Source organism: Sciurus carolinensis, chromosome 2, assembly GCF_902686445.1.
Source record: "Sciurus carolinensis chromosome 2, mSciCar1.2, whole genome shotgun sequence".
Taxonomy (NCBI): Eukaryota; Metazoa; Chordata; class Mammalia; order Rodentia; family Sciuridae; genus Sciurus; species Sciurus carolinensis.
In genome coordinates, this window is record NC_062214.1 from 27,883,751 (window position 1) to 28,164,551 (window position 280,801).

Here is a 280,801-nt window from a genome sequence, read left to right on the forward strand (position 1 = left end):
AGCCAGGCATACTAGTACACACACGTAATCCCAGAGATTCAGGAGACTAAGGCAGGAGAATCACAAGTTCGAGGCCAGTCTCAGGAACTTAGGAAGACCCTGTCTCAAAATAGAAAATAAAAGGGACTGGGGATGTGGCTCAGAGGTTAAGTACCCTGGGTTCAATCCCCAGTACCAAAAAAAAAAAAAAAAAAAAAAAAAAAAAAAGGAGCCAAACCCTGTAACTACAGTTCTAGTTCCTTTAAAAAAAAAAATAGTACAAGGCAGGATTCAAAAGAAAACTCACAAAATTGAAAGGCTCAAGAACAACAATAATAATGGGAAATATCCACTGACTACTACTCTGTGCTAACCATATTCCCTGCATTACTTTATTTAATCTTCAAAGACATGAGGTCCTTTCTTCCTATAATCAAAAGCTGACTTCGTTTTTTTATTTGACAGCTGTCGGCATTCAAGCAGCACCCCTCTCTTCCTTCCCTCTTGCCCCACACCTGGGCAAGCCCACAAGCAGGCCCATGGGTGCCGCCCTTAGCACCACGCAAGCCCACACCCTAAGCACAATAAAACGCCAACCACCCCTCCCTTCTCTCAAGCCACTTTTGGACCAGCTCAGGAGCTTGCCTGCTCTGCCCACAAAGCCCCATTGTGCCAATAATAAATCTCATAACCATTTGAGGCATGTGTAGGGTGAGTCGCCTCGGGTAACCAAACCTCATTTGGATTGGAGGGACAGTCAGTCTCAACCAGCCTTTCCCCACTCCCAGATGGAAAGGGGCACGTTCCCATTTTATAGATGAGGACACTGGAATGCAGAAAAGCTATCTGTCATTAGTTCATTCAACATTTTGTGTTGAGTGCACACAACATTGGGAGACAACACAAATGAATTCCCTGCCCTCATCAGAGGGACAGTTCACAGAAAAATAAATTGCTTTTAAGTATATGAAAACATAATTTTTCTCCCTGATATAAAATTACACAAATTTTAAGAAGAGATATTTTTAACTTATCAGATTGAACACAACCTAACACCGTAACAATACCTTGAGTTAACAAAGATATTAGATACAAATACCTACATGCGCTGCTGTTAGTGGTGTAGGATTGGGCAGGAGGGTTACTTGACATCACCTATGAACATTTTAAATGTTCCTCTTCCTCTGTAGCTCTACTGTTGGGGATTAATACATATATAGGTATAGTCAATCGACTCAACAGGGACAAGGCCTGGCGATTTCTTCTTTCCTTAGAATTTTTCTATGTAGATTTTTTACATATTTCTATGTAGATCTTTGTAGGAAATTTGGAGAATACAGAAAGTGAGGAACACATCTCACTGCCAGTCCCAGCAACAGGCTTAGACAGCCCAGGGATTTGTGGTTCAGTTTCCTCTTTACAGAGCAATGCTGCCCCCTGGTGGACGGTAGTGTTAAGTTCATTCATTATATCACCATTTTTAATTTTTTAAAATGTACTTAATTTTTTAGAACTAAGTCATGTACTTACATGTTCAATATTTAAAAGGTTCTAAATGGTATTCAGTGAAACTCTCTTCCATCCTTGCTCTTCTCAAGACAGGCTCCTTCCCCCACAGGCAACCAAATAGGCCAATTCCTTATATACTGCCTTCCAAAGATATTTGACACATGGACCCCATTCTGTAAGCAAGTTTCCTTCTTCCTACATTCTGCATTTAAATAATGAATATTACTCCTAAAAACTTAGAAAAATCCAAAGAAAAATGTCTCTACACAAACTAATTCATTACTGTTTGACATGTAGTCATGAAAAATCAGAGCTAATATGAATTCCCAAAACAGAAGGAATAACCAAGTTATGTCCACCAACTAGCAATAATTTTGAAGACTCATGGAGTAAAATGGAAAATGTCTATCACAAGTTTGTTTTCTAAATATTTAAAATTATTCCTTACTTCAAAATAATTATTCCCTACTTCAAAAATAATTCCTTAATCAAAAATAAAAAACACAATAATATAATTATTACGTACCATTTTCAGTCATCAGAAAAGTGTATTTTTTAATGATAATTAACAATTTTGAGAAGCATATTGTGAAAAGTGTAAGTTAGGTCTGATTTTGTAACAGGACAAATTAAATCAAGTTTTTAAGTTAATTAACTTTAATTAACTTTCTTGTCAATTAAAATTTTTATATCCTTTGACTCAGAAATTCCATTTTGGAGAACCAAGATGGTGGACTAGAGGGAGGCTATGTTCCTTGTGCCTCCATAACTCGGGTTTCAAGCAGAGGATATGTTTCTCGGTGAGGCAGTCTTTGCTGCTTATAGATCCCCTGCTGTTTCCCCCATTTGTCTACTGCGATCACCTGCATTCTGCCAGCATATCGACTACTTTTTGAATGCAGTTTGCTCACTGACTGGTGCCTATCATCCACCATTTGTCTGCCTCTTGCCTGCCGCCTGCCTTTCACCTACCCATCACCCACTGCCCAAGGTCCACCTGCTGATGGTCCACCGATAGCCAGCAGACCACTGCAGACCACCAGTGGATCTCCAGCAGCCTACTGTTGCCTGGAAGTCCATTGCTCCATCTCCAGGACCCCACAGCCTGAATGACCACACCCCACCTCCAAGACTGCCTGACCAACTGTACCCCACCTTCAGGACCACGTCCACACCTGAAACTGCAGCTCCCAATTTGCCAACACATTTGGAAGCCAGAGTGGCCATCTTGGATTATCCTGGAAGCAGTAGCTCCCATCTTTAGGTGGGGCAAATCCCATCCTAAGACACCTGCTGGAGACTGGAAGCTCATTGTCAGGTACCTCTCATGCATCAGGCTACTGAAGACTGGGAGGTTTGAATACTATATGACGTTATAGTGTAGTTTTTTTTTTCTTATTTTTTTCTCCTTATTGAAAATGTTTAAGTTTTTATTTCTTTTCTTGCTCTAGTTTCCTTTTGTTTACCTGTTTCCTCAGAGTCTCTTTCTCCCTATTCTTATGCTAACAGCCAACTTCTTTTGAGTACACATTCACTCTTTCTTCCACCTAAAACTTCTATATACTCTTTTCCTATCCCACTAACAGTTACATCTTACACCCCTCCCCATCCTCCTGTCCTCCATTAGAAAGATGAAAGGATAGGAAAAAATATACCATGCACACATGGACTCAGCAAAAAAGTCAAGTATCCATCCTCATCTCAGATAATGTGGACTTCAAGCCAAAGTTAGTCAGAAAGGATAAAGAAAGACATTTCATACTGCTTAAGGGAACCATAAATCTGGAAGACATAATGATCTTAAATATTTATGCCCCAAACAACAGTGCATTCATGTACATCAAACAAATCCTTCTCAATTCCAAGAATCAAATAGACCACAACACAATAATTCTGGGTGACTTTAACACACCACTGTCACCACTGGGTAGATCTTCCAAACAAAAACTAAACAAAGGAAACATAGAACTCAATAACACAATCAATAACTTAGACTTAATAAACTTATATAGAATATTCCACCCATCAAGGAGCAAATACACTTTGTTCTCAGCAGCACATGGATCCTTCTCTAAAATAAACTATATGTTATGCCACGAAGCAGCCCTTAGTAAATGCAAAAAAATAGAGATACTGTCTTGTCTTCTATCAGATCATAATGGAAATTAGAAATCAATGACAAAATAAAAAAACAGAAATTACTCCAACACCTGGAGACTACATAATATGCTATTGAATGAAGCATGGATAACAGAAAACATCAGGGAGGAGATAAAAAAAATTCTTAGAGGTAAACGAGAATGATGATAAACATATCAAAATCTCTGGGACACTATGAAAGCAGTACTAAGAGGAAAATTCATCGCATGGAGTGCATTCAAGAAAAGAATAAAAAGTCAATAACATTACATCTCAAAACCCTAGAAAAAGAAGAACAGAACAACACTAAAAGTAGTAGAAGACAGGAAATAATTAAAATCAGAGATGAAATCAATGAAATTGAAACAAAAGAAACAATTCAAAAAATTGACAAAACAAAAATTGGTTCTTTGAAAAAGTAAGCAAAATAGATAAACCTTTAGCCACACTAACAAAGAGGAGAGAGAAAACTCAAATTACTAGAATTCGTGATGAAAAAGGAAATATCACAACAGACACCACTGAAATACATAACATAATGAGAAGCTACTTTGAAAATCTATACTCCAACAAAACAGAAAATATAAAAGACATTGACAAATTTCTAGAGACATATGATCCTCCCAAACTGAACCAGGAGGACATACACAATTTAAACAGATCACTTTTAAGCAATGAACTAGAAGGGGAAAAAAGCCTACCAACCAAGAAAAGTCCACAACCAGACAGATTCTCAGCTGAGTTCTACAAGACCTTCAAAGAAGAACTCATTCCAATACTTTTCAAAGTATTCCAGGAAATGGAAAAGGAGGGAACCCTACCAAACTCATTCTATGAAGCTAGTATCACCCTCGTACCCAAACCAGATAAAGACACATCAAGGAAAGAAAATTTTAGACCAATATCTCTGATGAATATACACACAAAAATCCTTAACAAAATCCTGGCAAATCACATCAAAAACATATTGAGAAGATAGTGCACCACGAACAAGTGGGGTTCATCCCAGGGATACAAGGTTGGTTCAACATCTGGAAATCAATAAACGTAATTCATCACATCAATAGACTTAAGGTTAAGAATCATATGATTATTTTAATTGATGCAGAGAAAGTGTTTGACAAAACACTTCATGCTCAAAACACTAGAAAAAATAGGGATAGTAGGAACATACCTGACCATTGTAAAGGCTATGCTAAGCCCATGGCCAACATCATTCTTAATGGAGAAAAACTGAAAGCATTCCCTTTAAAAACTGGAACAAGACAGAGATGACCTCTTTCATCACTTCTATTCAACATCGTCCTTGAAATACTAGCCAGAGCAATTAGACAGACCAAAGAAATTAAAGGGATATGACTAGGAAAAGAAGAACTCAAGCTGTCACTATTTGCTGATTACATGATTCTATACTTAGAGGATCCAAAACACTCCACCAAAAAACTTCTAGACCTCATAAATGAATTCAGCAAAATAGAAGGATATAAAATCAACACACATAAGTCTAAAACATTTTTATTCATAAGCAATGAAACATCTGAAAGGGAAATGAGGAAAACAACTCCTTTCACAATAGCCTCAAGAAAAATAAAATTCTTGGGAATCAATCTAACCAAAGAGGTGAAAGATCTCTACAATGAAAACTGTAGAATATTAAAGAAAGACATTGAGAAAGACCTTAGAAGATGGAAAGATCTCCCATGTTCCTGGATAGGCAGAATTAATACTAACAAAATGGCCATACTTCCAAAGGTGCTATACAGAGTTAACGCAATTCCAATTAAAATCCCAATGACGTTTCTCATAGAAATAGAGAAAGCAATCATGAAATTCATCTGGAAGAACAAAAGACCCAGAATAGCCAAAGCAATCCTGGGCAGGAAGAGTGATACAACAGGTATTGCAACACCAGAACTTAAATTCTACTATAGAGCAACAGTAACAAAAACAGCATGGTATGGGCCCCAAAATAGACAGGATAGAAGACACGGAGACATACCCACATAAGTACATTTATCTCATACTAGACAAAGGTGCCAAAAACTTACAATGGAGAAAAGATAACCTTTTCAACAAACGGTGCTGGCAAAACTGGAAATCCATATGCAGTAAAATGAAATTAAACCCCTATCTCTCACCCTGTACAAAACTCAACTCAAAATGGATCAAGGATTTAGGATTTAGTCCTGAGACCCTTCACCAAATGGAAGAAAAAGTAGGCCCAAATCCCCATCACATTGGTTTAGGATCAGACTTCCTTAACAAGACCCCATAGCACAAGAAATAAAAGCAAGAATCAATAAATGGGATAGATTCAAACTAAAAAGCTTTTTCTCAGCAAAGGAAACAATCAATTATGTGAAAAGAGTGCCTATGAAGTGGGAGAAAATCTTTGCCACACACACTTCAGACAGAGCACACATCTCCAAAGTTTATAAAGAACTTAAAAAACTTTACACCCAAAATACAAAGAACCCAATCAATAAATGGGCTAAGGAAATGGGCAGACACTTCAAAGAAGAAGATATACAGGTGATCAATAAATATATGAAAAAGTGCGGGGCTGGGGATCTAGCTCAGTTGGTAGAGTGCTTGCCTTGCAAGCACAAGGCCCTGGGTTCTAATCCCCAGCACCGCAAAAAAAAAAAAAAAAAAAAAAAGAAAAAGTGCTCATCATCCCTAGTAATTAGAGAAATGCAAATTATAACCACCCTAAGATTTCATCTAACTCCAATTAGAATGGCTGTTATCAAGAACACAAACAATAATAAGTGTTGGCATGGATGTGGGGAAAAGGCACACTCATACATTGCTGGTGGAGTTGCCAATTGGTGCAGCCACTCTGGAAAGCAGTATGGGGATTCCTCAGAAAACTTGGAATGGACCCACCATTTGACCCAGCTATCCCACTCCTCAGTTTATACCCAAAGGACTTAAAATCAGCATATTACAGTGATGCAGCCACATCAATGTTCATAGAAGCTCAATTCACAATAGCTAGATTGTGGAACCAACTGAGATGCCCTTCAATCGATGAATGGATAAAGAAACTGTGGTATATATACACAATGGAATATTAGTCATAAAGAAGAATAAAATTATGGCATTTGCTAGTAAATGAAGTTGGAAAATATCATATTAAGTGAAATAGGCCAAACCCTAAAAGCCAAAGGCCAAATGTTTTCTCTGATAAGTGGATGACAATATGTAACAAGGAGAGGTGGAGGGGGAGAGAAGAATGAAGGAACTTTGGATGTGTAGAGGAAAATGGGGTGGGAGGGGGTGGGGGATAGAAAGATAGTAGAATGAGACAGACAGCATTACCCTATGTATATATATGATTACATGAATGGTGTGAATCTACATCATGTACAACCACAGAAATGAAAAGTTTTACTCCATTTGTGTACAATCAATCAAAATGCAGTCTGTAAAAATTTTAAAATTTTAATAAAAAATAAAAGAAATTCCACTTTCAATTATCTAAATATAGAAAAATTTTTATGCAAAAATATGATCATCACATTATTGTTAGTGAAAAAAAACTAAGCTAAATCTCCAACTACAGAGACTTGGTTAAGTAATGGTATATTCGCTTAATGATATACTAAAATTAGGTTTGCAAAGATTTGGGGATATGTTTTTGGTGTTCAAAGAAATAGCAAGTCGTATATAAGGTAAGATCCAACAAGTAGTCAAGCGTGTTGGCTCACACCTGTAATCTCAGTAGCTCCAGAGGTTGAGGCAAGAGGATTGCAGGTTCAAAGCCAGCTTTAGCAACTTAGTGAGGCTGTAAGCAACCTAGTGAGACCCTGTCTCAAACTAAAAAATAAAAAGGGCTGCAGATGTGGCTCAGCCCTTGAGTTTAATCCCTGGCACAAAAAAAAAAAAAAAAAAAAAAAAAAAAAAAAAAAAAAAAGAAAGAAAGAAAGAAAGAAAGAAATCCAACAAGTAGATAAAAGGTTAGCACTAATTTAGGACTACAGTATTTTCTTTCGAGTCACTCTTCAATGAGCATGTTTATATATTTTACTTATTTATTTATTCAGTAGGGGGTTGAACCTAAGGGTGCTTTACTACTGAGTTACATCTCCAATCCTTTATTTTTCATTCTTTGTTTTCAGATAGGCTGGTCACAAATTTGTGACCCTCCTGCCTCAGAGTCCCAAATATCTGAAATTACAGGCATGAGCCACCACATTCAGTTCTCTATATTTAAAAAAAGAAAGAAAGAAAGAAGGTATAAACTATGAAATGGCATGCATGTGGCCCTGACCAAGCAGAATATAAGCCTAAAAGCAAACCTAGTAATGCCTGTTACCTTAATTAGCCCTCACAGCCACAGGCCAGCTCACTAATATGAACTAAGGGTCCAGAACCTACTGTGAAAACTGTACGTTCCAATTCTCCCCCTCCAAACCTCTGTCACCACCAGTGGCTTGGAACTACCCTAAAGATATAATGGTCAGAAAGCCAGGATGTCTGATGGCAGACGTCTTCCTTTTGTTCTTCCTTGTCAGTGGTTCTAAAAAGTCTGATTTTTATTTGTAGGGTTGTATACACAAAACCACGTAAGCTGTCCTTTAAGAGAGTTTGAATGGATTTTCAAGAATCGTGAGCATAGAGGGTTTTCACTGTTAGTCACTAGGCAACGTGACTCTACATTTTTCTCCTATGTGAATATGCTTATTATTTACGATTAAAAAAAAGAAGAAGAAGAATATCTACCTTTCAGTTCTGGCTGGGAATACAAAACTCTTTTGGGTCATTCCTGGCAGAATGGATATCAACTAGCCAGTGACCTCAGCTCTACTTTGCATTAATGCTGCTCAGAATATTGGGTCCTGACATGGAACCGACCATTGACTCTTCTCCCAAAAGCTGCTGCCCAACTCACCTAGCTCCCTGATGGCCTTACTGCAATGACCCAGCACCGACTCCATCTTCAGTCAGCATTTTTCCTCCTTTGGGAACATCCTCCCACAACCAAAAGCCTTGATGAGAAAAAAGCTTGTTTTGTTGTTGTTGTTGTTGTTGTTGTTGTTGTTTCCTTTTTAAATTGACCTAAAACTCCAATGGTGTGAGAAACCTGCTCACTTGCCCAAAGAACGGACTCAGAGACACAAGGTGCAGCAGAAGCAAGACTTTAATGACAGTCTAGCAAGATAGGGTACCTGGTGAACAGGCACCCCCAGAGTGGTTACAAACAGGATCTTATCCCCTAGTGTGCAAGGTCCCTCGCTTGGTTCCTCACTGGCTGAGTACTAGGGGGTGCAGGATCTTCCCTGTCACCGAGGTTTTTCTGTCTCCTATTGGGTTCCTTGAAGAGATGCCCCTTTCCTTATTTGGATCTCCCTTTGTTCCCCTCCTGGCGGGAGGGCCTTGAGCTGATGCAGCCCTGTGGCAGGCATGCAGTTCATGCTACTTCATCTGAGTTACTGTTACTTAACAGAGGTATTTCTACCTCTTGGTTAGGCCCCTCTTCCCCCACCTCCTGTTTGTCTAGGGGCTGTTCAGGTGCATGAACTGCGAATCTGTCACCGCAGGCAACTTCTGTGCTGTGTTAACTACTGCTACCTCTCCACTCTGTTCTATTTCCCTCCGGCTGTTTTTGTCTTACATTCCCAGTAATTTTACATTTCAAGCTAAATAACTGTATGCTGAAAATGAACCACTGAATTTTCTATTTCTCACACATAGCAACAATTAAACATTTTAATTTAACCATTACAACTCAGTAACATTTAGTATATTCACGAAGTGTGCAGCCCCTAGCTCTCTCTAGTTTCAAGTCCCTCTCATCACTCTATGAAGTCCCCTATACCCACTTAGTAGTCACTCTCCATTTCCTCTGTCACCACCCCAGTAACCTCAATCTGCTTTCTGTTGCTATGGATTTGTCTACCACGGATACATCATATAAAAGGAATTATATAGGCCTAGCAATATAGCTCAGTAGCAGAGTGCTTGCCTAGTACGCATGAGGCCCTGGGTTTGATCCCCAGCACCCTACCAGAAAATGAAAGAATTATATGTAGTAGGTGATCTTTAATGTCTGGCATTTTTTACTTAACACATTGTTTTCAAGGATCATCTAATGGAAGTGTTGACCAATATTTAATTACTTTTATTATTAAATAATAGCCCATTGTAAGTATAAGCCACAATTTTTTGGATCCACTCATGTATCAATGGATACTTGTTACCACCTTTGTGTTGTTATGAATAATGCTGCAAACACTCCTGTACAGGTTTCTGTGTAAACATATATTTTTATTTCTCTTGGGGATTGAGCAAACAGTTCCTTTACATTCTCACACAATGTTACTTGAGTTTTATGCCTAAGGGGTGATCCTGGAGGTCCCAGACTATATTTGGCCATCTGCTGCCTGGAGGGTTCAGAGAGAGATGAGTGGTGGTTAAAGAAGAATTTATTATTCAATATGGCCACACTGGGAAGAAACAGGTGATCAGTGTCCTAAGCCCTGTCTTCTGGGTATTGACAAGAACTTCCGGAAGAGAGTCAGGGAAGAAACAAAAGCGTGGGACAAGAAGTATGCACAGATGGGCAGTCCTGGCCAAGCTGGTCGGCGGATCATTATCTCCAGGGTGGTTCTGCAATGGTTCCGCTGGCTCCAGGGAAACTGGCATTGGGTGAGGGGACAGTTTGGTTCCCAACGTGAGATGACTGCCCCACTTGGGCACGGCCTCAGTTCCCATCATGGGGCAATCGCTCCCACTTGGAGAGCTGTTTCTATCATAGGGAGATCTGACTGCAAGACTGTTCCTGCAATTTTGGAAAATATCTTAAGTTACTCTTACCTTGGTGTCCTCAGCCTTGCAGAGGTTAGGTAAATTTAGGGCTCTCTACCTTGTATTACCAGTTTTTAGACAAAAATGATTGTTTACGTGCAGAGTTGACCCAAAGTTTAAGGTTGCAAAGGAGAAACCACTGCAGGCCCAAGCAAGGAGTCAGTGCTTTCAGCAAAGCGCCTTCCCTGTTGCATTTCTGACACCAGGTCTAAAAAACAGCCCACTCCCCGTTTCCTGCTCTCCTCTCACGATACAGAACTTCTGCAACCAGATGTGTTTTTTTTTTTTCCCACACACCAAGCAATTCAGCAAGCACCCACTGGGTATCCTATTTTTCAGTTCAATTCTGACATTATCTACTAGTGTCAGATTCCACAGATAAGGGCTTCGTCCCACAAGACTGTCTGCCACCTCAGACACCCGTAGTTAAGTCCCAGGTCATGACTAGTGCTTCTGACAGACCATCTATAAATTGAAGTTCCCAGACCACCCTCCTTGGCAATTTGCCAGGGTGATTCACAGAACTCAAGGAAACACTTTGTATGTTTACTAGTTTATTGTGACAGATGAACAATCAAATTAAGTACATAGGGCAAGGTATGGAGGAAGGACCTGGGGGCTTCTTGCCATCTCCAGGTACCTATTACTTTGGATCTGGAATGTCCCCTGAAGGCTCGCTCACATGTTGAAGGCTTGGTCCCAGCTGATGGCACTATTGGGAAGTAGTGGAGACTTTTGGAAGTGGGGCCTGCCTGGTGGAAGAAGGTCACTGTGGATATGTCCTTGAAGGATATATCCTGACCCTGCCCACCACGAGAAGAGCAGTTTTATTCCACCATACACTCCCCACCATGATATTCTGCCTCACCACACACCCAGAAACAATGTACCAAGTGAAAAGGGATTGAAAACTCTGAACCATTAGTCAAATAAATACTTTCTCACCAGGTGCAGTGGCCCATGCCTATAATCCCAGTGATGTGGGAGGCTGAGATAGGAGGATCTCAACTTAGAGACCAGTCTCTAAACTTAACAAGACCTTGTCTCAAAATAAAATAAAAAGGGCTGGAGGTGTGGTTCAGTGGTTAAGTGCCCCTGGGTTCAATCCTCAGGACTGGGATAAATACATCTTTTCTCCCTTTAAGTTTTCTCAGGTATTTTGTCGCAGCAACAGAACACAGAGCACCCTCTATAGCTCAGCAACCTGGAAGCTTGTCAATCTCTGTTGTTTATAGAGTTTCATCTTCAGCCACCCACCCCTTCCAGGGGCTGGTGGTTGGGGCTAGATGTTCCAAAACTCTACAATCACTTGGTCTTCCAGGTGAGTGCTTCCATCTGGAGGCTACCTAGGGGCCCAGTCTAAATCACCTCAATTGCATATACTTAGGCTACAGTAACAGGAAAGTGATAGGAAACCAGTGACAAAGACCAATGTATTCCATATACCACAAATACTTAAGATATGCTAATTCTGTTTAGCTTTCAGAATCTGCCAAATTGCTTTCCATAGCTAATACACCACTTCAAGTTTCCACCAGCACTATAGGAGGGTTTCTATTTCTCCACGTCACCACTGTTAGCACAGAGACCAGGCGGGACGCAAACCTCACGAGCCATCTCAGCTGTTTGTTCAGGAATAAGGGTCCAGGGATGGAATGGTACCAGTGTACCCATTTTCCTGGTGGAAAATGAGTCACTGAACAAAGGGACTGGGTTTATATGTTATTTTGAGGGGTGACTTAATGAGCCTGTCAGCTTGGGCACTCAAGAAAACAGGTTTGTGAGAATTTGAAAATGTTTTTACTGGGCAATATTTTTACTTGGAGAAGAATGGGGAATCTGGGGTCAGCGTTCAGTGTTTATCTCTTTCCCTTCAGGGTCCCATTGTACTGTCACTGGGAACGGATTTATCTGGGGAAGGATTAATGCTTTGGCTTCCTTTCTAGGAACTGTCTGTCATTGGGAAGGAATGCACTGAGAAAGTTATCAATGTATGGCTTGCTTTTCACTCCCTTTTCTCAGACCTCAGTTTTGGGGTTATTTCATTTTCCATATCTAACAACCACCAAGTTATTTTGTAGGTTTTTTCCTCACTAAAAATCATCCTGAGTGTAAAGTAGCATTTCACCATGATTTTGATTTTACACTTCTTTTAACAACTAATGGTGTTGTTTTCTTGGTACTGGGGATTGAACCCAGGGATGCTTTACCACTGAGCTACCAGAACAATGAGGCTGCCTCAAACTTGCCATCTTCCCAAGTTGATGCGATTACAGGTGTGTACCACCGTGCTCAGCTGTAACTCTTTGAAGAAGTATCTGTTCAATCCCTTTGCTCATTTTTTATATTTATTATATTTATATATATATTATTTTTTATATTTATATATATTATATATTTTTTATATTTATAAATATTATATATTTTTTATATTTATATATATTATATTTATATTTTACTGTTGAATTTCAAGTTCCGTATAGTCTGAATATTAGTCTTGCAAGGTCTCCCCCGCTTCAAGAGTCTTTTGACATTCATCACCTTTGACACACAAGTTAATTCTGAGGAAGTCCTATTTACCTGTCCTTTGTTACTTGTGCTTTCAGTGTTGAATCTTGCTAAATCCAAGGAAATGCCTTGACCATTTTTTTCTAATAGTTCTAGAGGTTAGCCTTTATATTTAGTAGATTATTGATCCATTTTAGCAAGTAATAATACAGAGGTAGATGTCCAACTTCATTCTTTTGCCTATGGCTACTGTTGTCCCAGCACCACTTGCTACAGACTCCTCTTTCCCTAGTGACTAGTTTTGAGCCAGAGGCACATTCCTAATCCCATCTACTCAAGAGGTTAAGGCAGGAGGATCCCTTGAATCTGAGATCAGCCTAAGCAACACAACGAGCCATCTTTAAAAAGTCCCCAGTGACTGCTGGAACTCTTGTCAAAAATCAATTGGCCAAACCAGATGTGGAGGCACATGCTTGTTAATCCCAGCTACTCAATTCAGGAGGCTGAGGCAGGACCACAAATACCAGTCCCACCTAAATGACTCTGAAAGACCTGGTCTCAAATTTTAAAAGGGCTGGGAATGTATTCAGTGGCCCAACATGCACAAAGCCCTGGGCTCAATTCCCAGTACTATTTAAAAAAAAAAAAAAAAAAAATCAATTGACTATATATGCAAATATTTCTGGGTTCTCAATTCTACCAATCTGTCCATGTCTAAATGCCAGTAGTTTTGATTACTGCAGTTCTGTGCTAAGTTCTGAGGTCAGGAACTAAAGTTTGACTTAATCATTTCAAAGTCACTTAGGCTATTCAAGGCCCTTCCTGAGAATTGGCAACTCCATTTCTGCAAAAGATCAATGTTTATTTTGTAGGGATTGCACTGGATTAGTTGGGGTAGAAACACTATCTTAATACTGTCTTCTAACCCATGAATGAAATGTCTTACCTTATTTAGGGCTTCTTTTTTGTCGTCCCCCCGCCCCCACCGTGCCCCACCAAGACTGATTTTCAGAACTTTTACCTTCTTGGTTTAATTCCTAGGCATTTTATTCTTCTGGTTGCTATCCAAAGTGGAATTCTTAATTTCCTTTTTTGCTGTTTGATACTGGTGTACAGAGTTTTTAGCCTACAACTCTGAATTCACTGATTGTAGTTTTAAATTTCTTGCGAATTTTATATATATGATTTTATATATATATGTATATGTATATATATGTGTGTGTGTGTGTATATATATATATACATATATATATATAAATATATATATATATAAAATTTACAAAAAATACTTTTCCTACTTGGACACTTTTTTCTTGCCTAATTTCTCCATCTACAACTTCCAGTACACTGACTAGCATGGTGAAAGAGGGGACCCCTTCTAGTTTCACCTTAAGGGAGAAGCTTGGACTAGAGATATATGAAGTGGTAGAGGGCTTGCCTACCATGCACAAGAATCTGCATTCAATCCCCAGCACCTAAAAAATTAAGGGAAAAGTTGTCTCAACCCCCTCTCCAGTACCGGTCCTTGAACCCAGGAGTGTTCCACCACTGAGATACAACCCTATCCCTTTTTCCAGATGGGGCCTGGATAAATTGCGCAGGTTGGCCTCTAACTTGTGATCCTCCTGCCATCACCCCCTTGAACGTGTGGCATTACAAGGTACCACACAGTATCTGGCAAAAGCTCATCTTGCACTGTTTTGATGTTAGCTATGGGTTTTTCATAAATCCTTTTGTCATGTTTAGAAAATGCCTAATTCCTAATTTGCTGGGAGTTTGTTTTTTATCATGAAAGGGTGTTGAAAGCTTGACAAAGGCTGTTTTTGCACTGAGATAACATTATGGCTCTTCTACTGATGTGGTATATTCAATTTATTTATTTTATACTGAACTGATTTTACATTCTCAGAGCAGCTCATTAACATCCCAGAGGCACACCACTAGTCTTTTTATTTTAACATCTCTTTTGCATTTAGAACAATCTGAAGTTTGCTTTACTAGATCCTGGAACAGTGGTCAATGACCACCATACCAGCTAAAAAGACTGGATGGAAGAAATCATGGAGATCCTATAATTCAAAAACTGTGTTTAATTATATGTACGTGTGGGAGAAAGTGTGACCATTGTTCTTCTCCAAATATGGTTTTCATTTTTAGCATTTGCTTCATGAAGAACCAACAAGCTATCTAGATGAGTGTTTTCCCAAGTGAACATATACCAATTCACTCCTTACCAAGAGCATATGAATGTTTATTTCAACGAGCTGAAGTTTTGAGTTTGATGAGAGAAAATGTCTCAGTCCAATTTTGCAGATCTCTTATTATGGGACTATATATCAGATGCAAAGGTGTAGTATTTTATAGGGAAGCAACTAAGATTAGGGCCAATTTTTCCAAGGCAACCCTTTTGGATCTATTAAGCACCCAATATATCAAAGGATGCTTACAAATGGATACATCAGGTGCATTTACAATATTCTCTTGAGAGTTTATTATAAACCAGTCTCATAGGCCACAAGGAAATAAAAGGACTATGTACAGCCTTACGGGAAACAGGCAGGGAGCTGAGGAGGGCCAAGATGAGTCTAGGGCCTTGGTGGGCGCATTCCCGGGGGAGGGGGCCCTGTAAGGGAAACCAGACAATCCGGTGAGACTCCAGGAACAACAGCATAACAAACAAACAGGTGTGTGGTAACGTGGCCCTGGGGGATCGGGCCCACGCCTCTGTGGAGCTACTTCCATAACTCTGTGGCCAAGGGTCAAAGGAGGCCTGAAGTAAGAGTAAGAAGTTTAGTCAGTGCCTGATCTGCAACTCAGATCCCCACCCCTGCCCCAGCCTCCCACACCCTGCAGTTATCAAGCAATGTGAAGGAGATACATGGTGTTAACTGGGGACTTTTCTGGGGTTGACTGGGTTCCCATGCCTGGAAAACCCAAAGTAGAAACAGGGATTATGACTGTGGTTTATCTTAACAGCCACTATGGCTTGGTGGAATGAACACAGGTCTGGGAAGCAGGATGCTAACTAAGTTTTCTCTGAGCCTGTTTTTCTATCCATGTAGTAACTATCTCAGTATTTCTCAAATTGAAGTTAAACAGAAATACCTAATAAATAATATCACAAAGCCCAGAGTCCTTCATTACTAGATGCTATCAAATCATAGGGCATATAACAATCTCACAGCCCTTATTAGGGATCCTCAGAATGCATTATTTATCAGTGCCCTGAAGACACTGGCTTAGACATTGAGAAGTACTCTGGGTACTCTTAACTGTCCCTTCTGGACAATGTTGTTCTCCAATAGTTCATTTCCATGGCCAGAAAGCCCAAAGGACATGATCTAAATACAACCTTCCCTCCACTTCCCATTCCACTAAGCTCTAGGGAAAGAAGCCAAAATCACTGCTGCAGGCACTTACCTCGCATTCCTGGGGGAGGGGGCCGCATTCCTGGAGGTGGCATGCCCATCGGGGTCCCTCGTCCAGGGGGAATCCCCATTGGGGGACCCATGGGAGGCCTCATACCAGGAGGCGGGCCCATCATGCCTGCAAGAAAAAAGCCCCCAAAACAGAGCTCAAATGTCTGTATGGGAAAGGAAGCAGGAAACAAAACTGTCTACCAAGTCAGATGGATCTCTCCACCCTCTGTCTCTACTAGCAAACTGGCATATGAACCAAAGAGCTGGGCTCCCAATGGCTCTTGTTCAGCTAGCTAGTTCCAAGGTCAGTCAGTCAGGCTGGATCTCAGAGTAATCCTGCTTAATTATATAAACTCATCATCAGTTTCAGTCAAAGTTCTATCTCATCATGAATCCAGCTAAAGCATCTTTCATCTATTTGCAATGGTCTCCTTATGGGCTCCTCACCTGGAGGGGGTGCCCCTCGGCCCATAGGTGGTGGAGGACCGCCACGGCCTGGTGGATACTGGGTTGGAGCCCCTGCAATACTGGCAGTGGCAGCAGCTGCAGCAGCTGCAACAGTGCCTCTTCCTTGTGGGGTCATCACCTAAAAGGACACAGAAGAATTAAGCAGAACAATACAGTGCGATGCTACCATTCTTCTCCCCAATCTGGTAAAAGAAATATCAGACACCAAATCTCCTAAAGCTACAACTCATGGTATCAGACTACCTATCAACAACCAAGTGTCAAGAAACATGCAAAACTGAATATCCATTTCCTCTATCTTCTAGGCCTGATTTTACAATGCCCAATCCAACTTAGGGAAAGCCCTTGCACTTTCAAATAAGACCAATGACAGGTTTTAACACGGTATATCTAATATCGTCATGGAAACAATTTGCTCAAATATAGTTGGTTAAGATATTTTCTGTGTATCTCTTCACTTTAACACACACTGAGAACCTAACAATCATATGATGGTCACTCTGAACTCTTCTCCAAGTTTAAGGATCCTCCCTTTATCCGCCACAAGTTGGTGCCTTTCCAATGCCTCACCTGTTGGGATGGCCCACCAACCCCGCGGACTGGTCCAGCAAGACCTGCAGGAGCCTGGGGCATAGGAACACCAGCTGGGATTCCTCTGCCAGCAGCCCTGCCAATTCCTGGGCCTCCAGCAGCTCCAGCAAGTGGCACTCGAGCAATGCCAGTCTGAAAAATAAAGGAACATGCTCAGTGACTTAAGAGAATCAGAAGTAAACTTTAGAATGTCATTGCCAAGAGAGTACCTCAGATTTATAAGGAATTAAAACAGCTTATAAATTAATACCTACCCACATGCACTAATACCATTCTCCCTCTATCTAAGATTATATGCCTCCTATCACCACTGAAGTAGGCTTGAACTTAAACCTAAAAGAAAATAACTCAACTCAACCACTTATATACACTCCTGTGAAAATTAAAACCAGAGTAAAGGCCCAGGATTCCATTCAGAAGGGATCAGGATTCCATTTTACCTGGCCAACAAAGGGACATGAATGAGATCCACTCCCAGTTCTGACTCTCACCTGCTGCGCAACAGTGGGCAAATAATTCCACAATTATGAGACTCAAAAAGTTTCTCATCTGCATGTAATTGGGTTACAGAACTGTCTGTGGTCATGAAGGTTTACAATGGGCTACTTTAAAGTAGCCAGCTCTACTGGAAGTACCAAGCATTACAGATACACATGCTTTGAACAAAAATAAATAACATCTCTTGCAGATTTTATAATTGGAAAAAGTTGCAATTTAGGAGTCCAAAAAAGGGAAATGACTTATATGAACTATTACCGTACTATCTTGAGAATATCTTTGTCACTAATATGACTTATAACAAAGAATAAGTGGTAAATATTTACAAAATATCAAGATAGCAAATTATCACATGCACATTGTGTTAAGTATAAAAATCCATACATGGATAGTTTAAAAACACAGGGTAAGATTATTCTCTTTACTAACAACATCTTAAAATGAAAAAGGGAAAATAAACTTGGTTAGATTATCTAAAGCCTGCTCTATTTATAAATGTAGCTTGGTGTTTACAGAAGCAAGATGGGAATCAAATGTCAGTTTCACCACTTCTTACTTGGGATATCTTAGGCAAGTTACTAAATCCCAGTTTGTTTCATTATAAAGTGAGGGCAGTTGATCTCAAAAGACTTATAAGTATTAAACAAAATACTGAGTGCCTGGTACACAGCAGACACTCAATTAACACTATTACTCTGTAATCGTAAAAAAACGGAGTATAGATGTATTCTATTTTAGGGGGTTAAGAATTTTTAGGATCTGCCTATACTTTGTCATCACGTTAGGAAATAACCCAGATGGCCTTAGGTACCTCCTCCACTGACACTATGTATATCAACTGAAGAAGAGGGAAGCTTTATATTCAGAAATACTCAAATTCTATTCCTTCTCCACTTCTTACTTGCAGAGCAGTCTCTTTAAGATTCTTAAATGGGGGCAAACCCAAAGGATGCCTATGAGGAGTGCAATGAAATGCCAGGGAGCCCTCCCTGGCTCACAGAGGGCCTCCCACAGGCTTCTTGCTCAGACTCACATCTTTGGGAGGAGGTCCTTCTACTGTCATTGAGACCAGGTTCTCCCCTCGAAGCAGCACCAGACCAAGGACTCGTTTCTCTTCCCTTTCTGCTTGTTTGGAGTTCTTCGGCCTAAAAACAGGTTTAGAAGAGACAAAAAAAGCAAGCGTTACAGAATGGGTCAAGTTTAGGTTCACCTGCCTAGGGGTCTCCAAGGTTTGCTTTTTGCTCCATCTCCAGATAAATGCTGAACAGGTCCTCTGAACGATTTCCACAGGCTGAGTATGTGAGCCCTTAGCTGGCTGGCTCTTTCATACCAAACCAAGAAGATGCATAGACCAAGAGACAGAATAAGAGGCAAGAAAGTCCAGCCGTGGTTCAAATGCTCTTTCACATTCAACCGTGAAGGCCCCTCCCTCACCTTAAGGTCCTGCCAATGCCAAGTGGCAGCCTAAACAATTTCACAAGAAAATCCAACCTACCCCACTTCTATGCAACATCCTTCTAGGATCAATTCAACCTCACTGGCCTTCATATCTGTCCCTCACCTCACACCAGAAATAGGAAAAATAAAGGAAAAGGTAAGAAAATTCTCAAATATATAGATGCTGAATTTTCTCATATGCAAAATAGAACTTTCACATCTGTTCCTCAAAAGCACAAAAACAAAACCCCAAACAGTAACAACCAGAAAAAAATGGACAAAATAAAAACTGTAAACTAAGAAAAATAACTGCAATGGAACAGGGAAAAGCGAAGCCAAAGCCAAGATCCTCAAAATAAAGACAAAAATATCCCCAAACAGCAAAAACCAGAAAAAGATGGACAAAATAAAAAAAAATGTAAACTAAGAAAGATAACTGCAATGGAACAGGGAAAAGGGAAGCCAAAGCCAAGAGCCTCGAAATAAAGATAAAAAGTATCCTGATTTTAAAAAAAATTAAAAAAAAAAAAAAAACTTATTTTGATATTTTATATTCTATTGACTGGTTTTCTGTGGATGAACTTTTTTTCCTTTTTAGTTCATATTTTCTTATTTTTTTATAGTAAGCATGTACTGCTTTTTCATAATAAGAAAATTTTATGGGTAAATATTTTCCAATAAGCATGTTTATCAGTATAACATCAGTTGCATCTAAAAAACAGAAGGGAACCAACTGGGATAGTTCCCAGCAATCTGCTGACCCCTCTGTTAATGTGTACTGGGCACTCAGGCATCTCTACTATTTTTTTTTTTTTTTTTGGGTGGGGGTGTGGGGATGGTGTACTGGGGATTAAACTTGGGTTTTTTACCACTGAGTTACATGCCCAGCCCTTTACATTTTTTATTTTGAGACAGGTTTGCTAAGTTACTTAGGGCCTTGCCAATTTGTTGAGGCTGCTTTCAAACTTGCAATCCCCCAGCCTGTCTCCCCAGTTGTAGGGATTACAGGCATGCAGCACCACTACACCCAGCGATCTCTACATTTATTCTACTTCTTGACCTTACACCACAAGAACTGCCAGAAGAATCAAAGGGGATTCAGTTAGTGACCACATACTATGGACACTGCATATATTGAAAGTGAGCATATAAACATAAAATCACATAACCTCTTTGGGCCTCAAGATGTTTTGAATGTACAATAAGACAGAAAGTTAGACACAATAGTTGAATTGGCCAGAAGCTTAAGATCGGTTAGCCAATAACTTATGGAATTATAGCAAAGCAGAAAATAACTCCGATTGTCTCTAAAATGCCAATAAAAATCACTGGCCCCAAACCCAAATGGGGAGCAGAGCACTTACCCTGAAGAGGGTGAGAGGCTTCTTAAAGCAGTTTCAGACCAGGCTGCATTAGGAGAGCCCTTTAGGCTACAGCTTTACAAATAGGTAATGAGGCCAGAAAATCAAGCTCTCCCCCCTCACACACCTGTGGGGAGAACATGAGAGCCCTTTACCCCAGTACCCAGGGGCATGCAAAGTCAGAGAAATAAAAAGCCTAGCAGCCCTCCTTGTGACCTGTACTTTGCCAGAACTAGAGAGCAAGACTTGCTGGACTAAGGAAGATTTCTCAGTGTTCAATGTTCCCGTTTAAGTCTGCCCTCAAAAACAGGAGAGCAAACACAGAGGAACCAACTAGCTACTCAACACACATCGCTTGTCCCACCCACCCATTCCACTTCCTGTCTTCAGTCCCCACCCCCAACAACCCTCTCCTCACTTGATCTTCCTGAACTCATCACAATCACAGAGGATCAAATTCATATGCTTGTCGAAAGCCTTGAAGGTACCAATGAAGATCCGGCCATCTTGCAGGATGCACCTCATCCTGTAGTCAATGTGCTGCAGCATCTTGCTGCTCTTGCCCACAGTCTGCAAAGAGAAATCAGCAAGGATGAGACTTCGTTCTTTTGGTCTCACAGCCCCCTGGGCTTCCCTAAAATCTTCCACCGCAGCTTTATTTTTCATGTGCCTATCTTTCTCAATAGATTCTTAGCTCAGTTTGCCACCCACAGCCCTTCCTGGGAATTATTCCATGCCATCCTGTTTGTTTCCAGCCTTGACCTCTGTCCAATAATCTGCTTTCATCCTTCCCTTAGAAACCAGTAAAAATCCCATTTTAAAAACTGAGTAGAGCTGGAGGATGAGCCCTAAAAAATAAAAATGTTTTGTTTTTTGGTGCCAGGGATTGAACTCAAGGGCACTTAACCACTGAGTCACACTAGGTTGCTTAGTCTCACTAAGCTGCTGAGGGTGGTTTTGAACCTGTAATCCTACTACTGCTGCATCAGCCTCCCCAGCCATTGGGATTACAGGCATGAGCCACCACTTGGCTGGCTCTAAAAATTTAATCAAGGAGAAGCTTATTACCAGAAAAGTTGATTAGCTTAGAGATGAGAGGAATGGAACAGTCAAATCAAAAATTTATTAGTGTGACTTGAAGACTTTCTGAGAGGGAATTTTTTCTGATGGCTACAGTGCTAATCAGTTTGGGCACATAATAGTCCTTAAGATCACAGAACACTCAATTCTTAACAACACTTCTACTTTCACAGCTTGTCTTTCAATGTAACCTTACTAAAATAAAACTATCACCATATGAAATGTCAGCTGGCCATGGCAGTTGTATTTCTCACTAGAAACATACCACTGAGCATTTGATCTCTATAATCAGTTTCTCATCAGCTGTTGTAGTAGGCCAGCCCTAACTTATCCAAGGGCCTTTTTGTACCAGGCACAGTGCTTGCTGTTTATCTCTGAGCTTGAACAAGTTTCTAAGCCCATAAATGTGTAGATCTGAACTTTGACTCCCCTAAGGTACTGCCTGCCACCCTAAAGATCTAAGTTATGTGGTTCTTTCTCCCTCAGATGCTCATTTTAAACAGCTTCTATCCACAGGGATCTGAACCTGTAAGGCAACATTACTGGTCTATTTACTTTTTAAGAGTTGTTACTGGAAGCTCACTGTGTAGTCAGGCACTGTTTATGTTATTGAATCCTCAAAATTGGGCCCATTATCACTCCTATTTTACAGACGAGGCCACTGAGGTCAGAAGAGGTTACATAATTTGACATGGCACACAGCTGAGAAGCTCTGCTGAAACCTTGTCAGCCAATCCTCCAAAGACTGACCTATTAGGTTTCCTTCCTTCCAGTTTCATCTGCTACATAAAAGTCATCTTTCTCTAAATCCAACTAAGTTCCTAACATTTTTCTGGTTTAAATCCTTCAAAAACATGCCTCATCGTCAACAGGACAAAGTAGCAAGCAAGAGCTTTAGTAACCAGTTCCTGCCCCTTCCTCCCATCTCTTCTCCCTTTCCCCTCCAGCATCTTCCATGTCTTTCTTTGTGCTCGGGTTCTCCGGGTCTTTAACATCCCCTCCCATCTACTCTGGGTAAATTCCTGACAATCCTTCAGGAACCGTGGGGAGAAAGCATTTTTACCCCGCCCCTCGCCGTTACTTTCGCCCAATGCTGAAGCCCCACACTGAATTATATCATTCTATCACCCGCATCCTCTACTGGAAAGTGAACTCGGAGGAGGAAATACATCAATTTCATGAGAAGTCAGAACATGCAAACATAAAAGTATGTTTAACAACTGAGTCCAACTCTTCCTCCAAACAATCTCACCCTCCCGCTTCCTCTTCCCCACCCACTAGACTTCTCTGCAACTCCTCCGGCTCTCGCCCCTTTCACAAGTCCGAGCCTTATCCGGGATCCTCTCTAGTCCTCCTGGGGCTTTAGCGTCTGGTCCGAAACTCCGGACACATTTATTCAGCCGAAGTTTCCTCCGGGCCCCCCTGTGCCTACGCGCTCCTGCCTCCGCCACTACGGAGCAAGCGGGCCTCAGACCCCGGATTTCGTCCTTCCCCCCCTCCCCACTGCCCCGCCGGTCAAGGTTCTGGTCTTTCTTGCCCGGACCGAGCAGCCAAGGCCTTCGCCGCCATTAGCGGGTCCAGCCCACGGCTTTTCCTCCAGTCAGCGGCGGCCCCCACTCCGCAACAGACTCGAAAGCTCCTGTGCCCCTAGCCCGCATCTTCTCACCATGGTGGCGGTTCTGATGGCTTTGATTCCCGCCGGATTCGCCTCCACCGAGGCCTAGACGCCCGCCAACAGCCGGATTCCCGCCGTCGCTACCGGAAATGTGACCGCCGGCAAAATGCGGTCGGGTAGAAAGCTAGTTCCGGTCCCGGCGCAGGGTCTTTTGAGTTCCGAGCTCAAAGCTGATGTGCGTGTGGGGGCGGGGGCGGGGGCGGGGGCGGGGGCGGGGGCGGGGGCGGGGGCGGGTTGGGCTGGAGAGTGGGCGGTGGTGTTAACAATGAACACACGCCTACTGGGGCGGCGTGTGTCACAGTCGCCTTTCTTCCCCTGCTCATTAGTTATCCATCCTCATCTACTACTTTTCCGGACTCTCTCCTCTACAGCCACTGTTCTTAACTTTCTGGCTCCTGCCTCAGCACTTTTGCATTTGCTTTTGCCTCTGCCTAGAATATTAGCCTCCCGCGCCTCCAGCTATGTGTAATACTTATGCATTCATCTTCAAGATTTAAACTTAAACCCGGCATGGTGGTGCAACCCTGAAATCCCAGCGGCTCAGGAAGCTCAGGGAGGAGGATCACAAGTTCGAGGCCAGCCTCCGCAACTTCACGAAGCCCTAAGAAACTTAGTGCGACGCTGTCCCAAAATAAAAAATAAAACGGGCTGGGGATGTGGATCAGTGGTTAAGTGCCCCTGAGTTAAATCGCTGGTACAAAAAAAGAAGAAAGATTTAAGCTTAAAAAACATTTCCCCAGGAAGACTTCTCTGGACATCTATTTAAAGCCACAACCTTCCCACCCACCTCACCCCAATTTCTGCTACACCCCCAGCCTCAGCAAAAATTAACATGAAGAAGATCATTCTAAAACTAAAACTGAGGAAGAATGAGGTTCTGAATTCAAGGTCATGACTCAAAGAAAGAAGCAGGACATTTGGACAGTTAAGTGAAAATGCCAAAATGGGATGGAACTTAAGACTTTTTGGAGTAGGGTCAGATGGTAGGCCAGGAAGGATATAGGAAGCAATTTGACTTGATTTGTAGCAGGGTGAAGAATGAGCTCCCCAGTTCTCTAAAATACCCCACCAGACACATGTAGTTCACCCTTATTAGTAGGGCTTTCCAGGAGCTATAGGAATTTGAATTTAAGACCACTGATCTCATATAGGAAATAAATCCTTTCAGTACAAAATAGCTCCTCCTCCTTGGGTACCAAATCCAAAGAACTGGGAAGTTCACTCTAAGGGTTCCTCAGGGTGAAGGGGCCCTGATTCCAACAGCCCTTGCAAGAGACAAAGTCACCAGTGAGCAGTATCCCAGAGAAGTCACTTTCCAAGATACAAAGATGACCTCTTTACTCCTATCCCTTGGTTAGACTAGGACTGACAATCCTTCCCCTGATCCACTTCTGAAGTTCCTACCTGTTAGTGGGGATTCAATTTTTTAAAGAAATCTAGCCAGGTGTGGTGGTGCATGCCTGTAATCCCAACAACTAAGGAAGCTGAGGCAGAAGGATCACAAGTTCAAGGCCAGCCTTAGCAATTTTGCAAGGCCGTAAGCAACTTAGCAAGTCTCTAAGCAAATATAGCAAGATCCTGTCTCAAAAATGGCTGGGGATGTAGCTCAGTGGTTAAGTGTCCCCGAGTTCAATCCCCCATATCAAAAAAAAAAGTGTATAATTTTTTAAAAATGTGCATAATTTTCATCTTTGTCTTTCCCAATGACAGGACACAAGAAGAGGTATTGGGATTATCTGAACAAGATAATCATTCTTCAAACCCCTAGAGAATACATCCCCATAGACATGTTTCCCTCCCTCCAAGCCTTCCAGTTCGGATCAGAAGCAGAGTGCTTGTGCTATAAGGGTAGTTCTAGCAAAGGGACAGGGAGGGAAATGTGACGGAGCAGGGCTCCGCATTCCCAGGCATTCACACCCTTCCCAAGAGCTGCTGCTGAGAAGTCACTGGAAAGCCGACTTCACAGACAGGGTAGAGGTAGAGGCCTTGGAGCTAGGGCCTCCCTTTTGGCTCACTTTTCTGCCCCATCCTCTGATGGGATATAAAAACACTGCTTTTTCTGACTCTCCAAGACTGATACCCATTGTGTAGATCTGGCAAACTCCAGTTGGGCAAATTTGCTGAAGCCTAGGCAGCCCCTTTCCAGACTAGCTATTGGCCCAAACAGAACCAGAGCCAGGGCATACAGAGTTGTCAAAAATCTGAACAATTTGGGTTCAGGGAAAAGAGGAAAGGGCGTGGCTAAAGGGAAGATCCTTGTGTGACAAACAATGGAGGGGTATGGCAAGGTTGTCCTGGGTCAGTTAGAGGGATGACCTGGGGCGCCATTAGCAGAACTGGATCCTAGGATGAGAGAGCTGAGGGGACATTTGCAGCTGCACGTGGGGGTCTTCGACACATTGCTGACATGAGAGTGGCTGTGAGTTTGGAAGCACTGACTCGTGCCTGGAGAGCAGATGGGCCTATCTAAAGGACCTGTCCCTGGAGTCCAGAAAGCTGCAGAGGGGATGTGACTAAAGACTCCCTGGCACCGGAGGACATGAATGGACAACTGAGGAACAGACATCCTTCAGGGGGTAGAGGAGGATTCAGGAGAAGCAGAAGGAAGGACACCCAGGAGAGAGCTTTCACAGAAGCCAAAGCAAGTGGGGAGGCCACCCAGACCCTGGAGGCTGCAAAATTCCCTCCCTGTAGGTGGTCTGTCTCCCATAATCTAATCACTTCCTCTCATGCAAAGGACTAGATTCTCCAAGAAATCCATTCCATGGATTCTCAAGGGTTCAATCCCAAGCCAGAACCCCAGGCCGTGAATTTGAATTCCTTGACCTTTCTGGTAAGATAAGTGATAAGTGTCCACGGTCTAAGCTTTTAATTTAAGAGAATATGACCAGAACAAAGGGTAAGAAACCATGGCAAAGAACTGGTGTATGAAAAGAAAACAAGTGGATCATTCTTTGATTACTTAAATAACACCTACTTTTTTATTCCATCTGATTACAAAAAGTTGGAAAATGTCTATGTAATTGTTACTGCCATCTTTACTCTCATTCACAGTAGGGTCAAGGCTTCTGCTGAAACGCCCTCAGAGATGGGCGAGGCAAAGATTTAGGGTGGCAGGACTCTGCCCTCTTGTCTGCTGAAGAGGAGAATCAGGGTAAAGCTCCACCTACAAACCCTGCGCACACAGCCCAGCTGCTGAGCGTATCCTGTTGCAGATGAGGTTTAACACATTGCTAACACATCTCACATCGCCCTGTGTAACGCTTTTACCGAAAAAGCTGTTCTCTGGCAAGTGTGCCTCTTCCCTAAGTCCCTGCCAGTCCCTTCCTGTCCAGCACCCCCAGAGTTGCTTCTCTGTATACTCTGGCATTTGCTGAGGGATGGCATGGCCTAAGCCTCATCCACACCTTACACACATCAGGTGCTAGATTAGGTTCCCTGCTGAAACAGAGATGGAGAATCGGGGTTCACCGTGGAGTGAGGGCCGGACTGGGCAGAGGAAGAGGTTGACCTGCAATGTATGGGCAACTGAGAGATCATTCAGTCCAGAGGGGACCTCTGGATCTGGAATGATCCTTGGAACGGGTGAGGTTTTACCTGCTGGCATCAATAGGTGATTGGTCAAGTGCTCCTCCTGGGAAAGGGCAGAGCCCAGGGTCTGTAGCTCCCTGTGGCTGAGAGCTGGTGCTAGAACTAAACCCATCTCTGCAAGCAGCAGTCCTTTTCTCTCAAGCTGCTGGGGTGTCAGCCCTGAAAGGTCACCTGGGCAGGGTCCATGGCATCCCCACTCAATGGATTCTCCCTGTGGCGTGTGACCACAGATGGCCCTCTTGTGCTGACTTTCACTCTTTGGCTGATGCTCACCAGCACCCTGAACCTGTGACACTTATTCTCCAGGGCTGTCACTGGATGTTGCCACAGTCCCTGCACACACGAATCTTTCCCCCTAAGCATGCCCTCTTGTGTGCAGTGAGACTGACCTGCGGCTACAGAGCTATCCATGCTGTACACTCATGCGGCTCCTCTCCTCCACGAGTCTTTCCATGCCTAAGAGGGGTGACACACCTCTGAAACATCACTCATACTCCACACGCACGTGTGGACCACTTCTGGTGTGTCTCTCTGGTGTGAGATGAAGTGTGACTGAGGGCTCACGTCTTGCCCAGGATTCCTGCACGTACAAGACTTCTCCTCTCAGTGTGTCTTCTGGTGTCTGATGCGATTTGACTTCTGCCTAAAACCTTGCTTTTCCCCAAGTGTCTTCTTGTGGACAAGGAGGTGTAGCTAAAACCTTACCCACACGCAGTGCACACGAGAGGCTTCTCTCCTGAGTGTGCCTTCTTTTGTTCAATGAGGGTTGATTTGCAGCAAACTCTTCACCCACACTCCCTGCAAACAGAGGCTTCTCCCCTGGGTGTGGCCTCTGGTGGTTTCTGAGGGTCCACTTATCCCCGAAGCCTCGTCCACACTGCAGACACATGGAGGATTTCTCACCTGGGTGTGTCCTCTGGTGTCTGAAGAAGGATGGCCTCTGGCTAAAGCCTTGCCTGCACTCGCTGTAAACGCAGGACTTCTCCCCTGAGGGAGTCTGCTGATGTCAACTGAGGATGGACTTCTTTCTAAAGCTTTGCCCCACTCCCTGCACAAGAAAGGTTCCTCTTCTGAATGTGCTCTCGGGTGTCTGTTGAGGCTAAGCTTCTGGTTAAAGACTCAGTGGCATCTGATGATGTCTGTAAAGCCTCACCCACAATCTCTGCAAACAGGACTTGCCCAGGAGGGTCCTGGCTTTTGTAATGAAGTTGCCTTGGGCTACAGTCTGGCTCGCACTCTCTACAGCTGACTCTGCTCCAAATCCCAAGGTTTCCAACTCCTTCGACCCTTTGTCCTGTTACACAAGGTCAACCCTTTGGGCTGAGGAGGGCTCTGATTCTACCACTGCGCTGACTTCTCTAGGACTTGCAGACCGTCCTTGGAATGTACTGGGTGATGTCCTCAAGGTGTCTCTCTTCTGCATCCTCACACACAAGGATATGACGCTACCTCTGACTCTCAATTTTGATGCTTTCACTCTAACAGCATGGCTGTTGCTCCTACTGCTTCTGACACCCTAGGCTGGAATCTTCCGGAGGGAAGAAACCTTCTGCACATGACTCTGGAAAGATCTGAAGCACCCGTTGGCTGAGGAACTGCTGGCAGGAGAAAGCCACAAGGCAGGAGGAACAAGGGGAGGTTTCTGGCTTTGGCTCTGCTGTAAAAAGGGAGTTTTCGGTTAGAGGAGCCCCAGCCAGGCTGCTGAGTTCTGCTGCATTGTCTGGGATGGAGAGGGTCTTACCACCAAGCCTGCAATTGGTAATATACAAACAACACAATTTGTTTCCCACCAGTAACTCTTCTATATTCCATTTTTACATGTGACATTTTCTATTAAAACACAGAAAGTCCATACCAGAAACAACTTCTATGTGTCTGACAGGGAACCCCTCAAGCAAGCACTCTGCTCTGTAAACAGCTGCCATTATAATTAGTCTATTCCTTCTACTAAAATCATCTAAGCCACCACTATCACCACATTTTGCCTTTGGTCAAATGTCACTTCCTCAATGATTTCAGGTATACGATTTCAAAGTTTAGCCAGCCAAAGCCAAGCACAGTGACACAGGCCTATGATCTCAGCAACTCAGGAGGCTGAGGCAGGATCACAAGTGTGAAGCCAGCCTTATCAACTTAGTGAGACCCTAAACAACTTAGTGAGATCCTAAACAACTTAGTGAGATCCTGTCTCAAAATAAAAATATTTTAAAAGGGGGATTGGGGGCTGGGGATGTAGCTCAGTGGTAAAGCATTCCTGGGTTCAATACTGAATACCAAAAAAAAAAAAAAAAAAAAAAATTCAGCTAGTCACCCTGTGTTATGGTTTAGATGTGAGGTGCCCCCCAAAAGCTCTCATGTGAGACAATGCAAGAAGGTTCAGAGAAGTAACTGGGTTGTGAGAGTCTTAAACATATCAGCGAATTAATCCCCTGATAGGATTAACTGAGTGGTAAGTGAAGGCCGGTAGGGTGTGGCTGAAGAAGGTGGGCATTTGGGGTCGTGGCTTTAGGGTATATATTTGTATCTGGTGAGTTGAGTCCCTCTCTCTGCCTCCTGATCACCATGTGAGCTACTTCCCTGTGCCACACTCGTCTGCCATGATATTCAACCTCACCTCTAGCCCTGAGGAATGGAGCCGTCCTTGGACTGAAACCTCTGAAACCATGAGCCCCCCAATTTTTCCTCTGGTCAGATCTTTTAGCCACAGCAGTGAAAAAGTTGACAAAAACACCCTATCACACTCAATACCACTTACCCTGCTTTCTCTTATTATTCTTACTCTGAGGGGATTATCGCTTCATACGCTGGTATATGAAGCCTTTGTTTACTATCTGTTCAGCCTTACTCTAGAAAGTAACCCTAATGGGGCAGGGATCGTTATTTCATGTATAAATATGTTTTATGTGTCTAGAATATTTTCTGGAAGGAAGACAGTAGAGGATCAATAAACCTCTATGGAATTAAGGAAAGGAAAGAAAACAGCATTACCCAACATGAGCCATTTCAGGAGTTTTCCAGCATTGCTTCTTTGCATAGGTTCCTCTGCTCAGTGCTCAGTGTTTTCCACTCTGACTCCCTGAAGATCACAGTCATACTCCTGAATGTAACTGGTACCTATAAAAAGAAGTAAATATACGCTAAGCCACCACCACTTTCTCCCTTATGAGGACCACAGCTCCCTGGCCCTGGAAAGCCTGGACATTCGAGAATTTGATCTATTTCATTTCCAAGTATATGCTTCTCTAAAAAACTTTTTCTGGGCATGACTACATCCCTGGCTTTCTGATAAAATCTGTTTAGCACATAAGTGACACAAAACAAATTCCAGACCTTCAAAATCTTATGATTTCTTGGGAGAAACAATGTGTGTGTCAATAGAAAAATGAAGCAGTGTTCAGGAGTGACCTTGAGGCTCTGAAAGGGAGAGATTCAGAGATAGAAGGACAGAAGATGGGGCAAGAGAAGAAAAACAACCATCAAGGATGTGCAGCTTATGCTGGGCACCAGGGGAAGGTGAGGATTTAGTGGAGAAAATATTAGAAAACATTTTTTTTTAATTCTTATTTTGGGCCAGGCACAGTGGCACACACCTGTAATCCCAGCAGCTCGGGAGGCAGAGACAGGAGGATCACAAGTTCAAAGTCAGCCCCAGCAACAGTGAGGTGCTAAGAAACTCATTGAGACCCTGTCTCTAAATAAAATACAAAATAGGGCTGGGGATGTGGTTCAGTGGTCCAGTGCCCCTGAGTTCAATCCCTGGTACCCAAAAAGAAAAAAAAATTCTTATTTTGTCAGGCACAGTGGTGCACGCCCATAATCCCAGCAGCTCAGGAGGCCAAGCAGGAGGATCGCAAGTTCCAGGTTAGCCTCAGCAACTTAGCGAGGCCCTAAGCAACTTTGTGAGACCATGTCTCTAAATAAATTATAAAAAACGGGATGGAGATGTGGCTCAGTGGCTAAGCACCCATGGGTTCAATTCCTGGTATCAAAAAAATTTTATCTTGTTTTATTTATTTATTTATTTATTTATTTTTGGTACCAGGGATTGAACCCAGGGGCACTTTACCACTGAGTCACATTCCAAGCCACCCCCCTCCTTTTTTTTAAATTTAGAGACAGGGTCTCACTAAGTTTCTGGCTCACTTGCCATCCTCCTGCCTCAGTCTCCCAAGCCGCTGGGATTACAGGGGTGTACCTCTACACCCAGCAGAGCTTAGGTTCTAAATGACATCTGTAAAATCCTTGTCTGTTGCTTTGTCCACTTGTGGTATTAGGGGATGGAAAGGCTCACCTTGAACCTGTGTGATCCTCCTGCCTCAGCCTCCCTAGTAGGTGGGAACACAGGTGTGTGCCATCATGTCTGGCTGACAGCCATTTTCAAGAAAGCCCCTAATGCTTACCTCATCTGCCTAAATGTTGGCTGCCTTCTTCCTTCTCAAGCAAGAGAATATATGTCTGTTCCTTAAAGGAGGCAGCAATTCAAGATGGAGGAAGGAGGAAAGAACCACAGCTCACCAGCATCTGGGGCTTTCCCTCCTTTTTTTGGAGTCAGTCAATATTGTTAGATGGCAAACCTAAGGGAAGAAAAAGAGGCCATAAGAGCAGAACTCCCATGATGCTCAGGAGGCAGCTCTTCTGAGCCTCAGGATGGGGTAAGTAGCCAGTTTACTCAGCTGTGACCTAAAACATTCTCTGGTGAAGCTGGATATTTGGCCCCCATTTCACCTGTCCATCCCATCAAAAATTCTTACCTTCTGCCTTGTGATTTTGAGTCAGTTACTTCATGGTCTCCATATCTTCCCCATTTTTGAAGGTAAAACCTTCTCCTGCTTCTGATCTCCCAGGGCAGAGGGACCAGGCAACACCATGGCCTCACAGTCAGTCCAGAGTATCCTTGAAGTTCCATTGGAGGCACAGATAGATGTTATTTCACCTCAAGATGGATTTTTGCTGCTGCAGTGACCACTTCCAACCCTAAGTGTAAAAGCCCATCTCATTTCCATGCTTCCAGGGTCTGTGGGCTGGAGAAGCCATGTAATATTGCTGGGCCTTTATTGTGGTCCCTAAGCCTATGACTCTCCAGCAAGGATCCCAACCTTTCACACCCTCCCCATTCAACAAACATGGAGTTTCCATCTACAGGGGCTCCCTGATTTTCTGCTTTCATTCTTTTCCAGCCTGTAGGCCCTCAACTGTCTCCTGCCACTCTCCCTTACCTTTCAAGACTTATACTTTCTTCCCTCTTTGCATCTCAGATTCAAATTCCACGTTTTGGATCGGTCTCTGCTCTTTGAAACCTGAGTTAGAGAGAAGACAGAATACGGCATAATGCCTGTGGAGAAGGAGCCTCTGAATGTCTCCTCCCAGACCAATCAGGACATGCAGGATTCACCTTCTAACTCCCCCAGGCCGAGGTCCCATGAATGTTCAATCCTCAGTGTCTCTGTACTCCACAGAGCTTGGGGGGTCTAAACTCAGGAGAGCTTCAGGTCTCATGATGACTCTCTAAATATAACCCCCCTTTCCATTTCTGTGTGTGCAGACCACATAACTTTATCAGACATGTGTATTCACAGCTTCTGAGGGGTCCAAGTCTAAGTACTTGATTTGCAGGGTCCTGAAAGAGGCAGGTGGTATTAGACCACATGGTGGTGTTAGGAGGAAGACCACATGCAGGAGTTCCTCGGATACCTTGTCCAGAACCTAAACCCAAGAAACTGCTATTGCTAGTACCCTTCTGAGAATAACTGGGGTTCCCCTGAGATGCTCCTGTGATCCATCCCCAATACCACAAGCAGAGATGCTCACCTCCTCTTCTGTCCAACATGGGCCTCTAACCTTAGTCACACTGTACTGCAACTCCACTACATGTTTTTAGAATTTATATGGCTTTTACTAGACTGTGAACTTCTTGTAACAAGGAATGTACCTCTGTCATTTTGCTAGTGACTAGAATAAAACAGGTCTTTGTGATCGATTTTATCACTGTCCCCGGTTATTGTTTCTGTACAACAGGACTGTACTTCAGCAAGGATCCCATCCTTGCCCATTATCAGGCTTGGTCTTGTGACTTGCCTTAGACGATGAAATGCGAGTGAAAGTAACAGTGCTACTTCTAAGCATTGCCTGATTCCATCATCGCTCTCCTGAGAACAGCATGTCCTGAAAAGGGATGTAGGTTCTCCTGTAAAAGATCATGATAAGAGCTACAACCTACACAAAAGGAGTAAAAAGATTGGGTTTAAGGTTAGATTGCTGTGTGAGCCACTGAGACTCGTGGGTCACATATTACTACAGCACAACAGCCTTCTTTCTCCTAGCAAAATTGGTACCTGTAGCTAATGTTACAAGGCAGGTGCTACACTAGGCACAGAGTTCCATTACTCTCCACGACACAGCCCAGATGTAGATACTGTTGATCTTCCCATCTTACAGAGGAGGAAACTGAAGCATCTAAGAGTTGGGCTTCTTTGACCTTAACATTACACAGCCACTGAGTGTCAGAGCCAAGCCTAGAATTCTTGAGTCTCATTAAGAGAATGTTCTATAGTAACAAACCAGGTTTCAAAACGTCAGTGCTTGACAGGATGAAGATTTCTTCCTCAGCCTCCATATCTGCCAACTATAATTGTGCCATAGGTCATCTTCACTCCAGGACCAAGGCTAACAGCAGACTCTATTTGGAAATGGTGAGCAGAAGTGGAAGAGGGAGATAAAAGGTGGAGAACCATTCATGGGCTCTTAAAACTTCTCTGCTGCCAGCCACAGTGGCATATGCCTGTAATCCCAGCAACCTGGGAGGCTGAGACAGGAGGATAACAGGTTTCAGGCTGTGATTAGCCTCAAAGTTGCTGAGCAATACCCTTGACAACTTTACAAAGATCTCAAAAAAATAAAAAGGCTTGGGATGCCACTCACTGATAGAAGGCTCCTGACTTTAATCCCTAGTACCAAAAAGTAAAATAAAAATAAAAAGTAAAAATCCTATCCAAAGAGAGATTTCTGACCACAGCTCACTGGCAAATCAAATCACATGACCATCCCTGAGTTCACCAGGGTAAGAGGTATCTACCCTTAAGGAGAGGCCACATAGGAGGAATGCCAGGGTATTTGATGAATAATTAAAAAAATGCTACTATAAGGTCCTAAAGCCAAAAACCCATTCTCACCTCGCCCCGGTCCTCACTACTGATTGGCATATCAATGTGCTATGATCTGTGAGGGTACCTAGGACACAGTCCTGCACTTGCCATAGAGAACAGGCAGGGATGCTGAGCAGGAAAAAGGTAACAGCACAGAAAGAATGCTCAAAGTTTGGGTAAACTGACAAGGCTCTAAATGCCAATTCCACCTGACCCAGCCGTGTCACACGGGTAAAAGTTTCTTTACCTCTATACCGTGCCACGTCTATAAAATGGCAATCCTGACTTCTAACTTTCAAATTGTTGAGGGAATAAAATATTATGATGTCTGGAGAGCCCAGTGCCTGGCACAGAACAATGGCCCAATCAATGGCAGTTACCATCATTTTTTTTTTAATTTTGATTTTCAGAGCAGCTGACAAAGCCCTGGGAATCCAGCAGCCATGATGAAATGATGTTGGCACAGGATGGTGGGAACCTGAACAAGAGCACAGGTCTAGAGGCATATTCCCTGTCAAAGCCCTCGCCCTCAAAACAGCCCCGGGGGAAAAAGGAGAGCCTGGAACCTCAATGGGACATTGCAAAGCACAAGACATCAGGATAAGCAAAGCAGATTCACCCATGATTTGGAGCAGAGAAGACTCTACAAGGTGAAAGGTTAAGAGGTACCCACCCGAAAGGAGGTTGCCAAGAGCCCAGAAGTCTCTACAGATAGTCCTTTCCTGGCAGGTAGGGATCCGAAAAAGTAGACCTTAGGAGAAAACAGGCATGTGAGCTTCAGGATTGTCTCCTGGACCCCAGCAGCCAAAGGAGAAATCCTCAAGTTTAAAATGAAGAAGCACCTCTTCTTAAAAAAAAAAAAAAAAAAAAAAAAAATCCGGGTGCACACCTGTAATCCCAGTGACTCAGGAGGCTGAGACAGAAGAATTGCACGTTCAAGACAGGAGGATTCCAAGTTCAAGAATAGCCTCAGTGAGGCCTTCAGCAATTTAATAAGACCTCTGTCTCAAAATTAAAAATAAAACAATAAAAATGGCTGGGGAGGTAGCTCAGTGGCAAAGTGCCCCTGGGTTAAACCCCAGTTTGTAAAAAAAAAAAAAAGCCACACATCTGTCAGAGAAGAGAAGAATGGAGACAGTTTCTGGGAGACAGAGCCAGGTGTGGGCATCAGAATACAGCCTTGCCCTGCCCCGCCCTGACCTGCTGCCATTACATATTCATCCTTTAAATGTGTTTGGGCCTCAAGTTGTAATTATTAGTATTCGTTAACACTTTCTGCACTCTTTCTATATACCAGAGGATTCCAGTCACCAAACAAGTTCTACCTCCCAGAAGCTCCACGCAATAGGTCTTGTGATGAACTGAGGCAGAGTTACATATCTAGCTCAAGACAAAGCTAGAAACTGCCAGGATTTGAATGCTAGTTGTGCAGTGCCACACCCTTAGCCAGTTGGGTCAGTGGTAATGTCAACAGTGGGGGTCTGACAACTCTCCAAGTATATTTACATGCAGGAGTTGAGGGGATATAGATGAAAGGAGACTGGCCATGAGTTAACACATTGGATTTGGTTATGGGCCTGTGGGAGTTCACTGCATAATTCTACTGGGTAGGTTCAAAAGTTACCCTTACCAAAAAAATTAAAAATAGAATTTTAATTTTTCCTGTACCTTCAGATGCTGGAAGTGATCTGGATAATCAACCAACAGCCCTTGGAGGTCCCCACCCTACCTAACCCCCTATTAGCCCCCAAACACATGAGAGAAAAGCAGATAAGGAAAGAGGAAATCAGTCAAACCGGCCACCCACATTACAACCAAATCAGGGATCTCTGCCACAAAGCAGAATAGGTAACTGCTACTCAACCAAAAACTGGGAACAGATCTGCACCCCATCAAAATTCTGCCTACATGTAGGCCAGGGTGCAGTCCACCATCATCACTTAAGGACAAAGTACCTCCCACCCAGTAAAAGCCCCAGGGCGTCCAGATCCAAGACACATTCCCAAGGCCCTCCAAGAATATCTGACAAAGTCAGGCTCACCTCTACCCACTTCCCGCTTCCACCTCAACAAACCAAGGCACATAAAGACCTGAGACTCACTCCCTCCCACGCCCACCCATTCACCACTTGGGACATATCTAGTCCACCAATAAAAACAGAAAACAAAAACTTGGGCATTCATGATCAGCCTTGGGTTCCCATAGGCATTCAGAGATGCAGGACTCAAATGAACGTCACTGCACAGGGCCCTAGCCCCACCCCAGCCACAGAGGATGCTCAACTATTTTATCTATTTGGCCCTGGCTGAAGTCATCCTCACAGCTTGAACAAATCCCGGGATGCATGACTGTTACCGTCCTCCCGATCCAGGAATTGCTTGGTCAAGATAATTCTACTCCTTTCAAAAAAGAAATCAGAGTTCCAGGTCACGCTCACCCCAGGCAGGGAAGAAAAGTCCGAGTAGCTCTAGCGCCCAGCAACTCTGGGACTCGGGGCTGGTCACTCCCATTGCCTCGCCCCCACGAGTCACACTCTACCGCTCTCTCTCACCAGGGCCAGCTGGACCCGGCCCTCCGGCCATCGCTGCTGACCCACGCCGGAATCACAGTTCCCAGGATCCTCGCAGGTTCCGGCTCCCCTTGGCCGCCACGGAGCCGCTTGTGGGCCGTGCGGTGGAAAATTCACCAGCATAATGGCTACTGTAGCGACAGCCTCCCAGTCTCCTTTCTTAAAATTCCCGTGCTGAAAACAGACCACAGGTCCCTGGGAGAAGTGCCTAGCCCCTCGGCCCCTCTCCAAAAAAAAAAAGACTACATTCCCCAGGAGCCTTGGCGAGAACTTCCGCAAACACTTCCGGACGCGGGGCCACGCGGCGACGGCATTTCCGGCTAGCGAGTCCGGCCGCGGGTAGTGCCAGCCAGCGGTTGTGCTGCCTTCCAGGGTTTTCTGTCTGAGGAAGTCGAAGTCCCTGGGCACCCCACTTAACGTCAGCACCCCCGAGGTCCGACTTCGTGCCGCCCGCGAGCCGTGGGATCGTTGCCATTTTACTCGAGGAGGAGACTTCCTGGGCTGGTCCGTCTCCCGAGTCGCAGTTTGAACCTTTACTCTTTGGCACCCGCGTCCTCCTTCAGGGGCCCTGTGCCTGTGGAAGTCCTCAAAAACGGGGACACATTCTCGTCCAGGTCTTGGAGGGTGGAGTCCGGCCCTCTGGCTCCCGTGTGACACCCTGATCGCGGGTCTCTCATCAGTGTTGAGACTAAAGTACAAAACAGGTTCTTGTGGAGCCTCAGGAGTTGCCATTGGGAAGACGCAGGTTCGGGTGAACACAGAGTGTGTTCCGAAGGAGGGAGCGAAGGGCTTGGGTTTAAGAAAGGAAAAACCAAGCATCGGAGTTCAAAGCCAGTTGGTCCACTTGGCGGTGACAGCTGTAGGCATCGCTGTCGTCCTCAGTGTAGCTCGTCGGGGGTCTCTGGGCTCCATTCCCGTTTTAGAATTTACCATGAATACACATGGTTAAGAACTGGTCTACTCTGTTATCTTCGGCAACACACTAGTTAGAGTTCTGAAGACCAAAAAAATAAATAAAAATAAAAACCCTACTTCACCCCATGGGAAGAACGTTTCAATTCTCATGGTAAATAAAAAGTTCAGTTGAGTTTTCTTTGTCCCCAGCAAGGAACTAGACTTTGTGCTCACCCCTTTAGAGTCTTTCCAGGAGAAATCTATTTGTAAATCTCCTGCCCCTTCGATGTAAACCTTTTTTGAAAGATTGAGAGTCAACTTGTCACCTTTACAGTTTAGAAGTGTTTTTCTTAAAAGCCCCCGTCCAGCCACATCTTTTGAAATGTAAATAATATGGAAATTAAAGTCCCTGTTACCAGCAAAGTCAAGGAACCTACCTGGATCCCAGCTGGATGAATCCAGCCACCAGCTGTGTAAGAAATGAAAGGATGTAGAAAGGAAAAATGAATTTAATAACAGCTTGATCCAACTCGGGGAGAAGCAGCTAGATTTCCCCCACCCCCAAATGCGGTTAAGTTTGCAGAAACTAGATTTAGCTAGGCTATGCTAATCAGGGAAGATTTAGTCAGGGAACAGATCCGTTTTAACTTCCTTAGCACTAGCCTGGGCCAGCCTGGGCCAGGGAGTCATTGTCTAGTTCCATTCTCAGCATGAGAAAGTTCAAGAACTAAAACAAATCAGATTTTAATTTCAAAGGGGCCCTGTTTCATCTCTATCTCCCTGTCATGGAGTTTCTCTTAGGTTCTTAGCTCCGAATGTCACAGGGTGTGGGAAAATTATAAACCGCCATGCTAAATGAGCCAATTGAAAGGGAAAAGGGTTTTTTTTAATGAGCATGCCAGGCAAGCAGTGACTGGGAGCAGGCTAATGCCTCAAAGAACTGAATTTTAGAAGTACAGAGTTTATAAAGGCAAAATTCACAAAAACAACAAGGACCACTGAGGCACATGTAGGTCAGAAAAGATCTTGTTGAGACATTTTGATTACATGAGAGAGTTGTTTTTATTACACATTTCAGCCATTTTTGTTATACATCAGGCCCATAGTCAGGGATACAGAAGATTCCACTGTACTGTCAACATAGATACAGCTTCAGGAGACTGAAAAGAAAACATTACAAGCAAGCATACAATGCAGTCAGGTCAGAACAAAATGGCATTACTTTGGTTATTTTCCATTTCACAAACTGTAACTGCCTGCTTGTCAGAGACAAAAGATTTTTTGTTTGTTTTTTGGTATCAGCAATTGAACCCAGGGGCGCTTAACCACTGAGCCACATCCCCAGCCCTATTTTGTATTTTATTTAGAATCGGGGTCTCACTGAGTTTAGGGCCTCACCAAGTTGCTGAGGTTGGCTTTGAACTCGAGATCCTCCTGCCTCAGTCTCATGAATCACTGGGATTACAGGGTACCAGTGAGTAGGGAGGCTGAGGCAGGAGGATTGCAAGTTTGAGCCCAGCCGCAGCAATTTATGCTATAAGCAACTTAGTGAGACCCTGTCTCAAAAGTAAAAAGAGTTGGGAATGTAGTTCAGTGGTTATGTGCCCCTGGGTTCAATCCCTGCTGCCAAAAAGAAAAAAAAAAAAAAAAATTGTGATGCTTGTTCTAACAGGTGTGTGAGTTACCTGTCATGATGTGTACCTTTCTTTGCCAACTCAGAACTTAGAACAAAAGTGTTTATGTGGAGGTCTCCCCTCAGAAACAACAGAAGGAAGGCAAATGAATAACCGGCTTCCAGCTGGGACAAAAGATTGCAGTTGGGACAAACAATAAGAGAGCTGAAAGCCTGTAAGGAAAAGCTGGAGTGAGCTTCTGGAGGGAGAGGTGGGGACATAACCCCAGGGGCAAGGGAAAGGGACTGAGCTTCTTCAAGGAAACGCAGGGAGGCAACTTCTAGGGTGAGATGCAGGGTTGAGTCTGTGATGTGAGTGGTGTGGACTTAGTTTCTGGAACTGAAACCAAAATTCACCTTCTGCAAGTGTAGCAGTGATCTGTGCGCTTTATGCCCTGAATAGAGAGCCCTTGCCAATCTAGCACTGCAGTTTACTTTAAAAAGTACGTGTTTCTTTTTCCCGCCCTTAATCTCTCCCTTTCCCTAATCCTTCCCTTCATAATCTCACCAGGAACAGGGTTACCTTTCTTCCCCATTCCTGGCAAAGTTATCTGTGCTTGAGCACACACCCACCACAGGAATGAAGTCATTTCAGATTTCAGAGATGATACCAGAAGATCTAAGAAATGACTATTTCCCAAATTAACAAGTGAATTACAACTTGGACAGACAACACCTGGAATGTAGTCTTTGAATCGCCTCTTTAAAACACCCCCTGCTCCCTCCGATGAGGAGAATCACAGACTCTGGGACAGGAGTCCCGTGTGTTTCACCTTTGCTAGTAAAGCAATAAACCTTTTTTCCTTTTTCTCAAAACCTTGTCTTTGTTTTGGATTGGCATGGGGATGAGAACCAGGTTTTCGGAAACCCAAGGGCAGGTATGGACTTGGCCTTTGGGGTAGGGAGCGCGTGTGTAGCTTCTGAATTCAGAAGCAAGGACCTAGCTTCTGGTGAGGGAAGTTAAGAGTGTAGTCTCTGGGGTGAACAATGGGGACATATCTTCTGGAGTCAGTAGAATCAGCCTCTGAGTACTGGGGACTGGGCTCTGGGGCCAGCAGTGGGTACTTTCCTTCAGAGGAAGAAGCTGGGTTATAGCCTCTGGGACAGAGAAAGGTGATAGGTAGCTAGTCAGCCAGGAACTGGGTAAGCAGAGAAAAGACAATGGAGAGTGACTGAAAATCACAAGAAGCCTCACCTGACAAAGCACCTGGAAATGGGCCCGCTGTGTTATACCCTCCCCCAGCCATAATGATGTCCCTGTGTGAAGAACTATAGTTTCAAGATCCTGTCACACCTTACCTGGTGGCCTGGACCCTCCATCACGGATACTGTCACAGCCCCAATCACCCTGGCAACCAAAACGAAGACCCTCACAAAGAAAGCCTGCTGAGGGCTATTCAGAGGTTCATAAACCAATTAAGGGCGCAGGATATTGAGGCAAAACCAGGGGACTTAACTTGCTAAAACCACTACTCTATGACCACCACACCATCCTCTCTGGGAGGTGGTCCCTGCAGTTTCTGTACTGTCAGCCAAAAGGTGAACCTGAGCTGGGCGGGGTGGCACACGCCTGTCACCCCAGCAGCTCAGGAGGTGAGGCAGGAGGATTTTGAGTTCAAAGCCAGTCTCAGCAATTTAGCAAGGCCCTAAGCAACTTAGCAACGCCCTGTCTCTAAATAAAATATTTTTAAAAGAGCTGGGGATGTGACTCAGTGGTCGAGCACCCCTGGATTCAATCCCTGGTACAAAAAAAAAAAAAAAAAGAAAGAAAGAAGAAAGAAAGAAAAGAAACAGTGAACCTGGGTGGGACTCTCAGGAAATCTCCCTGGGACTCCTAATGAAATTGGAGGGCAGGTGGAGCACGCAGTCTCTCTCCCCACAGAGGTTTCACTTTCCCCCTTGTGAGTGCCTCCTTTTCTGTGTTCCTATCTCTTCTAATAGACCTGTGCCTGTTGCTCTCAGCAACGTGTCTAAAATCTTTATGGCATAATCGCAAGAATGAGGGTGAAGGGCAGGCCTTTGTAGCTGCCTCAGCTTCACCGCAGGCCTCTGCCCTGTAACATTAGGGACTGCCTAGGGAACCAAAATCCAGACTTAGTTTCTGGAGGTAGACATGTGGACCTCACCTGGGGGAACAGCTCTGGGCACTTAGTTTCCAGATCTAGAAGCAGAGTCTTAGCCTGGGGTGTGGACAGTGGGATGTAGCCTCTGGGGTAAAAGTGAACGCTGTAACCAGAATTGGGACTCAGCCTTGAAGGGGAAGTATAGACCACCTGGTAGGGCATGTGGTGGGGACTTAACCTGCAGTGGACAGTCTTTGTCTCTCTGGTGTGGAAGTGGACATGTATCTTTTAGAGCAAAAATCTACACTCAACTTCTGGAGGGAAAAGAAAGGACATGGTTGCTGGTGGTCTTCCTCAAAACCAGTTTGTAGTTGGGAAGAGATGGGTGGATAGACTGTATGGCAGTGAGCAAGGGAAGCAGGGTATTATGACATGAATGTGTTTCTGGCTTGTTTGCACATGTGAAGTTTACAGAGCACTTGTGCTTTATAAGATATTTTTGAGCTTGATTTCACATAAGCTGTCAAACTTTCATTTTTGTTGTTGTTGTTGTTGTTTGTTTGTTTTTCTTGTTTTGTTTTGGTACTGGGGATTCAACCCAAGGGTGCTCTACCACTGAACTACATCTCCAGCCCTTTTTACTTTTTATTTTGAGACAGGGTCTCACTAAGTTGCTGAGGCTGGCCCTAATCTCAAGTAAATTCTCCTGCCTCTGCCTCCTAGGTAGCTGGGTTTACAGGTGTGGACCACTGTGCCCTGTTACACTCTTAAGTTATTGGAGAAGGACTTTTTGTGAATGCTTGAGCCTACACTTGAATCTAATGTGCGACTGTTACATATGAATTATCTCTGAGCAATAAGAAATTTCATTTGGAAATTTTCACTCAGAGTGATGCTGAGCTTGATTTCACTTAAAATGCTTAATACTGACTAATTCTTCATAACAAGTTAGGTTAGCCAATGATGATATACTCCTTCATACTGCTTAGGTTTACCTAAATTGATTCTCATTTTTATTCACTCTTTATTACCATCAGAAGGTTCCTTAAGCTGGGTGGTGGCTTTGGAGGCTGTGGCAGGAGGATCACCAGTTCAAAGCCAGCCTCAGTAACTTGACGACGCTGATAAACTTATATTTTGTCTCAAAAGAAAACAAAAAATAGGATTGGGAATGTGGTTAAGTACCCCTGAGCTCGATCCCTGGTACCAAAAATATAAAAATAGAAATGCAATACCTAGTTCAAGATGGGTTTTCCCCGGGCCAAATTGTTAATTTGCCCTTCTGCAATAATGTGCTCTGGTTAACAATAAGAAGTCAGAATGCCTTAGTTTGAACTTACTGGTTAGTGTCCACCACGTTTCCACTTCCCGCATTTTCTTGTTCTGGACCCCGCCCCACCAGCCCCCTTGTCCTCGCTGAAATCCCTTATGCCCCAATAGCCAAGCCAAATTTGGCCGACAGGGGGCGCACCACCGAACCTCTGGGACCCAGCGAGCGAGAGAGAATTTTTTCCAGTTTCTCGAGTGCAGCGGGTGCCCGAGTCGCAGGACCTTCCCCAGAGCCCCAGGCACCTTTACGAAGAGTGCGGAGGTCTTTGAGGAGGAAGACCCGGGGCGCAGTAGGATCAGTCGAGTCCAGCAGTAGAGGACCGGCGCCCCTCTCTTGCTACTTCCCATGGCTTTTCCGGAGGGGCCCGAGCCCTGCTGACCCCGAGGCCGAGGTCCCTGTTCAGAGTCAGAAAATGAGCCCCTCTCTCCAGGGTCGACCTGGATCCCCGCCTCTCCCTCTGGGTTTCAGGCCCCACTGTTCCCTCCAGAAGTGCAGTTCCTCAAGTTTCATCTCAGAAGCCGAATCTGGGGTGTTTGAACCAAGGTCTGTCTGAGTCCCACCTTCCGAAGACGAAGTCATAATCTATGCCTTGGAGACTCACTCCCTGTCGCCACTCCAGAAGTTCCGTGTCCTTCCGGCACTCAGGGCATCAAATTTGGACGAGTCACTGCGGTGAACAGACCTAGATCTCGCTCGGGAACTGAGTGCCCACCGACGCTGTCTGCCAATGAGTCCCTGATTTCCTCTCCTCCCCTCACCTCTACCCGCGCAGAGGCTGGAGTGCCCGCTTCTCGCCCTGAATGGGCTCAGAGTCTCAACTTCTACAAGCTTCCAAAGAAAGGAACCCACCCAACAGTAAGATGGAAGGCAGACTGATCCTGGTTCTGCAGGGTCGGTCCCCAGGCCTCTGGTGCAAGGGGCGGGTGGGGTTCTAGGGACCCCATGGGACACGTCCTCCCAAGCCCAGTGCACCTTCTGTACAAGCCTGCTACACTCCCTCCTCCTGAGGTAGGACAGAAGAAATAAAATGTAAGTCGAAAGGAGACAAAAGGAAAGGCAAAGAAATATAATTTGAACTTGAATTTCCAAAGACCTTTCCAGGCCTGTTACTCCCCAAGTTAGTTCTTTTTCCAGGCTTGCTACACGCAAATTTCTGGGAAATCTGTATATCTTAAAAGTTAACATAAATTCACTCTTTTATAAAAATTACTTCATGCACTGTTAATTAGCCTACATAATAAGCAAATTAAAGAAAAGGACATTCTTTTAAGACACCTATAATCTAGGATACTTTCCAGCATTAGCTACTGATGGGAGAATGGAGACCAGGTCAGCCTAAAGATCCTGAGAATGAGCAGACCACCTTAAACCATGTACGATTACCAGACTGATGTCAACCTTATATACCTTTCTATGTCCACCCTTACCCAAGTTTCCTTTAAAAGAGGAGCCTGAGAACCCCAAAATCGTCTCTCTCTAGGTGGCCGACATTATCCCTTGCATTCATACTCTTTGCTCTCCTAGATAAATCTCTGTGTTTCTTATCAACACATCCTTAAGTTCATTTCTGTGACATTGTCAAGAGCCCCACTTATCCTGAGTTGAGGTCCCCCCCTCTGTGACCTCCTTGGCCCTCCTCAGAAGTGGTGACACTTATGGCCTTGGAGGAACTTGCAGCACACAGAGCTAAGAAGTGTTACCACCAGGCAGATGTAAACTACACTCAGTGCCAACTTAGAAACCAGAGACAGATGTGTGAACCTGAAAACCAGAGACAGCTATTGTGTGAATATACTAAAAAACAGACTGTGGATGTGTTAATAGGGTGAATTTTTTAATATATCTGTTATACCACCACTAAATTGTTATTATAACTTTTAAAAATACGTTAAAAAAAATGATTCCTTGGACCCCACATCTTTTCCCCTACTCATGCATATTGAAAGTTGACTCTCTGAAGAGCCTGGCCAAGTGGGCCCAGGGGACAATAAGTATAGTCCAGGCAAGATGAGGAACCACAAGGAAACAAGAAAACTGAGAGAAAAATTCTTACACTGTACTGAGAGGACTTTGAGCCCTTCTTTCTTCTCCCCCTTCCTGAACACTGACAGGCAGATGTGGAAAGATTCCTCCCTGGGAATTCTGCCCTGTCCAGAACAGCAGGCCGCTCTTCTGAGGGTGTCTCTCATCCCTGCCTCTTTACCCTGCAGCAGTGGTTCTCAGCCTGGGAAGCTCTGTCTGTCACACCTGGCGAGGTCCTCATGTTTGTTCGTGGGGTTTTCTTGTTTTTTTTTTTTTTTTTTTTTTTTTTTTTTTTTGGTGCATTATAGTTGTGCAATATGATGGGATTTGTTTTTGAATATTTCTATATGCACACAATATAACAAAGTAATTTGGCCAAAGTCATTCCCCAGTATTTCCCCTTTCCCCACTTCTTCCCTCCCTCTGATCCCTTTCCTCTACTTTACTGATCTCCCATCAATCTGCATGAGATTCCCCATGCACCCCTTCCTTTCCCTTTTTCCTCTTTAACTTCCACACATGAAAGAAAACATTATGGCCCTTGACTTTCTGAGTTTGGCTTATTTTACTTAACATAACATTCTCAAGTTCCATCCATTTTCCTGCCCATGACAATGTCATTCTTCTTTAAGGCTCAATAAAACTGCACTGTGTATATATACCACATTTTCTTTACCCATTCATTCACTCCTGGACACCTAGACTGGCTCCATAGTTCAGCCGTTGGAGTTGGGCTGCTTCCCGCTGACTCCTAAGGTGGCATCATGTGCAGGTAAGCATCTTGTGGACTGACCTCATCTTATAACCTGCTTTCACAGTACTGAATTCAGTTCCTTGAGATCTAACCCACTCCCTTTTGATGGATATTAATCCCTTCCCAAGATTATGCCCCCCCACCCCCTACCATGACTTAATTATCTAGGTCCTGCCTCTTAAAGGTTTCACCATCTCTCAGTACTATTACATTGGAGACCAAATTCCCAGCACATGAACCTTTAAGGGACAGACCTTAAAGCACCAAGTTACTAAACCATAACAGGGGTGTTCCAGCTATGGCCACATTATCTCACTCAATCTCCAGAGGATCCTTGAAGAATTCATAGCAGAATTACCTCCATTTAACAGACAAAAAGGCAGAAGCAGATAAAATTTCAGTATCATGGGGCACAGGGGTGCACATCTTATAATCCCAGTGACTTGGTGAGGCTGAAGCTGGAGGATTGCCAAATTTGAGGCCAGCCTCAGCAATTTAGCAAAACCCTAAGCTACTTAGCAAGAACTGTCTAAAAATAAAAAATAAAAAAATCCAGTGACGTAGTTCAGTGGTAGAGCACCCCTGGGTTCAATCCCTGGTACAAAATAAATTTTTGGTATCTTGCTTATAGTCCATGTGTAGTGAGGGTTGAAGAGGGATGGGTCCCCTATCTGATTCAGGTGACACCTCTAAATGGGTTTTGACCTTATTCTCCTTACACATTTACTACTTTGCTTTGTTTTGTTTTACTTTTGTTTTTTGTTTTTGTTTTTTTGGTACTGGTGCTCTACCATTGAGCTATATTGCCACCCTTTTTATTTTAATTTTTTTATTTTTAGATAGATCTCCATAGGTATCTTAGGGCCTTGCTAAATTGCTGGGGCTGGCCTCAAACTTACAATCCTCCTGCCTCAGCCTATCTAGTCACTGAGATTACAGTCAAGTCCCCCTACTCCCAGCAACACATTTGCTCTGAGGAGGATTCCAGCTATGAATTGTCCTCCTCCTGTGTGGGCAGAAGTAACAGCCTCCAAATCTTGACTTCTACTCTCCTTCCCCGACTCTGCTTCCTAGAGTGGTGAGGCAAGGAACAGAGAAATAAAAACCATGACCCATAGTCACCACCTGGCCACAGTGTTTCTTGTGGGCTCTGGGACACGTCTCTCAGTCTGTCTGGCTGATACCTGGCCGTGATTATCCCCTGATGTGGGAATACTGGGTGCTCCCTCAGGTTCTAGATGTGGGTCCAACTTCCTAAAAACCTGAAATGGCAGACAACCTTAGCAGTTCCTTGAAACCAAGACTCCTCTGCCCCACCTTCAGTGCTAATTAAGATAGACAGACACCTGTAATCCCAGAGGCTCTGGAGGCTAAAGTAGGAGAATCGTGAGTTCGAAGCCAGCCTCAGCAATTTATCAAGGCCCTAAGCAACTTAGCACAACCCTGTCTCTAAATAAAACATAAAAAGGGTTGAGGATGTGGCTTAGTGGTTGAGTGCCCCTGGATTAAATCCCCAGTATTTAAAAAAAAAAAAAAAAAAAAAGATGGAGAAACTAACACAACAAACAGGTCTTAGAAACACTGCTCATTGTACATGCCTGCCTGAGAGCTTGCAAGAACACCTTGCTACCACCCAGATCCCCATGGCCTCTCTCCAACCCTGCGCCACAAACGACCCAGTGATGAGCTCTTTGGTGTGGGTTAGTCGGTGAAGAGCAATGGCCTTGTGATAGCGCCAGCTCACGTTATCTGGCCAGGGTGTTACCTGCATGCAACTGGATCCTCTCCATTGTGCTGGTTTACAAGGTTCTGTGAGCGACACTGGATGTTTTGTAAGCAGATACCCATAGCTAATTATATATGTATATACACTTTTAATTGGAGAGATAAATTCACAAGATGGCCTAAGAAGACTCCTATTGACAAGGGTTTTTATGACAAAGCACCATAACCTACACCCTTTGTTTGAGATTGCACATGTTATTTTTGTTGTAGTGTTTGGTTTTAAGGTTCTATTTTGTCTAATGACACTCATGGAAGAGAATTAGTACAGAGCTTCTCATCCTTAGCCAAGCGATAGGAATGTACATCCTGATGAAATATTAGACCACATCCCTCCAGTGTTAGTTATCAGAGCAACGCTTATTCCTGTTGAGTCGTGTCCAATAAATGTAATTTGAATATCAATTAGCTAAAGCCTTGTTTTTATTTTTATATTTTTGGTACTTGGGATTGAACACAGGGGCATTCTACCACTGAACCACAAGGTCTCACTGAGTTGCTTAGGGTCTTGCTAAATTGCAGAGGCTGGTTTTGAACTTGCAGTCCTCCTGCCTCAGCCTCTGAGTCACAAGGATTATAGGTGTGAGCCACCACACTTGGCCAACAAAAGCCTTATGTTAAGAACAAAGAAAAAGAAAATTTCACATAAAGTTAAAAAGTCTATTTTTGCCACCTAATTTGGTTTCACTGTTCTCAAACCAAATCCCTTTTTTAAAAACTTATCAAGCCGGGCATAGTGGTGCACACCTATAATTCCAGCAGTTTAGGAGGCTGAGGCAGAAGGATCACTAGTTCAAAGCCAGTCTTAGCAAAAGTGAGGCACTAGCAACTCAGTGAGACCCTGTCTCTAAATAAAACACAAAAGACGGCTGGGGATGTGGCTCAGTGGTCCAGTGCCCCTGAGTTCAATCCCCAGTACAAAAAAAAAAAATTATCAATGTGTGAAATCAAGAAATTTCACATTAAAGTCATGTTGAAATCACCCCAAAGAAAAGGCAGATCAGGTAAACTCAAGGACAGGGCAGAGATGGACTCTTCCTGGAGGCTTGGATGCTGTCACGGACACCAGACCCTGCCTGGCATTTATTCAGGGATATGGTTCCATCTCAGAGATGGGCCATTGACACACCGTGCCATACTTTCTCCCCACATAAGGACAGAGGGTTTCTAACAGAAATCCTCACCATAGTCTCATGTACACTGCCCCCTTGTCCTCTGAAAGAAGTATACCACCTACCTCGTGGCAGGCTGCATGCCCGAGCCTGCAGCGATACAAGCACTAGACAGAGTAGAATTCTAAACTCTCTGAGTGCCGTGAAACAGAAAAGGGAAAGCTTTGTATTTTAGTACCGTTAGCTGCATTGTTTACCTGCTTTGTGAACAAGGGGCCCCACAGTTGCATTTCACAGTGGGTCTTGCAAATTATGTGGCCAGCTCTGTTGCTCTTATGATTAACCCTCAGGAGTGAATGCGGATCCAGGAGAGTACAGTAGAATCCTAACAGTCCTTAAAGGGTAGAGTGACAGGCATGTTATAGAATCCTTGCCCAGAGATATACTTTAGACTCCATGTCTAAGCAGGTGAGCCAGACCAGGGGAGACTCAGGCCCTCTTCTCAGTCTCACCTCTCTTTGGTCCAGGTGAACAACCTCCTTCTGTCGTCATCTCCCCTGTTCCCTTCATCTCCCTTATCTAACTCCCCTAGTCCCCACCTCAGTCTGTGACAGAAAGATGTGTGACTGACTCTGGCCCTCTAGTCTAGAAGAGACAACATTCTTCTGATTCCCCAGCAGAGCCCAAGATGGAACATGGGGAGTGTTCTTCGAAGGCAAAAGAGAGGGAGGGGAAGGGCATGAGCAAAGGTCACTGAGGTCTGGTTTCAGCATGACCCCACAGGAAGCTCTAGGGCATGAATGACACCAAGAAGTTGTCATCCCTTTTAACAGAGACCTCCATGTCAGCTGTGGCTGCCTGCTGACCCAGGAGTGATAAAGGGGTTACCTCAGGGCTCAGAGTTCCCCACTCAGCCAAGGGAATTCTCCTCCATAGAAGGGATCAGCGTGTCTTTAGCCCTGGTGGTATACTTACCCCACGAAGGACACTGAACAGGACACCAGCAATGTCCATTAGCGTCTAACCCTGAACAAAGAGGAGACCAAGGTCCAGAGTCAGTGTTACCCTCCCAGTGTCATTCAGAGATTTAACGGTCAACTCAAGTCAAAGTCACATATCCTGACTTCAGACTGGGCCTCTGTTAATCTCCGTCACAGACCCACCCAGGGGCCTGATCTGTGTTTTTGTGTGTTTGTTTCAGTTTCTCCATCTGAAACATGGAGATGTCAACACCATCTCACCAGGCGACCGTGGGGAATAGGGAGGTCTGGCCTGGATGCTCCCCAGGTAGGACCCAAGCCCAGGCAGGGTACAGGGTGCTCCTGTTGAATGAATGAGTGCTGCACAACCCAGGCCCAAAAGCTCATCCCATGGAAACCCAGAGAGGTGAGAAAGAAAGAGAAAGAAAGTTATAGAGAGAAAGAAAGTCTATATTCAGTGATCAAAGAGTGGAGAAGGGAGCCCATGCTTGGCAATCAGCTGCTCCACTTCAGGGGGTTGAGGATTGCGGTATAATGCTGGAGAGGGATAGGCAAATACAGGCCAAGACTATTCATGTCTTTTCTGGAAATAAGTAGAGATCATTCAGGAACTCTGGCAATATCTCCTTTTCCTCCTTTCATGATCGAATGTTTCTGGTCATGACAGCTGTTAGGTTATCTTTATCCTTGAAGCAGGGAGGCAGGGAGAAGCCTAGGCAAGTCTAGATCTAGGTAAATGGCTATTATAGTTTTGGATAAAACACTTCTCAAATGATCAGTATATCTGCACGCAGAGTTGAGGAGCATCCAACCCAGAGATTGAGGCAGCAAGAGACAGAACAGCAGGAAGACAGAGAAGCCAAACCCATCTGCAGGGCTGAGTTGAAGTCAGTGTTTTCAGCACAAATGGCCTTCAAGTCGCTGAAGAGTAACCTAGGCAACCATTATCATTATAACCCACACATCGGAGGTGTTATCTGCAGCAAAGCTAACAGGAGACTAGCAATGTATTGTCCAGCCCTGTGACCTCAAAATCAGCATCTGACAAGTCAACTAAGAGAAAGTGAAGCTAGAGGGTTTATTTTCATTTCTCCCAATAACAATAGTTTTCAAATATCACTGTCATTTTCTTTTTCACACTCTGATATGAGACCTTTCCACTCTTTCCTGGATGCGTCTTAATCTCTGGAAGTGCTGGAAATGATACGGAATCCTCAGTATGCAGAGGAAAAGGTCAAATACTCTTGTGTTCTGCATTTAACTCCCAGACTTGGAATTTGAACTTCCTGGCAAGGATTGTGGAAAATAGGCTTTGTTGTAAGCGAGAAGAAATCTGTGAATCCCTCAATCACCCCTTCTGACCCCAAGGGCTCAACCTAGCCACCTGAGACACAAACACATCAGCCCCTGAAGTTAGGGGTCTTGGTTTCATTCACCAATGAATCCCCCAGAACCTAGAATGAAATCTGGACCACATAGGTCCTCATTATATCCCAGGGAAAGAAAAGCGGAACTTTCTACTATAGACAGTCAGGTGCTTCAACATAAGGGAATTTCCCTCTGGAAATGAAAAGAACGCAGAAAACCTTCCTCCTCTGGCAGTGGAGAACCAGGAAGGGCAGGGTCCTCCCTCCTGAGAGGACCCAACGCACCCCAGCAGGGACCTTGCTCCTCGTTCCTGTGGGCCAGCCCGCCCTGCCACTACATGGTCAGTTGCCTCATGTGGGCAGGGGAGAGCCCTGGGGAGGAGAGGGGCCAGCTGCTGATGTCCTACAGTATGAAAACCAGGGAATGCAACTAAAAGCCCCTTGTTGTCCTTGTGCTTGGGTGCCAGGAAGGTACTGCACAGACCAAAGTGAGGTGACAAAGACAAAAGTGTTATCACCAACATGGTAATTCCTATGCACTCTCCCTCCATAAGGTCTATGGTGACAGGCTCCTCTACTCCTGACCCCTTTGAAATAAGACAGAAGAAGAGGCATCTGGGCCTGGCCAGGGGCTGGGTCTGTCCTGGCGTCCACATAAAACTCACCCTGTGGCAGGCGCTTAATCCTGATTGTGTGACAAAAATTCTTTGGCATCCTAGTAAGATCCATAGATGCCTTCTCAGAATATAGATTTTTAAATCCATAGAATGAAATACTAGAATTACAAAGGAGACCAATGATTCTGAAATAGATATTGATACCATATTAAACATCTTGTCTAATAATTAAATAAAAGGACCTTGTGACAGGCCTCTGTTATAATTTCAAAATAATAATGATAATAATAAATAAGGGACTGCGGTTGTAGCTCAGTGGTAGAGCGGTTGCCTAGCATGTGTGAGGTGCTGGGTTTGACCCTCAGCACTGCATAAAATTAAATAAATGTGTCCATCTACAACTAAAAAATAAAAACAAAAAGACTATAAATGATATTTTGAGAAATCCCCAATTGCTTAAGGGGATATAAAAATATCTGTTACCTCTATTGGGACAAAAATCACATTTTTTTGGTCTACATTCATAATTGAGGAAAATGCTAAATGTAAGCTCAAAAGGATGAGAAGCAGACCTCAGCGGATTCAGAGAAGCCTTTATTCCTTCTCAGACTGGGGCGCCGTAGGAGCCCATTTTCCGGATGGGAAATGGCTGTCAGTTACAGAAAGGATTTGGGTTTTATAGGGTACAATGAAGATGATGTAATCTTTGGAACCTGTGTACATGCAGTTTTGACCATCAGGGGCTAGTTGTACAGGTTAAAACCAAACCCCGAGGGATGAGTACTCAAATCTTGCCCATTATTTAGGGTTAATTTGACATGGGGGAAGTTCAAGGTTTAGGGCCCAGTGTTCTGAATCTGCCTCTTTCCTTTAGGGTCCATTGTTATCAGGAAAGAATGCACTGGGAGAGGTTTAATGTTTGGCCAATTTCCCTCCCTCCTCCTGAGCCACACCATCCCTCCATTTTCCTTGGGACGCTGTCTTGTAGGAATATTATTTTCCATAACTCTTCACTAAATTTTAGTTAAAAGTATAGAAAAAGCGAAGTTGCAATGGTTTTCCTATCACTGTTCACAGACTCACAAATTCCATCCACAACTGGGAGTCGCAGGTCCCCGGATTAAGAATCCCACTCTGAGGTCTTGTGACCACCTTCCAGAGGGTCCCTCTGAAACTGTTGATGGTTTTCAAAACGGCCAAATTCACTCTCCCTACAGCAGGCAGCGGTGGGAAAAACTGCTGAGTGAGTTAAACAGGTGGTTTAAGCGGGGACATTCCTCAGAGTGGGCTCAGGACTCCTGCTTCAGGTCCAGATGCGGATTCCTGAGGCCTAGCCTCCTGAAACCTCCTGAGTCACATGCCCAGTGTACACTCGGGGAATCTGCATTTAAACAGAAGAAATTTACACAAGCATTCTGGAATTTCTCAGGTGCCTTGTCTCAATCAATGGCTCAAGATGCTGAGAAAGAACCCTGGGATGCGACTCACACCTCCCCTGGCTGGTGTCATTGCCAGGAGAAGAGCCTGCAGCTCCTGGCCTCTCCAGGGCCCCTCATGTATAAGTCATGCCTGAAACGTGAGGCCACGCAGCCCTTGGCAGGGAAACCCGAGCAGAGGAGTGTGTGACTGGATTGAGGGGCTGGGGACCAGCCGCCTTCTTCCTCACTGCTCTCCAAACTTCACCTCCCTCCACATTCGACCTCAAACCGAGGAGCCCGGGCTGCTGCTGGGGTCCAGCGAGGTCACCATGAGGGCAGAAAAGCACCCCAGACTGGAGGTGTGCGAGGACAAGCAAGCTGTGTGAACCAGTGTGGGGACCTCAAGAGCCCTGCTGACCATGAGCCATCAGTTAAAGGGCCTGGAGGGAGAAGGTGAGTCCTGTCCTCATTCTCTTGGGGCCTACCCACAGGGCTCCTGGGCAGAAGCGGGGACCCAGGAAGCAGTCTCGAGAGACATCAGGAGAACCTGCATTTGTGCCCAGGGTCTGCCACTTGTACACTGAGTGACCTCAGTCTGGTTATTCAGTCTCTTTCTGCCTCTATGAGATGAAGGTAGTCATCACTTCCTTCCAGGACTCGTTAAAAGAATTAAAAGCATGGACCGGGCTCGGGCTTGGTGTTAGCATTTGTGCTCAGGCTATCGCAGCTGACTCCTGGTCCCCAGAGCCCGCCAGGACCTCTCAGCCTCCTGTTGCCCGTCTATAGCAATCCCTTCAGCAGGTATTTGTCGGTCTGTCCATCTGGGGTAACTTGTGGGGGATGTCAGGAACTGCACAGCTTTTCCAAAGTGTCAAAGAAATGTCACAGACTGGGAGCTCTGGAGTTTGTAGAATCAAATAACTGGAGCCAGGTTCCAGCGTGAGGCAGCTCGAAACCACTTAGGGAATTAGGGTTCCTTCAGGGTGGGGACCCTCGGCCAAGGGCAGCCCTCACCCTTGCTCCTGTCCCTTACAGTGCGTGGTGGAGTGAGAAGGCAGGCCAGGAGCGGCTCTCCGCGTGCAGGTGAGAGGGGTGATGGGTTCCCAGGGAGTACACAGCACCAGCTCACCTCCACAGCCCAGCATGGCATGTCCCTGTCTCATTCTCCCCTCATCTTCTTTCCCTCCCTCCCTCTCTCCCTTGCACTCAGTGCCGTGCTTGACCCCTCCCAGGAGGCAGGTGATTTAATTAGGGAAGGGACAGAGCATCACACAGAGAGGGCCTGCTGCTCGGCCCTGGGTGACTGGGTGACCAGGTGACCGGGGACATTTCCGGAGTCACAGACAGTTTGAGCTGAGTCTTGGAAAGCCATGAACAATCCCCAGACCCAGGGCTGGGGCAGCAAGGCCCAGACTGCAGGTGGCGGTGCAGCCAGGGCTCACAGCCAGGCCGCCCGATGCAGGGGGCACACCCCGAACCTCCCAAGAGGCGGTGGCAGTGGGTGCTCAGGCACAGTCTCACTGGGAATGTGATCACAGCTTTTCTGTGAGCCTGTGTGGGGACCAGCTCACTCTGGAAGTAGCTGGGCAGCTCCAGAGGCCACAGGCCTGAGAGAAACCCTGCGCTACTGTGATGAGCAGGCAGGAGTCGTGCCCACAGGTGAGCCCCCAAGTGTCAGTCACAAAACTTCACGGATGTGGTGCCATTTTTTCTTCTTCAAAGCCCAGGCAAGGCTGCACCCCAGTTCTGGGTGAAAGAGCAGAATCTTGAGGAGGATTAGAAGAAACCTTCTAAACCATGGGATGGAGGGGAGGGATTCATCCTGCCCCTGTCCTCCCCAGCCAGATGTGGAGGAGCTGGTCCCAGGACGCACCTCCTCCACTGGGGCTTCCTGCTCTTGTCACCCGCGGCTCCCCCATTGTTGGGGGCCTGAGACCTCAAGAAAGCTTCCTGTTAAGCAGGGAGAGCCAGGAGCAAGAGGCACTAAGAGAGGAGCCTTGGGAGGGAGGGGTTCTGAGGCATCCCTGGTGTCTCAGTACCCCTTCCTGCATGCCCCCCAGCAGCCCCTCACCATTCCCCTCCTCCCCATCCCACCCACCTTCCTCATCGCTCCTCACGGATCTCCAAAGACAGGCGCGAGTGCAAGTTCAGGTGTGTGCTCCAGCGTGGCCAGAGGAGAACCCCCCTCGCAGGAGGGCGGGGGTCAGCGTGCTCCTTCGGTGACAGGCTGGCTCCCCACATTCTTTCCCTGTTCCCCTGTGTTGTCCTGCAGTTGCTATCCCTCTGCACACAACCTGGCTTCCCTCGGCCCCAGTAAAAAGTGCTGGGCCATGCAGGAGTCACCTGTGGGCAAATAACCTGTAAGTGGAATTGAGATAGAAGGTCATTTTGCCTAAGACACAAACCTTTCCTCCTGAAAAATGTCCCCTCTCTTACCACTGCCATTTCCCTCAGCCACCGTAAAAAAAAAGAAAATAGGTCAGATTTTCATATCAGGCCTCCAAATGGTCAAAGAATACGGGAAGTTAAATATTGAGAATTCACTAAGTTAACTGAAACTCAATTTTATAAGGATTTTCTTTTAAATCTCCTCTGAAGTTACCTCTCAGGGGAACCAATACCTTATTCCTTCACTTTGTACTCCATAAGGAAAAGAAGTCTGAGAATACAAAGGCTTTTTTCTCAAAATAATTACAATTTGCTACCTCATTCATTGGAAAGAAGGATCAGGACTCTCCATCTTCCTGTTTCATTTGGTAAAAACACTGAACTGTTAAGATCGTAGAGTTGGAAGATGAGCTGGACTCACATCAGCTTCTCAGTTGGTTCTTTGCTCTATGAATTCTCAGACCAAAGTACGGTGCATAAACATGAGGGGGCCTGTTACTTTCAAGGGCACACATGCTGAGCTTGGTCTTCCTAGCAAGACTGCTGCTTTTCAAGTCCCTAAATTATGTATTAAGTGGAGTCCATTGAAAATAGACTGTGGAAGGGGAAAAGATCAGCCTGTTTTCTGTGTAGAAGAGGTTTGGATAAGACTAAGGGGCAGATTCTGGCTCATTTTCCACATGCCCTTTGAATTTTATTCAGTTGGAAAACCAGATTACATAGGTTGACTCTTCTAGTACTTTCAAGTAATATGGTGTCAGTCTTTTTGACTTTTCTCCTGGACCCCTGTCTCCATCCCTGCTTTTCTGCTTTTTCCTGGTGTGTGGTTCAGTCCTAGGGTCCTCCTAGGAGTCTCACTGTCTCACTTCATCCCTCCTCCAAGAAGGGATAGAAGCCTTCCAGGGCATTTACAGGTTAACACTAACCAGCTTCCTACCTGACATGAGTTATTATTATGCTAAATAGACTTTGATTACATGCTTTGACCAAAGACCCTTTTCCACAGGAAATGAGGAAGAAAAGAAAAAGGTTAGGGTGGGAACCTGTCCCATCACACATACAATTATCTGCTTTTGAATCTGTAAATAGCACTCAATGTTCTTCAGTGTACCTATACCAGTTATCTCGTAGGTCCCTGCAGTAACCTCAGCAATTGGAAAGCAAGTCCCAAAGACATGGAGATTGTTAATGGCAGAATCAGACCTATGTTGGATACTTCTTCTTGCAATCCCAGTAAGAGAAGCAACCAGAGGAATCATGCACAGAACATTCCCTACTGCAACTGGGAACCAGAGTCCATCCCCTTTCCCCATCACCCTCTTTCCATGCTGCTAGCATGATCCTTTGATGCTGACCTCACCCTACAAAGCATGTTCTAGTATCACATTCTTACTCTAAAATATGCCCTTTGGTGAAAGGATTGTTTTGAGCCGAAGACAATTTTAGTAGTCCTCCCCTTGTCTGCGATTTTGCTTTTCACGGTTTCAGTTACCTGGCATCAACTGTGGTCTGAAAATATTAAATGGAAAATTCCAGAAATAAACAATGTATAGGTTTTAAATTGCACGCTATTGCGGTGTAGAGTGATAAAATCTTGCACCGTCCCACTCTATCCTGCCCAGGACTTGAATCATTCCTATGCTACCCACCTGTTAGTCCTTAGTAGCCATCTCAGTTACGGGATCCATTGTCTCAGTATCCCAGAGCTTATGTTCAAGCAATCCTTATTTACATAATAATGGACCCAAAGTGCAAGAACGGTGATGCAAAGGAGGCACCAGGGCTTAAACAGAGAAGGACACATTAACTGACATATAGGAAAAACAAAGTAGTTAGAGAGTTTGGTACTATCTGTGATTTCATGCATCCTCTAGGAGATCTGAAACACACACTCAGCAAATAAAGAAGAATTACTTTATCTTTCAGCCTTCCTCTTTTATTCTGAAAGTGGATATCAATTTCCATCTATAAAAATGTCTCCCTCTCATGTACCAGGTAGAGAACTACTCTGGAGACCACTTTAAGTACCTGAGAATACCCTTATCTGTATAACAACCCTTACTAAATATATCATACACATTTCCTAGGGGCCTTCCATGACTTACTCCTGCCCAGAAGTCCAGAACCCCTTTTTAATTTTTTTAGCCATATTTTTTATTGGTGAATTATAATTGCACACAGTGGTGGGATTCATTGTTACATATTCATACATGCACAACTATAACAATATATTTTGGCCACTATCATTCCCCAGTATTTCCCTTTCCCTCCCCTCCTTCCTGTCCCTGGTACCCCTCCTCTACTCCACTATATCTCCCTTCAGTTTACATTAGATTTCTCCCACACATTCCTTTCTTTCCCTGTTTCCTCTCTAGCTTCCACAGCTGAGAGAAACTTAACTGAGATTGGCTACTTTGCTGAACTTAATTCTCTCAAGTCCTATCCATTTTCCTGCCAATGACATAAGTTCATTCTTCTGAATGACTGAATAAAACTCCATTGTGTATATATACTTTATTTTCTTTATTCATTCATCCACTGATGAACACCTAGACTGGTTCCATAGTTTAGACCTTGTGAGTTGTGCTGCTATATATGAGTATGCGTGTATCTCTGTAGTATGGTAACTAAAAGAATTTTTGTTTTATACTGGGGATTTAACCCAGGGGTGCTTTGCCACTGAGCCACATCCCCAGCCTTCTTTATTATTATTATTTCTTATTTTGGAACAGTGTCTCATTAAGTTGCCAAGGCTGGCCTTGAACTTACGATCCTCTGGCTTCAGCCTCCTGAGTCCTGGGATTACAGGCATGCATGACCAGGCCCAGCTGATTTTAATTCTTCTTTTTTCTTTTCTTTTCTTTTCTTTTTTTTTTTTTTTTTTTTTTTTTGCAGTGCTGGGGATGACTTTAATTCTTTAGGATAAATACCGAGAAGTGGTATGAATGGGTCATATGGTGGCTCCATGCCTGGTCTTTTGAGGAACCTCCATACTGATTTCCATAGTGGTCGTACTAATTTACAATATCACCAACAGTGTTCCTTTTTCTCCACATCCTCTCCAGCATTTATTATTGTTGGTATTCTTGGTGACTGGTGACTGCCATTCTAACTGGAGTGAGATGAAATCTCAGTATTGTCCAAAATCCTATCAAGTCTCTTTGCCACATGTCACCCTTTTATTTCCCCTTGGTGGTGTTGGGGATTGAACCCAAGGTCTTGTGCATGCTTGGCAAGCACTCTACCAACTGAGCTATATCCCCAGCCCTTTAAGAGAGAATATAAACCCCCCAAATTCTCACCACCTCCTTGAGTTACAGTTCTTTGTGAACTCCTATGTATATGTAAGTAATTAAATCTCCTTTTTCTCTTATTAATGTCTTTCATAAACATAAACATCAGTTCTTTGTCAAGCATTTCCAACAATCCCAACTAGATTTGGCTGCTGATTTTAAAATGACAATAAAACATTAAAAACATGCACAGAAGATAATATGATTACCTATAAGGAAGATAATATGATTGCCTATAAGGAAGATAATATGATTGCCTATAAGGAAGATAATATGATTGCCTACAAAACTTTCATAAGCTTTGTTTTCTTAAACCATGAAGGCCATAATAAAATCAACATAAAGCACAGAAGATTGTTATGGGAAGACACAGAATCTTTGCCATATAGATGGATGAAAATATATCCACTTATATATCAACTATAAAAATCTTTACATTATAGGGTGAAGGAAAAAAATTGTAATAAACAGAAGCAAAGACAAACATCAAATTCAACAAACTTTGCCAAGATTTTAGCACATTTCATAGCTTTTCAAGCTTATTACGTGCATATCTACCACCCAAGACCAATAAAATTCCCTTTCTGCAAAACTTCTGCCATTTTCCATTCAGGTTTGTCCTCCACAGTTATCTTTCTTACTGTAGAACAACCATCATTTCACTTTATGATACAACTATTCTTTTGTTTTTGACAGAAGCACATTTCATTATTTTGCATACAAAGTTGGGGCTCATCAATGTTGATCATAGTTCAGTCTAATTTAAAAATAACATTTAGTCAAAAGAACACTTATTTCACAGAATAAACTTCCGTTTTACAGGATGGATAATTGTCAACTCTCACATACTGGCATTTTAGACTAGTAGAGATTATGACTATGACTATGCATTACACAACTTTGTGCAGACACATATCCCGTATAATACTTTTCCAAGTTATACAAAAATGAACATTAACAGACTCAAAGGTATAATTTCTCTGTAGCATATAAAAATTAGAAGCACATGGGCTGGGGAGATAGCTCAGTTGGTAGAGTGCTTGCCTTGTAAGCACAAGGTCCTGAGTTCGATCCCCAGTACCGCAAAAAAAAAAAAAAAATTAGAAGCACAAGTATATAAACTTGAAATTATGTTTAGAAGTCAGTGTTTCAGAATTCTCTTAGAAAGGATCTAGGCATCTGCTACAGTTTGGATGTTGAGTGCCTATGAAATGTCCCTGCATTAAAAGCTCTGTCCCCAGGATAGCACTATTAGAAGGTGGGGTCTTGGAGGAGGTCCTTAGATCTTTGGGAGAGTGCCCACAGAGGGAATTATGGGGCTCTAGAGTCGTCCTCTCCTTATGCTTCCCGGGTCATGAAGTAAGTGGTTTGCTCTGCTCTGCACTCTCTGCCATTGTCATTAGGCACACTTACCACAAGCCCAAAGCAAAGGATTCATCTAATCTTGGACTGGGATCTCTAAAACCATGAGCCAAAATGCACCTTTTTGCTGATAAGTGTATTACCTATCTCAGGCATTTTGTTATAGTATTGTGAAGCTGACTAATATGGCACCTGATGAATATCCATGTTAGTCCAAGGATTTAGGAGATCTAAGGATCTGGGAAATTAATCTCCCAACTGGCATACTACAAAATATAATTACTACTGAAAAAATGCTCAGAGTAGTATAATCAAGCACAAACTTAGGCATCTCACAACCTCAATGTTAAATAGAATACTAATATATTCTAAATAGATAATATATGATCAATGAATCTATGTGAGTCTAGGAACAACATCCAAGTAGTATAAAAATGTAAGCCTGTTTTGTTGTTGTTTGTTGTTGTTGTTGTTGTTTTTAGTACCAGGGACTGAACCAGGAGCACTTAACCACTGAGCCACATCCCCAACCTTTTTTATATTTTGTAAGTTGCTTAGGGCCTCACTAAGTTGCTATGGCTGGCTTTGAACTCATGATCCTCCTGCCTCAGCCTCCCGAGCCACTGGGATTACAGGCATGAATCACCATGCCTGGTAGTGTTTCATAATTAATATTAATAAATCAAAGAAGATGTAGCTGTTCTTATTAAACAAACATAATAAACAAGTTCATTTACCAAATTTTCACCTACTTTCTGGGAAATTTTTGGAATATATAATTTATGTCAGCATTTATAGCTTCTAAATCACCAAAACTCCTTTGATCTTTAACAAAAATGTCTTGATTATTCCCTCAAAGTATGTCATTGATCTACTTTTTCATTTCTTAAAAATCGAATTTTTTAAGAGCAGTTTTAGGTTTATAGAAAAACTCTGCAGAAATTTCTTCCGTGTACAACTTTCTTGTGCCTCCTCTTCCTCCAGTATAGCATCTTGCGCTGGAGTAGTGAATTCATTGCATCTGATGAACCAATATCCATACATTACTATTAACTAAAGTCCAAAGTTTATATTAGGGTTCACTTTTTTTGTGATGCATTCTATGGGCTTCAATAAATGCATAATGTGTGTATCTATAATCACAGTATCATGCAGAATAAAATGTCTCCCACCTGTCCTGTGGTCCAACTATTCAGCCTTCTTCTCCTTCCACTGAAGCCCTGGCGACCACTGATTATTTTATTGTCTCTCCAATTAGGTCTTTTCCAGAATGTTGTACGGTAGCAATCATGCAGTATGTTGCTCTTCCAGACTACTTGCTTTCATTAAGGAATATGCTTTCAAGAGTCCCCACGCCTTCATTTCATTTTATCACTGAGTAACATTCCTTCTTATGCAGGAATTCCTTCATAAGTATTCCTTCCTGTTTGGTTATGCCTTCATCTATGAAGGATGATTTGGTCGCTTCTCAGATTTGTCAATTATGAATAAGGCCACTGTAAATATTTGTGCTCAGGTTCTTATGTGGACATAAATTCTCAACTCACTGGGGTAAATACATAGGAGTGCAATTGCTGAATATGTGATAAACCACTTTCAAAGTGGCCATAACCATTTTAGCAATAAATGAGAGCTCCTGTCGCTTCACATTCTTAATGGTATTTGGTGTTAGCAGTAGGTGCATAGTCATATCTCTGGTGTTTTGATTCACAGTTCCCTAACGACACGTATCTTTTCAGATGCTCATTTGTCATCTGTATACTGTCTTTGATGAGGTGTCCGTTCAGATCTTTTCCCCATTTTACTTTGTTTTTATTTATGTTTTTATTGCTATGCTGGGGATCAAACCCAAGGCCTCATGCATGCTATGCAAGTCCTCTACCACTGAGCCATATCCTCAATCCTTTTCTCCTTTTTTTTTTTTTTTTTTGTACTGAGAATTGAACTCAGGGGTGCTCAACCACTGAGCCACATCCCCAGCCCTTTTTATTTTTTATTTTGAAACAGGGTCTTGCTATGTTGTTTATGGCCTCACCGAGTTGCTGCCTCAGCCTCCTGCCTCAGCCTTCCCAGTCACTGGGATTACAGGCCTGCTCCACCACACCCGGTCCCCTTTTTTAATTGAATTGTTTGCTTTCTTATTCTTGAACTTTAAGAGATCTTTGTATATTTTGTATACAAGTCCTTTGTCAGATATGTGTTTTGCAAATATTTTCTGCTAGTCTTTGACTTGTCTCTTCATTCTCTCAACAGCGTCTTTTGCAGAGAAGTTTTAAATTTTTGTTTGTTGTTATTGTTGTGGTACTGGGATTGAACCCATGGGTGTTCTACCAATGAGCTATGTCCCCAGTCCTTTTTATTTTTTATTTCAGACATGGTCTCGCTAGTTGCTTAAGGCCTTGCTAAGTTGTTGAGGCTGGCCTCAAACTTTCGATTCCAAGTTGCTAGGATGACAGGCGTGTGCCACCGCCAGCCTAAAAGTTTTTAATTTTAATAAAGGACAGTTTACCAATTTTTTCCCATGGATCATGCTTTAGGTGTTGTATCCCCAGTTATTATGGGAGGAGCCCTATTGATGTGGTGGTAAGGTCTAGGGAAAGAGGAAATGTTCTACAGTCCAATTATGTCTGAGTCTTCTTGTGAGCCTGTGCCCCTGGGCTGTGACCTTCACAAGTACTCCTCAGCATTTCCCTCCCTTGGTTGGGACTAGGAGGCTTCAAGGAGCCTTTACACCAAGTCCATTAGACTCACTCTGACAAAACAGTTTTCCTTAAGGGCAGAACTCTGTTGAGGAGATCAGAATGCTATGGGCATATTTCAAAATGATACTTTTCCCTCCCTCTGCTGGAAGCACCGGGGGATGCCCCCCATCAACACTTATTTTCTATAGTTTTTAACTCTCAAGCATGTTCATATTGAACCTCCAGCAATTCATCAATTGCAATTTAAGTACTCCACCTGTATTAACCATTTCTTTTACTTGCCATATTCTGATACTTTGACATATTGGGGACTTGCGGATCCTGGAGGGACTAACCCTCCCAGTTTTAGCTAGTTTCTATAGAAAGCAAAGAACTAACCAGCAAGGGGCCCTTTCATCTGCAAATCAGCCAACTCTGAGCTCTTACCCTCAATCCCCTCCTTTCATCAGGCTTCCTTTCTGGGCCACTACCCACCTGCCCTAATCACCCCAGGACCAGACAACTAGGTATAGTCCACAGCCCCAAAACTCAGTGAAATTGTTCAACTAGCCAATCCAAAACCTGCTTGCCCTGCCTCATTTGTTCCTTGCTGAGGAAATCATAAGACCCAGGTCTACATTTCCTCCCCCATCCCGTCTGTCTCCTGACCCACCTCAGTGCTTCCCTGTATGGCCCCACATGCTACTGTTCTAGGGATCTGTGAGTGTAACAAGCTTCTTCCTTCACGAAGGTCATTTCCATGTCTGCATCTTGCCAAGCCTGATTAAAACAAGTCCTAGGTGCTTCTTAGAAAACTACCGGACTGGTTCCATGAAGGTCTTCTGTGTTAGTCAATCTTTCATCTCCATCACAAAATACCTGAGAAAAACAATTGAAAGGAGGAAAGATTGAATTTGGCTCATGGTTTCAGTGCATATTTGGCTGCAGCCACTGTTTCTGGGCCTGTGGTGAGGTAGAACATCATGGTGGCCAGCAAGTGGGGGCTAAGGATAAGATAAAGTCCCCAAGCTCTCTCTGCTTCTTGGCTGCCATGAAAGAATAGCACCTCTCTGCCCTGCCCTTCCACCAAGATGTTCTCTCTCACCTCAGGCCCAGAGCAATGGAGTCAGCAGACCATGGACTGAATTTGTAAAGCCGCAATGAAAACTATAAACAAATAGCAATGTGTGTGCACTTTGTCATATAATGGGACATCTCTAGCTGTGTTTGCCTCTATCACTCACTGTGGACGACCTCTTTAAATCATGTTTGCATAATCTGATCTCTACTGAATGTGCAGGGAACTTACCTGTTTTTGGTCAGTCCTCTCAACCATGCCAGGAAATTGGAACCATTATTATAGATGAGGAAACTGAGGTACAGAAAAGGTAAGTGATTTATTATGGACACAGCGGTCAACTTTCCCCAAAAGCTAGCTAGTTCAAACGTGACCTTTTGAGTAGGCATTTACAAATCAAACGAAGGTAAAGCAAGGAGGTTCTGGTGTTATTCTGGGGTGTCATGTCGTGGGCCCCGGCAGAGCTTCCAAGCTCCAGGCGGCATCTTGGAATTAGAATTCCTGGGACTGAGACCCGCACTGTCCATTTCCTATCCCGGCAGGTGACACGTCGGGGAGGAGATCGGCGAGGAAGCCGGCTCCCAAAGCCGAGGGTCCACCCGGCAGGCGAGGAGCCCAGCCTGGCCAGAAGGAGCCGCCCCGGGGTGAACCAAGACCCGGGTCTCCCCGGAGGAAGCCGACCGAACGCACGGGCCGCCGCGGGGAGCTGCGGGGACAAGAGCGGAGCGCCGCAGAGAGGACGAGCGAGCGGAGGAGGAAGGGGGACGACAGGGCCTCCTTCAAGGAGCAGAGGGCACCCCCAAAGAAGGAAAAGGAAGCTCTGAGGAAGGAGGAGACGTGGAAGAGGCCGAGGAAACCCAGGTGTGTTCGCGCGGCTCTGATTCCGACGCGCGGTCCCTCGGCCCCGCTGCCCTGCCCTCCCCAGGGGGGACTGGTGTCCCTCTGGGCTCCGACTCTTGCTCCTGCTTCCAATTGCCCCGCCTCTGCCATTGCCTGGAGCTCAGCGTCTGGGAAGAACCGGGATGAGGATCACAGGCGGTGAGGGGTGGGGTGGCCACTGGGCACCTCACCAGTCACCCGTGGTCCCTGCGCAGGAGAATCGCGGCACGGCGGCAGGTGGGACGAGACCTCAGGTCTCCCGAGTTTCCTCTGGTGACTCGCCTTGGCGTCAAGAGAAGGAGCTAAGAAAATGAACAGTGTTGGATTCAGGAATCATCACGGGGCTTAAGCACACCCCTTCCCTGGACCGTTTCCTAGAAAAATGGAATTATGTCTAGAACTTAAAGAGTTCTGTTAGCTCTGAAATTCTAGGATTGGGGGATTTGAATTATTCGTTTCCTCTCCTTTGTTAGCACTAGTACACTGGGTTAGTAGACAGAGGCAGTTTACCGAATGAGTCTGTTTCTTTGGACCGGTTTCGATGGGACATTTCTAGCTGTGTTTGCCTCTCTTTATCACTCACTGGGGAAAATACATGGCTGACTCAATTCTCAGGATAGTTTTTTGTTTGTTTGCTTGTTTTGGCACCAGGGATTGAACCCAGGGTACTTAACCACTGAGCCACATCCCTCGCACTTTTTTGTATTTTATTTAGAGACAGCACTGAGTTGCTTAGGTCCTCCATATGTCCTGATTTGTTTTAGGTAAGTAATCAGGCTGGCTTTGAACTCACAATCCTCCTGCCTCAGCCTCCCAAGCCACTGAGATTACTGGCATTCACCACCATGCCCAACTCTCAGGATGTTTTAAGTGTCCCCTGAGATAATGGCTTGGGAGGCTTTTGAAAGGGTTTTAGGATTATGGCAGGGTTGATATTCCTTCCACTGGGTTCTCCAAACATCCTTTGTGCATACCCTTAGTCAGGTGGTCCCCTGTCCTCTCCACCTTCAGAGAGGGAAAAAACGAGACCCTCTATAGAGGCTACTGACTATTTCTGTCACCCATCCAGTCACCCCTGGCATAGTTAGGACCTTTGTCTGCTGTCTGTTCCCAATGATAAAGGGCTAAAGGGTGCAGAGGACACTTAGCAACTTAGAATTTGAATGCATTGTTAATGGACCCTGAGAGTCCTGTAAGATCCTAATGACAGATGCAAAGTAAGGTATACAAACAAGAACTCATGGCATTTTCAGCTGATGCCGTGACAGGGCACTGAGAAATGAAAACGACTCAGTTCCAGTTCCCCGATGCAGGCAGTCTAGCAGGGAAGATGAGACACAGGCACCAATTAAGACAAGGCAGAAAGCAAAGTGTACGCAAGACGGGATTTGATAGAGTGCTGTACTGCCAGGGTGCCGGGCATCAGGTTTCCTTCATGAAGAAGGTAAGCATTTCAGTAAGTGTTGGAAGAACAGGTGGAATTCGAACAAGCAATGACTGAATGCCCAACCCCCCAGATGGAAGGAACGCCCTGTGCAAAGACTCAGAGACAGCTGTCGTGGGGTGCATATGAGGTCTAGCCAACATTCCTCTGATCCAGGCTTTCCAATGTTCAGGGGCATGCTCAGACCTCTCCTTTGCTCCTTGGGTGTTAATCAGAAGCTAAAACTCACAGAGGCTGTTGCAAATGGGTTTTTTAAATCTAGTCCAAGTCCACATTCAGATTCTTCTGTTTCTGAAACTTGCTGACTGCCCAGGCCTGACCCTTCTCTGGCTCTCTCCTTCACCTCCCCTGTCACCTGCTGTCTTACTTAGCTGAAGGTCACTATTTTTTTCAGCGAGGCAGTACAGAGCATGCACAATAAATTGTACACAACTAAGCACATAATATGGTCTGAGAGATAGGGAGGGTCGTTGCTTGGGGATTTCTCATGGGGAAGTTGTCTACACTGTGCTGTCCATTATGCCACTGGCCATGTGTGGCTGGTGGGCCCTTGAAATCCAAATACAGAATGACTAAGGAACTGAATTCCCAACTTAAACTAATTGAACATAATTTTAATTCAATGTTTACACCATTAACTTGACACGAGAGTTTGTGAATTTGACTTAGGCGTACTTTTGAAACTGAGTCAATATAACTTTGAAACCAAAGCATTTCTTATACAAAATGACCAACTAGTTTTGTCAATGAGGATGCAAATATCAAAGAAAAAGAATATTTTGTCACTTTATTTAGTTACTGGGAAACTTTTAAGTAAACAATCAGGGTATACATATCTACTTTTGCAGCTATAACTTTATGAAATCCAAATACAGATCTAGTATGTCTGATGGAAATTTAGTGTCTGAAGGGCTATCCTCTGTGAGTGCAAGCAAACACCAGATCTTAAAGATAACCACAAAGTGAAAGACTAAAATATCTCAATAATATTTTAACTATTTAAAATCCATAGTTTTGCTAGGTCGAATTAAATGAGATGTGTTATTAATTTTATCAATTTTTGCAATTTTAATGTGGCTACTCGAAAAATATAAATTACAAGTGGCTCCATTCTGTTTCCTTTGGGTAGCACTGCACAAGAGTGTTTGTAGGGAACTCAGAGAAATTGAGTTTGGGGAGACAGCCGTGTGGTGTGTTGAGCTCCTGGTTGAGTTCTGGCCTCCTCACAGGCAGTGGGAGTCACTGGAGGCATCTGAGCAGGGTGGGTGTGACGAAGGATCATGCCCCGCATCTTGCCTGTGGGCTCCTCCACATCCAGTGCATGGGAGCACACCCACTTCCTTTCCAGCTCTTTTCTACATGTGCCCTGGCTCTGCCCCTAGGTCATCTTCCTTGGCCTCTGGTGACTCTGGTGGGGAGTCCCTGTCTGAGGAAGAACTGGCCCGCATCCTGGAGCAGGTAGAAGAAAAAAAGAAGCTCATTGCCACCATGAGGAATAAGCCCTGGCCCATGGCAAAGAAGCTGACCGAGCTCAGGTGAGTAGGTTGTTGGTCAACCAGGGTTCCTTTTTTTTTTATTCTTTTTTGGTACCAGGGATTGAACCCATAGGTGCTTAACACTGAGCCCAAGCCCCAGCCTTTTTTTGTTTTATTTATAGGCAGGGTCTCACTGAGTTGCTTTGGGTCTGGTTAAGTAACTGAGGCTGGCTTTGAACTTGTGATCCTCCTGCCCCAGCCTCCAGAGCCACTGGGATTACAGGCAAGCGCCATTGCACCTTTCTGGTCAACCAGGGTTCTTGAGATCCACAAACCTCAACTCCTTTTGATGGGAATGGGAATCGCTTCTTTCTCTTGGCCCCACAGGGACTTGATAAGAAGAGGGATTCACCTTCCTAACCTCCCCAGGCTGGGTGCAGCACTCAGCGAACACCAGCAGGACTTGAGGTTTGCCAGCACCTACAGATCCTGGAGGAGGAGAGATGGAAGACCTGTGCCCAGCCCTTCCATTGCCTGTCCATCTTTTCTGTCCCACGCCCCTGCTCATCCTGGGTTCTTTGCCTCTCTTATGACCCAGCACAGGCATGACTTGCCCAGGGAAGCTGTCTACGATGTCCCTTCCCAGCAAGATCAGCTCTCTCTTGTGTTTAACACGGGTTATTCCATCAACCCAGTTGTGCAACACCTGTAAAAACTTAAATTGAGCGACAAATATCCCACTACAGTAACTTTGAAATAGTCATGTTTTAAGAGGTCTATTCTTTTGAGAAAAGTAATTGGAAAATGAATAGAGCATTTAAAAATATGAATATATTTCATGTATCTATGAACATATATATAAAGGATATATAAGCTCTAAATTATGATTTCCAACTGATTTTAGTGCACTTGTGTTTATGTCATTGAAATCTTCAAAGAATTGAAAACTTGGGACAGGATGGGTTAAGTCCCCAGCATCCCTCCTGTGAGGCTCACTCTCACTTGCAGTGATTTGTACAAGGAGTGGGAAGATGGTCTGTCTTAGCTACTTGCATGTCCCCAAAGCCTGATGCAAGACCATGCAGGGAACCGTGCTCTTTGACTACGGTTCTAGAAAAGATAGTGAGCCTCCTTCCCATGCCACTTGACTTTCGTTTTAGACCCAGCTATTTCTCTGGTTTCCATGTGAAAGGTTGGCTCTCCAAGCATTCTCTGATTCTTGCATCTCTGCTTCGGTTTTCAATTCGCACTGCATGACTTCTGGCTCACTACTAGAAAAGCCTTCTGTTTTTCCACCACGGCCCTGGTGGCGACACTCACTCTCCTCTTTCACCTATGTAAAGCCCATTCTCCTGGCTCCTCTCACACCCACCTTTCCTCATGCTCAACTCAAACTCCTCTTATTAAGGTGATCCTTTGGCAGTCATGTTTTGACACTGGTTACTCCAAGAGACATAGCAAAGATTTTGACCATATCAATACAGTGCAGAACCTGTCAGGTGTTTAGAGCTTGCTCCATTGCCCTGCAGATTACTGCATGGCCTTCTCTGCAGCTTCAAGAAGGAATGCCTCCTTGCAGTGCCTCAGGCCCCTGTGGTGGGCCAACACTGACCAACAGAACTTTTGGACATCTCCTGAATCTGTACTATTTAACCCAGTAGCCACTAGCCACATGTGCACTTGCCATGCACTTAGTGCCACTGAGAACCTGTACATTTTTTAATGTAAATTTTTAAAAATGACAATACTTAATAGCAGTGGATTGCATATTAAAAATGGCTGAGTAGATATTAAGAATTCTCACTGCAAAAAAAATGCTTTAGCCTTTCCACGAATGTTTACATTTTTTGTCAGTTAAAACAACAAAATAAAAAATAACTTAAAATTTTAAGTAGTCTCATGTGCCTAGTGGCTACAATCTGGACAGTGTGTTCAGCTCTAGGCAGCTGGCTGACTTCTTCCCAGACTCCTTTTTCTGAGTCCCTTCTCTCTGCTTCCTCCAGGATGGGTTATCAGCGGGACTGAACAGCCACCTGTCACTCTTACAGAACCTCACCCCCAACAGGTGTTGCCTGAACACATCTTTTATTAATGTTGGAAAAAGAACAACCTGGACGCTTGAAGAAATGAGATCTCCAGCTGGCTGAAAATCCCACCTAGAGGAGAAATCTGCCAACTCTTCCCGCCTCTGAGGGCCCGAGTCCCTGCTGCTGGCAGGCTTGGCAATGTTTCTGGGTTGCAGGCTTTGCCAATATACAGTCTGGGATACATACGACAAAAAGAAAAGCCAGGAAACCCATGCCCTGTCATCCCTTTGCTCCAGAGGTCCCTAGCTGCTTCTAATTGCTGGGACTTTCCCTTCCTCCGACTCTTCTGCCTTCCTCATCTGTTTTTAAGACCTGTCATGACTACATCGGGCTCATCCAGATAACCACAATAATCTCCCTTTTATATAGTCAGTCAGTGATCTCAGTCACACCCCCAGAGTCCCCTTTGTCATTTAACAATTTATTCATAGGTATGACACCAAAGGGCAAAGGTCATGACAGGGTGTGGGGCAAACTCTGCCTACCACAAGTGTCTAGCATATGCCAAGCATTATTCTTGGCATTCGGGGAAACTTCAGTGGACAAAACAGACAAAATGCCCCACCCCTGTGGAATTGGTATTCTAACCGGGGGCATAAAAGCACACGGGCTTTCAGCCACTCTATCCCCGCATCCTTTAGCTTTCTTTTGATTGGGTGTTAATGGATTTCCTGTCCCCCCACCCCTTTTTTCCTCCCTGACCAGGGATGCCCAAGCCTTTGTGGAGAAGTACGAAGGAGCCTTGGGAAAGGGGAAGGGCCAGCGACTCTACGCCTACAGGATGCTGATGGCCAAGGTGTGTGATGCGGTCGGCCAGCTGTGGGGAGGGCCTGCTCAGCTTGGGACCCTGGAGCACCCAGCCTCACCACGAGTCAGTCCCCCCTGGGATCCTGAGGGTGAGGCCCAATGGACCATCCTCCTTCCTCCAGGGATGGGAATAACGGTAGCCTCCCAATTATCCCATGCCGATCTGTGGAGGCTTCCATATGTATGAGGTGTGTTTTCTCTCCAGTGAATGAACTCACAGAATTTATGGCATTAAAACCACGGGGGATTTTATTTTCCAAACCCCAAATCACGCTAATGTGGTGGGGACCCAAAAGGGCTGTGCTGTAATCAGGGTTGGATGATAGACAGTGACGTCCCCAGAGGCGGCAGGCAGCTTCAGATTTTGGTGGGATGTTTAACCGGGGACTTACTGAAGTTTCCTTCCTTGGGGCGTTGAAGTACTCACCTATTTGAAAAGTTACCTTTCTCATTCACTCCATTCTTGTATGGAGCCTGTTTCAGGGCTTTTGCTCATATGTCATTGCTTCAGCTCTTAATTTTGATGCCTAATACGTCCAGCTTTCTCTTTTTCTTTGTTTTTCCTAGGCTGAACTTGTCTGTGAAATGTATTATTTCCATATGCATTTTTTTTTTTTTTGTACCGGGGATTGAACCCAGGAGCACTGAACCACGGAACCACATCCCAGCCCTTGTTATATTTTATTTAGAGACATGGTCTCGCTGTGTTGCTCAGGGCCTCACTGAGTTGCCAGGGTGGGCTTTGAACTCACTGTCCTCCTGCCCAGCCTCCTGAGCTGCTGGGATTACAGGCGTGCTCTACCGCTCCTGGCCATCCACATGCACTTTTAAAATCACTTGCAAAGCTCTAATATAGCCCTTTGAGATTTCGATCCATATTTTTTAAAATCTTCAATTTTATGTGCGCAAACTACCTATCTGTATAATGTTTAGTCTTTGCATCAAAGAATACTGTACATTTCTCAAGCTTTATCTTGCATCTTTCAGCAAAAGATGTCAATTTCTTCATATAGATCTTTTCCATGTCTTAAATTTATCTCTATGTAATTTATATCCGAGTTGCTTTTGTAAATGGACTCATTTTCCTTTTATTTATAACTAGTTATTGATGGTATATAGAAAATTACACTTATGTGTGTTAATTTTATATATGGTTCTCTTATTTTACTGTTTTTGTTTGTTTGTTTGTTTCTGAATTGGGAATCAAAACCAGGGACACATGTATGATAGGCAAGCTCTCTACCACTGAGCAACATCCCCAGCCCCTTGGCTTCTCTTATTAATTCTAATCATTCTAATAATTTTCATCTGTAGGCACATAAAGGGTTTTTTTATTTTTTGTTCTTCTAATGTGATAATAATTTCTATCCTAAAGTTCAGGTTAGTAATTCTAGAACAATTTAAATTGACAATGGTGATCATAGGTCTCTGTCTTTTCATCAGTTTAATGAGAATGACTTTAGTGTTTCACATTAAGTTTATGGGACTTGTCAGCTCAAAATAGACTTTCCCATAATAAGAAATTACCCTCTAGTTATAGGTTAGTAAGACTTCCATTTTATTGGAAATGGATATTGCATTTTATGAAGCACCTTTCCCTTTTAGCTATTAAACTTCCTTTTATTTCTGGGATAATCTCAGTCATGGCACATTATTTTTAACTCCGTAGACACACTTGACTTGATAGTATTTTATGATATGTACTACATACATTTTCATAAGACTGATCTAAATTTGTGTTGCACCTGTGCACATGTGTGCACTAGGAATATACTTGCTTTATAATGGTGAACAAATAGCATCATCTGGGACCGGGGTTGTGGTTCAGTGGTAGAGTGCTTGCCTGGCATGTGTGAGGCCCTGGGTTCAATCCTCAGTACCACATATAAATAAATAAAATAAAGGTTCATTGACAACTAAAAAAATATTTTAAAAAATAACATTATCTCCTCCTTATGCTGTAAATCATTTTTATGGAGCATGAATTTTTTTGTTTGTGTGAATTCCATCTGTATAGAATACCTTGATATTTTTTCATGTGTTCCCTGTTTATTGGTATATTCAAGTTTTAACTTTTTCTTAGAGTCATTCTGATAATTCATATTCTTCCTCAAACTTGATAATTTCATTAAAATTTTCATATATATTAACAGAAGGTGGTATATGGTAGAGCCATAATTTTTGCAATTACTCTTTATATTGGTTGGGTTTGAATTTTTTTTATTCCTAGTATTTTTTTTTTTCTCCTTTATCAGGTATAAATGCCTGGCAACTATTTATGGTTCATTTTACTAATTTTGTTGAATAACTAATACCTGACAACCACATACTCAGATCATCTTTTTTTTTTTTTCCCAATCTGAGGAATGTGCTCTTTAAATACACCTTTTTTTTCTAAATTTTTACTAGAACAAACAAGGCTGTAACACCTTTATACCCTTTTATTGTGTGTTAGAACAAAACAGAGTTCCCAAAATAATGCGGCTAGTTCAAAAGTATACATATTTTAAGTTTTAAAACCTGTTTCCAGATTGTTGTCCCCAGTTTGTAGCAGCTCAGATTCAAATGAACTGTTATGGTGAGATTGCAATAAATCACTGAGTCAGTCTGGAAGCAGGAGATGGAACATGTATTCACCAGCTGGCAAGCCAAGGGGCAGGCTACAAGTCTGCATTCTTCGACCCCCTCCAGGGGTTAGAGCAAACCTTTTATAGTTTTAAAGCATGTCAGCACCTTAATCATAAGCGGCTGTTGCTATGACCGTAAACAAAAATCATGAGATCTAAAATCATAAGCAGAGGAGAAGTGGGTCAAAAGTACCCTAGTTGAGTACAATTTAAAGAATGGTTTATAACGTCTAGACAACCTGCATATATTCTATGCAGTTAAGGTACATTGAACAAGCATAGTGTATAAGAATTGCCGTTCTGTGTTGCCAAACATGTTATGCCAAGCAACTGTTGGTAGGTACAGAGGATGTGTTTCCCATGGGAGAAGCATTTCTTACCTGACATGGAGTCTCAGGGTAAAATGGTGTCTGTTTGGTGATTGCCCATATAGCCTGGCCCATAACAGAACAAAGTTTGAGAATGACTTCTCATTAATTGTGGATGTTACTTACTGTCTTTTAAACTTTGTGCTATTCTAATGGGTAAAAAAAAAAATAGGTTATTATTCTTTAAGTACATTCACTATTTTTTTTATTGTGGTGAGAACACTTGAGGTCTACCCTATTAACAAAATTTTAAGTGCACAATAAGTATAGGCACATGTTGTATGGCAGGTCTCTAGGTGGGTATGTCTTTGATAAACGATTCTTCTTAGTCATATTTCTGTCAAGTAGATTCAGCTTCCTTTATAGGAAGAGAATGATCACTGCCCTTCCTCTGACCTCCATGTATACTTGCCCTCGCTGTTTTTAATTCTTTGCTTCCTCTCTCTTTGCAGTCTCAGGAATTCTCCAGCATATTCTCAACACCACAGAATCCATTTTCCTCTCTGTCAATTACCGTTCTTACTATGTCAAATGTTTCTTTTCATTCCATTACAGAACCCTTAGCTTCCTGTAATCCTTCCATACCTCACCCATATTCATTGTAAAATCTTAAATTGTCACCGTTTAGAAGCCAGATTTTTTTCATCCTTCTGAGAACGACAAACTGCTTCCTAGAACTTATTTACGTATCCTAAGGACTGTTTTCCACGAACTTCAAAGAATAGATGTCTCTTTTTCCTTATTCAGCTGTACTGTTTCTCAGGCCTCACTGGTTGCTTTCATTTTAGTCGTGAGACCCCACTTTCATTCACAGACAGGATGTGTCACTTGCCCAGATCTTCTTTGACCCCTACTTGAAACCTTTTATTTTATGTATAGCTGGAGAGCCAGTGACATGACAATGACCCAGTCCCACAAACTCCTACGGTCCTGAAGAAGGGGCTTGGGATTCTCTACCCACACCCAGCCTGGTTTTCTGACTGTAAACTAATGAAGGTCTCCATGCTTCTCTGGGTGGTTGCCACGGTACCCACCAGCAGCCTCTGCCTCACGTGGCCACGTTCATTACCCCTGCCAGTCCTCAGCCTTGCAAGCCTGGATTTTATGTTGATTTTATCAGTGATAAAAGGAGATCCATCTCTCAGGGGAAGATGCACATTAATAAAGCTTGTGAGACCAATATATGAAACCAGATACTGAATTTTTAATTTAAAAGGAGAAATTACTGATGCAAGAACTGGAAAATTCAAAGTCCACTTCAATAGTCCCTTTTACTTTTAATAGTCAAGTTAGTTATTCAGGAAGCTAATTCTTCATCCTGATTTCAATCTGTTAACTTACAATGAAAGTCACTGCCAGAGAAGCCAAAATATACACAGCCCAGGTGACTGACAGGTGCTCTCCTTATAGACAGACCTACATAGGAAGCCACATGAGCCAAAGACTGTTTGTAAGCAGAGTCTGAAGTAGGGAGAGTGGATGAAGCAGTGGGACCAGAGTAGCCAGCATCCAGTGTCCACCATTCCCAGGTCTTTGCTGCGCCTCTCAGCCACACTTCTGCGTATGGGTCCCTCTTCTCTTTTTCTTCTGTGACCCTCTCTCTCTTCGGACAGGTGGTTTTCTTATATATATTAATAATTCAATCAGAATATGGTCAAAGTCGTATTTAGAAAATCGGGTCTGGAAGCCTGCTGATTCCTTCACATAAACCATTCATCCTTTGGTGACTTTACAAGGCAACATCTCATTTCCTTCATGGAATTTTAGGAGAATTTTTAATAATAGAAACTAATAGAATCTGTTCTCTTCTACTTCTTACTTAGCTTTCTGAGTCTTTTTTAAATTCCAAATGGATTTATTTCTGAAGGTTGAGGTTGGTGGAGAGAAAACACTTTGAATTGACAAAACAGCACCTACCCATCAGACAGACAAACAGCTTCTCTGGTTTCCAGTTGATACAAACTCTGGGTGTTGAGCTGGAGACAGAGCCATGTGTGTTAGTCAGCTTTATGCCACTATAACAAAATATCTGAAATAATCAACTTTAAAGAGAAAAAAATATTTGGGCCCACAGTTTTAGAAGTCTCAGTTCATAAGTGATTAGCCTCATTGCTCTGAGCCTGTAGGGAGGTAGCACATCATGTTAAGATCTTGTAGCAGAGCAAATCTGCTCACCTCATTTCTGGCAAAAGAAGAGAAGAAGTGGAATGGGCTGAGAGGCACAACTATCCCCTTTGAGGGCTCACCACCAATCACCAAAAGACCTCCCATTAGACCCCACCTCTCAAATATTCCACAGCCTCCCAATAATGCCACTCTGGAGAACAAGCTTTTAGCACATGGATCTTTGGGGGACTTTCAAGATTCAAATCATATCACTATTAGAGGGAGAAAAATACCTTCCTAACTCCTTTCAGAAAAGCAAGATCATTGGCTGGGTGCGGTGGTTCACGCCTGTAATCCCAGTAGCTCGGGAGGCTGAGGCAGGAGGATTGAGAATTCAAAGACAGCCTCAGCAGCAGCAAGGCACTAAGCAACTCAGTGAGACCCTGTCTCTAAATAAAATAGAAAATAGGACTGGGGATGTGGCTCAGTGGTCAAGTGCCCTGAGTTCAATCCCTGATTGAAAAAAAAAAGAAAGCAAGAAAGAAAAGAAAAGCAAGAATGGGCAGCCATAGGTTGACATTTTTTCCAATCCCACCAGTCTCCTAGTTTAACAATTCCTATCAAATTTAGATACTTGGCTGTCTGCCAAAGGTGTGTATGAGAGTTGGGAGATTTCTTTTCCTCTGAATTTCTATTTGAAGATGGAGAGAGTTGTATAAAAAGTGGCTAACCCAATTTGGTTCTCCAAACCATAAGTTGTACTCAGAATTTCTAAGTTCTTGTATAAACCGTCCAGTCCTGAGATGTTATCAGCACTGTAGACAAATGCAAGGTATTGGTGTTGCCCTGGCTTCTCTCTCAGTCTGTACCTGAATTTGGAAAGCATATGTTTGAGCATCCATCTCTGGCAGCCTGAACCCAGGAATGCAGAACATGGGAATTCCAAGATGGCAGCCTCATGCACATGTCGACCTCATATTGTCATGGCAACATCAACATGTCCTGCAATGTGCTCCTTTGTGCTCCAGGACAACACTAGTAACTGAGGATTTTACCTATTTAATTTCAGAAATGGATCAAGTTTAAGAGAGATTTTGATAATTTCAAGACTCAGTGTATTCCCTGGGAAATGAAGATCAAGGATATTGAAAGTGAGTATTTTGGAATCACTGTTTTTCAGTTGATTTCCTGAAGGCTTTCCATTGGTTGGATTGTGTTCTTGACCTTCTAAATAGACTTCTCATAGATTCTCTTGTATTTGAAAAAGAATGGGTTTTGAACTGGTAGGACCAAGATTTAAATTCATCGTCTTCACTTTCTACTTGCAGGTGCTTGGCAGCTCAGTTAATCCCCTGGGGCCTCAGGTTATTTAACTAGAAAAAGAAACTGGAGATCAGGATGTTTGTTCCATAGGCTGATGTGAAAACTGAGTCCATCACACACACAGAGTGCTCAGTCGTGTCAATTTCTTTCATCTGTACACTAAATCCACCATCTTTCCTCCCTCTAGGTCACTTTGGCTCTTCGGTGGCTTCGTATTTCATCTTCCTCCGGTGGATGTACGGAGTTAACCTTGTCCTTTTTGGCTTAATATTTGGCCTAGTCATAATCCCAGAGGTAAACAAACAAACAAACAACAAAACTTCTGTATCTTTGTATAGTGTTGAGGCTTTATATTAACCAAATACTCTGTTTTTCAAAAAGTCATTCATTTTAAATTCTGTATTCTCATTAATTGCCCAGATAGTTCAGAATAAAGAATGGAACCAAAATACTTGTGTTTTTGAATTAAGAAATGGATACTACTTTTTTTAATCTTTCATTTAACCCTAAGATCAGTAGAGAATTAATATCTCAGTGATTTTTTCTTATACCTAAAAAAAATAGAGAAATGGGTAAAGCTAAACAATAAGAGTAAAATATGAGGAAAAGCAAGGAAATGGTTATCATAAGATGAACTAAATCTTGGTTGCTCCTTGGTGTAGAAGAGGGATAAGCTTCTGGAGGGACTTACCCAGGGTATTATAAAGTCCTGGTGATTTTCTGTTTCTTAAGCTAAATAGTAGATGCACATAGTTAATTTTTTCTTTTTACAATTAAATGTACATATGTGCTATATATACTACTTTATATGCAATGTATTTCAAAATAAGAATATAAATTAAAATTGAAAAGAAACAAAAGGAAATTCCCTAAAGTGGAATTTAACAAAACAAAATAGTGATATATTAAAAATGACATACTGAAGCCTATGCTACAAAAATAAAGAGTGACTACTTTTCAATATTATTTTGAAATTTCTCCCTCATGCAGTTAGTCTGGAAAATTAAGCATCTTATGCATTTTGAACCCAAAAAAACCCATTATTTTAATTTGCAGGTGATTTGATTACAAATCCCAAAAATGTAAGTTACTCAATCAAAAACTACTAGAAATTAATATGAGTATATTCAGATGTCTGAAGTCAATTTAAATAGACAAACATCTTCAGGAATTCTCCATATTCTTAATATCCAGTTTAAAATAGAATTCAACATTTTGACATTTGCAACAGCAATAAATCTATGAAATAACTAGTGAAAATGTATCCTATGAGGGACACTATCGGGTATTACTGAACAAAAGTAAGATAATTGGAAGGCTACATTCTTGGAAGGATACAACTTGATATCATAAAAAGTCAATCCACCTTTTTTTTTTTTTTTTTGTACCAGGAATTGAACCCAGGGGCACTCAACCACATCCCCAGCCCTTTTTTATATTTTATTTAGAGACAGGGTCTCACTAAGTTGCTTAGAGCCTTGCTAAATTGCTGAGCCTGAGTTTGAACTTGCAATCCTCCTGCCTCAGCCTCCCAAGCTGCTGAGATTACAGGCATGCACCATCGTACCCAGCCAAAAGTCAATCCATCTTAAATCAATATATAAATTTAATTTTATTCTGATTTTTTTAATAATTAAAGATGCAAATAGGGCATATGTGTAAGGATACTGAGACCGATGTACACATGTAGAACTAGAAATACTCCACAACAGGGAATTCATAAAGTAAGTTTTTGTACATACACAAGATTCCATATTTTTAAATTCATTTTATTTGGGGAAATAGCTTATGACAGAGGGAACTGAACATAAAAGAATACTAAGCTCAATAACCAGACTGAAATGTATAGAGAACTCAGAAATAATTGATAGGAAGTATGTGACTATCTAGCATAGGAATAGGGTTGTGGATGGTGATGCATAATATTTAAAATGTTCTTCTCTACTTTGCCACTTTTTCCATGAGTGTGTGTTAGTTTTAAAATCAGGAAAGGGCAGCACCAAGCATGGGAGCACATGCCTGTAATCCAGCTGGTCCGGAGGCTGAGGCAGGAGGATTGAGTTCGAAGCTAGCCTCAACAATTTAGCAAGGCCCTAAGCAACTTAGTGAGACCCTATCTCAAAATGAAATATAAAAAAGGGCTGGGAATGTCGCTCAGTGGTTAAGCACTCCTGGGTTCAATCCCTGGTATCCCACCCCAAAAAAATTAAAATCAGGGAAGTGATTGATGTTATTTAAAAATTAATGTTATTATTTAAAAAAATTTTTGTACCAGGGTTTAAACCCAGGGGTGCTTGACCACTGAGCCACAGTCCCAGCCCTTTTTTGAAATATATTTTTATTAGAGACAGAATTTGCTGAGTTGCTCAGGGCCTTGCTAAATTGCTGAGGCTGGCTTTGAACTCGTGATCCTCCTACCTCGGCCTCTGGAGTTGCTGGGGTTATAGGCATGCGCTGCCGCGCCCAGCTCAAGATCAATGTTATTTCATGGGTGTCTCCTGCTCTGAGAGGGAAGTTTCTAATCCAGCCTATGCTTGTCTCTGTGTGTTTGTATTTTCTCCATTTATACCATGTCACTCTACCCCTGCACCAGGTGCTGATGGGTATGCCCTATGGAAGTATTCCCAGAAAGACTGTGCCTCGGGCTGAGGAAGAAAAAGCCATGGACTTTTCTGTCCTTTGGGATTTTGAGGTACTGTTGCCAACATGCACTTCCGTTTGGGGATCGAAGGTAAAAGATTGCATGGATAATGTGAAGTGTTGCATTTAATTATTGAAAAGCCCGCACGTTCATCAGGCAAGATGCTTTCCACATCCCTCTTGTGTCTGCCTTGACTACTGGCTTCGTTTGACCAGATCTGCCGTTGAAATAGTCTCCCTCTCCCGCTTGCTCTGGCTCATGGTCCTCTGCCTGTAACACTCTCCCTCCTTTTTGAGTCTTGCCTTGGTCTGCAACTCCAAGGCAGGGGTTCCTGAGGCTGGCCATGGCCATTCTGCCACCCACAGCAGGTCATTGCTGCTGCCGTCCTTCACTCTCAAAGTCAGGTTGAATCCCCTCAGAAATGTGTGAAATGAGTTGGAGTAATTTTCCTAGTGATTTGGAACAGGGATACCCAACTATACTGCTACTAGGGATTTCCTTTATTCTTCACATCATCAAGGATCCCTGTTGAAATATTCTATCTGCCAAAACCAAACTGAAGATGTTCCACAAAGATTGCTTACTATATATTTAGCAAAGACATGTAAAGAGGGCTAAAAACCTAAGTTTGCATTATAGCTAAATAATTATACCCAAAATTGTACTTATTACACCAAAAGCCAATTACACCTCAGAGTCAAAAATAAAACAAAATTTGAAATTCAGTTCATCTGTGGGCTTTATCATGTAGTTTTCTTTAGAAGTTGTGAAATATTGAAAAAGCTCACAAACTCCCATCTACTTTTTAGAGCATTAAGACTCTGGGGAGGCTGGGCATGGTGGTGCACAACTGTAATCCCAGTTGCTTGGGAGGCTGAGGCAGGAGGATCACAAGTTCAAACCCAGACTCAGCAACTTAGTGAGACCCTAAGCAACTTGGTGAGACCCTGTCTCAAAATTTTAAAAAATAATAAAAAGGGCTGGGAATGTGGCTCAGTGGTTAAGTGCCCCTGGGTTCAATCCCTGACACCAAAAACCAAAGCCAAAACGAACAAACAACCCCAGGGATAGGGAAGAATAACCCTGAGCTGTGCATGCCTGTGGGTGCAGGCGTGAGCTGCACACATAAGCTCGCCTCTTTCCCTGACTGATCTGGAAGTGGACAGAGCTCTCCTCTCCTGTCTCCATTCGCTCTACATCCTGGGGAGAGAAGGGGAATGAAGAAGGGAAAGAGGGGGACACCTGGTTGGACCCTGTAGTCACAGGGTCGGGGGTGGAGGTGGAAGGAGGAACAAGAGCACCCAGAACTCTTCCTTATCCCCTGAGACCCCAGTTAAAACGGGGACAGAAACCCCTGGTAGAACAGAAGTGTCTAACAGCTGTCTTCTCTGAACTTGCAAACCCTCGGCATTCCGACTTGTTGTCCCACAGGGCTACATCAAGTATTCCGCTCTCTTCTATGGCTACTACAACAACCAGAGGACCATTGGGTGGCTGAGGTACAGGCTGCCCATGGCTTACTTTATGGTGGGGGTCAGCGTGTTTGGCTACAGCCTGATGATTGTCATTAGATCGTAAGTATGATTATCTCGTGTATAGATTTTGACTTTCCTTCATGCAAACAGCTCCCTCCCTGAGTCTCTGTATACCTACTAACTTTCTTAAAGAGAAAACAAGGAAACAAATACACAAAACATATGCAAATTTTAATATGTGGTATAAAAATCATAAACCAGTGACTGTGAGGAGTTCTGGGAAATGGGATAGAAACTCCTTTAGATGAGACAGAGAACTGCCAGCCATGCTGAAAGTCTGAGGTGTGAAATTTTAGACAGAGGAAGGGCACTTGCAGAGGCCCGGAGGCAGCGAATAATCTAGTGGGTTCCCAAACTGCCAAAAGGTCAATATGGCTTGAGGGGAAGGAAGCATGGAACCTGGCAAGGTAATGCCCGAGGTTTGCAGGGCCTGTTTCTGCCTTCCTCCAGAGCTCAACTTTTTAGAAAAACACTATGACTCTACCTTGCATGTTGGTACCAAGTCCAGACCATGTAAAGCTATAACCAGTGAACCAATACTAAATAAACACATGCCGTTGTGATTAACCATGGCGACCTAAATGATCCCAGCTCTCCCTGTCTCTGTGGTCAGAAATGTTTTTTTAATATGTCTGTGCTTCTTAATTCATATTCTCTGAGGAAAACATTTGCCCCGTCCTGTGAATTGCCTTCTTGGGAGTTGGGGGACCCATTAGCCATGCTATGGGGTGTGGGGTGGGAGCACAGCCTCCTGCACAAACCTGACCACCGGGGGCCACATCCCCCTCAGCAGAGCCACACGGAGTGGCTTCTCCCAGGAGAACGTGGAGTCTCCGGCACAGGAGTAGAACCCCGCAGAGCCTGGTGGGACCTCCTGATAGGGCCGTGTGGAGCCCGGTGTGGCTTCCTGTTGCATCCTCTCGGGGGAAAGTGCTGCTGCTCACAGGCCCTGCCCAGCACTCAACAGTGACCACTGGGTGACATCGGGCCACCTATCTCTATCAAACAAAAGGGACAAAACAAGGAGACAAACTTGGTTTTATTCTTGGCCTTCATGTTATAACTTTTTGACTGTTCCTATCACAGCAAAGTATAGAGATATGGAACATCTCTATGATGAACCCAAAGTTAAGTCCTGTGAGAGCCAATCTAAAAAGCTAACACATGAGCCAGAATTAGGGAGAAGCACAAAGCCCCCCAAGTATCCGAGAGAGCCGCTGCTTGGAACTCTGTGATTCCCACAGGGCTGAATGCCACTTGAGCACAGAGAGGCTGAAGACAGGTAGGCTGAAATATGTGGGCCACAAGGAAGGTACTTGGAGCCAAGCTTGCTTAAGAAAAAAATGGATTACCAGATAGCCATACCACTTCCTCAGGGGTCACTGGCAAGGTACGTGCTCTATTCCAGAAAATAGATGACTTAGAGGAGTGTGTTTCTCTTTGAGGATAGAGTCCCCATAAAGAGTGAACCAAGCCAGAGGAAATCAAGTACAAGGATAGAAAACATAGTCAAATGTCCTGTATCCTGCAGGCTGCCTGTTACCCAGTTGACACCGTGTGTGCCTACAGGGGACTCTGAATTTGAGGAGAGGGGGAGGCCCCCTGATTATATCAAAGCTGACTGGGTTCAGGTCCCTACCTAGCTCGTTCCCTCTTTGAATGCCTGCCACCTGTTTGCTACCTGTGTCAAGCCTGACGCAGGCCAAGGATCCTTTGGGGTGACACAGCAGAAACAGGGCAGGCACGAGAACAGTGGTGTGTGCCCTACAGGATGGCCAGCAATACCCAGGGGAGCACAAGCGAGGGGGAGAATGACAACTTCACATTCAGCTTCAAGATGTTCACCAGCTGGGACTACCTGATTGGGAATTCAGAGACGGCCGACAACAAGTATGCGTCCATCACCACCAGCTTCAAGGTATTACCCAGGGCAGTTCCTACTTCCCGGACACCTCTGGGTCCTCCGGTCTTTAGAAGACTTGTCCCATCTGGGACATAGGAAATAAGATCCCACAAATAATCTGTGGCAAGAACTGTACCCATAGCATAAGCCTGGCCTGCAAGATGGCTTGTAGAAGGTACCCACAGTCCCTCTCCCACATGGTGGGAAATCCTGGATGCTGGGATCCTGTCCCGCCTATTTCCTCAGGAAACTGCTCTCTGCTGGAGAATATGGAAGGACTCATTGGGGTAACACTTGTCAACATTTTCTGCTTGCTATAGTCACCTAGGGAGCTGGTCCCATCCCCAAGATTCTGATGTAATCAGTCTGGGATGGGGTCCTGATTTGTTTTTTTGTTTTGTTGGTACCAAGGATTGAACCCAAGGGTACTTAACCACTGGGCCACATCCCCAGCCCTTTTTATATTTTATTTAGAGACAGAGTCTCACTGAGTTTCTTAGGGCCTCATTAAATTGCTGAGTCTGGGTTTGAACTCTCCATCCTCCAGCCTCAGCCTCCCAAGCTGCTGGGATTACAGGTGTGCGCCACTGCACCCAGCATGGCGTTCATTTGTTTGTGTTTGTTTTTTAAATCTCTGTAATGATTAGAACACCCAGGAAGAGTTGAGAACCCTGATTTTAGGATATGGGAATCAAGGAATCAACCCTATGTTTCATACAATCCACACAAAGTGATCTCACTGATTTGTTCACAGAAGAGATTTGGGCAGGCTACAGGATGATTGTTCATCTACAGTGACAAACCAGACACTAAACAAATAAACGAAGTCAGAAACTGTGGCACTCAAGCACTGCACATTGTATTTTCCCCCTGAGACTGTTAAACCTACCAAGTTCTTGCTGGTCCAATATTTCTCCTGTCTAATGCATCAGACCTGGTGCTTGGCTATCTGTTCTTCCATCCCCTCTCTCCCAGCCCTTCCTGGGAGGAGAACTGACTGCTGCCCTTGGATGGCATTGCCACCCACCTGTAGGCTTCAGCTTGCAATTCAATGCACAGGTTTAATGAGCCCAAGACCCATTGACCTGGCAATAGTGGTGGGTGGGCAGGGAGCCGACTGGGTTCTCTCCCCTTCTCCTTCTCACAGCAATGGGGAACCTGTGGCCACATGCATATGGGTAGAGGGGGCTTTGACTCTTCCTGCAGGGAGGGACAAGGATCAATGCCTAGAGCACTTTGAACATGTGAGGAGAAAGTCTTCTCCAAGTCCATTAAAGATGGAGGTAATACACTTACACAACAAAGCTGATGTTGTGAAAACTACGTGAGCTAATGTGCTAACTCCCACATGAGTTAGTGAACCTGATCGTGAACCTGATCCTAATCCCAAGGAGGCTTTGTTGTCTGGGAGAACTCATTTTCCCTTCTAGGTCTGCCACTTACTATTTGTGTCATTGTAGAGAGTTACTGTTACATGACACAAGGTCAGTAAACAAACATTATGTTCTGTATTTACTAGCAGAGAACAATTAGAAAATATTTGGCGGGAAGGGGTTTACCAGGGAGTGGCACTTAACTAATGAGCCACATCCCTAGCCCTTTTTATTTTTTATTTTGAGGCAGGGTCTCGCTAAGTTTCTTAGAGCCTCACTCAGTTACTGAGGCTGGCTTTGGACTTTCAATCCTTCTGCCTCCAGCCTCCTGAGTCACTGAGATTACAGGTGTGCACCACCATGCCTGACTAGAAAATATTTTTAAAATTCTATTTGCAGTAGTATTCAAAACCTAAAATACCTAGGAATAAATTTACCTACACACAATATATATGGGAACAATACACCAAAAAGGTACAAAACAGTGTTGAAAAAAATTAAGAAACCCTTCAAAAATGGAGAAATATACTATATTCATGGATAAGAACTGGAGTGGAAAACTATGACCAGGTGGCCAAATCCTGCCTGCTGTATACTTTTGTGAAAAAAAAATTTTTTTTGAGATATATCCATGCCCATTATTTACTTATTGTCTATGGTTACTTTCATGCTATAATGGCATAGATGAGTAGTCATGAAAGAGATCATATGGCCTAAAAGCCAACAATAATTACTGTCTGGACTTGGGTAGGAAAAGTTGCTGAGCCCTGTATTAGAAGACTCAATAGTGTTAAGATTCAATTTTATCTATTGATTTAAAACAACCCTAAACAGCTACTGAGATCTCTTGGTCTTAATATCTATAATGTGGGCAATAGTAACTATTACATTGGTTTTCTGTTAAGAGAGATAATAAATGGAAAATGTTTCTACCATGTCTGACATTTAGTAAGTATTCAGTAAATCTCAGCCTTTCTTATTACATGTACCAAAATAAAAATAACAAAATATACTTTATTTCTGCTTTTTTGGTTTGTTTGTTTGTTTTAACCAGGGATTGAACCCAGAAGTACTTAACAACAGAGAGACATCCCAGCCCTTTTTAATATTTTGTTTAGAGACAGGGTCTTGCTGAGTTGTTTAGTGCCTCACTAAGTTGCTGAGGCTGCCTTTGAACTCTTGATCTTTCTGCCTCAGCCTCTCCAGTCACTGGGATTACAGGTTAAAATATATTTACCTGGCTAAAATATATTTTCTTAAAAAAATAATAACTGGGCTTGGGTTGTGGCTCAATGGTAGAGCGCTTGCCTAGTATATGTGAGGCACTGGGCTCCATTCTCAGCATCACATATAAATAAATAAAATAAAGATCCATTGACAACCAAAATATATGTATATTTAAAAAAAATAATAACTAACTCTCCATAGGACACAGGGCATTACATCATTCCCCCTGTATTATTTATATTTATTTATGGAAATACAAAAATTAGTTTTCTCAGGGACTCAACAACCATTATTGTTGGTTCCTGGCCTGACCTTATTCATATCTCATTTTCATACAACTAAGGAATCAATAGTGGATGAACAAGAGAGTAACAAAGAAGAAAATATCCATTTGACAAGATTTCTTCGTGTCCTGGCTAACTTTCTCATCATTTGCTGTTTGTGTGGAAGTGGGTATCTCATTTACTTTGTGGTGAAACGATCCCAGGAATTCTCCAAAATGCAGAATGTCAGCTGGTATGAAAGGAATGAGGTAAGAAGGACATTACTAATGAAGTGAATATTGAAGGCAAATACTGAATTCACTGGTTCCTGTATTATTCAGCAGAATTACTAGAAGTCTAGATTATAGAACTTATTTTAAGAAGTGGAATTGTATCACTTTCCAAAAGTAGCATGAACATTTTGAGCAAAGAATCACCTATTATTAGACTTTGGTGGTTAACCTTTGTAACTAGATAAAGATGGATTATAATTATCATGTCAATCAACTGGACAACCAGTTGTCCTAACACCAATTATGAAAAAGGCGATCCTTTCCTGTACTGTACATCTTAAATCAAGTGTCTATTAACATATGGATGTGATTCTGGGCTCTTTTCTATTCCTGCACTAATAACATGCTGACATACTATACTGACTCTTAGTTTGCCTTGGTATCTGGTAGAGTGAATTCTGTCATGGAGATTCACAATAAAAGACATTAAGGTTTTATTGTGTTTATATGGAATCCATAAATCTCTTTTGAGAGTTTGATATCTGTGTTGGTGTGAAAAGGCCACAGAGTCTTCCTACCCTTGTATGCATAGTCCTTTGCAATGTGATTTTATAGTTTTGCTCAGAAAGAGGTGGCTGCATTTCCCATTCCACTGGGAGCCTAGGCCTTAGTCTGCTGGAGCTGCCATAACAAAATACTACAGACTGGGTGGATTAAATAACAGGAATTTACTTTCTCACAATTCTGGAGGTTGGAAGTCCAAGATCAAGGTATTGGCAGAGTTGGTTTCTCCTGCAGCTCCCCTCCTTCACTTGTAGATGGCTGCCTTCTCTATGTCCTCACGTGACCTTTGCTCTGTGTATGTGTATCCCCCAGGACTCTATGTCTTATAAGGACACCAGTCATATTCAATTAGGGCCAACTTTTTAACTTCATTAAACCTTAATTACTTCCTTAAAAGACCTACTTCCAAACACTACCACACTAGGGGTTAGAGCGTCAACGTATGAACTAGGGGCGTGGAGACAGTTGAGTCCAACTAGGCTGGAGAGACAAGGTTTCTGCCCTGGGACTTATCTAGAACAGAAGGAAGGGAGAACCTTGTGGGCTCCCCTCACCAAACTGATCTGCATCTCCCTGATAACTTCTACTCTTGCAGTAGTTGTTCTTAAATATTCGTCAGGAGATGTTCATGCAAACAATATTTCCTGAGTTCTGCACATTCATAATTGTCTGAGCTCTTTATACTTAAAAGCCAGTTTTTGTTTGTTTGTTTGTTTGTCGGGTACCTGGGATTCAACTCAGGGGCTCTTGACCACTGAGCCACATCCCCAAGCCTATTTTGTATTTTATTTAGAGACAGGGTCTCACCGAGTTGCTTAGTGCCTCGCTTTTGCTGAGACTGCCTTTGAATTCTCAATCCTCTTGCCTCAGCCTCCTGAGCTGCTGGAATTATGGACGTGCACCATCACGCCTGGTTAAAAACCAGTTTTGTTGGATATGAAATTCATGGCTCACATTTTCTTTCCTTGAATGTCTTATATATATAACTCCATTGTCTTCTGGCAAAAAGCACTTCTGTCAGAAAGAATTCTGATATACTATTCTAATTTTCTTTTCCTTATAGTCACTTGCTTCTCTTCCCTACATGCCAAGAGGAAATTTCTTTTCTTTAAAGTCCATTAATTTTACTAGACTATATCTTTGTGTCGTTCATTCTGAGTTGATATTATCAGGTATATAGTGTTTTTTTTCCAAATAAAAAGAAAATTCAGTGATCACCATTTGACCCAGATATTCCACTCCTTTGGTATTTATCCAGTAGAACTAAAATCAGTACACCATAGTGATACATGTAGTTTATAGCAGCACAATTCACAATAGCCAAGTATGGAGCCAACCTAGGTGTCCATCAACAGAAGAATGGATAAAGACAATATGGTATATACACATAGTGAAGTTATACTCAGCCATAAAAGAGAATGAAATTATGCCATTTGCTGGTAAATGGATGGAACTGAAGAGAATCATACTAAATGAAATAAGCCAGACTCAGAAAGTCAAGGGTCAAATGTTTTCTCTCATATACAGAAACTAGAGAGAAAAAAAAGGAATCTCATGAAAATAGAAGGAAGACCAACAGAGTAGAGGAAGGGATCAAGAGGGAGGGAGGAGGGGGAAGGACAGGTATGCTATCCATGAATGTTATCGATCAAATTATGTGCATGCCTGAATCTGTCACAATAAATCCCACTATTATGTATAATTACAACACATCAATAAAAACCATAAAAATTTTAAGTGACCATAACTTGTTTTCAATTTAAGGAACAAGTAATTGAACTATGGTTTTTAAAATTTGTTCTGCTCTTTTGTTTGGGTTTTCTTTGAAAACTCCTTTTATGCATATTTTGGATCTTCTTTGTCAAGCTCCAATACATATCATTTTCTCTCAAATTATATTAACCTCTTTCTTTATTTTTTTATTTTTATTTATTTATTTATTTTAATTTTTTTTGTGGTGCTGGGGATCAAACCCAGGGCTTTGTGCTTGCAAGGCAAGCGCTCTACTGACTGAGCTATCTCCCCAGCCCAAACTCTTTCTTTATTGATCTTTTTTATTTTTAAGATCCTCCTTCTTTTCATGTTTTGTTTCCCTTGTCATTATTATATTTATTGATTTCTCATGATTTTTTTAGTTACATTCTTCACTGTTAATATGGCATTTCCCTTTATTTTTAATTCTTTGCTAATTCCTGTTGTCCCACTTTTGTTTTTTTCTGATTTTTATTTATATTATTATTTCATGACTTGTGACTCTTCTTAACATCTTTCAGCTTGTTTTTAAATGCTAGAGTAAAATGTGGACTGTTTTGTACAAATAACTTTTTGGTGTGCTTTCATGCTTAAAGGTGTTTTATCTTCTCTTCTTTTTTCTTACAACTTTGCCTTTGACCTCAGAAGTTTTTTTTCTACTGTTTATTTCTATATGAAGTTAGTTTTCATGAGCAATTAGTGTGACATGGTTCAGGATAACTTTTCTGACTTAACAGAGCTTTGCTTCCATTGTTTGGGTGAATTTGATGGGGATTGAACCCAAGGCCTTGGGCATGGCAAGGCAAGCACTCTACCAACTGAGCTGTATCTCCAGCCCCTCCCTCATTGGATTGAGCCAAGTTCCTTGCAGCTTCAACTGCTGTTCTCAGATTTAGCCGTCCTGCTTTGATGAAGTGTCTATTGGCTTTTCTAACATTCTCTGGTCTCTGACTTGTTTGCTTCTCTTGGCTTCCTCTCATGCAGACACCAGTATCTCATCAGCTCTTAGGGCTGTTAGCTGTGTGTTCACACCTTCTTATATGTCAGGATTCATGGCAACCCTGTGTCACCTATTTTGGTTGCCTCTGGATTTTTGGTTTTGTTATTTAGCTGCTTTGTCCACTTTGAACATAGAGTAGAAGAGTGAGGAACAGCCCAGGAGAGCTGACCAACCTGCAGTTGGCCAACCGTTCCACTGCAATGAGAATGTCCCACTGAACTCAGATCTGGTTATACTACTCAGGATTCTCCCAAAATTGAAGCCAAAATTGAGTATTTACCAGCCTCTGGGATAGTAGATTTACATACATCTTCTCTTTTGATTCTCACAAGAACTGCCATCCTCATTTTATGAATGAAGAAACAAGATAAGCTTTGTTACTTTTGCTAAGTTATAGAGCCAGCAAGTATTAAAGAGCTGGGACTGGAAACCAGAAAGCTAACTCCAAATGCCACATTCTTGACCACACTCATGGCCTCTCCTGTCAGTTCTCTTATGTGATCTGAGTTTCCTGTCTTTGATGCTCTTGAGATGAGGGCTACCATGGTGATGCCTACCCAACTCACAACTTGTACAGATCACCAAGCACTGCACAGTAGGACTCATTTGCTCCTTCATGAAGCAAGTATCCTTTGGTGTGCTGATCTCAAATCCTTTGTATATATACCCAAAAGTGCACTGCTCAATTCATGACAGCCAGGAAGAAGAGAGAGAGGGAAAGAGAGAGAGAAGAGCGATTGAAAAAGAAGGGGACGGGGACAAGAAATACCCTTAATTGTTGTTTTAGTCAGTTTTTCTGCTGCTGTGACTAAAAGACCTGAAAGAACAATTTTAGAGGAGGAAAAGTATATTTGGGGCTCACAATTTCATGGTTTCAGAGGTCTCAGTCCACATAAGGCTAGCTCCATTCCTCAGGGTTCAAGATGAGACTGAACACTGTGGCGGAACAGTGTGGTAGAGGGAAGCAACTCACATGATGATAAGGAAACAGAGAGAGAGACTCCACTTGCCAGATACAAAACATGTACCCCAAAGGCACACTCCAATGCCTCATCTCCTCCAGCTGCACCCTACCCACTTTCAGTTACCACTCAATTAAGCCCATCAGGGAATGAATTCACTGATTGGATTAAGGCTGTCATAACCCAGTCATTTGTCCTCTAAACCTTCTTGCATTGTCTCACACATGAGTTTTTTGGGGACACCTCACATCCAAACTATAACAATTTTACACATTAGTGGGGTTCATTGGTATATTTCAACACATGCATACAGCATGCCCTGGTTAATCCCAGACTACCTTTATCACTCCTCCCAACTCCTCCCCTTCCCAATTGCTAGAAATCACTATTCTACATTTGGGTTAATGATGTTTTTTAACTTCCACGTAGCACAGAAAACGTTGGTACTTATCTTTCTGGGTCCAGTTTATTTCACTTAGTGTTCTTCAGTTCCTTTCATTTTGCTGTAAATAACAGGATTTCTTTTTTTTTTTTTTTTTTTTTTTTGCGGTGCTGGGGATTTGAACCCAGGGCAGGATTTCATTCTTCTTCAAGTTGAAAGGATATTTCTTTGTATGTATGTGTGTGTATATATATAATATATATATATATATGTATATTATATATATTTGATATGCAAATATATCATTTGATATATATTTATTTGATATATATATATATATATATACACATTTTCCTTATCCATTTATCCATTGATGGGCAACTAGGGCATTTCCATATTTTAGCTATGGTAAAGTGTTACAATAAATATGGGATATGCAGGCATCTCTTTGGTGTTTTGGTGTGCCAATTTCATTTCCTTTGGGTACATACCCAAAAGTGGAATCACTGAATCGTATGGTAGATCTTCTTTCAGTTTTGGGAGGAACTTACTTACTGTTTTCCATAATGACTGTATTAATTTACATCCCCACCAACATGTATAAGAGTTCCTTTCTTCTCACCTCTTTGCTGACATTTGTTGTTATTATTTTTTTAGTCACAGCCATTCTAAATGGGGTGAAATGACATCTCATTGCAGTTTTGATTTGCATTTGCCTGATGGATAATTGTATTAGTCTAGTTTTGATTAACATGTATTAATTATACATATCAGTGGGGTTCAGTGGGATATTTTCTCCTTTAAGAAATTTTGTTTTTTATTTATATAAACAGCAACAATCATGAAAGCAACCAACTAGGGGTCAGTGATGATGTGCAGGCATATGCTGACTGCTCAGGGTCATACAGAAAGTCACAGATACCCCAGGGAATCCCAAGGGGCAGAGGAGGGGACAGCAGGGAGATGGACTGGTCATGGAGTTCAGGCATGGTGGCCAAGAAAGTAATGTGGAAGACACAAGTAGCCCAGACTCACTGTCCTGATTTCTCAGGTCGAGATTGTGATGTCCTTGCTTGGGATGTTTTGTCCCCCTCTATTTGAAACCATCGCTGCCCTGGAGAATTACCACCCACGCATTGGACTGAAGTGGCAGCTGGGACGCATCTTTGCACTCTTCCTGGGAAACCTCTACACATTTCTCTTGGCCCTGATGGATGACGTCCACCTCAAGGTAAATGAACTCCCCCAATGCCTGGAATCCACCATATTTCCTTTTGTAATATAGTAATTTCATGATGCAAAATTTATATTAGTTAAATGTTGGAAGTTTAGAAAAAGGAAATGAAGAAAAAATGTCTACACACTCCATGACTCAAGGACCATGATTGTTTACATTTTGCTATACTTCTTTATCCTTTCTCCGTGTCATTGACATGCCATTTAGTACCTTGAATGTTTTATCTGTATCCCTTCCCATCTTGCTTCATAGCTTCCATAGTGATTCACAGCTAAGTCATTGTCTGTGGAGATGATGGGGCAGTTAACTGAACCACTCATCAACGCTGGCCAGTTATGCAGCACCCACTGTGGGAGGCCCTGGGGCACAGCAGAGAGCAGGAAGCAGCCCTGTTCCAAGTGCATTCATGCTCTGGGCCAGGAGACAGATGCATTCATTATGGCATGTGATGGGATTACTGCAAAGTCAGAGAAGCCTGTCAGTGCACACAGAGGAGGGGTTCCATCCAGCCATCTGTACATTTATTTATTTATTTATTTTTGAGAATGATTTACTCCGGGTTTATTCCAGGCATATGAGGTAGTAGGGACAGAGAAATGGCTAATAAAAACAGGACTTCCCTCAGCATACAGTCTCATCAATAACAGATGAATGGACAATTACAGAACAGAGTGAGATAAGCTGTGGAAAACTTCCTGTGAGTCCCAAGGAACATCCACCTCAGACAAATCTTAGCAAACACTGAATAAAGCAGAGGAAATCGCCAACGCCAACAGGAAATGTGGGCAGCTGAACAATGGAGTGGAGAGAATGAAGTGAAAAATTAGACTGGAAGCAGGGAGGGTGATGAATGACACCCCTTTTACCCTTCTTCCACCTGAGGTTAGTGGTAAACTGTTAGAAGGTTCTAAACATGGCAATGACTGACTCTCGCCCTTATCCATCCGGGTACCCTCATCTCTGGCTTCCTTCCCAACACAGGAGATTGCTCCTCCCTCCTGAACCTCACATTGTCTCCATGGGCAGAAGTCTCTCTTGCCTCTCTCTTCACCCTTCTCCCCATGTTTGACTAGTTGACTAATCCTCCCTGTTGACACTGCCCCCAGGAAGTCTTCTCCGTCTCAACATTGTCACCTGTCATTTACTAGACTTAAACGTCCAGAGGGAAGACCTGTCTCTCTTGGTCAGTTCTGGCATCACTATCCTGTATGCCAAGAAAAGACCCTGAATAAATTATTCTCAAAAAAGAATGAATGGATAGATGAATCGATGGATGGATGGATAGAGGGATGCTAACTTAGAGGAGAAGACCCGAGAACTTCAGCCCATTGCTCCCTTTCCTGGATAGATTGAAAGGCCAGGGAGAGAATTCCTGCAAAGACTCTGCAAGGGTAGAGCAGGGGTTGGATGGCAGGGTATGGCATCTGCTAGCTTCATGTGTGGTTCCTGCAGAAACAGTTGGGCTCTTTCCAATCCCATATCTCCATATTCTGTTCTAGCTTTCTAATGAAGAGACAGTAAAGAACATCACTCATTGGACTCTGTTTAACTACTACAATTCCTCAGGTTGGAACGACAGTGTCCCCCGGCCACCCCTGCACCCTGCAGATGTGCCTCGGGGTTCTTGCTGGGAGACAGCTGTGGGCATTGTGAGTAGTTATGCTCTCTGAAAAGGTGCCTATTGTTCTCAGTTCTTTGTTGTTCCTTCTTTGATGTTTCCATTTGAGGAAAAACCCTGAAAACGCATCCACTGTTCATATCCAGCAGGAATTCCTTAATTATTTGGAGGGTAGACCCTCCGTGACTGGAGAACTGCAAATCTACTTGCTATCTTAAAAACTGTGTTGAGTGGATCCTTTCAATTTTTCAAAAAAAAAAAAAAGTTAGTAAATGATGTGTATTTAACAAAAGTAGGGAAAGCTTTGTTCTTTTGCTTTGGGTTCTTCTACATTTTATTCTCTCCATAAACTTGGGAAAAAATCTGATTAGTAGCAAATGGGAAAAAAATCAGCTGCTGTTGCTGGTGAATGACAGTTGTGTTCAGTCCTAATGGGGACAACTGGCATTTCCGAGCAGGTGGGGGAAGCAAGGCGGGAACCTCAGGTTTTACTGATGATGATTTTGATGTACGAGGTATTGTCAATGTACCAGGCAATATGCACACAATCTGCAAACCTCTCAGAAAGAGTGATATCATGACTGGTTCCAAGATTATTCCAAAGCCATACAACTAGTAATTTATAGAGCTGGGACTGAACTTAAGCAATCTCCAGAGCACAAGGTCCTTTCTCTGCACCACCTCTACCGTGAAGAATCAGAAGCCCACAGAGGTGGATTCTGGCAGATGGGGGAGAGTTTGTATGGCTACAGTCAGTTGGGAGAAGAGGGCAAGATCAAACCCTGCCCACTCCCTTTTTCTGTGTTCCTTTTTGCAGGAATTCATGAGGCTGACAGTGTCCGACATGCTGGTAACATACATCACCATCCTGCTGGGGGACTTCCTACGGGCTTGTTTTGTCCGGTTCATGAATTACTGCTGGTGCTGGGACCTGGAGGCTGGATTTGTAGGTTACTTTCATAGACATTTCACATAAAGGTGCTTCAACCATCTTCTTTGGCACTTATAGCCAGATGTGTTCTTGTGCATTTCATTTTTTTCTGTGCTTCATGAAATTCTCTGCTCTGTGAAGTGGGTAGTATTTGATCTGTATCTCTTTTAAGGGTCCTTTTTGCCTTCATGGAAGCAACTTTTCTTTTGCCCAATGTGACTTTATCCAGGAGAGGTAGGTATTCAGTCTTTGGAAAAGGTGAACCGTACACTTCAGTACTGAGCAGATGGTTGGTTAAGGAATACCTGCACAGTGGGTTTTTGCACATTAGCATCACCACAAACATGAGTAATGCATTGTACTGTGATGGTAGGATGGTTGTGATGTTACTAGGTGATAAATTTTCAGCTTCACTATAAAGAAAGAAGAAAGAAAGAAAGAAAGAAAGAAAGAAAGAAAGAAAGAAAGAAAGAAAGAAAGAAAGAAAGAAAGAAAGAAAGAAAGAAGAAGGAAGAAAGAAAAGAAAGAGAGAGAGAGAGAGAAAAAGACTGACTTACACAACATCAACTCTCCTTAGGGAGGCTGAAATCCTAGGATGGATGTGAATGTTTTACAAAGTCCTGAACACACAAAAAACTCAGTAACCATCTGGTTTATGCTTTGAGAAACCTCTTGTGTCTCCTATTCCTTCCTCCTGGAATGCTCCTCTTCCCCACTTACCTGGTAAACTGCTCATTCTAAACATGTGCCATTTCTTCTCCAGAGCGACCTGCTCTGATCTGGTAGCACCTCTGGCACACTCATTTTTCCTGTGCATGTCTCTTCCACACACCTCATTGGCCCACCCATCAGTCACTGGTGTTGGGGGCTCTCCCTTAACTGAGCTCCCAGTGAGAGGCTCCACATCCTGGTTACCTATGTAACCCTCATACTGGTTTGCAGTGGGATGCCTGGTTTAGGTAAGGGTGCATATTTCCATCACACATATTTTTTTCTTTTAGTCCCCCACCAGTTTTATTTTATCTTTTTGGTACCAACTATTGAACCCAGGTACCAACGATTGAGCAACATCCCCAACCCTTTTTAAAATTTTTTATTTTGAGACAGGGTCTCACTAATTTGCTTAGAGCCTCACTTAGTTGCTGAGGCTGGCTTTGAACTTGTGATCCTCCTGCCTCAGCCTCCCAAGCTGCTGGGATTACAGGTGTGCACCATGGCGCCTGGCTACACACAAGTTTTAAACAAGCCTACTGAACTTCTCCTCAGTGGCAAGGAAAATTTCATAATCTTGTCTGAGAACAACGATGAAAGGACTTCATTCTCCAAGAAGATGATATCTTTGATAGGAAGATACAATATTGCCCGGATGTCTTCATATCAATTTATAAATTCAACAAGACCCCAAAGTTATACTGAAGTTTATTCAAAACATACATATGTGGGAATATCTAGGAAAATTTTTTAGAATGCAGAATAAAAATAACTGGACCTACTGTTATATTAAAACACAGGCTGACACTATAATAACTAAAACTGGTATCAGGGGATAGACAAACTTATTGATAAAACAGAATAAAAAGTCCAGAACAATACACTCTTTATGGGACTTCAGGTTAGGACAAAGAGAGTCTTTTGAATCAGTGGGATAAAGAAGGATTATATAAAAATGAACTGGGATTGGGCAGGGGACTAAATCCCTCACTCATTATACTTAGGTAAATTAATTGTAGGTGAATCAAAGTTTTAAACATCAAAAAATGAAATTGTAAATTTCTAAATGAAATCATATATAAACTTAAAATCTTGGGGGTACAGAAGATTTTCCTAAGCAGGGCACACAGCCCAGTAGATAAATTAAAAAATATTTTTAAATAATTAAAATTTAAATTCTGAAGATTTAACTGCCAGGTATTTAGATTATGAATCTTCCCTCTTATGATCCATGTTTTCCTGAACTTTCTTATCTCTTTTCTAACTTCTCATTTTTTCTTATTTCATTCTTGTCCCTTTTATTTTCGTTTCTGGAAGACAAATTGGGACATGGGTAAAAGCATGCTTCCTGAGGATCCCAGGCTCCTCAGTGTTCAGTAACTTCAGGTTCTTCCAGATACTAGTAAAATCAAAACTCTGAAAATAGGTCAGCCTGAAATCTCAGTCAGGCAGAGCTCTTTTGTTCCTACAAACTTCTCTCAGCCTGGAGGAAAGTGAGGAGAAAGGAGAATTAGAAGAACAATTTGGTTTTGGTTTTTGATTGTTTTAAAGCCATCTTTTATTTGATTCCTTAATTAATTGTTTATATCTCATTGCTGATAAGATTTCCTCCTTGGTTATAATGCCAAGGTAAATTTCTGATTAAAGCATTAATAAAATGTTCTTATAGGAGCTAAGTTCCTCCCAAGAACACAGTGTCAACCTAAAAGACAGAAGCTATTATATTTTTTGAATTTTAAAATAGTTCCAGCTTGGAGAAATTTCAAAACTTTTCTTTAAAAGTTAAAACATGTTAAAGAAACAGAGACGTGAACCTGTGTTTCCTCTCTTGTTACCAAAACTGACTGTGAGATGGAGTGACCTTGGTCTCATCAGTTGGCTGATAATAGCATCTGGCTGGTACCATCTAACATGTTTTTTTTTTTCTTTTTTTTTATTGTAAACAAATGGGATACATGTTGTTTCTCTGTACATGGAGTCAAGGCATACTATTTGTGTAATCATAAATTTACATAGGGTAATGTTGTTTGATTCATTCTGTTATTTTTTTTCCTTCCCCCCACCCCTCCTACTCCTCTTTTCCCTCTATACAGTCCTTCCTTCCTCCATTCTTACCACCCTCCTTAACCCTAACCCTAAACCTAACCCTAACCCTAACACTAACCCCTCACACCCCCCATGATATGTCCTCATCCGCTTATCAGCGAGATCATTCGTCCTTTAGTTTTTTGAGATTGGCTTATCTCACTTAGCATGATATCCTCCAATTTCATCCATTTGTCTGCAAATGCCATAATTTTATCATTCTTTATGGCGGAGTAATATTCCATTGTATATATATGCCACAATTTCTTTATCCATTCATCAATTGAAGGACATCTAGGTTGGTTCCACAATCTGGCTCTGGTGAACTGAGCAGCAGTGAACATTGATGTGGCTGTATCTCTGTAGTATGCTGATTTTAAGTCCTTTGGGTATAGGCCAAGGAGTGGGATAGCTGGGTCAAATGGTGGTTCCATTCCAGGCTTTCTGAGTAATCTCCATACTGCTTTCCAGAATGGCTGCACTAATTTGCAACCCCACCAGCAATGTATGAGTGTACCTTTTTCCCCACATCCTCGCCAACACCTATTGTTGCTTGTGTTCTTGATAATTGCCATTCTAATTGGGGTGAGATGGAATCTCAGGGTAGTTTTGATTTGCATTTCTCTTATTACTAAAGATGGTGAACATGTTTTCATATATCTGTTGATTGCTTGTACATCTTCTTCTGTGAAGTGTCTGTTCATTTCCTTAGCCCATTTGTTGATTGGATTATTTGTATTCTTGGTGTAGAGTTTTTTGAGTTCTTTATAGATTCTGAAAATTAGCGCTCTATCTGAAGTATGATTGGCAAAGATATTCTCCCACTCTGTAGGCTCTCTCTTCACATTACTGATAGTTTCCTTTGCTGAGAGAAAACTTTTTAGTTTGAATCTATCCCAGTTGTTGATTCTTGTTTTATTTCTTGTGCTATGGGAGTCCTGTTAAGGAAGTCTGATCCTAAGCCAACAAGTTGAAGATTTGGACCTACTTTTTCTTCTATAAGATGCAGGGTCTCTGGTCTGATTCCAAGGTCCTTGATCCATTTTGAGTTGATTTTTGTGCAGGGTGAGAGATAGGGGTTTAATTTCATTCTGTTGCATATGGTTTTCCAGTTTTCCCAGCACCATTTGTCAAAGAGGCTATCTTTTCTCCATTGCATATTTTTGGTCCCTTTGTCTAGTATGAGAAAATTGTATTTATTTGGGTTTGTGTCTATTTTGGTACCAATACCATGCCGTTTTTGTTACTATTGCTTTGTAGTAGAGTTGAAGATCTGGTATTGCGATATCCCCTGCTTCGCTCTTTCTACTGAGGATTGCTTTAGCTATTCTGGGTTTTTTATTCCTCCAGATGAACTTCATGATTGATTGCTCTATTTCTGTAACGTACATCATTGGGATTTTAATTGGAATTGCATTGAATCTGTGTAGCACTTTAGGTAGTATGGCCATTTTGACAATATTAATTCTGCCTATCCAAGAACATGGGAGATCTTTCCATCTTCTAAGGTTTTCTTTAATTTCTTTCTTTAGTGTTCTGTAGTTCTCATTGTAGAGGTCTTTCACCTCTTTTGTAAGATTGATTCCCAAGTATTTTATTTTTTTCGATGCTATTGTGAATGGGGTAGTTTTCCTAACTTCTCTTTCTGAAGATTCATCACTTATGTATAAAAATGCATTGGGTACAAAGAGAGAACAACATGTATTCCATTTGTTTACAATAAAAAAATATATATATATATACCCTAAAAAAATGCATTGGATTTATGAACATTGATCTTGTAACCTGCTACTTTACTGAATTCACTTATGAGTTCTAAAAGTTTTCTGGTAGAATTTCCAGGTTCCTCTAAATATATAATCATGTCATCAGCGAACAGGGATAGTTTGAGTTCTTCTTTTCCAATTCGTATCCCTTTAATTTCTTTGGTTTGTCTAATTGCTCTGGCTAGAGTTTCAAGGACGATGTTGAATAGAAGTGGTGAAAGAGGGCATCCATGCCTTCTTCCAGTTTTTAGGGGGAATGCTTTCAGTTTTTCACCATTTAGAATGATATTAAGGAATATTTAGAATGATATTAATGATGTTAAGGAATGTTGCCACTACCCCAATTTTTTCTAGTGTTTTGAGCATGAAGGGATGCCGTATTTTATCGAATGCTTTTTCTGCATCTATCGAAATAATCATGTGATTCTTAACTTTAAGTCTGTTGATATGGTGAATGACATTTATTGATTTCCGGATGTTGAACCAACCTTGCATCCCTGGGATAAAACCCACTTGATCATGGTGCATATCTTTTTAATATATTTTTGTATGCGATTTGCTAAAATTTTGTTGAGAATTTTTGCATCGATGTTCATTAAAGATATTGGTCTGAAATTTTCTTTCCTCGATGTATCTCTGTCTGGTTTAGGTATCAGGGTGATATTGGCTTCACAGAATGAGTTTGGCTGGGTTCCCTCCTCTTCTACTTCATGGAATACTTTGAGGAGTATTGGAATGAGCTCTTCTTTAAAGGTTTTGTAAAACTCGACTGAGAACCCATCTGGTCCCGGACTTTTCTTTGTTGGTAGGCTTTTGATGACCTCTTCTATTTCATTGCTTGAAATTGATTTATTTAAGTTGTGTATGTCCTCCTCATTCAGTTTAGGTAATTCGTATGTCCCTAGAAACTTGTTGATGTCTTCGAGGTTTTCTGTTTTGTTGGAATATAAATTTTCAAAATAGCTTCTAATTATATTTTGTATTTCACTCGTGTCTGTTGTGATATTTCCTTATTCATTCCGAATTTTAGTAATTTTGAGTTTTCTCCCTCTTTCTCTTTGTTAGTATGGCTAAGGGTTTATCAATTTTGTTTATTTTTTCAAAGAACCAACTATTTATTTTGTTAATTTTTCCTATTGTTTCAATTTTGTTGATTTCGGCTCTGACTTTAACTATTTCCTGTCTTCTACTACTTTTGGTGTTGGTCTGCTCTTCTTTTTCTAGGGCTTTGAGCTGTAGTGTTAAGTCGTTTATTTGTTGATTTCTACTTCTTTTGTTGAATGTGCCCCATGAAATAAATCTTTCTTTAAGTACTGCTTTCATAATGTCCCAGAGATTTTGATATGATGTGTCTTTGTTCTCGTTTACTTCTAAGAATTTTTTTATTTCCCTCCTGATGTCTTCTGTTATCCACTCATCATATAATAGCGTATTATTTAATCTCCAGGTATTTCTGTTTTTTATTCTGTCATTTATTTCTAATTTCAATCCATTATGATCTGATAGAATACAAGGTAGTATATCTTCTTGTATTTGCTAACAGTAGCTTTGTGGCATAAAATATGGTCTATTTTAGAGAAGGATCCATGTGCTGCTGAGAAGAAAGTGTATTCGTTCTTTGTTGGATGGTATATTCTAGATATGTCCGTTAAGTCTAAATTGTTGATTGTGTTATTGAGATCTATGGTTTCTTTATTCAATTTTTGTTTGGAGGATCTATCCAGTGGTGAGAGAGGTGTGTTAAAATCGCCTAGTATTATTGTGTTGTGGTCTATTTGATTTCTGGAATTAAGAAGGATTTGTTTGACGTACATGGATGAGCCAATGTTCGGGGCATAGATATTTATGATTGTTATGTCTTGCTGATTTATGCTTCCCTTAAGCAGTATGTAATGTCTTTCTTTATCCCTTCTGACTAGTTTGGCTTGAAGTCCACATTATCTGAAATGAGGATGGATACTCCAGCTTTTTTGCTGTGTCCGTGTGCATGGTATGTTTTTCCCATCCTTTCACCTTTACTCTATGGGTATCTCTTTCTGAGATGAGTCTCTTGCAGGCAGCATATTGTTGGATTTTTCTTCTTAATCCAATCTGCCAGTCTATGTCTTTTGATCAATGAGTTCAGGCCATTAACATTCAGGGTTATTATTGTGATATGATTTGTATTCCCAGTCATTTGACTCATTTTTGTTTTTTGACATGATTTGGTTTCTCCTTTATTTGGCTATTCCTTTAGGCTAGTTCCTCCCGTTGCTGATTTGCATCGTTGTTTTTCATCTCTTCCTCATGGAATATTTTGCTGAGAATGTTCTGTAATACTGTCTTTCTTTGCGTATTCTAGGTGAGTGCTCTCCAAGTGTAATACTGTCTTTCTTTTTGTAAATTCCTTTAGCTTTTGTTTATCATGGGAGGATCTTATTTCATCGTCAAATCTGAAAGTAAGTTTTGCTGGGTATAAGATTCTTGGTTGGCATCTGTTTTTTTTCAGGGCTTCGTAAATGTTGTTCCAGGCTCTTCTAGCTTTTAGGGTCTGGATTGAAAAATCTGCTGATATTCTTATTGGTTTCCCCCTGAATGTAATTTGATTCTTTTCTCTCGCAGCCTTTAAAATTCTGTCTTTATTTTGTATGTTAGGTATTTTCATAATAATGTGCCTTGGTGTGGGTCTGTTGTAATTTTGTATATTTGGAGTCCTATAAGCCTCTCGTACTTGGTTTTCTATTTCATTCTTCAGATTTGGGAAATTTTCTGATATTATTTCATTGAATAGATTGTTCATTCCTTTGGTTTGTTCCTCTAAGCCTTCCTCAATCCCAATAATTCTTAAATTTGGCCTTTTCATGATATCCCATAATTCTTGTAGATTCTGTTCATGATTTCTTACCATCTTCTTTGTTTGGTCAACTTTGTTTTAAAGATTAAATATTTTGTCTTCAATGTCTGAGGTTTTGTCTTCCAGGTTCTATCCTATTGGTCATGCTTTCTATGGAGTTTTTAACTTGGTTTATTATTTCCTTCATTTCAAGGATTTCTGTTTTTTTTTTTTTTTTTCAGTATCTCTAACTCTTTATTGAAATGATCTCTTGCTTCATGTATTTGCTCTTTTAACTGTTGATTGGTGCGATCATTTAATGCCTGCATTTGCTCTTTCATCTCCTCCTTCAATGCCTGCCTTTGCTCTTTCATCTCCTCATTTGCTTCCCTGATTGTTTTAATTATGTACATTCTGAACTCCCTTTCTGACATTTCTTCTGCTGTGCTGTCATTGGGTTTTATTGATATAGTATCTAGGTTTGTTTGGGACATTTTCTTCCCTTGTTTTCTCATATTGGTCAGATGTCAGTGGGACTCTGAGATATTGCAGATTTCCTCTATTGGCTTATAGTGTCCCTATAGATTTCCAGTATATCACTTCCCAGCCTTCAATAGCCTGAAGTCTTGGAGGAACTTGATAATGCAGTGCTTCCTAAGAAAGCTGCCCCTAGCCCACTACTGGTTCCAGGGCTTTGAGCTGGCTCTCTGTAGAAAGGCTCTCACTGGGCGGTCTGCTCCGAGAAGCTAGCCGTGAAAGGAGCCTGCCTCAGGAGGGAGCAGGACTGCTTGGGGAAGTCCCTGGCTCCCTGTCCTGGTCCCTGAAGCTGCCTGCGGGCCGGAGCTCACCGCTGGCTCTAGGACTTGGAGCTGGTTCTGTGCAGAAAGGCTCTTACTGGGGGGCCTGCTCCTGGCCATGTGGAAGGAGCCCACCACTGGAGGGAACAGGGCTACCTGGGGAAGATTCTAGCTGCCCTGCCCTGCTCTGAGAAGCCGCCCCTGTCCGGGCCTGCCGCCCGGGCCGAGCTTCACCTGGTGGGGGAGACTCACCCTGTCCGAGTCTCTCAGTGCCTCCCCTTCTTGAATCCTGGGTTCTGGAGCGACAGGAGATGCAGTCACCCTCTAGTCTGCCATCTTGGATCGCCCCATCTAACATGTTTTCTCTCTCTCTCTCTAGCCCTCATATGCTGAGTTTGATATTAGTGGAAATGTACTGGGTTTGATCTTCAACCAAGGAATGATCTGGTAAGTTATTCATTTCATTTGAGGATCACCTAATTTGGGGAGTTAAAAAAACTAGAATCCCAGGCTTTGCCACACAGCTAACTTGGAGGAAGCTGAACAAATCATCTTAGCTCTCTAAACTTTCTTCTTCCACGTGGAAAGTAGAGGACAGGACTGGATGAGACCCAGGACTGTTTCTGGCTCATCCATGTGCTACCATAAAAGTAGAGATGGAGAGAGAGAGAGGAGGGAGGGAGAGAAGAAAAGAAGGGAAGAAAGGAGAAAGGAAAGGAGAAAGGAAGGAGGAGAAAGAAGGAAGAGGGAAGGAAGCGGTAAAGAAAGGATAGGAGGGAGGAGGTAGATGAAATAAGAAACTTTCTCCTCTGGAAAGAAAGTGAGAGGAAGCTACATAACTTCAACCAAAGACTTTTGAGGTGCCAAGGACTTCCTGCAAACCATTGTCCTACAGCAATGCCATTAATGGAGACCTTGGAGACATGAGGCTTGGTAGGGAGGCAGTGGTACAATCCTGACCAGAACTTAAGTCAGAGTGTCTCCCTTTCTTGTGGACAGGGTGACTATGGCTTGGTGATAAATGGCCTCATTAAATGGGAGGCCCCTATCATTGGGACCTGCAGGGAAACAGCTTGACCTCACGCCCCTAACCCTCCATCCCATTTCCTTCTATCAGCCTTCCCAGACCTCTCCTGCTACCCGGCCAACCAGGTGTCCGGTTTTTGCCCTTCCAGGATGGGCTCCTTCTATGCACCGGGACTGGTGGGCATTAATGTCCTGCGGCTGCTGACCTCCATGTACTTCCAGTGCTGGGCAGTGATGAGCAGCAATGTCCCCCATGAACGTGTGTTCAAAGCCTCCCGATCCAACAACTTCTACATGGGCCTGCTGCTGCTGGTGCTCTTCCTCAGCCTCCTGCCCGTGGCCTACACCATCATGTCCCTCCCGCCCTCCTTTGACTGTGGCCCATTCAGGTGCACAGTCTTTTTTGCATGGGAGCAGCTCCTCTCCTGAGGCAGGGTCTGGCTCAGAATTCAGGTTCTGGTTTCAGGTCAGCTTGTAAAAGGCCATGGAGCTTTGGGCAAATCATCAGTGCTATATAACAGAGTTTTCTGCAAAGAGAGAAATGTTCTATGTCTGTGCTATCCAATATGGTAGCCACTAGCCACCCATGATGGTTGAGTTCTTGAAATGAGGAGCTGGGAAACAGAATTTCTAATTTTATTTCATTGTAATTAATTTTAATTTAAACAAACACATGTGGCTAGTGGCCACCATACTGGATGGAACAGTTGTAACCTTTTAACACTGAATAATCTACCACTGGGATTACTCTACCATAAGAAAAGTAATGGGAGCTATTCAGAAGATGAAATGACTATGTATTTGTAAGTGCCATCCAAATGTGAAGCAGCTGCAGTTGATCTTGACTAAGGCTCTTGACTGGGCCCACACACTCTGAAGAGCACTGGCCAGCACTGTGGGTTCAGGTATGAGTCAAACTAGTTTAGGAGACTGGATATTGTATTGAAAGATCAATAGTTGTGGGAGAAGGTAGACTGAGAAATAGTGTGCATCTACTGCTGACTTTCCAACAGTGTGACCCTCTGAAAACAAAGGCCTCTATCTACTCTGTAAGAAAGGGATCTAGGATGAAAGCAGTTTGGAACACTTTGCCTCTTCTGTCTGCCACCTTCTCCCGTAGGAATGCTCGGCGGACACTCCTTGGGAATTACGCCACATGATAACATAATAGCTAGTGTTCCCACTTAACGAACAGTCATTCCAAGCTGAAAGTAGGTTGAGACAGGTGCACTTATGCAACCCTGACATAAGTATCACCCCAAATTGTGCATCCTCGGGCCTCACACACCTCACTCTAGTGTCAGCCTGCCTATCAATGTATAAAAACACACCTTGAAGAAGGCTGATCTGGGACTTCTCAGTGTATAAAGGACTCTCCTAGACTGTGGTTGGTGGAACCCAGAAGAGCTGTTTGCAGGAGTATTCTGACCCAACGGGGGTTCACAAGAAGGAAAGGGGTGTCGATCTAGAATAGAAGGCACATACTAAACTAGAGAAGCCTGTAATACCAGGCTGAAGGGAGAACCACCTGGAGAAACCTCAGCTGACTTCTTCCTGAACGAGAGTAGGGCCTGGACACAAATACCTGGGACTTTTTTCTTAGACTGCCCCCCTGTGCCCAAGAAGGATGCCTGTGAGCAGTCCTGTGCTATCCCTGTCCCTAACCATCTGGGCCCCTTTGGCCTCATCTGCTGCCTTGAGAAGCTCTGACAACTTAGATCACAGGGGAAGCAACCTAAAAATGGGACTCGAAGGAAACATGATGGCCACCTTTTTCCTGTTGCTCTTCTAATCAAAACCCACCAATGACTGGAATAGTCTTCCCCAGATGTTTTCATAGCCATCCTTCATTTCTCTAGGTCTTTACTCAAAGGTCATGTTCTCAGTGAGCCCTTTCCTAGAGCTCCTAACTAAATAATGTCTCATATATACACACACCACACATACCACACATACTGTTTCTGCTTATTTTATCTCCTTATTACCCCTAACACAACTTTTGCTTATTTATATTGAGTATTGCCTTCTCCCCCACCAGGGTATAAGCTCCATGGGCCATGTTTTTTGTTTCCTTTCTCTCAGCTTTATACCCAGTGTGTGGAAGAGAATATGTAGTTTATGGTCAATGCTCAAACTAGACCCATTACCTCACAGAAACTCAATCATATGGGGAGGGACCTAGGGTTTGGACAAGATCAAATGTCTACAAGGGTCAGGCAGGCGACATAAGTGAATGAGGTGGGCAGTTCTGCATAGCATGTAGTTAGAAACAGTGGTTGATAAACTGTAACCTATGGACCAAATCCAGACCACCACTTATTTTTGCAAATAAAGTTTTACTGGAACACAGCTACATCCATTTGGTAACATTTAGCCGATGGTTGTTTTTTCATTACAATAGCAGAACTGAGTCAAAGGAGCAAAGACTATTTGGCCCACAAAGCCTAACATTTTTATTTTCTAGCTCTTTTCCGAAAATATTTGCCAATCTCCTGATTTTGAGAATAGTTTCTAGAGCCAGCTCTGTCATTTACTAGCTGGGTGATCTTGAGGAAGTTATTTAACTCTGCAGATTCATTGCATGTAAAATGGAAATACTGCTGGTGTTTACTTCAGGGTTGTTAAGAATATTTAGCGGGCTTTTATTTGTAAAGTGCTTCGTCCACGGTAAGGTGTAGTTGTGAGTTTGTTACGCATGAGCCCTGTGCACATCAAGGGCAGCTGGTGCTATCTATAGTCAATTGTTACTCTCAGAAATATGAGCTTGATATTACCAGACCTTCAAGATATTCAGAGAAATTCCAATGCTTATTTGAAATCCTCTCTTTTATTACAGCAATTAATTCAAGTTTAAAAAATACTATTCCAACCCACAGAACAAATCTGTGGGCACAGGCTCATCTTGGCCAGCATTTCACCCATGTTTCCTCCAAGAAGAGCCTATTCAGGTGTGCATGTATCTGGTGTGCAGATTCTTATAATCTGGCCAAAGTCATAGTTAGGTAGTAGCAAGAGAGGTTTGACCATGGGCTCAACTTTTCCTGTGGCCAGTGAACCAAGAACTAGTAGACATCTGGAGCCAATTTAGAGAAGTCTTATTACATTTGGTGCACACAGGTATATTAACCACTTTTACGTGAGTGAAAGCATTAAGCACTATATCTATTTCAAACTCCTCACTCATTAATTCACTCATTTTTTAAGGAAAAGGAGGAGCAATCCCAGGCAACATGGAATATAAGGAAGGACAATAGATTCTAGTCCCTCGGTACATTTAACAGGAGAGATGCTGTGGATTATAGCTGCTGATTTATCTCCAGACTCATTTTAGTCTTTTCCTGACACAAATCTAATTTTTTTCTTCTAAGAGAGGTAGAGGATAATTTTAATTTGCTTTTCCTTCTCTTTGGATTTGTTGAAATTCTACTAAAAGTTCTTGTTAATTCTACCAATTGGCCAGAAAGAAGACGGGAAAGGGGAAGAAAGGAACCAAGGACACTGACAATCCCCAAGGTGAGGTGTCAAAGACCCTGATAATCCCAGGGTGACAAAATACTTACCAGTGAGGAGGGTAGTCAAGGTATTATGAATGTCTACCTCGTGACAGGCATTGCATGAGGCATGTATTTAATCCTTTTAACAACACTGTGAGGGGGAAGCATCATCTACACCAAGGGTCAACTAATTTTTTTCTGTAAAGGTCCAATAGTAAATATTTTAGGTTTGGCAAGTTGCTAAGGTTGAGTATTGTATGAACATTCCACAACTCATGCTGAACTTGGATTGTGGCAGTGTTGGGAGGTTGGGACTTTAAGAGGTGATTAGGTCATTAAAATGAATTAATGCCATTTTTTCATGAGACTGGGAGTGAGTTCATTCTCACACAGCAGGATTGGATCAGTCACTGCAAGAGAGGGTTGCTGTAAAGCAAGTGTATCTCTTCTGTTTTGCCTCTCAAAAATGCACTTGCTGGCTCTTCTGATTTCTACGATGAATTGAAGCAGCATGAGGTCCTCTTCAGATGCAGATAACCTATCCTGGACCTCTCAGTCTCCAGAACTATGAGCAGAAATAAACCTCTATTCTTTATAAATTATCCAGTGTCAGGAATTCTGTTATGGCAACAGAAAGCAGATTAAGACCAAGGCCAAGGGGCAAAATCAAGAATATTGTATAGTGACTTATACAACAAGAGAGAAATAAATTTCTAAAAATTTTTATTGACAAAATCCAAGATATGGCAGTAATAATAGTAATACTAATATAGCATCATTTTTATAATAAAAGTCTGCCAATCAGAAGAATGAAATTCTTTTGGGGAAGGTGATAGTGTTTCATATAATAGAGATTCAAAGTGACTGCTGAGCTGTTGAACTTCTCTGTAATAGAATAAGTCAGGATATTCAGTTTCTATTTCTGACAAAAATTTATAAGTTGGAAACAAGTCACAAGAACAAATGAAGTTCACCATTGACACAATTGATTCACTTGCAGACAATGGATTAAAATGTTTTCTGAACATTCCCTGCTGATGAACAAACAGTTCAATGACTAAACATAGACTGTAAACACCTAAAATTTTATAAACTTTTCAAATCTGTCCACCTAAGGTTTTTTCTGCTCCATGCATAATAATGAACATTATCACACATATTTGTACATCATAGCAGATTCCCCTTCAGGTTGTACTGAATTGGTGCTTTTTCAATTCCTTTGAAAATATTCTCACCCATTTTGTTCCATACAGAATATTCAGAGGTCCATTTCTCACTCACTTCAAACTTGACTTTGAATCCTCAAACAACTAACTGAGCAGTATCAGTAACTCATCCAAACTCAAGGGAAACTGCTTGAAATTATTTGCCTCATTTTTGAATGGAACATTGCTCTCCATGTCCTCAATTCTTCAAGCATGTTGCTCTTGCTATAAATTAGAAACATCTTACACAAGTTTATTTTCTCTGGCTACATTTCTTCAGCTCCTGCAATCAAACAAATCGCTGTTAAATGAGGAACATGATTTTAGAAACAGCAGCAAGAATGATCCTTGTTATCTAGCAACAGAAAACTCAGTCGAATTGTGTCCTACAGTTGTGTGGCAAGCTGAACCTGTAGGCAATGAATTTGAATATTTAGCTGAGGATACTGAAGGTGCATCATGCTGCTTATGGTAAAATATGAAAGGAAAGAGATAAATTAAGAAAAGAACTGAGAAACAAAAAAGAACCAGGACCTATGATTTTGGAAAGTCTCAGTCTATCCACATTGCAAAAGATGCTTAGATTCACTGTGATGGAAGACTTCTCTAAAAAGAAAGCTAAAAGTGAAGCTGAATAACCTTTTGCTAGTGCTTCTATAGTATCAAAATATTGGATATTCATTCACACAAAGGACTCTTTGATGAGAATAAGCATGTGACTCATAGATCCCCTCAATCATCTCAGCAGAAACCTGGAATAGAGATAGAGATAGGATTGTCCTGTAAAGACTTTATAGAACCCTCTTGTCTAATAGAGTGAATTCCCATGACATACATGGAATACCTAAAGGGTTCTGAGAATGTTATATCAGGAGAAATGGGGCCAGCTTGGACCGAAAGGGACAAAGTGAAGACTAGGTAGAGGAAAGCTATTGACCTCCCACAATTTATTGGCAGAAAACAGGCTAAGAAAAAACTACTCAGCCAGATGCAGATATAATGCAATTCCTATTAAAATTCCAATGATGTACTTCATAGGACTATAAAAAGCAGTCATGAAATTCATTTGGAAAAAATAAAGAGACCCAGAATAGCCAAAGCAATTCTTAGCAAGAAAAGTGAAGCAAGAGGCATCACAATACCAGACCTTAAATTATACGACAGAGCTATAGTAACAAAAAATGGCATGGTATTAGCACCAAAACAGACATATAGATCAATGGGACAGAATAGAAGACACAGAAACAAGCCCACATAAATAAATACAGTTATCTCATAGTAGACAAAGGTGCCATAAATATACATTGGAAAAAAAGATAGCCTCTTCACCAAATGGTGCTATGAAAACTGGAAATCTATATGTATCAAACTAAAATTAAACATCTATCTCTCACCATGCACAAAACTCAACTCAAAGTGGATCAAGGACCTAGGCATTAGACCAGAGACTTTGCATCTACTAGGAGAAAACATAGGTCCAACTCTCCATCATGTCAGCTTAGGAACCAACTTCCTCAATAAGACTCCTAAAGTGCAAGAAGTAAAGTCAAGAATCAATAAATGGATGGTATCAAACTCAAAAGCTTATTTACAGCAAAAAAAAAAAACCCAAAAAACAAAAAAAAAAACAAATAAAAAATCAAGAACATGAATAGAGACCTACAGAATGGGAGAAAAAATTTGCCACCTGCACCTCAGATAGAGCATTTATCTCCAAGATATACAAAGAACTCAAAACACTTAACACCAAAATAATAATAATAATAATAATAGCCCAATCAATAAATGGGCAAAAGAACTGAATAGGCACTTTATAGAAGTAGAAATATGAACGGTCAGTAAATATATGAAAAAGTGTTCAACATCTCTAGCAATTACAGAAATGCAAATTAAAACTACACTGAGATTTTATCTCACTCCAGTCAGAATGGCAATTATCAAGAAAACAAGTAACAATAAATGTTGACGAAGATGTGGGGGAAAAGGTACGCTCATACATTGCTTGTGGGACTGCAAGTTGGTACAACCCCTCTGGAAAGCAGTATGGAGATTCCTCAGAAAACCTGGAATGGAACCACCATCTGACCCAGTTATACCACTCCTTGGTATATACCCAAAGGACTTAAAATCAGCATTCTATAGTCACGTGGGCACATCTATGTTTATAGCAGTTCAATTCACTATAGCTAAACTATGGAACCAACCTACATGCCCTTCAATAAATGAATGGATAAAGAAAATGTGGTACATATACACAACGGAATATTACTCAGCCATATGGAAGAATGAAATTATGGCATTTGCTGATAAATGGATAGAACTGGAGACTATCATGCTAAGTGAAGTAAACCAATCCCCAAAAACTAAATGCTGAATGTTCTCTCTGATATGTGGATGCTAATACACAATAAGGGGTGGGGGATGGAAGAATAGAAGTTCATTGAATTAGACAAAAGGGAAGGGGATGGGAATAGGAAAGACAGTAGAATGAATCAGACATAACTTTCCTATGTTCATACATGAATACACAACATGTGTAACTCCACATCATGTACAACCACAAGAATGGGAAGTTATATTCCATGTATGTATAATATGTCAAAATACACTCTACTGTCATGTATAGCTAAAATTAAAAAATAAAAAATCTACTCAGCTGAAACATGTGCTACCCTTCAAGGAAGAGAAGGGATAATCCGAAAGTCAGGACTGCAGTCCTGCAGAGTGATCTGCAGGCAAAGAGGGTGGAGCTAAGGGTCCAAAGGACTATCCTCAGGCCTTAGCAACCTAATGGATCTGTCTGGTTGGATTTCAAAATAGCTCAGGATGGTGATCCCTTCCATCTTCCGTCTGTTCCCGTTCAGAATTGAAGAGAGAAGGTGAATATATTTTGCAAATAGGATGAATATGAATTTGGCAGGGATGGGGAGGAAAAAATGGAGTTGGGTAAAATTAATATTGGTTCCCAAAGAAATCCAGGTCCTCATCACTGGAAATTATGAATCTTACCTTATATAACAAAAGGGTCTTGGCCAATGTATTGAATTAACTATCTTGAGATGGAGAGATTGTTGTGGATTATCCAGGTGAAACTTAAATCACAAGTGTCCTTATGAAAAGAAAGCAGAAAGAGATTTGATTATGTAAGAGTGGAAGGTGACCAGACTCAGAAATGCAGAGATATTTGAGGATTCTGTGTGGCTGGTTTTGAAGACAGAAGAAGGAGACGTAAGCCAAGGAATACACAGAATGTCGCTCCAGAAGCTGGGTAAAGCAAGGAAACAGATACTCCCCTATAACCTCCCTGTGGAGGAGGCACAAACCTGCCAACATCTGGTTTTAGCCTTGTGAAACCATTTCAGACTTCTGGTTTATCATTTTAAGCTACCAATATCGTAATCCATTATAGGAGCTATTGGAAACTTAAATAATATCTATTTCAATGACAAAGTAATTCACTCCACTTTGACTTACCACATAGTATCTGAAGTTCATGTTTCTTGTTCTTATGTAATGGAGATGCCCTAGTAGTGAAAAATAAATTAAATGTCATGATATAGGAAATGTGGAATGGAATAATGCTCACAAGAGTTGGGGAAAGGGAAAGGGAGTAAGGACAGAAAGAAATTAAAAGGGATTTTTAGGGTTTGAGAATGGTGCTGGGGGGAGGGTGAGAGAGGAAGGGTCATGATAGAAGGGTGGATAGTTATGATCAATGCACTCTGTATGCTTATAAGGAAAATCACAGAGAATCTCATTAATTTGTACAATTACTATGGTAGTAATGTTAATAATTACAATAATGATGAAAATACATAATAAAAATAATAAACATTATGACGTGGTGACAGGCATGGCACTTCAAATGCGGCCAGATTATAATAGCATCTTTGTGATTTATAGTGTGCTGCACGTCAGTGCTCAGCAATGAGATGGCCACTAACAGTTTCTGGTGCAGCTGCTCACCTCCACCATGACAGCACAAAATCAGTCATTGACAGTATATGAGTGAATGAGCAGGGCTGTGTTCCAATAAAACTTTATTTATGGAAAAGGAAATTTGAACTTCATATTTCAGTTTTCATGTGTGACAAAATATCACGGTTCTTTGATTTTTTTCCCTAACCACTTGGAAGCGTAAAAACCTTTCTTAGATTATAAGCCATATAAAAAGAGGTGCCATACTGAATTTGTCCATGGGCCATTGTCTGTCAATGCTGATCTATAATTTGCGCAAGAAAAAAAATAATAAGGCTGCTAGCTGCAACATTTTGGAGGGCACTTGTAACTTAACAGCAACATATTCAGTATTTTATATGAATTCATATCTATATCCTCTAAATAATCTTCTGAGCCAAATACTGTTATTTTTCTTATAATACCATATTAAACTATATTAGTATTATACTATATTTAATATGTATGTATAAATACATATGCACACACACATATATGTACTTTTATGTGTTGTGAATAGATAGATAGACTGACAGACTAGGGCAGAGAAATTTTCAGTAACTTGCCCAAGATATCAAACTTCAGCACCATCAAGTTTCCATGACATCATTCCTATAATGATGAAAACATTCCACATTTGCTCTTCTAATATAATTTAGTCACAAAACTATTGGGTTCTTGAATTGTATGATTAAAAAACAGAATTTTAAATGTTAGTTCATTCTAATTTTTTATATTATTTTTCTTAGCCACATTTGACTGTATAGCTCTAGTAGGGAGAGCAAGGGTATAAATACAGGTATTTTTTAAAAAGAAGAAAGAAAGAAATTAGTCCCATAGCTAACAAAGAGGAAAGCAAGGACTTAAAGCAGGAACTCAAAACCCCTAAATCCACTTTTTGGCACTAAAATTGCCAGTCAAGAACCATCGGCACCCAGGAGTCTCTGGCAGGCATTTGAGGAGTCAATCTGAGTAATGATTCTGAGGAATTTGACAAAAATTGAAATTAAGGTTGTGAATAGTGCAGAAGCCTATCTTGGGCAATCCAACTTCCTGAAATTGTAAGTATGTTTGAGAGGTACCATGAAGTTTCCATCAAGTCAGCCTCTGGAGAATATCTCCTATGCCAGGGAACCCAGAGGAAGCTCCATGTTGGTCTTATAGCAATATCATATACAATTTTCTCAGATTAGATACTTGGATTTTTTTTTAATGACTTTTTAGCATTTTTTGGTGTCAGAGCAAACAACAACTTCCTAAGGAATATTTTGCCTTTTTTTTTTTTTTTCAGTGCTGGGGATTGAACCCAGGGCCTTGTGCATGCGAGGCAAGCACTCTATCAACTGAGCTATATCCCCAGCCCTCAGATTAGAATATTTGAGACAACTTTTCTTTCTGAGAACGATGTAAAACTCAGAAGACCAATATCAATTGAGAGGTTGTAAGGTACCAAGGGCAAGAAGCTTGTGAGCCAGTGCAGACCAGCCATACACTCTAACCCAAGTGGCAGCCCCTGGATGAGGACATTTTTTACTTGCAGTCCATTTGGAGCAGAGTTCTGGTTCTTCCAGGAAAGCAGTGGCAAGCAGCAGCTTTGGGGACATGGACCCAGCTGTATGTGCCATGTGAGCTTTGCAGCAGCTGTAATGTGTCCTCTCCTCTTTCCAGCGGGAAAAACAGAATGTATGACGTCCTCCAAGAGACCATTGAAAATGATTTCCCGACCTTCCTGGGCAAGATCTTTGCTTTCCTCGCCAATCCAGGACTGATCATTCCAGCCATCTTGCTGATGTTGTAAGTTAGCTAGAGCTGTGGATCCACCTGTGGGATCTCCCCTGTAGTTGAAACTTCCCCAGTGCCTTCCTTTTCACCCTTTCAGTTTGAATTCCCCAGAAGCAGACCCTGAAACGGGATTCAAATGCAAGTAGTTGAGTAGCAGTTGAGACTGGGAAGGGCGTGACTACCTCTGGGGATGAAGGGCTTTAATCCTGCTGGGGAACTCAGGGAGACAATGTGCCTGAGTTGCCCCTCCCTGAGGGTCAGAGATCCGTTCCCATCAATCACTAAAGGGGGATCACTGGAGTTGGTTAATTCCCTGGAAATTTGGGGTAGAATGACTTCAGCAGTGGGAGTGGCAGTGAGAGATGAAGGAGAAGCGTCTGTCACAGAGCTGGCAGTTGCATATCTTTTAGGGAACACACTAAAAAATAGAATCCAAGGGATATGGTGAAACCTGAGCATATTCTCAACAACTTCCACAACATTCACTGGAAATATCAAAGAACTCCAAATGCTGAATGTCTCTGAAAGCTGAGGAGGTACTGATACCGCCGTTTACCGGTGACGAGTTCTGCTTCTTCTAATGTTGAAGATTAAGCACTAGAGAAGCACGCCAAGGCAAGCATATTAAGCAGGTTTATTTAAAGGGAATAATACAGACTTCTCCCGGCAGGGAGAAGGGGGCCATGGCTGATGTTCTAAAGTCCCAAGAAGTGAGCACACCCTGCATCTTTTATAGGTTAAAGTCTCTTTGTTCTCCAGTTCTTTCCCCCCTTATCTCTCCTTCCTGCCTTCGTGACTAGGCCCGGTTTTGCATAAGTGAGAAGCCAAGGGCAGGGGGAGGGCCAAGGTGATTCAGGCGGGTAAGGGCCAGGGGGCATTAATTAGCAGCTCCTTGTTTGCAGTCCTTGATAAAGGCAGGTAAATTTGGTAATCAATGGGCTCCGGAGATCTTTGATATTCCATTCTTCCAGGGGCAGTCTCCAACTTCCAAAGGCAGATGGCTTCATGGCTTCATTTCCTTGAATTGACCCGATTTTCTATTTCTACACTAACTACCTGTCCTTAATTCTGGCTTCATTCCCCCCTTTAGCTATAGGAACTCCTAACTGCTTTAAGGAAAAGGGGGTGTCGGTCGTTCTGGCTGCTTCGAAGCTGAAAGGGGGCAGCGAGGGGTAAAGCAGTTTGGAGTTCCTTTTTTAAAAATCGGGTCAATCGAGGGGTCCAAGGTAGAAGTCTGGTTGGGGAAGAGCAGGTTGTAAAGTCATCTGGGGGTGGGTGCTTCTATGATAGAAGAACAAAAAGACATGAGTACTGAAATGAGATTAGTACAAAGTAAATGTTGCAGCATCTGGAACATGCCACTGAGTATCATGAAAATGACAGAAGTCAATCTTTCACCAGGCGGGTGGAAGAATTGAGAAATTGTTCCCATAACTAGGCCTAGCAAAGGCTGGAAAGGACAAGGCCTTTATTTGGGAACTTTAACATTGTCCAGGTTATCAGGAATGTAAACACAACATTTAACTCTTAATGTCATAGATGTCCCAAAAAAAAACATAGTTAAGCTATACTTAATGTCATCTGATTTTTGTAAAATATCCCTTTATTGGTATAACCTGTGTTTAGTAGAGAGCTCTATACTTCTGTTACTTAGGGATAGCTAATCATATGAGCAAACATAGGTTAAGTCTACCTGTGTAGCTTAGGAAGGTCTGCAGGCCTTAAACTGACTAAAAACTTCTGACTCTGACAGTTTGTCTTGATAGTTATCAGGCACATTTGCTGAAGAATCTTTCTTTCATTTGTAGCTTCCAGTCTTTATTCTAGCGGGCTAATACAAGTGTACATCTTAAGTTACATTTAACTATTATTTCTTTTAAATGCCCAAGAATGGCTATATTTTGGTTTTAACTGTTTTGCTGGGTGTCTAAGATCAAGCTGGTCAAATTGACCTGGTTCCTGTCTTGTTAAAGAGTCAGCTGAGTTCCCACAGGGGCCACTTGTAGAGAACTTAAGAGCAGCTTCTTAGCTCCACCAGTGCTATTGGTTAGGTAGGGTCTCCTTGATGAGGTGACTTCCTTTGGAAGCATAAAGGGATGTCTCCCTTTTTCCATGACCCTCCTTTGCAGCAGATGCACTGAGTGATTTTTCATCCTCTAGTCTCAACAATCTCCTTGATCAGGAGGTTGTGCGACCCAGAGTTGCAGCACTCCTTAGAGAAGTCCTCTTATTCCCTGGGTTCAGGCTGACTGAGGGCAAAAGATCCAAATACTGGTCTATCTTGCCTTCTGTATTCAATTCCAATCTCTAAGTTTGATCTTAATCATCCAGCAAGCCAGTTTCACCAGTCATAAAGTAAGAGTACTGGGCCTTAACTTTAATGTCCATAACTTTACAGTTATTTACCCTTTCATCTAACTGGAGTCTGCATTAGTTCTGGAAGTTACCACTATCTGTTAGGTGATGGCTTATTATCACAAGTTACCTAGGTTGCGTGTTCTTGGAGCAGCTACTTCTGCAAAACATTAACAGGTAACAGTTTTACAAAATGAAATTAGCAAGAGTAAAAATATATTCAGCTTGTATAATAGCTATGTTGAATTTTGACTGAGAACCACATTATATTCCCTATTTGAGATCATAGTAATTTTACAACAAAAAAATAATCTTTTGACTATAACTTTAAAAAATAAGCTGAAGTCTGACTAACAAATAAATAAGCTGGAGTCACTCTAACATGCAGTAAGGTGGGAGGCAGAGCCTTATCTCAGGTAAGGCATGGCTCTTTACAGACCTTAAGTGTTCTTATTCTGATGTTGATTTTTGTTTCTTCCTTAAATATCATTAAGTAGTTCACATATACTGTTTCCTGAGTCTATATAAACTTTATAATTAACACAATTTAACATTGTATCTAAAACATGAATCAAAGAAAGGCTGAGAGAGCTTTTAACTTTCCTTTTGTGTGTCAAAGTGGCAAAATATTTTCATGTTTCACAAAATTAACCTTTAAACAAGTCAGGCTCTAATGTTTAGAAATACATTTACATTTGAAATTCTTTATCTCAGTGTAAAAAGTAACAAATTTTACATATACCCTATTGATAACAGGTCCTATAATAGAACATTAAATGATAGAAATAAATCCCCAATAAAATTTACTCTTTATAAGTTTAAAATTACCATTACAGATAAGTTTAATCTGGAGAATAGCAGCTGGATAAATTCCCTGCTTTAAAACTTGTATACCTGAAAAATATGAACACATTTAATATACAACTAGTGACCACTTCACAATTACCTTGACACTTTTTTCTTATCAAATTTAGTTTTTAAAGAAAAATGTAGACTCTGTAACACAGTATAATACTCTAACAGTTGTTTAACCATAATTGTATAAACCCCAATTTTTAAGACTAATTGTTCTAAAGAAAAAAAACTTAATAGACACAAAGTTAAGAGTAAATTAGTGTTTCTAAGAAATCCTTGCCATTTAACCATGTCATTTTACCATATAGATTAAACTTTGGTTTATATCAGAACATTAGTATTTCACTTTAGGAAAAACCTTAAATAGCTTTAGCTGTTTCACATACATACAACCAACTTAGTTACACGCAAACTTGTTGAAACTTGCCCTTTACGTACACAGACTTTCTTAGCACTTACTTAGACCCTCGTGTATTTCATCACACAAGCACTTTCTTACCCAGAAACATTTCCTTTTTCCTTTTACTAAATATATTTCCATACCCAGAACCTTTTATTTTCTCTTTCCTATTTGTTGACCCCTTTTTGTCCACATTCTGAAACAACTCTTATGAAATTTCTGAATTTAGATAAATTACTCTATTTTAATAAGATTAAATATTTTGTTGTTTATAGTACTCTAATTGAAACACAGTTGAAACTTTTGGGACCCTTTGTACATAGAATTGCACTTGTTAGGACATAACTCTTAGTAACCTTGTTTTTAGTTTAGTGATGACACAAAGCAAGTTTAAACCCTTTTATTTACTAACCTATGAAAACACCAATAATGTTTGAGTATGATACCCCATGGAATTTAAAGAGTTAAGAGTACTTGATGTTATTTAACAATTAGCATTTTAACTTTGAAAATTAATCAGATGTCTCTACAAACACATTTGAGTAATCCCATACATGTTAACTCTAATTCACTTATTCTGTAAAAACCAAGAAAGCAGGCAAGTGTCCTGAACAGTATTTGCTATCTCTTTCCTGTTGAAGAAAAGTCCTAGAAACAATTGATATTAGACATTTTATTAACATCAATATTTTATTAGATTGACCACCTAGAGACTTGCGAGTTATTTTCAAAGACATTTTACTTTCATTAGTTTACCCAATTTGAATTGAACCTTTAAATCACGTGAATTAAAAGTTTTTGGATCCATTTTTAAATTTTAATTTTAGGAGCGCTCAGTTTTGATACAGACAACACCAGACAGCACGACATACAAATAACACAAAATCAAAGGCCTTGTAACTTTATAGGTGAATTTCCATTGCAATGTAACAGATGTTCAAAAGCTGTAGTTGAATAAAAAAATAGAACTTATCAAAAAAATCATGAGCTCAAAAAATATATAGAATTAAAAAAAAACAAGAGTCCTGGAAAAATGATACGGCCGTTAATTACTTTAGTAAGGCACCACAAAATTTACTGTTGCTGGAGTTTAAGTAAGGCTCTTTTTTACCTTTTTTTTCTTGGGTTTGAGACCGGTCTCCTACTGAGCCTTTGGGCTTCTTTTATTTACATTTCAATGTAAGCCTTGACTGAGATCTGGAAGGACCTAACAGATTTGAATAGAAACCTTGTGCCTAAGGCACTTTAGCCATCTCATCAGTACAGGTTGGATGTCAAAGAAAAATATGAGACCTTATTTTCCATTTCTTTTGAGAATGAAGCTACTTTGCTAAGTTCCTCACTGAGATATGCCATTGGTTATTGAGTTGCCTATGGCTGCCTATCCAGGATTTATTTTCCCCTTTTGTGACAAACAGGTTAAATCTTGCTTCATAGGTAAGCTGAGGACAGGAGCTTGAAGTAAGGCCCCTTCCTGGGGCAGAATATTGTCCTATAGTGGTTATTTTCTGTAGTATTGAACCTGTTGATGACATAATTAAGCTTTATTTTTTTGAGATCTTATAATTCCTATTAGCTAAGAAGTTTAGGAGTTCTGCAATGGCCTTTTGATATTCCTCCTGGGTGGAGGCACATAAAGTATGTACTTTACTTACTGGAGAACAATCACAGAATGTTTTATCTCTGAATTTTGTTAAGTCCTTAGCTAAGGTTTGTCCGGAACAGGTGAGGGCCATCTAAATCCTGAGGCAATACTGTCTAGGTTAGTTGAGATACAGTATCTGGTTACTCAAAGGCAAACAAATTGCTATTCAGAGTCTAGCATAAACAGGAAAAACCATCTTTTAAATCTAACAGTAAACCAAGCAGCAGTTGGAATCCAAGATAAAAGTGTATGAATTAAGAAATACAGGGTGGGGGAAATTACTGCTTCATTATTCTAAGGTCTTGGACTAGGCAGTTTGCTTTTTAACTCCTAAATGGGCAAATTGCATGGGCTATTGCAAGGCATTAAAAGTTTCTATCAGTTTGAATGATCTTTAATAAGTCCTTTTTCTTGCCTATATGTTCCCTTTTTTCTTTTGATGTCTATTAAAAACAGAAGATGCAAGCTGGAGAAGATCATCTGAGGATTGATCAGGGCCACGTGCCAATTTTGAAATTTCCTCTAAATATTTGGGGCTGACTAAATGATAAATTTATACTTTAAAAGTAGGTGGCCCTTTATGGATTCAGGATTCAGAGTGGTGTGCTTTCTTATTGCTTTCCTAAGTCTCTCCATGAAAATAGCAGGATTTTCGTGAAGGCTGTATAATAGTTTTTTTATGCATCCTACTCATTATTTGAATCCCAGTTAGGATGGTTTCTGGGAACTGCCTGTACTCTAGATGGTTAATAGCATAATTTTCCAGGTGAAGTCAAATACCTGGCGTAAGTTTTGTAACATCTCCATATTTATTAGGATCCTCCAAAAGCCTCCTTAAATTTATTTTTGCCTATCTTAAGTTGGGAGGGTTCCCTCAATTTTCCTCCCTTAGTGGGCGATTCCTCAAGACTTTCTCCTCTCATGGTAGAGATTATTGCTGTCAAGCATGGTAACATATGAAAGGCACTTTTCTTGATCATTTGCAATTTAGCAGTATGCAGGCTAGTGGTGAACCTGGCAATACTGTTGAGAGTGAAGCTCCCATCTAAGTGGAAGAAAAGAAAAATAGACCTCAGTCGCCCGCGCCGGCGACTATGTGCAGGGACGTCTCCCTAAGTTTGAGCTTCAATCCGGTCCAGAAAACCCGTCTCTCACTACCTGGCTTTGCCAAAGTATTTCTGGCCTCCTTCGGTAAAGTGCTGGGGCTCTAGTTTGCCCTGTGCTAGAGACCCTTGGAGGATTCAGACTTAAGGGCATTACTGCTTTCCTCCCTGCCACTATAAACTCCTAATTATGAAAAACAATGACAAAAGTAAAAAATGTGCCTTTTGCCTATCTTCTTGCCCTGTAAACTAAAGGAATCTCCGGAGGGTGAGGGGACATCTATTGGTTGTTAGGCGTATAACACCCTTTGCTTGGAGGGTCTCACGGGAGGGGTTTTTAAATGCCTCCCTCTTGCAGCTTAAAGAGAACACAGTGAGCACATTTAAGCATGGGAACAGTAATGGGGAGACTCTAGATGTCTAGACTAGTGAAGGCTAACTATGCGAACAAAGGGAACCTGGGCCTTTTCATACTAATCATCCCAGGCCTTAATCCTACAGCTTGAATTCCTAATGTCTGACCAGCAAGGGAAGGGGAGCATCCAGGAGGGAGTGGATGTGCGGGAGTGTTGTGCACTGTATAGCCCATACGGAGGCAAGGGTGATTGGCGCTTTCCCTCAGTGCCATTGTCTACTGATCAGCCTGGATACCCTTCAGGGCTGTCGGGAGGGGGAGTCTGGAGAAGGAACCTTTGGGGTCCACCCGAGAGTAGCCCGGGCCGAGAACCCCGCAGTTGCTCCAACCCTTCCTCCACCTCCACGCATCCTGGGCAGATCAGGACTAGGGACACTGTGTACTTGCGGCAATTGCGCTCCGGGCCTGGACAGAAAAGTAGGAAACGGCTTCAGCAGAGCCCCAACATGCCTGCAGAGCAGGGGATTGGAAACTTGCCTGGGCCGGGAAACCTCTCACCCGAGTCTTAAGGATGGCGGCTGCACTAACTGCATTTAAGTAGCCGACGGGTGCCCATTTTGCCCTCCAAAAATAAAGATACAGAAAGAAAGATGTACCTCAAACAGATGTGGGGTGCATGGAGAGAGAAGCTTACTTACCTTGGCGTAAATCTCGGTGGGACCTCCAAATCTGATACCGCCGTTTATCGGTGACGAGTTCTGCTTCTTCTAATGTTGAAGATTAAGCACTAGAGAAGCACGCCAAGGCAAGCATATTAAGCAGGTTTATTTAAAGGGAATAATACAGACTTCTCCCGGCAGGGAGAAGGGGGCCATGGCTGATGTTCTAAAGTCCCAAGAAGTGAGCACACCCTGCATCTTTTATAGGTTAAAGTCTCTTTTGTTCTCCAGTTCTTTCCCCCCTTATCTCTCCTTCCTGCCTTCGTGACTAGGCCCGGTTTTGCATAAGTGAGAAGCCAAGGGCAGGGGGAGGGCCAAGGTGATTCAGGCGGGTAAGGGCCAGGGGGCATTAATTAGCAGCTCCTTGTTTGCAGTCCTTGATAAAGGCAGGTAAATTTGGTAATCAATGGGCTCCGGAGATCTTTGATATTCCATTCTTCCAGGGGCAGTCTCCAACTTCCAAAGGCAGATGGCTTCATGGCTTCATTTCCTTGAATTGACCCGATTTTCTATTTCTACACTAACTACCTGTCCTTAATTCTGGCTTCAGTACTTGGGCATGACGGTACATGGTTCACAGCCCTGCTCCACTCAGCTCCTTGGGCACCAAAACAGCTGGCCATTCGTCACTGCCCACCTCAAACACTGCTAAAGCCCTGAGAATGGTGGTGGGTTAATGGTCTTGGTATTCCCTACAGTGAGGAATGCCTAGCGTGGTGCTGAAGGAAGAAACTAGGGAAGGAAGAAATGAAGACAGGAAGGAAATAAGATGCTTAAATTTGAATCGTCATTAAAAAAAATGAACTAGGGCTGGGGCTGTGGCTCAGTGGTAGAGCGTGTGAGGCACTGGGTTCGATCCTCAGCACCACATAAAAATAAACAAATCAATAAAGATATTATGTCCATCTACAACTAAAAAATATTTTTTTTAAAATGAGCTGATGAAAACATAGGTACCTTTACCTTATAAAAACATATATGACAGCTGAGGCCATAGCTCAGGAGTAGAGCTATGTGCTTAGCATGCTTAAGGCCCTGGTCAACCCCCAACACCAAAGGAAAAAGAAGACATTTTTGGCATGCTTTTTAAAAATTATGATCTATCCTCAGCCAGATGCAGTGGTACACACCTGTTATTCCAGCAGCTGGGGAGGCCAGGGCAGGGGGATCACAACTTTGAGGCCAGTCTCAGCAATTTAGCAAGACCCTGTCTCAAAATAAAAAGGGCTAGAAATGTACCTCAGTGGTAGAGAATTCCTAGTTTCAATCCCCAGTACCAAAAATAAAATAAAAATGTATACGCAAATATATATAATATATACACATGCACACACACACATATGATATAGCCTCAACATAAATAATATAGACAACCAGAAAAACTGGCACAAAACTAAACAGAAGTTAACATTTTTCAATACTTGCTTCAAGTTTTCCTTTTTAAAAGTAAAAAATGTTATATATGAAGTCCTACACGACACTTCTTTCTTCCTTTCTCTAAAAGTAACCACTATTTGAATTAGTTTTAATGATTTTCAAGCACGTTTTTGTGCCTTAATCATGGGTGCACATATTATATTTGCTGAGTTGTTGTTTTGCTGTTGTTGTTTGTTTGGGTACTGGAGATGTAAACAAGAGGTGTTTAACAACCAAGCTACACCCCAACCTTTTCTAGTTCTTATTTTGAGAAAGGGTCTCACTAAGTTGCTCAGGCTGGCTTTGAACTTGTGATCCTCCTGCCTCAGCCTCCTGAGTTGCTGGGATTACAGGAGGGCACCACCACACACAACTCATTTACTGAGTTTTAAAACTTTCCGTGAATGACTCATGTTCTATATACCTTTCCGTATGCAACATCATATTTGGGGGAATTTATCCACATGGATACCTTAGTGCACACATCAGTGGCTCTGCTGTGTTTTCCATACTATGAATAAACCACAGTTTATCTACTGTTCTTCGTAAGGATAGTTGGGTTGTTTCCACTTTTGCTATAGCAAACTGCTCCAACTTGCATTTATCTCTTTGTACAACTGTGAGAGTTTTGTCAAGATATTCAGAAGTAGAATCACTGAATAGTATGTGCTTCTTCAATCCTTTAAGGATTGCAGAATTGCGCTCCAAAATGGTCATTTTCCTTTGACTCCTTTTTTAAAAAAAATAAATTCCAACTCTCTGGTGAAATTTTCCATCTTTATCTCTATTTTCTTGAATCATAGTTATTTTTCTCAATTTTTATCTGATGTTCTAAGATCTGGTTCACCTGAGGGTATATTTTTATGGTCATTTCTTTCCTCTTCTTTATCAATCATTTGACACTATATTAAGCAAGGAATGTAATTATGCCTGGGTTCCAAACATGTGGATTAAAAAATTGTAAAGATTGTGAGTAATGTTATCTTTCTTCAGAAAGGATAGATTTTTCTTCTAAAAGGCAGATGGAGTACTAGATCACTTGATTCTGTCAAGGGTTGGTGTTTCTGCTAGCTATTATCTCATGTTAAAAAAAAAACCAAAACTGGGGGGAAAAAAAAAACACAAAAATTTGTGTTACTAATTTGGTGGGACTCAGTAGGGATGGTTCTTTCCTTCTCTGATCAAGTTCTACTGGGTCAGCTCAAGTGGGGCTGGAGGATCCACTTTCAAGGTGGTCCCTCATATTTGGGCCAAATGGTGCTGACTTCAGCTGGGAACTCAGCAGGGCTGTGGACCAGTGGCTTCAGTTTGCTTCTGGGACTTTCACACAGCATTGTGACTGGGTTCCAAGAGCAAGTATTCCAAGAGAACATGGTGGATATTTGTGGCATTTTATAACCTAATCTCAGAAGTCACATTCCATTGCTTCTGCTGTACTCTATGAAGGCAGTCATGAAGGCCCATGTAAGTTCAAGAGAAAGGAATATAGACTCCATCACTTGCTGAGGGAATGGAAGATTCTAGACACAGTTAAGGTGGGAGATATAATGGCCTTGTTTGGAAAATACAAACTGCCATTGTTGGTGCTGGGCCTTTGCAGGGCTAGTTTATTTCAGTTTTGCCCTATTCCCAAGGCACTGAACTTTACTTTTACAATGTGAAATCTCTGCTCAGTTCTCTAGTTTTACTGGTGCCACTTTCTTTTGGGCTTTGCGGAATACTTGAAGATTGAGTCAAAGGTTTGCGGAGAATTTGTATGCAGGTTTTTTTTTTTTTTTTTTTTTTTTTTGCTTATTCAATGTCTTATAGAAGTAAGAAAAATAAATGTGACCTCAAAAGGTGGTGGTGGATTTAGATTCACCACTAGCCCACATAATGATTTATGCAAATTAGATTTAAAAAGGCACCCCTTCCTTCAGGCAGAGGTAGGCCATGCCAGGGGTTTCATATGACAAACAGAACACGGCTGGATTTCAGCCCCAAATCAGCCTCTGAGCCAGGTGACTTTGTGCAGAAAACAGTCTCCACAATGATCTATTCCAGAATCTTTTGGTGTAGACTAGAGGGTCAGAAAACTACAGTCCACGAACTCAATTCACATTTGTTTTTGTAGTTTTACTGGACCACATCCATGCTTATTCACTTACTGTCTATGACTGTTCTGCTCTACAAAGGCAGAGTCAAATAACTGTGAGAAGGACCATATCGTCTGCAACATCTAAAATATTCACTGCTTGGCCCTCTGCAGGAAGAAATTTCTTGACCTCTGAGGTAAATAATGAGGTGCTACTTCCAAAAATGATTTGAGATTTTTACTTGAAACATATAGTCACCAAGACTTTCAAATAATGACAAATAATAAGCCATTTAGAAAAAAGGAGGTTCAGATTCTGGAAGACAATAAATATTGCAATTTGAGCCTTTAGTTTATTTTGGTGCTTCCAGGGAGGTGAGCACTCAGGAAAAGGAGTCAATTGCATTGGGTGGAACTTTTAATGTTGTTTAAGACTTCTATTTCCTTGTTGACCTTCTGTCTAGTCTTATCATTGCTGAAAGTGGAGTGTTGATTCTCTATCTATTTTTGCTAAATTGTCTCTCACCCTCCTAAATTCTATTTTGCTTCGTATATTTTTAGGCTGTGTTGTTAGATAGACATATGTTTATACTTGTTTTATTTTCTTGTTGAAGTAACCCTTTATCGTTATAAAATGTCCTTATTAGTCTCTAATAATAATATTTCTTCCTGATGTTAATATAGCCATTCTAGTTTTGTTTTTGTTTTTGTATTGGGGGTTGAACTTAGGGGCTCATGCATGCTAGGCAAATGCTCTAACACTGATCCAAACTATAGCCCCAGCTCCCTCTTTTCATTTCTTTTACTATACTTTGTTTTATTTTCTCAGTGAGTACCCTGGGGATTACAATTAACATCTTATAGCAAATTACTTCAAACTAATACCAAGTTAGTTCTAATAGTATATAAAAACCTGGTTCCTATATGACTCCTTTCTCCACCCTCCCCTCCTTTGTGCAGTTATTACCATCAAATTCCATCTTTTGCTAACTAAATGTTAGCTCAAATGAAGAGCACAGGTAAAGGTAACTACAGAGGCAAATACAAAAGACTTCAGTGCTTGTTTGTATCTCTTCTTCTCCTTGCTGATTTAGTTAACATTGAGTTAGCTAAGGGTGGAATTTGATGGCAGTAACTGCACAAAGGGGGGGAGGGTGGAGAAAGGAGTCGTATAAGAACAGGTAACTCTGGAAATTAGTTTCTACTCCCCTCTCAGGGTTTGTAGTTGTTGCTATTTGTTATTGTGTGGTTGGTGACTTTTCTGAAATAATTCTATACTCTGTGTTCTTTGTTATGCATAGCACTAAAGTCTGTGCTTAGTTAACTTAATGACCGGACAGAGATTTTCTTCTCTATCTGGAACCAACAAGTCTCCCAGTATTTGCCACGTTGCTCTGTGTGTGTATTGGAGTGTGCCTTCAACACTCAATCAAGCATTTTATAACTCTACTTCGGTCTTCACTTTCTTTTTGTCCTGTGCCTCAAGGTTAGCCAGAGTTGAGACCCTGAGGCTTTTCAAGTATTTCTTGGACATGTTCAAAACCCTGGACATGCACACGGCTTTAAACATGCACAGGGCCCTCTAGATTCCCAGGGATATTTCAAAGGTTTGTAAAGTCCCCATTGGGCATCACATTTCCCAACTTATCCTTTTAAGCTTCTCGTTTAGCCCATTGTTTGCCCCACATGTTATCTCACACCTCACAGAGGCGTAGTGCTCAATGTTGCCTCCTATTGTTTTGACAAACACTCTCAGAGAAGAGGTTGTTCACATCGGTCAATCCCTGAGTCAGGTAAGACAGCTTTGTGATTGTCATCTTCCAGGGAACCACTAGAGAAATAGAATAGTGACAATTCTCTGGTAATGAGGATTTGAAGGAGCTCCAACCCCACTTCACCCCCTCCAGCAACTGCCAGGTTATTGGTTTGCACCATGATTTTGAGCTGTTGGTTTTCAAGCCTATAGAAGAACTGGGTGGAGGAGGGAGAGAGATGGCAACTTAAATCTTACAAAGTTCACTGGTCTCACTGAAATTCAGCTGTTTTTCTTTAAAAGACGCTGGAAACCTTCAGTCAATTTTCAGAATTCTGAAAAAGTTGATTCTGGCAATTTTTGCCATCGTTCTCATTGCTTTGATGGAGGAGACAGTTTTCAGAGGTCCTCACCATGGCATGTTTACTGACATCTGGACTGAACTTTAGCCGTGGAGGATCTGGAAAGGTGTTGTTAAAATCCTCCCTTTCGAGGCTGGGGAGATAGCTCAGTTGGTAGAGTGCTTGCCTTGTAAGCACAAGGCCCTGGGTTCAATCCCCAGCACCCCAAAAAAAAAAAAAAAAAAAAAAAGAACTAAAATCCTCCCTTTCTGAGAATCATCCTCGTTGTGGCTTCGTGCCTATTTATGATTTCCCAAAGAGTATTGCAAGAAGTGACCACTGCAGCTCCTCATCATAGCTCCTTGAACTCCAGTATGGTCTGATGGAGCCAGCCTTCCGTGAGCCTTCCGTGAGCCTGTGACCAGTTTCCCAGCTACTCCTGCAAGGCTGTCAGCCCATGGGGAAGCTGGAGCTCCACACTCTGAGGAGGCACCTTTCCTTCAGCACTCCCTCAGGAACTTTCTGGAAGAGGATACAGACTCACAGTGATTGCAGCACTCTAGATGGGGCCAACAGAGTTACAGAATCCTTTCATTTGTTTGTCCATTCATGTACGACCCATTTTTGAAGGTCTGCCCTGTGCCCTGAACACTGTCACTGCCAGCAGCAAACACTTGCATGTCACTTTACATTCTTCATTTCAAATACCCTGAGGATAATGACATGGCAGTGACAATCTGGGCTTCTCTGTGGCCTCCTAAGGAAATTGTGGAATCCAAACCATCAAACCTGACCCTTTCAGGCAGCAAGAAGAAATGCTAAATCTGGAAACAACCTCAGAAGAAACGCAGCCACCCTTGAGCATTTTATTCATTATTTGCTAGGTGTGTAATCTTCAGCAAGACAAGTCACCTCTCTGGCCTCTGGTTCCTAATAGCTTAGTTAATTAGAAGAGCTGGAGAAGACCGGCACAGAGTAGATGCCTTACAAAACAAATATCAGTCCCTTCATCTATCCTTCCTTCTGACCCCACTTACCCACAGACTTCTGAGTTCTTGTTTCAAGGGACTCATATTACATTCACAGACACACACTTGGCCCCAGGGACAATGTGGTTTCTCTTCTCTGGCTGGAGATAACTCAATTAAGGCAGCTGTGGATGATCTAACCCTGAGGGGAAGACTCAGAAGACCCACGGGAGCAGCTGAGACTTGAAATTCATGGAGGATGATGACTAATAGGGATGGACTCCAAACCCACAGTCAACAGGTAGCAAAGCCTCCAACCCAGGTAGTACTCTAGCTTTTGCATCCCCTTTCTTTCTAGGGCGTAGCCCCAGATCATAGGTTCTATGGAAAGGACACCCCAGGCTGCAGCTTTAAATAACACTAGTAACCCAGTCAATTATTGGAGGCTAGACTCAAAAAAACACAAAGTTAGGGTCAGACATGCCAGTGCACACTGAGCGGGACCTTCAGGACATCTGCAGTTGTGTTTCTAGGCAAATGGAACAAGTCCCTTAGCACCTCTGTCTCTCTTCTCTCAGGACTTGAAGATTGTGGAGAGAGTTTTGGCTTCAAACGTGGGCTCCAAGGAGTACTAAAGGGTGGGGTGACACTGGGAAAATCATTTAATTGCTCATAATCCCAGGGCATTGGTCTATAAACACAGGAGTCATCTTTTCTACTTATAGAATTTTCATCAAAACCAATGAGATGGGGTGGGGGGAGACATGGCATCAAACCTGGCACAGGGTAGGTATCCAGGAAACATGACCAGTTTCTTCTGCAAACAAGAAATCCTGCCATTCCCCTGCCTCTTCAGATTTCCCTGGACAGGGGGTAATTCCTTTGCCAAACTTTATTGAGCACTCTGAGAACACGAGATGTGTAGGTCATGCCCATGCTCAGTAGCATGGAGAAGCAGCAGGCAGGTCCAGGACCTTCTCCGTGTTGAGAAGAGAATTTAGCACGGTAGGACCCCCCCCCACCCTGCTCACAGGCACGCATCGGCACTTGTCCTAGGAACCCTACCATGATTTCCCAAGAAAGGCACCCACCTCTTGTCACTTTTCAAGATTCCCAAACCCACAGGAGGCCTGCTTTTCTCTTGCAGCCTGGCTATCTACTACCTAAACTCGGTTTCCAAAAGCCTTTCCCGAGCTAATGCCCAGCTGAGGAAGAAAATTCAAGCGGTGAGTCTGAGGAATTTCATCCCAGAGGGTAAAAAGATGTCATGATTTTGCTTTTTGTTAATTTGCTCTGTGATCCCAGTTGTTTATCTCAATCACTTTCTTCTAAACTAAATCCAAAAATATCTGGATTATAGGAAGTAGCCTTGTGAGATTCAACAACATGTATTTATATTATGAGGGATTTAGAGTTATGTAACAATAATGGCGATTTTTGAGACGTTGCTAAATATCAAGAGAAAGTGGTTTCGACCAATGCTCATACATGCCACAGAAATTCCTACAGGTTAAAACTAATAGTATACAGGGCTGAGGGTATAGCTCAGTGATAGAGCACTGCTTAGCATTCACAAGGCCCTGGACTCAATCTCCAGCACAAGTAAACGAAAACAAAAACGAAAATAGTATAAATATTAACAAAAATATTATCAGAACAACATATTGTGGTGCCCCTTAGTCTAAGAGGTCTTCTGAGTCCCCTTCACACACAGGTAGCCTCTCTCAACATCCCAACTGACAACGACAGAAGTGACTGCTCTCTCACACACTAAAGGTCAGACCCCAATCATCTCTAAGCCCTGTCCTTGCTTCCTCTGTCCCTCTTCTGGAACTAATTCAATCTACCTCGCTTCTGCTTTCCCACCTACGCTTCTGTTAATCTCCTGGGCCTCCTGCCCAGATACGGAAAACCATTGAAACAGAGGAGTGACAGCATTAGGTGTTCCCCTGAACACTGCAGATCCGAGTCCCAGGCTGTTCTCTCCGGTTGTGAGGACCAATAACAGGCAGTTGAAGGTAGTCAGCAAGAACTGAAAACACTCCTACTCTCACCATCCGGGCTCTGAGGCTTATACACCCGTGTCTCCACTACCAACTACTCTTTTTTCTCCTGTAGCTCCGTGAAGTTGAGAAGAGCCACAAATCGGTCAAAGGCAAAGCCACAGCCAGAGATTCAGAGGACGCACCTAAAAGCAACTCCAAGAATGCCACCCAGCTGCAGCTCACCAAGGAAGGTAAATTCTTTTCCATGATGATGACTTTTCATAAGGCCACATAGAAGAGTGTAAAGAGTATACGATGTGAAGGGTCAGACTGATCTGGAACTGAAATCGGAAGGCCGACAATTATTAGTTACATATAGTTGGGCAGGTCAGTATAGGAATTTCAGCACCGACCTCCTGGGATGGTGAAGATGAAAGGGGGCCATGCATGTACAGTGCTTAACAGAATTCCTGGCACAGAGAACGGATCCATGCATGCTAGTTAGTAGTAGTAGTTTGTATTCTCCAAAAAAGAAGCACTGGAATATCTAGAATAAAAGGATGAGGAAAGGTTACACAAGAGGTTCTCCCAAAAATGTGTCAAGGCTTTGAAAGGGAGTGATCACAGACCAGCTGCTGCTTCAGAAAAAGGAAAGGTCATGTTGAACAAGACCATCTCTGATTCCATTTTCCAAGGATCGTCTCTGTTTTAAAATTGAACATTGTCAGTATGCAGATGGCTTTGAATTTAAGAACTGAATGAGAAGCAAAAGATATAGCTGATAGTTTAGGAGTTAGAATTTCTTTTACAAGTATTTCAATTTCTTAGCAATTGCATTGTTATTTATTCCTTATTATTGTTTTTAAGAATTAGCTAGAATGAGGGACTAGGGTTGTAGCTCAGTGGTAGAGTGCTTGCCTTGCACGTGTGAGGCACTGGGTTTGATCCTAGCACCAAATAAAAATAAATAAAGGCATTGCATCTATATACAACTAAAAAAATATTTTTAAACAGTATTAGCTAGAATAATACTAGCTGCTATAACAAATAGGCCCCAAATTGCTAATGGATTGAACACAATAAAAGTTCATATCCTACTCAACATGGAGTCCAAATTAGATGTTTCCACTTGATGGCCACAAGCGAAAATGGGGGGACCCTGACTCCTTCCATCCAGGTTCTCTGCCTGTATCAAGTTAGTGCAAGGGGACAACCTAAAGGACACTGGTGGAAGTGACATACACCAAAGCCTATGACTCTGGCACAGGCACACCCATCTGCAAGAAGAGGAACGGGGTATGGCTAAGAGCAGGCTCCCTATCTTAGAGTTAGAGGAGGGGAGAAAACAAGTAAGTGAAAGAACTGGAAATTGGATCTGATTCCAAATAGTTTGCACAGTCCCTTCCCTTCCATCATCATATTAGACCTGGACAGTCACACTGGGAGGCTGCTGTTACTATTGTAACAATTTAATACTCTAGAATTTAATACTCTAGAAAACCCAGGATAAGAGAGTCTAACCTAAGGCCAGACTTCAAAATCTAGTTCCTTAGCCAATAAATCATACTCCTTTGATGGGGCCATTTATGCAAACACCAAGTCAAGGTGGTCTCAGATCCCTCAAGGGAGTCTGACAAATCACCAAATGGTACTAAAATCTACATTGCTACGTGGTGGCTCCAGAGTTCCCATTCAAACTGTACATGACCTCACACATCCTCATTCATGTCTTCATTTTCCAGAGACCACACCTCACTCTGCCAGCCAAAGCCAGACCCTGGACAAGAAGGCGCAGGGCCCCGTGACCTCCAGTTCTGCCAGCAATACCCTGCTGCCTGCCCCCCGGCACCTCCCTGGATCTCGGCCCCCAGGAAGCAGACCAGACTCTGGTCAACCCCAGTCTCAGACTCATCCCTGGAGGTCAGCCTCTGGAAAAAGTGCTCAGAGACCTTCCCACTGACAGCTGGGACTCATGGGAGCCTGCTTCTGGGACTGATTCTTGGGTCCCCCGCTTCACATATACCCAACCTAGTGTTCTCTCTTTGGCTCTCCTCTCACAAACATGCATTTCCTCACCTCTCTTTTAACATGGGAACTTTAATTATTTAGTCTCAAACCCTTATGGGCTACCAAAAATGAAGGACGATTACTTCCTCTGCATTTAGGGGAGCGGAAGCCTTCTCTACACTGACTTCCCTTTCCAATAGCTTGGTTAGGGCAGCCTTGGTCTCATGCTCCAGCAATATCCCTTGGCTCCAGGCTTGGGGACAAGGGGGTGAGGTGGCAACCTCCCTCGTACACTTCTGCAAATGTTGGGACCTAGGTCTCTTCAACTCCACTAAAGAGAAGGAGGATGCAAAGGGGCTACATTTCTGATCATCACCTCCCTCTGAAGGATCAAGAAGCAAATGAAAATAAAGGTAAATGAGCCAAAGTCTAATCATGGTGAGCAGGGAGACTGGTGACACCCCAGCACCTAGCCTGGGAAAGCTGATGGCAACTACACACAAAAGAATGCATTGGAGCCTCTTACCAGCAAAGTCAAGGAAGCAAGGTTGTAACACAGTCCTTCTGATCGAATTGAAAGAAACTTAAAATTTTTTTAGGACAGAAAAATCTTCATACACCAAATTCTAAAAGGAATTGAAAACCTGCTATATAGTAATATAAGGAATCTTGAAGATGGCTTCTCTGAAGAGTTTTGCAAAGGGTACAAGGAGGAGCCTTGTCTCTGGGGATATGTCTGCCTTGTATCACATCATGGTTCTGTGCACAATGTCTCCTAGTAGGTATAAGTCAGAGAGTTCAGATAATTAAGAAGGCTTTGCCAGCAGGGGCAAAGGCTTTAGCAGGGTGGAAGTCACAGGCTAGGACTCTACAACAGCCCTGGGTACCTTGCAGACGGGTCTTTCCTCTACTCTGTGCTCCTAGACCCAGGTGAGCAGTGTGCAGTGTGGCTTCAAGACCGAAGGGACAGATCACCCTATCTTTCCAAGTGTTTTAAAGAGAGTCCTCCCTCCCTGAGTCAGCCAACCCTACTGTTATAGCCACCACCCAACCAGGTCCCTAGGGGCTTCCAGGGCAATCCCCCACACCCTAGATGTCAGACAAAGTCCTCATGGAAAGGAGATCTTACAGAGATTTCATAATCTAGACAATTAAAATAATTTCCCAATCCCCTCGCAATTCCTTCCCCTTCCCAATCTAGAGCCAAAACTTCATACACAACCTGTGATGGAGACTGGAGCCAGACAACCAAGGGAAATGCAATAAATTATTTCACCTCTGCCCATCTCCAGGCAAAGCTAAAGGAAGTGTTGTGATGCCTCGTTTCCATGGAAACCACAGCCAGTCCCCAAATCCAACAGATTTCCTGTGGCTCCAGGCTTGGGAAAAAACACCCTGGCCATGAGCTTATCTTCCTGAGACCTCCCCACAGGAATCCAGGCAGTCTACCCAAGTCAACACTGGTCAGCTCACAGATAGCCTCCACACTAACTCCTGGCCTTTAAAGTTATCCTGTTTGGGATAAAGATAGTGCCTGGGGAAGGGAATGAGTGGTGTACCCTCCTAAGTCACCGGCCTCCTAGTAATTATTATTTGACCTCTGATGGCCACCAATATACCCAAACACACACAACCAACACAAACAAATCGCCTGTTCTGATGAAGCACAATTTATGTGAGGAGGTGTACTTATTATCTATTGCGATATAACAAATTATTCTGAAACTTGGAAGCATCAAAGAATAATTATTTGTTACTATTATATAGTTTCTGTGGGTCAAGAATTTGGGAGTGGCCTAGTTAGGCAGGTCTGGTTTTGGATTTTGCAGGCAAATTCTCAGTCAAGTTAAAATCACTGGAAAGCTTGACTGAAAACTAGGCTCCCAAAATGTCTCACACCCATGGCTATTGGTAGGAGGCTTCAGTTCCTTACTGGCTATTGACAGGAGACCTTGGTTACTCTCCTGGTGGACCTTTCCATAGGGCTCTATCAAAGTCAAAAAATAAGAAGGCAAATCTCCAACAAAGGGAATAAACAAAAGAATAAGATTGCAATCTGGGACACAATATGCACGGCCAGAATGGCATGGAGAACAAAGGAAAGGTTGGATGTTCTGTTAGGACAGGAAAAAAATCTATGCAATTTATTTTGAAAGAAGGTTCATTAGCACATTTGGTACTCATAGGAGGTGGGAAGGTCTGACTGACAAGCAGCATAAGTTACTACATAAAACTAGTCTTAAAGTTTAGTTGGCAGTTCCATCATCAGTTGCTAAGTAAAAATAGTCTTAAAGATAGAACAGACTGTTTTTATCTAATTTTGTGATATAGTTCCTGAAGTAGTCATTCATGACTTGAATGTTTCCCTTCCTTTCCCATGGCCCTTCTATGCCATTTCAGCAAAGTATGACAGGAGTGACTCCATTTTGTTTAATAAATTTTCACAGCTGCTTGAATGTACAGATAATATGGCGGCTGGTTTCCTCCACAGGAAATGACCCAAGGGGGAGAACAAGAAGGAAACCACAGTACCTTTTATGACCTAGTCTCAGAAGTCACAACATCAATTCCACTACTTTCTATTCATTAGAACTAAGTCTAAACTCACTCACACTTAAGGGAAGAGCCTTCACCTCTTGAAAGGAGGGTTATCAAAGAATTTGTGGACATATTTCAACAGAAAATAGTATTTTTTATTTTTCATTGTAGATGAACACAATATCTTCATTTTATTTATTTTTATGTTCTGAGGATCAAACCCAGTGCTTCACACACACTAGGCAAGTGCTCTACCACTAAGCTACAAATACAGCCCCAAAGACAGTGCTTCAATAGTTGCAAGACCTCTGTTAAGAAAACTCTAAAGCTTTTTTGAGAGAAATCCACCAGAGGATTAGTTAATAGTGGTGCCCAGGACCCTCATTTCTATGAAGATCTCCATTCTACATAGAATCATGTAAGCAGGAACACATTTCTGGTGAAGATGATCCAGGAAAATAACTGTTCTCCCCGACTTATACACTAACAGAAACTGGGGGCTAATGTACCAGCCAGTAAAAAGAGATCAGGACAGGGTACCAACAGCTTCCACTATGTTGACGACTCTTGACTTGGTAGTCACTTCAGGCACACTCTGAAGTGCTTATCCAGTCCTGCCCAAAGCTGAGGCACCAAGTTCCTTGTGTTACCAAAAACTCAGTTCCCCAGTGCCAACCCAATTAAGAGGACATAGTTTGGAAAAAAGGAAAAGGTTTTATTGCTTTGCTAGCAAGACAAATACAAGGGGCTTCTGTCCCAGAGTCTATGATTCTACCTAGCAGGGGGAACAGGATTTTAAAAGAGGTGATTTCAAAGGCTACATGCTAGGTGTGCCCTGTCAGGGGTCAGAATTCATTTGTAGCCTTGAAAAACAGCCATTTCTTAGGTCTTCTGGCACCATCCCTGAAGTCTGAACTACTTTATCCCTGTGGCGTGTGTGTGCTCAAAGACAATAGCCTAGGATGAGAAGAAAGTTTATCTTGCTCTCCCCTTGGTTAGGGAGGGAAAGAGGAAGAGAACAAAGAGGGGCGGAGGAGAACCATGTCAGTTTTAAAATAAACTGCCATGGTATAGCAACAAAAGTTATGTTAAAAAAAAAGTTATATTCAAAGCATGATGTACACTCCTGCTCTACAAGGAACTTCAAGAAATTTGCCATGAAGAAAAGACGTTTTTCTCTCTTGATCTTGGCAGAAAGTAGAGGAGAAAAGTGTCCCATGAGAAGTTATATTGACCAAATAGCCCTCTCACACCAGGATCTAAATTCCACATTATCTGTTCATTCCAAACACTTCAAATGGAAATTTTAATTTAGAGTGATCTTAATTTGACAGGGCCTCCAAGAAAAGAAAAAGGCAAAGAAATGAGAACTGCAAAATGAATATATATCACATAAGCAGATAGAAATAATTAAAAATATATCAGGAATTAAAATAATGCAAATGGACTAAATGCTACAGATAGAAGGTAAAGATTATCTGATGGACACTTTAAAATCCCATGTGCAGTTCTCAAGAAATACCTTGAAAACCTAAGGATAGGGTGGGTAAGGACTTCATCCTTCAGGTTCCTAGGAATAAAAACTGAAATACAATCTTCAAGGGCCTGTGAATGCCATCAAAAGTTAGGCTTGTTTTTGAGTGCTGAGGATTGTTATTTAAAGACAGCCATCTGCAGTGTTGTGCCAGATAACGTTTCCTTTTATGCAGTATTAGTCTGGCAAACATGAAGAAAGGTCCAAGGTCATAGCTGGGGTGGATGAAGTGTACAGAACATAGAAATATCTCCATCACTGAGCCATGTCTGGGAAATGGGACATATAAACCCAACTTCCAAGTTGCATTGTGACCATGTAAGACTACAATGTGCCACACACTATACTAAGCACTCAATACATGACAGGCATGGATAAGATCAAACATCCTCAGGTCCACAAACAGTATCCACTGAACAAAGCATTTGCCCTGTTAATCCTAATCAACTGCTGGGTTTCAGAAGCTGCCAGGTTTGCAGTGCTAAAAAAGACAAGGACCACTGGGCCAAAGACCTTCCCAAGATGTTACTCACTCTTCTGTGTCTACATAAAGAAATGTTGCATATATATGTAACTCATCACCAAAGACTGCTGTGGGGCTTCTTTCCTTATTGGAGAAAACAGCTCAGAAATTGCTAGAAGCCCTTTCAAATTCCATGTGAAGATTTTCTCACTCAGGAAATGAGTGTAAAGTGTCGCCATCTTGTGATGTCTTCATGCAATTTCCTTTTCCAAAGCTCTCCCTATTGCCTGGATTATAAATTGCATATTCTATTTCTAGTGGTTCCCCATTGATGTTGCCCCAAGTAAAAACTCTAATTTATACCAAATCAACACAGCTATAGGCTGGGCTAAATGCAAAAGGTCAGGTGATATAGTATATGACCCCTCCCAGTGGGTGAACAGTCTCAAAAAAAAGAAAAGGCCTCAGGAGCCACATGACCTTAAGCTTGAACCTGAAGCACGCCTGGGAAACCTATAGCCCCCACTCAGAACTGTTGCCCAGGAAGGACATTTTATTAGAACAAACTCACCAGACAATCGGCCTTGCACATCAGTCACCTCCAAATTATTCCTAATTGAACTGCTTCATGGGAAATGAAGAATTTCATCACTGGCTTTCATTCAAAGCTTCTTATAGTCTTAGATTCTAGATCCTTCTGTCTTGTGTAACTACTGATCAAGCTGAATCTTACACCTTTAGCAGGTTCTCATTTCTGCCTTTTGCTTTCATTCTCTCTATCCTCCAGCTTTCACTGACCTACACATTGTCCTGTGACTAGCTAAAGTCCCTTCTACCCATGAAGTCTACCTCAGGAATACTGAGCCAAACTGCCTTCTTGTCAGCCTCCATATCACTACAATTTAACCCTGGATAACAGTCTCCCATGATCATAAAATCTCTGAAGTCAGAGATCATGGGTTATGGTTACCATTGTTATTATTCTCCTGGATCTCTGCATGGCTTATTTTTATATGGCCTTATGGTCTCTAATAAAATGATGCACTTTTCCTTAACACCAACACCAGGTGTGCTGCATGTTAACTTGGCCTTCTGTCTTTGCCAGAATATAAACTCCACAGTAGCAGGAAGTTGGTTTAGTTTACTGCTATATTCCTAGCACCAAGAAAGACACCTCACATGCAACAGACACACAGACATTCATTAAAAATGAATAGCTTGAAGGATTGATCAATTCACTCTAGTTTGGGAGCTTCTTAAATACCAAGATTATTGATTCTTCATCTGAAAAAGAAAATGAATGTCAGCTTCAAAACACCTCATTGTAGGTGAGTGTATAAAAAAATGAAGTGTTAGTAGATTCTATGGCAGGTAATGGGAGAATTGGGACTCAACTGAGAATAGGTGATAAGAAATGCTGTCATGTTATTTATTGAGAAAGGGACAAAAGAGCAAGATGAAAGACCACTAGCATTTTTGAGTTCCCATTCCCTATTTCACGTGTGGCCTTATAATAGATGTTCAGTAAAGTTTTGTTACAGGGACAAGTAAATCTTGAATCTTCATTCTGCAGAAGAAATGAAAGCTCAGGAAGATGAGGGAACTAACTTAAACATGTTGTAAGTTAAGTGGCAGAGCTGGGGTTTGAACCCAGGTTTGCTTATTCTCAATCATAAGACTGTTGCATAACAAATCATTCCTATACGGAGGGGCTTAAAGCCACAATATATCATCCCTAACAATTTTGTGAGTAGACAGGGTAATGCTTCTGCTGGTCTTGTATGGGGTCTCAGGTGGCTGCAGTCAGATGGTGGCAGAGGTTAGAACACACAACATCTACTCTCGGCAGGGGCAGGTAGAAGGCTGGACCTCTCTCCCTCTCCATGTAGTCTCAGGGCCTCTCAAGTGATCTCACCAGCAAAGCAGGTGGAGTTCTTCTGGGGCAACTCAAGGTTCCCAAGAATGCAAAAGAATGAAGCCTGCAATTGACACAGAATAACTTCTGCCACATACCATTGGCTAAAGTTAGTCAGAGACTCAGCCCAATTCAATCAGTGACATAGGACCTGATACAAGGAGGCATGGATCATTGGTAGCCATTTTTTCAGACTAGCAACCACCGGTGTTACTGGGATGCAAAGGCCCATAATTCTTCCATTACTTCATGCAACTAGGAGCACCCACAAATGAAACAGGAATGAATAATCTGTCTTAGAAAGATCATTCTGGTAGCAGAGGGGAAGAGAGCTTGGAGAAGGGAAATCAAAGGTTTTGTAAAAGTCCACTTTGGTGGTGGCAGTGAGCCTATCAAACAGCCTAAGGGGAAGGAAGAGACAGTCTATGACATCGCACACTGCAGGTGCCCACTGGGGTCAGGATTATAAGTATCAGCAGGAAATACCTTAATGAAGGGATGGAGGAGAGGAAGTCAGAGAAATTTTTTATTTTTGGTATTTACACCATACCCCCATCTAATCACGAGCATTTGTGTCTCACTTGTTGAAGTACACTTTTCTTCAGCTATCTAAGTCAGCAAACTACTTCATTGTAGCATCTTTGAAGCCAACAGGTTCAAATCTGCCCAAAGCATGACTGAGGTTATCTTTCGGCTCATTGAGGGATTCTTAGGTTTTCTTATATCCGGAACTAATACACAAAAATGTGAGTTTATATATATGTATACGTAATAAACATGAAAAATGAATTTGTGTGTGTTCACACACAGTGTATATAGAGAGAAATATGGATGTACAGCTGAAACAAAAATCTCACACAAAAAAATACTCCTTACTCTGTTTGACATACACTTACTTCTTACTCTCTTTAATCTGGTTTTTAAAATACTGGTCATAAATGAACAAACTAGTTTTGCAATGCATTGTTATTATTTGTGTGTGTGTGTGTGTGTGGTACTAGGGATTGAGCCCAGAGGTACTCTACCACTAAGCTACCTTCCCAGTCCCTTTTTAAATTTTATTTTGAGACAGGGTCTTACTAAGTTGCCCAGGCTGGCCTACAACTTGTTATCCTCCTGCCTCAGCCTGGGATTACAGGCAAGTGCCATTGTGCCCTTATTCTGCAATCCATTAATGGATTCTGATTTTTTACTTGCAAGTTCTTTACTTAATGGATATGTACCTGCACACCCAGGAAGATTAAGGATTAAGTATAGAAACAAGTAAATCAAAGTCATAGAACCATTTTTATTATTATTTTCCAGTCTGAAATCATCCACTTAGTGTATTAAATGTTTAGTCCCAAACATTATATTAAATTACACTAAATTAAAGTATGTAATACGTTAAATTTTGCAATTCTATTTTAAAATATGAAATGCGGTAACTGATTCACACTTGTGATTAAAAATCGATATGTATAACAATTTAATCACATCTAAGTAATATTGAGATTATGAGGATTTTAAGATTTACAATCATACTTTTAGGCTTAACATATCAGAGTGAACTAAAAAAAAGTGAACTAAGTACTTGGATTTTGTCAAGTCATTGAATCGTTTAAGAAGAAAATAAAAAACACTGAAATTGTAAATGTGACTTAAAAGAATGTAACTTATTTTTAAAATCCCCTTAGAATTTTTTTTTTAAACCAGGGAATATACTACTGAAGAATAACCAGGTTCGGCATTTATAAATTTTAATATTAGTTATTTAAAGCAAAAGTAATTTTAAAATCGTCACCTGAGCGCCAAAAGCCGCCCTACAGGACAGGAAAGCGGCTCCCATTCACTCGGAGCTGCCTGACGCGACAGGAATTTAGGGCCGCTCCAGACTGTGAGCAACACGTGGCCCGCAAAAGAAACTGGTCCTGTGAAGCGAGCAAGAAAACGGCCTAGGAAGATGTGGGATCACCTTCCTTTTCCACGGCATTGCCTGCCACTATCATTTTTTGATTAAATAATACCAAATAAAATACAAAAGCATGAATAACGCCGGGAGAAGCCATGTTTCCTGCAGGGTCTGCGTCAGAGCACCCCAGACCCCGCTCCGGTCCCTGGCAAGTGGGAAGGGAGCGCGGACCACGGGGTTCCCGGGGGGTGAGGGGCCCTGCGGCCGGGGCGCTGGGGGAGGGTCTGGGGTCCCAGGTCACCAGCGCGGCACGAAGCCGGGTCCGCAAAACTCCTGTCTGGAATGGTCACCGTGGCCCAGGTGGTGCCTCCAGCTCGAACTTCAAAGAGCTCTGCCACCCTCCACTTATATAATAAAAACACGGGGGCTCGGGGTACTAGGAAAAGCGCCTTTCCAAGCCGTTTCAGGGCCTGCAGCCAAGACGGCTTACGCGCGTCCCCGGCAGCCGCGCCCGCCCGCGCAGCCGCAGAGGCCAGAAAAGTCCCGCCGCCTCGCGCGCCACACTACCCCCGCCAACCCTCCGGGCGATACCACCCCAGCCGACCCCTCCGAAGGCCTGAGAATGGTGCCGTCCCTAGCCTCTGATTGGTCAACTAGTAGAGGGCGTGGCCTCTGGCTCCTGGTTCCGCGCGCTAGAGCCTGCTAGCCGCATTGCGAGCCGGGCAAGGAGCAAGCGCCATGGTGAGGAGTGGTTGTAGGTTGTGGGCGATGTGAAGGCCGTGGTTTGGGTCTGGGTTAGAGTTGGAGCCCAGGCCTGGGCCAGGGCCTGCTCTGGAGCGGTGCCAGGACTCGAGCCTAGCTGACGTTTGCTCCCGGCTCCCATTCCAGGTTCTGCTACACGTGCTGTTCGAGCACGCGGTCGGCTACGCGCTGCTGGCGCTGAAGGAAGTGGAGGAGATCAGTCTTTTACTGCCGCAGGTGGGTGAGATCGGTGGGCTAGCACGGCTGCACTGCAGCCCCTCGGGCCGCCGAGCCCCAGCATGCACTGCGCGCTCCCACGTGGCCGGCCGCGCGGGTTAGGGAGGGCTATACTGGGAAAGCTAGTTCTGGAGCAGGGGGTCTTTACCCTGACTCATGGTTAGAATCACTTTAGAAGCGCTTAGAAATAAGCCTCCAGATTCCACCTCGAATGGGTTAAAGCTGAACCCGGGATGTGGAGGTGAGGCATTGGTATATTTTAATAATGTCTAAGGCTGATAATTGCTACTCTACTGCACCGCAGAGTCTAGAGTGAAGGAATGAAACCACACATCCTCTTTTGTCCCCACAGGTGGAGGAGTGTGTGCTCAGCCTGGGGAAGTTCCACAACATTGTCCGTCTTGTGGCCTTTAATCCCTTTTCCTCATCCCAGGTTGCCTTGGAAAATGCCAATGCAGTGTCTGAAGGTGAGTTGGCCTGAGTCAAGTCTTTCAAGGGGAAAGTGAGATGTGATTCCTACTGATACACTCTTGGAGGTCTTATAATAGTGTGTGCTTTTCTTCACTTGATTTGTTTGTGCTGGACGGTATTTGTGACCTAAAGGATGTAGGTTTTATTTCCTAGAGGGCACTGTAGAGAAAAATGATGCCTAAAAAATGGACGTTGAAGGGCTATGCCTAAGTTTAAATAGTAGTCTGGTTCTCTACCTTTCAATTGACCGGAAAGGGTAATTTTGGTAAATGTAGGCCAAAAAACGGGGATTTGGTCTCAGAAGGCAAATCAGGTTGTAAATATGCATTTCTCAATTATGTATTTTACAATTATTCTATTGCACCTGAATCCAGTTCCTCCCATGGTTGAGCCAGGCTTGCAGTGATGACTTGTGAATCTGTCAATCCCCTGAGTATAATCATTGATGTCTCAATGTCTCTGAGCAATGCCTGAAGGGGAGAGGTGTAGGCATGCCATCCCAGCATGCTCTAGGGAACCAGGGTGATTAGCTGAGCTTTTACAATTCAAACATCCTTCACCATCTTAGTGGGAACTATTTTCTTTGCCTTGAGGCATTGTTCATGAGGACCTCCGCCTGCTCCTGGAGACACACCTGCCATCCAAAAAGAAGAAAGTGCTTTTGGGGGTTGGGGACCCCAAGATTGGTGCTGCTATACAGGAGGAATTAGGGTACAACTGCCAGACTGGAGGCGTGGTAGCTGAGATCCTTCGAGGTAAGACACTCTTGCCATTTTTGACATCTTTCAGAGGGGTCTAGTAACTTGTTTGAGGTTGCAGCCTCCTGCTTGCCTGGTGCCCAGGGGTGCAGGAGCTAGCTCAGATCCCCTCCTTGCTCACAGTCCTACCCTCCTCTTAGGAGTTCGTCTGCACTTCCATAATCTGGTGAAGGGTCTGACTGACCTGTCCGCTTGTAAAGCCCAGCTAGGACTGGGACACAGCTACTCTCGTGCCAAAGTTAAGTTTAATGTGAACCGGGTGGACAACATGATCATTCAGTCCATTAGCCTTCTGGACCAACTGGATAAAGACATCAATACTTTCTCTATGCGTGTCAGGTAAGGGACCACCCTTTTGATAGTGGAGTCTTTAGCCTGTAGTTTAGCCAATTTCTGTATCCTCAAATCAGGGCCGACAGTTCCTGTGGGTAGAAGAATCATTCATTAGGCTGGAGCTGGGCCTCCTGATGCTTACCACAGGCTGTGTTCTTACACTGACTGTATAGAAAGAGGAGGCAGAGTAAGCCTACCCCATGTACACCTCAGCCCAAGCCCTGTGCCTGGTCTGCATTGTGAATGGGGAAACATGGAGTTGCAGGAGGGCTTTGAGTCTGACTTGTTCCATTTCTTCCAGGCAGAGTAGGCATGGAGAGGGCTGAGGCTATAGCTTCATTGTTTGAGACATGGCAGCTAGGTCAGGAAGTGATTATACTCTTTGCAGGGAGTGGTACGGGTATCACTTTCCAGAACTCGTGAAGATCGTCAATGACAATGCCACATACTGCCGCCTTGCCCAATTCATTGGAAACCGAAAAGAACTGAATGAGGAAAAACTGGAGAAGCTGGAGGAGCTGACAATGGATGGGGCCAAAGCTAAAGCTATTCTGGATGCCTCGCGGTCCTCCATGGGTCAGTGCAGAGCCTGGCACCTAGCATAAGGTATGGGACTGAATATCTGGCCCCTCTGTTCACACTAGGTGTTTCCTAGGCATGGACATATCTGCCATCGACTTGATAAACATCGAGAGCTTCTCCAGTCGTGTGGTGTCTTTGTCAGAGTACCGCCAGAGCCTACACACTTACCTGCGCTCCAAGATGAGCCAAGTAGCCCCCAGCCTGTCAGCCCTAATTGGGGAAGCGGTGCGTCATGGGGAACACAAAAGTGGGGGACTAGGATTGTTCTCATTCTGCACTGCAGTACTTCCTGAGTGACTCACTGTATAGTCCGTCCCCAGTTGTGCCTGATGGGGCGGTAGAAAGCAGGGGTTATTTGAGTAGTAGGTCAACAATTCCCACTTCCAATTCTTCCTTGAATCTTTCTCCAGGTTGGTGCACGTCTCATTGCTCATGCTGGCAGTCTCACCAACCTGGCCAAGTATCCAGCATCCACAGTGCAGATCCTTGGGGCTGAAAAGGCCCTGTTCAGGTACCAGTGAGGGCACCTGCCCATATCAGGTGCCACTTCTGGTGCCACTGCTTGTTTGGGGATCACAGTGATGGCTGACCAGGGCTCCCTGACCTATACAGGCCTCTGCTATGGGGGTGATGGCCAGTCCTGGTGTCTGAGTGATTCCCAGGGCCCAGCAAAGGGACCAAGTTTCCAGGTCAGCGACATTGTTTGCCTTCCCTCTGCCTCTGGGAGCTATGGGTTGGCATGTGTTGGGGTCTAGGCCAGCCTGAGGCACACTCTGGAGACTTGGAGGGGAGGTAATGGGAGGAGCTGCCTCGGCTAATGGGGTTGAAATTTCTGATCTTAAACTCTCCACTGAATATTCTCAGAGCCCTGAAGACAAGGGGTAACACACCAAAATATGGACTCATTTTCCACTCTACCTTCATTGGCCGAGCAGCAGCCAAGAACAAAGGCCGCATCTCCCGATACCTGGCAAACAAATGCAGTATTGCCTCACGAATCGATTGCTTCTCTGGTATGGGTGGGGAGGTTGGCACTTATGAGAAGGGGCTGGGAGTGGGGGAGGCTAACTACCCTAGCAGCTTCTACAATGATGGTTAATATTTTTCGTCAACAGCAGTTCACCTAGTGAGTGTTGATACTTTGGGTCTGAGTGAAGCTGAGGGTATAGGAAATACTGGGAATGGGAGGTAGTTTGTCCTGTTAGGGACTGACAGGCTTTGTTTACCCGCACACCTACATCCAGAGATTCCCACAAGTGTATTTGGGGAGAAGCTTCGAGAACAAGTTGAGGAGCGACTGTCCTTCTATGAGACTGGAGAGATTCCACGGAAGAATCTGGATGTCATGAAGGAAGCAATGGTTCAGGTCAGTTTGGGCTTTGCAGGGTGGTGGTGAACTATAAGTGGCTATTGGAGGTGATGAACTATCTTACTTGGCCTGACCTTGTGGAGTGGAGGCAAAAACAAAAACTGATTTAATGAGCCTGATCCAAGAAAGACAAAGGCAGCTATCATAAAGCCAAGGTCTTCAAGCCTTCTCAGAACTTCTTTTTTGCCAGGCAGAGGAAGCGGCTGCTGAGATTACCAGGAAATTGGAGAAACAGGAGAAGAAACGCTTAAAGAAGGAAAAGAAGCGATTGGCTGCACTTGCCCTGGCATCTTCAGGAAATAGCAGTAGCACTCCAGAGGAGTGTGAGGTCAGTCAGCAGTCAGCTCTCAGGGAAGTTCCTAGGTCGGATTCTCAACAGCAGGAAGGATGTGCCATGTCAAGCCACAGTCTGGTGTCCAGGGTTTTGGACCAAAATTCTTAACTACCTCTTGATTCTATAGGAAGGAGATAGGTGCTGAGAGAACCTGCTCAAGAGCCCAGAGCTGGTTGTAGCGCACACCTGTTTCCTGGGCAAGTGTGCTTTGTCCTCGGCAGCCTCCCAGGAGTCCACAACCGGGGGTAGTATGAATGCCTGCTCTTATCCTCAGATGTGTGTCCAGAAGTGCTTGTTTCACAGTGGGATGGGGACAAGGGAGCTAGCTGTCCAGCACACCAGGTTACAATCATTCCGTTTCATTTTTAGTGCCTTTGGTGATTATTTCAGTCTTTACTCTGGAACTTACACGATCACTCTAATGTAACCAGCATGGTTTCCTATAGGTTATTTACAAATTTATTTAGAACATGTCTCTTTATGTACTTTCTAGTTCTGAATTCTAATTGAGGGTAGCTTCAGGGGTAGATGTCCAAATTTAGACCCACACCATTAAACAACCATCCCAAAAGCACTGGGTAGTTTGCTTTTCTGTTTTATCTCAATGGCAGGGAGGGCAGTGCATATACCATAGATAACACACTGTCCTTATGCCTGTTTCCCCCTTTTCCCCTTTAGGAGACGAATGAAAAACCCAAAAAGAAGAAAAAACAAAAGCCCCAGGAGGCTCCTCAGGAGAATGGAATGGAAGAGCCATCTGTCTCTTTCACCAAACCCAAGAAAAAGAGATCTTTTTCCAAGGAGGAATTGGTTAGTAGTGATCTTGAAGAGACAGCTGGTGGCAGCACAAGTCTTCCTAAGAGGAAGAAGTCTTCACCCAAGGAAGAAATAGCTAGCGAGCCTGAAGAGACAGGCAGCAGGAGTGTCCCCAAGAAAAAGAGAAGGAGATTTTCTTCCAAGGAAGAGCCAGTCAGCAGCGGACCTGAAGAGGCTGCTGGCAGCAAAGGGAGCACCAAGAAAAAGAAAAAACTGCAAAAAGCATCACAGGAAGATTAGAACGGACATTCCTTGGGGGGCAGGGGCATACCCCAAGGTGACTTCCCACTCCAGCTCCCAAACCCCAATAAAAAACAAATTCACAAAAGCTGATACATGTGTTTTATTGGTAAACACCTTACAGGAGTGTGGGCAGGGCCTATGGGTGGGGCAGGGCAGCAATGACAGCCTCAGTGAAGTCATGGCAAGTAGAATAGCCGCCCATGTCAGAGGTTCGAACCTGTGGGGAGAAGTGTCATCATCCTGTGGCCTAGGCCCCCATCCCTAACAACCACCACCACCACCCAGTACAGAGCTCCCTAAGGAAGCCAGCCCCACCCAGGACAACCTAGGCTCTGTCCCTAAGGAAGCCAGCCCCACCCAGGACAACCTAGGCTCTGCCCAGAAAAAGCAATTATGGTCCACTGTCTAGAGGTTCAAGGTCTCTTCCCTGGTCCACTGTACTGAAGGGATGTGTAGGTAGTATGGTCCTTGTGAGGTTGGAGGGAATAAAGGGCTCTAGCCCCCATGGGGGTGCAGATGGCCGATGACAGACTTGATGAAGTCGGTTGTGGTGCTGTAGCCGCCCATGTCTCGAGTCCGTACCTACAGCCACCGTCGGCAATAGCCGTGGGGAAGAAGAGAAGAGAGCCCATGAAGGGATTAAGGAAGGGCAGCATGGTCAAGGAGATGGAACCCAAGAAAAGGTGACAGATGGTCAGAAAGAAGATGCAATGCAGCAGGGATGAAAGGAGGTAGCCAGGTGTGGAGGAGCAGAGACTGCCCACTCTTCTGAGCCACTATGATAACTGCTGCCAAGGTAGGATGGAAGGCCGAGCAGGAAGTGAGGTGGGGAAGTGCACACCAGAGGATGAGGTTACCTTGGAGGAAGTAAGACAGACCAGGTGGGAGAAATGGAGACGAAGATAGGGCTCCCAGACATGAAGAGGGTGAAGCTGGTGCCTCATCCTGCCTGCTATCTCCCTCCATTGCTCCACCCCCAGAGGAAGTACTGCAAGTTCTGCCTTCAGATGACCATGAAAAGGGCAATGGACAGAATAGGAAAGAGGGAACAGCACATGGGAACTAAAAGAAGCAAAGAAGACCAAAAGGATGAAACAGCCAAGAGAAGAGAGGGTAAGAACAGCCCTGAGGCAGTCACAGAGCAAAAGATGTTCTGGGGACCTGGAGGGAAAGGAGACCCCCTTGCAGGTTCCCCAGAGAGCAGTACCAAAGCCCAGAATCAGCACCTTTCTAAACTCACCTTGCCAACTTTGATCACCTTCTTTACCGCATCAGCGATCATGCTGGAGTGATACTCAAGACTGTCAATGTAGACAAGAAAAAACTTAAAGACTTCCCACAACACTGTTCCTTGGTTTTCCCCACTAAGGTTCCCTTACAACAGCCAGCCTCCACCCGCTGCCTCCCATGACCTACTTGAGATGCCGCAGCATGTTGGAAGCTGACAGCAGCATAGCTGTGGGGTTGGCTATATTCCTGCCCACTGCCTGAGCAAATGGGTGCCGGGCACCCTGTGGAGAGAGGGGCAGGCCAGAGTTACTGAGAGGAAGCAGGCTGAGAAAGAGTATGATAGGAGAGAGGAAGGGCAGGCCAGGGTCACTGGGAGGTATTGCATAGGTAGAAATGAGAGACCTGAAGTAGAAGAAAGGACAGGTATAAATGACGGAAGGAAAAAGTGACCTCACTCACCGTCTCAAACACTGCATACTCTGCACTGTAGCTCTCACCAGGGACCACACCAGCACCCCCAACCAGGCCAGCAGCCAGATTGTCGATAATGTTGCCATAGAGATTGGGCATCACAAGCACATCGAACTGGTAGGGATTCTGCACGAGCTAGGGAGTGAAATGTGGGCATGAAGAATAGGATTCTACTCCCTGCTCTTTCTCAGCATCATGAGTAGAGATGGGAGAGGCACTTACCTGCATGCAGCAATTGTCTATGATCATTGTCTCAAACTTGATTTTGGGGTACAGTTCAGCAACTTCCTCACAGCACTGCAGGAACAATCCATCCCCAAGTTTCCTGCACATGAGTCAAAGTGAACAGAATCAGTCAAGAATCAGGCTACATCCCCAGAAACCTATCCCATGAAAAGTTATACCCCTCACATGATGTTAGCCTTGTGGACAGCTGTGACCTTGCCCCGCCCCTTCTTGGTGGCGTAGTCAAAGGCAAACTTTGCAATCCGCTGAGACTTGGTTCGAGTGACAATCTTCAAGCATTCAATCACACCCCTTGCACTCTGGATGAAAAGACAGAAGCAGCTAGGTGACGCTGGGAAGAAGGATGAAGAGGAGATCTACCTCTCACCTACTTCCATTCTGGCCCTCCCAAGTTCCTGGGGCCTTACCTCGTGTTCCAAAGAGCTATACTCTCCTTCTGTCTGCTCACGAATGATCACCAGGTCTAGATTGTTGTGCCGGGTCTTGTACCCAGGAAGTGACTTCACGTGGACTACATTGGCAAACAAGTCCAACTTACGCCTGAGGGCAGACACAGCCATCAGTCCTGTGCCACGTACCTAACACCCCTCTGATCCATGCCCTTCTACCCACCTACCTCAGTCGCATATCATAGGAAGCTAGTTCCCCTTTATACTCCATTGGGGTATGGATCTTTCCTGTACAAACAAAGTGAGTTATGTGAGGGTTAGGGTTAGCCCAAGGGAGCAGAGACCAGTGTCCAATCCCCCCCAGGGACAAAATACAACCCAGACCCCCAACTTCCACTCCTACTCCCAAATCCAGGACCTTAATTGCCTCTGGAGACAAGTAGCAAAGAATAACACAGTTAAAATAAGAAAAATTTAGTCCAGTACTTTACTTTTAGTCACCACACTTATGTTGAAACTCCAAAATGACCAAAGAAGAGAACAGATCCCCCCCCCCCCCCATTTCTCAATGAGCCTGGGTCTAATAGGCTTAGAAACAATGCTAGGACATTCTTCCTTGATGTTTCTATGTCTACCAATTTGACATTTTCTCAGTCAACCCTTACTGCAAATCAACTACATCAGGCAATAGGAGTATCAATAAAGAAACCACATGACTCCTGCCCTGAAGGAGCACACAATGCATTTAAGATAGATAATATAAAAGACACAATAAATGCCATGGAGCCGGAATTAACAACATGCACAGGAGCACAAGAGTCCCCTCTGGTAATAACAGGAAATGTCACAGAGGAGAGTCAGTCATACTTTAGGGTGCAAGTGCAGAAGGCTTAACGGTGAGCCCCCAAATGTCCATGCCCTAACCCCCAGAACCTGTACATGTGACCTTATTTGGGAAAAGGGTCTTGGAAAATGTAACTAAAAATCTTGAGATGAAACTCTTCTGGATTAAGGTAAGCCCTAAACCCAAAGATAAATCTTTACAGAGCAAAGAAAGAATAAAGACACAGAAACACAGAGAGAAGAAAGTCATATGAAGCCAGAGGCAGAGAAAGGAGAATTGCATCCATAAGCTAGGGAAGAAGAAGCAAGAAAGGATTCTTCCCTAAGCCTTCAAACAGAGTGCCATCACCTTAATTTCAGTCTTTGCACTGCAGATCTGAGAGTAAATTTCTGTCATTTTTGGTCATCAAGTTTGTGGCAGTTTCTTATGGCAGCCTTAGGAAACTAAAGCCATGAGTGAGAATTATGACAGATGGAACTGAAGGAAGAACATTCTGGGCAGAGGGAACTGCATTCCTCAAGGCAACACATATATTCAGAAGTAGCATGGTCTAAGGCAGTCAAAGAGCACAAAACAAGTGTTGTGGAAACCAAGGCACAAAAGCTGGGGGCCAGCATATAAATTAGAGCTTACCTTCCTGTGCTAAGACTGGGCTTGAAAAAATCTGGCTGGTCTTTCCAAGGAAAGAGACTTTAAAGAGAAATTACAGGGGAAAAAGCGAGGGCAGAAAAATCTAATGATGAGAATAAAATAGAGCAGAGGAAGGGAAGACAGAAGAAAAGAAGCAGCTAGCAGGGTTCTAGAAACAATAAATAAGACTTGATGAATGATGTAGCCTCAGGATGGACACCAAACCTTTGATGCCTTCCTACACAGACAACTGACGTGGTTCCTGGGTTCCCAATGAGAAGGAACAAATATCCCATATCAGTAGTGGAAACTCTGGGAAGTTGATGTATTCCTATCTGGGGACAGGGACTTAATGAACATTGATTGCTCTTTTGACTTTATATGACGCATGGGCAGGCTGGCAAGGGGGCACACGTACCAATGATAGCCACCTTGTTCTCCTTCATAGAACTCAGCACCTGCTCCAGCTTCTCCTCAGAGGCCATATTCTGCACCTCACTCAGGTGGTGCTCCTGGAACTCCACCGGGACAGCGGCAGCCTTCAGGGACAGGTCCCAAAAAAGTGCAGCGTGAAGGTCGACCAAGTTCTTTCTGACATACCTATCGCCTCTGAAACCTCATGTTGCACTCATGTTCAAAGGCACTCACCTTGAACACCTCCTTGACCGCGTGCATGAGCTCCGGACCCACGCCATCTCCAGGCAGCATCGTCACTGGAAAGGCTCCCTCCACCCTCAAGTCTTGGGCCTGTCAGTGAGGCCAGCAGAGCCAGCGCTGAGGTAGGGGGAAGGGTGCTGGGGAAGGGGGAGGGGGAAAGCCTGGGGAGCCGCGAGCAGGGGACAGGGGCGTGGGAGGGACTCGCGCATACCTGGCTCGGCGTCGCGGCCTGAGCAGTAGCAGAGGTACTCAGACCTCGCCATGCCCCAGGATTTCGGGCGGAGACCACCGCCTGCAACAGAGAGACGCAAGCCCATGAGGGCAGATCCGGGACCCCAGACCCCGAACACTGCAGCGACCTTGCCTTCCCCAGAAAACCCTGGGGCGAACCCTCCGACCCCCCACCGGCCCCAGGCCCCGCGTGCCCCCGGCCTCACTCGGGTCAGCCAGCGGACACAGCTCAATGTCGCCATGCTCGTCGCCGGACGGCGCGCCGGAAGTGACGCCGGAAGCTGGCGCGGCCCCGGCCTGACTTCGGGCGAGCTCAGGCGAGCTTGGTGGTTCTCGGTCTCCCGGGGACCTGCCGTGCCTGCCCACCTTCCCTTTAGTGATGGAGCGTCACGGGACACCCAAGCATTTTGCCAATTGCTTTATTTTCAGTCGCCATATTTAATTTATGTCGAAACTTCCAGATGACCTTAAAGGGGAATATGCGACTCTGCTCGTCCGATGAGGACCCGAGTTTAACGAGGCTGAGAAATCATTCTCAGGAACATATTTTCTGAATGTTCTGTGTCTCTGTTCGTTATCCTTTTAACCAATACTCACTGAACACTTGTGTCAGGCACTCCAGTCATTAGATGACCACCACCCAGCGCGTGGGTGAAGATGTGTGTCTCCTTCTCCTTCAGTCTCATCACCCGCCAGTTCCTTGTTAATAGTTTCCTCTTTGTTTTTCCCTATAGAGACTTGTTCTTCTGCCTTGGGCAGTTTTTTCCCTGATATTGGTCCCAGGCTTGCACTCCACAGAGCAGGCCCACATTTGGTGGCAGAAATTAGTTGAAGCATGTAAGTGGAACTAAAAGAGAATTACAGTATGGTTTTTAAGACTCCAGTCATATGTTCTTTTCAAGGGACTGTGCTTAAAACGAAGTGACACCAGAAGATATGCCTAACCCGGTATCCTGGAAGCGTGGTTTTGGATCACCCAAGTGGACCAGGAGCACTGGTTTAAAATGCAGACTATGAGTCCCACCTCAGACTTGCTGAATCCAAATTTCAGGGTCAGAACCCCAGGGCCTCACATATGCTAATATACTCACTAGGGAACTACATCCCCAGCACCAGAAAATACATTTGTAACAGGTTACCCAGATGATGCATAGTGAAGATTAAGAATTACTAGCTAGATTCTCTGTGTGAGAAGTACCTCGTCCAACCAAAAAGTTAGCAGGGTGTACCCCAGTGCAAGGGAGAGGATGCAGAGGTTCTAATCAGGGACCTTGCACGTTTTGTTCCACTTCTTTGAATTCCACGAGAATGGGTCTTCTCTGTAGTAGGCTGAGAAGATAATATTAGGTAATGTGTAAAAGTCTTGATCCAATGAGAAGTACTATGTAAATATAATGTTATATTAATATAACATACTCCTGTCTCCACTCATGTATCCCATAAAACAAATCAAAGCAAGAGAACACCACCACATAGTCCCTAGAGATTTCCTAGTCTCAATTTTCACATTGTTCTTGCTACCTACCACCGTTTTTCTTCTCCAAATCAATGTCCGATGAAGAAAAAGTGGAAATTTTACCCCTTAAAAATAAAACTACATTTTTCTTTACTTCAGGACATTTATTGTGGGAAAGTACATACGCCATTTTTATCCAATCTCTGCTAATAATCTAATTCATTTTCTTGATGATAAGTGTAACCTCATGTCCATCCCTAAATTCTGCATAATCTGAACCCATCCTAACACTCAAAAAATATCTGCTGATATAACACTATATGTCTGTCACCAGGGTAGAAAGGATGGATGGAGGATACCAATGGACCTAGACCAAGGAGATAACTAAATGCCATTGTGTTCTCCCTGTGAGTTCAGTAAGCTCTTCTCGTCTTGGAGTCCCCACCAGTACTGTCTAGTAATGGGGAAATCCAGTTATGACCATTGAAAGAAGTTCCTTAACTAAACTTTTGAGTCAGGGAAGGGAGGTGATACCATCTTGTTCCTCTCTGTTATGGAACCTCCTCCAGTTAGTGCCAGAGACAATAACAACGAATAATCCGTTGGGCATGGTGGCACACCCCTGTAACCCAGAGACTCCGGAGGCTGAGGCAGGAGGATGGAGAGTTCAAAGCCAGTCTGAGCAAAAGCAAGGTGCTAAGCAACTCCGTGAGACCCTGTCTCTAAATTATAAATACAAAATAGGACTGGGGATGTGGCTCAGTGGTCAAGTGCCCCTAAATTCAATCCCCAGTACCCCCCCAAAAAAGAATAATCTGCCCATTATATGATCGTTCAGTGTGAGACTGAGTGAATTGTCAGTTTGCTAGGCCTACAAGTCCTCCAATACAGGGGTCCTAATCTGGGATTTACAGAGCTCCATTTGTCCATCTCTCTGTGAGTGAGTCTAGATGGTGAAAATCCAAAAACCATATCCTAATTCTCAGTAATCTCTTAAGTGAAATTTAGCATTTTCTTTCATTCTGAATGCAGATCTCAGATCATAGTGCTATCTATAATGCCCTTGAATTTATAACTGATAGAAATTATATTTTCATATCACATTTCAGTTGTAACAAATATCTTAAAATATCATTGACTCTCATCCGTACTTTGACAGTATTTGACCCAATGCTAGATCATGTTACTTAATGCAATAATAAAATAGCACACATACTACTATATTACACAGCAGATTTTTTATTACTATATATCAACATAATGGGTGTTCTTTGTAATCCTATATACTTTATTTTATGCATTTAATGGCCTTCCCTAAGAAGGAATCCACAGGCTTCCATAGCCTTCCAGAGAGGGCTGTGACACACAAAGCATTCAGGATTTCAGTGCTGTCAGATCTACTGAGTCCTTTTCTACAACCATGAGCGACCAAAAGAGCAATATAATAAATGACATTTCCTGGAAGTCTGCAATCTGAGAAAGAATTTTCAAAGAGGGATAAATTGATCTATGATTGAAAGGTGAACAGGATTACAGAGGAGAAGTAACCATGGACTTGAGGAAGGTAGAAATGTAAGCATAGACCATGTCTTAGGTTCATCTGAGCAGAGCCCAAGACAAGGGTTGTGATGCAAGCAACTTATTGAAGGAGTGTTCTCAGGAGAAATGTAACTATGCAGAGTAAAGGGGAAGGAGCCCAGCAAGATGTGACCTCAGCTGGAGTTGGACCTCAGCCTGCTCTCCTGGGGAGCTCAGAAGCATGAATAATATCTCAAAGTTGTCCCAATTGGAGACAAGGTTTAATAACTATGCCTCTGCCCTGGATGGCTGGCATAAACCAAGGAAAAACCTCCAGAGAAGGAGGAGGTTGTGAGCAGTTAACAACCAACACCTGAAGCAGTTGGAGACTGAATGGACCAACTGGCAAGGAGTATCTGAGCAAGGAAGCTGTTACTTTGTAGAGTTGAGAACGAACAGGGCGATTGACAAACAAGGAAAGGAGCAGATGCGTGAGAAGCTGGGGTATATATCATGAGGAGTAGGAAGAGACTGGTGCCATTCTAAGGCCAGGAGAGATGGAGAGAGATTTATGAGCAATATGAGAGATCCTGTTGAGGTTGGTGATTTCCATGGAGAAAGCAAGCAATTGGTTGGGTTCATCCAAAAGTGGTATTTTGCCAGAGAGAGGTACAAGGGAGTTCAGTTGTACACCTGCTGGTAAAATGGAATCAGGAGGTAAACGAAGACAGAAGAGATTCTAATCAATAGGCAGGTGAGAAAAAAAATAAAGGTCCTGAAGTATTCAAAGAGTAGTACTTGTGGGAGTCATTGAGCAAGCAAGATAGGAGAGGAGCATACTTCCACCAGGACTTTTGGAGGTGAAGCAGATGGGATTATAGGAGTAGGTGTTAAGGATAGTTTGAGGAAACCCTGCAGATGGAACTCAAACCCACAGAATTGTATGGGCTATCCTTGTCGTCATGGGTGTGAGCCAGCACACCTTGGCCAAGGCAGGGGAATGGCCTCCGGGAAGGAATCCAGGTGCCATATGGTAATAAGTGGGAAAGACCAGGAGGTCAGAGATGTCAAAGAAAGAGTGAGTGAGGTGATATCAATGACAGGGAAGACCCCCCCCCATTTCTATTAGTTTTAATATAAAAAGTTGCTCCAGTATTTTTAATTGGACACTAGGTAAATGCTAACAATCCCCCTTTTAAAATATATAAGCAGGGCATGGTGCTGCACTCTTATGAACCCAGGACTCCTGTGACTGGGGAGGGAGGCAGAAGGTTCACAAGTTCAAGGCCAGCCTTGGCAATTTAGTGAGACCCAAAGCAACTTAGTGTAACTCTGCCTCAAAAAACAAACAAACAAACAAACAAAAAAAACAAGGATAACACACAACATATCCACAGCCTAAGCAAGGGAGGGGTTTAATTTTCACTCACAAGTTCACCAATAGACGATCCAAGGCAGAAATGACCCTTTACAATGCCATAGGCACAGACTCATTATCTTGCTGGTCCACTTTGCATGACCTCCATTCCCAAGGTCATTCAAGATCCAAGATAGTTATTCTAATTCCAGCATTCCAATCAGCAGGAAAAAGGACAGGGAAAAAGAAGAGGCCTACAGTCCTTTATTGACAGCTTCTAAAGCTTGCACACGTTATTTGTGTCTGCATCCCACATAATACTGAAATGTGTCCATCTTTTCCTTCAAAATTATAGCTTTTATTTCAGAAGGCCTCTATGCTAAGATAATAAGTGTGTTCTCCAGTATTTTTTCTAATGCTGTTATGGTTTTGTGTGTTTGTATAGTTTAGGTCATTAATTTATATAAAACTTTGTTTTATAAAAAGTCAGAGATAAAAACTTAGGTTTCTTTTTCTCTCCCAAAAAGTTTAGCTAATTGCTCCAGTATCATTTATGTATCATTGCTTCCAGATAAGAATTTTTACTGTATCAAATACAGATGTTTCAGTGAAGAAATTGAAGAAGACCTTAGAGGATGGAAAGTCCATCCCATGTTCTTAGATAGGCAAAATTAATTTTGTCAAAATGACCTTACTACCAAAAGCAGTATACAGATTCAATGCAAGCCCCATCCAAATATCAAAGAAATTCTTCACAGAATTAGAAAAAACATTCGTAAATTCATTTGGAAGAATAAGAGACCCAGAATAGCCAGAGTAAGAAAAGTGAAGCAGGAGGCATCACAATACCTGATCTGAAACTATACTACAGAACTGTAGTAACACAAACAGCATGGTATTAGCACCAAAACTAACATGAAAACCAATAGAATAGAATAGAAGAAATAGAGACAAACCCACAAATCTATGGCTGTCTGATATTTGACAAAGATACCAAAAACATTTTTGAGAAAAGACAGCCTTTATACCAAATGGTACTGGGAAATCTGATAGTTATATGTAGAAAAAAGTGAATAAAATGCAAATTGAAATGGATCAAATACTCAGAAATTAGACCAGAAAACTTACAACTGCTAGAAGACTATGTACAGTCAACACTCCATCATATAGGTGCTGGCAGACTTCCTTAACAAGACTGCCCAAAGCACAAAATAAAACCAACAATTAGTGCGATGACATTAAACTAAAAAGCTTCTGCACAGCTAAGGAAAGGACTGAGGGCGTGAAGAGAGAGCCTACAGAATGGGAGAAAATCTTGGGCAGCTACTCCTCTGATAGGGGATTTAAAAATTTTTTTTAATTTTTATAGACTGCATTTCGATTCACTGTACACAAATGGGGTACATCTTTTCGTTTCTATGGTTGTGCATGATGTAGATTCATACCATTCGTGTAATCATACATGTACATAGGGTAATGATGTCTGTCTCATTCCACCATTTTTCATACCCCCCTCATTTCCCTGTATGCAATCTAAATTTCCTCCATTCTTCTCTCACCCCACACCCCCACTCCCATTTATATATCATCATCCACTTCTGGATTAATTCTGGATTAATATCCAGAATATATAGGAACTAAAAAATCTTAGCACCAAAAAATCAATAAATAACAAAAAGAACTAAACAAAATTTCTCAACAGAAGAAACACAAAAGGCCAATAAGAGCATGAAAAAATGTTCAACATCCTAGCAATCAGGGAAATGCAAATCAAAACTACACTAAAATTTCATCTCATTCCAGTTAAATTGACAATGATCAAGAATAGAAATAGCAATAAATACTGGCAAGGTTGTGGGGAGAAAGGAACACTTGTTTGTTGGTGGGACTGCAGACTAGTACAACCACTCTGGAAAGCAGTTTGGAGATTCCTCAAAAAAACTAGGGTTAGAACCACCATATGACATAGCTATCCCACTCATGGGTGTTTTCCCAAAAGATCTAAAATTGGCATACTACAGCAACACAGGCATATCAATATTTGTAGTAGCACAATTCACAATAGCTTAATTATGGAATCAACAAGATGCCTGTCAGTAGATGAATGGATTAAGAAATTGTGGTATATATCTATATCTATCTATATGTATATATATATATATATGTATATATATACACACACACACACACACACACACACACAATGGAGTTCTACTCAACCATTTAAATGAATGAAATTATGGCATTTTCTGGTAAATGTATGGAAATGGAGAATATCATACCAAGTGAAATTAGCCAAACTCAGAACTCAAAAGTCAAATATTTTCTCTCATATGCAGAAGGTAGAGTAAAATAAAGGGAAGGATAAGATTACATAAGAAACCAATCAAATACAAATTAGTAGGTGAGCAAAAGGAAGTCTAGCAGAGTAAAGGAAGGAGAAGGGGAGGGTGAGGATAAGAGGGAAAAGGGGGAGGGAACAGGGGGAGTCATGAACTGAAGTCAATTTTCATGCATGTATGAGTTTGTCGGAATGAACCCAACGCCTATGTATAATCATAAAACTCTAAAAAAGAAGAGGAAAAATAAATTAATGGTGAAAAATTTTAAAAACACAGATGTTCCTTGACTTACATTGGGGTTACATCCCAATGCACCCATTGTAAATTGAAAATATTGTTAAGTCAAAAACGCTTTTATGTTGGGCATAAAATCTATAATATATCATCTACAAGCCCAGTGACTCAAGTGGCTGAGGCAGGAAGATCACAAGTTTGAGGCCAGCCTCAGCAACTTAGTGAGACCCTATCTCAGAATAAAAAATAAGAAAATATCTGAGGATATACCTCAGTGGTAGATGCCCCTGGTTCAATTCCCATTACTTTCCCCCCCAAATATGCTTTTAATACTAATCTACCAAGCATCATAACCTAGCCTAGCCTACCTTAGATGTGCTCAGAATGCATGCACCAACTACAGTTGAGCAAAATCATCTAACATAAAGCTTGTTTTATAATAAATTGTTTTTATAATAAAGTGTGGATAGCTCATTTAACATTGAATACTGTACTGAGAGTGAGAGCCGGAATGGTTGTTCGGGTATGCTTTTGCACTGTGGTAAAGTCAAGAAATCTTAATTCCCAACATCATAAGTCAGGAACCATCTATACTAAATTCCTGCATATATATTAGGTTAAACCATGAAACTGCTAATATCCATCATCTCACTCAGCTTCATTTTCTTAATTATACCAGTCACTTCTAGACATCATATTATATATTAATTCTTTAACTATACTATTTTTGTAGTGAAAACCTGAGAGTGAGGTAATGATCTCCCTCCAGGATAGAGTAGGCTTGCTTATTCATAATAAACCAGGTGGCTTCCCTAAGCTTGGTGCCCCTCCAGTGCCACACAAACCCACTGCATGTGCAGTACCTATCAGGCTTCTTCTCATAATAAAGTCCTTCATCTCTGATCCAGGAGTCTTATCTTTGCCAGCATCCATGGAACAGTAAAAGGCTAATTGATAACTTATCAGCAGGGTAAATTCAAATGCCAGATGCTGACAGTTTTAGCAATACTGATGGGATACTAAAATACACATGGTCTTCTAGAAGAGGAAAGAAGGAACCATGTGGATCAGATTAGGGAATAGAAAAAGACTTCCTGGAATATGTTAGTGAATTTTCTCACCCTAGTGGGTGACAGCATGAAAGTGGCTAGGGTCCAAGTCTTACACTGTCCTACCTATTAATGAAACCAAGCAGTGAGAGGTAGTCACCTGAATGCTTCCTCAGTTCTGGCTCACCCTCCCTCATGCTGAGGGAGGAAGAAATGTTATGCCATTAAGGGAGCAAGCCCTGCAGCCCCACCTGAAAGGCAATATGAATGTGGTTGGCAAATCAAAGGGTCCCAAAAGCTGAAACAAATGGTATCAACCATGATGTTTAATGTGGAGCTTCAGGTGAACCAAAACCCCACAAATTTATTTGGTCGAGCCCCACAGGTGGCCACTTACATCCAGAAGTGAGCACAAAGCTTTGCTTACTGGCAGTTTTGTTCTCTCCCTGTTCCCTCTCTTCCCTCTTCAGTTCACCCTCAGCTGCCTTAATGAAAAAGCTGAGTGTACAGGGGAACTTTGTGGTGGTGACGACCTCAAAATTTACAGCTCTTGAGCCCAAGATCCTAAGTCACCATCTTACCTAGTCATGTGGATGCATATGGGGATGGTTGAAGGCACCAAGGACTGCAGTGAGGGGTGGGCGAAAAATGAAAGGGTTCTCTGGGCTTAGGTGTCCTCTGGAAAGATCTGGAGGTCCACAGGGAGGGAAGTAGCAGCAGTGCTAACCCTGAAGCCAGAGGCCAAGGAAAATAAAAACCTCTCAGCTGCCCAGTATGAGTTACCCACCCAACCTGCATTCCCTGCTCTCCAAGCTGGAATAGGATGATCTGCAACCAATGCACCCACACTAAACTCCTTGGTTTGTTTGCCCACGGGCAAAAAAAAAAAAAAAAAAAAAAATCACCCAAGTTCAACTGATGGGCTTTGAACAAAGTTTGCAGTAGGGAAGATAAAGTAACATGGTCTGTTGGGGCTTTGGCTCAATTCAATGGCTTCCACTGATGAATTTGCACTCATTGCCTGTAAGAATCAGAGCGGACTTACTCCCTCAGAAACTGCTGCAGGTACAAGGTGATTCCTGAACCTTCTTGGATGGTCCAGAAGAATCGTAGACTTCCAAGAAGAGAAAGGAAATCAGAGCACGGATACGACCGTCAGATTACTCCAGAGGCCATTTTTCCAGCACAACAGCGCCACCTGCTGGACATGATTGCCAAACACATTTCTCCCTTTCCAAAAAAGGAACCTGTTAACTCATTACTGACCTAGAAGTCCTGTCACTGTCCATCCTGACACCTCCATCTTGAGATGTGTTAACTTGGATTCTGTGACTATTAATAGAAGGGAACAAAAGTCCTTATGCGTCAAATATAAATGTTACATTCAAGAGCACAGTTGGCTTGGCTCTAGCATTATATGGATTTTTGATGAAAAAGTAGCAGCAAAAATCCCTGTGGGGTAAACTTTGTTCCATACTTCACAGCCTGAAGCAAAGCTGCTCGTTTAATGGAGCCCTCAAATCACAGAGGGTTCCCTAAGTGCCTGGTCTGGTACGCTGGTGGTTTGGCTAAGCTGATGCCTTATGGTGTCCATTTCAACCTACTGCCAACAATGCAGAATCAAAAGCGGGCCTGGTCACTCTACTCAGTGGCTATGAGGCAGGAGTGCAGGGTTAAGTACAGGGATGAGTTAAAAAAAAACTCTGTGCTTGAAAACATGGCAGGAGGACCTTCCCCTACCACCTTCATTGTTCAAAACAAACCACGGGAGAGCATTAAACCAGTGCAGACAGATCTGACACAACTGCTTGCTCAAAAGTAACTGAGATTGTCATTTAAATGCATCTATATATTAAAAGATATGTCCAGGGGAGGAGACCTAACACAATTTCAGGTACTTTTTTAACTGTGCATTGGTACAATTGCAATGAGAGATTGCAACATAACTTGTGAATATGCTAATTCTATCCCACAAAGATACATACGCTGTTCACCCCTTGATTTCCTTGCCACTCCACCTATGGGGCAGCCACCTTTCCTCGCCACTTTGCCAGTAGAGCAACCATATTTTCTTGCTATTCTATGCAACAGACGTCTTTCCTTGCTATTCTGCCACCCAGCTATGTGAATCAATGCAATTAATACTTTTTACTAACCTTTTTGTTAGCTGTGTTTAATTTCTATCCTGCATGAACTAATGGCTCACAGATCTGGAGACATTTAAAACTCAAGGCAATGCTGACAGTCCTGAACAACACAGCCCTCGAGGAGCCTCCCATTTCCACCATCTTCTGCTGTTGCCAATGGCTTAGATGTCTTATTCACAAGACTGGCACACTAGACATTCCTCACTGGAGCCACAAATTGTGGAAACAAAATCTACTGCCAATCAGACAGCCTGAGTCACTGATGAAGACACCCGTGGTAAGGATCATTCTATAATAAGACCAAGTAGAATCAGGTTGCTGATCTAGCCTTCACTGCCCATAGCATCACCATCTCTGCCTGGATCCATCATGGAACCAGACATGGCAGCACATGCACCATCATAGACTGGGCACCACGTAAAGAACTCATGTTTCTGATGCAGAAGCCACCACTTCATGCCAGGCAAGCATCACCTCCTCTTGGCCTCTTGCTGGGTAAGAATGATCAGAACAAAGGGATAGGAGGTTTCACAGAGCTATTTTTGAAAGTTGGGATCTGATTATTCTTTTTTTTTTTTTACTTTAATATTTTTTTAGTTGTCCATAGATTATTTATTTATTTATATGTGGTGCTGAGTATTGAACCCAGGGCCTCACACATGCCAGGCAAGCGCTCTACCACTGAGCCACAACCCCAGCCCACGATCTGATCATTCCTGACAATGGTGCTTTTTCTTTTCCTGTAACAGCAACCCCAGGCCAGCCCGGCTGGCACACCCTCCAGGTGTCAGTCTGGCAAACTTAATACTGTTTCTGATTTAGCACCTAGATTCTCTTGATGGATTAACATGATCCTAGATCACAAAGGTAATGGCCACTTGGCCGAGCACACTACTTGCCAAGTCCCCCCCACCAGTCCACACAGGTCGAGGTCGGAGAAAAAAACGAGTCTGTACATTTTGTAAAAATGCTCTTGTCCATCTCATGTCTGGCCCATTCAGACGAAAGGTCTGAGTAGGGGAAGATTGGAGACAAGATGAGTTTATAGCTACTGGAATGGTATGCACTGCTTTCATGGCCATGGAGGCCTAATAAAAGACACCTTCAGACACCAGAAGGTGCAGAGTGGGGAGTGATTCATGTACCCTTTCTTCCCTAGATTCAGCACCACAGCCTAGCGAAACCATCGGCTATCTGGTCCATCTGAGTTGAGCAGCAGCCTCGGCTGACAACCTGACCCCCTCTATATTGATCATGCTGTCCAGGTGCTGTGAAAACAGAGAAATGCACATGGGCAAGGCCAGTTCTCAACTGTTCAGTTGTGCCCTTTTCCAGCCAGTCGTGGCCGTTCCTTATGGGATCTCCTCCATGACACATGTACTACAACATTCAGCACAACCTCGTTCCAATCTGGTGCAAATGCATGTGCTTTTCTTGTAACCCAAGTGGCCTTTGTTCATGTATAGCGACCAAAGCAGCAGCTCTTTGGTGACATACCCCATGTGGCTTAACCAAACTAGTTTTATGGTGATCCAAATAAAATTCAGCAACAAATCCTGAACTGAAGTGACATGTCACCCTTTGGAGTTGTATGTTTGTTTGTATGTGAGCCTTGGACTGTCTATTAGGGATGGGGACTGCTTTTGGGTTCATTATTCCTCCCTCTAATCAAAGGAAAAAATCAAAGATCAGCATAAAACTCATAAACTAAAAGTCATTTGTGCAGGTTGTAATGGATAATATCCTGGTCTTAACTATGTCCTGGCTGTCTAAAATAAGATCTGAAGGTCCCCTTGGGATTTATTCACAGGTGACTGAGCCTGAAACGCTGGGTAGCATGACTGATGCTAATACTGAAGATTGACCTCATCTTACTATTTGAAGTTCTCTTGACGTATCTCAAACTAAATTCCATATGAAACTAATTGAACAGATGTGGGCACAGCCTCTTGATCATATTAATTGGAGTGGTGAATGGAGTGACATATTGGTGTGAATATTCAAGTTTAGCCAAGAATATGTGGTGCCAACTGTTGGGGGAGTCAAGTTATCATAGGCTCTGAGCATCCTTAAATGCCCCATTGACCCTGTCTAAATTCAGGTCTTTGCTATCTGTTACCTGAACTGTTCGTACCCAGCATCACATCCCACCAGAAGACACAATTTTGTGGGTCCGGAAATCAAAGCCTATAATTGGCGGGGTCAGGTCCTTAAGAAGAATACAGAATTGTGAATACAAAATTACATAAAACCACCACAAGGAAATCTGAAGGAGCTTTGGAAGGAACCTGTGTGGATGAGATCCTGAAGATTAAACCTCATGGAGAATCAGCCTCTTCCAGGTCTTCTTGCCAATTTACCCAGGAAAAAGAGAGGAATGGGCCCCTCCTGCCCATTCCAGGACACTCCCCTCACCCCTTATCCTTCCCTGCTCCACTTTGGGGGTGATGGCTTCCTTTCCTGTTGCCTGTCACACTCCCCACCCCAGCAATCTGAAAAGGTGTTTGATCTTGTTCCACCAGTAAAATACAAACATGTGGACTTTGGGTTCAAGGGCGTTTTTGTTTGTTTGTTTGTTTTGCCACTGCTTATGAATATCTAGGGGGCAGTCAGCCAGGGATAGTGGTGGGCTCTGTTCTGGTGTTGACTCTCTCTCTCTGAAAGCCAGAGAACGAACAAAAGGGGACAACAGAGCTCTGCAAAATACCATGAAGTGGGCATCTCTTGTTGCACAGAGAAAATGGTTCCTTCCTACTCCATAGTGAGGACTGAGACTGATAGTCTTTGAGATTGTGATTGGCAGGGGTGTGGCAACCAGGAACAATGAGGGGACATATCCAGACTTTGCTCCAGAACTTGGAGGCAGGAACACATCTCTCCTGCTCAAGGGTCCACTATTATGACTCCCCTTGTGTTAATGTTCAAGACTAAATAACTCAGCCTAGATGCCTGGAGTGGGACGGATCCCAAGGGAAGACTAACACTTGCAGTGTGGGCTTTTTTGCTGAAACAATTGAGGAAACTCAGAAGACAACAGAGAGGAAAGCTGAGCTGGAGTACAGACTCCAGGAAATCTCTGGAATGGCCCTTGTCTCTTTTACTTTCTTCATTGAACTCCATGAGTTACCATAACTAGTGCATACTTTGATTTTCCTATTACATTTTAATTCCCATCAGGGGAATCAACAGGAAGTGGATCCAAGTGCCAGATTGACACTCTGGGGCCTCCAGGGGGCGCTTCTGCACAATGTGCATCCTGGGCAAGCGTAGCTCAGCTTAATATATCACGTTGAATCTGTTTTCTATGGTTTGCACGCACATGAGGTGAAAAAAAAAAAAAGGAGTGGGGAGGGCCCTCTTGACTTAAAAAACAAAACAAAACAAAAAAACTTTTTTCTATGGTCAGACTTCCAAAACAAAATTCCAAGCCCCTTAGTGTGGCATGCCAGGCACTGGCATGATGTCCTGGGTGCTAAAAGCCCTCCACCTTTTGAAGGGAGTGCAGCAAATTCACTGGTTCAGCTCTGCTAGTTTTTTTGTAGGCTGATCCTTCTGCCCCAGAAGCCCTTCTCCGTCTCAAGTTCAGGCCTGTCCTGCATTCATCCCAGTCTCTGCCCCTGCTCCCAGAGCGCTCTGGAGTGATGTTGAGTGCTTTCCAGTCTCCCACCACCAGGCCTTGAGCTCCATAGCACAGGGCTTGTTTTATTCTTCACTTATTTTCTAGCACTGAGCACATGACAAGAGCCTTCCTCATGGACATGAGCATATATGTCATGAAGGGGAAGGGTGAGGTCAGAGGCTCCAGCCTGGGTTTTGGAGTGAACCCAGGCCTACCAAAGGGAGGGACAGTTTCAGGAGGCTTGATCTAACCTCTTGTCACCACCACCTCTCCGATTTTGTGTTCACAGTCACAGCAGCCCCCAAAGTTGCAGCAGGTAGAAAGGTGGAACTGGGATAAATAATGCAAAATAAAAACACATGAAATTCCAAGAAACAGACTTTCAACTGTATCTAAGGCAAAGATCCTCATCTCTGGTCCCAAGGAACAGCCCTGCATTCACGCACTGGCCTCTCACCTGTTGCCCTCATCACCCAGAGCCTTTGTTCCTTGGCTGTGTAGCCAAGGAGACCCTTCTCTGGGGCTACAGGTTCTGGGAACCCTCCTACCGACTGGTTCCTTTCTATTCCATGGGGTCAGGATACAATCAAAACCCATGCAAGTCAGAAGCCTGTTCCAACTTACAACTGAGTCTTCACTCAGTGCCACTTTCCCAGGCTAACTGATTCCCCTTTAGCCACAGGCTAGTTCTGAGTACCTACCTGCTAAAACTACCTTGGGGAGAACTTTCTGGAACCATGATTCAACACTATTAAAGGCATAGGGACCCTGTTGCCTCTTGGCATACCTAAGTGAGGGCATTCCTGCTGCAGAGGACAACATAATAAAACCACATGGAGCTGGGAGTGTGGGAACTGAGTTTGGGCAATGACAACCTCTTCCGTGTCAGATGAGCAAGGAACTCTCACAAGGGAAGAGAGGGAAAGCTGGCTGGCAAGAGAAATTGGATCAAGCATTAAAGGACCTAGAATGTTCCTAAGCTGAATTGCTAGATGTCTCTTTAGGAAGCCCTGAGAGATACTCCACAATTCCTAAGCAGGTGATGGCCCAATTCAAGCAGGAGGATGGAGGGTGGATGATGTTTGGGGAGTAAGCAACTGACCCGGAAGTAGATGAGGAGGCTGTGGCACGCGGAGTCCACTGGAGAAGTAAGTTTCGCTGGAGGCTGAGGCAGAAGAATCGCAAGTTGGAGGCCACCTCAGCAGCTTAGTGAAGCCCTAAGCAACTTAGCAAGACCCTGTCTCAACATAAAAAATAAAAAAGGGCTGAGGATGTGACTCAGTGGTTAAGCACTCCGGGTTCAATCCCAGGTACCCCCCAAAAATATTCTCTGTGGACACTGGGTCAGGGAGAAGGGCATGGAAAAGAGAATACTTAAGACCTGACAAATAGGTGGCTCTAGTGGGGACATAAAAGTATTAGAAATAATTCAAGTTCCAACCCTGATGCAGAGCAGGAGGAGGTGATATCAGACATGCACAGGGAAGCACTGGTTTATAGGAAATGGATGTAGAGAGACCAAACAGCTCCACCAAGGCCAACAGGCAGGACCACTTGTGATAGGGACTCTTCCTAGAGGTGGGTGCTCCTCTCCTGCCCCCTGGTCTAGCCCAGCTCTGTCCTCAGTTGATGGCCAGCACACACAGAAGCAGGACAGAGGCCCATGCCAGGAGATCATTTCTCCAAAGATGGTCTCTAAGACTCCCCTCTGAGGGAAGAAAAAGAGAGGGGACCAGGTGCGGCAGCCCCGGAATGCTCAGGGGGTAGGAGGAGAAGCAGTTAGCGCTCTGGTCATCAGTATGGCTTCCCCACGATCAAGGGAGGAGGAGGAGGTATGGCGAGCCCATGCTTCAGGAGATCAGAGGGTCTGAAGCACCAGAGAGACCACCGAGTCTGAGAGCAGAAGCAAGCAAGCAGCTGGGCTCCAGGAATGGCTTGATGGGGCTTGGAGAGCTCCTTAGTGGAGTGTCCCTGTGAACTTTCTCAGAAACAAGGTGGGCAGGGTTTGTAGAAAGAGGTGGGAACAAGGGAAGTTCTTTGAAGAATGGGAGATCCGAGCTGGGAGTAGAGGTTCACTCCCGTAATCCCAGCAGTTTGGGAGGCTGAAACAGGAGGATCGTGAGTTCAAAGCCAGCCTCAGCAACAGTGAGGCCCTAAGCATCTCAGTGAGACCCTGTCTCTAAAAAAAAAAAAAAGTTGGGGGGGAGACTGGGGATGTAGTTCAGTGGTTAAGTGCCCCCGAGTTCAATCCCTGGTACCCCCCAAAAATGCCTATAACCTCAGCTACTGGGGAGGTTGACGTAGGAGAATTGCAAATTTGAGGCCAGACTGGGCAACTTAGCAAGACCTGTTTCACAATAAAATATTTTTAAAGAGCTGAGGCTATATCTCAGTGATAGAGCACTTGCCTAGTGTGAGCAAGGTCCTAGATTCAATCTGCAGGACCAAAGAGAGAGAAGGGGCGGAGGGGAGAAGAGAGCAAAAAGGAAAGGAAGAAGAAAAGAAAAAAGTGGAGATAGCTGAGTAGAGAAAAGAGGGATGATCAAGACCCCAACAGGTCATCCCAGGAAGAGTAGAAATGGGACTTAGAAAGATATTTCACACCCATCTCTGGGGAGGGAGGAGAGGAGAGAATGGGAAGAGACTGAGAAACATGGATGAGCATGAACTGCTGAGAGAGCTGGCAGGCTTCTGCCAAAATTGCCTGTGTTCCCTCCACTAAGTAAGAGAAGGGTAACTGCTGGAAATTAAATGAGCCAGGGATAAGTATGAAGGTTGAAGAAGGGAGTGAAGCAAGTATGGAACAGTTTTGGTAAGACTTCTAGAGCCCTGCTTCTCAAATATAATGTGTATAAATCACCACAGAGTTCATTCATAGGCAGGTTCTGATTTTGCAGGTCTGGTAAGAGTCTACGTTTCTATCAAGTTCCCAGGTGATGTCAGTGCTGCTGTCCAGAGGCCGCACTGAAGAGTAGGGCTTAGCGAGTGGGCTAGAGAGATGAAGGTAGGGATTGGGATAAGAAACCATCCTTTAGTGAGACCTACTTTTGATAATACCATCTAGGGTAAAAGCCAAGAACCAGAGACATCTAGGTAGGAGTGGAAGCCCCCTGCAAGTGATGGACAGTGAGGCATGAAGCAGAAGGGATGGTGAGGAGGAGAGAGGTCAGAAAAGGGCCCCCGGGGGAACTTCTGGAGTGGAAGGAGGCCCAACAGTGCCCCCTGGGACCTTGTATGTGCAACAGAATGGGGCAGAACACTAACTGCACACTTAGGGGCTCCTCGAAAGAGGATGGGAGTCAGTTGGGACAGGAAGATAATGTTTCAGGGGTTTCCCCAAGTGCCAGCAGCAACAAGGGCAGGCCACCCCCATGCAGTTCTGCAGCAAAGTGCTGGACTCATTCCAGATCCGTTCACAGCCTGGCCATAACACACAGGCCAGAATGTGGGGAGAGGGGCAGAAAGGGCTCTGCTCCTGGGTCAAGGACGGAGTGACTTCTGTGCCAGGAACTAATAAGACAGGAATGGGTTTTGCCAAGAGAGGCAGCTGGAGAGAAAGAAGAGGTGAGGATGGGCTCTGAGCCCTAAGTCTGAGACCTGCACGTCCAATTTACAATCAGAAACCAAGAGGTTTCTGAAAGGCACAGGTGGGCAACGAAAACGCTTTATGTTTACGCAACCCAGGGAGACTAAGGATGGCAGGAGCAGGGAAACCGCTCAGCTCATCTGGGCCCCAACCTAAGACAGAGAGAGATGTTTAAGTCCTTGGCCGAGGTTAAACCGAGGTCAGGTTCGCTGGGGGAACTGCAGGGAGGGCAGCCCGGGCGGATGAAGAACAAGAAGAGTAAAGCTAGAGGTGTCAAAACGAGCGAGTCCAGGAACAAGGCGTCGGACGTGGAGAGTACGACACGTACTTGGGGGAGAGATGAGGCAGTGAGGATGCTGGAGCTTCGTCCGGAGGCGACCTAGAGGCCGTGGATGTTCCCGAGTGCGGCGTGGAACGCTTCTCGCCTTGGGCCGGGCTCCCTAGCCGCACAGTCCCAGACCTTCCCTGTCCTGGTCCCTCTGGCGCCCACCGGTCCCACCTGTTCCCTCTCGCGGCCTTCGGCAGGCCGCAGCCCCCAGCCCCGGCGACCGACTCGCCAGGGTCCGCCCCACCGCCGCGGCCCGAGCCCGGCCGCTCCTCCCCCGATGATGTCACGTCCCTGGCCGCCCCTCGGCCGGCCGCGCCGCCCCGCCCCCGCCTCCCCCGGCCCCCAGTCCCCTGGGCCCGCCCGCTCCCGACATCCCTCCTCCCGCCCGCGCTCCCTCCCTTCGGCTCCCGCTCCCCCGGGAGCGGCGGCGGCGGCGGGATGGCCCGGGCCCGCGGCCAGGCCCCGGGGAGCGGCGGACGGCGGCGGCCGCGGCGGGGCGGCGCGGGAACCGGGCCCCGGGGGGAGTCGGCTGGGCTGCTGCTGCTGCTGCTCCAGGTGCTGCCGCCCGGGGCTGCGGCAGGGCCCGGACGCCGGGGCACGCGGGGCGCCGGCGGTGGCGGCGTCTGCTGGCCCGGTGCTGTCCCTGCCTTTCCCCGGGACGCGCGACTGGTACTGCTCCTGCCGCCACTGCCACCACTGTCGCCGCCGCCGCCGAGCTCTGCGCCCGCAGCCTCCGCCTCCCGGATGGTAATCAGCGCCCCGCGCCGGCGCCGCGGGCGGGCGGGAGGTGGGGGCGACGAGGGGGAAAGGGCGGGCAGCCCCGCGCCCCCTCCTTGCCCGAGGCAGCTCCGGGGCGCTCGGGCCCCCCCTCCGACGACCGCGGCCGCGGGCAGCCGCCAGGGCGCGCCTCTGGGGCGCCTCCGTGCGGACCGGGTGCAGGCTCCGTTCCCCGCCCTCCCCGCCCAATTCGCAGTCCGCCCGCCAGCGCTCAGGCCGCGGGGGAATCCCTCCATCTCCCCGCCCCGCGCCCCGGGAGGGGAGGGGACAGCACCAGCGCCGGCGGACCCGCTTTCTCCGAGGGAGCGCCCAAGAAGCGAGCGCGCACTGAGCCACCCGGACTCCGCGCTGCGCTGCACTCTTGGAGGCGCCTGGTGCCGTCGGGTCCGGCTGAACTGCGACGCCCACAGCCTTCGCGGGACCGGATCCCGGGTGGGGAGGGCGCCCACAGACAGCGCGCCCTTATGTTCCCTGCGCAGGACGCTCTGCCCCGCGGCGGGCTGAACCTCAAGGAGGAGCCGCTGCTGCCCGCTGGCCTTGGCTCAGTGCGCTCCTGGATGCAGGGGGCGGGCATCCTGGACTCCAGCACAGCCGCGCAGAGGTAAGCGCTCTACCCGACCCAGCGCGCTCTGGTTGGACCGCTCTGCGCCGCCTTCACTCCGCTGGCTTAGTTGCTGGAGCTAGGGGTGGAGGGAGCCCTAACTCTGGACGGCCTCCGTGAGTTCTGCTCACCCTGTCCCGAACGCCTAAGCTTCCTCCAGAGGATATGGGGCGGGCCGGGGCGGGGCTTCTGCCTTCGCTCGGGGCTGTCCGGACTCCGATTTCTGAAGGTCGCTCGCGGCGGTCCAGGGCTCAAAGGAGGAGGCAATCTCTTTGCCCGCAGTCCCTAAGCCGTTACCCAAAGCTACCAGCCGTCTAGGAACGTCCAACCCGTCCTAGGCAGTCCCAATGCCTCTGCTTGTCCAGTTCCGCAGCTTTCTGCCAAGAAGACAAGAAAGCCTGCCCCCTTTCTCCTTTCCCACGCCCATCAAAGTTACAGGGCCAGAGATGCGGCTGGGGGCCCGAAGAGTGGCGAAGGGGTTAGGTAGGCATTGGGCCTGACTGCACTGATCTGGGCTGGGAATGGGGCCGGGCCCCGTCTCTTCCTCAGGTGTTTTTTCCGTTAGATCCTGCGTGAGACAGGGGGCCCTTGAGAACCCGGCGCCCAAGCCTATATCTTCTGACTCTTGCAGGGGTCGGGGTGGAGAGCTAGGTAGGGATGGATGCCGGGTTTTGGACCGGAACATTAAAGGTTTATTGACCAGCTTCCTTCAGCACCTGGGACACTGAACTTGTAGTAATCCCCGTTGAGCGCCTGGGGAGGCGGTTAAAACCATTCAATGGGGAGTTCACAGTGGACATCATTAGGGAGGGGCCCATTCTGCACACAGCTGGAACAGGGTGGGCTCTGGGCTCCCCGGAAGTTGGAGCAGCTGCTGTCCAGCAGCCTGAAATGAGTCTGATAGGGAGTTCCTAGGGCAGACCAGAGCTGGCACACCGGCCCACATTCCCATCCCCAGTCCTGCCCAGGGAGCACCACACAGAATCCACCCCAGCCTTACCCAGTAAAGGACACACACATCACTTCATGCACAAACTGAAGCGGTGTTTCTGCCAGCCTGCCCTTTCAGGGTCATGCGGAGGGAGTACTGGGGCCTCTGGCTAGAGCAGATCTCTTCAGGAGGACCAAGCATCTTGCTGATGGATCAATTCCCATAAGTTTTATGTGTGACGTAACTATATTCTAGAAAAACTGAAACGAAAGAAAGAAAAAGAAAGAGAAAGAAAGAAAGAAAGAGAGAGAAAGAAATCTGGCCTCTCTAGCAACTACTGTCAGCATTTTATGTATTTCTCATCTTTTCCCCCACTAAATGGTTTTTGTTTTTTAATGTATGCTATGCTTAACAACAGTGTGTCCTGCTTGCTTTTCTGTTGGTTCTGGCTTTTTCTTTAACTTGAGATGGTCAGTTTCTTCACCTGGGCCTCTCTTTATCCCCATAACCAGCTGTGCAGTGAGAGTTCCTTGCACGAGCTGGTAGGGAGTTGCAGTGGAATCTCTGGGGTCTAGGGTTCCTCTTTCTCCCTGATCTTTCCCTCTGTACCTGCCAAGAGCCAGCAGTTGGCTGAGGAGGCGGGGCATGCAAAGGAGGCAACACCCCTGTGTATCCTATATGGTGCAGGAGGTGTGGGAATGAGCCCCACGCTCAGGACTGGGTCACTTGTAGTAGTGTTGTCTGAGTAGGAGGGTTCTTAAGTGGGATTGAGGTGTCCAGTCTCAGTGCCCAGGGACACATCATAGGACTCAGAAACCTTCTTCAGTTTGAACAGGGGCATCTTCAGACTGCTTGCTTCCAAGTCCAGAGACTTCCAAGTCTCAGGACCCAGAATGGGAGCCCACACATCTAGTCTATTCTCCTCCCCACTTTTAGAGGGAGCAGCTAACCCTTACTCCTCATCTTACCCCACCTTGCCTGTCATCTCTCCATTGATATCTTGTTCCTGAGTCCATTCTCTACTCAAGTCTTCCCATCCCCAAACAGCAAAAACGAACATTCCTTTCCCTGTCCCCACCTCTCTCTTCAGCCTCTGTCTGGCTTTACTCTTCCCCAAGGCAGCGTGGAAGTGAAGAGCTGTCCCTGATGTCTTCCTTTTCTTCGTCCTTATGAACATTTCCTCCTGTGTCCCAGTCCCAATCTCCATGCCCACAGCCACCACTTATAACAATAAAACCTCCTTGGCCTTGACCCCATCCCTCCCTGGGTTGAAGGATAACTGTGCGCTGGTTTGCCAACTCAGCCTCCTGGTCTGGTTCCCTGCCTTGACTTCTCACCGTTCCCTTAAAACCATCTTCCATGCTTCACAGACCAAAGCATTATTTCCACTTTTTCTGATCATGTCTCTGACCTGATTAAAAGTAAAGTGACCCACCCCACTGTGGCACTTGCTCTGTCTGTGCCCTTCTGCCCTACCCAGGGGAATGGTTCTGAGTACCACCTAGGGATGCTTACCATTGGCCAGAGCGTTTCCTCCGCCTGTCCCCACTTCCTTCTAGATAATCTGCATTCAAGACTCGTCACAATCTGATCTCAGCCGTCCTTCCCAGATCTTGTATGATACTTGGCATATTATGTGGAGAATTAACAGGACTGCTAGTAAGTCCTACCTTCTCTTAAAATAGTTCCCCCCTTGCACGCACTCAGTGTCCACACACCCACCAAATAAAGTCTCAGCAGCCTTCAAGACCCCTACCCCACACCAGCATCTGTTCTGTCTGTGCCCTCCCATCCTGCCCATCCCTAAGGATGCTTACCATAGGCCAGAGTTTGCTATCCTCTGCCTGTCCTTATCTTCCTGGTCCTGCCAGCGGGGGCCTTCCTTTAGGGCAAAGATGGTGGCCCATTCATTCTTGTATCCATGTCACACAGGACAGGCTCAAGCAGTCTGTAAAGGGACAGTGAGTATCTGCTGAAAATAACCAAGTACATCTTAGAAGACTCCCAGATCCCTTTCTGTTGGGGTCCCCCCTTCCCCTTGGAGGCCTCCAGGAACCTGGTATTGGAGAAGCTACCCCTTCCCCCATTTTAGAACTTGGCCTTTACAAAATGCCAAGGTGTTACAGAAGGTGGGTGAGGAGGAGAAAGCCCAGAAGGCTTTCCAAGATCAGTGAGGAAGGCTGTGCCCACAGGAAGGAAAGTTCTGAGCAAGAGAGATAGGGAGAGAAGAGGAACTGTGTCCCCATCACCTGGAGGCAGGAGAGGAGGGTAGGGAGGGTGGAGAGGGTGCTAGTAGAGAGGGCTTCTCTTTCCTGCTGGTATCTTCCGACCAGGGAAGTCTGCACAAGGACCCCCTGGCCATTGCTGTGACTGCTCCTGCCCTGAACCAATAGGACTTTATCTCTGAGACCACATGCCCAGCCCCAGCTCACTTTCCCTGCCTCCCCTGCAGACCCACATCCTTCAGCACAGGACCAGCCCTTCTCCTTCTGTTGTGCTTCCTGGACTGGGAAGACCTCTGGAAGGCGCAGGCCAGTCCTCCCCCTGGATGAGACCCCTGGAGGACCCAGACCAGCTTTCTCCCGTGAGCCCGTCCGAGCCCATGAACAGGGCCCCGGAGAGGGAAGCCAGCTGGGGCTGTCTTTCCTGTAAGCAGCTGCAGGCCAGCCTCCCTGCTAGGAAATGCTTTTGTTTGCTTTAATAATTAATAGCCGCTCCTCTGCCTGGGACCTGGCAAGCAGGCCTGTGGGTGGGTGGCGAGAGGGTGGGCAGAAGACAGGCGGAGTGGGCAGTCTGTAGGTGGAACTGAAGGCCAGAGGGAGAGAGGGAGAGCCTTCCTTCCCCTTCTCACTCCACCTCCTTCAGGGACCTGGGTCACTGAACGGACTTCCTGGGGCAAGTGAGCAGACAGCTGCCAGGCAGTGGGAAGAGGGGATCTGGAGCCTTTGGGGCCCCAAACCTCCTCTCCAGCAGGACCATCTGCACACATTTCTGGGCAGCCCCCTCTGGCCACCAGGCCTTCCCTCTGCCTGCATTGTTGAAGTGGGGTGACCCTGTGAGCTACTGCTTTTATCTTCCCTGGTTTGCAGCCCTGGGCATGTCAGGGGCTGAGCAGGACCAGGCCAATAGATCTTGGCTGGGGCAGGAATACCGGGCTCAGCATGAGGATCATTGCGGTCTCAGAGGCCCAGAGGATGCCTTTGGGAGAGGAGCGAGTGCCAATGGGATGCTTAGAGAAAGGCAGAATGTGGAGGAAAGGAGCTGGGGACTGGTGAAGTCATGTCAGGATGGGAAAGCGAAGAGCTGGGTTTAGAGAGGACTTTAGGGAAACCTGAGACAGGGATGGAGTGCAGGAGATACACACTTTTTGTTCCTCTCTCTTGGTGGAGGGGGAGGATGGTTGACAAAGAGTCTCCTTCCATTGCTCTTGATTCCAGGGCTTGTCACAATGACCCCAGCATCCCAGACTTGAAGATGGATCAGGCTCAAGCCAAAGCACTTCTCAGAACCTTGGGCTGTGAGGGTGGGCCTGAGTTAAGATGGGGTGGGGGGAAGAGAAGGCGGAAGGCCAGGGTTCCAGCCTAGGTCATTTGTTTTCTGGGGTGTTGGGATGGCTGTCATTAAATTGTTCACATTTGTAGTAAGCATGGGGTCAAGAATGTAAAGAGCTGCTAGTGGCTTGTGGATAGAGAACAGAGACTGCAAGGGGTGCTTTTATCTATACTAGAGGGACCTGACAAGGTCCGGGCTGCTGCAAGAAGAGCCCCAGGGCCCCCTGTTCAGCCTTGCAAGAGAGCATTTCCAGGGCCCTGTGGATGTTCCCATCAATAGCAGCCAGATATTCTGTAGCTCCCACCATGTCCTCACATGCCTCTCTGTGTACTCCGGGGTGTTATTAATTTGACCAGCTGAGTGGCCACGGCTGTGCAGCCTGGTGTCATTTGACAGTGCTCAGGAAACCCAGGCATACCCATGTTTGGTACAAGGCCGGCTTCCTATGACCAAACAGTATGTGTGCAAACTAAATCTTTTTGGTGTCACAGTCTCTGATTTTGGAAGTAGCTAGGAACAGAAGATGGGACGGGGGTGAGATGAGGTGTGGTAGAAATATAAAAGTGAATGCTTTCTCCTCCCGATCTGGGTTCTCTAGACAGGAGCAAATGTCCCTCAACCTTAGTACTCCCTGGAGTCCAAAGGAAAGCGTTTTGAACACTGTGTTTAAAACAGTCTTTTTAAGAAAGTGAGGAAATCTGTAATTCATTTTGGAGTCTTACAGAAGTGGTTAATGTGGCTGTTTTTGTCACTCAGCTGCATTTATCTGAGAAAGGCGCTTATGTGGTACGCTTTGTTCACTAATGATGCTAAGTGAACGAAATGTCTCTAAATCATGGGCTCCAGCAATATATATGCTAGGTAGGGCAGTGCTTACTTACAGTTGTCATACACTGGGATCTGCCAGGCTGCATGCAGACCTTCAGGCTGGACTTTTTCTGGCTTTCTTCACACCCCAGCACTCTGGATGGCTGGCAGTCGTATCCCACCCCTACCCCCTCAGGACCCTGGGTAAAAGGCCTGCTTCTCCCACCAACATCTGCTTCATTTGCTTGAGGACTTGCTCAGAAGGCCAGAACCTGTTCTGCCTCTTTGCAGGCCGGAAGTGCCAGATAAATAACAGCCCTGGGAGCCATCAGTGACTGGAGTTACCCCACAAATGCCCTGGCTCACCCAGCCATCCCTCTGGAGGCACATATTCTATGTGTTTCCAGAGTTCCCCCATGGGATTGAGCTCCAGTTGTCCAAGGTAGCGACTTGTTGAGAACGCGTTCTTTTTGGGCTGTCTACTCACCATTGTCTCCCCCATCCCACTCCTTGCTCACCCCAGTGGCTCCTGGAATTACTGCCCTAATAAACTGTTGGTATTTGAATCTTTGTCTCAGGATCTGCTTCTAGGGGAAGCCAAATGAAACACTCGCCTCTCCAGGTTTTTGGGCCTCTATTCTCTCTTCCCTCCATTGTTCTTTCTTTTAGATAAAGAATGAAGTTTCTTCCCAGGCCCTGGTGGTTTTCTGGGCAGCTCCACTTTGGAGACCACAGAATCAAAGCCATTGGTCTTTATCCACATCCCCTGTCTCTCAGCCAGTCTTAGAGCTGGTATCCCATACACCTACACCCAGGACATGCCCATCAGGGGCCCTCAGACCAATGGGCTCCCCTGAGTTGTTTGAATGACTTCTGTTTCTTTCTTTCTGGTCTTTAATTTTGATTTGTTTTCTCATTACAAGTGCATCTGCTACTCCCGTGGGGAGAAGAGCAGAAATCTCTCCTTCCCCCTCCTGGGCCTGTCCCTTTGGGGCTTGTAGTTCCATTCAACAGATGTGGATACATCACCTACTACAGTTGGGGGTAGTCTTGGGGACAATCAGGGAAGGAAGGCACCGTCCAGCTTGCCTGTTTTCTCCCACTTCCTGTTCCTCCCCACAGGCTGCTCCTTGTGCCATTCTGTCTCCTGTCCACAGGAAACACTAGAACGTCTTTAGAGCAAAATCTTTTCTCCTCTTACTTTGATATCAGGAGTCAGGCAGGAGTATGAAAGCAGTAAGCTGGAGACTTCCCAGACAGGGAGCAGCCTGCATGCCCAGCAGGTGTCTTGCCCATTCTGTAGTTCTCCCAGGTCTGAAGTGAGTTAGAGCTGTCATTCATATTGTTCTGTGGTGTCCACGATAATGATCCTGTCTCAGAGATGTAAACTAGTTAATGCAGCTCCCTGGATGTGGATGCCCGCGAGCCTGGGAGGATAATTTGGTCTCCGACCCATGAGCAGTGGAGGGAAGTCAGGATGATGCTCTAGGCTGCTCAGGGGAAGTGCGGCTGACTGATCAGGACCCTGCTGTGGGGCAGAGCACAGGCTTGTGAGCCGGCACCCACTCCCATGCCCACAGCTGGCAGCACTGGATACTGGTTCACAGCCCCCAGAGGAGATTGCTCTCCTCCCCTCCCCTGGTCCCAATGCCCTTTCTCCCTAATAACCCCCTCCCATGAAGAGACTAAGCCCAGTGAAGGGAGTTTGGCTTGGGACTTAGACCAGACTTCCTTGGTCTGGCTCTCGGGGACTTGGCAGGAGCTGGGAGCAGGCAGGACCCAGGACTGACTGATACATGCCAAAGGATAGAGGGCGGGAGAAGATCAACTCCAAAGGATAGAGGGCAGGAGAAAAGCAACTCCATACTGCATTTGGAATGTGGCCTGTGCAGTGCAAGGGCCTCTGTGCAGGTGGGGTGTGTTGAGTGGTCAGGAGGATTCCGTTGGTTCTCAGCATACTTCCCTCCTCTGCCAAGGCCTTTCTTCCTCTGATCTCCCCTTCCCCCTACCCGAGAGATTATCAGGCTGAGAACGTCCGAATAAAGGGCAGTGGTGACCTGGGATTGCTTCTGGATGCCCACCCCCCCCCAACCCTCCGCCTTTTCTCCTACTAGATAGTCCTGGAACCTTCCCCTTAGTGAGTTGGAACCGAGCGGCCCTGGGAGCAGGAGGGAGGAGCTCGGGGTTGGTGCCTCATTAGCATATTCATCAACAGCAATCAGAAACCCGCTGTGATCGAAAGCCCTCTTAGGGCTTCCCTGCCTCTCAGCTGGTTAGGAAAGTGGGTGGAGGGGCTGGTCAAGGCCTCCACTTGAAAGGACTGCAGTCCAAGGGGGAGGGAATGGAGAATGCAGGCACCGAGCAGGACATCCCTGGAGAAAGAAACCTTTGGTACCCAGGGTGTTGGTGGCCCCTCCCCCTCATCTTGATCAGGGGACAAGAAGTCCCATCATTTCTGCCTCCTATGTCAGCATTTCACATGGCCACTCTGATTCCCAAGCACCCTCTCAGGGGAGAGGAACAACGTTCATTTTTTTATTTATTGTAATCTGTATGGGTAGAAACACAAGCCTTTCCTGCCCCATGGCTTCTCAGATACTATGACTTAGAATAAAGTCAAAGAAAATAATCAGTTGATTTTAAATTATATGGAGAAGGCAGGTGTGGTGATGCATGCCTGTAATCCCAGCAGCTGAGGAGGCTGAGGCAGGAGGATCACAAGTTTGAGGCCAGCCTCAGCAACTTAGTGAGTCCCTAAGCAAGTGTGAGACCCTGTCTCAAAATTTTTAAATATACAATAAAAAGGGCTGGGGATGTAGCTCAATGATAAAGTGCCCCTGGTTTAATCCCTAGTATTAAAAAAAAAAAAAAAAAAAAAAAAAAAAAGAGAGAGAGAGAAAGAAAAATTCAAAATAAAAAATAAATTAATTAATTAAATGGAGAAAATGTTAAGTAGGGATGGATTTGGCAGCCACTGTCACAGTGGCATGCCCTTGATGGGCATCTGGGATGCTGGTCTTCATGGCTTTGGGGGCAGTTAGTTCCACCATCCTCATTCTCTCCCCACAGCAGCCTCTCACTTGTCCACCTCATTGTGTCCTCACCGGTAGCATCTTTTAAGCTCTGCCTGGCTTCAGAACTTTCTAGTGATCTGTAGTCATGTTTTCCAAACCACATCCCCTAATAAAGGTACCTATCATGTAGGAATAAGCATAGTGCGTTCGCTGTCTGTTACTGCATAAAATAGGTATTCCAAACTCAGCAGCTTAAAACCAACATTTATTTCACACAGTTTCTGTGAGTCAGTAATCAAGGAGCAGCTTAGCTGGGTGGTTCTGGCTCAGGGCTTGTCCTGAAGCTGTGGTCAAGATGGCAGCTGGGGCTACCATCAGCCAAAGGCTTGACTAAGCCTGCTGGATCTGCTTTCAAGGTAGCTCAAATTGGCAAGTTGGTGCTGGCTATTGGCAGAAGGCCTCAGTTCTTCTCCACGTGGACCTCTCTCCACAGAGCTGTCTGAGTGTACTCACAACATGGCAGCTGGTGTCTTTGGAGTGACAATCTGAGAGGGAACACAAGGCAGAAGCTGCAATGCTTTTATGCTCTAACCTTGGAAATTATATGCTATCACTTGTGCCCTCTTCTATTGGCAGTACAGACACACAGTATGAGAGGGGACTCCCCAGGGGCATGAATACCAGAACATGGATCGTTAGGAACCATTTTGGAGGGAATACTGGCCTGAGCTAACTCAACAGAATCTTTCCTGGAGGGTGTCACAAGGCCCCCCAAAGACTCCCAGGTGAGCTATGAAGCTGCATTTCCCAGCAACTGTGGCCACAGCACCCATTCTAAAGGGAGAATCTAGAGCCACGAAACATCTAAGGAACATGCTTTGGAAGACCAAAGCCTAAAGTCCTTCCCCTAAGTGTTTGTATCCCTGCCTGTTCTTACAGGACTTCCAATGCAAACTTTTCTCTCCTCATTTCACTTTTTTTTTTTTTTTTTTTTTTTGAGATAAGGATCTCCCTGTGCAAGAGATCCACCTCAGCCTCCCCAGTAGCTGTGTCTACAGCATGTGCCACCACATTCAGCCTTCACTTTGCTTTTTGAAATCTGGTGACTGACACTAACCCTCACATGCACAGCCATTTCTTAGACTCTTGATTCTGTTCTGTTCCCTTCTCCACTTATTGAGCTCCTACTTACTCCCCAAAGGCTAGGGGAAAAGCCACTATTTCCATGAAAGTTTTCCCTTCTCTCCCACAAAAAGAATAATTTTTTTCTTCCTTTAGTTTTTTTTAGTTTTATACATGGTGACATCTTTTGGGGGATGTTTACCACTTTGTCCCATGTTCCAATTCTCTGTGTATTCCCTCCCCTTCAAGGCATTTAACTCCAGTCCCATTTGTTGGATGCATCCAGACCTTGGTACACCACCGGAGTTCAGGAAGTATTTGGCCAGTGGGACCTTGGTTCTTTTCTTTCTGGCTCTTTCCCTGGTCTTGCTTCTGGGAATGGCTTCTGATGAGCCAGGAGAAAACGCTTGTCAAGGTCAGACTAGAAGGTCCTGCTGCCCTAGGGAACCATGGTTGTCTTTCTGAAAGCTGGAGACAGGTCCCTGTACACCTGGGGAAGATATTCCCCACCTTCAACCATATACCAGGTCCAGACTGGGCAGACTTGTGGCCTGAAGCCAGTTTGATGTCTCTGATAATCTGAGGGACATCATTTCCTAGGCCATGCCACAGGCTCATAGAAGCCTCAGTTGTGGGCTGGGGTTCAGTGGGAAATTTGTTCCAGAATCTTCCAGGTATCCCTTAAATGCCCCAACAGGCAGTCCTGGCCAGTGAGATAGGTTGGTTTGTACATTTGACTTTGGAGATCAGCCTTTCACAATGTGGGACCCAGGGAAAAGCCTGAGAGGGGACCTGGCAGGAGGCCTCCACGCTGCACCCATGCAAGTGCCCTTAGCATCCAAGGCAGCAGACCAGGGTGACCCCAGTGCTGGGAGGCCTCATTCAGGGACCACGATAGCCCAGACCAGGGTGGAGAGCCCATCTAGTTTGATTTCTTGCCCAAACTCTTGACATCTCAGAGCCAAGTCCTGGCCAAGACATTGGATCTTTGTCACCGGAGGGGCCTTCCGGTGGTGTTCCAGCTCCTTTCCTCCTGCAGTGGCGTGGGCCTGGCACGAGCACATTTTGAGAAGCAGCCCCCTTCCAACCTCAGGAAATCCAACTTCTTCCACTTCGTGCTGGCCATGTATGACCGGCAGGGGCAGCCTGTGGAGGTGGAGCGCACAGCCTTCATCGACTTCGTGGAGAAGGACCGAGTGAGAGGCTCATGGGCTGCTCTGGGCCCAGCACTGGGAGGGACGGGAGGGCTTAAGGGACGCCCCCCACCCTGCAAAACACACACACACACACACACACACACACACACGGGGCCAATGAGTGAAGAGATGTTGGATAAATAGAGAGAAGGGTGGGTGAATGGCTGAAAGGGAGGGAAAGAGTGTGGGTTTGGGGGGAGAGGTGGGTAAAGGAGGCTGGAGGGTCCCTGAGCACCTGGGCAACCTTCCTCCTCTTGTCCCTTAGGAGCCTGGGGCAGAAAAGACAAACAACGGGATCCATTACCGCCTTCGGTTGGTGTATAACAATGGTAAGCAAAGGCCACAGGCCCTGCTCAGCCTTGACCCAGAAGAGGTCTGGGTCCTGCAGCACAGTGTGACATACATTGCCTCTTGCCAGTGGTGGGCAGCGTGTGGGTGTGGGTGTGGTCCAGTCATCAGAGGTCCCAGGTGCTTCCCCACAGCAAGCCCTCTCCACCTTCCCACCCTAGGACTTCGGACAGAGCAAGACCTCTATGTGCGACTCATCGACTCCATGTCCAAGCAGGTGAGCCCGCCAGGGGATGCTCAGGCCTGTCCCACCTTCTTCTTGGACCCAGCTCCCTCTGGTCTGAGTGAGCTCCTCATCCCTGTCCCTGTCCTTGTCCTCCCCACCCCTGTGCCTTTTATCCATACCCATCTTACTCTTTCAGTCCCCATCCCTGCCTGGGTAGGAGCTAGGACGATTGGGCCCTTTCCCTCTAGTCAGAAAAGATAATATCTGTACAAGCCTCTGGCTTAGGTCATATTCCCTAGCAGCCCAGCCTAAGATGGGAATTCAGGTGCAAGTAGTTTGTTGGGGACATGGTTGGAGGAGGCTCAGGAGAAGGGGAGGGAGGAGAGCGGGGCAGGAAGATGCACAGCGAGTAGATGGCCTCAGACCGATCCACAGAGACCACTGGAGAAGATATGGCACCAGTGTTGACCCAGCTTGAAGGAGGAGGCCAAGATTTTGCACCCTTGTCAGTCAGTCATTGGTTGAGGACCCCTCCCAAGGGACGTGGACACAGGAGAGGCAGCCCCCATCTACCAGGAGCAAGTCTCAAGAGAAAGCCCTCTGAAGCCAGCACAGTGGGGAGTGGGCACTGGTTCTGTAAAGAGGTCTGGGTGAGGCCCCAGGAGCTTCCACTGCAGAACCTCAGCACCTTGCTGATAGGACAGTACCAGGAAGGAGGGTCAGGGACCAACATAAGCAACTTGGGGAAGGAAAACCTGAGTGAAGCCCCGATGGATTGTGTGAAGCAGAGCCCCAAGTCTCAGCGCTTCTCAAAGACACTGTGCTTACTGGTCAGGAGTTGCAAATGGGCCAGATCGGTGGCCTAGAATGCAGGCTAGACCCTTGGACTGTCCTACGTGGGCAGAGGTTCCTAGCAGCCTCCTTCCAGTCCCAGGGTAGAGGAATGGTCTGTGATCACTGTGGTGGGGGAAGAAGGCCAGGCAGCAGCAAATTGGGACTGTGTTGAAGAGAAGTGAGAAAGGGGTTCAAAGATGTCCGGAGAGAAGAGGCCCCACAGTGGAGGAAGCCTGGGAGGCCCAGAGGGCTATAGACTGGGAAGGCAGATTTGTTGTCTTGGAAGCTCTCTCCTTGCTCATGGCAGATGCAGGCTTGGGGAACTGGAGAAGGTGCTGATCCAAGAGTCTGAGCCAGACACACTGACCTGGCCGAGGGAGGTGGTAGGATGTAGGAAGAGGTAGCTGTGTGGCCCTTGGATCTGATTAGTTAGCAGGGATAACTAAGAGGGTCAACACTGATGAACAGTCAGAGGTCCACTAGGAGTATGGGAACAGCCTACATGGAGGAGGATGCTGGGGAGAAGTGGAGGAATACGATGCAAGGTGAGGATAGGAGCATGTCTGTCCCACCAGCCACCTGGCCTTGATCCTGGTGGTCTGGGGACCCCCAGGCCCCAAGAAGAGGTAACTTTAGAAAGAGCTTCCTGCAGATAAACACCATCTGCAGACCTCATGCATTTTTGCTACCCTGGTGGTGGTCCTGGGTTGGGGGTAGGGGGCTCTCCACCTGGGCAGCCAGGCTCCAGCCTCCTGCTTTGCACCCCTGGGGTCCCCCAGAGCAAGATGGAGGGTGAGAGCTTCTCTGGGGTAGGGACTTTCCTCAGCCTGAGCTCAGGAGATGCCAGTGTAGCCCCACAGGCCCACCTTCGGGCCGCCACCCGGACTCGAGAGGAGCCTCCTTCCTCTCCAGCCTGCGCACTCCCCCTCCCCCAGGCCATCATCTATGAAGGGCAGGACAAGAACCCCGAAATGTGCCGAGTGCTGCTCACCCACGAGATCATGTGCAGGTGAGATGGGCCATGTCACTTGCCCCTTTGCCAGAATGTTGCCAAGGCCTCCGCCAGGCCCTGCCCCCTAAGCCTGCCATCCCCCCTTCACAGTACCCCTGCTCCCTGGAGAAGCCTGGTGAGGGGAGGGGTGAGAGGAGTCGGGCCCCTGGGCACAGTGCTGGCTGAGGAGAGGGTCCTTGAGGCCCCATTAGCCTGGCCTGTTTATGTGGCTTCTCCAAGTGTTTTTGTAAGAGAGGCCTCCTGCCGCCACGGGAAGCTTAGCTAATAAAGCTCTGGGGAGGGGCTCTGGGGAGATGGGGGGCAGGGCCTGAGCCAGGCAGCCCAGAGGCCACCGAGATTAGCTCTGAAGCTGGAGGAAGGAAACTTTGCTGCCTCTGCATGAACCTTGAGGCAGCTCTCTGACCACAGGGTCAGGGTGGGAACACAGTTCTTGACTCCCTCTGTTACCCCAGAACTTGCCATTTCCAGCAAGATCGCCCCAGGACCAGTTGCACAGGCTCTTCCCAGGCAGCTCCTGATACATGGAAAAGAGTCATGTTCCAAAATCTGTCATTGGGATGGTGGCCACCTTTGGGGAGAGGAGTAACAAGGGGCTTAGTGGGTGCTCCTCTGATACTCTTGATCTATATGCTGGTTACATGAACAGGCTCACTTTGTGATCATTTATGAGCTGCGTGCATGCAAGTCAAACCCTTTTCTATATGTAAATGGCGTTTCCATAACAGTGTATACACACACACACACACACACACACACACACACACTCCCGGTAGATGGCCTGCTGCCTACCCTGTCCTAGGTCCTCCAGGAGCAATGCACTTTATGGACAAAGGCCTCGTGGCTAACCTATCCTCAGGACTAGGCTGTCAAGGTCCCTGTCAGGTCCCCCACTGCCTTTCTCCCCCAGGCTCCCGAGAGTGGGCCCCTGCACCCAGGTATTCATACCCAGAGACAGGATATCAGCACCCTCACCAAGGTCTGCCCCCAGCCCCCATGCGCACTGTACTCTCCCCTCTTTCACTGCGTCTTCCTCCTCTCCCTCCTCATTTTTCCTTCAGTCGGTGCTGTGACCGGAAGAGCTGTGGCAACCGGAATGAGACACCCTCAGACCCAGTCATTATTGACAGGTACAAGCTGGGGGAGGGGCCCGGAGCTACAGGGCTGGTTTCAGCCTCAGAATACAGGGGCTTGAGGGAGGAGCACAGCATACCCCCAGAGCGCCACGCAGGTGGCTCTGAGCACAGGGGGAAGCTGCCAGGGACCAGGGTGGCGCCAGCCCTGGTCTCCTGAATGAAGTCCCTGATGGCAAGCTTCCTGGAGCTGCGAACCAGCACCTAGGGAGAGGCTGCAGAGAGTGGAGGAGTGGCCTGGCAGAATCCCCGGTCCACCTCTGTGCAGTTTGACTTGACTTCTCTCAATACCTGCTTCCCGCATGGAAAAGTGGGGAATACTTGGCAGGTTTCAGTCCTAAGATCATCAAGGTGACATATGTGAAAGTGTATTCTCCCTCCATGATTTTCATCGTTAAATTATTTCATTTCTTTTTGAGTAGGAAATGCATAGATTTAAGGTACAAAATCCAAAAGGTACGAGGCATAATGGAAAGATAGGCTGCCCTCCCCTTGTGTAGCATACTGTTCGCACCCATTTGCACCTTACTTTATTTTTGCAACAATATATCTTAAATATCATCCCATATGGGAGCATAAGCCATACCTTATTCTCCTTTTAATAGATAAAACATTCACAAGATGCAGAAATTCAAGATGTTTAAAAGGTTTACAGGAAATGTCTTCCACTCTCCCTCCTGCCCATCCAGTCCCTTCTAAATAAGCAGCCATTGTCACCAGTTTCTTGTGTCTCCTTCCTGAAATATTCTATGTACCCACAAGAAAAGACAGATATGTACCCTATCTTCTCTATCCTTTTTGTACCTTTACCTTTATTGTTATAAAAATGATGATATACCAAACACATTTTTCAACACCTTTTTCTCTGAAAAAAATATATCTGGGAGCTTATATCAGGACACAAGAAGTCTTCTTATTCTTTTTTCCTGCTACAAAAGATTCCATTGTATGGATACAACATTATTTCTTCAAATGGTCAGCTTTTGCTGAACATTTGAGCTATTTTAGTGATAAAAAAATTCTGTACTGAATTGCTTTGTCCATGTGTCATTTCACACATATGTAAATTTATAAGAAGGATAGTGTCAAAAAAAGAGAATTGCTGGGTCAAAAGATAGGTGCATCTGTAATTTTTTTTTTTTTTTTTTGCACTAGGGATTGAACTCAGAGGTGCTTAACCACTGAGCCACATTCCCAGCCCTTCTTTGTGTTTTATTTAGAGACAGGGCCTCACTGAGTTGCTTGTAATTTTGATAGTTATTGCCAATCTGCCCTCTGTAGAGGTTAAAACACTTGCATTCATTACTGTATTTTGAGAATGCTTATTCCTCACTCTCTGGTCAATTAAGTATTGTATTTATTTGTTCAGTAGTTTTTGAGCATCTCCTCTGTGCTTAGGTCTTGTCTATAAAATGACTTGAGCAGTGACCAAAGCAGAAAGCTTTGGATTCATGGGTTTAATCTGGTAAGGGAAGCTAGATATAAGCCAACTAAATGAATAAAATATGTAGCATGTTAGAGGATCATAACACAAGAAGAAAAATGAAAGAAAGATCAAAATGTGCCTAGGAAAGAGTATTACAATTGTAGAGCATTTAAGGCTCCCTGAAAAGATGACATTGGAGCCAAGTCCTGAAGGAAGTAAAGGAGAAAGCCACGTGTGAATTCAGGGGAAGAAGGTTTTCAAAAGTAGGGTGTGTTTAAGGAACAGCAAAGAGGGCCAGGTGGCCGGGCGCTGTGGTGCACGCCTGTAATCCCAGCAGCTCAGGAGGCTGAGACAGAAAGATCTTGAGTTCAAAGCCAGCTTCAGCAACAGCAAGGCACTAACTCAGTGAGACCCTGTCTTTAAATAAAATACAAAAAAGGACTGGGAATGTAGCTCAGTGGTCAAGTGTCCCTGAGTTCAAACCCTGGTACCCGCCCTGCACCCTGTCAAAAAAAAAAAAAGAGGCCCAGGTGGGTGGGGTCAGAGGGACTGCTGGAGGCGGGGTCAGAAGTAATGGGTGTGGCTGGAGGAAGGCTGGACCGTGCAGGACCTTGTAGGCTGCATGTGGGCTGTGCTGTAGGACATTGCAAGAACTTTGGCTTTTATTCTGAAGGACATGGGAGCCATAAGGGGCTGTTGAGAAGAATGATGTACATTTTAGCAAGATCACTCTAGCTGCTCCTCTGATGACGACCTGTAGAAGCCAGGGAGGTGAATTAGGAAACCCAAGAAGCCATCACAGCAACCCAAGTGAGAGAGAACAGAGGCCGAGACTGGGGTGTTACAGGGGAGGGTGTAAGAAGTATTTGCAGCTGAGCATGGCGGGGAACTTCTGTACTCCCAGCTGCTCAGGAAGCCGAAGCAGGAGGCAAGTTGAAGGCCAGCCTGGGCAGCTTAGTGAGACCTTGTCTCTGAATAAAATAAAATTAAAGAAATAAAGGGTTGAGTTGTAGCTCAGTGGTAGAGTGCTCGCCTGGCATCCTGTTATGGAAGGAGAGAGAGAAAGAGAGAGAGAGAGAGAGAGAGAGAGAGAGAGATATCAAAGTTAAAAACTTCTCAAAGATTTCAGATCTGGTCAACATGGAAGGTTGGAGTTTACAGAGAAGATTTGAGCAGAGCAAGTTTGCAGGGAGGAAGATTGGCAGTTTGGTTTTGATCATGTTATGTTTAAGATGCTTACTAAATATTCAGGTGGGGACTTGGAGAAAGAAACTGAAAACATGAGTATGGATTCCAAGGAAAATATTCAGACTACAGACAAAAATTGAGGGAATGAGGGTTGGTACAAAAATAGGAGAGGTCTAAGAACTGAGTCCTGGGTTGTCCAGTTAGAAGTTATAAGGATGTGGAATTAGCAGAGGAGAATGCAAAGAAGTTGCCAGGGAGATAAGAGGAAAATCAGGACCACATCATGTCTTGGGGCCTTGATAAGAAAATGTTCCCAAAAGGAGGCAGGAGGCACCTGCATCAAATGCTGCTCATACATAAAACAAAATGACTAAGAACTGACCATTAGGTTGAGCAATGTGGAGGATACTAGGGAGGGCAACAGGAGTGGTTCAGTGGAGTGGCGGGGGGCACAAAAGTCTGATCGTACTGTGTCTAAGAAGAATGGAAGAAGAGAGATTACAAACAACAGACACGGGAACTCTTCAGAGTTTTACTCTAAAGAGAGCGGAGGAAGAAGGTGGTGACTGGAGCCAAATGGAAGGGTGAGGAACAAATTTCTTTTTGGGGGGCAGGTACTGGGGATTGAACTCAGGGCACTCAACCACTGAGCTACATCCCCAGCCCTATTTTGTGTTTTATTTAGAGATGGGGTCTCACTGAGTTGCTTAGCACCTTGCTGTTGCTGAGGCTGACTTTGAACTCGTGATCCTCCTGCCTCAGCCTCTTGAGTCACCAGGATTACAGGTGTTCACCACTGTGCAGGCAGAAAATTTCTTGTTCATATGCTAATGAGAAGCAGTAGGGAATGGGAAATGAGGCTGTAAGAGAGGGAAGGGAGAATTGCTGAAAACAGTGCAAAAGGCATGGCATCTAGCACACAGGTAAAGGGAAAACAAAACACGGACTTAGAAGTGGGCAAATGGATCTATCCACCATGGGAGTTTCTTGACATTCTTTTCTGATTGATTTGTTTTCTCAGTGAAATAGGAAACTGAGGATGAGGATGGAGAGGGAGACACTAGAAGGCATGACATAGTTGTCTGGCAGGATGAATGAACTGGGGAAATGTGTGAATGCCAAGCAGCACTAAGGACCTGCCTGAGGTTTGTGGTCATCTAGTGAGAACTCTCTCTGGCGGTGTTGGGCTACACAGGTGCAGGTGCAGAACGGGTGGGTGGTTACATAAAACCAGTTGAGCAAAATGAAACCTCAGAGGGCAAGAGAGTGAAAAGCATATGCCAGGGGACATTTGCCGAAATGGACAGGAGATTGAAGCTAGTGAAGGAGAGGAGAATCAGAAAGTAAACACAGATTCTGAGGGGGCTAAGAACTTGTTGGGGCTGAGGGAGTAGGTAGGAGTTGAGCTGGATGCTGGAACGAGTTGGAGAGTAAGTTTCCTGTAGGTGGGATTATCCAGGGGTTATGGTTATTGGGAATTTGTGGCCAGGGAAAGGTGGAGACAAGATTAATGGAGAGGAGATGGTGTCAGAATTGTCTATGTTGATACTGAAATCACTGAGAATTATGGCAGGCCCAGGGTTCGAGAGTGTCTGTAGTGATCCAAGAGTGAAGACCAGTGCTCTCAGGTTGATAAAAGACTGCAACAAGAGGTGGTGGCCATAACCCCCCACCCCTGCTCTGCCCACGTCCTGTAACTGAACAGTGGCTCCCAGGAGCTTCCAGTCCTCTCATTCTGAATGAGATTGAGCACACTTCCATGTGTTTGAAAGCCACCGTGTGTCCTTCTCTGGGAACTGTCTGTTCATATCCTACACTTGTTTTTCTATAAAGGATTCATTTTCTTAGTGATTTGTTCGAGTATATCGATGAAAGAAATTAGTCCTTTGTCATGATTTAAACACACATTTTTTCTAGTTGGTGGTTGTCTTTTAACTTTGCTTATGGTTAAATTTGCCCAATCTCTCAATCCTTTAAGATTTTTTTGTTGTTATTTTTAGAAAGACATTTATCACTACAAGATTATTTTATTTTGTTTTATTCTTGAGCTACTAGGGATCTAACTCAGGGTCTCACATAGGCTAGGCAAGCACTATACCATTGAACTACACCCACAGCTCCCAATATTATTTAAAAAAAATTGTTGTATAGTTTCTTGTAGTACTTTGGTCATTTTGTTGCTTACTTTTGATCCATTTAAAAAAAAAACAAGTTGCTATGTCCTATATGTTACATCTAAAGGAAAAATATAACAAAATAGAAATCATGAAGCATAATAATCAACATACACTTGTGAACCTACCAACAAGCTTAAAATTAGAAACATTAAAAAAACCACTAAAGCCAGTTCTCCCCAGTTTGAGACCACTGCTTATTCCTCTCCCAAAGATAATCTGTATTTTGTGTTGCGCATGACTTAGCCTTTTAAAAAATAATTTATCACGGGTTATATAATCCCTACACAGTATGTCCTGTAGTTGTGCTTGTGTTTAACTTTATAAAATGATACCATGTTGCAGTGGTCTTTTGCAATGCCCTTTTAAATTTCAGCATTTTATTTCTAAAATTTATCTGTGCTGTGCATTGAGCTATACTTTGTCATATTTAGTTTTTGCTATTATAAGCAAACCTGCTGGGAATGTTCTTGTCTGTAGCTCCTAATTTGAAAAGGTACAAGAGTTTGTTTAAGATATAAACTGGGACTGGAACTGCCAGGTCATGGAATATGCACCTGATCAACCTTACAAATGAAGGCCCATCTGTTTCCCAAGGTGGGTGTACTGGGTAACACTCCCACCCTCAGGGTTGCATTCCTATGGCTCCATGCTCTCATCAACACTTGATCATGTCAAACTTCTTATTGTTTACCAATCTAGTGGGTGTGGAGGGAATTTGTGGTGGCCTTAATTTGCATTTTCTTAATTACTATTGAAGCTGATTACTTCTGTTAAGTATATGTGAAAGTCTTTTACCCATTTTTTTTTTTTTATTGTTTGGGTTTTTCATGTTGGTTTTAGTGATCCTTTATAGATGCTCTCTCAGGGTAGTGTATTGCAAGTTTCTTAATGTACTTTGTATTTTTCACTATTTTCTGCATGGTTTTTCCTCTGTACTTTATTTAGCAAATATTTTCCTCATGGAGTCATGAGGCTTTTATATATATATATATATTTTTTTTTTCTTTTAAAGGTTTCACAGTTTTCCCTTTCACATTTACATTTGTAATCTATGTGGAACTAATTTGGAGGTATAGTGTGACTTAAGGAATCCATGTAATTATTTTCTACTTACAAATCACTAATTATTCCAGTACCATTTACAAAGTAGCTCATCTTTTCTCACTGAGCGGTAGTGTGTGCTGAGTCCTAAATCAATTTCTTTCTACTTTCCAGGTCTCTTTCTAGACTCTCTACTTTATTCCTTTGATCAATTTGATAATCCCTGTGCTACTCTTAGATTATCTTACTGACTATAATTTTATATTACACTATTATATTATCTTACTTACTATAATTTTATAAACTGATATAGTAAAAATGTATAAAACTAATTTTTCCTAAATATTCTTCAGGAGAATAGTGGCTATTTTGGTCTTATGCATTTTCGTATAAATTTTAGAGCCCACTGATAAAGTTACACACCAACACACACACACCCCTCTCAATGTTTCAAGCTTTATTACAGCAATGAACTTACATGTCAGTGTACATCTTGGTGCCACTGAACCTTTCTACCCATGAATATGGTCCATCTCTCCATTTATGTAGCTTTTCTTTAATGCCTTTCAATGAAGTTGTATTTTCAATAAAGGTCACATATATCTATTGTTTTCATTCATTTATTTATTCAGAAATATCTGTTGATTAGTTACCGTGTGCCAGGTTCTAGGCTTTAGGTATAAAGGAGTAAACCAAGAACAAAAATAGCTGTTCTCATGGAGGGAAAAGATACAGGGGAGTTGTGCGATAATAATAATTAGAAGCATTAGGATAATTATTGGTATAATAATGACAATAATTAGAAGGTAATAAATGAAAAAAATAGAGAAATAAAATTAATCAGGGAAGGGGCTTCTGCAATTTTAAATACAGTGGTCACAGTAGGCCAAATTGGGAAGGTGGAGTTTGAGGAAGGACTTCAAGAAGCAGAAGAGTGAATCATTCAGCTGTATGGGTAGTTTATTTCTCTGAACCATTTACATTTTATTGCCATGGTAAATGATATCTTGTTGTTATACTGATAGTGTAAAGAAATACAACTTTTTTTTGCATGTGATCTTTGTATTTGCATTTTAAAATTTTTTCTATGTAGATAGCCATCATATGATCATATGAAAACAGCAACTCTTAGCTATCCAGCCCATTTATATTTTATTTCTTTTTCTTGCTTTATTGCACTGATTAGGACTCCAGGTATAGCCTTGAATATAAACAATAGTGATGGGTGTCCTTGTCTTATTCTCGATTTTAAAGAAAATGCTCCAATGTTCCACCACTAAGTATGTTAACTGTAACGATTTTGTGGTTATGCTTCATCAAAGAAAGGTTGTTTTGCTTTGCAATCATGATGTTGAATTTCAGTTTGCTTTTCTCTACTGGTATTGAGTTGAACATGTAGTTTATCTCCTTTAATTTATTAATGAACTACATTAATAGATTTTCTAATACTGAATTACTCATGGTATAAAGATAACTTGAGGATGTTTTACTATCTTTGTATGCTGCAATATTTGCTTTGTCAATAATGTATTTTAACATTTTTGCTTTTATTTTCATCAGTGATTTATTTATAATTTTCTTTTCTTATAATGGCCTTGTATGATTTTGATAGTCAATGGTTTGCCAGTCTCAAATAACTAAATAGGACATGTTGTTATTGTTATTCCTATAATTATAATTATAATAATAATGATTATTATTATTTTGGTACCAGAGATTTGAACCCAGGGATACTTAACCACTGAGCTGCATCCCTAGCCCCTTTTTTTTTTTTTTTTTTTCTTTTTTTTCTTTTTTGCGGTGCTGGGGCCTTTTTATTTTTTATTTTAAGACTGGATCTGACTAAGTTGCTTAGGGCCTAAGTTTTTGAGGCTGGCTTTGAACTCACAATCTTCCTTCCTCAGCCTCCCAGGTTGCTGGGACTACAAGCATGTGCCAACACGCCCAACTCCCTTCTTATTTTACTTTGAGACCGGGTCTTGCTAAGTTTCTGAGATTGACCTTGAATTTGTGATTCTCCTGCTTTAGCTTCTGAGTAGCTGGAATTACAGGCATGAACCATGCTACCTGAGCTCCTTTTTTGTCTAGCTTCTTTTACCAATCACTGCTTCTTTTTGAGTTTTGTCGATGTTATTTCATGCATCAATAATTCACTTCTTTATATCATTGAGTAGTATTCCACTGTATGAATATGGCAAAATGTGTTTGTCCTCTCATCTCTTTCTCTCTCTTTTTCCCCCAAGTACTGGGAATTGAATCCAGGGGCACACTACCACTATGTTATACTTTCAGAACCCCTTTTTCTAAAATTTTGAGACAGGGTCTTGCTACGTTGCCTAAGCTGGCCTCAAATTTGCAGTCCTCCTGTCTCAGCCTCTGGACTACCTAGGATTACAGGCCAGGTGTGCATCACTACACCCAACTTTATCCATTCATCTCTTGATAGACATTTGAGTTGTTTACAGTTTGGGGCTATTACAAATCAGACTTTATAAGCATTCACATACAAGTCTTTGTGTGGACTTTCATTTCTCTTCAATAAAATACCTATGAGCAGAAGAGTTGGATCATAGGGTAAGTATATGTTTAACTTTATAAGAAACAACCTGTTTTCCATAATGGTTGTATCATTTTACATCCTACCAGCAGTGTAGGAGCATTGTAGTTTGTCCGTATGCCCATCAACATTTGGAATGATTGCCTTTTACTTTTAGCTATTCTAATAGGTGCGTAGTAGTATCTCATTGTGCACTTGTTTTTTATTTTGTATTGGGGAGGGTACCCAGGAACACTTGACCACTGAGCCACATCCCCATCCATTTTTACTTTTTATTTTCAGACTGGGTCTCACTAAGTTGTGGCTGGCCTTGAACTAGCAATCCTCCTGCCTCAGACTCCTGAGTTGCTGGGATTACTGGTATGCACCACTGTGCCTGGCTCTCCTTGTGTTTTTAATTTTTGTGTCCCTTGGGACTAATGATGTTGAACATTTTTTCACGTGCTTATTTGCCCTTCACATATTTTCCATGTGCTAATTTTCCAGTCATCTACTTTATTCAATGAGGTGATTGCTCAAATCTTCACCATCACCCACTTTCTAAAATGGGGTTTGTTAACTCTTTCTTTTTTTCTTTCTTTTCTTTCTTTCTTTCTTTCTTTCTTTCTTGCTTTCTTTCCTTTCTTGCTTGCTTGCTTTCTTCCTCCTCCTCTTACTCCTCCTCCTCCTCTTCCTTCTCCTTCTGTACTGAATTGTGAGTGGTCTTTATATATTGTAGATGTAAGTGCCTTATCAAATATATGTTTTTCAAAAGTTTTTCTCCTAGTCAATTATTTGTCTTTTCAAATCTTTTAGCAATGCCTTTTGAAGAGCCCAAGTTTGTTGTTGTTTTTTAATTTGCATGAAGTCCAATTCGTAAGTTTTTTTTTTCCTTTTGTGTATTTGGTGTCATAGCTAAGAAATCTTTTTAAATGTTTTTATTAGTCATTATAGTTATATATAATAGTGGGATTTGTTTTGATATACATGCATGGAATTAATTTGCTCCATTTTGTCCCCACTACTTCCTCTTTCTCTCCGCTCCTTCCTCCCCTTTATCCTTTCCTCTGTTCTACTGGTCTCCCTTCTGTTTATTTATTGTCTTTTTAATTTGGTGCTTTATTTATACATACTGGTGAAATTCACTGTAGTATATTCATATATGTACATAACATCATCTCGTCCATTTCATTCCTCCCTCTTCCCATTTCTCCTCCTTCACCCTCAATCCCTTCCTCTACTCCACTGGTCTTCCTTCTGGGACCCCCCTCTCTTTCCTCCACTATTTTGCTCTACTTTCTGCATATAAGAGAAAACATTTGACCCTTGACTTTCTGACTCTGGCTTATTTCACTTAGCATGTTCTCCAGTTCCATTCATTTACCAGTAAATGCCATAATTTCATTCCTCTTTATGACTGAGTAAAACTCCATTATGTATATAGGCCACATTTTATTTTTCCACTCATCTGTTGATGGACACCTAGGTTGGTTTCATAACTTGGCTATTGTGAATTGCACTGCTAAAAACTGATGTGTCTGTTTCACTTAGTATGCTGATTTTAGTTCTTTGGACTAAATACCAAGGAGTAGGATACCTGAGTTATAATGATTCCATTCCTAGTCTTTTGAACATCTCCATGCTGCTTTCCAAAGTAGTTGTACTATTTTGCAGTCCCACCAACAATGTATGAGTGTACCTTTTCCCTTACATTCTCACCAGCATTTATTATTATTTCTGTTCTTGATGATTGTCATTCTAACTGGAGAGATGAAATTTCAGTGTAGTTTTGATTTACATTCCCCTGCTAGGAGTTGTTTTGTTTGTTTGTTTGTTTGTGGTGCTGGGGATTGAACCCAGGGCCTTATGCTTGCAAGGCAAGCACTCTACCAACTGAGCTATATCCCCAGCCCTGATTGCTAGGAATTTTAAACATGTTTCACATTAGTTTTTGGCCATTTGTATTTCTTCTTTTGAGGAATGTCTGTTTAATTCTTTTGCTCATTTATTGATTGGGTTATTTGCTTTTTTGGTGATAAGTTCTTTTTTAATTCTTTATATATTCTGGATATTAATCCCTTGTCAGAGGAGTAGCTGACAAAGATTTTCTCCCATTCTGTAGGCTCTCTCTTCATGCCCTTGTTTCCTTTGCTGTGTGGAAGCTTTTTAATTTGATGCCATCCCACTTATTGATCCTTGGTTTTATTTACTGAGTTTTACGGTCTTGTTAAGAAAGTCAGTGCCTGCACCTACGTATGGGAGTGTTGACTCTATGTTTTCTTCTAGCTGTTTCAGAGTTTCTGACCTAATTCCCAGGTCTTTGATCCCCTTTGAGTTGACTTTTGTATAGAGTGAGACATAGGGATCTAGATTCCTTCTTCTACATATGGATATTCAGTTTTCCCAGCACCATTTGCTAAAAAGGCTGTCTTTTTCCCAACATCTTCTTGGCACCTTTTTTGAGTGTCAGATGACTATATCTATGTGGGTTTATCTCTGTCTTCTATTCTATTCCATGGTGCTTCATGTCCGTTTCCATGCCAATACCATGTCCAACACTGTTTCTTATAAATCTGTCCTTTCTTCATTACACTGCCTTTATCCTTTGTTGAAAACGTGTTATATATGTATGGATGTATTTCTAGATTCTCTCTTCTGTTTCATTGATCCATTGGTCTGGCTTTTATGCCAATAACACATTGTCTTGATTACTGTTGCTTCCTAATAATTCTTAGGTAATATAAGTCCTCCAACTCTGTTCTCCATTTTCAAAACTGACTATTCTACTTTCTTTTCATTACCATGTGAATTTGGGTATCAGCTTCGCATTTTTCAACACCAACAATAACAAGCCTAGTGGGATTTTGATTGGGATTACACTGAATTTCTAGAGCAATTTGGGAAAATAGTAACTTAATGAAATCTAGTTTTCTAACCTATGAAAAAGTATATCTCTTCATTTATTTAGATCTTCCTTCATCTCCTTCAACAGCATTTTACCATTTTTGGTGTACAGGTCTTTCACATCCTTCATTTAGATCTATTAGTAGTTTGTTATTTTCATACTATTGTAAATGTTATTTTAAATCTCAATTTCCAATTGTTTGTTTCCAAATACAAATGGTTTTTCTAGCCTGCAAAATGGATCTTGCAACCTGCCACCTTGCCAAACTCACTTATTAGTTCTAGTAGCCTTTGAAAGATTCCATCAGGTTTGCTACAGAAACAGTTAGGTCATCTGCAAATAAAGACATTTGCATTTATTCCTTTCTAATCTATATACCTTTTATTAATTTCTCTTGCCCAGTTGTACTGGCAGGACTTTCCAGGATAATGTTGAGTTACTAGGGAGCATGGACATCTACCTTGCTCTGATCTTGGGTGCAGAGCATTTGACTTTCACCATTATGTTAACTATGGGTTTTTCATAGATGTTCTTGATTAGGTTGGGGAACCTTCCCATTATTTTAGCTACTGAGAATATTTCCCTTCTCCCATGATTGTAAAACTGAAACGGGAAGTGCAAGGTCTCCTGCGTATTTTATTAAGTCCCCTTGAGAAAGACTTCCCCAGGATCCTCAATTCCTAATCAGTGTTTACCAGGCATGTTCCATATTAGTAAATTCTAAATACTGTCAACCATTTGTCACAAAGTTCTGCAGTGTTTTCTCTACCAGTTTGGTAATAGCCACCCCCCAGGTAGACCGTACCTACCTACCTTAGGTAAATTACACCTAAGTGATAAAACAGTTTTTAAAATAATTTTTCCCTAAGTGACAAACACACACACACACACACACACACACACACACACACACACAAAACACTACCTCATTGTTAAAAAAATGTGAAAAATAAATACACACACACCTACTATTTTTAGCTACTGAGAATGTTTTCCAGGAATGGATGTTAGATTTTGTCAAATGCCTTTTCTGCATCTATTGAGATGATCATATATTTTTATTCTCTTTTAGTTTAATATGGTAAATTACACTGCTTGGTTTTCTAATGTTAAACCAATCCAACATTACCCAGATAAACTCTGCTTGGTCGATGTTTTTAATATAGTTGGAATCAATTTAATAAAGGGTTGTTTAGAAGTTTGCCTCTCTGTTCTTGATGAATATTTACAGTTTTCTTATTATTTCTTTGGTTTGATATCAGGATAATTCTGGCATCTTTTGAATTAATTGGGAAATATTTCCTCTTCAATTTTTTGCAAGAGTTTGTGTAGAATTCATATCACTTCTTCCTTGTTTGGTAGAATTTACTAGTGAAAAAATCTGAGTCTGAAATTTTCTTTGTGGGAAGGAAATTAACTGAAATCTCAAAATTTCTAATAGATACAAGTGGTTATTTGTTTCTTCATGAATGAATTTTGGCAATTTGTGTCATTTAAGGAAGTTATCCAGTTCTTATGAATTTTTCTTTTGTTTTATACTGGGGATTGAACCCAGGGTTGGTTTACCACTGAGCTACATCCCGGTCCTTTTTATTTGAAATAGAGTCTCACTAAATTGTTGAGGCTGGCCTCAAACTTGAGATCCTCCTGCCTCAGCCTCCCAAGTTGCTGGGATTCCAAGCATGGGCCACAATGCCCAGCATAAATTGTTGACTCTTTTGACATAAATTATTCAGAATATTCTCTTATCTTTCATTTAACGTCTCTAGAACCTGTGTGTATGTAACTGCTCTAGTTTCTGATATTGGCAACTTGTGTCTTCTTTTCCAAATCAGTTTGGCTACAGATTTGTACATTTTATTGATCTGCAAGAACCAGTTTTGGGGTTTCATTGATTTTCTACAACGTTTTTCTGTTTTCTATTTAATCGATTTCTATTTTGATATGTATTTCTTTTCTTCTGCTTATCTTTATTCAATTTTCTCTCCCTTTCTTGGTTTCTTAAGGTAGAACTTAAGACACTGATTTCAAATCTTTTATTTGATCTAACTTAGACTTTTAGGGGTATATATTTTACTGTAAGTACTGCTTAAGTGTTGTAGCACAAATTCTGATATGTTGTATTTTCATTTTCATTTAGTGTTAAATACTTTCTAATTTCTCTTTTGAGATCTTTTTGACTCATATGTTGCCTAGTTTCCAAAAATACAGAGATTTTTTCATTATTGATTTCTAATTCTATTGTCAGAGAGCAGACACTTTCTATGACTTGAATCCTTTCAAATCTGTTGAGACTTACATTTAAACCCAGAATATGGCATACCTTGAAAAAAGATTTTGTGTGCACTCGTGAAGAATGTATATTCTGTTTTTGTCAGTGAAGTGTTCTATAAATGTTGAACAAATTATGGTAGTTGACAGAGTTACTAAAGTCTAGTGTATCCTGGCTAATTTTCAGCCTATTTATTCTATTATTGAGAGAGGGGTATTAAAATCACTGCCCATTATTGTCTTTTTGTTTATTTCTCCTTGAGTTTTTATCAATTTTGCCTCATGTGATTTGAGGTATTGTTATTAGGTGCACAGGCATTTGGGATTATCATATCATCTTGTTTAGTTGACTTTTATCATAGCATTTATGAAATCTACTTTGATACTATGTAGTTACACCAACTTTCTTTTGACTAGTGTTAGCCTTGTAAATCTTTTTCTAAACTCTTATGTTTAACCTATTTATGCCTTTATATTTAAAATGCATGTCTAATATATAGCATATAATTGGATCTTTAAAAAATCTAATGTGAAATATTTGCCTCTTAATTAAGTTATATAGGCCATTTGCATTTAAAGCAATTATTGATAGTTAGGTTCATCTTGAGATTTGCTTTCCATTTGTTCTCTCTCTTCTTTGTTCCCATGTTTCCTTTCTATATATATACTTTTTTTTACCTTTTAAAAGATTATTTAGCATTTTAAAAACTACTCCATTTTATTTTCTATGTTGACTTATTAACGAAACTGCATTTTCTTATGCTAGCTGTTTATTTAGAAGTTATAGCATATCCCTTTAACTTACTACAATATATCTCCTATTATACTATTTCTTATAAAAATGCTGTTGCTGTCATGAATTATATTTTTGTTCTAAAATCTATAAATTGTTGTTAAACCAATTATTTTAAGAAAATTTAAATCATATGAAAAATAGCTTATATATGTAGCCATTTAGTTAACATTTCCAATGATTTTTTATTTCTTTTTGTTGCTCCACATTTCATCTGATATCACTTTTCTTATGCCTGAAGGGCATTCTCTAATATTTCTTGCATTATTTTTAAAAGACATTTTTGGTGGGTATAGAATTCTAGGTTGATAGTTATTTTTGTTTTTTAAAATGCTGCCCATTTTCTTTTTTCTTACATGTCTTTGTTCTTCCTTCCTTTCTTATTAATGAGTTAATTAACAAGTTAATTAACTTGTTAATTAATCAGTTTACCTTATTTGTTTATTTCTGTGTTGAGGATCAAACTCAGGGCCATGTGGATGCAATGTATATGCTCTGCCACTGAGCTGTGTCCCCAGTTCGCTCTCTTTCATTTCTGATGAGGAATTTGATCTCATCCTTATGTTTGTTCCTCTATACATAACATGTCTTTTATTTCTGTTTACTTTTAAACTTTCCTCTTTATCATTCATTTTGAATGACTTGATTATGGTGTGCATTGATAGGGTTTTCTTCATATTTTTTGTGCCTTGATTGCCCTGATTTTTTTTTTTTAATTAATTTTCCCCCTGTGTTCATTTTGGAAAGTTTCTACCACTATGCCTTTGAGTTTCTTAATCTTCTTCTGCAGTTTCTTCCCTACTGATAAATCCCATCACATGTATATTTTAAAATCTCAGATACTGAAGTTTTCATCTCTACTAGTTGGATTTGTATCTTTTATATATCTTCCATGTCGCTACTTAAATTTCTGAACATATAAAATACTGTTGTAATGGCTCCTCTAATGGCCCTGTCTGCCGATTTTAACATCTATTTGTTCTGGGTCAGTGTCAATTGATTATCCTCTTCATTGTGGGTTTAGTTGTTGTTATTTTATATTTTGGGATTTGTTGTTGTTTTGAGTTGTGTTTTTCATCTTGGCATGCCTGGTAATCTATAATAGGATGTGAGATTTTTTTCTTGTTGAGTGGTAGATATTTTTGTATGTATGTAAATCCCGAGCTTTGTTCTGGGATGTAGTTAAGTAACTTGAAACAGTTTTTATCTTTTTGAGCCTTGCTTTTATGATGTAGACAGGATGCTTGGTCTAAGGCTAATTATTCCTCACTACTAAATTAAGACCTTCTTGAGTACTCTGTCCAGTGCCCCAGGGATTACTATTTTTTTTTTTTTCAATCCATTGGGTAGAAACAAGCACTATTCTTATTCCTTTGTGAGTATCAGGACTGCTTCTTTATTTAGTTCTTTCCCTGGCCTTTGGTAGTTTCCTCATGTATATGCACAAACCACAAAGGGGGCCCCCCACAAATTTCTGATTCTATGTGAAGCTCTCTCCTGACCAATACTCTATCTTATGAAGTCTAATCATCTTGTTCTCTCTGGACTCTGAGCTCCATCTCCTCAACTCTGATACTCTGCTGGGTTGTGCTTCAGTTCCTCATCCTGTGCTGGAGCCTGGAAACTCTCAAAGCAGCATGCCAGGACATTTTGAAGTTCATCTTGTTTCCCACTTCTCAGGGATCATTACCCTTTTTTGTCTTGTATTTATTGTCTTGAAAATTTTGTTTTGTGCACTTCGTCTGGTTTGTTTTATTTTCAGGAGGCAGATACTCTCTGTTACCCCATCTTGGCTAGAAGCAGAAGTATATTTCTTAATTTCCAAACATGTGGTATTTTTCTAGTTATCTTTTGCCACTAATTTCCAAGAGCATTAATTGTGTTGTTCAGCTATATCATTACTCATTATTATCTTCTTGACCTATTATATCCCACATGAGTTTTTGGTTTGTCTCTATTGTTCCATCAATTTTTGAGTATCTTATTAAGAATAAACTAAGTTTTTTTTTTTTTTCCTAATGATTTACTTTGAGACAGAGTCTTGCTAAGTTGCATAGGGCCTTGCCAAGTTGCTGAGGCTGGCTTTGAACTCAGGATCCTCCTGCCTCAGCCTCCTGCTGGGATTACGGGTTTGTGCCACCACACCTGGCTAAGAATGAACTAGTTTTTAAAAACCTTGTAACTTCCCTCTTTATTGCATCTTTTATCAATACTTTTTTTTTCCCATTTTTATTTTTTTAATTTTTTAAATTTATTTTTATTGTAAACAAATGGGATACATGTTGTTTCTGTTTGTACATGGAGTAACAGCATGCCATTTGCATATTCATACATTTACATAGAGTAATGATGTTTGATTCATTCCGTTATTTTTTTCCTTCCTCCCCACCCCTCCCACCTCTCTTTTCCCTCTATACAGTCCCTCCTTCCTCCATTCTTGCCCTCCTCCCACCCCCTACTACGTGTCATCATCCGCTTATCAGTGAGATCATTCATCTTTTGGATTTTTGAGATTGACTTATCTCACTTAACATGATATTCTCCAATACTTATTGACTTTATTTCTAGTAATACTTTTTTCAAAGTCTGTTTACCTGATATTATTTATAGGCTACCTCAACTTAATGTTGATTATATTGGTCTCAATCTTTTTCCATTCATTTATTTTCACCATTCAACCATTATGTGTCCTCATGTTTCCGATGTTTCTCTTTTAATGACATGTTGCTCGATTTGTTTTTTTAAAATCTGGCCTTTTTTGTTGTTGTTGTTGTTGGTACTGGGGATTGAACTCAGGGGTGCTTTGCCACTGAGTTATATCCCCAGCCCTCTCTGCTTATTTTTCAATTTGTTCATCCTTTTATTTAAGACATCTGTGTTTGGGGTTTTGATCAGACAGGCATTTCCACATTATAAATATATTAGCCCATATTCTTCTAGTAGGTTTCTGTTATTTTAAAATTTTTATTACAGAAAAATGCACATAAGGTTAAAAATGACATCTTAGCCATTTTTAATGATACAGTTCAGCAGTGTGCAATATATTCTGTCCAGTACATTCATGGTTTTTTGTAAACAATTTCCAGAGCTCTTCATCTTGCAAAACTGAAACTCTATGCCTATTAAGCAACTGTTCCCCATTTCCTGTTTCCCCTATCTCTGAAACCACCATTATGCTTTCTATCCTTATGAATTTGTCTACTCTAGGTACCTCATGAAAGTGGAATCATGCACTGTAGGTCTTGTTGACTCTCTCGTTTCATTTGGCATATTATCCTCAGGGTTCATCCAGAATGTGGTATATTTTAGAATTTCCTCTCTTTTTAGGGCTAAATAATATCCTTCTGTGGTGTGTGTGTGTGTGTGTGTGTGTGTGTGTGTGATGTTGTGTTCATCTATTCATTCATCAGTGAACACTTGGGTTGCTTTTATCTCTTGGCTATTACAAATTGTACTGTTGTAAACATGGGTATACAAATAATCTCTTTCAATACCCTGCTTTCTATTTTTCTGAGTATATATCCAGAAGTAGAACTGATCCCCAGTCCTTTTTATTTTTTGTTTTGAGACAGGGTCTTGCTAAGTTGTTAAGGGCCTTGCTAAGTTGCTGAGGCTGATCTTGAACTTGCAATTCTCCTGTCTCAGCCTCCCAAGTCACTGGGATTATAGGCATGTGCCACCTTGCCCAACTTCTAGTCTATTTTTTAACTAGCAAGTTTATGCCATTTAATCTATTAAGGTCATTAATTTTCTCTGGCTCTACTGAAGTAAAATTGACAAATAAAAATTGTATTTCTTTAATATGTATAATGTATTTTAACTACTTTCTGCCATATTACTCTGTGCTGTTTATTCCATTTCTTCTGTTTCCATACCCCTGAAGCAACGACTTCCCATTTCCTGTTGCCCCCAGCCCCTGGTAGCAAATGTTATACTTTATTTTAGATACTTCTATGAATAGAGTTATATAGCATTTATCTTTTTGTGACTGGCTTATTTTAGTATAATGTCCTCATCTGTGTTATAGCATGTGATATGATTTCCTTAATTTTTAAAGCCAAATAGTATTCCACTTATGTGTATGCCATACTTTGTTATATACTATATATTAATAACACATTTTATTTACAAACATCCCATTGTATGTATACACCACGTGCATCTATCAATGAACACTTGAGGTGCTTCTGTCTCTTGGCTATCATAAATAACTATGGCTATGAACATGGGTATACTAATATCTCTTTGAGACTTTGCTTTCAATTATTTTCAATATATACCTAGAAGTGGGATTTCTGGATCATATAATAATAGTCATCCTAATGTGCATATCTTATTGTAGTTTTGATCTGCATTTCTTTAATGATGTTGAGCACCTTTTCATATACTACTTGACCATTTGGACATCATCTCTGGAGAAATGCCCATTGGAGTCCTTTGTCCATTTTAAAAATCAGGTTATTGGAGTTTTTATTGTTGAATAGAAATTCTTTCTGTATTCTGGATATTAACCCCTGTCATATGCATATATATGTACACACACACACACATATATACACACGTACGTGTACTGGGAATCAGTATTGATTTCTCTGCTCTCCACATTCTAGATTACTCTTGTCAACTTCTCCAAGCACTTCTGTTGAAGCTCCCCAACTAGCTTGAAGTGGGGCAGAAGCACCCACACACACCCCCACACACCCCAGGGCCTTAAAAAGGCTAAGCAAGTGCTCTGCCACTGAGCTGTATCCCCATCGCCCTGGGGACTCTTCCTATGGCTCCAATGAGCCCCATAACTTCTTCTTCTTTTCTTTTTCTTTCTTTTTTTTTTTTTTTTTTTTTTTTTTTGCAATGCTGGGGATTGAACCCAGGGCTTTGTGCTTGCAAGGCAGGCACTCTACTGACTGAGCTATCTCCCCAGCCTCTAGCCCTATAACTTCTATACCTATTTCTTTGTCCACAGCAGAAATTCCTAACGTGAGGTCTGTAAGAATTCCTGTGGGTCCATAGATAGAATTCAGAGTGAACCTGGGTGGGACAAATTCCATCTTAAAAAAAAAAAAAAAAAATATATATATATATATAGACCTCTATTCAGGAAAATTTTAACATTTCCTTTGATGGAGGAAACAGGCAACAGACCAGAAGAATATCAGTACTATGTGTAATTTTGTCACCAGAATAGTTAATTTTCATATCATAGTAGAGTTGTTGAAGACATTTTAAAATATTGTTATGCTCATTGCTACTTCAAAATTACTACAGTTGTTATAACGGCTGCTAGATCTTTAAAGAATTAGCAAAGTATTATATAACCATATCACAATTTAAAATATATTGTAATAACTATATTTCGGGATAATTGGTTTCCTTTATAATCCTATGTTTTATTTTATATGTATGGAAGCATTCTGAGAGTGAATCTAGCGCAGGCCATGGCGCACACGCACACACACACACACACACACTCTCACACACACACACACACACACACTGATTCTGAGCCCTCCCCCACTCCTGAGCGCTTTTACATGACAGTTCACAGCCAGTCATCCTCAAAGAGCCCAGATCTGGCTGATGAAAAGCAGGCATGCTGCTTGTCCTAATAAGCCCTGGGGGAGCGTCAGCTTCCTCAGCGGCCCTCACCAGCACCGGCCCTGTTCAGCTGCCCAGGATGAGCTCGCTGTTCTCCAGGCTACTACTCTTACTCTTGACAGGTATGAGTTCCGTGTTGATTTTGCCACCATTCACATTCTAGGCGACTCCTGTCAACTTCTCCAAGCAGTTCTGTCGAAGCTCCTCCACTAGCCTGAAGTGAGACAAAAGCCCCCCACCACATTCCTTTGAGATGAGATGAGAGCTCCGTCCAGTACAATTCCTACTTCCCATTGTAAAGATGGATAGTGAGCTCGCGATCACAAACCAATTCAGTCTGTTGCCAGGTAGCCTGAGCGGTCCACGTGCTACTGTGTGGTACCCAAGTTGAAACCCAGATGAAAAGAATCCATTCTCAAACCCTATTACACAAACGTTAGCCATGGTTTAATATTTATAAACCAAGTCTCCCTGGAGGCAGAGCCTGAGACACAGATTCTTGTGCAAGGGATTTATGGAGGAAGTGCCTTCAGGGGAAGGTGAGCGAGGGATGTGGGATAAGGCAGGGTAGTAGCTGAGCAAGGATGGAGCTGGAGTCTAGGCCCAGCCTGATCCATCTGGGAGCTCTGGAGTGTTGATTCCACCCTTTGGAAAGGGACTAGCCTTGGTAGCCCTATGAGAGCAAGTCAGTCATAGGCTGCAAGCCAGCCCTATGGTGGGGAAATTATCACCCAAGCATTTCCAGGTGAGGTGGCTCCTCATATGCCAAGGGGAATGTGCAGCTTGGGGTGAATGCACTGACTGACCTGCTGTATTAGTTTCCTAGGGCTCTCATAACTAATCCCTGCAGACTTGATGACTGAAAAGAAAAATCTGTCCTCTCACAGTTCTGGAGGCAAAAGATTAAAAATCAAGGTTTTGTAGTGCCAGGTTCCCCTGATGGCTCTAGGGGACCTGCCTCCTTGCCTCTTCTGGCTCCTGGTGTCTGCTGACAGCCTTGGGGTTGCATTGCTCCAGCCTCGCCTTTGCTTTCCAGTGCCTCCCCTTCTTCTTCTGTCTGGTCATCCCTTGTCTGATAGTTGTAAGGATCCCTGCCATTGGATTTAGGGCACACTCAGATAATGGAGAATGATGGTATCTCAAAATCCTTAACTTAGTGATACCTACAAAGATCCTCTCTCCAAATAAGTTCACATTTGCAGGTTCTGGGACATGGACAAATCCTCAGGGGCCACAGTTCAACCCACTACACCCAGTCAAGGGATTTGGGGTGAGGCATCAATGACGTCCCCTACACAAGTAATCCTCAAGCCAGTGACTCACTGATACAAACTCCATGGGCTCTGCTGTCCCCTTAGCTGCCAGTGAGACTCATGAGCACACACCAGAGCACTGTTCCCTTCAAGCATGCTGAAGCTGGCCTGTTCACCTTTTGTGGAAACAGGACACACAGGGGGCTGTCAGCTGGGTGGCAGCTCTGCTGGTAGACTTTCTTTTTCTCCTCCACCAGATTTCTTGTAGACCATCCTGTCAGTCATTGTTCCAATCACAGAGTCCATTTCCTCTCTCTCCAGTCAGCCCTGCCATTGGATTGCCCTGCATAAATTAGAGTAATCTACTGTAAGAGTCCCCAAATGCAGTGGCCTAATTATTAGTCTATTTCTCTCTCCCAAAACAGTTCAGAGGCAGTCCCACTGGGGTGGTTCCTCTCCATAAAGTCATTCAAGACCAACTGTCTTGTCCCCAGCTCTCCCTGAAGATGACACCTGCATCTGCATAGTCCAGGCGGGTTCAGAGACACCAGAGGGGTTTAGAAGAAATGGGACAAGCAGTGTCCTTACAAAGACATGAGCTGAAGGTCACACCTTACTTCCGTTCATGCCACTTGCCAGAGGTTAATCACGTGGCTGCACGTGAGGCTGGGCAAGGTAGGCTCTCAGTGGGCCTCCCTGAATCCAAGTAAAACTCAGAGGATTCTGTCATGAAAAGAAGGAAGGAAGGAAGGTGGGTAACAGGGACAGTGAGCATTCTCTGCCACAGACACCTTCTTTCTGTCCTTCCTATGAACAAACTAGATTTCCGGTGTCCATGGTTACTAGAAGCCTCTGTTTCTCGAGCGAGCCCCTGTGGTATCCTTTTTAGAACAGGGAGCTGTCACAGAACCAGGCCTCCAATCTGCCTGTGACTCGAGAGGCCTTGTGTTCTGGGGATGTGCAGGCGAATTCTTCAGAATGGAACTAAACCAGGAGTACCTCACCTTCCACCTGCCACTTCACCTTGTGCAGATCTCTAACATCGAATGTGGGTTTCTTTCATGCTAGTTTTGACCCCTGTTAAACTTGAGTCTACTAAAATGCCTAGTTTCCCCACTCCTATCAGCCCAGGAACATCTATCTACCTATGCTAGTACATTTGAATTTTATATGATAAACTTTTTTAGAGATATAATTGACATACCAAAAATTTCACTGTTTCAAAGTGTACAGTTAGGGTGGTTTTTATTATATTCACAAAATTCTACGACTATCAGTACTATCTAATTTTAGAACATTTACATCACCCCAAAAAGAAACCTCATACCCATTAGTAATCACTCCTTATTCCCCTCTGCCTGACCCTCTGGCAACCACTAATCTACTTTCTGTCTCTATAGATTTGCTTATTCTGGATGTTTCTTATTAATGGAATCATATAGTACATGGTTTTTTGTGATTGGCTTCTATTACTTGGTATAGTGTTTTCAAAGCTCATATGCACTGTGGTACATATCAGCATTTCATTCTATTTTGTTGCTAAATAATCATTCCATTGTCAAGATGTGTCACTTTTCATTTATTCATTCATCAGTTGATAGATATCTGGGTTGTTTCTTATTTTTAGCTATGGTCAACAATGTTGCTGTGAACCTTCACATACAAAGTTTTGTGTGTACAAATGTTTAGAACTCCAGTGGAATTGCTGAGTTATATGGTAACTGTTTCATATTTTGAGGCAATGTGCAACAGATTTCCAAAACAGTTGCACTTATACCCCACCAGTAATGTATGAAGATTCCAATTTCTCACATCCTCACCAATACTTGTTATTGTCTAATTTTTTATTGTAGCTATCCTAGAGAGCATAAAGTGCTCTTGTTATTTTTTTTATTTTACTACATTTTCTTTTTTCACATTATTTATTGGGGCATTACAGTTGTACTCATTGTGTTTATTTGCAGTTTCCCCAGACTAATGATATTGAGCATCTTTTCATATGCATATGGGCCATTTGCATGTCTTCCTTGGAGTGTGTCTATTAAAATCCTTCATCCAGATTTTTAAATTTGGTTGTCTTTTTATTAATGAGTTATGAGTTCTTGATACATTGCGGATATGAGAATCTTACTTTAATATAGAATTTGCAAATATTTTCTCTCGTTCTGTGGACTGCCTTTTCACTTTCTTCATAGTGTCATTTGAAGCACAGAAGTTTCTGTGGACTGCCTTTTCACTTTCTTCATAGTGTCATTTGAAGCACAGAAGTTATTAATTTTGATAAAGTCAAATTTATCAGAATTTTCTCTGGTTGCTTGCACTTTTGGTGTCACATCTAAGAAAGCATTGACTCTCAGGAAGATTCACTCCTAGGTTGTCTTTTTTTTTTTTTTTTTTTTTTTTTGCGGTGCTGGGGATCGAACCCAGGGCTTTATACTTGCAAGGCAAGCACTCTACCAACTGAGCTATATCCCCAGCTCTCCTAGGTTGTCTTCTAAGAGTCTTATGCTTTTAGGTCTTATATTTATATCTATGATCCATTTGGGGTTAATTTTTATATAAAGTGTAAGGTAGGGGTCTGACTTCTAGTTCGTTGAAGACTTTGAGGGATCGATATTTTTCTTTGAATACTGACAGAGTTTATCATCAAAACCATCTGGTTACTGGGGTTGCAGCTCAGTGGTACAGCACTTGCCTAGCATGTGTGAGGCACCGGGTTTGATTCTCAGCACCACATATAAATAAATGTATAAAATAAAGGTCCATCAACAACTGGAAAAAAAATTTTAAAAACCATCTGGGTCTGGTATTTTCTTTGTGGAAAACTTTTAAATGACTAATTCAGTTATTCTATTTGATTTTCATGTTTCTTCTGAGGTTGGTCTTTCTTTTCTTCCCTTTTCAAAATGCTAAGGATTGAACCCAGGGCCTCACACATGCTAGGCAAGTGCTCTGTCACTGAGCTACATCCCAGACCTTTTTAAATATCTTATTTTGAGATAAGATCTCACTAAGTTGCTCAGGCTGGCTCTGAGTGTTTAATCCTTCTGCCTCAGCCTCCCGAGCTATTAGAATTACAGGCCTGCACTATCGTGCCCTGAAAGTCATTTTCAATAGTTTCTGTCTTTCTAGAAACTTGTCCATTTCATCTAGGTTTTTTTCAGTGAATTAGCAAACAATGGGTCATAGTGTTCCCTTATCATTCTTTTCATTCACGTAAGTTCAGTTTTGATTTCCCTTCTTTTACTCTTGATTTTAGTAAGTTGAGTCTTTTCTTTGTTAGTCTACCTAAGTATTTGTCAATTTTGTTGATCTTTAAAAAGAAAAAAAAAAGACCCTTTTCATTGATTTTTCTCTTTCCTATTTTCTATTTTACTTACTTCTATTTTAACCTTTATTATTTCTTTCCTACTGTTTGTTTCTACTTCTTGTTCTCCTTTTTTAAGGTGGAAGTTTATGTTATAGATTTGAGATCTTTCTTCTTTTTGACCATGGGTGTTTACGGCCATCCATTTCCACCTAACTGTTCTTTCAGCAACATCCCATAAATTTTAGCATGTTGCATTTTCATTTTTGTTAGCTCAAAGATTCTTATTTTTCTTTTGATTTCTTCCTTGACTCATTTGGTTATTTAGAAGTGTGATGTTTCATTTCCACATATTTGTTGTGGATTTTGTTCCAAATGACCTTCTGCGACTGGTTTCTAAATTTAGTTCCATTGTAGCCATGCTTTGTATGGTTCCTATCCCTAAAACTAACTGAGGCTCTTTAAGTGACCTAACATTTGGTCTTTGTTAGAGAATTCCCATACGCACTTGAAAAGAATGTTTATTTTGCCATTGTTGAGTGGAGTGATCTATTGATATCTCTTAATTCTAGTGATCTATAGTGTTGTTAAGTCTTCTGTCTCCTGGTTGATCCGCTGCCTGGTCATTCTATCCACTGTTAAAAGTGGGATAATGGAGTCACCAACTATTATTGTTGAATTATCTGTTTCTTCTTTCTACAATGCTCCAATATAGCTTCATTCTCCCCTCTTTTGAACTATCATCATCAATAATATTATATCTTTACACATTATAAGCCTATCAACCCAGAGCATAATTATTGCTTTATATAGTTGCCTTTTTAAAAAATAGAACATATTGGGACTGGGGTTGTGGCTCAGTGGTAGAGCATTTGCCTAGTGTGTGTGAGGCACTGGGCTTGATTCTCAGCACCATGTATAAATAAAAGAATAAAATAAAGGCCTATCAACAGCTAAAAAAAAATAGAGCATATTTTTAGAGCAGATTTACATTAAAAAAATGAATAGAACATATAGAATTCCCACAAATGCCGTTAGTTTTCTTTCAAATTAGGAAAAGGAAATAATGACACATGTGCTATCCTTTACATTTACCTAGGTAGTTACTTGTACCAGTTCTCTTTATTTCTTCATGTGAATTTGAATTATTTTCTTGTGTCCTTTCATTTCAGACTAAAGGGCTCCTTTTAGTATTTATTACAGCATAGATCTGTTCGTGATGAACTCTCAGTTTCTGTTTACCCAAAACTATCTCTATTTTTCTTTCAAAATTGAAGTGGATAGTTTTGCTGGATACAGAATTTTTGATTGACAGTAGTTTCTTTTCAACACAATGTCACCTCACTGCCTTCCAATCTCCATAGTTTCTGATGAGAAGATAAATGTTAATATTATTGAGGATCTATTATACATGATAAGTTACTTCCTCTCTTGTTGCTTTCTAAATTCCTTCTCTTTGTTTTTCAATAGTCTGAGCATGATGTGCTTTTGTGTGGATCTCTTTGAGGACATATTAATTGAGTTCAATGAACTTCTTGAATGTACCAAATAAATTTTTTTTGGTCAGATTTGGGAAGTTTGGGCCATTATTTCTTCAAACATTTTCCTCCCCTTTCCCCTCTGTGCTTCCCAGACATATATATATATATATATATATATATATATATATATATATATATATATGAATGATGTCCCATAGGTCTCTTATGCTTATTCATTTTTCATCATTCTTTTTTCTTATCATCCTGAATTAGATCATCTCAACTCTATTCAGGTCCACTGAATTCTGTCAACTCTATTCTGTCACCTGAGATATGTCACCTGATATATGCTTTTGAATTCTCCAAAGAATTTCTTTCATTTCAGTTATTGTCCTTTTCAATTCCAGAACTCCAGTGTGTGTGTGTGTGTGTGTGTGTGTGTGTGTGTTTTAACAATTTGTATATCTCTTTGATATTTTCTTTTTGGTAAGACATCTTTCTCTTACTTTTCTTGAATTCTTTAGATGTGGTTTCCTTTAGTTTTGTGAACATATTTATCATAATTGATTTAAACTCTCTGTCTCATAAGGGTAGTATCTGGGCTTCCTCAGGGACAGTTCCCATTGACTATTGTATTTCCCATGTATGGGCCTGAATTTCCTATTATTTTGCTGAAGACTGGACATTTCAATAGTATAATGTAGCAACTCTGAAAATCAGTTTCCCCCAATGTTCGTTTTTCTTATTATTGCTATTTGTTTAGTGACTTCCCTGAATTAATTCTATAAAGTCTATATTTCCCAACATATGTGGCCACCTGTGTCTACTGTTAGCCTAGTGGTCAGCTCATGATTGGACAGGCATTTCCTTAAATGCCTTGAACCAGTAAGTCCTCAACTCTTTGCAGAGAGGCTGTTGGGGTTGGGGGAGATGCCTTTAGTTCTCCAGCAATTTACATCCCTGCCTTGAACTCTACTTCCCGCTTGGGCAGAAAGTTAGGGGTACAACAGCCTTCCCAGCCCTTTCCTTGACATGTGCTCTTCCCTACACATATTCAAGGCTCTCTAAATTTCCAGGAATATGTTAGAGCTTTTCAGCTATGAACATCTTATCCCCCCACTTTTTTCCCTTGAAAATTTTTAGCCAGTTAATTTTTCCCAAATAATATTGCTGCCTCAAGAAACTGCAATGTTCGTTATTGTGTGTGTTGTTTTTAACAAACACCCTGAAAATAGGATTTTTCCCACTAAGCAAGCTCTGAGTCAGGTCAAATAACAAATTCTAACAAGGGATGTCATGGAGCCACCAAACGGGCCAAATAATGACAACTGTCTGAGAATACAATTTGTTGAGAATCTCCAAACCCACTCGGCTCCTTTTGGTAGTTCAAAGGATGCTAGTTTGTTGTTGTTTGTTTGTTTATTTGTTTGTTTTTAGTTGTAGATGGACATAATACCTTTATTTTATTTATTTTTATGTGGTGCTGAGGATCGAACCCAGTGCCTCACACGTGCCAGGCAAGCTCTCTACCACTGAGCCACAACCCCAGCCCAAGGATGCTAGTTTTTACAACTATTAGGCTTGCAAGTCTGCTGATTTTCGAGAGGGCTGGGAATAGGGAAAGTTAATACCACCAAACTTTCCTTTTTTATAAGATTCAATCATTTTCCTTGGTTATATGCTCCTTGGGTTGTTGAAAAGATTTGTTAATTTTCAACTAAAAAGTTGATTTCGACCATTTTTGCCAGTGTTCTTGCTCTACAAAAGAATGGATCCTCAGATTTACTCTGCATTTCTCAAAGCCCTAACCCTGCAATTGACATTTTTAACTTGATAACAGGATTTTACATTGTTTCCTGTCAAAAATGATTGGGGACTTTGGTCCAGCCTGCATTGTCACAGTAGTTTTTTGATCCTTTAATTTCATCATGAATCAGCACACCTGCTGTAGAGCAGATACTCTGATAAACGTTCAGGAAAAAAGAATGAGGTTTAAACAAGGATTCCTGCCCTCTGAGAGCTTACAGAGCAGTCCAGAGGACAAAACATAATTATGTAAGCAGCATTTCATAATTATGAAAAAAAATCAGTGATCTTGAAGATAGGTCAATTGAGGTTGTGCATATTACATAACAATACAAGGAAACAGAGGACAATGTAAGACAACACTATCTGACAACTTTCTGCATCAATAGAAATGTTCTTCACTGACCAACAGGGTAGCCAGTAGCCACTTGCAACTACTGGACAGTTGAGGTGTAGCTGCCATGACTGAGGAACTGAATTTTTAAGTGCATTTAATTATAATTAAGTCAGATTTAAATAATCATATGGGATTACCTTATCAGATGTCATAGCTCTAAGACTTCAAATGTTCGATTGGCCAGGATGACCCAGGAGTAGGGAGGAGGTGGAAGATTCTCTCCCAGAGGAGGACCAGAGCTCTCCCCTTTGGCTCCCAGGGGCAGGCAGGAGCTTTGGGCTGTGGACGCTACCAGGCATGTGGTTGTGCTTGCTATCCAGTGGGTGTTGTTCGGTGACACTCTTGAAACAGGTCAAATACAAGCCACCTGGCAGAGGTCAGATCTAGTGTACCTTGTTAGGGGCAAATTTAGATCCCAATTTAGAGCTGCAAAAGAACAGTCACCTTCCTAATGGAGTGGTTACAAAACAAAGTCCACAGCAGTGTCCTCTCCTTCTGTCCCTTCTAGCAGGGACTCTTCACTTCCACAGTCACCTTGCAAGCACAAGTTTCTGTGCAGGACCCATTCTGGCTATTCCCCTTGAGTTTCCAGAACCTCCCTGCTGGGTCAGTGCTGACGTGGGACTAAAGCTTCTCCTCTTGCCATCCAAATGACCGGCACTGCCTTTCCCTGCACCCAGAGCTCAGAGCGTTTGAGGGAGAGAGAAGTGAAAGGGGTGCAAGAGAGATTCCTCCATTTGTCCTGGGAGTCATATAGGCCAAGTGCCAGTCATAAGGACAAGGGTCCCCAAGGGACCCCTATTACAGCAAGGACTTAATAGGAAGACCTCTAGGCAGCTGGAGCCAAGCTCAGGGTCCAAGTGGCCCACATGCTGAGGTAGAAGTGGAGCAGTGGGCAATGACCCTAGCAGAAATTGGAGGAGGAGCAGGAGTACAGGCACTGAGGAGGCCTGGGAACCATAATGGGTAGAGTAGGGAGTGGCTAGAGAATGATACCTGCCGCTTGAATGGTAAGTTCTCTCTTAAAGTGAAGGGTTATTCAGGGTTGGGGACTCGAGACAGCCTGGGGCGTCTGGCCTTGTGACTTAGAGCAAGGTCTCTCCTCTCTCAGCCTCAGTCTCCTACTTTGTAAAATGGAGCTGACTGATACCCCATCTGGTAGGGAGGCTGGGAAGGGGATGGACGGAATGATGTAAAGGAGCAGACGTGGTGAAGTTAAGTAAGATGTTTATGCAGTGCACAGTGCAGTGTCTGCCACAGCAGAAGAGCACAAGCCTGGGATATCCAGGGCGGGCACTAGGTCTCTCTGTGAATAGAAAAGGGCCACACTCAGCCTTCTGTCTGTTCTCTCTGCCCTGGGTTGCTTGACACATTGTGAAGATTCCAGGCCTTACCCACACCACCCTCCCCATCTCTCACATGATTCATAAAGAGAAGGTGCCAAGGTCTCTGACCTTGGAGTCCAACTTATCATCCTGCAAGGCCAGAGGAACACAGACTTCTTTCCTTCAATCTATCCCTCCCCTTCAGAGCCCCATGTCACCCACACTTGCCTTCCTCCTCTATGGCTTCATCTGCCTGTCCATCACCTGCCCCCATCGTTCCTACTTTTTCTCTACCCTCATCCTCTTCTGTTCTTCCTGTGGAGTTCAGTATCTTGCATTGGCAGAAGACTCCCCAGGCTGGGGAAACAAGCAAGCAATGTATATAAAAGTGTGTCCATACGGGCACAAACAGGCTTAATGCTCAGGCCACCCACTGTCACCAGCTCCACATGGAGTGCCCAGAGTCCTCCCATCGGCAGCCTCTCCACCCTTCCTCCCCTCCCCTCAGGCCCTGTTTGGAGAAAGTGGAGTCACCACTACTCTTCATGGGCAACTGGGGGCCCCTGAGCAGTCTCTCCACCCCTTTTCCCTTCTCTTCAGGCCCCATGCCCAGCCCTGAGGTTTGGAGAGCCTGGTAAGTGCCCTATCAACATGTTAATCAAATTACTTAGGAGCTAAAATTGACGCTGTTCATTAATTATACAAGATTATGCTAATTGTGCATGCAAATGCATGCAGGGGAACAGAAGGTGTTCAGGCGCATGGTGGGCCATTAGCATAGAGGATGGGGTGCGGGTGCATTGGCATGCTAATGTATGCGCCTTGGCTATTTATAGTACCCCAGCCCATCTGCACTGCAGCCACCTCTACCCTGGTTGGGGATCCTGGTGAGGCAGCCTGGACCCAGTCTGGCAGGTGGCTATGGCCCTGAGGACACTCTGTCTTAAGTGTTACTGGAGACCAAGACCAGGAAGTAGCCCAAGCCACCTCAATATGGGCCTGAACAATTTCAGCAACCTCCTTGTTCACCTTCCCTTCTCTCACTAAGCCCTTTGGTCCTTGCTTCTCTCTGGAAGGAAAATGACTCTTCCAAGTGTCACAGGCAGTAAGAAACTCTGTGCAGGCATCCCATCTCCCCACAGGGCCCATATGATTTGGTGCCAACTCCAGGCCATGGCTCACAGCTGCCCACCTGTCTGATCAGGCGTCACCAGAGAAGTACCCCAATGCTACTGCCCCTTGGCAGAGCTGTTATTCCCTGTGCCCTCTGCTTCTCTGTGAGGTCCTCTAAGACCCAGTGCCCAGGATCAAATGTGAGCTGCAGGAATCCTTGCACCTCTCACAGGCAAAACAAGTGGCTGCCCCTAAAGATATTTGGCAAATTATTCTGCCACACCCACCACTGTGTTTTACTGGTTGTACTTTGAGTTCTGTCCTTCCTGTTGGATTGTAAGTTCCTTAAGATCTTGTTCACTTCTAGATCCACAACACTTGACCCACAGGACGCATTTAATCAAATTTTTAAGTGGGTGTGGGAATGAATGAGGGAACAAATGGTGTAGCATCTGCACACTCCTGTTCCAGAGCTGAGAGTAGAATGCAAGGAGAACACTGGAGAGCCACTTTGCCCCAGGGAAGCTGTTCTGTTTCTTCTGAAGTTCATAAGCTCAAAGGCCAGTTCTTTAGGATACAAATTAGTAGAGGGCCCCTCCCCCATTTCCCCATTGCAGGCAGCAGTGCCAACTTTGAGTTTGGAAATAGATGTGCAATTTTATCCTACCCTTTGCTCCCATCCTGCTTTCTTTCCCAATACCTTCACAGGGTACACTATCATTCCGAACACCCTGCCCCAACTCACGTATCCAGTCATTTACACTCCATCCTTCTAGATCTGCACTGTCCAATATGGCAGCCAAGAGCCACTGTGACTATGTTTATATGAATGAAAATGAAATCCGATTTAAAATGTTCTTCAGTCACACTAGCCGTATTCCAAGTGCTCATTAGCCACATGTGGCTAGTGAATGTCATTCTGGAAAGAGTTCTGTTGGACAGCACTGAAATCTAGACATTCAGTTCCTTGTTCCTGACAGTCCTATAGGTGAAAACTCATTTGGACTCTCAGCTCTGTTCTTTCAGTTACTAACCAACTTCCTCTTTGGAAGTAGGAATGTAATTTCAGCCTTAAGTAAGTGTCTCACAGGGAAGGGAGTGTAAAACCAATGAAAAGCCTTAGTTTTGTGACCTAATTTCTTAGGATGAAATTCCTAGAAGAGGCCAGGATGGGGATTCTTGTGAAAGTGGGTTATTGGAGGAAAGCTCTTGGGAGAGAAGGAGCAAGGGAGGCCAGATAAGGCAATAGAGGGAGCTTGGCAAGTTTATGGAGCTTGGAGGTTTAATTTGCTAATCCAGTGGGGTTGCCTGGAGTGTGAATGGTCCCAAGAACTTGTCCTTCTTGTGACATCTGTCATTGACTGTGGGCTGCAGGCAGGGAGGATATGCTCCTGGCTTGGGGTAATTATCAGGTAGTGGGGCAGCTGTGATCCCTTTAACAGCCAACATTCATAGCAGCTGGGGGATGCTGGAATCTGGGCAGGTGCCCAACTGTACCATCCCTGGATATTGCCTTCCAGAAAGCAGACCATCCCACTCTGCTCTCCACCCCTGTGAATATAGAGTCTAGCACTGTACTCACATCGACGCCTCTGTAATTTCCTCATCTATTGCACATATCTTTTAAGTAAAACACTGTGCTAGGGGAGCTTTCCTGATGCAATGGTGTCACCCCCAAGAAGTTGTGTGTAAGTCCAGTGTGTGCACTTGAGTCATAGTCAACCCAGCACTTGCTTCTTTGGTAGGGAATATTCCATCAACCAGAAAGGCTCATTTTAATTTCATCTTAAGCTGTTTTTACTGGGAGGAATACATAACCTTTATGAAAATGATTAGGAAAGCTAGACCAAGTTCAGGATGAAGTAAGGTAGATGCTCAGGTGAGCCACTCTTACCTTTCATGGAAACCCTGGGCATCAGTGTCATAATTACCACCCTTTAAATGCTTTCTTAGCTGGATGACCACTATTCACAGCTCTTCATCTGGTCTTTTATTGCATTTTTTATTATGAAAAATGTTGAACATAAAGGTAGAATAGACTAATAAACCATACATAATGTCAATGATTTTTAATAATTATCTACTCTAGGTTCATCTCATTTAATTATTTTTTAATCCTGAAAATCTCAGAGCAATAGTCTAAACATCCAGAGGTCTAGGAGCAAATTGTAACCTTGAGGAAATTCCCATAAATAGTACTACTGGTCCCTGCACAGAATGCCTTTCAGGGCTGCTGTTGAAGGACATACTGCAGAGTCCTGCAGCACCAGCCTGGTGTGGGGGCAAGGTGTGACTCTGGTAGCCCCAGCTAGAGGAACTCTTTCATGACTCCTGTCAGCATCAGAGGTTCATAAAGACTCAAGTTCATATCCTGACTTTACCATTGACTGTCATGCCACAAATAAATTACTCTGTAATTTATTCTTGCTTAACCTTGGTTTTCTCATCTGTAAAGTGGGAATGGTTGCAGACCTGTACCACATCAGGGTTTTGAGAAGATTAAACAAGATAATGCCAAATGACAAACTCAGCAGAGTTCCAGGCACCCCTTACGAGTTTGATGATTAGACCTGGTTCACTTTGAGGTTTTTTTGGTTTTCTGTTGGTTCATTTGTTTGTGAAGCTCTCTCCCCGAGGAATTTTATGCTTGTATTTCTGGTGCTTTCATACAGTAATTCTAATGGCAGCTCCTGGGCTTTGAATTTTCTCATACCACCCATTCTGTGAGGTCAAGATGAGGCAACAGTGTCCCTGGAGATCCCATGACCACCAATGAAGATGGCATTAGGCACAGTCCTGTACTGCTCACTCCATAGGGGTACGGGGCCAGCCAGAGCTGTGGGCTTGGCCTTGCTGTGCTTCCCCCAGCCTGTGGCCCATACCAGAATCTCTAAATTCCTTCCAGCCCCATCAGGCCAGGGGTGGAGAGGGCTGCTCAGCGGACACCCCCAGGCTTATCCAGGCTTTGGGGATGAAGGATACCTCCAGCACCTCAACAAAGCATGCATACCTACCTGTCTCAGGTCCCTGGAGGGTGTCCCAGACTCTAGGATCTCATCCTCACTTACCCAGCCCTTGCCCAGGCTCTTCCTTCAAGGAGAACACAGTTCCTCAGCTTCCACATCCACAAGTGTGTTCATCTCTCTCCAGCTCCTGCTCCCACCAGGTCCCTGACCCTCTCCCAGCTCCTCGCCTCCACATCTGGCCTCTGCTCAGACATGGCTTGGAAAAGCTGCTACCTCTGTTTCTTCTTACTCTATTATCATCCTTTCCCAACTGCTGTGGTAGAATAAAAATGTCACCCCATGGGTGTCCACCTATGGAGGACTCCCCTTGTATGTCTCCATGGGAGCTCCTCCAACCTCCATGGTGTGGGCTCCCAGAGGAGGGGAAAGAGGATGGAATAGCCCCAGTCCCACCCAAAGACTGAAAGCAGGCCTTCTAGAGACAGGGCACTGTAGGACAGGAGCAAGCTGTGGGTACTACTCCTGGTTCTCCTAGAGGCCCAGCCTTGGAAGGCAGGAGATGAGGGACAGTCAACTTTGCCAAAGCACAATCTTCAAATGTAATAAAGCATGATACTCATACAAATTTTTATTGAGTATGCATTGCAGTTTTCTGTAACTTATTAGTGAGAGAACCAGTGGGATGACAAAGCTGGCTCAAAAAAGGCTAAGAGAAATTTATACATAAATACGAAGAGGGATGGAGGGGAGGGGAGGAGAAAGAGAGAGAGGTGGGGGGTGGTGAAAAATGCTCGAATACAACTGCCAAGCTAGAGTCAGAAGTAGGTAATGTCTATAGGACAGTAAAATTGTAATCTTCAGGGCTAATTTCTTTCCTTTTTTCTTTTTCTTTTTTTTCTTTCTTTCTTTTTTTGGTACCAGAGATTGAACTCAGGGGCACTTAACCACTGAGCCACATCCTCAGCCCTTTTTTGTATTTTATTTAGAGACAGAGTCTCACTGAGTTGCTTAGCACCTCATTAAGTTGCTGAGGCTGGCTTTGAACTCACCATCCTCCTGCCTTAGCCTCCAGAGCCACTGGGATGACATGGGATTACAGGTGTGCGCCACCATGCCAGACTCAGGGCTAATTTCTTACTGAACAGGAGTTATTTACTTCTTTCAACAAATATCATTTGCATCTTGTTAGTTCTCTGCAAATTAGTGCCTAACTTTATGGTCTGGGCCCCAATCAATAGTAAATATGAGTCACTTTCCCCTAGAAAACCAGATCCTCTGAGGTGGTTTTGTTAAAATAATACTCCAGAACAGCATTGTCTAATATAATGCAAGTCACACATGTAATGTTAAATTTTCTAGTAGCCACATTTTAAAAAACAAGAAGAAACTGATAAAAGGAAATATGATATTTTAACCCAATCTAAAATATTGACATTTCACCTAGTAATCAATACAATGAATTATTTTATATTCCTTTTTTAAAAAAACTAAGTCTTAAAAATCTGATTGTACATCTCAAATTGGGACTAACCACATTTAAAGAGTTCAACGCCAGGTAGGGCTAGCGGCTACAGATAGATAGCACAGCTCCACAGCAGGTTCTCAAGCTTTAGGGTGCATTGGAATTACTTGGATTGCTTATAAGAACACATGTCTGGGCCACACCCCAAAAAGAGTTTGGATCCAGCAGGTCTAGAGTGGGGCCTGTGGTTCCTGGGTGCTGCTGGTGCTGTTGGCCTGGGCACCAGGCTTTGATAACCATGGTTCCAAAATAAGTTTGAAAGAATACATGGTGGTTCTTTTTTTTTTTTTTCCAATTACTATAGGTTAAAAAAAAGAAGATAGTCACTGCATATCTGTTTGGTGGTTATTACTCTGTGTGATCAGGTTTTCCTGTATGTATAGTGAATACAGAATGTGTGGTAGAGGGATCTGCTGAGAGGGCTTGTGCCATGTGGGATAGCTATAAAGTATTTGCAATGATTATATTTTGGGTAATCGTGCACAACAGAAAATGGTATATTAATGTATTTACTGTATTCCATATTCTTTCTGTGCATATACTCTGTAGGCAGGGCCTATATTGTACATGGTGGATATACACTCATGTATAGCTAGTATATCATATATATGGGATGAGTATAGGGCATACGTGGGAATACATATTATATATGCTGTGTGGTGGCTCTATATTGTGAGTAATAATATATAAGGCATATACAGTTTGTGTAATGGATATGCTGTTTATGGTGAATATACATTGCATGGATGATGGGTATACTCTGGGGGAAAGATATGCCCTGGGATGGATGTACTATATGTGTGCTGGGCACAAGTTATGACAGACATACATAGCATGTGACAAGTTTTCACTGGCTAAGTGTGAATACATGCTACATTTGGAGTATGTATTGTGTGGTGGGTATACAGTGTGATGGGTATAATGATGAGTAATAGGTACATATACTTTAGTACATATAACAGATGAATGCATGTTTTGTGGGTGTGATAATTACACACTTTGTGGACAAATAAGCACTGCACTGTCCATACACTGAGTGCTTCTGGCAGGTATTGTGTAGTGAGGTAGTTCTTATGTTGGTTCCATTTGGTGTGTATCAAGCACCTGTGTATACACAGTCCATGATGGAAATTTGGGGTGTGTGCCTGCACATGAACACACAGAGTTCCTTTGCTGGCAGGGTGCAGTTGATCATCTGTTTCCAGAACCCTCAGAACCTTGAGCCCAACGACTTCATTGTTTCAGGTTCTTCCTCAAATTTTTTCTCAAATGCAACCAGAACTGCCTGAAGAATGCAGGGAATCCCCGAGACATGCGCCGCTTCCAGGTGGGTTTGGGGAGAGCCTCCCCTGCAAACCCACCTTTCCTGATAGGGAGGGGAGCAGGAATGGAAGGCTGAGACCCTGCCAGGGCAGATCTCTGTTCAACTCTGTGCCTCCACGGCCTGGTGCCTGCTGGGGGTGGGGTAGCTCCATCTCAACTTGTGCTGGCTGCCAAGGGAGGCTTCATTAGAGTCCCACTTAAGAAGATGCTAATTGTGACATTTTTACATGATTAACGACCCAGGTAATTTGCATAGTGTGAAGCAGAGAGCAGCTGCCCTTAGCACATCCCCAACCTGCATACCCCTCCCAGTGCAGGGGGGTAGTGGGAGAAGGCAGCCCCAACTTCCTCCCCAGAACAGGGTGGGGGCTCCTGCTGATGGGTTCTCCAGCTGATGCACCCCCCTCACTTGTCTAAGATCTCATTTCTGCCTTGAAGCCCTGGTGTTCCTGGGTGTGCAACTGTGACCACTCTGCCTAAGGAACCAGTTTTTCCCAAGGCTTTTGCTTTTTCTAGCTCCCGGGGAGTCAGCTTCCCTGGGAGCTTACCTGATCCTGCTGGCCCCATTTCCACCAGCTCAGAACCAAGGGGCTGAGGCACCCTCCCCCCACCCAAATTCCAGCATCCAGCCACCAGCCTCAAATTGCTAATTCCCCACCAGAGTTCCCTCCCTCCCGGGAGACCCTCGAGGGCTCCAGCCAGATTGGTGTGGCTCTCCCCACAGGTAGTGGTGTCCACCACGGTGAGTGTGGACGGACACGTGCTGGCTGTGTCCGACAACATGTTTGTACACAACAACTCCAAGCATGGCCGCAGGGCACGCCGCCTGGATCCCTCAGAAGGTCAGGACTGTTGGGCCTTCTCTGGCCATCCCCAGGCCCCACCTTAGCGCGGTCCCCTGACCTGGGTCCTCTCCTGCCTCCCAGCTGCCACCCCCTGCATCAAGGCCATCAGCCCCGGGGAGGGCTGGACCACGGGCGGCGCCACGGTCATTGTCATCGGCGACAACTTCTTCGACGGGTTGCAGGTCGTGTTTGGAAACGTGCTCGTGTGGAGCGAGGTGGGCCACCATTCCCGCCAGTCTCCCTCCGGGGGCCTCGGGCTGGGCCCTCCCCTCCGGATGGGACCTGCAGGCCTCCCCTCTCCTCTCGCAGCTCATCACGCCCCACGCCATCCGGGTGCAGACGCCCCCGCGACACATTCCTGGGGTTGTGGAGGTGACTCTCTCCTACAAGTCCAAGCAATTTTGCAAGGGAGCCCCAGGCCGCTTTGTCTACACAGGTAAGGAATCAAGAGGCAGAGGGGAGGTCTCAGGTCAGAGGAGGGAGCCCTAACACTGCCCCTGGTGTATCCCCGTTGTTAACCAACGTCGATCTTGTAACGGCGTCACCTAGGTGGCTGCCCCACCCTCACCCTTCCTGATACCCGCTGTACTCTATGGCCCCGCCTCAGTCGGGTCCTTCGTTCCCTGGCCTACGTTTCTCTCCCTGGCCCAGCTCCAGCCCGCGCCCAAGCCCAAGTCAGCCACCAGTCCCTACTTCGGTGCGGTCTGCTGACCTGGGTCCCCTCCCTATTGCTTCCTCCCCACCCCCGCCTCCCACCGCCACTGCATAGTGACCCTGCTTACCCTCAGGGAGTCCGGGTCTAAACCAGGGAGACTGAGCAGCGAACAAAGTGAGGTGGGTGGAGTTACACAGTCCAGGACTTGAGGGACAGAAAACCTGCCTCTGAGGGGGTGTGGGCTGAGCAGGGCTAGACTGAAAGTGGAGAGATGAATGGGGAGGTAGACACGGAGAAGGAAGGGCCAGCACAAAGACCCGGAAATGAGTGCTTTAAGCTCTGGGGTAAACCACAGGAAATTAACTGAATCTGGAGTTCGAGATGGAAAAGGTAGAGCTTTGAGACTGGTGTGTTATAGGTCGGAGCCAGAGTTCCCAGGGAGGGGAAGGAACTGGGTGGAGGAGGAAAGGAAGAGGAGGGAGACCCAGAGAGCTGGGGAAGGCGTAGGAAGCCAGGTTAGGAGGTTCTTGAGTACTTCTGTGAGCCCAGGGACTGGGACAGTCCCTTTCCTGGGGTGCATGCAAACCTCTAACCCTCAGATACTGCTGAGTCCAACTGAGTTGTGATAAATGCGGATGGTCGGATTTTCTTTTTATAATAAACTCCTGATATGGCCAAATGGAAATGGAAAATTCTCCCTCGGGTTCTGCCTCCTGGGGATACAGAAACTAATGCATGTATATGCAGTTTTGTTCCCTTAAGCAAAGGCAGGATCATATGGTGCATGAGTGTTGATGCCAAGGGCCTGGTATGGAGCCTGGCTCAGTAAATATTTGTTGAATGAATGAATAAACCGAAGGAATGGAGGAAACTTCCGGGAACCTCTGAGCCCCGTGCCTGGGATTTCCGGGACACTTGGCTGGATCTGGCGCAGGAGTTCTGCAGGGAGGTTTCTGGATAGATCGATTGCGTGAATGTCCTGGTTTCCCTCTCTGGGAGGGGTTTGTCCTCCAAACACCACTCCTCTCTCCAGCCTTGAATGAGCCCACCATTGACTACGGATTCCAGAGGCTGCAGAAAGTCATCCCCAGACACCCTGGAGACCCCGAGAGGCTGCCCAAGGTACTCAGAGGGGCGGGACGAGGAGAAAGGTGTCCAGTGGGTGATGGGGTGAGGAGGGCCTTCAGAGGGCCCCTCTGCCGCCCCCAGCGGCTGCCCCTCCGTCGTGCTGTCTCCTCCCTTGCCCTCAGGAAGTGCTGCTAAAGCGGGCGGCCGACTTGGCGGAGGCCCTGTACGGAGTGCCCAGCAGTAACCAGGTATGGCGCTTCCGCCCGCCTCCTAGCGCCGCTGGGCCCAGGGCTGTCCCCCACCCGGTGCCTGTGGCTGCCCCGGCCGTGCCCTGCTCTTGTCTTCGCAGGAGCTCCTCCTGAAGCGCGCGGCGGACGTGGCCGAGGCTCTGTACAGCGCCCCCCGCGCGCCTGCGCCTCTCGGACCCCTGGCCCCGAGCCACCCGCACCCCGCCGTCGTGGGCATCAATGCCTTCAGCAGCCCTCTGGCAATCGCAGTCGGGGACGCCACGCCAGGGCCCGAGCCGGGTGCGTCCCTCTGCCTCTCCCCACAGTCCCTGGGTGTCTGGATGGCCCCCATCCTGCCAGCGCGGGTCCCCTGACCGCTGCTCTCTCGCAGGCTACGCTCGCAGCTGCAGCAGCGCGTCCCCCCGCGGGTTCGCGCCCAGCCCCGGCTCACAGCAGAGTAGCTATGGCAGTGGCCTTGGAGCGGGCCTCAGCGGCTATGGTGCACCGGGTGTGGCCGGCCTCGGTGTGCCTGGGTCCCCTAGCTTCCTCAATGGCTCTACCGCCACCTCGCCCTTCGCCAGTGAGTGTCCCCTGCCAGTGGGGAGAGGGAAGGATCTGGGAATCAACCTTACCCCCAGGCCATCCCCTGGTGGGCTTCCAGCGCCTGTCTCTTTAAGTTTGACCGTAGCCTCCAGAGCTTCATACGACCTCTCCCTACTGTTGAACCTTAACCCCACTCTTCTCGGAGTCCCGAGGTCCTGGGGCCAGGTTACTTCTTGCATCTTTAGCTCTCTTTGATGACCCCAGTTGTACACATCGCCTTCCGCCCTCCTTTCCCCCTGAAGCGGGCTTTAATTGGGAGGATCTAGGCTGAAATGCACAACTGCCACCTTTCCATCTTGTGCCAGGACTTCGGGCAGAGGCTGGCGCCCCCTGCCGAAAATCTAAGGAAACTCAGGGATCAAGAGAAGTGAGCTTACAGAGCGCCTCACAGCAATCTGAGAGGCCGGGTGGGCGGAATGAGAGGATGTGGCTCTCCGCAGTACCATCAAGCAGGGCAAGAGAATTCTGTGTGGTCAGAGCTGGATTCAGAGTTTGAGTGTCCAGATCAGGAGCTGTCCGACATTCAGCAAGTTGCATTACTTCTTTGAACTTCAGTTTCTTCTCAGTAAAATAGGATCAATACTATACCCCCTGCCTAAGGTGGTTCTCAGATCTGAATGTGCCACTGAGCAAAAAAAGAAAGACAACAGTCTACAAGAATGGATGATTTTACAGGCCCAACTCCTACTACTTCAGATTTTTTGGATTGGGGCAGCTCAGAACTGGGTGGATGGGCAATGACTGGATGTCATGGGTGAGTGACATTCAGAACTACCTTTAGGGCTTGAGCATTCTACACTGTTCCCTCCCACTCCCCCCCCCCCCCAGTTCCCTCCAATATCAATAGCTTCTCAACAGACATTTATAATGCCCCTATTGTGTACAAAGCTGTACTCACTGGCTAGAAGCCTCCCTGTCACTCGTAAGAGAGGTTGTCCCTCAAGTTCTGGGGGACTGCTGAGCCCCAGAAATGGTGAGGGCTTCCCAAGAGGGAGCTAGCTGGTGGTGGCTTTGCCAAAAGTCCCCTCTTCTCCCCTACCTTCTGTTTACCATTGCTGATAATAGAACTCTCAAGCCACCAGTCTAGTTTGCCTTGCCAGGGGCCTGTGTCCTGGGTACCATGGTTCTTTCTGGCTAGGGGTGTGAGTCTGGCACTCTCCTTCTGGTCTGGGCTCAACTTCTAGAAACCAAAGTACATAAGCCAGAATCTACACAGTGCATGGCCCTCTGGTGTCCCTCCCAAGGCCTGTCTCCCCTGGCCAGGCCAGGTTCCAACACTCCAGTTCCCTTCAGTTCTGGGACAGTCCCCTCACAGCCTCTCTCTCTGGACACCCCTTGTATTTGAATCTCCTCTAGAACCCCCACCACCTTCCCTGCCGCATACACACAGTGCAGTCACCAGGAGAACACTACCCCAGTGTACAGAAGCCAGCCCACCTGCCTGCCCCCCATTCAGCAAGAGTATCAAAATTTACAGAGCTACTTAAGGTCTGCTTCCAACATTATCCCAGGACACCCTGGACTTAGCCAAGGGCCAGTCCCATCTCATGATGTTGTCTTCATAAGTGCTTACCCAGGTCCCCATCCTCTCCTGGTATGTAGGGTGATTTGTGGCACAACCACATGGGGTGTCAGTTCTGAGTTTGCCAGGACATTTCCGGAATTACATCAGAACCATCCTACCCAGAGGATCTGGGACTATCCGCTCAGGTCTCCCTTTTTGTTTTTGTTTTTGTTTTTGTTTTTAATCATCCTCTAGCAACTTGGGAATTATTTAAAACTTCAAATACTACCCCAGGTACAAAATGAGGATGTGAGCACTCTGGGCCTTGAGAGATATAGTACATTTTCTGGTCTCAAGCCCTCCATGGAGCTCCGTGCCTTCACCAGCTACCAGTGAGCATTGCCTTAAAGGAGCTTCAACCACGGAACTGAGGACATCTAGAAGGCCACTGTTGAAGACACCGTTGTAACAAAGTCAGAGCGGGGTGCTGTAATGTCAAAGGCATCCTTCTCATGCTGCAGGTTTCTTCCAGGAAGCCCCCACCCATTGTCCATTGTCCGCTGCTTGGACATGCTCAAACCAGAGACTTAATGGTCTTTAGAAGAGAGAGGTAGGGAATTGGGTTCAGGTGAGGATGTAGAGAGATGGGTTCCAGAGATGTCCTAGGCAGGACCTGCAGGAGAGGAGACTGCAGGAAGACCGCCACAGCCCTCAACAGCTGTGGAGTTGAAGAACAGGAAGCTTTGAGGATGGGGATCCCTCACTTTTCTTTAAAATTGAAAAGAGAGATACAAGAGGCCTCCAAGGTCCAGCCTGGAGATAACAGAGTCCTACATGAAACTGGAAAGAACCAAAGTGCCTAGGAAGCAGAGTACGGAGACAGACAAGGCACAGGGCATATTGAGAAGGAGAGCATGTTCATGGAGGAAGTTAGGGTGCTTGTATGGGCAGGGAGGCCTCACAAAAACCTGTCTATACCCCCAAACTTCATCTCCTCATGCCTAGTTCTGCTGTGATCCCTGAACTTTTGACTCTAGTCTTGATACCCCAGGGCCCATAAACATTTCTTTAGCATCTCAGAATCCCCTAACCTGCTCATCTCTTATGTTTGGGGGCATCACCCAGTGTTTGGTTTTGTCAGATATTCTGCTTTTGGGTTTGATTTTGCCTCATCTGGCCCTGTATCTCCAGCCCTGGGAAAGGGTCTCCAGAGACCCCAAGAAAGCGAGAGTTGGCCCATGACCCCAGAGGCTCCCAGCCCACCTCCAGACTTTGCCCTGTACTGGTATCCCCAGGACCCTCACAGCCCCCAGGGAGGTTTGAGCTTGGTACCTGGTCAGCAGCCCATGCGAGGCCCACTGCCCACGCAGGGCCCAACCCTGCTGCTCACTCTGGTGCTGTCTCCCTGTTGTGTCTCCCACTGCCTTCCCTGCTGCGCCTGCCCCTCCCTGCCCCGCCCCGGAGTCATGCCCTCTAGCCCCCCGCTGGCGGCTGCCTCCTCCATGTCCCTCCCGGCCGCTGCCCCCACTACCAGCGTCTTCTCCTTCTCGCCTGTCAACATGATCTCCGCCGTCAAACAGAGGAGCGCCTTTGCCCCCGTGCTGCGTCCACCCAGCTCCCCACCCCAGGCCTGCCCCAGAGTCCACGGAGAGGGGCTTCCAGGTGAGTGATACACACTGCCTCAGGATGGCCGGTGAGAAGGGTCAAGCGGAGTAGCTAGGCTGGAGGGCCAACTGAACCCACATCTCACCAGTGCCTCATGCAGGTTGAGCAGTTTGCCCTAGCGGGTGCCCAGCAGAAAATTCTGCAGGGGTCCGAGGAGGGCCATCTGGACCTGAGCCTCCCAACCAGGAATAGGTAACACTTGGACACCCTGAACTGGCCCCTTGGCCAAGAGGAGGCGAAACTGAAATTCTAGTTGGAGAAGGCCTGGAAACCACCTCCATAGGTCACCCCCATCCAACTGAGCCCAGAGCAAAGACCCAACTCTGAGAGCTGGAGGAACCCATGTGGGCTGCATGCTTTTTTCCTGTGCCTGCCTGTGTCCACCAGAGGGTAGCACACACCGCTGTGAGCCTGGGTCACTCAAGGGAACTGACCTTGGTTAAGGTTTAATCCAGCTTTCCCTCCCCTATTTTACAGATTAGGCATTGAAATCAAGGCACCCCTCCTGTGTCCTGTTAATGAAATGGTTGTTCTTTCACATTATAAACACGCTGCAGAACTTTCCTGTCCAAGTGGTCATTGCAAACTCACTAGCAGAAGGAGAGATTGGCTGTGGGGAAGGAGGCAGAGGCAATAGCAGGTGGAGCAGAGCAGGTCCCAGATGATGGGATGGTCAGGAGCAGAGCTGGATGAGGGTGTCTTCCTCAAGACAGGGTGTTTCCCTGTCTGGCTACCGGGATATCTCCAGGGGATCTCCTAGGACTCAGTTCAGAGCTTAGCACCTAACTCAGCATCTGACACACAACAGATGCTTAATAACGAGTGCCTGAATTACTGAATGAATAGTGGTCAAAGGGATACCCTTCAAAGGCAGAGGTAGAGAAACTGCAATGCAGTTTGCTAGGCACTGTGCTGAAAGAGGTGGGACAGAGCCAAGGCACAGGATGTCCAGAATATTACCCCAGATGCAGTGATATTCATTAGGAAAGAATCGGTGATCAAATTAAGGAAATGGGTATATTACTGAAGAATTCATTCAGCCTTTCATGCACACTGTGAAACTTCTAGGGAACAGAAGATACAAATTTATTTGAGCACAAAATATATTTCTCAAAGAGCATGTCAAGATGAGTTCCTGGGAATGTCTTGGTGGCTGAGGAAGAGACACCCTTGTGGTTTCCTCAGCCTGGTGGTGGCTGCTTCTGCTGGGATCAGGCACAAGAGCAAGGCCAGCACACAAGTCATTTCTAGATCCAAGGCAGGGACAGATGGAGTGGTTTCCATGCCCAGGCAGGGGAGCAACTATGGACAGTGCCCATGGGTTCTCTGAGTCCCAGGTTCCCTAGATGATGCAATGCAGACACTGGAGGAGAGTGGAGCAAGCATGGGACCGGGGAGAACAACTAATGATGAGGATACACTTGATCACCAGGAGAGAAAAAAAAAAAAAAAAAACAGCTATACTTGGAGATGATGGAGGGAACAGAGCAATCCAGTGCAGCCCAGAAACTTTTTTAGCTCTGCTTCTGCTCTATCCAGGACGTACTGCTCTGGACAGTCCAGGCTGGCCTCAGGTGGTGATTTGAAAATTACAGAATTTTGTGCTAGGATGGGGGCTGCTTGGTGAACCATCTAGAGGCCATTGTCAGAGAAGGACTGACCTAGGCAGCATTTGAAGAATGAATTCATTTTCTAAGTGGAGGAGAAAGGCTCTGGATAGAGGATGCTTCCAGATAAAGGTGTGTGGATGGGGAAGCAAGATGTTAAAGCTCACATTCAAAACATTAAAGACATAACTCATACAAGTATATGTCAAAGATCTATTTAAGTCATAAGTGAGGGGAGCTAGCAGGATGGTGGGGTGACCTAAAGGAGAAATGTGGGAGACTGAAGTGAGTGAAATAAAGAATGCTGAAATCAGATTTTCAGATGTAGGCTGGTTCTACAGGGTAGTCAACTCTATCTGCTTTGGGGGATTATATTTTCTACCAATTTGAAGTTATCTGCTCTTAGTCAGTTTCCTCCAAGTTAACCTCAAGTTAACAAAGCCTGGACCCTAATCAGTAATGTATGTATAAGTCAAAAAGAAAAAAAAAAGTCATATCCCTCAGAATAAGATAATTTTAAGGTAGACTTTTTAGGTAAACGCCCCAGAGTGACTTTAAAAGGATACACAGTCCTTTTAAATCTTATCTCCAATTTTTGGATAATTTGTCCTCATTCCAGTGTGCCGAGAGCTTAAAATATGAGAGATAGGTTGGCGAGGGTCCTGAGTTTTCCTTCCAGTACCCAGGGAGGCACTGGAGGGAGTTAGGCAGGGTGGGAAGGTGGCAGTGGTGCAGTTTCACACACCTGGACTGCAGACAGGGTGTTACTGCTGAGCATAGGTGTCATGCTCCTGGAAACCGGCCTCTGTCCTTACTGTCCTGGTCCTTGGCCATCTGCTTCCTTACCCTGACACAGACCCTCTGAAGAAGTGGGTCTGGGAAGAGGAACTTGGAACTGGAGGAAATTAGGAGAGCAAGAACATGGGTTGCCCCTCCTGAGAGGTTTGGGTCACCTCTCAGCTTTCCATCTGCAGTGCTGGCCCCAGGCCAGGACTAAGGGTGGGTGTCAGTTCTTGGGAAGTACCGTATGCCCTGCCTGCTGTCTCCAGCTCAGACAGGCATGCAGCCGAGGTCACCAGGCTGCACAGGGTTTATGGATCCTTTCTCCTTACTGATCTCAGACCAGCCTTTTGAGGATTCTGACAAGTTCCACTCTCCGGCCCGGGGGCTCCAAGGCCTGGCATACTCCTAATTACGGTAGGTCACTGGCTGGGTCTTGCCTCCTTCCCTGGCCCTGGGATGGATTCTGTCTCCAAAAAGCCTCAGCAGGGGTGAGGAACTGGGGTCCAAGTCTCCCCATTCTGAGCCCTTCTAGATAACTATTGGAGCCACAGAGCCCACCCCAGTGACCCAAAAGGACAGGTGGTGAGAAGTTACTTCCTGTTCTCTTGCAGCCAACTCTCCTCCAGGACCTCATTCTCTCCCTCACTCTCCCCACCAGGTCTGCAGGTGTTGCCCCCACTGAGCCTGGACTGGAGGTCCCTCCGGGATTCACAATCATGTCCTGGATGGCGGTACAAACAGATGCAGGGCCAGGGCTGTGGCCAGACCTCAACCCTTGGGCTGAACAGGGAGAGACCTTCCCCCTGTGCTCAAGGCTCCCTCAGCCCACAGGCTTCTCTCACCTCCCTTTCCTGGGGCTGGTTGGAAACCTCAGCACTGTACTGATGCTCTTGGCAGGAGAGCATCCCAGGGAGGTGCTGGGATGCCAGGCCTCACTTGTTGGGTCTGTTCCTCTGGAAGAGATGGATTCTGTGCAGACCAGGGATGTCAGTGAGGGGAGCATGGGATGGGGACCATGGGAAAGAGGACAGCTCAGGGAGTGGTGACCTAGAAAGGTCCTGTTTGCATCTGACCCATCTCAACTGGCCCAACATCCCAACTTCTCTCCAGTGAAAAGGGTGGTACCCAAAAGCCTCAGGTCCACCCAGGCTCCCATGGAGCTTCCAAGAGCTGCTGGACCCTGTGGCTGCCCCCACTTCCTTTGAGACCAGCATATCTATGCTTGCCACAACATGCCTCCCTATGGGGGCTTTGGGAATGGAGGATATAGAAGAGGGGTTGCCAGGCCTCCTGAATTTTGAGTCTTCCCCCAAGTGGATGGCTCATGAACTCTGGCCCCCCATACACACTGATTCTGGCTATGAATGACCCGGCTACCCCCCAGGTGGCCTGACACTCTGCTAAGTCTGGAGAAGACAGAACAATAAACCAGATGCAGATGGCCACCTTGCCTCTCTTGTCTGCTTCCTTGGTGTGGGTCTGCTTTTCTCAGTCATTCTTCAGCTCTCACAGGGCCCCTCCAAACCCTGCCTGAGCAGCCTTCTTGCACCTCAGACTTAAACAGCCCCAGAGTTCAACTGAGCAAGTATGCCCTGCCAATGTCTGCTTTCAGGTCCTGTGGGGGAAGTTAGGAAGCTGGCCAGCAGGCCTGACGACCCAGAAGGTGGACTCAGTCCCAAGATCTCTTTCTGGGGGCAGTCAGGCCATGGAAGACCCAGCTATGTAGCCAGGACCAAGGTGGGGGTTGTTAGGAACCAGTACAGAGCAAATCAAATACTACCCAGACATACAGAGCTTCGAAGTGATATCCAGTCTCTGACAGAGGGTATAGACCTCACTAAGTCTTGGCAGGGCAGCTTGTAGCCCCTCTGAGTCACACCCCAACCTTTCTTCACTCTTCCCAGGTCCAGGCCTCTCTGGCTCTCTTGCCTCAGAGGTTAAGAGGAGAGTAATAAACAAGATTTCTAGGTGCATTCACCCATTCCCACCCTGGAAGAATCCTAATTGTACCCACAATTCAGGCCCTGAACAAAGGTCTGGCTGTTTGACCTTGGAAGCCACTCTTTTTGATCCACTATCCAGTGGGTCCAGTGTCCAGCTTGGGCCTCAGGCTTTGCTCTATCCTCCTTGGCACTCCTTGGCTCTGGTCTGGAGGAACTTGTCCTTCCCAGCCCATGCACCCAAGCCCTGCAACTTTTTAGATAAGTATGCTTGCCCAGGAAGATGGGCTGGTCCTGTCCTCCAGAGACTTCTATTTCTTTCTCTGGTGTTCTTGGTCCATATCTGGAATTAATCTCACCTGGAACCCATGAAAGAGGGTCATCCTACCTCTAGTCATCCTGCCGTAGTCTCAGCACTTGCCTGGCCTCCTGCTTCATTCCTGCTTTCACTGTTACAAAGCACCAAAGCTGTCCAAGCTGTGCTCCATTCAGCTCCCAGGTACTGCATAGGGCCCTGCTAGGCTGAGCCCCTGAAGAACTCTACTCCATACTGGACGAGAGTGGTAACTGGACTGTGGTACACGCTGGTTCCCAGGATGGGTCAATGCTATGATTAATATAGATGAGTCATGATCTGTCTTCAAAACAATCCCACAACACTTCTCAAGTCACCATTTGAGTCAGTACTATCCTTTCCCATGCACAAACACAGACACAGACACACACACACACACCAAGGTCTGTTTCCCCACCAACACTGCCAATTTTGAAATGATGAAGTAAACAAGCATTGAGCATCTTTGAGGTAGTTCAAATGGCCCCCAAAGTTTCTTTTTCTCTAGGAAAACTTTTCCAAATAGGAAAAGGTTCACAGGTCACAGTGTCTTTCTCCCCCAAGTGAGAGAGTTTCTTCATAGTGATTCTCTGAAGCTCTTAACTCCTCAACCAGGAATGGCTACCTTCCTCCCCCCATCCACACTAACACCCTCAAGCTTTTCCCCTCTGCAACTACCTTCATGGTCGTAATAACAACCCCTGGATGATGGAAGGGAATAGGCCACTTCTTTGGAGCCATTGGTCTAGGAATCTAATGCTCACAAGAGACCTGACGGATGTGAAGCCCTGACCACACATGTAGACCTCACATCCTTTTATCGCTTCTTCCATGTTCCCCTTCTCTTCATTCTCATTATGACATTTTTGATGACTAGAACTTCTTCATTGAATATAGTCTTAAGTTTTCAGTATTTTCTGTATAGTTAGTATCTTATGCCATTTCAAAAATATTTAACTACTCTAAAGTCAAGATGATATTTTAGAAGGGTTCTGGGTTTTAGTTTTTGTATTTAGACCCATAATCCAACTAGAACTGACTTTTGTGAATGGTGTGAGCTAGGGGTCAAGTTTAATTTTTTCCCACCATTTATTCAAGTGAACTTGTCTTCCGCCATCTTGCTGCAGTGGAACCTGTGCCATAAATCAAGTATCTATATGTAAGGGTCTGTTCTGGATTCTCTATTCTAATCCATTGGTCTTTTCATCTGTCTTTACATCAAAACTGCACTATCTTAATGATTTTAGATTTAAGGTTTGATATCTAGTACAGCAAGTGGTTTGACTTAGTTCTTCATGGTTATCTTAGCTACCTTAGATATTTTTTCCATGTTAATAAGTGGTCTGTTTATTTCTTTTCTTAAAAATCTGCTGAGGGGCTGGGGATATAGCTCAGTTGGTAGAGTGCTTGCCTTGAATGCACAAGGCCCTGGTTCAATCCCCAGCACCGCAAAAAAAAAAAAATAAATTACTGAATTTTCACTGGGATTGCATTATATTTATAGATCAACTAATAGAGAATAGACAACATTAAAATATTGAGTCTTTCAATCTATGAAGAGCTATCTTTTAAAATTTATCTTACACATCTTTCATTTATTCCTAAATATTTAATTATTTTAATAATTATAAATATTATAAATGTTACAAATGTCATTTTCTTAATTTCATTTTCTGTTTGTTTTATTGTATAGAAACACAATTTGATTTTTGTATGATGACCTCGTATCCAGCAACCTTGCTTGGGTCACTTAACAGTAATACTTTATTCATAGTTTGTCTTAAGTATATAATTTTCTCAAGTACACAGTTGTGTTATCTGCAAATAAGAACAGCTTTGTTTCTTCACTTGTAGTTTTTATTTACTTTTCTTACCTAAATGCACTGGCTGGAACATCCAATACAATGCTGAATGAAAATAGTGATAGAGGACATCTTTGTTTTGTTCCTGATCCTGGTCAGCAAACTTTAAGCATTTTGCCATTAAGTATTACCTTGGGTTTATAAATATTCTATTACTTATTTTCTAGGAATTTTTATAACTTATAGACTAGATACCAAATTTAATGAAATGTTTTTATGCAGATATTAAGATAATCAAAATACTTTCTCCATTGTTTTGTTAATGTGCTGAATGATGTTAATTATACGTCTAATTTTAAACCAACACATTAACTGTCTAATGTTTAGTGGTAAACTGCCATATGTCTTTACCCACAGTATATCAATCATTAACATGTAACTCTGTCTTTCTCTCTCTTCTTTCTCTTTCTCTTTGTACTACTTTTTTAAAAATCTTTTTAGATGTTGATAGACCTTTTATTTTATTCATTTACTTATATGTGGTGCTGAGAATTGAACCCAGTGCCTCACACATGCCAGGCAAGTGCTCTACCACTGAGCCACAACCCCAGCCCTCTGTACTACTCTCGAAGAGGGCACTGGCCCTTGCCCTTCCCTCCCTCTCAAGAAGCTAGGCTTCACTGGGTGCAGTTGTGTATGCCTATAATCCCAGTGATTCCCGAGTCTGAAGCAGAAGGATTGCAAGTTCAAGGTCAACCTCAGCAATTTAGGGAGGCCCTCAGCAACTTAGCAAAACGCTATTGGAAAATAAAAAATAAAAAGCACTCAACAGTAAAGTGCAACTGAGTTCAATCTCTAGTACCCCTCCCCCGCAAAAAGCCTGGATCTTATTTCTCTCTCTTAAAAAACAAACAAAAAAAGAAGCTAGGCTTCTGGGAAACAAAATACAGAGCTCTACAAGACCCCCTTGTTACCTCCTCCTGCCATGCTAGTTTCTGCTCCCTCCTGGGAACAAGGGAGGGAAAAACACAAAATACAAGAACAAACACAAATTAATCTTTTACTAAATCATTCTATCTAAATCTATCTATTCTAACCATGATGATTCCAACCCAGACAGGACTCCCTCCTTAGTTTTCCTGTCTCTGTCGCTCAGTTGGAGATCAAGAAGAACCTTTGTGAGTCCAGGAGCCCCTGCCTCCACTCACGTTGGGAAGGTGAAGATGTCCAAACCCCACTTTGCCTTAACCTTGGCAGGGGGCCCCATGGAGTTGGGGGTCAGGTATAGATTTGTAGCTGCAGGGACTGCTAATGGGGGTTGGTAGGAGAGTTTTGAGCACATAGATTCCTGCTAGACAGAACAGAAGAGACTTCATGACTCTCAAGATGCAAAAGAGACTTCTGGCAGGAAAGTAACAGAAACAAGACCATTTTTACACATCCTTTTTGACTATTTTATTCCTTGAGAGAGAAAGAGCCAAGTGTTTAAAAGGGGAAGGAAAAACTCTGTCAAATAACAGGTTTGTTGTTCCTTGGGGCCCAGCATCCCAGCATCTTGATTTTCCAAAACCTTTCCTACCTAATCCTTTGCCAGCCTAGGAATGAAAGCTGCCCCAGATGCACCCTTGGCTGGGGTGGTGAGGGTGTCAGGCTGCCTGGAGCCCTGCGTATTCATCCATGAGTACAGCTCCTGAAGGCTTGCCTCAGGTCAGTGAAGGGCAGAAAAGCCCTCTGGCCTGAGTCCATGTTCCTGGTGCCTTTCTTGGGGTTCCACCTACCTGGGAGCCTAGCCACCCCTGTGCACCCACCCACTCACCTAGTACTGAGTTCACCTTTAGGAGGTTGGGGAGGACCCAACCAATTTCAGGTTGGCACTGACTCAAGCACAGCCAGCTTTGGCTTCTGTGGTGAGAGCTGGTTTTTCTGGGCCATTCCCCAGGCCCTTCTTGGAGCTAGGCCTAGAGGTTCACCTTGCCAACACAAATTGTGGTTGCCAGTGGAATGTGGTAGAGTGGCCCAAACCTGGTAGACCTGCCAATAGTTTCTCCACTGGTTCCCCAGCATGGAACTCTGCAGGTCCATAGGGTCAGGCCAGGCCAGGAACAGGTACCAAGAGACTGCCAGACATCTCTCTGATCCATTGGTGAATGAGGCAAGGGTGCCCCCTCTCTTGCTCTTGGATGAAAACCAAAAGCCCATCATCAAACCTCAAGGGACAGAGTTCCTCCAACCCCATTTCCTCTGAGAAGCAGCTCATTGCAGTGGTGTTGAGAGAGGGGAAGAGCAGGGAGGCATATGTGCCTCAGTGTGCCCAGGTGAGGGTGGGTTTGCAGTAGGAGCTGCCCGAGCAGAAGAAAGAGCTCTCAGGGGGCCTCCTTTTCCCTCCACACAGTCACTATGATGGGCCTACACTGCCATTAGATCCACAATTTATTGAGCAAGGAACATAACCTGAGGTGGGATTCCCTGGAAGCAGATCCCAAAATAGAGATTTGGGAGCACATGAAAGTGCTTTCTGGGGAAGAAGACGACGACAAAGATGAAGAAGATGAAGAAGAAGAAGAAGAGGAGCAGGGGAGGAGGGGAGGGGGAGGAGAAAGAGATGATAACCAGGGCTAGGGAAAAAGCTAGGCAAGAATGTGGTCTCCATGGGATACTAGCGTGGTCACCACTCTGGAAGCTGAAAGGCAACATAGTTGGACCTTCCTCGTAGACAGGAGATGGCGTTAATATCCCTGTGCCAGTCAGTCATTGGCTGCGAGCTGTTGGAGTGGAGTGGAAAATGTGGAGCAAAGAGCCTCCCATTTGGCCATGAGCAATATTTGGAAGAAGGGGGCAGCAGTGAGCTATTATCAGCCAGCATTCACCACAGTGGAGGAAGGGGCACACCGGCTGCTAAAGAGGATCTGGGTGGGACACTTAGGGCCCCCACTGTGCCCATCTACCTACTCTCTCCAAGAATAGGAGCAAGGCCTTCCTTTATGGCACCCTGATTTCTTGGGTGAAAAGACTCCCCTTCTATTTCAAGTGGAGCTTACAGGATGTATTCTAGGCCATTGAAAAACAAAGGGCAGGGTTCCACACAGGAAGATGAGGTGAGGCAGGGCAGAGCTCTGTAGCAGAAGTGGACACATACAGCAAATAGACAATTGACTCAATCTTGGTCAGTCACTGGGAGGGCAGTAATGGTGTCTTCATTGTCTCCGCTAACCCAGCTGTTGCCACAAACATCTCTAAAATTGCCCCCTCTCTTGTGCTTGTCCTTCTCCCACCCAGTCCCTGCCCAGGCTGGACCCTCTTTCCCTTCCCCCTTACCTCCCAGGAGGTGACTCTCTGGCAGTCCCCAAGGTAGAGGGAGGGGTGGAAGTCTTGCTCTCCCTCTAGTCTTTTTTCCAAGATATCATCTCGGCATCAACTTCTGTTTTCCTTTCCTTTTGATACTCCAAACAAAACAAAGCAAAAATACTGAGCCTGCTCTGTTTCTCTCATTGTACTGCTAGGACAACAATCCTAATTCCCCTTCAGGCAGTATGGGCACCACAGATTGATTAGGGGAAAGATCTGAGAAACAAGAAAAGAGGTGAAGGGGAGTCCAAGGGGATGCAGAACAGCGCCCAGAGAACAAAGACAGCAGATGCTCTTGGAGGCTGTATGCAGAGAAAGAGGTACTCAACAGGTGGTGGGAGGAGTGGGAAAACATGAAGGATGTGTGGGGAGCACTTTATGCACCAAGAAAACAAATCATAGAACTGTAGAAAGTTCCTAGAAGGTGGAGTAATGTAGTTTTCTCTATTCCTTCTGCTAACTTAAAATCCCAGAGATTATATATAAGATTAAGTATAAGACAAACATGAAAAGACTGGTAGAGGAAAGGAGGCAGATTACCTAGGAACCTCAGCATCTGAGAAAAGTCTGTGGCAGAGAGTTCCCTGCATTTTCTTTTTGTCACATATGTCCTGGATTTGGAAACTTCAGAGCTGGCAACCCAGAAATGCCAGTGGTTACAAAAACAACAGTAGCAGCAGCATCAACAACAAAACCCTCACTCCCTCTAGCCAAAGGATCAAATAAAGAGCAACCTCATAAAACAGAAAATTAGAGATCCTGACCACGGAACTCGGACCAAACCCCACAGGGAATATTGTGGCTCCCTTCTATTTCCACACCAGCAAGGGTCCAGCAGAGACCCTGAATTCCACCCTTCAAGGGTTGCAATGTGATACCCCAACAACTGCTGCCAGAGTTGGTGTCAGAGAAGAGCAAGTAGAGAACTGAGATGTTCATCCACTCCAGACAGGAAGGAGGCTTCCTCCCACCTACGTGGTCTCACTGGCTTCTCAGTAAAAACCACACGAGGAACTTGGATTTCCACCCTCTGCTCAAAAGTAACAAGGTGCCACTTGCTCTTCCTGTTGGTGTCACAGAAAGCCCAGTGCAGGGTGCGTATTTTCCCCACAGCCTGGAGATAATAAGGCTATCCCATCCCCACACATGCACACCACGATGTCAGTGGAGAAGTCACTTGGAGCAAGACCTTCTACCCTTGTCCATCAGTAAAAAGGAACACCTACTCCAGAAGTCAACAGAAGTCATGGGGTACCTGGATTTTCTACCTGCCTCTAGTGAAACAATCTCCACCTCCCACTGTATCTGGCCCTGCCCGATTGGTATTAGTAAAAGGCTACATACATTTTTTAAAGATACGAAGTCTCATAACAGTACAAAAATGTTCAGGCTGCAATTGAAATCACCCATGCCAAAAACCAAGAAGATCTGAATGGAAAAAAAAAATTTCCTCACTGAATGAAAAAAAAAAAAATTTAACACTGAGATGACAGGAAAACTAGATATAACCTATGAAGGTTTTTGAGCAGTCATGATAAAAATACTTCGACAAACAATTATGAATATGTTTTAAATAAATGCAAAAAAATAGCCTCAGCAAAGAAACATAAAGTCAGTGAAAAATAAGAGAGATAAATAAGAATCAGATGGAAACGTTAGAACTGAAAATTACAATAATGAATAAAAAGCACAATGGATGAACTCAACAGTCAAATGAAAAGTACGAAGGAAACAATGCAGTGAACTCAATAAAAGACTAATAGAAATGACCAAATCCATACACAGAGAAAATAGACTAGGAAAAAAAAAAAGATAAAGAAAAACTTAGAGTCCTTTGGGACTTTAACAAAAAAGTTAACATTAGTGTCATTGAAGTTTCAGAAAGAGAGAGAAAGATGGCAGGGCTGAAAAAGTACTTGAAGAAATACTGGCCGAAAACTTCCCACTTAACTCTTGTTTCATAAGGGCCCCCAACCTGTCTTCACCATTCAAAGAGAGACCATTGATGGCTTGGCATGAATTAGTAACTTAATTCCATAAAATTGTGCTTCTTATAAAGGTGTAATTAAAAGAAGATCTGTGTTGGGCATGGTGGTACATGCCTGTAATCCCAGTGGCTCAGAAGGCTGAGGCAGGAGTTCAAAACCAACCTAGGCAACTTAGAGAGTCCCTAAGAAATTTAGTGGGACCCTAAATAAAATATTTTTAAAAGACCGGGGATGTAGCTCAGTGGTTAAGCATCCCTGGGTTCAATCTTGAGTACCAAAAAATCCCAAAAAACAAACAAAACAAAAATCACATCTGAACTTCAAAATTTCAAGAAACCTGAGGAATTAAGTCACTATATTGATTTTACTCCCCTAATTCTTCTTCCTGCATGAAGATTTTAGTGATATTTTAGGTGATGGTTTTAGTGATTGATAGATTTAGTAGGTGATGGTTTCTTTCATTAAATTTTGAACATATGGTCATTCATTTCCTCCATCCTGTCTTTGCAAACTTGGAGGCATTTAACTTGAGTCTTCTTTCTCAACTTTGTCTTTTGGTCCATGGATATCAGATACATCCCTTGTCAAGCACAGTGCACACAATGTCTTTGTATGAATCAGAAAAAGGTGTCTGTTCCTCAAGTTGAAGAAAATTGTTACATTAATATTTATTTCTTAACAATAGCAATTAGGACAAATATACAAAACCATGCCCCCCCAAAGCTGACAGCCTTTGTGTCACTTGATATATGGGCTGGAACATCCATGGGGTATTGGTTCCAGGACCTCCCCATGTATACAAAAATCTATGGATTCTCAAGCCCTTATGTGAAATGTTGTGGTATTTGCATATAACCTACATACATACTCCCAGATACTTTAAATCATCTCTGGATTACTTATAATATATAGTAGAATATAAATAACATATAAATAGTTATAATACTATATTGTGTAGGTAATAATGACAAGAAAAAAGTCTGTACATATTCAGCATAGATTTATTGTTCCTTCTGAATATTTTTGATCTGAGGTTGGTTGAATCCACAGATTCCAATTTGGAGGGTCAAATCTGTGTTCCTAGGTGAGGAATGTATTGTTTCCAGAATCCAGAGACTGTTAGGCACTGTGCTTCCTTCTTTCTGGTAGGAATATAAGCAATTAGTCTCTTATTTTAGAGGTGATAGCCTGGCATACCCTTGACCAACTGACCCTGTAAACTTTACCAAAAAGGCAGATTCGAAACCTCTGTATCTCCCCTATTGTTTGGAGCTAGGTGCCTTACCAAGCTCTCCAGTGTGCTAGCCATGTTGTGCTCATTCTGTCCAACTGGCAAGATGTCAGCAACATAAAGAATCATTGTAGTATTCTGCAATATACAGGTAGTCCAGAGATCTTCAAACTGTATTATGGTAGAGGCCCAAAAGTTAACATGGCCCTAGGGCAAAACTCTGAGTTCATGTTTTTATCCACTCTATGAAAATATTTCTGCTCTTCTTTTCTGTTTGGAATGGAATTCTAATATAAAATCACCATAACAAGAAGAAAAAATATGATCATCACAACAGAGGCAGAAAAGGCATTCAACTAACCTGATGTCTAATAGAAAAATTCTGAACAAACTAGGCTTAGAAGAGAATCTCCTCATATGATAATCTATGAAAACCTACCAACTAACCCCAAACTGAATGCCCACTCTTACTACTCTGCTCTTTGGGGGTTCCTCCTATACTTCTTTGATGTAAAGATGTGTCTTGCACCAAATTTGAGGGGTTTTCAGCCATTGTTTCTTGACTCCTATTTAATAAAGGATTGGAAATCCTATCAAGTGTAATAAGGCAGAAATTAAGAAGAAAAGAAAAAATGGGAAAAAAGGGTTAATATTGGAAGGGAAAAATAAAACTATCTCCATTCCCAGAAGATATAATAATCTATACAGAAAACCCTAAGGGATTTTTTAAAAAGCTTTTATGTACATTTAGCAAGGTCACAAGACTTGAGACCATTATATAAAAGTCAATCATATTTCAGTATCTCAACAATGAACAATCGAAAAACAAGATTCGAAAAAAAAATTTAGCTTGCTAAGAGTACTGGGTGACTCAAACAATAGAAATTTATTTTCTCACAGTTTTAGAAGCCAAATATCAAAAATCAAAGTGTCAACAGAGGGTCGGGTGTGTAGCTTGGTGATAGATCACATGCTCATCAGGCACAAAGCTCTGGGCTCAATCTTCAGCACCAAAAAGAAAAAAAAAAAAAAGAAAAAAAAAAAAGAGTGGCATCAGATTTGGTTTCTCCTGAGACTTCTCCCATGGATTAAAGATGCCCATCTTCTCCCTGTGTCCTTAAATGGTAGAGAAAACAAGCTCTGCCATCTCTCCCTCTTCTTAAAAGGATACCAGTTATATTGGAACAGGGTCCTCATGACCTCATTTAACCTCAATTACCTTGGCTCTGTCTCCAAACACAGTCACATTCTGAAGAACTAGAGGTTAGGACTTTGACAGATGAGTGTAGGAAGATACGGTTTAGTCTACAACAGTATCATTTAACGATATGATCAAAAAATGAAATATATAGATATAAACATGAAAAAATATGCAGGATCTGTATGGTGAAAATTACAAAATGCTAATAAAGAGATCAAAGAAGACCTACTAAATGGAGAAACATACTGTGTTCGCTGAAAGACACTGTGTTACCAGAGACCTAGGCCAGACCCACAGAGTCTGGGGTTCCCAACAAACCAGGTCTGGCCACTTGCCCTGAAAATCAAATGGAAAAGTAATGGTGACAAGCAGGAAAGGAACTTTAATAAGTATGGTCACACTGGGAAGGCAAGGAACCAGCGTTTCCAGTCCTGTCTTTGGGGCTACTGACATGAGTTCCCAGATTATATAGACAAGGGCATCAGAAGTGTGCGCAGTCAAGCAGTCTTTATCCACGAGTGATCCCACTGATCATTATTTCAGGACTGATCTGGTGGAAACTTGTCAGCATCGATAAGAGAGTTCCTGTTGCCTGGGGGGTAGTTTCAACTCATCACAAGCTGTTTATCAATCAAACCTATTGTTTCTGGAATACAGGGTGACTGCCAGAGAGAATGACTCAGAGCAAAGGAGACCCTGATTTTTGCAGGGGTTGGGTTGTTTTTTTTTTTTTTTTAGTTTTATATTGTAGTAAAATATACATGTTAAAATTTATCATTTAGCCATTTTAAGTGCACAATTCAATGATGTAAGTACATTCACAATATTGTATAACCATCATTATTACCTATTTCTAGAATTTTTCATCATCCCAAACAGAAAATATGTGACCATCCAACATTAACTCTTCACTCCTTATTTCCAATCCCCAGCAACATCTATTCCATGTTCTATGAATTTACCTATTCCAGGTAATTTAAGCAAGTAGAATCACATATTTGTCCTTTTGCTTTTGGCTTATTTGACTTAGCATAATATTTTTAAAGTTTATCCTTGCTGTAGCCTATATCAGAATTCTATTCCATTTTATGACTAAGAAATATTTTATTGTGTATATGTCAACTATACTTTGTTTATTAATTCATCTGTTGATGGATTTTTTTTTCACCTTGTGGTTATTGTTCTACAAGTATCTGTTTGAGTTCCTGCTTTCAATTCTTTTGGGTGCCTACTGAGAAGTGAAATTGCTGGGTCACATGGTAATTCTATGTTTAATATTTTAAGGGAACCACTAAACTGTTTTCCACAGTGGCTACATTTCACATTCTCACCAGCAATGCACAAGGGTTCAGATTTCTCACTTTTTCTTTTCAATTTTATTGATAAAAGTCATCCTAATGGGTATGAAGTGATATGAAATTGTGGTTTCAATTTGCATTTCCCTAATGACTAATGACGACTAATCTTTTAATGTACTTATTGGTCCTTATATCTTATTTGAAGAAATGTCTTTTCAAATCCTATGTCAATTTTTAAATTAGGTTGCTTGAGATTTTGCTGTTGTTGTTGAGTTGCAGGGATTCTTTATATACTCTGGATATTTAACTTTCTACAAATATTTTTTACCATTCTGTGGGTTGTCTTTTCACTCTATTGATAATGTTCTTTGATGAACCAAAATTTTCAATTTTGATGAAGTACAACTTATTTACTTTGTTTCTTGTTACTTGTGCTTTGGGGTTATATCCAGGAAATCACTGACAAATCCAATGTCATGTAGATTTTCCCATTTTATTCTAGGAGTTTTATAGTTTTAGCTCTTACAAATTTAGGATTTTGATCTATTTGAGTTAATTTTTATATATGGTATAAGGTAAGGATCCAGTTTAATTCTTTTGCTTGTGCACACTACCTAGTTTTAAATGTTCATGAAGCTGCGGTAGTTGAGAGAGTGTGGTGTTGGTGAAAGGATAGGTCCAGGGAGACATGGTCAGCTTCCCTGCCTTGACACCGTCCCACCCGCTGCCCAATGAGAAACAGGATCCTTAGGACTTAGAGATGAATACCTTCCAGGGGAAATAAGACAGCCAAACTAGCTCTCAGTCTTCTGGGGTTAAGAGTCATACTAGAAAGTTAGGAGTTAAAAGTTGCCTCAAGGGGGACTGGGGATATAGCTCAGTTGGTAGAGTACCCACCTCACATGTACAGGGCCCTGGGTTTAATCCCCAGCACAACAGCGGTGGGGTGGGGGTAGGTGTGCACCAGTCTTCAAGGCTATGGGAATGAGATAACATGCCAGGAGACAGGAGTCTGGAAAAGTCAGTTCAGTTTTCTCAGATCTTGTGGTCCACAGAAATGCCAGCTAAAGCCAGATATCAGACTTTCCCAGGGGCAACTCCAGCAGGTGAGGGGCAGTTGCGTATATAGAACAGTTACCAAAGTGACACACAGTTACTTCCACATTATTAGCATAGTAAAATGCACACCCCCAGGTAAAGACTTAAGATGATAGTGAGAGACAGGCACGGTTGTACCCTCCTGTAATCCTAGCCACTCAAGAGGCGGAGACAGGAGGTACACAAGTTCAATCCAGCCTCAGTAATTTAGTGAGGCCCTAAGCAACTTAACAAGACCCTGTCTCAAAATAAAAAATAAAAGGGACTGGGTAGCTTCGTGGCTAAGGGCCCCTGGGTTCAATCCCTGGTACCAAAAAAAGAAAGTAGGGCATGAAGGAGCAAGATGCAGGAACTAAAGTCCCACTTCGATCTGTGTTGACACGGAGAGACCCAGCTCCTGCCTACCCGACAGATGCATACAAGCTGTTTACCTTTGTTCTTTGCTTGAGCCAGCTGACACACTCTGTCAGTGCTGTAACTTCCTTTGGCTCGAGCAGAAGTCCCTGATAAAGTCTTGCCTGTGCTTAAATTCTTTCCAGACCCAGTGTTCATTTCCAAGACTCTGAATCCAAGAAGCAGAGTTTGGTAACAATTCCAATGCAACAGACTGAAAATTCCAGAAATACACCCACACAAGTATGATCAACTGATTCCCCCCTCACCCTTTTTCCCTTTCTTTTTTCTTTATTTCAGCCAACTGATTTTTGACAAAGACGTGTAAAAAAAAAAAATTCAATAAAAAAGAGTCTTTTACCAAAAGGTGATAAAATAACTGAACTTTCATATGCAAAAAAAACCTTGACCCATTTTCACATATATAAAAATTAACTCAAAAGGGATTATAAATTTAAAGTGATACAGAAAAATATGAAGCTCAGAAAATCTTCATGATCTTTGGGTAGTCAGAGCTCTCCTATAAGACAGATGCAAAAAGCATTGTGAGAGAATTAAAAGGAGTTCTTCCCTTTCCCTGCTGTAGCCACAGCTGTGAGTATGCTCAGGCTCCAGAAGGGGCTTACCTTGGGGCTAGGGACATAGTTCAGGAGTACAGTGCTTGCCTATCATGCACAAGACCCTGAGCTGTACTCCAGCAAAATAAATAAATAAATAAATAAATAAACAAATAAATAAATAATCCAAGGAGACCAATGACACTGCTAACACCACCAACTTGTGTGTGTGTGTGTGTGTATACTGGTTATTGAATCCAGGAGGTGCTTTACCACTGAGCTACATCTCCAGTCCTTTTAAATTTTTTTCATTTTGAGACAGGGTCTCACTAAGTTACTTAGGGCCTTGCTAAGTTGCTGAGGCTGGTCTCGAACTTGCCATCCTCCTGCCTCAGCCTCCCAAACCCCTGGGATTACAGGTATGCACCACTGCTCCTGCCACCAACACCAACTCCTGTCTGCTGATCTGGAAGTCAATCGAAGATGAGCTGATCATCCACAAGTCAGCGACTGTCCTTTCCTGGCTGATTGCGGGGAAAACACCCCAACCCACCAGAAAGGCAGCTGTAAGGGTGTGGGTAAGCAAAGGGCACTGCCAATACCTGATTGCTATAGAAGATAACCTGGCTGAGGAGGCTAAGAAGCTGTGCCAGCTTCAAGGAACACGTGGGAGTTCAAGGTTGACCATCATGTGTATCCCAGCCTGTACCTGAAGGTGAAGGAGAACATGTTCAAGAAAAATGGAGGCTCATGGAACACAACCACAACCTGAAGGCAGACTTAGAAGTTTTAGGAAGAGCCAGATGTGGTGGCACATGCCTGTAATCCCAGCTACTTGGGAAGCTGAAGCAGGTGCCTCACAAGTTCTAGGTTAACCTCAGCAACTTAGTGAGAGGGCCTGGCTCAAAATAAAATAATAAGGATTGGGGATGTACTTCGTAAGTACAATGCTCCTGGGTTCAATCCCCACTACCAGAAAAACAAAAAGGTCTCAAGAAACTTCTGGTTGACCAGTCTGAGGCCCACAGGTCAAAGGCAAGGGAAGAAGTACCCAAATGTGGTAAAAAGTGCCTCCATGACAAGAAGGATCATCAAGACAGTGCAAAGAGAAACAGGAATGAAAGCTCTTTCTCTCCTGTCTGCACAGTGACCTCAGCAACTGCAAAGATCAATCATTCAAATAAACCTTTATTTGCCTTGAGAGAGAGAGAAAGGAGATAGAAAGACAAGCTTGGTTTGAGAGAGAAAATTTTCAGATCCTATATCCCATAGAGGACTTGTATCCAACTCTTAAAACTAAAAAAGCAAAAACAAACAAAAAAACTCACTCAATAACTTATTGTGGTACTGGAGGTTGAACCAAGGGCCTCATGCATAAGCACTCTACCATGAACTGCATCCCTAGCCCTTTCTTTTATTTTTTAACATTTTTAGTTGTTAATGGATCTTTATTTTATTCATTTATTTATATGCAGTGCTGAGAATTGAAACCAGTGCCTCACACATGCTAGGCAAGTGTTCCACCACTGAGCCACAACCCCTAGCCCTTATTTTTTTTTTTTTTATTTTGAGACAGGGTCTCACTAAGTTGCCCAGGCTGACCTCAAAATTGCAATCCTTCAGTCTCAGTCTCCTGAGTAGCTGGGATTACAAGCATGCTCAAGGTACCCAGTCCAGTTTGGAAGATTTTCTTTATTAATGACCCCAACCATATTTCAGAAATTTCAAACTCAAATACGTAGAAGAAAACAAGACTGCATGATCCTGCAACTCATTGCCAGCAGTAACATGTTGCAAAGCAGAACAGCTTGGAAAAGAGGGTGGGAGGGAAGGCGAGTAAGGGAGAAAAGGCAAAAGAAAAGGAATTAAGTTGACCAAGTGGAATTCTTGGAGTTATTTGTTGTTGTTGTTTGTTTGCTTGCTTGTTTTTGTTTTTTATTCTTGGGAAATATGAAGTCCTTGCAAGCATAGCTCGATTCTGCAGATTTTTTTTTTTTTTTTTTTGGGGGTGCTGGGGATCGAACCCAGGGCCTTGTGCTTGCAAGGCAAGCACTCTACCGATTGAGCTATCTCCCCAGCCCCTGCAGATATTTTTTTTTTAACAAATACAAAATGGAAGCAAAATAACCTCTTCTATTTAGTCTAAAGTTTTCAAGGTCCACCCCATGCTGTGTTATATATTAGTATTGCATTCCTTTTTCTTTATTATGGTTACGTGTTGGCATTTCTTTTACACAATAACTTTATTTATTTTTTTATGTGGTACTGAGGGTTGAACCCAGTGCGTCACACCTGCTAGGCAAGTGCTCCACCACTGAGCCACAACCGGAATCCCTTTTTTTAACCTTTGTTTCCAAATACAACAGTTACATTTAAGAGCTTCAATTTTTTAATTGTAATAAAATACACTACACATGAAGTTTACATTGTAAGTGTATAGTTCAGTGGTACTAAACATATGCAGAGTATTGTGTAACCATCACCCCTATCCATCTCCAAACCCTTTTTATCTGGTAAAATTGAAATTTGGTATCGATTAAATAATAACTCCTCATTTCCCTCTCCTCCCAGTCCTGGCAACCATTATTGATTTTCTGTCTCTAAGTTTGACTATTTATGTACCTTATATTGGTATATAGTCCCGTATTTGTGTTTTTGAGAATGGTTTATTTTACTTAGCATAATGTATGCAAAGTTCATTCATGCTACAGTGTAGATCCGAGTTTCCCTTTTAAAAGTTAAAGTTATGGTTTAGATATGAGGTATCCCCCCAAAATTCATGTGTGAGACAACGCAAGAATGTTCAGAAGCAAATAGATTAGATTATGAGAGGTGTGACCTAATCAATGTCTTAATCCACTGATGGGGATTAACAAGGTGGTAACTGTAGACTGGGCAGGTGTGGCTGGAGGAGGTGGGTTACTACTTCCTAAAGAATGAAGATTATGTTCACACGAAAACCCACATGCTCCCAGCAGCAGTATTCAAAATGTCCGCACCACCCAAATGTTTTTCAGTGGATCAGTGGTAAACAAGCTGGGGAACATCCACACAAAGGAACACTGGGGTTTATACTGGTGAGCAGAGCTCTCTCTTTCCTTGTTGCCATGTCCTGTCTGCTTTCTTCCTCCATGCTCTTCTACCATAATGCTCTGCATCACCTCTGGTCCAGAGCTATGGAGTCCGCCAACCATGGACTGAGGCTTCTGAAACCATGAGCCTGGAATAAACTTTTCCTCCTGTAATTGTTGTCAGGTGACAAAAAAATTGTCACAGTGACCAAAAAACTCACTGAAACACTTAACATCCCATTGTATGTATGCATGCACTTCATTTTGCTTATGAATTTGTTCCATCATTAAAACTTAGGTTGCCATCACTCTTTGACGATAAGGAATAATGCTACTATAAACATATTCAGGTATGTTGAGAGCAGTAATGGAGGGTGGGAGAGTAGTTACTGAAATCAGGGGTCTCTGATGCCCTCATGGTTGTGGCATGCCAATTCCTGGGAATGTTTCTGTGCAAGGGCACCAGATGCCTAGTTGCTGTAGCAATGCCCTGCATGAGGAGGCTCTGTACAAGAGCCCTGTCCATTCCAACCTTGATCTCAGGCACACAGCTCCCAGGAAGGAAGGAATTCTTAGGCTAGATGACCATAATGTTTCACCAGTTTTGCTTCTTCAGTTCCTGCCTGCCTTAGGGTAACTTTAAACAATGGACTGTCTTGAGAGCCACACAAACCTCCTAACATTGCACTTTGCATCTATGGATTTCAACTGTGGAAAGCTACATAGATGTCCTAGTTTCTGTAACTTTCCTGAATACAAAGAATTATGGTCTTTAACCTGATAATGAGACATATATAAATAAAGATTGCTGGTGTAACTCTTTAGATCTGCATCTCCATCAGAGAGCAGAACTCTACCTGATCCCAGCTTAATCTTCAAGATCTGTGTCTGTGAATCTTTATTTTCCAATCCCCCTTTGCCCTCGCCCAACCTAAGAGTTTTGTTGCGCTGGTCCTGACAGGTATACACATGTCTCTTTGAGACCTTGCTTTTCATTATATTGGATATATAACCAGGGCATTGCTATATCATATGGTAGTTCTGTGTTCTATTTTTTTGAAGAAACCATCATATCGTTTTCTAGATTGATTTTAACCATTTTACATTCCTACCAACATCGCACAAGGGTTCCAATCTCTCCACACTTTTAACAACACTTGATATTTTCTGTTTTTTGAATAGCCACCCGAAGGGGTGTCTCACTGTGGTTTTGCTTTGTATGTCCCTAATAATTACTAATGTTGGGCTTCCTTTCAAGTGCTTACAGTCCTATTTTTTTAACCCCCTAGTACTGGGGATTGAACCCAGGGGTGCTGTACCACTGAGCCACATACCAGCCCCTTTGTTCTATTTTTTGAGACAGGGTCTCCCTAATTTGCTGAGGCTGACCTCACACTTGCAATTCTCATGCCTCAGCCTCCCTAGTCTCTGGGATTCCAGGTGTGTGCCACCACGCCTAGCCTTATTGGCCATTTGTATATCTTCTTTGTCCATTTTTTAATTAGGTTGTCCATTTATTTATTGCTCTTGTGTTTTAGGAGTCCCTGTATATTTTAAATATTAATCTTATCAGATATGTGATTTGCAAATATTTTCTCCCATTCTGTAAGTTGCCCTATTACTCTGTTGATAGTACCCTTCAATGCATACAAGTTTTAAAGTTTCATTTAAGATAGTCCAATTTGCCTATTTTTCCCATTGTTGCTAGTGTCTTTCATGTCATATTCAAGAAACTCTTGTTGCTGTCGTGAAGTTTTTGACCTATATTTCTTCTTAAGATTTTTAGAATTTTCCCTTCTACATTTACATCTTTGTTACATTGGAGTTAGTTTTTTAACATGGCATTCAATAGGGGTTGCTTCCACCATTTAGCTATTATGAATAAACCAGCTATGAACATTTGTGTATAGGTTTTTCTGTGCTCTTGGGTATATGCTCAGGAGTAGAATTTTTGGTCAATTGAGGAACTTCCAGTGTTCCAAAGTTACTGCACTATTTTACATTTTCATCAGAAGAGTAAGAGTGTTCCTATTTCTCTACATCCTCTCCAACACAAGTTACTGTTTTTTTTTTTTTTTTTTTTTTTTTTACTACAACCAACCAAATGGGTGTTGAGTGACATTTCATGGTGGTTTTGATTTGCATTTCCATGATGACAGATGATGCTGAGCATCTTTTCATGTGCTTATTGGCAATTTGTAGATATTCTTTGGAAAAAGTGTCTATTCATATCCTTTACTCACCTTTTGATTGGGTTATTGTCTTTTTTTGTGATTGAGTTGTGATGCAGACATAATTATTGTTCTATGTAGTTGTCTTTTAAATAATCTGATTTTTACAGTCTACCAAATTTACTTATGCAGAAACCTTTACCAGTAATCTGTATTTCTTCATGTGGGATCTGAATTATTGTCTAGTATCCTTTTATTTCAGAAGGAAGAAATTTTTCAAATATTTCTTACAAGGCAAGTTGGTTAGTGATGAAGTTTTGTTTGTCTAAGAATGTTTTCAGGGGCTGGGGATAATATAGCTTAGTTGGTACAATGCTTGCTTTGCAAGCACAAGGCCCTGGGTTCAATCCCCAGCCAAAAAAAAAAAATGCTTTCATATCTCCTTTATTTCACTGGATAAAGAATATTGACAATATTTTTCTCCAATACTTTAAATACGTCATTCCCACTGCCTTCTGGCTTCCATGGTTTCTGGTAAGAAGTAAGCTGTTAATCTTACTGAGGATCCTTTATATGTGATGAGTTGCTTCTTGCTTCCTGCTTTTTTAGTCATTCTTTCACTTTGGACTATTTTATTATGGTATGTCTAGATGTGGGTCTGAATTTATCCTGCTGGGAATTCATTGAGATAAACAAAAATATAAGCTCAGAAACCAGATCATTGGTTTCCTAGGGTTGGAGTAGAAGGAGCTAAATGTAAAAGGACAACACATGAGAATTTTTTGGTGTCTGTGTCTGGTGGTGGTAGTGGTGGTCATAAGAATGTGACTCATAGAACTGCACTCAAAAAACGTGAATTTTATTGAATGCAAATATTTAAATGTGAATAAATAAAAATGGATACTTTTTATGAAATGCACATTTACATTTTTACTCATTATTCTATTGGGTTGTTTATCCTTCTTGAGTTTTACTGAATTTCTTGAAACTGAATTTGCATCTTTCATCAGTTCTAAAATATTCTCAGTTAAAATCTCTTCAAAAATTAATCTATCTGCTGGTGCATGTAGTTCCAGCTTCTCAGGAGGCAGAGGCAGGAGGATCACTTAAGCCTGCCAGTTTGAGACCAGCCTGGGAAACATAGTAAGACCCCATCTCAAAAAAAAAAAAAAAAGACACACACACACACACACACACACACACATACACACACAATTGTTGTCGTCACCCATTCTTCCTCTCTTTACTCTTTCTCAGCTTTCCCTCCATTATGTCTGTTCAATGTTATCTTTCTGTATTTTCCTCTATCTCTCTGAGTGTTCTTGATATTTTCTTCTGACCTAACTTTTAGTCCACTAATACTCTCTTTAACTGTCTGATCTACTTTTAAATACATTCATTTGGTTTTTAATTTGTTGTTGTATTTCTATACAAATAGTTTTTCAAATAGCTCATTTTTAAAAGTATGATGTGACATCTTGAAATAAGACTTTTATTTCTTTCTACAACATGAACATAGTTATTTTATAATCTTCACCTGGTGTATTAAATTTATGAAATCTTTGTGGGTCTAGATCTCCTATTTGTCATTTCTCCTGACTCCTGTGGTGCATTATTTCCTTATTTGCTTGATGATTTTGATATTTGATGCTCATTGTACTTGAAAAACTATTTGTTATTTACCTATTTGTAATAGTTCAATGAAAATTCTTATTTATTTATTTATTATTTTTATTTTTTTTTTCTTGTGGTGTGTGGGATTGAACCCAGGGCCTTGTGCATGAGAGGCAAGCACTCTACCAACTGAGTTATATCCCCAGCCCTATTTATTTATTTACTGGTACAGGGGGTTGAACCTGGAGGTGCTCTGTCACTGAGCTACACCCCCAGTCATTTTAATTTTTTATTTTGAGACAGGGTTTTACTAAGTTACTGGGATTAGCCTCAAATTTGTGCTCCTTCTCCTTCAGCCTTCTGAGTTACTAGGATTATAGTCACGCTCCACCATGCCTAGATCTTTGTTCATTTTAAACAAAATCCACTAAAGTTGTACAGTACTGTAATCCTGTAGCTGAATATTCTACAGAGTTTCAGATACTGTAGACCAGCTCACTTAACATTTATCTCAACCTTGCTCTGGCTTGATTTCCTGAACCATAGAGGTTAGATGACTAAAGGCTACGTCTCCAATTCCCTTCTATCTGGGAATTCCCCATGTAACACTGATCCTGCCAAACAGATGCCCTAAACTTGGAGCTAAAAATTGGCACAGGAAGGTGGCAGGTTTTCTGGCAACCATGGTAGCAGACGTATATGTATGGTTCCTACAGTGCAAATATGGAAGCTTTTAGCAACTAGTGTTCTAGCTGCCAAATAGAAATCAATGGTGAGAGTGGTGGTTCTTCTAGGATGAGCCCATGATGTGGCATTCCTCTGGCCTTTATTGACACTGGCTATTATTTCAAGATGTACAACACTCAAGCCTGGATACTAGTTCTCTGAGAGATAGTGTAAACTTCCTAATATCCTTTGATCAACCCCTTTGTATTCAAGTCATTTAGAGTGAATTCTATCATTTACAACGAGGAACTCTGTTATATCCAAGTGAAACCAAACTCAGGAGTGCAATGGAAAGAAATTCCAGCCCCCAAAAAGCAGATAAATTAAAACTATGACATTAGAAGTCAGGACGTGGGAAGCCATCCTTATTTAGCAGAATCAGACTAGGCTGAGCCATGGGACGCAGAGGCCCGGCTTCTAGGAACTGCCGGAAGTATGTGGCACTGCATGGGAATGGTTTCCCTGTCTCCTTCTGGAATATTCCCCTTAAGAGAATGGCTCCCCTAACTCCACCCTATCCTGTCCATCCCAGAGGAAGCTCTTCCTGGTCCTGACCCCCTTTACCTGTATATTGTAAATCAAAGAGAGTTGGGAGACTTGTTTTTGTTAGAGGCCAGAGTTGGTATGGTCAGACCCGTCATGCCCCCTTCTCCTTTAAAAAGAGTATTGGCTCTGTGTGTTTATTGAGTAGATAAGTTTTTGGGTAATTGAGTGAAATATTGCCAACATCCTCCTCTGGCAGTTAACCCTTTTCTCATCTACACGGGATGTGGCAGAGAGGACCCCCACATCAGGATAATGATCATCTTTGGTAGGCAAGGAGGTATTACTGGGTGATGCTAGCAGTACTGTTTTTTGACCTGGGTTGCAATTGCCTGGGTGTATTCTACTTGTATAAATTTATACAGATGTGCACATGTATATGCATTCTGAACTATGTACATTAACTAAGATAGAAATTTTTTTGAAAAAGTGGTACCATATAAGTGGAGTTGGTGTTGAGGAGTAAAGGTGCAAGGCAACGTGGCATCCTATGTGAGACTGAAGATGTGAGAGACAGAGACACTTCAAGACACTGTAACAGTCAAGCACTAGGCAGGACTTCCCTAACAGAAGGCTTCATGATGCCTTTTTGCTGGTTTTTGCCTGTTAATATTTGCCCCCTTCCTGTACTTGGAAGCTCTACTCTGAATTATAGGGATGCTGGGAGCCTACATTTTGTAGGTTACAGTTACAATTTTGTCTGCGGACTTCGCAGGCTAGAGATTATAAAGTAGAAGGGAGAAATTGTTGTTTCTTGCTGTAGTGATGGCAGGTGACCACAAGGGATCAGAACCCACATAAGCTAATACAGGCTATCATAGACACCAAACCAAGGGTGTTATCAGCTTTCTGGGAAATTTTCTTCTCCCTTTATCTCATCCAGCTCTTTGAACACATTCATATCCAATTTCTAGAATGAAAATTTTCTCTGCATGAAATACTTAGAATGGGTTATTTTACTGGCAAGACATAGACTCACACATAATTCCTCCTTCCGTCTGACAGAAACCAATCATTTATCAACACTTCCTGAGAATGACTGATGAAGCAAATGCAAATGCTCTCAGCTGATCTATCTTTGGTTCCCTTCTTCCTGGGGAACCCCCACACCCGGCCCACCTTCCATCTGAACTCCCTTGAACCATCATTTCTATTATGCTCTTGACTGACAGAATAGGTGCAGGGCATCCCTGCTGACGGGCAGTGCTGTGTTTGCCATGTGTGTGACTCCCCTGCCTACACTTCCACAGCAACTGGCCTCCACCTTGGCATTTCTAAGTATTAAACTCTCCCCTCTTGACTGGGAGCCCCAAGAAGTTTGGTGTGGGCAGCATTGACCCTTGTGTGCTTGGCAGGTGCTTACAGAATGCAACAGCACCGACAGCAGAAATTCACAGGCACAAATGTGTCTCTCTGCCAAGCCTTGGATTCAAGGGTCCAGGTAAGATCCTCTTTTTTTTTTTTTTTTTTTGCGGTACTGGAGATTGAACCCAGGGCCTCGTGCTTACAAGGCAAATACTCTACAAGATCCTCTTTCCAGTCTTCAGAACTCAGCTGATGAGAGTAAGTGCAGAATAGGAGGAGAGGTGGGCTGAAGCCTGAGGTGGGGGGAAGATCTGGGACACAGAGACAACAGGAGGATCAGCTAAGGTGCCAGGTAATTTTAATGAGTGGAAGCACCTCTTACTCCACTTTGTCCCTCCCTCCCCATTTTTCCCCTTCAGTTCTGGACAGGTCCAGCCTGCCCAAGACTTTGGCTCTCTTCAGCTAGAGGTGTTAATCCTTCTGTCCCCTCAGTCGCTCCAGTCGCCTCCGAAGGTCTGGGGGCACCTTGGCCCCTGCTGCCAGCAGCTCTCTCAGTCTTTGTTTGGGAGTCTTGGTGAGCATGAAATTGCAGGGGACAGGGCCCTCTTCAAAGGTAACCCGGCAGGTCCGTGTCACTGAATGGTAACCCTCAGCACTGGCAGTCACGGCATAGTCCCCTGGGGTCAGCAGCCGCCAGTAATCCCCGCCCCAAGCTGAAGGAAGTGAAGGGCAAGGTCAGGGTCCAGTAATCCTCAGCTCCTGACCCAGCCTAAGTCTTCTAGCTCCTCCCTCAATACCTGCCCCCTGCGCCCCTCCTTGCCACACACACCCGTTGTAACGTCATGGTTAATCCCCTCCACAGCAATGACAGCATCGGCAATCCCAAGTCCCGTGTCCTTATCCCGCACAACTCCTGCAATGCCCATTCGCACCTGTGTGGGGAAAGGATATCAAAAACCTTTCCCCTCTGCAGAGAATGTGACTCTCAGCTAGCTTTCTGGCTCTGGTTCCCTACAAACTCAATAGAGGTACTATGTCTACAATGTTCCTAGGTGACAAAACTTCTGGTAAAATTATCTTCTGATTGAAAAATTACATCTGGACTGGTAGGAAGGCAAACCTCTGGGCTTCCCCAAGATTGATGGCCCTTGTCTTTTGAAGTTGCTCTTATGGAGCTATCCCAAGGGATAGGAGTCCTTAGAGAACATGATGTTTCTGTGTCAGGGAAGTTCCTGTACCTGCCTAGTGTTTTTTTCTAAGAAGAGCTCTCCTGAGGATAGGTTTGCAACAGCTCTAGAACCAACCCCTAGACTGCTCTGGGGTCTAGTCCCACTGGCTTACAATGTCTGACATTGTCTTGCTTACAAACTGCATTTTCTGTCCCAGATCCTTCCAAAATAATCAGATGTGATCTATCATAGAAGACTCCCTGGTGGCGGCAGCAGCCTAAATGGAGAGTGGACTGGTCAGGACACGGGCAGGCTGAGGGCTGTGGGGGTGCAGCTCTGACCTGCTCCAGGTAGGTGAGGAGGGCGTCTTTGTTGTTCTCCCATTCCTGGGGTAGCTCATTCTCATGAGGAAACTTGTCACAAGATAGCTCCACAGTGACCTCAAAGCAGTTGGTATGTAGGTAGCTGAAGTCATTCATGCCTAGAGGTATCACAGACACTGTGGCCTAAGGGAGTAGGATGGGAGTCCCACCCTCCTGGGGCCCTTCCCTGGGAGACACTTCAGGGTGGGAATTGCCAAGAGCACTGTACAAAACAGCAGACTGTCTTATGGGACAGGGATTGGCAGGGATGGGGCCAACTCCACCCTCGGGCACATACTCCCAGGGACTGTGTGCCAGTCAGCCCCGTTGATGATGTTGCCATGCAAAGAGAAGTCCTGGCTGTGGCAGGGTCGGCGATCTGTGTCCTGCATGACCCGATTAGTGCCAGCATAGACAGTGCTGAGCCAGCGAAAGACAGCATCATCCGGCGTGGGGGTGAGTTCACGGGCAGCCCACGGGGTCCGAGTCATGTCGAATGGGTAAGACACCACCAGCTCACCCCCATGGAGGTTGGCACTCAGCACAAAGGGGATCCGCTTCATCCACTCAATCACTGCCCGTGTTTCAGGAGCCACCTGGACAGGGGTGGGTCAGGAGGGCCAGATGCAGACACAAGGCACCCCTGGGTGGTCCTCCACCAGTGCCCCCAGAATACTCACGGTGGCATTGGGCAGAGTGTAATAAGTAGGCAGTGGCACGTGATGATTGGGGACAACGTGGGGCACCAGTCCATCATCCTCAGCATCCCACAGTGGTGTGTTGAGGTCAGCAAAATTATGGTTAAGGTCAATGCTCTGGTGGTTCCAGCGACCTTCTGCCCAGCCCACCAGCTCTGAGCCCTGACAGAGAAGGGGTTTGCTTAAGCCAAACAGGCTCTGGGCACCAGGGCAGAAGGGGCAGGGTGCCCTCAGGCCAGGTGGCCTACCCGGCGGTAGGCGGTCTCATAGCCATCAGGATTCATGGAGGGCAACAGGTGAATGCGCATCTCAGTGAGCAGCCGGGTCACCCGTGGGTCCCCTCGCAGGAATTCGCGGCACAAGAACTGCATCAGGAGCAGAAGCAGCTCCCGCCCCAGGGCCTCATTCCCATGCATGCCGGCCACATAGCGCACCTCGGGTTCTCCTGGGAACACAAGGGGCTGGCAACTGGCTCACACCCACGACCTGCCCTGTGCCCACCTCTTCCCCATGCCACCTGCCAGTACCCAGTTCATGCTCCCCAGGCTGGTCTGACATTTCCATCACATACAGCTTCAGACCCCGGTAGCTCTTCCCGATGCTGTAGATGCGGGTGATGTTGGGACACTGCTCATTCACCTCCTTCATCAGCTAGGGGACAGAGGACGGTATGGCATGAGGCATGGAAGGATTACATGCAGGGGTTAGACCACATGCAGCCGTGGACGGATTTACAAAGTCAGTGGTGGCCCACACAGATGGGGCATCATGGCGTGGTGCAAAAGGAGAGCAGCAGACCAGGAAGGAAGGGGCAGAGCAAGGGGTCAACAGGAAAGAAGCAGGGGACAGGGGTAGGAGACATGGTGGGGGTTGTGAGTGGTCATAGCAAGTTATGCCCAGGTGAGAGAAGGACCTGAGATGGGCAAACTCTCCTTCATAGGGTCATAGCTGACCTTCCTCATGGCCTTATAATTGTGATGCCGAAAATCCAGAGGGTCAGAGGATCCCAGTGCCTGGGTCTCAGGGGGTAGGTCATTAGGATCTGGTGGTAGATGAGTTAAAGGCAAAGGGTGAGTTCACAATGGGGGATACACCCTGAACCGAGGCCCTGCCCATCCAGCCTTTACCCAGTTGCCCACCTGAGACAGGGCAGGCCAGGATCTCTGCCCGGAGGCAAGACGCGCCTCCATGGAGCCAGGTCTGGGGCAGCAGGCGAATGAAACGGGCCACCTGAGGCTCTGGCAAGAGGTTCAGCACTGGAGTTTCTGGGTCCGAATTGGCACGAAATACCTGGGGGCATCAAATCCTTTGTTGGGGCTGCTCAAATCCTAGCCTGGCCCAGGATCCAGGAAAGAAGATCAGGCCTCCAAGTTCACCAGTTAACCCTTCCTGGTCTCTAGTTCAGCTAGAGATTTGCACTCTCCTCTGAACATGGACCCCTGGCCCACAGCCCCTGCCCATGGCCAGTCCTAGCCATGTTTTCTGGCTTAGTCACAGCTCATTAGATCAAGATGGCTACATGCCTTGGGAACAACCCATTCTAAACATGGACAGCACCCTATACTGAGGTCTGGTGTAAAAAGGGTCAGTGAGTTGGAGAAACCCACAGCAATGAACAGGTGAGAAGTGATTCGAGCCAGAGGTACCCAGAAGGGATGTCCCAGAGGAAGCTGCAGCAGGAGGCAGCATCCACCCAGTGGTGGAGTTATCAAGGACATGGGCGTATCCCAAAGCAGCCTGTTCCCATGATGCCTGCTGGTGTCACCCATCCTGACCAAAAGACTCTTTTTCCTGGACTACCTAAGTGGACATCTATTCTTTATCTGCAAAGGAGTCCCAGTCTAGCCAAGTACACTATGGTGGGCTGGGTGCCCAACTCCTAGCACAGAGGATCCCAGAGACTATGGGACTACTCACAGCATCTGTCCCACTGCTGTGATTCCGACTTGTCCACCAGGTCTGACTGTCATTGCTGAACTGGACCTTGTATGATGTCACCCAGTCATACCTGGCAGGAAAGGTGAGATAACAGTGCCCCCAGGAATCCCACAGCAGCCCTCCTGTGTCTGCCCACAACTTCCTGGTAAGGGCTGGCCTGCCTCACCTCCAGACAGAGTTCCTGCCCTGTGTGACAATGCCTGAGAAGCGGATGGGGTTCTTAGCATCCACCTGAAACCACGGCTCAGTATCCTGCTGCTCGGCACACCAGGCCCCATCATAGAGATCGCCATCCTCCAGACCTGACTATGGACACAAGACAAGGTGATCAGGCCCAAGTGGGCAGAGTGGGGTAGACCAAGACAAGGAGGAAACAAGGGAGAAGGTCCCAGGTGTTCTCCTGCCTACCCCTTGGACCTGGATTCTGAGCCAGAGTTGATTACCTGGATGTTGAGCCGACCTCGATGTGGTCCAAGACCAAAGGACTGGCTGCTGGATGCCTCAAACTGGCTATCTGAAACTCGCAGGGACTCCAGGCCCAAAGGTGGACAGCCTGGGGTAGAGCCAGAGCATTAAGATTAGACCAGAGAGAGAACAGTCAGAGCAGGTAAGCTAAGCCTAACTTGCTCCAGGGAAGGAGGCATGTCTATGCCCACAAGACCCCAGAAGCTGCAAGCCTGGGCAGTCAGTCCCTGGAGAGAAAGTACCTGGCTCTTGTTTCTCAGGGGGGTTGAGAGTCCCTGATGGACTGGTGGTCACCAAGGGCTTGGCAGTCACTGGAGGACTAGGGCGAGTTAGTTTCTTTCGCTTCTTCACAATGACCTTTTTCTTCTTGATGACTCTAATCCGAACTTGTTGTTCTGAGGTCGCTGAGGTCCAAGGGGACACAGTACCAAGGAGAAGGAAGAACAGCATGAAACCTCAGATGGAAAGGTCTGCCAGCCCAAGAAGACATGCAAGTCCATGGCAGGCCCACTGCAAGTATCGAAGAGCCTTAGAATGGCACCGAAGTCATGCAGTCGGACCCCCACCTACCTTTCCAGTCACTTCCTTGGCACCCACTTCTTTCTGATAACTACTTGGTTGGTCAGGCTTAACTCTCACCCTATGGAGAGCTACACTCAGCCACCAGAAACTGGTTGGTTGTTCTGAAGAGTTGAGTTTGGTTCTTTACCTCCAGGCTTTGCAGTAGCTGTCCCCTTCCCCTGATATACTATCCTTCCTCAGCTTCAGACCAGGTCTCCTGTCCCAAAGCCCCAGGGCTGCCTCCATGGGTGCATTTGCCCTCTGAGCTGACTTGAACCATACTCAAATCCATGTCTGCCTGGCTGCTGAGGCTTTCCCAGGCTGCCTGCTTGCCCTCCAGCACAGGGGAGTGCTGTAGTTCCCTAACCACACACATGACACAGCTGCTTCCAGCATGTGCCGCACATTTTGGTGTCGCACATTTTGGTATCGGGTGTCCCTGTGCTTTCGCACACACTGTTTTCTTCTCACCAGCCCTCTCTCTTCCTGACTCAGAAACACCTTCAGGGTCTGCTTCCACTTACCTCCCTAGAAGCCCCCCACTGCTACTCCCTTGCCTTCCTCCATAGGGTTCCACATCTGGGAAGTTGGGAGGTCCTGCAGCCTGTCTCTCCAGTCCAGAATCAGAGTTCCCTTCCTCCAGACTGCCTCAGCCAAAAGTCTCTCCCTCTTTTTCTTTTGTTCTTTTCCTCCAGCCCTTGTCCTTAAATTCTGGCCCATACAAGCTTGCTGTGAACCTTTTCCTCGGATGCCTTTGCATCTTTGTTCCTTCCTCCAGGCTCTGGCCTCAGTTTCCTCATCTGAGAAAAGGGAAGGTTAGGAGCTAGAGGAGGCAGCATTCCACTGGTGTGTGTCCCAGTGCTGCTGACTAAATCTGGCCAGGAACCCGGCCCGGGACTGCTGAGTCAGCAACCACTGCGCCAGCAGGGTGAGTGAGAGAATGTGTGTGTGTGTGTGTGTGTGTGTGTGTGTTTGTGTGTGTGTGTGTTTGTGTGTGTGTGTGTGTGTGTGTTTAGGAAGAGGCGCCATGGGCCAGAGGAATGGAGCAGGGTTGTGTGTGTGTGTGTGTGTGTGCGCGCGCGCGCGCGAGTGAGTGTGCTTGTGCGTTGGGGAGGGGCACCACAAGGGGCCGGAAAGTGGAGCAGGGTGTGTGGGTGCGAGTATGTATGTGTGTCGGGGACCGGGGAGTGGAGCCACCAACTTGCTGGAGCAGCGGGGTCTCAGTCCGGGAGCTCACCGTTAGCCTTCCGGGGCGGCTGTGCAGGACTGCTACGTGGAGCGGTGGTCGAGCCCGTGGCCTCGGTGGTCGCGGGCGACGTCGGGCCCAGCACCGAGGCGCTGGGTGCCCCCAGACCCAAGCCGACAGCAGGCGCTAAGGCCGCCAAGGCGAGCAGGAGTCCCCACATGACGCGCGCAGAGCTCCGGCGCTCCGGACTCCGAGCGGGCGGTGGGTTCGCCTTTTCCTGCCGGCCGCTCAGGAGCCCCCCGCCCCTTCCTGCCTGCCCCACGCCCCTCTACAGCCTCCGGCCCGCCCACAGCCGGCTCTGACCCAGGACCTCCTAGGACAGGGGAGAGCCCGGGCACCGCGGACCCCCGGGAGGGCGCGGGGTGACGCCGGGCGGCCCCGGGTCCCTGGACCCACCGACCCTGTCCCTCCCTCTCTGGACAACCCGGGCTAACCCTCCTCATCTATGCGCTGCCCTTTACTATCTGCAAAGGCCATATATGTCCCTAAGTCCCGTGAGGCGCCTTTCCCCACGGGAGCACCTACTTTGTGCGGTACACGATGCCAGGCACTTTACGCGTGGTCTTTCAATCAAACCTCATTGTACAAACTGGTAAATTGAGGTTCAGAGCGGCTAACTGATTTAGCCAAGGGAGCAAAGCTGAGAAGTTTGGGGAGGAAATAACCCGAGAGGGAAATCCTTCCAGAAACACAAGTTCCCTTGCTAGGGCGAGTGGGACCGAAGGGGAAGAAGAGGACGGGGAAACTGAGGCAGAAGACTGGGCGCGGATGGGAAAGGGCTGGTCCTCCTGGAATCCTTCTGAAAGACTACCCAAGTGGCTCAACCAGAGGCGACGCTCCCATCACCACCCCATCCCCCCACCACACCACCCCCGGCCCCGCCTCCCCTCTCTCCTTCCCTCCCCTCCCCTACTCCTTGCTCACTCGGCTGCCACGTTCTGTTCCGGGGTTACATAACTCTAGGAGAGCAGCCTGAGCGATACCCAGCGGACTGGGGCCAGGAAGAAAGGAGTAGAGGCTGGACCCGCACTCTCCCTTCCCCGTTCCATCTCCTGCCCCCTTCCCTTTGTTCCCTTCCGGGAGTCCACAGTCCGGAGTCACCATTCGCCCGAATACCCCAGATCCGGGGATTACAAGCGCAGGACCATTGCTAGGTCCCCTTTGAATACCCCCATGCCTGAGTCGCCTCCCCAGGGAAGAAAATGCATCCACTACGCGCCTTTGGCCAGCTCTTTGCCTTTGCTGCCATCCCATGAAAGGCGATGCCAGAGGTAGCCAAGAATCATCTGGAATGCTCGGGGCCCTGGGTAAATATTTTTGTGAGGCCACTATCTCTGTAAACAATTCGAATCACCCCAAATCAGCGTGTCAGCACCATTCTAGCGGTCCAAGTTCACACGATCCCTCGAAAGAAATACCGCGAGGCGCTCCTGAAACTGAGAACAATCACTGGCAGGGAAGATCCCATAGGCACGAGTCTTGGAGCTCCTCAGGGCATTTGGTGCACTCCACGCGTCCTGGCTAGAGGGCTAGAGAGTCCCTGGAAGAGCCCACGCGCGACCAGGTCCCTCCTTGGAGCAGCCCGCCTGGTCCAGGGCCCAGGAGAGAGGGACATTCAAATTTAAAGGGAACCGCTCCAAAGCGGGGATTCCCTTGGCACAGGGCGGAGACTGATGGACAGTACTGCCGACTGACGCTTCCCTGCTTCCTTGGAGTGGGAGGCCATGGTCTGAACAGGTACGGGGGACTGCCTGGCCTCCACAAATGCTCAGGCCGGCTGCTTCTCTGTCTCTGGCCCGAACCCCATTCAGCTTTCCCCGAGGGGTGTGAAAGGGTGGAGGGGATGGGGGAGAGGAAGGTGGTGTGCACAAGAAACAGGACATCTTGCTGGCACCGTGTGTAATGGCAGCGCCTGGGAAGGTTGAGGGAAGAGGATTGCATGCCTTGACAATTTATCAGACACTGTCTCAAAACCGGGGGGTTGAGGGGGTGGGCGGGGAGTTGGGGAGGGCACTGGGGATGTAACTCAGTAGTAAAGCGCTTGCCAAACATGCAGGAAACCCTGGGTTCAATCCCAGTACAGGGGGGGAAAAAAAAAAAAGGGATATCTCTGCTTGCTCTGCCCTTCTCAACCCCTTCCTCCAAGTCCTTCCTCATACAGCAGCCAAATCCTATCAAATTCCTCTGGCTTATGTCCCTAGGGGGCTCACCGGCAGCAGGCCCCATAACCAAATACTTTCCTATCCATACCCTTCCAGCTGCGTCTGCCTCTGCAATTCCCCTGGCTCCTATTTCTCCAGTCACACTGCAGTCCTAGCTGTTCTTCCAACACACCAGCCCCATCCAGCCCCTGGACCTTTGCAATTGTTCATTAAGTTTACATTCTCACCACTGGAGAAATTTCCTTTCTCATTGAGATTTCCTTTCAGTGTCACCTGCTTCCAAAGGCTGTCTCCACCTCTAACTAAAGTAAGCTCCATCCTCTTGGTTACATTCTGTCACCACCACCTGGAGGTCAGTTCCCCCTCAGAAGAGCCTTTGCACCCAAGTGTTCACAGCTGCACCTCAAGGCCTAGAACAATACCTGGTCCCTAGTCACACTTGAAAGTATGTGTATGATATACTCAAGGTTGGAGAGGACCAAACGGGGCTGAAGACCCTCCCCAGCTGGGCCAGGTTTTGCACAAGAGGAGATGGCAAACCATGAACCAAAAACCCACCAGCCTATGGGACTGGGATGAGGCAATTGGCTCCCTCCCACCAGTCACTAATGGCTTGGATCTATGGGATGCCAGTACCACTTGTGTCCCCCCACCCCCTCACCTTTCTTCTCACTGCTCTAAACCACTTGTCTCTCTGCCACACTGCAACCCTCAAAGCTCCTCATGCCCCTCTGTGTCTCCTGAGCCCCCACAGCACCTTCTCACATCCTTCTGCACTCCCAGTTCAGCTACTGCCTCTGGCCCTAGCCTCTGGGTATCTGGAGCTACAAAGACCCAAAGCCCCCAACGGTGGTTGCTCCAGGCATAGTAGCAGGTTTGTGCCCAAGTACCTGCACAGCCAGATCTCTATATCCAGGTTAGAGGATTTTATCATGAAGATAAGTATGTGTTACAAAGCACAATTAAGTGGACTATGTGAGAGCACCCACCCAGAAGAGGTTGTAGTGTAAGAACCGGATGTGATGACACATACTTGGAATCCCAGTTACTCTGGTGGTGGAGTCAGGATGATCACAAGTTTAAGGTCAGCCTCATCAATTTAGCAAGACCCTGTTTCAAAGTAAAAAATAAAATAAGAAATGCTTGGGGTGTATCTAAGAGGTAGAGCTCTCCTGGGTTCAATCCCCAGAAATAAGAGTGAGTCAGAGAGAGAGAGAGAGAGAGAGAGAGAGAGAGAGAGGGGTCAGGTCAGGGGAAGAGGAGAGAAGAGGAAAAGAGATGGAGATTTTTTAATTTAAGGAAGGGGCTAGAAATCTCCTGCCAGTTCTCTGGTATGGTCAAGTGGCTAGGAGTAGAGAGGAGATAGACAACTCCAGTGCCAACCAGGTTTATTTTCACATTAATATTTTCATATTTGTGTGAATATCCTAGGACAATAGATCCGCTTTTCTGAGACTCAGTTTCCTCATCTGTAAAATGGGAATCATATCTTCCTTGCAGGGTTACTGTCGTGATGAAGTAAAATAATATGTGATCCCAGGGGTGCACCTAGATTAGTCAGATGAATTAAAGATAGGGGAGATGACTTAACACAGCCCTCTAGTTCCCACATACACAGATGGACTTAAACAAATATCAAGGAAAAGAAAGGAGGTTATGTGTCCGGCTGTACATGTACTGAAGTGATAAAATATACTGCCTGCCTGTGGCTCCCAGTCTCCTGTCCTTGGTGCTAAGGCAGAGCTCATCCTCTGCCAGGTTCTCTCTCTGTGATGTAGGTGAGCATTAATGGGGACTGCATGACACCTAGATGCATATGGCGGCCTTCCCCAGTACACGCCTATCTTCCCCTTACCAAGATGTCCATTCCCCAGATGTCTATTTTTAGTACATCAATATCTTTGACAACCTCACCCTCAAATTGTGGTTGAGAACAAATAGTGTTGGCATCTCCTGGGAACTTTTCAGAAATTCAGAATCTCCATCGCAGATGCACTGAATCCAATTCTTCATATTAACAAGATTCTCAGAGGATTCAATCCCAAGAGATTCGTATGCACATTAAAAACTGAGAAGTGTATGCGGAGGTTTAGTGCATGTCTGTCTAAAATGCACAACTTTCTGAGTTTGACAGTGTTTGATACTGTAACTGGGAATTTTATCTTAAGCCTCATGACATCATATATCCATATAACACTAAAAAATTGATCTTTCATACATCCTAGTTTTTTCCTGATCTCCATAGCATAACCCTATATGACTTACTTTTTTTTTATCATTATTTGATATTTTTTAAATTTTAATTTACTTTTACTGTAAACAAACGGGATACATGTTGTTTCTGTTTTACATGGAGTAACAGCATACCATTTGCGTAATCATACATTTACATAGGGTAATGATGTTTGATTCATTCTGTTATTTTTTCCTTTACCTCCACCCCTCCCACCCCTCTTTTCCCTCTATACACTCCCTCCTTCCTTCATTCTTGCCCCCCTCTCACCCCCCATTATGTGTCATCATCCACTTATCAGCGAGATCATTTTTCCTTTGGTTTTTTGAGATTGGCTTATCTCACTTAGCATGATATTCTCCAATTTTGTCTATTTGCCTGCAAATGCCATAATTTTATCATTCTTTATGGCTGAGTAATATTCCATTATATATATATGCCACAGTTTCTTTATCCATTCATCAACTGAAGGGCATCTAGGTTGGTTCCAGAATCTGGCTATGGTGAATTGAGCTGCAATGAACATTGATGTGGCTGTATCTCTGTAGTATGTGATTTTAAATCCTTTGGGTATAGGCCGAGGAGTGGGATAGCTGGGTCAAATGGTGGGTCCATTCCAAGTTTTCTAAGGAATCTCCACACTGCTTTCCAGAGTGGCTGCACTAATTTGCAGCCCCACCAGCAATGTATGAGTGTACCTTTTTCCCCACATCCTCTCCAACACCTATTGTTGCTTGTATTCTTCATAATCGCCATTCTAATTGGGGTAAGATGGAATCTTAGTGCAATTTTGATTTGCATTTCTCTTATTACTAAAGATGGTGAACATTTTTCCATATGTTTGTTGATTGCTTGTAGGTCTTCTTCTGCGAAGCATCTGTTCATATCCTTAGCCCATTTGTTGATTGGGTTATTGGTATTTTTGGCGTAGAGTGTTTTGAGTTCTTTATATATTCTGGAAATTAGTGCTCTATCTGAAGTATGAGTGGCAAAGATATTCTCCCACTCTGTAGGCTTTCTCTTCACATTGCTGATAGTTTACTTTGCTGAGAGAAAGCTATTTAGTTTGAATCTGTTCCACTTATTGATTATTGCTTTTATTTCTTGTGCTATGGGAGTCCTGTTAAGGAAGTCTGATCTTAAGCCAACAAGTTGAAGATTTGAACCTACTTTTTCTTCTATAAGATGCAGGGTCTCTGGTCTGATTTCAAGGTCCTTGATCCATTGTGAGTTGATTTTTGTGCAGGGTGAGAGATAGGGGTTTAGTTTCATTCTGCTGCATATGGATTTCCAGTTTTCCCAACACCATTTGTTGAAGAGGCTATCTTTTCTCCATTGCATATTTTTGGCCCCTTTGTCTTGTATGAGAAAATTGTATTTCTTTGGGTTTGTGTCTGTGTCCTCTATTCTGTACCATTGATCTACCTGTCTATTTTGGTGCCAATACCATGCCATTTTTGTTACTGTTGTTTTGTAGTATAGTTGAAGTTCTGGTATTGCGATATCCCCTGTTTCATTCTTCCTGCTAAGGATTGCTTTAGCTATTCTGGGTTTCTTATTCTTCCAAATGAATTTCATGATTGATTGCTCTATTTCTGTAAGGTACTCACTGGGATTTTAATTGGAATTGCATTGAATCTGTATAGCACTTTTGGTAGTATGGCCATTTTGACAATATTAATTCTGCATATCCAATAACACGGGAGATCTTTCCATCTTCTAAGGTCTTCCTCAATTTCTTTCTTCAATATTTTGAAGTTTTCATTGTAGAGATCTTTTACCTCTTTGGTTAAATTGATTCCCAAGTATTTTTTTTTTTGAGGCTATTGCAAATGGAGTTGTTTTCCTCATTTCCCTTTCAGCTGTTTCATCGCTTGCATATAAAAATGCCTTAGATTTATGCATGTTGATTTTATAGCCTGCTATTTTGCTGAATTCATTGATGAGGTCTAGAAGTTTCCTGGAGGAGTTTTTTGGATCCTCTAAATATAGAATCATGTCATCAGCAAATAGTGACAGCTTAAGTTCCTCTTTTCCTATTGGTATTCCTTTAATTTCTTTAGTCTGCCTAATTGCTCTGGCTAGAGTTTCGAGGACAATGTTGAATAGAAGTGGTGAAAGAGGACATCCCTGTCTTGTTCCCATTTTTAAAGAGAATGATTTCAGTTTTTCTCCATTTAGAATGATGTTGGCCATGGGCTTAGCATAAATAGCCTTTACAATGTTCAGGTATGTTCCTACTATCCCTATTTTTTCTAGTGTTTTGAGCATGAAGGGGTGTTGTATTTTGTTGAACATTTTTTTCTGTGTCAATTGAAATAACCATATGATTCTTATCCTTAAGTCTATTGACATGATGGATTACGTTTATTGATTTATGGATGTTAAACCATCCTTGCATTCCAGGGATGAACCCCACTTGATCGTGGTGCACAAATTTCTTAATATGTTTTTGGATACGGTTTGCCAATATTTTGTTAAGGATCTTTGCATCTATATTCATCAAGGATATTGGTCTAAAATTTTCTTTCCTTGATGTGTCTTTTCCTGGTTTGGGTATGAGGGTGATATTAGCTTCATAGAATGAGTTTGGTAGGGTACCCTCCTTTTCTATTTCCTGGAATACTTTGAGAAGTATTGGAATAAGTTCTTCTTTGAAGGTCTTGTAGAACTCGACTGAGAATCTGTCTGGTACTGGGCTTTTCTTGGATGGTAGATTTTTAATGGCTTCTTCTATTTCATTGCTTGATATTGATCTGTTTAAATTGTGTATGTCCTCCTGGTTCAGTTTGGGAGGAGCATATGTCTCTAGAAATTTGTCAATGTATTCGGTATTTCCTATTTTGTCGAAATACAGATTTTCAAAGTAGCTTCTAATTATGTTATGTATCTCAGTAGTGTCTGTCATGATATTTCCTTTTTCATCACGAATTTTAGTAATTTGAGTTTTCTCTCTCCTTCTCTTTGTTAGTGTGGCTAACGGTTTGTCTATTTTGTTTACTTTCTCAAAGAACCAACTTTTTGTTTTGTCAATTTTTTGAATTGTTTCTTTTGTTTCAATTTCATTGATTTCAGCTCTGATTTTAATTATTTCCTGTCTTCTACTACTTTTGCTGTTATTCTGTTCTTCTTTTTCTAGGGCTTTGAGCTGTAATGTTAGGTCATTTAGTTGTTGACTTTTCATTCTTTTCTGGAATGCGCTCCATGCAATGAATTTTCCTCTTAGTACCACTTTCATAGTGTCCCAGAGATTTTGATATGTTATATCGTCATTCTCATTGACCTCTAAGAATTTTTTTATCTCCTCCCTGATGTTTTCTGTTATCCATGTTTCATTCAATAGCATATTATTTAGTCTCCAGGGTGTTGGAGTAATTTCTGTTTTTTTTTCATTGATTTCTACTCTCAGTCCATTATGATCTGATAGAACATAAGGCAGTATCTCTATTTTTTTGCATTTCCTAAGGGCTGCTTTGTGGCATAACATATGGTCTATTTTTGAGAAGGTTCCATGTGCTGCTGAGAAGAAAGTAAATCTTCTCGTTGATGGATGGAATATTCTATATATGTCTATTAAGTCCAGGTTATTGATTGTGTTATTGAGTTGTATTGTTTCTTTGATTGGTTTGTGTTTGGAAGATCTATCTAGTGGTGACAGCGGTGCGTTAAAGTCACCCATAATTATTGTGTTGTGGTCTATTTGATTCCTGAAATTGAGAAGGATTTGTTTGATGTACAGGGATGCACCATTGTTTGGGGCATAAATATTTACTATTGTTATGTCTTCCTGATTTATGGTTCCTTTGAGCAGTATGAAATGTCCTTCTTTATCCCTTCTGACTAACTTTGGCTTGAAGTCCACTTTATCTGATATAAGGATGGAAACCCCTGCTTTTTTACTGAGTCTATGTGCGTGGTAGGTTTTTTCCCATCCTTTCACCTTTAGTCTGTGGATGTCTTTTTCTTAGAGATGAGTCTCTTGCAGGCAGAATATTGTTCGGTCTTTCTTTTTAATCCATTCTGTCAGTCTGTGTCTTTTGATTGATGAGTTTAGGCCATTAATGTTCAGGGTTATTATTGAGATATGATTTATATTCCCAGTCATTTGGCTTATTTTTGGTTTTTAAGTTGGCTTGGTTTCTCCTTTGAGTGGTTTTTCTCTAAGGTAGTTCCTCCCTTTGCTGACCTACATTGTTGTTTTTCATTTCCTCCTCATGGAATATTTTGTTGAGAACATTCTGTAGCATAGGCTTTCTATTTGTAAATTCTTTTAAGTTTTGTTTATCATGGAAGGATTTTATTTCATCTTCAAATCTGAAGGTTAGTTTTGCTGGGTATAGGATTCTTGGTTGGCAACCATGTTCTTTCAGAGCTTGAAATATGTTGTTCCAGGCCTTTCTAGCTTTTAGAGTCTGGGTTGAGAAGTTGGCTGCTATCCATATTGGTCTCTCCCTATATGTAATCTGATGCTTTTCTCTCGTGGCCTTCAAAATCCTGTCTTTATTTTGAATGTTAGGCATTTTCATTATAATGTGCCTTGGTGTGGATCTGTTGTGATTCTGTGCATTTGGTGTTCTGTAAGCCTCTTGTATTTGATTTTCCATTTCATTCTTCAGGTGTGGGAAATTTTCTGATATTATTTCATTGAATAGGTTGTTCATTCCTTTGGTTTGTATCTCTGTACCTTCCTCAATCCCAATAATTCTTAAATTTGGTCTTTTCATGATGTCCCATAGTTCTTGGAGATTCTGTTCATGATTTCTTACTATCTTCTCTGTTTGGGCCACTTTATTTTCAAGATTAAATATTTTGTCTTCATTGTCTGAGGTTCTGTCTTCCAAGTGGTCTAGTCTTTAGGTGATGCTTTCCGTTGAGTTTTTTATTTGGTTTATTGTTTCCTTCATTTCAAGGATTTCCATTTTTTTTTTTTTTTGAGAATCTCTATCTCTTTATTGAAACGATCTTTTGCTTCCTGCAGTTGTTCTTTCAGCTTATTGGTACTATCATTCATTGCCTGTATTTGCTCTCTTATCTCATCCTTTGCTTCACAAATCATCTTAATCATGTATAATCTGAAGTCCTTTTCTGACATTTCTTCTAACATACTGACATTGAATTCTATTTATTTAGAATATAGATTTGTTTGGATCATTTTCTTCCCTTGTTTTTTCATGTTGTTCATGTATCTTCCCCTCTAGCAGTGCAGATCTGGGGTATTGCAGATTTCCCCCTATAGGCTTATAGTGGCCCTGTAGGTTTCCAAAACCCTTTCTTTAAGGGGAGATCAATATTAGCAGTGCCCAATTCAGACACTATGCAATCCTAGACCAAATAGCCCATATGAGGACAATAACAAAATTGTCATAATAAACAGAATGAATTCAAATAATATCTTCAGTAAAACAAACAGATTTGTAATAATGTCTGCAGTTTCTAATGGAGGACAAAGAGGATGCAGAGGGATGTAGAATGTGGCTGTTAATGGGATAAGAAAAGAATATACAGAAGTTCTAGATCATAGAAAGGGTGAGAGTGTAATCAAAAGAAATTCAATGTTAGCATGCAAAAAAGGAAGAAAGAGACTCTGAGGGAACAGGTAAACAAAAGGAAAAGAGAACAAGAAAAGTAAAGAAATAAAAACTTAAATTTTGTTCAATAAGGAGAAAAAAGAAAATCTATAGTGTAACAGTCATATAGTAATGAAACCTCCCAGTCTTCAGTAGCCTGATCCATGAGAGGTACCTGACAAGGAGCTTCAAGCCTCCAGCAGGTGTCTCAGGATGGGATTTGCCCCACCTAAAGATCGGAGCTATGGCTTCCAAGATTATCCAAGATGGCCACTCTGGCTTTGAAATGTGTTGGCAAATGGGGACCTGCAGCTCAGGGTGTGGCCGTGGTCAGCTGGAGGTCCTGGAGGCGGGATGCAGTTGGTCAGGCAGGGGTCCTGGAGGTCGGGTGTGTTTGGTGTGGTTGTGGGATCCTGGAGGCTGGGTGCAGCCTGGGGTCCTGGTGATAGGGTGCAGTCAGTTGGTCTGGGGATCCTGGCGGCAGGGAGCAGTCAGTCAATGTGAGGGCCCCAGAGGCAGGGAGTGATCGGTCAGGCTGAGGGATCCTGGAGACGGGGCTCAGTCAGTTCGGCCAGGGGTCATATGGGGCCTGGCTGTTGTCTCAAAATGGTGGCAGCCACGTGTAATCAAACCTGCAGGTACTGTAACAGTGAACTTCCAGGCAACAGCAGGCAGCTGGTGCTCCACTGGCGATCAGTTTGCTGACTGTTGTCGGAAGATCGGGAGGTGAACCTCATGTGTTGAGGGATGGATAGGAGTAAGGCAGGCGATGGACAGGCAAGAGGCAGCCAAATGGCGGATGATAGACGCCTGACAGTGAGCAATCTGCACTCAAAAAAGGTGTCGATATGTTGGCAGACTGCAGGTCATCACAGCAGACAAATGGGGTAAATGGCAGGGGATCGATAAGCAGCAAAAACTGCCTCACCAAGAAACAGATATCCTCTGCTTGAAACCGGAGTTACAGAGTGACAAGGCACTCAGCCTGCCTCTAGTCCGCCATCTTGTATCTAGTCATGACTTACTTTTTAAACTAAATTATCTTTCTCAAAATACTAGACAATATAATTTTCAAGGTAAATCACATTAAGGTTTATAATAGGAGACTCTTCCCTATGCCTTTCCATTTTTCCAAATCAGTTACCTTTCATTCTTCGTTATTTCTCCTTGTTTTTATTTCTTTGCTTCTGTTGCTATTTTTTGATTCTTCAGTTTAGATGTTACCCCTGGATTTCCTACTATGAAATTAAAGATGTAACTTTCCTACCTGTCTACACACAAAACACACACACACACACACACACACACACACACACACCAGATTCCCTTCCTTCTATCTTTCCAATAAAGCTAAATAACCATTTGGAGTCAATAGTCAATACTTTTATTATGATCATGTGAATATTGTTCAATTTTTTTGTGCTCTGTAGATTAGAAATTGTTTTATTATTTGCTTGGTTTTCCGGGTAATAACTGTTAATTTAATCCCACAATTTCCATTAGAACTGATCATTTACTTTGAATATATTTAACATGTTAATAATCAATTGATTTTATTTTCCTCTGAAGACATTTTTCCTAGAGCACCTATCTTCTGGTCCAGGTTAGGTTGGTTGCTCTCTTCACATGAGGTAGGAGTAACATCCCAGATCTTTTGTCGTCATTCCTATACTATTTTTAGACTCATTTCTCGAATGCCACATTATCCTTTGTATTAGTTTGGCTCCTTGTTTTGCTGAAGCACATCCTCCAGTAACCTTCTCAGAAAGCGTGTATGCAAGGTCAAAATTTTGAGAAGTTGTGTGACTAAAAATATTCTCTTCTCACAATGGACAATCATTTGGACAGATATATACTTCTATATTCTAAGTTATTTCCCCTTGGAATTTAAAAAAAAATTAATTGTAGATGTGTAGATGGACACCATACCTTATTTTATTTTTATGTGGTGCTGTGGATCGAACCCAGTGCCTCATGCATGCTAAGCAAGTGCCATACCACTGAGCCACAATCACAGTCTCTCCCCATCAGAATTTTGAGGACATTTCTTTTTGTCTTCTGGCTACTAGTGTCGGTATTTGAAAGTCTGATATTCTGGTCCTACGTATGTAATCTTTATACTGATAGGAAGTTCCCTGTAGAAAGCCCCAATGATTTGAATTTTATCATGTGATATGAATTGGTGGGACCATATGGCCTAAAGACTCATGTCCTTCAGTTCTGAAAAGTTTCTTAGTTTTTGAAAAAATTCTTTTTTATTGTAATTTTCTAAAACTAACATTATTCAAATATTGGTCCTCTGATTTTATTGACCTTTTTCTTTTCCTTTGGATTTTAGTTATTATTCTGTTTTCCAGAAGATTTCCTAAACTCATCAGAAGTATGCTCTAGCATTAGTGAATTCCCTCAGTAACTTCTACCTCTGGTAACTGATCGCAGCCCAGATGCACTTCATACTGTGGGTGTAGTCCAGGAATCAAAGTGGTCATGCAGGAATCAAAGACTTGCCAACCCTATCACCTCATCCTTCCTTTTCTCAAATCATACTTTCACCATATTTCAGTGAGTCAGGATAGATCTAGTGAATCCCACTTTTGACACTAGTGCTTTTCTGGGGCTCCAAAACCACCCTTGTGTTCAGTGATTCAGTTGAAGAATTCAAAGAACTCAGTAAAGTGGTCATACACATGGTTATAGTTTATTACAGAAAAAGGGTACAGATGAAAACCTGCAATGGAAAAGGTGCATAAGGCAGGGTCCAGAAAATGTCAGGCACAAGTTTCTGGTTGTCATTTGGAAATGGAATTAGTTCCATTAATTCTTTCTGCACAATGTGTGACAACATACAGAGAGTATTGCCAAAAAGAAAGCTCACCGGAGCCTCGGCATCCCAGAATTTTACTAGGGGTTGATTGTGTACATATAGTTGGCTGTCCATGTGGCTGACCTTAATTCAGGCCCTCCAGAGACCAAGATGAGTGTGCATGGTCCAAAGTCCCCAGAATAAATCACATTTGTTGGCAGAAACTATCTGATGTGGTCCTTGACTCCCCTGTAAATGAAGACACTTGCATTAGGCAAAATATTCCAAGGACTTAGAGGTTACCCAGAAAAGAGACAAACCATTCTTTAGAATAAGCAGGAATTAGATAATCCAAACTTACTGAGTTAATTCTTTACTGCATAATACCCACTGACATATGCTATTGGTTCCCCGCTCAGCCCCCTTTACCAACTATGCTCCACCCCACTGGGGTGTTTGCTGCTCTTAGGTCACAGCTGTCTCTCTCTCCTCCAGACAAATGCCCGCAGCTGATCCGTACTGCCTCACCCACCTCCTAGCCACCACCTCTCTCCTCTTTTCTCCTGGAAGGAGCCACAGCCACTGACTGACTGACACAGAAACATGATGGGACAAACTCAATAGTGCAGTGCACCTTCCAGAGCCACTTGCAGTCTGGCTCAGGTTAGAGTCCAGCCAAGACCACATCCTCGTTTAGCTTTTATCCCTTCCTGGTCCTACTTTCCTTTCCTCACTCCCCTAAAAATTTTCCTCCTGAGAGCACTACCTCTGTAAATCACGTGTACACTCTGCTTCTAGGAATTATGACCCAGTGTCAGACACAGTACCTGGCACATAGGAAGCACTTAATAAATGATTGTTGAATGAAATAAACTCTGGCCCCATGTGGTGGTGCATGCCTATAATCCCACCAGTGGTGCATGCCTGTAATTCCAGTGAGTGACTCAGGAGGATCGCAAGTATGAGGCCAGTCTTTGCAAATTCATGAGGCCCTAAGCAACTTAAGTGAGAGCCTGTCTCAAAATAAAAAATAAAAAGGGCTGGGGATGCAGCTCGGTGGTAAAATGCCCCTGGATTCAATCCTTGTAACAAAAATAAAAATAAACTGAGTAAATCTCAAATGGAACTCTCCAAGAAATATATGCAGAACTCCTGGCACATAGCAAATCTTTTTTTAAAAAATATATACAATTTTTATTTGTTAATTATATATTTTGTTATTTGCTTGTTTTAGAAATATGTGACAGTATAATTTATTTTGACATTTCATACATACATGGCGTATAACTTCCCATTCTCGTGGTTGTACATGATGTGGAATTACACTGACCCTGTATTTATATATGAACATGGGAAAGTTATGTCTGATTCATTCTACTGTCTTTCCTATTCTCATCTCTCTTCCCTTCCCTTCAGTCCCTTTTGTCTAATCCAAAGAACTTCTATTCTTCCCTTGCCACCCCTCACATGTGTGTCAGCATCTGCTTATCAGAGAGAATATTTGGCCTTTGGTTCTTTGGGATTGGCTTGTTTCACTTAGCTTAATAGTCTCCTATAATTTCATTCTTCTTTGTGGCTGAGTGATATTCCATTATGTATATATGCTACATTTTCTTTATCCATTCATCTGTTGCAGGCACCTAGGTTGTTTCCATAGCTTAGCTATGCACATAGCAAATCTTTAAGGAGGATTAGTCACCCCCTGTTCACCAACCCCTTGCATTATCTAGTTTCCTCATTTTGGTGGAATCTTTGGGATATGACCCTCAGATATGTATGTCCAGGAAAGAAATCTCATGCATGCATCGAGAATTGATTTGGCTTGGGACAATCTTAAACCTTAATATTAATTTGCTCGTTTACAAAGACAATTGGAATTTACAGGGGAAAAAAAGGTAGTATACTCTATTAAACCTCATCCCCTACTATACATAACCTATCCCCTGTTATACCTAATCCCTTTAGAGACAAATCTATTCCAAAATCCAGCTGCTAGATAAGGAGAGCCAGAGCAAGAGCAATTGGTGGATGATCCCAAGGGCTAGTGACCTTGACGCTATGGTCTGTCAAGCCTGTCACTACCAAAGAAGTCAAAGCTTTAAGCTTGAGTCTTTGGGCCAGATTCTTTTTATCTATTTCCTCTTCTCCTAGAGGCTGTATGGTCACTGTCTTCTTTGCCCCTACTCCCATCAGTTTTCCTTTGAAGTAAGATATGGGGACAATGATTAAGTTTTCTTAATTATGACTCATTTCTACTCTTGCCTTTCAAGTCGCTACTCTTGCTGGAATACACACCATCCATTTACAGATTATCGGTGGAGATTGGTTTCTTTTCTAGGTGACCAGGCCTATCATTACATGATCATTTTTCTTAACTTAATTCTCAGAGGGTAAATTAAGCCTCAATTTGGGGTCTGCAGTCTGTAGTCCTCTTAGGTATACAGAACCCCATTTCTGGAACCCCAGCATCCATAACACATCCCCCAAATTATTGTGCCTAGAACACCAAAACAGCCCCCCTCCTACCCCATCCCCATTTAGCAGGACACCTGAGAACGCAGCCCCAGAAAACCTCAAGTTGCATCCTGCATCCCAGGAATGCAGATCTGAAAAATCCCACCCACATCCCACAAGCATCACCCCACTCTCAGGGAAGAGAGCTGGGGACGGAGATTGAATGACTTGCCCATTCATGCCTGGACAAACAGTTCTGGGAACTACAGGAAGAAGAAAGCCCCTCCTCCCTTGGACAGCTGCCCAATCAGTGTTAGAATTAGGATGCCTTCCTGATAACCCAGATCCCATGGAGGGCCCTAGGACCAAGAGTTAGCAAAGGCAAGAGGATGAATCTTAGTTCTCACGACTGACTGGCTTACTGGCCAAAGCCCACCTAGGCCACCAGCGCTTATGAGGCGAGACCAGCTGTAGCCCCCTCCCTATCCCAGGACCCTGCCTGGCAACAGGTCACAATGCCCCAGCTGTTCAGTGCCAGAATGGCTGATCAAAGTGGGAGGAGGTGAGAAGGGTTTAGTGGGTGGGCAGGGTGGGAGGGGAAGACACCCAGGAGCCCAGTTCCTACACTCTGAGCTCACCCTTGAGGGTCTGCTAGGGTCCTACCCGCTCCTACTCTCTCCTCCCTCTCCTCCCTTCCAGCACTAGCTCTTCCCATCACCTCCAGCTCCTCCATGACCCGGCTCTGCTTACCCAGGACCAAAGCCCTTGTAGATCTGACCCCACTCCCTTCCAAGGGCCTAGGTGCTGGGGAGGGATTGGGAGGACCAGCCCATCCATGTGTGTCCCCCTGGAACCCTAGCCAGGCCCAGCTCCTGGACAGTGTCCTGGGGCTGGGGGCGCTAGGGCTGACATTTCGAGCAATCTTTTGCTCGGCTGGCCCAGCCCTGCTGCTGCTGCTTCTACTGATCAGCTTCCTCACCTTTGACCTGCTCCATAGGTAAGCAGCCTGGTAGATGGGCATTGTAAGCAGGCGGGCCAGTGGCTGACTTCCCTGATCTCCCTCTGCTGCTTGCTTTTCTCTCCACAGGCCCTCAGATCCCACTGTAACACAGCACAGACTTCTCACAAGGGACCAGAGTCAGGGAGCCGGCGAGGGTCCAGGACAGCAAGTGGCTCCTCTCCTCCCAACGGAGGCAATCCCGGGACAACTCAGCCTCCAGGACGCACTACTCCTGCTGCTCCTGGGCCTGGGGCTGCTCCTGGGAGCCCGTGGCATGTCCTTGGCCCTGCTGGGTGTAGCTTTCTGCCTCCATCCTTGGGCCTGAGGGCCCTCCCCAAATACTGAGTGCCCTTCAAAAATACACTGGTCATCCTGCTTCTTGAGGCCTCCTTTCCTGCATCCTAGGCTAGGCATGGGAGAGAACACTGCTTTATTCCTAGCCTGAATCTCAGAGGACCTGTGGTTCCATAATATGGACAGAGGATGCCTGGGTCTGGGGCCTGGGACCAGCAAGAGAAGGCAGGATATGAAGCAGGGAGCCCCTCAGGCAGGATGTGGCAACCTTCTCAGGACCTGCAGGTTGGGGACAGCCATTCTGGCCTCCTCTGTGGTTCTAGAAAAATGAGGGTTCAGAGAGAAAGACTTGCAAGGGAGTAGGGTGGAGCTGGTTATCAGTCATACGGGAAGGGACAGGAATAGGGAGGGTTTGCCACAAGAGAGTATGAGAAACTACCTCTGCTGGACTCGCCAGGGTCCCTGCTAGCCTGGAGAGTCCATGGAGAGGGAGTCTACAATGACTCCTCTCTTGGCCAGACCCCACCCCAGCCCGGGTCACAATGGGGCTCCTTTGGGGAGGTGGGGGAGGGTAAGAGTCGGGGCTCGGACCTGGCGGCCAGCCTGTCCTGGGTGCAGCAGGAAGCAACATGACTTAGGTGACTCTATCCAGGTAAGTCCTGGGTCCAGTTCAAAAGCCCTACCCTGCCCACATGGATGCCCTCCCGTCCCATGCACTCCCACCCACCCTGAGGTCCCAAGCATCCCCAGGGCTGCTCCTGCAGCTGGCCTGGCCCTATCCACAGGTGCACCAGCCGTGATGCAGCAGCCACGAGTGGAGACGGATCCCATCGGGGCCGGCGAGGGGCCGCGGCGGGCGGTACCCTGGTCGGTCTGGGTCACCCGGCAGGGCTGGGTGCGCTGGTGGGTGTGCCACATGCCCCAGAGCTGGGCCCAGTGGTGGACCACATCAGGTTGGCGGCAACCCCTGCAGCGCGTGCTGTGGGGTCTGGAGGGGATACTCTACCTGCTGCTGGCTCTGATGCTCTGCCATGCACTCTTCACCACCGGCTCCCACCTGCTGAGCTCCCTGTGGCCTGTGGTGGCTGCCGCCTGGCGCCACCTGCTGCCAGCCATCCTGCTGCTGGTGCTAAGTGCCCTGCCCGCCTTGCTCTTCACGGCCTCCTTCCTGCTGCTCTTCTCCACACTGCTGAGCCTCGTGGGCCTCCTCACCTCCATGACTCACCCAGGCCATCCTCAGGACTTGGACCAATAGAAGGGCATCCCCATTCTGCTGCCTGTGTCTGTTGAGCCCTGACCTAGGGCGTGAGCCCTGGGGAGAGGGAGGGCAGTGGGACCTCAGCAGGCCCCAGGCTCCCAGTCTCAACACAAGTCAAAGCCTGTGGTGTCGCTGGAGCCGACAGGTAGACTGGCCTGGCCTCTTGCACCTTCCTCAGGTTGATGCTGCAGGTACCTGGTGTGAAGGGCCAGGCTTCGAGGAGACAGGACAGATGGTTTGGCCAAGGGCAGAGCTTGGTCAAGTCTCTAGAGCACCCATGTGGATGTGGTAATGCCACTGGGGTTCCCTTGCCATTCCTCCCATCAGTCCCCTTTCCACTTTCAGAAGGATCGCAGGCTCTAGAAAGGGCCCCACTGACAGAAACCTACACAGGAGAGGGCTGACCAGAAGCCCCACTCACCTTCCAGAACTTTTTGCCCAGGCATTCCTCCTTCCTGTTCTTCCTACTTTCTGCCTCAGTTTATACCACCAAATCTGGAAAATGGGCTAACCAGGATAGTGAGTTTTACTCTTTTTCTTCCTTCCTTCGTTCCTTCCTTCCTCCCCCCACCCCCTTTTTTTGTGGTGCTGGAGATTGGACCCACATGCACTCCAACACCAAGCTACACCCCAGCTCCTACATATGCATTCTTTTAAGAGTCCTCGTGACTGTTATGGAAAAACAAGCGAGTCCCATTGCAGTCACTTACACAATGTGTGGCCTTGGTCAATTCATTCTTTTGAGCCTGAGGGTTGACTCAAGCCTGTCACAAGGTTGACAAAGGCAATACCTGCTTGCAAAATACTTTGTAAAGGCAAAAAAAAAAAGAGAACATTCTGTAGGTCTTTTGACCCAGAAGACTGATGAAAAAGCAGGAAGCCTTCCTAGGCTTTCAGAGAAATGCTTGGTCATGTATAAAATTTTGGCCCTGAGACGGGAAACGGAGGATGGATGGTGTAGAGAGATGTAAAAACGTCGTGTGCCGTGAAATCTCAAAATGTGCAGATGTTGAACTCTTTGATTGTGAAATGCTTGGGACTGGGGCTTGGTGCCAGGAGATGCTCACGTGGCTGTGTGAAGGGGGAGAAAACAGTTTAGGCATTTCCCAAACTGACCCAGCAAGCTGCTCACAGCCCAGAAAGACTTTGCAAAGTGGTGTCACTTGATGCTCCAGATTCTGGCCCTTTGCACATCTGTTGACTCTTCCAAACAAATCCTGGGTGATCAGTTATTACCAAATAAAGTATATGAAAGAAAATTTACCCACAGTTGGGACCTGCCCACCTAACTCCCACTCAGTCCCTCACCCTCCCCAACTCCTGACCAGTCCTGGCTCCTACTTTATATTTAACCCTAAAATCCTTGCTCCTGAAGCCCTAGACCCAAGACCATACTCAGGTCCTAGGGAACAACCCTGGATCATTTTCCCAAAATCCACTTACTATATTTTTGTACAAATGCCTTCAGCTTCAGTTTCTGAAACCCAAAGACAAATCCTTTCAGTTTCTCTATAGTTTTCCCTAAAACATGGCCTCTGGTAGCAAGAGCAAGGTGGGATACAAAAGTGGCTTAGCTTTATGGTTAGCATGATGTACTTTGCTGGGACTAGGCTTAAATCTGAGCACTCACTTTTAAGCTCTGTAGCATTGGTGACAATTACTAAGCCTTCCTGAACTTCATTTTAAGGGTAAAACAAAGGCAAGGACACCTGGGATGTAGGGAGAGTCCTTGGACCAACTCCTAGCATCACCCACTAGAGCTCTATCAATCATGACTATCCCACTTCAGTGATGAGAAGTCAGACTCAGGATGGTCAGTTACCAGCGGGAAAGTCAAGACACTTGAGTCTCAAACCCCACTAACACTATGGAAGGGAAAGGCCATACAGGGTAGGGAGAACACAAAAACCTAACTGAAGACTCTGCAGCTTCCCTTGTTCTCAAAATTTCCTGTCAGAGATAAAGCCCAAGTCTGAGGAGGTCATAAGTCAAACCAGTTGTTGTCTGATGGGCCTGACTCTTTGGTGGGGATGGACCCTAGGATGCCTGACCTGGATTCATCTCTGACTTGCTATGTATTACTATCCAGGAACATCATCTCTCTGGAGACTTGGGGCCATTCCAATTAAAAGAAAAAGGAGGCCTGGGCCCACACCAGATGCTTGGGGGGACAGGATGTGGGTAGGAGCAAGAAAAAAGGCTTTCTTTTCCCCACATAGATGTATACCTTTCCCCCTCCTGTCATGGTGCAGCCAGACTGGAAAGCGGAAGGGCAATCCTACTTACTAATTAGACCAACACATACCCTGTGACCCAGCAACCCCAAATAAATTCTTACAGAAGTCCACAAGGGCCTTGATTTTCAAATTGTGGCTCAGGACCAGCAGTATAAGCATCCCCTGGAAGCTGTTAAGAAATGCAGAATCTCCCCACCTCTGATCTATTGAATCGGAGCCTGCTTTTTAATAAGATTCCCAGGTGATACTTACGTGCACTAACGTTTGAGAAATGCTGTATAAGGGGATTTGTTTGAGGATATACTCCTGCACGGCTATTGGTGGGAGCAGGAAGATAGAAAGGTAAAGCATGAACCAAAGAGAGGT

The 280,801-nt window shown here is 43.9% G+C and overlaps 8 protein-coding genes, 2 long non-coding RNA genes and 5 other non-coding genes across 23 annotated transcripts; 10 read left to right on the top strand and 5 right to left on the bottom strand.

Moving 5' to 3' along the window:
- Nucleotides 1-15,178: 15,178 nt before the first annotated feature.
- Nucleotides 15,179-23,625, bottom strand: Snrpb (small nuclear ribonucleoprotein polypeptides B and B1). Of its 2 annotated transcripts, none has more exons than XM_047534236.1 (7): nt 23,469-23,625; nt 21,141-21,292; nt 18,958-19,069; nt 17,406-17,558; nt 16,815-16,953; nt 16,369-16,494; nt 15,179-15,571 (listed from the first exon to the last, which is right to left on the bottom strand). In XM_047534236.1, exons 1-7 carry the CDS (start codon nt 23,469-23,471, stop codon nt 15,534-15,536), a joined length of 723 nt encoding a protein of 240 aa, XP_047390192.1. In that variant the 5' UTR covers nt 23,472-23,625; the 3' UTR covers nt 15,179-15,533. The 2 variants fall into 2 exon arrangements, with proteins under 2 accessions (XP_047390192.1, XP_047390199.1); XM_047534243.1 differs by having other exon boundaries at nt 15,179-15,718.
- A 2,811-nt stretch (nt 23,626-26,436) lies between these two features.
- Nucleotides 26,437-32,870, bottom strand: LOC124978211 (uncharacterized). 3 transcript variants are annotated; one of them, XR_007107337.1, is made up of 6 exons: nt 32,461-32,870; nt 32,285-32,365; nt 31,820-32,042; nt 31,469-31,642; nt 30,057-30,182; nt 26,437-28,725 (listed from the first exon to the last, which is right to left on the bottom strand). It is a non-coding gene; the product is annotated as an uncharacterized LOC124978211 (long non-coding RNA). The 3 variants fall into 3 exon arrangements; XR_007107336.1 differs by having other exon boundaries at nt 32,285-32,870; XR_007107338.1 differs by having other exon boundaries at nt 26,437-28,817; nt 32,285-32,870.
- Nucleotides 32,871-32,882: 12 nt separating this feature from the next.
- LOC124978212 (uncharacterized) lies at nt 32,883-36,989 on the bottom strand. The gene is made up of 3 exons (XR_007107339.1): nt 36,648-36,989; nt 34,884-34,961; nt 32,883-33,252 (listed from the first exon to the last, which is right to left on the bottom strand). It is a non-coding gene; the product is annotated as an uncharacterized LOC124978212 (long non-coding RNA).
- A 26,888-nt stretch (nt 36,990-63,877) lies between these two features.
- Nucleotides 63,878-131,893, top strand: Tmc2 (transmembrane channel like 2). The gene is made up of 19 exons (XM_047539241.1): nt 63,878-63,902; nt 64,135-64,453; nt 67,298-67,450; nt 70,183-70,273; nt 76,455-76,536; nt 76,896-77,002; nt 79,302-79,400; nt 80,781-80,923; nt 82,655-82,802; nt 85,731-85,919; nt 91,595-91,774; nt 93,280-93,429; nt 94,216-94,344; nt 102,880-102,947; nt 103,676-103,915; nt 113,851-113,976; nt 129,096-129,174; nt 130,067-130,184; nt 131,676-131,893. Exons 1-19 carry the CDS (start codon nt 63,878-63,880, stop codon nt 131,891-131,893), a joined length of 2,664 nt encoding a protein of 887 aa, XP_047395197.1.
- A 9,076-nt stretch (nt 131,894-140,969) lies between these two features.
- Nucleotides 140,970-146,248, top strand: Nop56 (NOP56 ribonucleoprotein). Its single transcript, XM_047541441.1, has 12 exons — nt 140,970-141,022; nt 141,170-141,259; nt 141,612-141,726; nt 142,324-142,485; nt 142,629-142,827; nt 143,210-143,397; nt 143,477-143,628; nt 143,814-143,914; nt 144,268-144,416; nt 144,648-144,769; nt 144,963-145,100; nt 145,785-146,248. Exons 1-12 carry the CDS (start codon nt 141,020-141,022, stop codon nt 146,160-146,162), a joined length of 1,797 nt encoding a protein of 598 aa, XP_047397397.1. The 5' UTR covers nt 140,970-141,019; the 3' UTR covers nt 146,163-146,248.
- LOC124978537 (small nucleolar RNA SNORD110) lies at nt 142,128-142,197 on the top strand. The gene has a single exon (XR_007107515.1). It is a non-coding gene; the product is annotated as a small nucleolar RNA SNORD110 (small nucleolar RNA).
- LOC124978521 (small nucleolar RNA SNORA51) lies at nt 142,947-143,078 on the top strand. Its single transcript, XR_007107501.1, has one exon. It is a non-coding gene; the product is annotated as a small nucleolar RNA SNORA51 (small nucleolar RNA).
- On the top strand, nt 143,975-144,060 carry LOC124978534 (small nucleolar RNA SNORD86). The gene has a single exon (XR_007107512.1). It is a non-coding gene; the product is annotated as a small nucleolar RNA SNORD86 (small nucleolar RNA).
- Nucleotides 144,487-144,558, top strand: LOC124978511 (small nucleolar RNA SNORD56). The gene has a single exon (XR_007107491.1). It is a non-coding gene; the product is annotated as a small nucleolar RNA SNORD56 (small nucleolar RNA).
- LOC124978509 (small nucleolar RNA SNORD57) lies at nt 144,815-144,894 on the top strand. The gene has a single exon (XR_007107490.1). It is a non-coding gene; the product is annotated as a small nucleolar RNA SNORD57 (small nucleolar RNA).
- On the bottom strand, nt 146,248-151,150 carry Idh3b (isocitrate dehydrogenase (NAD(+)) 3 non-catalytic subunit beta). Of its 4 annotated transcripts, none has more exons than XR_007107242.1 (13): nt 151,070-151,150; nt 150,844-150,924; nt 150,624-150,722; nt 150,394-150,514; nt 148,729-148,789; nt 148,520-148,652; nt 148,278-148,411; nt 148,089-148,191; nt 147,855-148,001; nt 147,582-147,676; nt 147,406-147,466; nt 146,593-146,747; nt 146,248-146,382 (listed from the first exon to the last, which is right to left on the bottom strand). XR_007107242.1 is itself a non-coding variant. In XM_047541443.1 (12 exons), the coding sequence occupies exons 1-12, from the start codon at nt 151,103-151,105 to the stop codon at nt 146,302-146,304; spliced, it is 1,152 nt and encodes a 383-aa protein (XP_047397399.1). In that variant the 5' UTR covers nt 151,106-151,150; the 3' UTR covers nt 146,248-146,301. The 4 variants fall into 4 exon arrangements, 2 of the variants coding, with proteins under 2 accessions (XP_047397399.1, XP_047397398.1); XR_007107241.1 differs by having other exon boundaries at nt 146,359-146,490; nt 146,533-146,747; XM_047541443.1 differs by lacking the exon at nt 146,593-146,747.
- A 17,790-nt stretch (nt 151,151-168,940) lies between these two features.
- Nucleotides 168,941-230,809, top strand: Ebf4 (EBF family member 4). Of its 3 annotated transcripts, XM_047541798.1 has the most exons (18): nt 168,941-169,246; nt 169,756-169,877; nt 180,343-180,499; nt 180,765-180,828; nt 181,009-181,064; nt 182,783-182,856; nt 183,918-183,986; nt 220,337-220,418; nt 221,139-221,256; nt 221,341-221,474; nt 221,569-221,695; nt 222,948-223,036; nt 223,165-223,230; nt 223,332-223,509; nt 223,601-223,789; nt 226,781-226,978; nt 229,710-229,785; nt 230,030-230,809. In XM_047541798.1, exons 1-17 carry the CDS (start codon nt 169,244-169,246, stop codon nt 229,778-229,780), a joined length of 1,797 nt encoding a protein of 598 aa, XP_047397754.1. In that variant the 5' UTR covers nt 168,941-169,243; the 3' UTR covers nt 229,781-229,785; nt 230,030-230,809. The 3 variants fall into 3 exon arrangements, with proteins under 3 accessions (XP_047397754.1, XP_047397753.1, XP_047397755.1); XM_047541797.1 differs by lacking the exon at nt 168,941-169,246 and having other exon boundaries at nt 169,741-169,877; XM_047541799.1 differs by lacking the exons at nt 168,941-169,246; nt 169,756-169,877 and adding an exon at nt 178,863-178,966.
- A 23,589-nt stretch (nt 230,810-254,398) lies between these two features.
- Nucleotides 254,399-260,650, bottom strand: Cpxm1 (carboxypeptidase X, M14 family member 1). Its single transcript, XM_047540526.1, has 14 exons — nt 260,419-260,650; nt 258,863-259,024; nt 258,599-258,708; nt 258,322-258,461; nt 258,135-258,225; nt 257,357-257,507; nt 257,171-257,259; nt 256,745-256,868; nt 256,466-256,662; nt 256,200-256,379; nt 255,818-256,115; nt 255,499-255,638; nt 254,818-254,920; nt 254,399-254,701 (listed from the first exon to the last, which is right to left on the bottom strand). The coding sequence occupies exons 1-14, from the start codon at nt 260,585-260,587 to the stop codon at nt 254,460-254,462; spliced, it is 2,196 nt and encodes a 731-aa protein (XP_047396482.1). The 5' UTR covers nt 260,588-260,650; the 3' UTR covers nt 254,399-254,459.
- A 15,727-nt stretch (nt 260,651-276,377) lies between these two features.
- On the top strand, nt 276,378-276,971 carry C2H20orf141 (chromosome 2 C20orf141 homolog). Its single transcript, XM_047537813.1, has 2 exons — nt 276,378-276,643; nt 276,734-276,971. Exons 1-2 carry the CDS (start codon nt 276,378-276,380, stop codon nt 276,969-276,971), a joined length of 504 nt encoding a protein of 167 aa, XP_047393769.1.
- A 744-nt stretch (nt 276,972-277,715) lies between these two features.
- Nucleotides 277,716-278,195, top strand: Tmem239 (transmembrane protein 239). The gene has a single exon (XM_047537915.1). The coding sequence runs from the start codon at nt 277,740-277,742 to the stop codon at nt 278,193-278,195; it is 456 nt and encodes a 151-aa protein (XP_047393871.1). The 5' UTR covers nt 277,716-277,739.
- Nucleotides 278,196-280,801: the final 2,606 nt, after the last annotated feature.

Coding starts and splice junctions, on each gene's coding strand:
- Snrpb (XM_047534236.1), bottom strand. Junction 19,070..21,140: donor GATGAGTTCAGGAAGATCAA/GTGAGGAGAGGG, acceptor ACCTGTTTTTAG/GCCGAAGAACTCCAAACAAG. Junction 16,954..17,405: donor TTGGTGGGCCATCCCAACAG/GTGAGGCATTGG, acceptor GTGTCCTTTTAG/GTGATGACCCCACAAGGAAG.
- Tmc2 (XM_047539241.1), top strand. CDS start 63,878: ATGAGGAAACTGAGGTACAGAAAAG. Junction 77,003..79,301: donor GCCTAGTCATAATCCCAGAG/GTAAACAAACAA, acceptor CCCCTGCACCAG/GTGCTGATGGGTATGCCCTA. Junction 94,345..102,879: donor GGGACCTGGAGGCTGGATTT/GTAGGTTACTTT, acceptor CTCTCTCTCTAG/CCCTCATATGCTGAGTTTGA.
- Nop56 (XM_047541441.1), top strand. Junction 143,629..143,813: donor CAGCCCTAATTGGGGAAGCG/GTGCGTCATGGG, acceptor ATCTTTCTCCAG/GTTGGTGCACGTCTCATTGC. Junction 144,417..144,647: donor ACGAATCGATTGCTTCTCTG/GTATGGGTGGGG, acceptor ACCTACATCCAG/AGATTCCCACAAGTGTATTT.
- Idh3b (XM_047541442.1), bottom strand. CDS start 151,105: ATGGCGACATTGAGCTGTGTCCGCTGGCTGACCCGA. Junction 148,790..150,393: donor GAACAAGGTGGCTATCATTG/GTACGTGTGCCC, acceptor TTGTTTGTACAG/GAAAGATCCATACCCCAATG. Junction 148,192..148,277: donor GTCCACAAGGCTAACATCAT/GTGAGGGGTATA, acceptor ACTCATGTGCAG/GAAACTTGGGGATGGATTGT.
- Ebf4 (XM_047541797.1), top strand. CDS start 169,741: ATGTTCCCTGCGCAGGACGCTCTGCCCCGCGGCGGGCTGAACCTCAAG. Junction 223,510..223,600: donor CACGCCAGGGCCCGAGCCGG/GTGCGTCCCTCT, acceptor GCTCTCTCGCAG/GCTACGCTCGCAGCTGCAGC. Junction 223,790..226,780: donor CGCCACCTCGCCCTTCGCCA/GTGAGTGTCCCC, acceptor CCCGCCCCGGAG/TCATGCCCTCTAGCCCCCCG.
- Cpxm1 (XM_047540526.1), bottom strand. CDS start 260,587: ATGTGGGGACTCCTGCTCGCCTTGGCGGCCTTAGCGCCTGCTGTCGGC. Junction 257,260..257,356: donor CCTGGCCTGCCCTGTCTCAG/GTGGGCAACTGG, acceptor ATCTACCACCAG/ATCCTAATGACCTACCCCCT. Junction 254,921..255,498: donor TCCTCACCTACCTGGAGCAG/GTCAGAGCTGCA, acceptor TTCCCCACACAG/GTGCGAATGGGCATTGCAGG.
- C2H20orf141 (XM_047537813.1), top strand. CDS start 276,378: ATGACCCGGCTCTGCTTACCCAGGACCAAAGCCCTTGTAGATCTGACC. Junction 276,644..276,733: donor ACCTTTGACCTGCTCCATAG/GTAAGCAGCCTG, acceptor TTCTCTCCACAG/GCCCTCAGATCCCACTGTAA.
- Tmem239 (XM_047537915.1), top strand. CDS start 277,740: ATGCAGCAGCCACGAGTGGAGACGGATCCCATCGGGGCCGGCGAGGGG.